A 243,317-nucleotide genomic window follows, 5' to 3' on the forward strand; every position below is an offset into this window, starting at 1 on the left:
ACGTGTTTTTTTGAAAAAAAGTGTGTTTTTTTTTAAAACGTTAAAACAAAAAAACACACGTTTAACAAAAAAATGAACGTTAAAACATTTTTTCATTTTTTCCAATGCCAAACGTTTTTTTCATTTTCTAGTTTTTATTTGTTGCAAATCTACTTATCTTTTGATGTTTGTGTTATTAGTTTCTCATTCATTTTATTTTTCCTATTTTTTGTTTTCTTAATTTTATGAAAATTTACTATATTTTTCCCTTTTCTTTCAAGGTTTCCATTTTATATCCAAGAAAACCCTTGCCGTTTAAAACTCCGAAATGTTATTTGTGAGTATGGTAGTTTGGCAGCATTGCTACACTTTTTTTTTTACACACAAGTCCTAATTTGACATTTGGTTTCTTCAAAGTTGTCAAAGACTCAAAAGGTGACATATTATTTGAAGTGATAGTGACATTAGTTCTCTATTTATTTATGTATACACATAGCTATTTGTTTACGTATTTATATCTATCTTTTAATTCACGTTTATTTCTATTTTTATACACATGCTATAGTGGTCATCCTCCATAATGTCTCTACCATCTTTTACGAGTCACCTTTCTAATAGTGTGTCTTGTAAGTAATTGCTAAGTCAAAGAGAATATCAAGGGTTTTTAGTAGGTGCAGTTACAAATCATTCTACATTTCAAGCATGTTTTCTAACCATAGCTTCTGCTCGTTGTGTTTTGCATACCTTTCGTAGATTAATTCATTTGGGTCCTCGAAAAAGGTTTTAGTAGATTGTGGTTAACCTATATAATCTTATAACACTCTCATACAATCTATAATAAGCCTTTCAATATGGTTTCGAATCTGATATTTGGTCTCTTCTCTCTCTCCCGTGTTTTCCATGATGGCCAATACCGTTATATGATAATTGTACTAATTTTTTTAATATAGGCTTTGGATATGGTTTTGCAGATTTCTCTATATATGAGATGGCTGCACATCATCCAGCATTCAAAGCTTTAGTAAGACCCACTCTCTTTGATCCATTCCACATACTTTGTATGAATGAACATATTTATTTGAAAATCAATGGAATCTACTTATTTATTTAGAATTTTATGACCTTGTACTTTTTGATATGCACCTTGTACTGAACAACTTCAAGGCTTTCCTCCTGCAACACATGGCTAAGATGATTATTCATAGTCTTATTACTATGTAGCACTACTATGGATGTAAGAATTCCTCTTTGCTAATGTTTGTGCCCTAATTGCTGCTCATGGAGCGTCGAAGATCTGTTGGGCTTATAGCTTTTATACTGCACATTGCCTTCTTGCTGTTTTTAGTAACCTTACTTGGCCTACTTAATCCTTTCTCTCGATTTTATCTTGGTATATCTTCTATTGGGTTAATGCTGATTTTATTTCTAGAATGTTGCTACAGGGGGCCAATGCACTCAACAAGTAGAATGTAGTGGTGAAATTATAAATATTATTCTTAAGACTGATGGCACAGCTATAGCTATTGGAAACAAGGTACATGTCACAGGTGTAATCTACTTAGTACAGTTGTTGAAACACATAGTTGCTGTTTGAGACATGGTGCACTTGCAAAGAGCTGCCTCTCTTTAATGTAACAATATATATTCTCATGATTTGTTTTGTAAACTACTTTGCTTCTAATACCTTAAGACTGTAACAGTTTGAATTTCCAAATTTCCTCCTTTTCTTGTAGTTTCATTAGTATCAAGTCACTTTAGGAACTTGCATTTTGTCCCTTGATGGCATGAAGCTGGTATTGACTTAGTTGATCAAGAGATAATTTCTTTTCTAGAGAACATCTAGGTCATCTCATCAGAACTGAACTAGTTATGGTCCCATCAGGCACTGCAGATGTGGACATCAGGAAGGAGCGGAGGGTTAATCAGGATCTAGACTTGGTGGGCATGATCGATTCACAGAAGCTTGTCCTTTCTAAGGTGCATACTAGATTAGTTTCTTCCTCTGGTAGAAGCTTGTCCTGTCTATCTGGTTAGCTTCTTTATGCCGAAAACTGATGTATTCTTTGATCTTGTAGAAAGAAGTTAATGTGGAAATCAAGAAGCTTACTGCCCGGGCGACATTGTTGAAGGAAACCCTTGCTTGGATTACATCAAATACGTCATTTTTCCATGGTTGGGAAGTTTGAAGTAGAACAGGAGGAAAGAATGGTGGAAACAAGTAAATTTTAATGATTCCTTCTTTTATAAATACAATTCTTAATTCAGACTTGGTAGGGATGTCTAATCTGAATCTGTCATTTTTATCCATGTAAATTTTCAGATTTATATTGATAGACTGAGATTTAATCAAAGAAGAAGATGATAGAGAGAAAAGAGGCTGCACCAGTTTTACATGGTTCGGCTTTCCAGCCTACGTCCATGAGCAAGAGAAACCAATGTTTTTGAGATATCTAATGCATACTTTCTTTGACATAGCAAGATACCTTTATGAGATTGAGCAACTTCAATGCCAAGAAAGTATTTGAGTTTTCCCAAATCCTTTATGTCGAATGTTTTTTTCAAATGCATCGTTTCCAGCCACGACTATGTCGTCCACGTAAATTAGAACAACAGTGATGTTCTCTCCAAGTTTTTTAACAAATAAACTATTGTCTGTGTGACATTTGTGGTACCCTGTTTTTTCCAATGCCTTACCCAACTTTATGTACCAGGGTCTAGGAGATTGTTTCAAGCCATATATGGCTTTATTTAATTTGCAGACTCTTCCTTTCCTTTCATCTGGATGACCGGGAGGTAAAGTCACAAATTTCTTCATTGAGTTTTCCTTGTAAAAAGGTGTTTTTGACATCTACATGATGAAGACATCAATTCAAGTTGCAAGCAATAGAGTGAAACATTCTCAATGAATTCATCTTTGCGATAGGTGCAAATGTTTCTTCATAACCCAACCCTTTTGTCCGCGTGAACCCCTTAGCCACTAGACGAGCCTTGTATCTGTCCAAGGTGCAATCGCTTTTGTATTTTACTCTATAATGTCATTTGCACCCCACTATGCTTGTGCTCTTTGGAGGAATGACAACTTCCCAAGTTTTGTTTCACCTTAGAGCTTCTAGCTCTTTGTTCATAGCCTTCCTCCAATTAAGATCACCTTAAGCCTAATGAAAGGACTTGGGCTCCTAAATCCTATCAAGATTTCTAGTAAACTTGGCAGGGTAGTCAGAAATTTGATTGTACGACACATACTTGCTGATTGGATAAGTTTCATAATCAACTAGGCGTGAAGGAGCTCGCCTAATTCTTTTTGATCTTCTGATAAGTGTTGGCTTGTTCTCTACATCTTCAATAGTTGTTGCAAGTTCATGATCATTTGTGGGGCACTCATTCTCAACATGAGTCTCATTATTAGCTTCATGTGCATCAGCCACAGACTTATTTTTAATGCATATTGAGTTTCAATCATTTTATAAAAGGTTTAAAAGTGAGAGAGCACTTTAGACTTATTTTTCATAAAATAGACCCATGTAGACTTAGAAAAATCATCAATAAACAGCACATAGTAACAAAATCTATCCATAGAATCAATAGGCATAGGGCCCCAAACATAAGAGTGTATCAAATCAAATGGTGTTTGGATAATGGAATCAAATAAAGTAAATTTAGGTCTAGTCATTCTAGCAAATTTGCATATTCCACACTCTCTACAATTGAAGCACAGATTAGGAAATAAGTAATCTAAAAATCTAGAAGATGGATGACCCATTCTTTGATGCCAGATATTTCCATCGTTGACATGATTTACATTCAGTGCATGATTCATGGTTCTTATTTGATTGAGTCCATTGACAAGTTGTCCTTCACCAATCATCTTCTGAGTCATTCGATCCTGAAAAATGACATTAATATCAGAAAATGCTACATTGCAATTTAACTCCTTAGTCATTTTTGCAACCGATAGAAGATTGGTAGTAAGCTTAGGCATAACAAGCACCTTGCTAGTGTAACTTGTGTTAAAAAAATCTATGTTACCTAATCCTTTCACAGTTATAGGAGTGTCGTTGGCAGTGGCAAGAGGACCAATATCTCTAGAATGAACATATGAACTTAAGAAAGAAGATTTATTGGCCATGTGATCTGTGGCCCCTGAGTCAACTACCCATTGCAAATCCTTACCCTCAATGTTATTAACCATAGTAAGGGTCGTACCTATTTTGCTTGTACCTTTGCCGCCTAATGTAATTGAGATGCCGGCTGTCCTTTGAACTTGAAGATCTTTTATCATTTCAGCCAGTTTATCCAGCATGATTTGGTTTTCCGATCAGGAGATGGCTGGATTCACTTGGCTAGAGTTGCTTTCCCTTTTGTCTTGACTGCGACCCATGCTTCTATAGGCTGAATTCTGCCTTTTGTCTAGTTTCCCATGAAGGAACCAGCAAGAGTCTCGAGAATGACCATTCCTCTTGCAATGAGTACATTTAACTTTTCTAGAGTCCTCACATTTGTGTTTAATAGACCTCTCATTGTTGGTGACATGGGCACTATTGCTTGTTGTAAAGGTCATTTTGTCTTCATTATGTGTCTCTTGACAACCATCAGCCAGCATACCCATAGCCTTATGCCGACTCTTCATGCATAAGCAAGGAAAAAACAGAAGCTAGAGAAGGCAGTTCGTGAGCCATAAGTATTTGACTACATTGCTACTCAGAATCATTAGGCAGTCCGGCTAGAATTTCAAAGATACTCTCCTGTTCACGTTGACGTTTGGCCTGAGTAAGATCTGAAGTCAATGATATATAAATATTCATTTCATCCCAAATTGCTTTAGAAGTACCAAGGTACTCACTAATAGATGACATCCCCTTTTTCAAGCTGCCCTTCTTTTGTGCTAGTTGATACATACGGGCCGTATTATACTGCTCACCGTAACAATCTTTGGCACCTTTCCAAACTTCTTTTGCGGTTTCTAAGAAGGTGAAACTGGCTGCGATCTTGGGCTTCATAGATTTTATGAGCCAAGATGCTATAGTGTCATTGGTGGACCTCCATTCCTTGTATTTTGGATCGTTAATGGGTGGTTTCTTGGTACTACCATCAATATAATCTAACTTGGATTTCCCACTAGGAAATCATGTAACAGCCTTAGACCAAACCAAGTAGTTGAAATCATCGAGCAACGTACGAGTAATTTTGAGATTGGGGTTACCTTGTTCATGAACGTCAATCTTGTGCATTGATCCATCGCTGGTTTGAATGATGGTGGCTTCACCGTTGTCATTCCTTGTTTCCCTTTCTTGTTCCATAATGAATCACTGCTTGAAGCTCGAAGTTTTTGCCTTAGAAGATCTTTTTACCGCTCTGATACCATGATAGACTGAGATTTAATGAAAGATAAGGATGATAGAGAGAAAAGAGGCTGCACCAGTTTTACGTGGTTTGGCTTTGCAGCCTGCATCCACAAGCAAGAGAAACCAACGTTTTTTATTTTGATAATAATTTTGCCAATACAATCAGTCATGCCCTTATACATCAAGAGAGTATTAAGGAAGGGAGGAGAGCGTGAGGCACTTCCATAAATAAGTAGTACGTTGGTTTATGACCATTGCCCAATTTACTTGTTGAGTGGAGACCAATTGTGTTAATTGATCTTTGGAGAAGGTTGCTGTTCTAACCTATATTGATTTGCAACAGTTTTCTCAACATGGGCACATCATTGGATAAAAGCTGGGAATGACCTGCCCCTAGGCCTCGACATCTGGCCGGCACCCGACCCCCGAAACCCGAGCTTGGGCCCGACTTAATGCCCAAAACCCGAGGTTGGGCTCGACCCGATTAAAAATATATATATTTTAAATATAAAATAAAAATTTTTAAATACAAAACACATTTTTAATAATGATATATATATTATTATTAAATAAAAATAATATAAAAAATTAATCAGGCTGAATTGGGCCCCATCAGGCCGACCTGGGCTGGTCTTTCAGGCCCAGTATCAAGCCAAGTACCAGGTACCCGGGCCCGATGCCCAGGCTTCCCTGTCCTTGCACTTCTAAAACATCGGCAGGTGATCTGAGGCTACTGGCAATGACCATTAGCCTAGCCAAAAGTTTTTTGCTACACTACAAAGGACAAGGGCGAGTCTTGGTTTTGCGAGGGGATGAGTATTGGCAATGGAAATAGGGTTATTGATCATTGCCAATAGCTTGTTTTGTTGTTGTGGTTGTATTTGTTCACTAGGGATCTGAGCTTGTGGGCTGGTGTGGCTAATTGCCCACACCAGCTATAATGTTTTTTTTTTTACAATCAAGAATATAATTTAGTGAAGATCGTATGACCCTTGAACAGAACGTTTTTTGTTATTTGTGCCCTCTTGATGTTTCACATACTAAATAAATATATAATTTACATACATAACAGCTGGTGCAACACATTTTCTATGTAGTAAACAAATGACAACGAGGATACATAACAATGAATTTTAATTATATAAAAGAAACGAGTGCAATAGGTTTCTTGAGATACTGGCTTTTCATTTTTCAGTTCTACTTTCTCACCTTCTTTTCCTTCCTTCATAACTGTCTTCTGCTTTAAAGATTAGTGGGATCTTAAGGAGAGAAAATTACCCTGAAAAACCAGTCTAAAAATGAAGCTGAATGGACTGGACGTCCTGTATACCAGTGTCCTGTTCTTATGGACTATGGTGTTCTTTGTCCAGAGTTTTGATGGTCATAAAACAAAACACCATGCCCCTTTTGTCTGACATTTGTCTTTCTTATGTTTTACCTGTTTGTTCTGTCTGTCCTAATGACATCTCTCTCTCTCTCTCTCTCTCTCTCTCTATATATATATATATATATATATATATATATATATATATATATATATATATATATATATATAGGACGACAATCAAACAACCTCTAAGGAATTGTTTGACGAATGGGATGCTTTATGAATCAGCTCAAAACTTTGGAATAGATTTATGAAACACTCACAAGTGTATCAACTGCCAAACGACCACTAAAGAATATGTTAAAATGAATATGTTAAAATGTCTATGCTTTTTACCAGTTTGTCATTGGAAGCCTTCAAAACAAAAATATTGAAATGTTGTCACTTTAACATTGCTTGGATTGCAGAAAACGGTGCAGCAACACAAAAATATGCATGCAATCCCCTATAAATGATGCCCGAACTGCTTACATGACTAGCTACTGTCCTCAGCCACTATGAGTCTTTCCCTGGCAAAGTGTTGCAATGTTAGTGTCTAGAAATCAGTGATATAGACAATGGATTAATTACTGTCAATGTATATTTAATAACCTATTTTATATCTCAATAAAACGAGGGGATCCCTCTGTTGTTTCCCAGCGAAAAATTACCTATTTGATGTCACGAGCAGTGGCACACCAATTACATTATTATACTTGAATATATGTTAGTTACTCGAATAGTGTATATGTTAAACTTAGAACACAATAACTCTTTAATTTGAAATGAACTTTAGGTACATGTTGGGTCGAGAGTCTATGCTTAAACCCTTGAAAGTAAGCTGTTATGGTGTTGTGCCAAATGTTTTGCCAAATGTTCATGTTGCCAAGCCACCCTTAAAAGTGTAGAGGAAATGATGGATGCTTAACAGTCTAATGGACGACGAGTGAGTGCAGACCATTTGCTCTGGACATCTTCCCCCAATGAAAAGAATGCTAGGAGTTAGGCTGGCTACATTTAACACGAAATAATTCAATAAGATATGCAGAAAAGAAACAAGGATGGTTAGGGAAAGGAATGCTAGGAGTTAGGCTTGTTACCTTTAACATGAAATTATTCAATACGGTATGCATAGAATGCAATGACCAGAACATAAAACACAAGAATTCTTTTTTATGCGAAATTATCAAACATGCCCCATGTTTTACCATCCCAAAAGCTTATGCTTCCAAGCCCAGAGAACTCTGCCACCTGCCATCTACTTCTCTGCATGTGAATAGGAAAACCTATTTCTCATTGTAATCAAGCACATAATCATACCCTTTATTCTGTCAAACACATCATCAATGCAACATAGTTCAGCAAAAAACTCTAAAAAACTCACAGAAGAAAAAGGGGCTATGCCACAAAGCAGCAGAGAGAAAGAGAGGGAGATCGAGAAGACCTGTAAACCTTGTGGAAGGTAACAGGAGGAGGTATCAAACAGTCCCTCAAGAGCAGTGAATATGAGTGTTGATGGTGACTGAGGCAGCAGCGGCGTGAGAAAGAAGCAGCAGTGATTTCTGGCGTGTTTCAGTCGGGCAAAATCAGTTGGGAGGAGGAAGAAGAAGAACAACGACAAGGGGAAGAACAAAGGAAGGCCGGGGTACCTGGCGTGAAGGTGGGAGCAGGAGCTGCAGCAAGAGCAAGAGGGACGACTGATGCATCTGAGGCAGCAGCAGCAAGAGAAGGGGAAAGGCGACGGATGCGTCTGAGGCAGCAGGAGCGAGAGAAGGCAGCAGCAGTGATTTCTGGGAGGTTTTATTTGGGAAAAATCAGTTGGGAGGAGGAGGAAGAAGAACAACAACAAGGAGGAGGAGGAAGAAGAACAACAACAAGGAGAAGAAGAAAGGAAGGTCGAAGGGGTACCTGGCATGAAGGGGTACCTGGCGTGAAGGCGGGAGCAGGAGCTGCAGCAAGAGCGAGAGGGACGACGGATGCGTCTGAGGCAGCAGCAGTGAGAGAAGGGGAAAGGTGATGGATGCGTCTGAGGCAGCAGCCGGCGAGAGAAGGCAGCAGCAGCGGAAGAGAGACAGCAGTTGGAAGACAGCAAGTGCCCTCAGGTCTGGTCGTCTGGCTGTTAATTGTTGGACATTTGGCTCCACTTGCTTGCATGACACAGCGGTGGGCTTGGGAGTAAGGGGAAAGAGTAGCGTCAGCTTTCACTTTAAATTAGAGTATTATATACGTTATCTTCTTATTTTCTAGGAAATGGGTTTAGATGGGCATATGACCACATGCAAGGCACTTGAGAAACATCAAGTGATAATGAGTAGGAAATGGGTTTAGATGGCCATATATGCGTCAAGAAGGATGGCTGGACCATTGATGGACCCAGCCCAGTTTCTTGGATTGCTTTTTTGACAGGTAACTACTGGTCGAACAGAATGAGCAACCACTCGTTCCACAGTTTAGTTTTGTGAAGAAAAGACTAGTTCGCATGACCCATTCAGCACTGTTTGACTGGAAGGTACACAAGTCGGTATTGACCGGCATGAGCCGATGTCATTGGACATTGGTACGGGTATAAAAAGGAAGGCCGAGGTCATCGCCTAAAATAACTCATGGAACTGGGAATAACATTATTGGTAAATAGAACTTGCATGTTATACTTTCACGATCAGTCGATTTAGAATCCACAGTTCAATTTTTTTTTTGTGGCTTTTCTATTTATTTTTAGATGTTTGTTTTATTAGATGATCACTTATTTTACATTTTTAGGATTTTTAAAATTTTTCTATTTATCCCTTTTTTCTTATTTTTTCAAACTCATTGTATTATTTCTTAAGAAAACCTCAATGTTTAAAACGTGAAGACGTTTTATCTTTTTTCTATGATCGAAACTATTATAAAGAACAATGAAGAAACAAAAACACATGCAGGACAAAGCATGTCCCACGCTATTATAGATAACCTAGCCCCTAAGTCACCCGCACCGGAATTGCATAGAATCGGGTGCGTACCGGACATGGGTGCAGGTCCGACTCACACTCGAGCCCAGTTAGAACGTCATATTATTAAATTACTTATATAATATATGTTGTTATGATATTTTACTATGCAATGCAATTATTCAAGTATGTTACGTACATTAATAACTAAATTTTAATAATAATATATATATGCTTATTCTGTTATATATATAATAAATTAATAATAATAATAATAAAATAACCTCGCCACACCGTCACATCTAAATTTTTTATGATGTGCCACTCCGTCACACGCACCCACACCCTGCCCTCAGGTGACATAGCCTGGCGTGACATAATGACTATGAACTAGCAAAAAAAAAGACTAAAAGCCCCTCCAATGAAAGGGAAAAAATGCCCAAAGGTCGACCCTTCTTTTAATGTTACTGTTCTGAACGTTTAACTCAAAAATTAGTTAGATTTATTAGATATTTTAAAAGGTGTTTCATGAATTTACCTTCTTTTTTGCAGCAGATTCACAAAAACCCCAAGGACAAGTTCAAACATATAATTAGGAGAACAAGTCCAAGTTAGATTTATCCAACAAAGTTATGATTCATAGCCTGAGGGCAGGGTGAAGCCAGAATTTTTTTTTCTTTTTTTTTATAGGGCACAAGTAATGACCATGGGGAGTTGACATAATGGGGTGGGGCTACTCCATATAACTGGACACAAGTGATGTAACTTCAATACTAGATTAACATTTCAGAGAGTGAGTTCTATGGGGCATATGCCCCTGGAGACTACACATATCTTAGTGCTAGTGCGGGTGCATTTTTAGTATGATGTCATATAAAGATGACACCTTAATGCATAGAAAACAGTAGGTCTTGTATCCTAAGAGACGATAGGTTGGGTGAATGTTCCTCACGTTCACCACCTAAAAGCCATGTTTTTTTATTTTCTCAAGCTTGTTTGACGGGACAGAAAGTTGGTAAGATCTGAAACAGCTTATAAGCTGAGGGCGTGGTCAATCTTTAACCATTTGCACAGCCTACTTATTTGGACCACTTAGAAGTTGCAATGAGTGCAATGAATTGTAGGGATGTTGTCTGAATGGTTGGAGTGTCTCTTAGTAACTCTCCCCGTTCGAACACAGGACATGTAAGTACTCTCATATATAAATTTGCGGATTTCATCTTCTGGATTTGGAAAGAAAATCCTCCGACTTCTCACAATACATATAAAAGTCGCTAGTACTCACAATTTTCTCTAATAAGTAATCAGAGACGGTCAAAGGTCCACCACCACAAGTTCCGTTGCCCAAACTGTTACAGATCAAACTGGCCATCGTGTATTAGTTGTGCTTTTTAAGACATTGGTTGCTAGCATAATGGCCACAGAATGTGCCTACACTTTATTATAACTTTTACGATGGAATTTTCCATCGCTTTACATAATGTTTTATGTGACGGTCATATTTTTTGCTTAACTTATTAATGTCTTTTAACTTTACAACTAACGGTGCTAACCCTCCACATACAATGATGGCTGTTTTAGCATGCACAGTGTAGTAGCTAGCGACATATTTTCGAATCCCTGACACATGTTTGGAACGGATTTTGGGATCACTGTCGAATATGGCATCATGTGAATGTGGCTAAAATTCAGAACATATAGTACTTGCTTAATGTTTAATTCATTGATTAAAACTTTGTGCTATAAAGAAGGCATTAATTGAAGCGATGTTACTTTTATTGAAAAAAGAATATGATGCTTTTATATTTTGTATTTTTAAAAACAGAATATTGTTCTTAACATGTTCCATCTAAGAGAATTTAAAAGCCTCAGCGCAGGTTACACAAAAGACTTTACCTTGAGGGGCATATCGTAGCTTGTCAAAAAGTTAAAGAGTCAAACAGAAACAGAGTTACTTCGATGAACATAGCGTAACTGGTCGAGTTGAGGGGCTGGTGAGAGTCAGGTCGAGTTGAGGGGCTTTGTGAGTGGTCATCTATAGACATTTATAAATTGTGTTATTTTGTAGGAACCTGGGGGCCATGAGGTTGGGAATATGCTCACCTTGAAAGCAAATGAGAAACATCAAATAAAGCAATGGTTGTCAGGACAAAGATATTTATCTAAAAATCAAGCAAAGGTTGAACCATCGAAGGACCCAGTTTAGTTTCTTGGATCTGCTGCTGTGTTATTGTTTGACCGGTCAGGACAGGCCAAGCATGATGTCGGCAATCCCTCCAGTTTTCCAAAGAAAAAAGAACTTCTGGTCTTGACAGAGCGACATTATCTTCAACAGGTAGGCCTGCAGGACTCATTTGGCTAAGTGAACATTTTATGATTGTGTCATGAATCCTTTCAAAAATTGGGATAGATTCATGGAGCACTATAATTAATAATTCTTAAATCAGACCCAATTTTTAGGGCAAATTCACGCAACACTCACAAAGTGTTCCTGCTGTTATACAAACCTTCATAAATATTTTAATTCTTTGGACTGAACATTTGTTTTGTGCACTAATGCCCAATATTCATATGACAGTTGCATGCAACAGTCCGGTTTGCGCCAGAAGTGTTTTTTAGAAGGCAATCAGTTCTTAGAGGTGATGTTAGCGACCATCAGTTTGTTTGATCGACTTTCAAAGGTGGCCATATATAATGAAAAAATCAGTTTTTCATAATGTGTTGGCTGCTAGAATGATATATATAGAGGGACAAAATTTTGATATAGAAAGCATATCTAGATGGGTGCCTCGTGATGTTACTTCATACGTAAGAAGGTGCGGTCCTTCCAGTTTTCACTTTTCACCTATTCAAATCAGACCTTAGGTATGAAATATCTTGGATCATATAGATATGTAGCCCTCGACATACTCCATGAAAAGGATCTAAGATGCCCACCTAAGCAAGAAATTAAGTTTAAGGTCTCTGAGAAAACTTGTTCCAATAGATGGATGAGCAAATGCTAGTCCATCAATTCGAGATCTAATTCCAGATTTTTTAGAGTGACATAACATCTACATCATGACAATGATGGTAGAGAAACTGCAGATTCTCCTAATCACCGCTCCCTTTTCTTCCATCCATTTGAGTCACAGCGGGATGTGAGATCAAGTTGCGTGCACATCCTTATGGACTCACAAGTATGCAGTTATCATACCAAAAAAGATGGCGTTTTAGGTATTTTCAATTTTCTAATGAAGTAATGTTGATTTTAGAACTTTTAACTTTTTCTTAACCTCTTTTTCACCCTTTTAAAATGTTTCCTTTTCATTATATACAGGGAAAAAAGAAGGGGTTGGGGGTACTTTTGAACTTTTTTAATGAAATGATGTCTATTTTAGACTTTTTAACTCTTTCATAACCTCTCTCTCTCTCTCCATATATATATATATATATATATATATATATATATATATATATATATATATATATATATATATATATATATAATATATATATATATATATATATATATATATATATATATATATATATATATATACAATTTTCTTCTTTTTTCAAAATATATCTTTTCTATAATACCATTCCTTGGACCGGACACTCTACTTCTCATTATGACTGTTACATTAATAGAAATATGTCGGTTTGGCCATTGTCCACCCGAACTCCAAACCTGGTTATGTGTAAAAAAATTTCTTGCGTTTGTATGGTTACGATGAAAAAAAATAGGAAGACAAAAGTGGAAGCAAAAAAAATACAATAAAAGACATACCTTTTAAAAAATTGCTAAAATGTCCCCCTATTCTTGAGTATGTACGTTGGGTGCCCATATGGGGCACTCAACTCAATCTACCCGAACTCAACTGAACGCTTGCCACTCACTGTCTCTTCATGAGTAACTGTCACCTCTCTCTCTCGCTTGATTTAGCCTAATTTGTTTTTTTATTCAGAAACAGCTCTTAAGGATGGTGGAAAGATTAACAGAAGATGTGGACTATGAGAGAGAGACATGCATGGAATATTATTGTGTCAGATTTCCATTGCATCCATGGGTCACATTTTTACTTGGAAACACAGTCACCAGTTTGTTTACTTGTGGTGCTATCCTCCAACGCTTCATTGGGTGATTCCTGCCCCAACGCATCCCTAGACCTTCCAAGCAGGATTAAAGCTAAGAATTCGCTGCCGACCTTTTCTTCGAATCTCTGAATTTGAACAAGGTGCTTGAGAATTACAGGCATAGCCTCCCTGGCCGTGAAACATAAATAATTTGTATTTGTATCATTATAGAAAAAAAAAAACAATCTTGGAAAGTTGAGAAGACGCATATATAACCTATGTATGATGCATAAACGTTCAGGTGGGGATCTGCCCATATAAAAAACATATAAATATTAAACATCAATCAAGAAGAAGTTTTACAGTGAGTCCGGCCATCTAAAGAGAACAACTGGACGATCGATGGATCGAGCCCAGTTTTGAGAAATCCAGGACTTGTCAAATACAATGAGCAGCCATTGATTCAACAGTTTTGTTCTTGGAAAAGGACCAATCTCATTGGTTCGCAGTTTGAATGGGTCACCGCAAAACACAGTAACTTGTCGGTGGCAAAGCAAGATATTCACTGCTGACAGAAGGCCCTTCAGAGAATCAGTGGCCGAGGGATGCCACATGCTAATCAGCAAAATAGCTACAGAGCTTCGACAATGTAAACTAGTAATTTTTGTGTGCCTGTGTGGGCAATTTCCACACAAGTCCACACGTTCCTGCATGATTCTTGATAAATAGGAGTTGCCTATTGTGATACTTATCAGTCCTCCTTAATGATTCTTTAATTATTCATACTCACATTCTGTTTTTCTCGTGTAAAAGTTGGTTGGAGTTTTCTCGTGTAAAAGTTGGTTGGAGTCAGCCGCTTTCAATTGTATTGGGGCTTCCCTTCTATACAAATATTTTTGTCCATTCCACTTTATACTATTCTTTGCAGTTTGCACCCATTTGCAATTTCTTATTTCGCAGAAAATTCATCAGAAAGCAGTCCTCACTTAGCAACACATGCTGATGTCAGTAACTCAGAGATGTACTGAAGGATCTAGTGTTTGATCCTACTTTGGATAAACTGGTCATATGTACAATTTGTACACTGATGTGATTGCACATGACTACATGCAACAGGAAGAGCTCTCCATGAGCATGGCATTACTTTTTTGCTCCTTCCAAGGTGCTACATGCAGTTTATTATTGACAAGGGTATGTGTTGAAAATCTTTAATGCTGCCTAAGTTTCTTCTTCTGGTAGACCATCCTGTCAACAAGTCATTAGAAATTGATTGGGCATCCTTATTTCTACTTTTTTTCATCAACACCTTTTTGTCCTTGCTCTATCATTAATGAAATTTATGGCACATTTCAAAAGTTGAACTAGCTTTTTAGCTGATTTTCAATAACTAAATTTGAATAGAATGAATCCTTAAGAAAATTATATCAACCAGTGGCATGGACTTTTGACTTCATTATGTTTATAGTGAAAAAGAAAATCTAGCAAACAACACAGACAAAGCTTATCGTGGGAAGCTTTTGTAAGGAACATTGTGTAATAGTAAAGCACATTATCTGCCAAACCTTGCATTCCACAAATTCATGGCCTTCAATAATTACAATACTGGGAACATGCTTTGGAGGCGGCTGTAGCAATTCCTGTACTTCCTCCCACATCATTTTCACCTTCATTAGTGTGCTGTCAACATAAGGTCGCCTGCTTTTAGAACCAAAAGCTCTATTTCTCCTTTTATCTGGTGTCAAATCAGAGGTATATTTGGTTTTACCTGCTATGTTATTCATAGACTTGGAATGGCAAAGGTTAACCAGGTCAATCCGCTTGCCTGATGAATCATTGTCTGACTCAATGTTTGCTTTTGAAGAAATATGAGGGAGAGCTGTTACAACTTCCTTGCATCTGTCTAACCTAATTGAAACTTCCCCACCAGTATGTTTCTCTAGTGACTGAACATCCCGTGAATAATTAACTAAGAACAATCATAGTGACCAATTAGCACCGCAGAACCTTCAACATTTTTTGTACCTTCAACATTTTTTGTACCTTCAACATTTTTTGTAATCTGTAAAAAGAAAAATCACCAAAATCAAACTTAAGATATATGCCTTACGTACTATGTAGAAAACAACAAATCAAGTCAGAGGATACAGGTAGGATAAACGAACAAATAAGAACTCAAACGATAAGATATGGCTTGTTTCAAAATGGAAAATTAACGCATGGTTGGAAAAACAAATGTCTGTGTGGAACTTTAAAAACTGAACCTTAAAGATTTACGAAGAACTTTTATGAACATGCCAATGCAACAAATAATAAGTGATTCTTGTCAGAATTATCCAAACTCTACGCACTTTATGTTACATTATGATGGTTGGCCTTAAGAACATGACTTGTATAAGTTAGTCATCACTATGATGGACTGCAAAAGCCCATTTTTCAGCTCAAACATACGAGAGAAGACAATGAAGATGGTTGATGTGTGCTACAGGATTTTCTCTTAGTTGTCATATAAGTGTGTTGAACTGGTCCCACTTGAGAGTTGAGTACTTGAGTTCAATCCTGTGACTTTTCATATAATTTTCAAGTTCAGGTAGGTCTTGGCATTCATTGTACCAGCTGGTCTCATTTGAGAGCAGGTTTCTGTCCAGTGAGATTTCCATATCGTTTTCTATCTCAGGTGCTCCTAGCCTCCTAGGGACACCTTAACGTTGTCCTTTCCTTTCTAGTCTATTTTCTCAGAATTCCAAACCCAGAAATGTAGAAGAGGTAACTATGAATTGTGAAGCAGTTAGAAGGTCAAACATGCTTTAACACAAAAAAAATTGCGCCAGGAATCAAAAGCAGCAGATCTTTTAACAAAACCTGCTTCCCGAAAAAAAAAAAAAAAAGTCTAGGCAAAGTTCCGAAACATAGGAATTTTGTTGTCATAACAAAATCTACATTCTTGAAAAAATCTAGGCACTATCTCAGAAAACAGGAGCTTTCCTAAATTTTTGGACTATGAGCAGCAAGCCCAGCAAGCCCAGCAAGCTAGCAGGAAAAATAGTCTCGGTGACTGTTGGTAGCCAATCGCTACACCACAAAATAAATAAAAGAAAACCTCTAGATTTCCAAAACATTGAACTTTCATCATTGTCATTATCAAGCCTTGGCCCCACCATCAAGCTTTGCCAACATATTGGCAAACAAGTCATAACAAGGATATGGAAAAGCAATGAGAATGAAACAAGCCAGACCAAGTTAAGAAAATGGAAAAGCCGAAAAAGCAGTAACTGAGAAAGGTGAAGTAATCTTGGTCGCAAGGTATTTCAATCAACATTACTTATCACCCAAGTCTTTCATCGTTTCCTGCATTATTGTAACTCATTTGTCCTTTTATTCACTTGCTCATGAAAAAAGAAATAGATGCATGAAAAAGAAGAAAAAGCGAACAGTTGATTCAAGATTTAATGTTGAGATAGAGGCTATCACGGCAATAGATAGCATCTTTCAAGCTTAGGCATGCTTGCCCGAATGTCAACAGCTTGCCCGAATGTCAACAGCTCTCAGAAGGTCTTCGACTGAGGGCATGACCTCTGCCTGCAAACGAAAGAAAATAAAAAGGAAAACCCTTAAATCAAGATAGCACAAGGTACGGTCCAAAATGAGATCATTGCCTGTTACTAACATATTCATATCCTACGTTACCCTTGGCTCAAAATGGACAGCGTGGAGTGATTCAATCAAGGATCGTCAAACAGTGTCACACATCGATTTTGCCTAAACCTAGGCCTGGGCATCGGGCCGGGCCAGGCCGCGGCCCGGCCGCTCAGCCCAGCCCGAACCCGGCCCGCCCAGCCCTCCCGACCCCCGGCCCTTTTCCCCCTCCCGACCCCCTTCCCCCCCCCCCCCCCCCCCCCCCCCCCTCCCATTGCGCTCCGATGGAGGAGGAGGGGGAGCCGCAAGGGAGACGGAGGAGGAGGGAGAGGGAAAGGGGGAGTGGAGAGGGGAGTGGGAGCAGAGAGGGAGAGGGAGAGCGGGAACAGAGAGGGAGACGGAGAGGCCGGCCCGGCAGCGGCCCGGGCCAGGTTTTCCCCGGCCCAGGTCCGGGTCCGATCGAGGTGGCCCGGCCCGATGCCCAGGCCTACCTAAACCCAATAAGAGGCACCCTATGCTCCAAAGAATACAAAAAGACCTGCAAAAATTTAATGTGAGGAGAACAGGTTCAGCATGAGAATGTTTAGTAATTATATGCAGAAATAGCTCTCTACAGAATAGATAAAGAAGAAAACAGCAGAGAAACAAGTACAGAAAAATATCCCTTGTGTTAGAGTAATCATATCCTATCTACCTAAGCGACTGAGAGTGTTATATCTCTGTTGGGGAAGGATGTACGGCAGTGCAGAGCATGCAGTATGTTTTGGCTACAAATAGAATGTACACTTAGTCGGTGCCATTGCAAATGAAATGTTAAGCCACTACAAGAGGTTTGTGATCAGCATGGTTGACACTCCTACACTGGCAGATGGAATAGTTCATACTTATGGACTGAAATTTGAGAATGACTTGGTCCCACAAACGAACTGCTGCTGTTTTTGAACCACACAAACCTAAAGTTTAAAAAAAGAGTGTGTGTGTGAGAGAGAGAGAGAGAGAATGGAGACAAGAATTGGTTAACTTGTCCTCATAATGGTACTCTTAACCTCAAGATCAACACTACTCTTCAATACCATCAAAATAATACCCTTCACGAATCAAACTGAGGACATTGTTATAACACGTTAGACGTGAAATAGAATAAAGAGTTAATCTTTCAAAAATACGATTCAATTTTTATGAGCAATAAAGAGTTAATACTTTAAAAATACCATTCAATTTTTATGAGCAATTAAACATGTTGAACCTTCATTATCTTGTCAGACGAGCGAATATTAAGGACATCCCTAACCAGAATATTTAAGGACGTACGTTACAATTTTCAAGGTCGCACAAACTTAGAATAGGATATATTCCATTCCACCCTCTTCCTTTATTTGTTGACAGAAGATCTGCCCAAGGTTTTCTGACGATTCAGGAGACCAAGGACCTACGGTATTATGAGAAAGATAATTGCATATATATATATATATATATATATATATATATATATATATATATAGAGAGAGAGAGAGAGAGAGAGAGAGATGTCCAACTTTATATTTCTCTTAGAAATCTAGAATTTGAAATATATTTTTGAAAATATATTTCTTAGAATAAAAAAATGAGAAAAATTTTTCTTATTCTCATTTTGATTTGTGTGTGATGACTGAGAAATATATTTTCAGAAATATATTTCTGTGTTTGATGATAAAAAAATATATTTTTAGATTTCCAAAAAATTCTTTTGATATAGTTTCTTAAACACACAGATAAATAATATGATAACACTCCTGCCTTCACATCAGGCTTCATCCCAGCAGAAGCTGCATTGCACTCTTGTAAACAGAGTTCATTCAACCTCTTGATTGCTGAATCCAAACCATTGCCAGCATGCTTCAAGTGTTCTCTCAAGAAGCTGAAAAATAGAATGCAAAGGATTGTTATTGACCTCTTTGGAATAATAAATAGTAATTTAACTGTGCACATGTATGAGCTCTAATCCATGTCAAAAAATTTAACAACTAGAAGTAGCAATAAGCTGGTAGATGAATCCTAATATTCAAGCAATATCAAGATTAACAAACAATAAAACTTCCCAAGAGGTTTACTTCTATGACCAATATGTAAGCATTCAGAACTTAGAAGTGACAAGGCAACTTTTGGAAGGTGCTTCGAGACAGCAGTCATGAGAACAGAGGAAGCATGCCTGCACGTCCACTTCTACTCACTCTAAAATAATAAACATCCTAGTTTCCACCTGAACAGCTTTTCCAACCAAAAGCTTTCCAAGCCAGAATAAGTGGCAACATTATTTGTTTACTAGTAGCAGCAGTGTTACTGGGTTAGAATAACTCTTGTAGTGGCATGCGATTGCTGGATGCTTCTGAATGAACATCTATTTGGGTCTTCCTCCTCTAGATGTCACTCAAATTTTGTCAAGGTCCTGATTCAGTCATACTCTACATTCAGAAGACTATCCTTTCAATAAGTCCTCTGTCTGACTCTGATGCGGCATTCAGATTACCAGACAACTTGAGATAACACTTTGGTTTTCCATCAAGAAAAACAAACCAGAGACTCCAACAGAATTTTTTTTTTTTTTTAAGTTGTTGATTAGAGAACCTTGCGCAAACTGAGAGAAGAATGCGAAGATCAAGCAAAAATTTACAGTAGTAACTATCTTCTAGAAAGAATGCCATCAAAAATCACATATAAAACACGAAAGCAGCATTCTGGCAAATCTCATGTAACAGTTGCACAATGGTAACAATTGGCCAGGATATAGTCTAACTTACAAGTATACACTTGAGAAAAGCTACATATTAGCCAAACATCACGTACAGAAAAGGTATCAATTATAAATTCAACTCAAGCAACAACTTCCATTACGTCAATGGAGATTCATAAAACCCATACAAGACTCGTTTAACTCAAACATTTCAAAACAAAAGCTTCTAATCAGCAATTTATATCCATTTACCATGTTTGCAGATGCAAGTAGCATCTTTTCCAGTTATGAGAGAAGCTTCTCTTTCCGATGTTTCTGATTCAGATGACCAATGAAGAGACCATCCTCATCATGCCAGTTCACCTACTAATAACAGCCATAGGCTCCATTTCTCATTTTGATTTATCTACCAGGCATAAAACCAACATCACCAAATCAGCTTCCAGTAAGCAGGCTTTCAAATAAATGTAATCATCGCCTCAGAGCCAGATTAGTTAGTAGAAAACGAAACCAGCCCCCATAAGCATATAACAGAGAGGAAATTCAGCATCAAGGAACACACTAGACAGGAAACTATCATCATTAATCTAGTGAAAATTTAACCAGAAGAGCTTCAATGCGACAAAGCATGAGAAGGTCTTTTCTGTCAAAACAACTATTCAGAGAAGAAATATAATTAAACAGAAAATGCGGACGGAAGACAGAATCAGTTCCAGTAAAAGGAGAAATGAACTTCCTCAAATGAACTGAAGAAATCGCCTTCCACAACAACACAAATTCAGATGATTTTAAGGGGAAATGAAATCGATGAAAAAACATGCTACTACTGCAACATGCCGGAGGCAGAGAGATGCTTAAAGAAACAAATGAAAAGGCGAAAAACAGAGTGGAAGAAAAGGGGAAAGAACTAAAGAAGGGGGACTCACCGTGATGGTCTGCAAATTGCAATCAAGCAGCAGGTGGGAGTTTTGTCTGGCAGATAGTTAGATCTGCAAATTGAAATCGAGCAGCGGCAGCAGGCAGGTGGACCATGGGCTGCAACTGGAGGGAGCTCAGCAGTCGGCAGCCTTGCTCTCACGCCTCGCGGTTCCCTCGCTGGCACTGGTGTTCACGCACAGGTCCAGGCATCCAGCGATGCCATCACGTCACCACTCGAGGAAGAAGCTCAGGGTCATACCCGAATCGACGACGGTGCCACTGTTGTCGAAGTTATCGATCATCCAAAGGCCCCAGACGCAGGGAGGGAGTCAGGGAGGGACTAGGGAGGGAGCGAGAGGGAGGGAGACAGGGGAGGCAGCGAGAGAGAGATGAGGGTGAGTGGCCGGAGCAGGAGAGTGAGAGTGCGAGGGAGACAACGAGGACGAAGAGGTAGCGGCTGCGGCTGCGTGAGGAACTCGCGGCAGAAGGAAGGAAGAGGCAGCACGCGATACGCGAGCGAGCCCTAACGGTCCGAAAAATAACTCCGGAAATATATTTCCACCCCTCCGGGTGAAAATATGTTTCCGAAAACATGTTCCCGGAATTGACCATAACGGTCGAAAAAATAATTCCGCATTTGTTACGCTGGAATTTTTTTTAAAATTTGAAAAATGTTTCCGCAGCTACAGTGGAATTCCTGGCCATCAAACACTACCTTAGAGATTCTATATAATTTTGCAATTCATCACTCATCAGCACCCCTTTATGTGATGCAGTGTGTGCATGGCTTCACATTCACAGACAAAGCAGACCAACATGGTGAAGGAAAGAAGGCAAAAAACCAGAGGCTTTTCAGCAAGAAACATGCAAGATTCTAATTACCAAAATTAATCGCTTCTATCACAAATAAACTGTTAATTTTACATGAAACAAGTCAAAACCTTTATCTGTTAACAACTGAAGCCCCCCTACCATTCAACGTTGTTAATAGATGCACCTTTTGATATTTTAAGCACCCAAACTTCTAATTCTCACCGATAATTCTGAACCAACAAATTTTGCAAACTATAAAATACTTTGTATTAAGGAGGGGGTGACAAGTGACCGTTACATTGAAAGATCACATGAACTTTGACTGTCTGCAGTGTCTGCAGAATGTCCCTGACGACTTCAACGTCCAACAGCAGAGGTGAATGTCAGCATTCATGAGCTTTGATTCCATGTATTATCACATCCTTTCCAATCAAATGCCCAAAAGAACTTCCCTCTTAATTAGAATAAAAATATGGACCATCTTGACCAGTCAAAAGATAACAGACATCTCTTCTCTTTTCCAACTGTAACTAGAAGGCTATCAATCATCCCAATTGTCTTCCCATCCATCTTTTTCAGTGGCTCTAGAGGCATAGCCATTCATGGGTCTGTTGGGTCTTGCTGATTCCTCATCTTCCCAACCATCATCCCAATCTCGATCCCAACCATCAGCTGGATCAGATTCCAGCTTCCGTGAGGTGGCAGTTCCTGGAATGCCTGATTCTGGCAAACTCATCTCAAGCTCCTGATATCTAACACCACCATGGCGCTGCCTTTGTCTTCTAAGTTTACAGCAGAGACAGGTTCCACCGACTGTCAGCACAGCAAAAGCCAGGAAATATGCACCATACGTAGGTGTCACAAGAGATGCATATAAGGGCAAGTCCTGGAATATGTTACTCAATGATTGTTTCCTCTGAAGTACACATTCCCCATTTCCAGCATTCAAAATTGCTTTTGGCACTTCAGAACCAACACCTGGCAAGATAACCTGAAAGAGTGAAAATATACAGATAAGCATTTGCCTTCAAATCTCAAATTTGAAACACTAATAAATGCAGTTCTCCCACTGAGATAATGTAACTAAAGGGCCTTCAGCACTTTGGATCCTGCAGTACGACATGATAAACATACAGGTCCACCTGGATGCCCAAGCAGGTTCGCTCTGTCCTAAAGGAGCATAAGAGATGCAGAAAACATACCGTGCATAAACAAATTCCAATTTAAAGTTATTGCTATCCTACAAATGTAGAAAATTAAGAAAGACGAGAAGCTCAAACAAGGTATAGAAATGAAGAAGAGTACCTTAAGAAATGGCATGATAGTTATCCCTAATGCCTATGGGTACTACCAGTACTCATATCATATGTACATCCTTTTTATCATCCACTCATACCAACAAATGAGGAATAAAGACTACAAAGCATCGTAAGAAAGTACAAACACACATTGACACCACATATAGACATAGAAGAGAGAAGGTTTGCATCTATGGCAATGTTCAACTAATGTTTGAGCAAAGGACAATTTGGTGGCTGCATCCTACATTTCTCTCTCTCCTCCCCTCTCTCAACACACACAGCCACACATATGCCTTCTACCCAATTGTTGACCCAAGAGGGTAGATCCAAAACGTAGATGTCACAGTAGAAATAATATTCCGTTCAGAAATAGGTGAAACATTGTCAAAGAAAAGGGAAGAATAAGTTTAAGGTATGATACTTTTCCAGGGAAAGGGAGAAAGTTTGAGGTGTGATCCTTTTCAAGAAAAAAAAATGGCATTATGCCAGAAAGCTGCAGCTTTAAAGGTAACAATGCAGTTAACTTAGGCAAGGACAACTTATTGTTGACAAAGCAAATACTAATATTCTAATCAAACAACCATTCAAGTTGTGATGGAAGAGAAAACATAAGAGATAAAACAGAAGAGACCTTCAGTTTCCCATGTTGCTTAAGTTGCTTCACTTGGTGAAAAGAAGAACCTGCAATGGTGATAATGACATGTAGATCATCCTCCCCATCATTGTGAACCACAAGAGATGACTGATTGGGTTCTGCAGAATAGAAAATTTGAATTACTTCATACTCTTAAAATTGGAAAAGTGGTTACAGATCTTTAAGCTAAAATTATCACAGGAATACGAGAGTAGTTTAGAATAACATGAAGATGCAAGCGCCATACACTTGATTTGTAAAGCAAATGTATTATTTTGTAATCATTCAAAAGTACATAATCATTTTGCTTAGTTATGTCCTATAATACATTAAGTTTTAAAAAAAAAAAAACAAACAAAAACAGTGTGAAAGAAGAAAAAAACAAAACAATTTTAGGCCGAAGTAGTCCCCTAAGCACAGACAGCACAGGAAAAATATCACCTGAAGTGAAGTAAAACTATGCTCTACTACCAGCTAAGAATTACATATATTGAGCTCATGCCAGCCAAGGGCCTTCAAGTTAAAGGATGTCAAGACTTCATCTGGCATAGCCTGGTACAGAAACTTCCTAACCCTGCCTTCCAAAGCACTGACTGTCATCTGTAAGTCATGTCAAGAAACCAACAAAATCCTAACACATTGCATCATCATTGTTTCTTATTCGTCAACACACAGGTTTCAACTTTCAATCACCATTCTTGGGTTTTCTCAACAAGGTTTTTCTCGGGTACAAATTGGAAAATTTGTTTTTCTTATGAATTTAAAAAATTTAAAAATATCAAACAAATCATAGAAAAAATATAAAATTTGAGTTTCTACTAATTTTCCTATAAAACCATTGAAAGAATTTGAAAAGATATAATGCTAAAATGATCCCCCAAAATATTAAAATATATCTCAAAATATTTTCTTTTTTGGGAAAAAATGAAAATATTGCAATAAGAATGTGACAAAAACATACTAATTTCGTTCTAGCAATATTTTCACGATGTCAATACTTTTTTTTCATTTTTCCTTATTTTTCAGTTCTTAACACGCTATTCTTAAAAAATGGAGATATTTGTGACAACTGTTTTGACTAATCTTAAAAATGGTAGCAAAGAAAAAAACATCCCCCAAGACCATAACTGTTCATGGTTCTTGGAATGCTCCACCCTCAAAATGTTCAACATGCTTCCATGTATTTCAGGTGGACAAATAGAGTGGTTTAAGGACAAAGAACTTGTCTGAGGACCTGATATCATCTCATTCCTACTAGAAGGTTTCATGTGTAACATGGAGGCATAGCCACACATATCATGATATTTTTTAGAATATCAGGACATTAACAAAAGAAATGAAAAAAACGAAAAAAGGGGAAAAATATGCAATATTTTGGAAAAAACATTAAATATAAATTTATAGCAATTTTATCGCGATTTTTGTGCAATTTCAACTCATTTTTGTTTTTTTTATCATTTTTTCAACTTTTGTATCATTATCTCCTCTTGTTTTAGTATGCAGTATAACCCTTATTATCGTTTTTCTTCATTTTAACTAGATATCTTTTTATGTCTTCTTATTAGTTTCTCAGTTATTTTATTTGTACTTAATATTTTGAACTTTTTTACTTTTAAAAATCTCGGAGATCTTCAGAAACTTTAAATACCTGAGAAAAACGTCGCCAAAAAAAAGGCTATGCATGGAGGTCTCCTAGTGCTCCTGAGAAGAAGAAGGACAACCTAAGGATCTGAATAATGCCAACTAGAAGCATGCTCTTTCCTTCTCTCCACCTTTTTGCTGTGTATACCTGGTGTACCATTAATTTCAGATCATCAAATATCATAGTTATGTCTACTTCCATAGTAGTGTATCCCCTAGACTGATTGCAAGAACAGATCGTTCCAGTTCCAGGATAGGAATATCAAGAAAAAAGTGTTCAAGAGCCATCCGCCCAAGTGTTCTTTGGGACAACTCTCCAAGCATCCAGTGGTTTCAGAGTGGTTCTGTTCTTGCAAACAATTACTGAAGAGGCCCAAGGAGCACCAACAAGGTCGAGTTCTGAGCCACTTGGTGACAACCAAGCATCCTTGTTCCAGATGAAGCGGTGGCAGGAATGCTGGTGAGTTGCCAGAATAGGTGTGTTATGATAACCTCCTGAGAGAAAGAGAGAGAGACATGCTGCCCTTTTTTTTGGGGGTGATGCAATAGATCTGCTTTTCTTTTTCCCTGAACAATGTTCCCAGGGACCACCAGCTCCAGACTTTAGCACGCGGGATATTTTGGTATAGTTCTTGGGATATGCTAAAACCCAAGGATTTAAATGCATAAATTTCATAAAATGTTTAAAAAACGAAATAAACTCAAATAGATCATGGAAGAGTTACCTTAAATATTTCAAATCCTTCAAATCTGTCCATTATTCTGCTTTTTTCCAACAAAGCAAATACCATTAGTGCTTAATAGACTTTTAGTTGGACCTAATGTTGGTTTCATGTAACAGTTTATTGGCCCTTAAAAATGTGTCATCTTCCATGAGTAGCACAGAGTCAGAACTAATTTTCTCTCACTTACATGACACTGGAAAAAAGAAAATCCACAAATCAAAAGTGGTCCAACAAAAAGGCTCCTGGTTTCACCAAAAACGCTCCTTGTTCTCACTCACCAACGAAAAGTTCCCAAAACTTGGAAAGCAAGCTCGTGTCTCATGCCCTATTACTACTGCAACCCCATTAGCACTTTGGTCAACATCAACAACCCTTTGCTCCAAATTTAGGAACAGAAATAGAACAAGTCAACAACATGATATAATACAAGATAACAAAATGACAGGGTTCAAGAAACAAGTTGACTTGTATGCCTTGCATCAGCATACATGAAAAACATTTCCAAAAGCACTTCCCCCCTCAAGGAACAAACAATAAGCTAGAAGAGTTCCCAAACATAACCAGATGACAAAGAGGAGAAAGGACAATAGTCATCACCCAAACAAGAAAAAGCATTTGTATAGAGGTTTTTACCTGTTCTTTCAAGAATAAAAGGAAAATGAACTCTTTACACAATCTTGAAAAAAATTGGAATTTGAAGCTAAAGAAATTTGGAGAAAGGGGAGAAACAATATCTGTGAAAACAATATAAAAACAGATGATGCTCATGAGATCAAAGATGCTTGAAAAACATATTGGTACAGTCCTAAATTAATCATGACATTCACAAAAGATTACCCAACCTTGAAAATCACTATTGTATCACAATATCAATACAATATCATTTATATATGCTTGTAAATTTGTAGATTTCAGATAATTCAAAACTTATATTAAGCTGATAATTAACTTTTTGACAAAAAAAAAAACATGTTTCTTTATATTTAGGATTCCACATCAATGAAAAATCAAAGGCTGCTGTTGCAACATTAAAAACCCAAACGTAACTATGTCAGATTAGAGTCCGCCAGATTGGTCTCAAGAAAAGGGATCATAGAGAGCTAAAAATGTCAAGTGGAAAGAACTCAGAATTCACATAACTCCATACCGTTTTGAGTGACAAACAGACATGCAGACAGATTCTTGTTATCTGTGCAGCTGATAGATGTGTTGCACCATTCCTTGTGAGACTTCTCTGATACCCCTGAATGAGTGGATGCTTCGCCATCATCACGAGTTGTATTATCATGGACTTCACTCGGTAAAACTGGGGGAGCATTACCAGTTGGTGCCTTACTGCCATCACGTTTCTTAGCGCCATCCTGTTTCTCTGGTGTAGTGGAATTCACTGGAACAAGAGGTGGTGGTAAAAGTGGAGGACTGTTACGGTCTATCTTCCTAGAATCTGAAGATTTTGTCATGTTAGGTTCCTTCGAGTTTGAACCACTGGGCAAATCTGGTACGTGTGGAGGAGGGACTTGAACTGAATCATTACCAGTTTTGGGCAAAGGTGCCGGTAGAGGGCCAGGCAAAGGACTAATCTTGGATTTCTTCTCTGTCACATTGGAACTTTGACCAGGACCATTCACAGGCAAACCAACCGTGCCATTCTGGGAGAGAAAAAAGGTATGTGAGAGAAGAAGAAGAAGAAGAAGAAGAAGAAGAAGGAGGAGGAGGAGGAGAAGAAGAAGGAGGAGGAGAAGAACTGGGTTCAGAGTTTACCTCGGTTGCACTATGCACCTTGTTGTCTGTATCTATCGATGCTAAGGTGCGAAGATTCAAGCCAGGTGAACCCAAACACAAGAGGAGGATCACCAAGTATTCCAATCTATGCATTGTGTTAGAAAACTGTCTCAACTCGAAATATTCATCCACAACACAGGAACGATCCAGAAGATTTGATCTAATTTTAACGAACTGGCAAATACCCAACTTCTTCAGTTAATTTCTTGAAAGTACAACTTCATTCATCATCAAGGGTGATCAGGAGTTGAACTTTTCCAGCAGCAATTTTTCTCATCTAATTGAAACAGCAACGAATGGAGATAACACTTTCTCAGACAGCCACTTAACTTAAATCAAAGCCACAGACGAAACATCTGCAGAAAAGCGAGTCACAATCACATGCCAATTTGAAATTTCAAATGCCAACCACATGCACGAAAAATTGAAACATGACAATAATGAAAATTCTAACCATGATGACCAAAAATTTTCATGAAGCGCACCATGATGGAACCAACACTGAGTTATCCATAGGTGCACACGGCAAACACAACGCGATAACAATAAAAGCAACAAAATCAAGGCCATTACAGCAGCTAACAAAAGGAAAGCATACATTATTCACATTGTACGATGAGACAATAAAAGGTTACTGTCACAAGGATCCGTTCATCTGGTATGGAGCACTCATAAGTGACACCAAGTTGACGGGGCCAAAGCAATAAGATCTTGAACGAGTATGGTTGCTTTCTCCAGCTATTCGACTAAGAAAACACTTAAATTAGAGAACCGATAAAAAATATTGACCTTGATTCATCAAATTGACTACCGTGCCAAGCTAGTGACAAGCACCAAATACCAAGAGCTGACCTACCAGGATTCCCAAAGCCGGAAGGGATCCAAATATATAATGGAGACTCGACACGACAAATCAAATCACAGATACACAAATATGAACCAAACAGAGTGAATTGCACACCCTAAGATCTGCAAAATTCAAAGGACCAGATTTAGGTTCAGACTCACGACCATAGTTCAATCACAGACGAGATCAAATAAATATTCAACTCTCTCTCCATTCGTTTTCAAGTAGCCACAAATAGAATTCCCATAAACATCGAAAACTCTCGCCCAATCCTTCCATCTATCCGCAACTGGGAGGTTTTCCGACACCAAGAAGTGCGGGAAAACACTCCTCAAGGACACAGATTCGAGATTTGACCACCAAATACGAGAAAATAAAAATAAGATAATCTGCAATCCAGGATTCCTGGAAACGAAACTCGACTCCGAAGAGAGAGATTACCACGAGAGAGCAGGCGAGGATCACAAACCGCAGTCGAAGAAGCGCACCTATCCAAGATCAGCAAAGAGGAGGACCAATAGAACTAGAGTTTGACACTGGAGGAGGAGGAGGGATCGAAGAATTAGGGTTTTGGGAAAGATGAAAAGGAGGAGGAGGGGGAGGAAGGTGGACGGAAGTCGCGGGAATCTGGTGGCGCCGGAGGAGCGGAAACCCCGGCTGAAGGCAACTGGTGGTCTCCGGATCGGGGCAAACGTCAACTTTGAAGTCGACCCGGTTCATTCGCTTAGGTGACTTGGCAGACACGATTGTCAAATATAAGCATATTTTGGTAATATTTTGAAATGTTGAGCACTTATAGGTAAACATTTGTCCGTGAATGGATCCAGTTCAGACCCGTACGGCGAAGCTATGAAGCATTGAGTTCGATTACCTTCTGCGCTCTATCCTCATGAATCCGATTTCCACAATTCATATACATTTTGATTGGACCCGTTTCGATTCAACTGAACAAGAAAGGAGTTGAAGAAATGAGTTTGTGGTGAAATTGGCCTATTTTACTGATTTAGGATCACTAAGAATTTGCAAATAAATACCAAAATGTATTTTAAAAATATATAAAAAGTAATAAAAAATAAGCCCTTGCTACGTAATCAAATCAATTTGCCACCAATCCATTTCAAATTAGAAAAAGAATGACTGAAGTGATGTTAACCCCAAACACTATTAGGAGCTTTTCTTTTGGTTTTTTGTTACAGTCTCTTCGTTTATGGGCCTATCCAATTTAAAACCATAATCAGAAATAATGTCTCGAAGTTTTAAAAACCGGTAAAGTTTTTGTTGGGTATAATACTAGGAACTTGAAAAGAAATATAAAAAATATGAAAAAAATAAATTTTTTAAAATTTTAAAAAACTAAAAATGAAAGAAAAATAAAAACAAGTGAGAAACCAATATCACAAACATCAAAAGATAAATAGATTTGCAACAAATAAAAAATAAAAAAATTGTTTGACATTAACAATTTGAAAAAACGTAAAAAAACCCATTAAAAAAGCATTTATGTTAAAAAAGTGTTTTTTCCTTTTTAATATTTTTTTTCAAAAAAACACGTTTTTTTAAGTTTTATATGACTATTTAATTTATTGTGTTTTTTCGAAAAAAAACATGTTTTCATAGTCAGATTTGCAACAAATAAAAAATAAAAAAAATTGTTTGACATTAAAATTTTGAAAAAACGTAAAAAAAAACACATTAAAAAAGCATTTATGTTAAAAAAGTGTTTTTTCGTTTTAAATATTTTTTTCAAAAAAACACGTTTTTTAAAGTTTTATATGACTATTTAATTTATTGTGTTTTTTCGAAAAAAAAAACATGTTTTGTGTGACTATGTCTATGCTTAAAACTTTGGCATTGGATTGGGCTTTGGCCAAAAAGTGAATCTTCTCAAGCCTACTGAACCCGGGCTTAGCCTAGTAAACGGGCCATACCAAATTTGGTCTTGGGTGCTCGCTTAAGTTATGTAAAAAAACAACTCATTTCTCTTAGCCTATGCCCAAACTTTTGAAGACTGTAATTCAAATTAGGGAAGGGAGAGTCCTTGAAAGAGTTGGCGCAATAATTGGGTGTGAAACTGATAGGTGAACAATTTTCTTTTTTAGTTTTCATGGAGTCAATTGTTTGTGTTGTAAAATGGAGGCTACTGACGTACAAGGAGGTAGATTCGTGAAACACTTTTTAACTTATCCAACGGATGTCACCAATTTGTTTGTGAGCTGCTTTGGACAGTTCCAGATGAAATGTGCTCACCCAAACTCAGTTGTTAAGGCCCATGCTAATTGATGCAGCAAAAATCAAAAGAAAACCCTGACACCAAATCTGATGCAGTGAATTAGGTTTTTAGAACGAGACCTTGGAGTCAAGAGACAGAAAAGCAAAACACATGCAATAGAAAAAAGCTTTAGTTGAATTAAGGTAAAATACATACTGGAAAGCACGACGAAGAAAAAAAAAATCAAGCAAGCCTCAACTCCAAACTACCTTCCAGCGATGGGTCCAGGACTGGATTAAACAGGCAACATGGCAAATAATCGATTAGTGGATCTGAATCTTGCTTTACAGATCTGCTTCTACCCATATCCAACAACATGGTTTTGGATCCTATGGTTGTGAGCTTAGTGAGATGCACTGGAAGCGTTTTTTCCCACTGAAACAAGTATGTTTAGCCGTGAGTGGTGTTAATGCTTTTGATGGTCAAGAATGAAAGGTCAGAACGGGCAATTCTAATGACCACTTCCAAGAACAGGTCGGTTTCATGGTGGAACAGTTTTGCCCAGTAGCAGAAGCAATGGCTTCAAAGACGCCGAATTGGAGAGGCACCTGTTTATAAATATTTATATTTGGAGAGACACCGATATATGCATAAAGGCAAATATTAAATTTATCAATGTAAAAATAAAGAAATTTTAAAGAACTGGTGTGGACAACTTCTCACACCAGCCCACATCTAGCTACGCCACTGCCGATGAGTCTACGATGCCAGCGAACTTTGCCGTCAAAAAGATTGTCAAGTTCAAATGAACTATCAGGCCCATTAGGCGCTATCTTTAAAGTCTATCCATCGTGGGCATTTTCCCTTCGTTTGACGGTATTTTTTTTATTGTCAAGGGTAGTTTCATCATTTATATATATATATATATATATATATATATATATATATATATATATATATATAAGTTTTTCAGTTTTTTCATATGTTTCATTTAGAGTTTTTTTTTTCTCCTAACCTTGCAATTGTTTCAGAGAACTTGGGTGAGAAGCATGACACTTGTCAACTAAAATGCATTGTATCCACTGTTTTCAGTTCATGTGAGTAGCACCCATAGGAATTGAACTGATGACTGGGTTTTCACCACCTCACCAGCTCAACCAACTACATTAGTTCAATCAAATGAACCTGTTGTTTTGAATCTGCTTTAAACGGGCTGACCCAGTCCAGCTCAACACCCAGCCCAGCTCAACACCCAGCCCAGCTCAACACCCAGTCCTAGTTCAACTCACCATTTAGTGGTGTATATATATGACTTATAGAGGAGCTTGATTGTATATTTTCATACTTGGGCACGAATATTTTGATCTTGTTAGAGAAGACCAGTTTGCTTGTTAGAGGAAGGTGTCCAGACCAGGTGTGGATGCATGTGTGGGCATGTATAGGCAATTTTTTACATAAATCCATGAAAAATGCTTATTTTCATATTGATGACTCAAGGTAATTTTTTTCATTTACATATTAATACCTAGTAGGATATAACTCCGGCTTAGGCGACAGCCCGGTCCTAGAGTCATTCCTACTCCCCAAGATCCTCGTAGAGGGTCCTTACGACACTAGGAAGAATCAAAGCGATGCTAAGCAAAATGACTCCAATATTATTGATGTAAAGCAAACTAGACTCACTCACAAATGATCTCTTGTAGGCGGATCTTAGGAACAAGACCTCCGGAAAACTGCAAGAAATCTGGAAAATCTAACGGAAGCAAATAAGAATATTCAATCTTAAGCAAATCCGATTTATAGAAAAATCGGTACCTTTCCAAGGCGATCTTGCGCTTCGTCGTTCAGACTTTAGAATTCTACCACTTTTCTGATGTGTGCAGAAGATGAAAGGGATGCCATGGCTCTAGAAGAATGCTAGCCCGTGGTCACACCAAGAAGACGGCTGCCATGGGAGCATCTCAATGGAAGACGATGTCAACGCGAAGGGCGACGCCGGTTCAATTGCAAGCGTCTCCTTCCTTCACACGGACAATGCTGAGGACCAAGCTGGAACAAGGGAAGGTTCAGCTACTTCCGAAGGGGCCCTCGGCTCCAAGTGAGTCAAAGGGATGGCTCCTAGCTCAGCCCCCCTGGTTGAGTGCGTGGCAGCACACGAAGGAGGCCTAATGTGGTGTAGACCTCAATCCACTTGGGCGACAAGTGAAGAAGCCCAAGGATGCACGCCAAAAAGATTTGATGTTGCTGGAACTAGTCAAGGTCAGCTCGGTCTAGAGCTGGGGAATGACCCTAGCTAGGGTCAAGAGATGTGAGCTTGGTCATAGAGCTATGGTATTCCCCTATGTGTGGCTGGTTAAGGACAGTTGGGGGAGAGGCGTGGGCTTGGACAGCTTCTACGGTTAAGAGGGTTTAAGTTCTATGTGTGTGAGGTTTGGAAACGCGTGAGCTTAGGACAAGGGCGTGAGGTACGGTTAGGCTTAGATGATTAGATGCAAGGATTATGGGGTTGGGTGATTTAGGACAGGTTGGGTCATCCAATGATGAGATAGAGAGAAGCTAGGGGCTTACACTAGAGACGTGGGACTCAAATGATGGAAAAACTAACTAATGGCCTGGGAAATAGCTAGAAGAGTGGTTCCTAATGTTAAAATATAAATCCTTCACCAGCACGTTGAAGAGGAGTCTCTTAGGATTCCACCTCCTTGTAGAATGTGTTAAGATATTTAATGTCCTTGTAACATGTGAAGAGTCTCCTAAGATTCTATGTTGTAGTTAATATCCTTGTTATATGGGAAGTCTCCTAGGATTCTATGTTGTAGTTAATATCCTTGTAATATGTGAAGTCTCTTAGGTTTCTATGATGTAATTAATGTCCTTGGAGCTTGCGAAATCTCCTAGGATTCTACGATTGGAGACTCTTAGAATTCTGGAAATGGGATTATAAATAGAGGCCGTGCAAACCATTTTGGCTACGGCTTCTTCTCCTCAGTTTCTTCTTGTTTTCATTCTCTCTCTCCCTCTCTCTCTATATCTCTATCTTCTTGCGTGAGTGCTGTTTTCTGGTTACAGATATTGGTGCTAGATTTCTATCATGGTATCAGAGCGCCAGGTTACGTTATCTCTACCAAACGAAATGCCCAAACAGGTCTGATCTGGTTAGAACTCTTTTCTCATCTTGTCTCTATCCTGAATTTACTTTTCTCTTGCGCAATTCTTGTTCCTTTTTCTTCTTGCTTACCCAAGGACACATCTTGTTATATCGTGTCTTCTTTCCCTCTCATCTTCTACCTATATACCATTCATTTCTGCTGTCATGGAAAACCTTTCGCATTCCGGCATGTCCTCAAGTTTTCTTCCTCACCTTATTACCGAAAAACTCAACCATGAGAATTATCTGATTTGGAAAAGGCAAATCATGCCTTTCATAAGAAGTTAAGGCCTCTTTGGACATCTCGATGGTTCAACAAAGGCTCCACCAATATCCGTCTTATAGGAAATAAAAAATGAGGCAGGAGAAGTTATTGCTGTTCATGAAGACAACAATCCTGAACATGCTATGTGGATGAGACGTGATCAAAGTCTGGTTGCGTATATTTTGTCCACTTTATCTCAACAAGTGTTACTTTCAGTTTTTGATGATTGTACTGCAGAAGAATTATGGGAAACCCTTGCTGATACCTTTTCCCAAATATCAGAAGCTCGAATTATGTACTTAAAGAAAGAATTTCAGAATTTGAGCAAAGGTTCAACGTCTATCATGGATTATTTGGGGCATATTAAGGCCGTCGCAGACCAACTTGCTGTCTCGGGGAATAACATTTCTGATAAGGAAAAGGTGCAGCAAACCTTGAATGGACTTGGGCATGATTATCATGCTTTTATTACAGCTCTTGAGGTCCTTCCTTTCTGCCTTCCTTCAACGAACTACAAGGTAAACTTCTCCAACATGAAATGAATATGAAAAGAGTCATTGAAAGGACTGATCAAGGGAACTCCCAAAATGTGTTGGCTATGAATGTAAAGTTTGGTAAGAGCCATGGGAACTCCAACCATTGTGGTCGTGGCATTCTACCAACACCACATAACGAAGGTATGTCTCCTTTGGATACTTCAAGAAAAATACCAATTTATTTTCAGTGCAACAAGAAAGGACACATGAACGCACAATGTTGGTTTAATCCTCAAAATAAAAACAAAGGGGTAAGACATGATTATAAACAATGAGGACAAAGTTCTAAATCCACCGCTGAAGATATGCAACAGCTATTGATGACCGCATTCTCAAAGATGACTATAAAGCAAAATGAGCAAGGAGAATGGTTCTTGGATTCAGGTGCAGCTACCCATGTGACAGGAAATGCAGGTAAATTGACTAACTTATCCCCTCATTACGGTAGAAGTTGCATTATAACAGGTGATGGAAAATCTCATCCTATTACACGTATTGGAAATGCACATATTCCATTGTCATCCTCGTCTCTATCACTGTCTAATGTTGTTCTTGCTCCCAATATAAAAAAAGAACATCATATTCATTTCTAAACTCATTGATGATACAAGCTCTTCTGTTGAATTCACACCTTCTTTTGTCTATGTCAAGGACCTCCAAACGAAGAAAATGTTCGCTAGAGGGGAGCGTCAAGGGAATATGTATGTCCTCAAGGAATGTCTACCCAAGGATTCATCCACTTTTGATATAGGATTGAAGACATTTTCTTTTTCTCATAATGCGTCATCAGTGCCAAGTTCTTGCCATTTTCAATCAAAAGTAAGGGGCCCTAATCAATTTTTGGAGTCTGATTTGTGGCATAGTCGGCTAGGACACTGTGGTCGACATTTTATTGAAAAACTTGTCACAGATAGTCTCATTCCAAGATCAAGTTTACCTCTTACTTCAAGTGTCAAAAAATGTTCAAGTTGTAGACTTTGTAAGAGTCATGTTTTACCTTTCCATAATATAAATCAAATGGCTTCCAAACCTTTTGAAACTATTTTTTCTGATGTATGGGGGCCAGCCCCTATTGATTCTATGTCTGGGTCAAGATATTATGTCTTATTCATTGACTCTTACTCACGTTTCACCTGAATTTACTTCATGAAACACAAATCAGAAGTACCTCACATATTTCGAAACTTCTATGTCATGATTCAAACTAAATTTTCATCCAATGTGGTGCATTTTCAATGTGATGGAGGGGGAGAATATTCCTCGCTTGATTTTATTGAATTTCTACGTGAAAAAGGGATAACTAGACAAATTTCCTGCCCTTACACACCACAACAAAATGGTGTAGTTGAGTGAAAACATCGACATATAGTTGAAAGCGCCATGAGCATGATGCATGATACTAATATGCCCATTTCCTTGTGGACTGAAGCCTTCCATACTACTGTATACATAATAAATTGTTTGCCTATGACACTCTTGATGTCTAAATCGCCATATTTTACACTCTTAGGCAAACAACCTGATTACAAGAACTTGAAGGTTTTTTGTTGTGTATGCTATGTTCACGTTGATGCAGCCTTGAGGAACAAGTTTCATGACAAAGCTATTCAATGTAGATTCGTTGGATATGCTGATGAATATAAAGGTTTTCGATGCTATGATCCAACAATTAAACGTATCAAAACTTCAAGAAATGTCATTTTTGATGAACATAGTTTTGATAATACAAATGAAATGCCTATGACCATTGAATCTTATGATCCCTGGACCAGTACACAGTTATTCAATGCAGATCCTGTTATAGAAAATGATGTGCCTCAAAGTGAAGATTCAGAGAGAGCAATCCTTTCTTGATCAAGATGAATGGCTGAGAACTAATTGAAAGGAAGGGGTATAGATCTCATACCACTTTTTGGCAAAAATGTAGGAGGGCCGTAGATCACTCCTAGAATTTCTCTCTTTTCACGTCATGTGCACCTCCTTCTTTTTCTTTGAAGAAATTGCCCACCAAATGTTCAGCTTCTTTTCTTGCAACGGAGGACACGTCTGACCTTTGAGTGTAGTGGTCGGAATAGACCCAAATGTAGCCGGAAAAATGGCAGAGGTGGCCGGAAAACCAGAATTTTTCGGTGACTTGTATTTTGCAAACGTCTTGGCCGTTCTACGCGAAACCACCACCGTTCTTCTTCTTTTCTCGTGCTGATTTTTCTCCTATGCTTCTTTGTTGGCTTTGATGGTATTTCACCGTGGAACTTGTTGATGAAATACTGATTTTCCGATGAAAACTCCAGCAAGTTTCCGTGTTTCTCTTTGAAGAAGATCGGCCCTTACTAGACCAAATGTGAACTTTCTTTCAACGTTGGCAAGCGCGTCTCCTTTGGAATCCTTCTAAGACTTGTAAAACCTAGTTTAGAAGTGCCTTCCACGCAAGGAAAATGATGGAATCTTGGTTGTGACTCAAGAGTTCCAACCCCTCCCTCGAGAAATCCAAAACTAAATTAAGCCAACACGTTACTTAGACAATTCCAAAACGGGAATGAACTAACCTTTCTTTTTTGATTCACGATGGGTTGCTGCGCTACTAGGGATGAAACCGCAGCCTCCTTTGCACGTCTAGAGCCTCTAACTCCTCTGATATGGCAGAGGAATTACACCCAAGGCGTGCTGATCCGAGGTGAAGTCGAAGTGTCGAAAATCCCCCTAGGGCTGTGGCTCGCCTAGAGGAATCACCGCTTCTTCTTCTTCAACGTTGGAGATAAATGTGACTAAGAGGGGATGACGAGAGAGATGATGGAAGAAGAAGAGAGGAGAGGGAGACAAGAGGGGGAAGAGGGGCCAGCACGCTGGTCTTAGGAGAGTTGAGGGGAGAAGAGAGACAAGGGAGAGAGGGATTGACGTGAAGACATGAGAAACGTGAGGAGAGAGAGAGGCAAAAATCAAATGATCTAAAATTCCCAAAATTGCATACTCAATCCCTTGATCCAATTCAATTTATACAAGTGTGTTCAAATCTGGATTCCAAACATGAATCCAGCCCCAAAACTCAAAATGAAATGCATCAACATAATAAAAGTGATATAATCCCAAGTCACAACCCGACTTGGTAAGTAATGAATGGAATTATGCGAAATCAAATCGAATAGGGAAAACCAAACACTAAGTGTAACTCATGAAGAAAAACTCCTCTTGAGCCATGTGAGATCAAGATGGAAACCACTTGCTTAGCACACCCATCTAGCCTCCTCGAGCTAGGCTCAACTCGGATAGATGACCTCCCTAGACTCGCGCAAACCTGACTCTAAGGACTTGGGTTTTGGACTCGACTCAAGAACTAAACTTAGGCCTATACTGGACCAAATCTTAGGAATTTGGTTTCCTAGCCCCTGGTTTCTCCCTGTACCGGCCTTCCTTGCTCGAAAACCTATCCTAGAGCCGTTGCTATTCTACCCTCACCTCCCACTGCTAACGCTCTAGGTTCTGAATTTCCTATGTTCTCATTTGTTGGGACGTTGGACCCAAAAATTTCTAAGGGTTCGGGTCCTAACCTTACTAGTCTCGCCTAACCCCTGCTTAGTCCTAGTGCGGGTCCTCAGTGGGCTCGTATCAATACCCTTCTAAAATTTAAAATGTTATTATTTATGCCTGTTAACAAAAAAAACTTCTGGCTCTAACCCTAATCCTGACTGAATAAGATTGGGAACCAGTATTGAACCAAAGAGCTCAACCTTTCTTTCACTTTTATCTTGTGAATAACCAATAAGAAGATGCCACGTGTTCGCTGATAATAATAACAGAGAAACGGAAGCAGCTACTTGTGTGCAGACAGTAGTAATAAGAGATCTACGCTTGGACCTGGAGAACAAGTGTTTACTAAGACCTAAAAGAACCATTGTTGGTGATTAAAATGAGAAGCATCAAAGTCGAATGCTCGCTGGACTTGTATTGCAGTACACAAGTACCCTCCCCCTCTTCACTTCATTCATAAACAATTTCTTAGACTAGTCTCTCTCTTACTGTCAACTACCAAATTCATGCTTTCTTGAAATTTAATAGCAATTTTGCCACTTAGACTAAATAGATCCCTTTAAATGAGAGAGAGATAGAGAATATATATATATATATATATATATATATAGAGAGAGAGAGAGAGAGACACACACTCTCTCTCTTTCTCTCTTTTCAAGATTGTTTCAGTCTTTCAAAAAAAAAACAAGTTGACTTCCACATTTCTTTCAGCTTATTTCCACCATTGATCTGCTTAGAATCAACAAGACAGCTTATTCCCATTAAGTCTAGTATTAAGGATCTCGTAACTGCTGTTTATATATATATATATATATATATATATATATATATATATATATATATGTGTGTGTGTGTGTGTGTGTGTGTGTGTGTGTGTGTGTAGGGGCAGAGCCACATGGTGACTAGTGTGAACAACTGTTCACCCTAGTCTCTTAAAATTTTTTTATTTTTAAATGGTCATCTGTAAACATTTATCATTATATACCTATGAAAGCTTTCCACCAGATATAAGTATTTTTAAACAAGTGCCTCTCTTGCCAATTCTTTTTCAGTGTGGAGTTCTACTCATAATTCTATTGAAAGCGAGTCAATCGTAAGCATAACGAGTTCTGATATTTTAGGTATTCGTTCAATTCTTTTCAGTCTGAGATACATTTATAATGACAAATTACTTATTCCTTGTAATGAATTAATGGAGAGACCCCACAGAACCATCCATATTCTATAATTTTGTGCAGATCAACTAATTAGTTCTAGATAAGTGGTGGTAATCTTCGAAACTAATCTGATCAGATGTCATTTCTTAAATCTTAATCTAATTTCATAATTGGACATTAAATTTATTTCATATCCGATTTTTCAGAATGGTTCGATCATCAAATATATAATCCAAATCAGATATATTGACATTCATAATCTATAGAGTATATAAAATGTGTCACACTCTAGGAGTGCATGTTGACTATCATCATTGTGAAAAATATGTCAAAGTATGTTTTCCAAATTGGTCAACTTTTTCTTGAAAATGTTAATCACGTAATTAACATCAAAAAGTTCTTTTGAGTATCTCATTTGTCTCAATATTTATTCAAACTTTGCAATTACGCTTTTGATTAAGTGATAATGTAAGATATCTTTTTGAAAATGAGCTTGTGATTAATTAAGTGGAATAAGTAGCTAAGGCTGGGCGTAGGGTCGAGTACCCGACTTCTACCTAACCTGACTCTCGCCAAGGGCTTGGGTTCCAAAAAAAGGAACCGAGCCAGCTCGGGTGGCCTCGATTAAGCTCGATTCGGTTCGATAAGGTTTTTTTAATATATATTTTATTGATATATATATATAATTATAATATTTTATTACAATTAATTATATTTATATATTAATTTCTATAAATATACATATTTTAATATAATCTGGCCGGACCCATTCTCGAGTTTTAGGTGTTGGGCTGGGCCCAAGCCAAGGTTTTGAGTGTCTGGCTCAAGCCCGACTCCTTATCGGGCTGGGATGCCTTGGCTTATAAGTAGCACAACTTGCACCATACATCACTAGCTTATCCTACACTATGGTTCTCTAATATATAAGGCATGACATGATACGCTTGTTACAATATGATCATGAGGTATAGCATAGCTAGTTGGGCTGGTGAAAGCCCGGCTCGATTGACAATGGGTGCCTCTCCTTTAACACTAAACAATGATGTGTGCTACTCTCAATTTGGAGGGATAATTGTAAGTTCACCTAAGCCTCGAAGTAGCCCCCCCCCTAAAATTTACTAATTATGATAATTGGTAGATAAAACAATATATACTAAAGGCAGTCTAAAAATTATAGCAAACTACATGCTCATGCGCAACAGGTGTACTCAAGTTCAACTGTTGAACACAAATATCACTTAGTGCTGTTGGCAAATGAAAGAAGCATATTCATGGAACAGTTACTGTTTTATTTGTTAAATGGACCATTAGATATCTACTAGTTGCACTTACTTTCTGGGTCGCCCATAAGCGGTCCAACAGCCAAATGTCTATGGAATTAAGCAAATGGTCAACAGTTAGAGCAACTCAACGATATCTATTATGGAGGCAGATATGGCTTGATTTCTTTTTCAATAAAGTGAACAGCAAAAACTTCATCTGATCAAGATGTGCCCATGAACGTTGAGATCGATATTTCAAATTTTAAACCTACAAGAAGTTGAATGTTTCGACTATTATATCGCAAGACATTTATCAATTCTCATTCAATGCCATGGAAATAAAAGCTATGTACATACACAAGGAAACAAATGCCGGCCGTTGGTACCATCAAACAATTAACTTCATCGATCTCTGCAGCAGTTCTTATTTATGAGAGACTTCCATTAACTTCCTATATATCTGGTAACGTATCTGAATTAATGCATCTGTACATGAATATAGATTCTCTCTCTCTCGCTTTCTGATCTTCCTCCATATTGGATGAAATTTTTTGCAGATTCAGTTCAGATCATGCTGCCATTATCATCTCCAACTCCAACTAATCAGATATCTGCTGATTGAATATAGAGTCGAACAATTAGATTCGAACGATTAAACTTGTTACAAATTCTGATTATGTATTAGTTGCCAGTAATTGGGTTGTGCAATATCTATCAGGATCAGATATCCAACACAATTAATATGCAAGGTGTTAATCTGAATCTCCATCCAATTATTAGTGGGATTTGGCTTCCAGTATTAGATGATATCAGTCAGCATCTGATTCTTCCCGGTGATCAGAAATCTAGCGGGTTGGCATTCTCTCTCTCTCTCTCTCTCTCTCTCTCTCTCTTAAAGAGAGCAACTCCATATGTTACTGCAAGAATATGCATTTGGTGTTCAATAAAGGCTACGTTGCAACGGGTGTTCTTCATAAGTGTTCCATATCAGAAGACAGCGATTGACAGCAACGGCTATATTCCCTTGTGCTTTTTTTTCAAACATTTATTAACAAAGTTTAAACATTTATTAACAAAGGCAATATTTAGTGAAATAACTGGTAACAATAACAAAATTCAACCAATGCCATTCAAATTCGACATGGAAAATAAATGGGGTATTGCAAAATATGCAAAAAAGTCTAAATTTTGAGTTCCCCATCAAATTCCTATACCTTCTCAGGCTCTTTCAGGTAAGTAAATTCTACCACTCCAGTAAAAGCCGAAGCCCTTTCCTCCCTTCAACTTACTCATAGGGCCCAGAGTTATGACTGTGATCTGCATGTGCTTACTTGCATGTAAAACCGACCTGCCCCTTCTATAGTATCGGAGCATACGAACCAGAAACGATCCGCATAATGCGTCCCAGCTCGGCCATTTAAACTAAGCCGCTGGGGCCTCTCACGTTCTTTCATACGCCCAATTTTCTTGTGTTCATTTTTAATTCTCTAATAAATTATTGAGCTTCATTTAAATGTAGAAATGGCTAGTCAAATATGTTGCGTGTGAAGAACAAGTTTGAATCATTGTGCACCCAAAAGGAAACAGCGACAACAAATACATGCACGAATAAATTCTGAAATGAATTGTTAATTTGAGAAACAAAAATAAAAATAATATTAAAAGCAATTGGGCTAAAACCAGGTTAGCAAAGATTGTGAATGTTCTTGGTTGGAATATTTAAGAGCTGAGTTGGAAAACCTCATACCACTATTTTTTTTTTTTTTTGAAAAAATAACTCATTATGTCAAGTAATTAGGATATTTCATCGTCGTGAAATGCTCGAACACACCATTCATATTTGCCCGTCAGCATATGCCCATATCAAAATAACAGACAATATTGAGATCATGCTGACCCCCCCCCCAAAAAAAAAACAACTATTATAACAAGTCCATTCTTCCCAGCTCATCTCTAGGCATTTTATCATGTGGTGTTAGTGAGAGGAAGAAGTGAGAGAAAAAAAGAGGGAAAAAAATTCTGCCAGCCTACCTTTCTCCTAAAGTTGGGGCTTCTAGTTTCACTTTTCTGGGTCCTTAAGCTTCTTCTTTATTTCATTTGATAAGCTCAAGAGATCCTCATGGAAGAGGAAGAGATTAACTTGGAAGAACCTAACGACGTCATCGATATATACGAGCCTTTATAAAGGCTCTTTCTGCCTTTACTTCCAGCCAAGATATTCTCAATCAACATAAAAATTTCCCCCAACAAAATCGGATTCTCTGCGTCCAAGAATTTTTCAATTAATGCCTTTCCTTTGGATGGGGAGCCATGGAATGGTCCCCCAAAAGAGCACTAGATTGGTGCATTGTTTAATGTATAAAATAAAATAGAAAAAGGCGGAATTTTCATTTTCGGCGCTCTATGGTAGTTTTGGAAATAAGGACTTCAGTGTTTAAATTATTTCGTGTTTTAAATATTTTGACCAACAAATTAATTATCAAATATAAAATTGTCATCAGTGAACGAAACTTTTGAAATTGAAAAACAAAAATGGAACATATAAAAAATTTTATAATTTCTGAAAGTCATAGATTGTTTTTAAAAAAGTGCAATCCTGTCAGAAAATTAAAAACAGTAAACCCGTTTTGGAGATTGTGGCAAAAACAAGCTTCCAAAAAAATAGGCTTAACGTATGCATGCAGCGGTTCTTAAAAAAAGTATAGCGGTGTCGACATTTAAAACAAAAAAATAAAATTGCATTTTTAAAAAAAAAAAAGGTTGTATTTTGACCCATCAGATCACTTTAAAGACAAGCTCTATGTCTTGTATCATCCAAATCTAAATTGGAGTTTTTTTAATATTTAGAGAAGTATTAAAATACACTTAAAATCGAACATTCTTTTGGGCACCCACTGAACTCTGCCCACCCTTCGCGAGCCAAACCGTGGTCGGCACATGAGAGGATGTGGACAACTAGGGAATCTTCAAAAAAGTTATGGATAGGTATATATTGCACACAAGGACTAAAACTCTTCTTAATATTGATGATCAGGTTCAGTTTTACAGGTGATTGGATTAGAGCTTTTAAACCAGTCAAAAGTAATTCTGGCTGACTGCTCATCAACACAGTCGATTTGGATTTTCTTTTTTTCTTTTTTTTTTTTTGTTCTACCTGATGCATATTGTCTATCGACTTTTAAGCCTTGGTCCGGCTCGGTTTGGATCCACCCAACACTCGAAATGCAATCCTGGACTCGGTCTGACCATTCGAATCCAAGCCCGAGTTCGGCTCTGGTTTGGCTCGACTAAATTAAAAAATATATTTTAATATAAAATATTATATAAATGTAATAAAATATTATATATATATATATATATTAATAAAATAAATATCAAAAAAAATATCAGGCCCAATTGGGCCGCCTCAATAAGGCCCGGATGCCCTTTTTCTTGTAACCTGGGCTTGGGCCCGAGTCGAGCTGGCCCAGCCTCTTCGACGTTCTCTGCCTCCCCTCACCTATGGGCCTCCCAGAGCGGCATCTCCCTCCCTGATGCTCCTTCCATTGCCGCCGGGTCCGGTGGGGCTTCGTCTGACACGGAGGAGAATGGGGAAGGAGAGAAAGAGAGTGTGTGTGTGTGAAGGAGTAAAACAAAAAAAAGTGAACGGCTATTATCGTTGTTTGATCAAATGATTAGACGTTTCTGATATGGTTGTTTGATCAAATGATTAGATGATTCTGATGGCTTGTTCGTTGGTCCATCTATGAACCCAAAGTGAGGTTTCCATTTGCCTAAATATCAATTTAATATGAATTGTGTTTTAGTTGAAGTTATTTTTTATAAAAAATGATTTCTTACTACACATTTTTTATGCTATAAGAGCAGTTTATTTTTTTATTATCTTACAAACATTATTAAAATAAAAACATGATTAACTTATACATGTTCCTCATTAAATCATTCTTTCGATCATATCTATATGTTACAAAAAAAAAACACTTTAAAAATTATTTTTAGTAGATCTGGTTTTTTGTCCTCAATAAAAGTGATGGTATTACCAATTTCTCTCTCTTTCTCTTATATATATATATATATATATATATATATATATATATATATATATATATATATATATATATATATATATATAAGAGAAATTGAATGGTCACTTTGGCTTTTCAAAATCACACTTTTATCTAATTAGAGCCATTTGTTCCAACATGATGAACAGCTTAAAGAAAAACAACCATAAAAAGTGATGGGTATTTTCATAATCTAGTATGAGTTAACATCTTTTTTTTTTCTTATTTTTCTTTCAACTATTCATTTGCTTTAAATGACTAAAATTTTTTACTATATATATATCACCCAAGCGTTCAAAAGTTAGCTTTTATATATAGAGGTATGTTTGAGAGGATAGACGAGAGCATCAAAAATTAGTTTTTCAAAATATGGCTTTCTAGGGTGCCATTTAAACACAACCTAGGACATCCTCTATGTTTTTTGTCGTTCATTTTGCACCTGTAAACGATGCCGTTGATATGAATAATATTGCGTTTTTGAAACACATATGCTTTCCAATTATGTTTTAGCAACACTATATTATCGTTTCAAATGTAATAATGTCAAACGTTTGATCAATAGATTTACTAACAACGTCGATAATTGCACTACATTTTCTGGAACAAGTGCATGCCATTTTTGAAACACGTCTTTCGTAATATGTATCGCATAACACAATATTCTTTTTGACGAGCATTTTCTTAGGGAGTGTTTGATGGTTTGGAATTTTGATTCAAGAATGAAAATTCCAGAATCATAATTCCTCTTCAAGCTGGAACGAAATCAAACTTTTTTGTTCTAGTTTTCTAATTTCAAAAACAAAATTCTCTGTTTGTTTAATAATTTCAATTTATTAACAAGTAAACATTTTGATTCTAAAATTCCATGATTGTAAGTATATCAAACGCTCCGATAAAGATATAATAAGCTTTCAGATTTGGGTATGTCTTTATGTGTTCATATTCAAGTACCTAACTAGCACTTATTAGGAACTCGACAACCAAGATGGTTATCCACCTGCATTCATTTTGGCTAGTAATTAAGATATGCTTTTAATATCTAACTTAACATATATAATGACTTTATTCTTTATAAACGACTCTATAGTTTCACAGAGTTCCTTGGTCTCTATTTCAAAAGCACTTTTTTTTAATCACTTTGTTATCAAGTCAAAAAAACATAAATATTTTTCGTTAGGTATCGTTGGACCATAGTTCCAAGGCCCCCTTGGCATCTTCCCAAATTTCTTATTGCAAGCTGCACTTTTATTATCAATTGTTAATTAGGTTTTGAACTATGTACTTACCTTTAACTTTGTCTAGAGAAGGCAGTGAGGTTGTAAGAGATCATAATAGCATCCTTTTCTTCCTCAGATCAAACGACTTGTGTATAAAATTCTGCTTCATAACCAATTCAAGTTGTGGCCTTATTGATCCTAACCTAACTCGTAGTTAATTTGATTCAACACTCAAAAAATTGTGAAAACCAGACGTATACACACACACACACACATATACATATATATATATATATATCCAGCTGGATTTGGACAGAGAAATCTTATATCGAAAAACACTGTCTGATACATCATGCAGATATATATATATATAAAAGTACAAACTAAATCACCTTTTTTTTCATTGTTTTTCTTTCAACTGTTTATCATGATGGATCGAACTCATGTATGTTGCCTTCTAGATATATATATATATATATATATATATATATGTATGTATAACTCCTCGACTAGTTACATCCGACTGAAAGGCCTGATTGTTCTGGATGGCTGGAGGGATCCACATAAGTTTCTTTGAATGAATAGTTGTCAAGCTATTTCTATATATGAACATGGCAACTATAATACAAGGGGGGTTCTTAGTCACTTCATTTTCCATAAATGGTGGTGGAATCAGAATTGGCATCTTCCTCCTCCTGCGCCATTAATGAAGGTGAGATGTGTGACAAGGTTGGATGATTAGGTCTGTGATAAAGAACCATCAAAGAGATCATATTCTAAAAGCAGGATATTTGGCGGAGCACGGCACAATGAAGGACAAATACTGTAGTGCGGTTTGGTATATATAAATTCTCTATCAATAAGCAAGGAACAAGAATAGAGTTTTACTTGCTCCACTAGAGGATTTGAATGGAAAACAAACTACCTCTTTCCTTAAAAGAACAAATCTTCTTCATTACATGGGCAAAACCATCTAGTCTTGTTGATAGCTCTGTCCTGTGAGCATAAAATGGAAACATCGAGAAGATAGTAGCTTTTCTGGTAGCAGTCGAGCCAGAAAATTTTAACTGAGGGGCACTAATATACGTGGACTTGATTGTAGATTATAAAGAATGGGGCATGAATATGATATAAACTAAATTATGTGGGAGACCAGTATGTAAATAAACTAATTTATAGGGGTCCAATAGGTTATATTCTCATAAAGCTAACAATGGGTGCAATGACAAAGCCACATATAAGACAGTGCAGCATATAAGGCCTTAACTTTCTAAAACCTCATATATAAGCATGTGTATTTACATTTAGTACTCCTTCTCAGCTAAAAATTACAAATTAATTATATAAATCAGTGTTACTTTGTTGCAAGACCTATATCTGATTCTTTTATGTCTTCACAACTGGTTCATGCTTTAGTTCTACTTTTAGTAATTAGTAGGGTCCAACTCTACAACCTAATTTCATTTACACAAGGTGAAGTTATTTATAAGTTAATGACTACAAGTTTTTAGATTGTAAAATTGTGTTTTCTATTTTTCCTTTTCTTTACAGCTAAATTGCATGTGTTTACTCTAAGGGTCGATTTCAAGACACTTTATTTCAGCTAAAAAATATTATTTCCAAGTGAAACACAGATAAATTTCTATTAATCAAGTGAAATCTAAAAAAATCTAAATGACTCATGGGACTTTGTCAATTTAGAAAGATGGGAGATCTGATTCAAATTATACATGGTACAACTAAGAAGGCCAAAATTTCAAAACCATATCCCGAACATTTACATCCTTGCATATCTATGAATGATTATGGAGATTCTTAGATTGTAACGTTATGTATTATGTTATTTAATTTGTACATGGCAAACCTTTTCGTTGCATTATCAAATTTTTAGAAGATTTATTTCCAAACAAAAAATTCATGAGCAATTTCTAATTTAATCGAACTTTAGTAAGAAAGTTAACTTGTTCAGATTCAGATTATCTAGCCAGATGAGATATCAGATTCAAATCATATTCGGTACAGCTAAGAAAACCAAAAATTTCAAAACCATATCCAAACCATTTACGTTCTTATCATTCGTTGTAATCACAATAGGTTTTCCTACTATTCTAAATTTCCTAATTAATTGGACAACCCTTTTCTGATCAACCATCAAATGGGGAATTAAATTTAGCACTGTACCCTAGATTAGATTGAAATTGAGCTCATGTATTCATCCAAATATCGGACCTCAAGCACAAACTGCGAATAGCAGGCTCTTGATATTCTCTATTATAAGTTTTGTATATTTGCAGTGACAAGTGACAGAGCTAGAAATTTTTGGCTGATGGGTACTACTTCAAAAGATCTTAGAGTACTCTGCAAATAAGATTGAAGGCACCATATATAAATAAGTAAACAATTGCAGGACACCAATATACAATATAAATAAGCAAATTCTTGCGGCCAACCAACTATAAATAAATGAATTATGTGGGACTGTGTGGCCAACTGCCCACACAAGCCCTATATATGGGAACTCATAGTAAGCCTGCATGCACCATATTAAGATTCAAGCTGGTGAAATCAGTTTAATTTAGTAAATATATACAGCTTGGTTTGGGATTCAAGATAGTTATACAAAGAAAACAAGCTAGCCCTCTTGCTCAGAGCAGTTTGAAGGCAAAAGGCTATCACAAAGCCCCGTATATGTGAACCCCTCCAAGTACTCCAAATTATAAATGCACAATGGCAGCTAGGTTTTCCACCGTAAAGAGTGGCTTCAAAGTTTTTAATTGATTTATTTATACATTTCCTTGTCAAGGTTGAGGTTTGTTTCCAAGATAATCTTTCAGTTTCTGAACAAAAAGTGAAATTTATTTGAAAATGGATTTCGCTATGAACTTTAATGATGCGGATTTGGATAATTTATTGATACACAAGTGAGAGGTCAGATTCAAATCGTATTTGATACAACTAAGAAAATCGACGTATCAAAAGCATATTGAATTATATCTTTCACCTTAATTTCAATAGCTTTTTAGTAGTAAATGGGCAAGGTTTTTACTGTATTTAACTACCAATTAGGGTTTATATTTTGACGGATTCTGTATGGATTAAATTAAAAGTTGAGCTCAGGTATTCATTATATATCTGCACCTCAAGGAAAAAGTGTGAAATAGTCAATGGTTTTTTTTTTTTAATTTTCTTTCTATTTTTCTGGATTTAGTTTAGATCCAGGGAAAAAGTCCCCATCTTGGAGACATGTTATCAGGTCCCAGCTTGGTAAATTCCTCAAGGCCCTTAATCTCCGCTCTAAAGTGTGTACTATTTGGACCTTAGAGGAAGTCTTGCCACATTTTTAGGATTCAATCTACTAAATATGCATTGGTTGCACCTATACTCTAAGTTTCTTATACCAAACAAACATAATAAGCCCTTCAAGAGAATTCTGATGGGCACAACTGGATTTTCAAAAAATTAAAAAAACCCATAGATTTCCTTTAGAATGCCTTCAAATACTCTTTCAAAATTTGTTGAAAATACCATTTAGCTCCTTGAGAGTATAATAAAGATCCTCAAGTATATATTTGTTCCAGTCAATCTAGCTCCAAATCAGGTCGTGGCTATCTGGCCTAACTTTTGGGGAAGATTTATAAGATACTCAGAAAGAGTCCTTTGCTTCCAAACAACTCCCATAGATCACCAGGGAACCCTACTTGCCCAAGAAGCTTACAACATATAGGGGGCGGAAAACGTGTTCCCAGAACTCATAACCTGCTTTAGCAAGGAGTGATGCCCATGGAAATCGAACCATAATTACAGTCTATGAGACAGATCAAGTGGGTCCTACTAAACAAATAATTTGGTCATATAAGAGCTTTAAGAGTAAAAAAAAAAAGAGGAAAACATTACAGTGGATTAAACTAACAGGGGGGAGGGATCAGTAATTGCCAAAGATGGAAGGGGTGAATGGGAAGGCATTAGGCATGTAAAGGAAAAAGGTGAAAAGAGAGAGAAAGAGGGGGAAGGAAATAATGGGGCAGATCAAGAGGAAGGCTGAGTTGGAGATCGAGCGAATATTGTATCCTGCAGAGATTTGGTTCCTGCGATGGCAGGGATCCACGAATAAAAAATATCACGAAATATCTGTGATCCGATTTTGGCCAATCTTAATTTCTTTCCGCCTCTATAAAGATGCAGTCCTGGCCTTTGTTCTTCCTCACCATCCCAAGCACGTCGCTTGCTTCGGTAAGAGAGAGAGAGAGAGAGAGAGAGGGCTCTGTGGGGAGTCTGAAGAACCTTCCATTCTGCAATTCTCCACCTCTGAGTGAGTTATTGGGTCATCATCATTTTCTGATATTGCAGTGTGCTTGAGAGAGATAGAGAGAGAGAGAGAGAGAGTTGGGCTTTGTGGGAAGTCTGAAGAAACCTTCCATTCTGCAATTCTCCACTCTCTGAGAGAGTTATTGGGTCCTCATCATTTTCTGATATTGCAGTGTGCTTGAGAGAGAGAGAGAGAGAGACAGAGAGTTAGGGCTTTGTGGGAGTCTGAAGAAACCTTCCATTTTGCAATTCTCCACTCTCTGAGAAAGTTATTGGGTCCTCATCATTTTCTGATATTGCAGTGTGCTTGAGAGAGAGATAGATCAGAGAGTCAAGGTCTGTGGGGAGTCTGAAAAATTCTTCCATTCTGCAATTCTCCTCCTCTGAAAGAGTTATTGGCCCATTATCCTTTTCTGTTATTACAGTGCGAAAGAGTTGTTGCCTGATTATCCTTTTCTGTTATTACCGTGCGAGAGAGAGGGAGAGAGAGAGATTTCTGTCTGAGTCGTTGTTGGTGCTCTTGAGATTGCTTGATTGTGGCCTGCTGGTGTTAGTGCCTGTAAGAAGAGGGAGTATATGAACGCGATGGCTTCTTCATCTTCGTCGGCCAGGCTGTGGGGTGATGAAGGTGGTGTGCCTCATGTGCTGGCTGTCGACGACAGCCTCATTGACAGGAAATTCGTCGAGAATTTACTGAGGAACTCGTCTTGCAGAGGTTGGTTTACCTCTCATTCAGAGTTCCCTCTCTCTCTCTCTCTCTCTCTCTCTCTCTCTCTCTCTCTCTCTCCCTCTCTCTCTCTCTCTCTCTCTCTCTCTCTCTCTAGAACTCTCTATGTGATCTTGTTTGGACGGTCTGGACATAAAACATTTTAGCGTGATGAGTGTGGAAGATCCTGGTTTCCTTTGTTGGTGAAAGCGAGAGAAGAGAGAGAACGCGCTCTCTCTCTCTGGTCTAAATCAGCTGTTTCATCTTCTAAACGTATCTCGTGTCCTCTTTTTTTAAGTTTTTCTTGGTACAAGCAATTCCTTTTCTTCTTTTGTAACTGAAATATGACTTCACGCTTTGCTTGTGCAGTAACCACGGCTGAAAGTGGGCCAAAAGCATTGGAATACCTGAGGCAGGACGCTAAGGTCTCTCTCTCTCTCTCTCTCTCTCTCTATATATATATATATATATATATATATATATATATATATATATATATATATATATTTATTTGACTCTTAGTTTCTCATCATGCTGGGCATGTCCACGCGATTGGATAATTGGGTCAAAGCAAATCACATCTTAAAACCTGAACTCGAAATTTGTTCTAAATTCTTAAAAAAATTATTTCCATATCTTTACCCAATTCCCTGTCAATTACGATCGAAAAAAAACAATAGTTTTCTTCCTTTAGAAAGTTGATATATCTCTTAGTTAACCATGTAGTTGTGATCACCGTGTTTTGTACTTGTAGAAGCCAATCAGCTGTCTGTTGCATGCACGTTAAAACTTCAAATTATTCCTTGATTATAATTTTTAAATCCTTCGCCAAGCCATTGGAGGTTGGATGCTTCTGTATACGAGTGGCTTCGGTTGCATGTGAGGAGAATATTAGGTGAAGGTGTGGATTATGATACTTGAGTACCAAGGAATCGATGTTGTCACCTTTAAAGAAGCTTTTCAAAGAATAGTAGGTATATGTCATCAAATGTGTTAAGATAAGATTGAAATAAATATGAAAAAGAATATTCTTTGCAGATTTAAAAAAAAAAAACATTTTTTTGGGGGAAAATCCAACTATTCCTTAATGACCCGGTCTAAATATAGCAGCAGCATCACTACCCATGTTGATTTTCAACCTGATTCTTGTTCTATTCTCTTGGCAGACCGTAATTCTTTTTTAAAAATACCAATAAGGACCCCCTTTCTTATTCCTTTTTTTTATATTAACTTTCTGGCTTCCTCTTCTTGAACTTTCAGGCTTCAAAGGTGAATTTGATCATAACAGATTACCAAATGCCTGGAATGACCGGATATGACCTCTTAAAGAAGGTCAAGGTATGAAAAAGATGGATTCTGGCCTATCTCTTCCCTTTTATTGCTGCATATCCGTACGTAATATATCGTTCTTTGTTCCTATAAAACCATATAATATTTCTCAGTATCTTTATTCCAAAGCTGAAAATGATTTAAAATATCAAATGCAGGAATCCTCAGCCCTGAGAGAAATTCCAGTTGTTATCATGTCGTCTGAGAATGTTCCCACAAGAATCAACAGGTAAACATATCACATGAGCTGCAGTTTACTTCAACAAGATATGAACAACAATAACTTGCCAATAAAATATACATGTAATGGTTTCTAAAAAGACTTCCTAGAGTAAAATTACCATGGTTTCAACAACAATAAGTTCATTAGTTTTTACATTTCCTATATATGTATATGTGTAACACTCGTGCATATTTATTAAGTTTTATATATTTCTACAATTTTCTTTATGTTTCTCTTAGAAATAAAAAATGGGTATGGATAGGACAGATGCAACACACATCAAAAGGGAAATATGTTGAACTCTTTTTGGCTTTTGGGTTCTGACAAGAACACAATGTGGGCATGCAGATGCTTGGAAGGTGGGGCAGAGGAGTTCATACTGAAGCCTCTTCAGCCATCAGATGTGAAGAGACTCTGGGGCCACATCGCCAAACTGAACCAAGCATGTGCTGGGAAGCAGTGCAGAGGAAGATGAAGCTTTAATGGTGCAGACTGTAGAGAGAGAAACTGTAGAGAGAGAGAGAGAGATTGTTTGCTTTGTACCATGACCAAAATAATGTTTGTAGACCTAAACACAGCCCAAAAAGGTAGTACAGTGGGGGAAAGGGATGATGTGGGTCGTCATCTCACAAGGTAAAGTAGGATTTGTATTTTGGGATAATCCAGGAAAAAGTAGGGTTTTACTGCATAGAAAGCAGAAGCTTAGCTGTTGATTTAAAAGTAGTGGGGAGTGGCTGTTGGGAATCCTCCCCGTGTAACACACCACCCATGCTCTGCGGGAGGATTTCAAGAAAAAGCATGTATTATGTATCTTTAGGAACTCGAGACAAAGAATAGAATTTAAGTCTTCCTTTTCTCCCTTGTCTCTCTCTCTCCTTCGACTCTGTCTCGGTCTCTCTCTCTTCCTCTCGATTTGGCTGTCCTTTTTAGATACTGTTGTGATTCGGCGGAATGAGTCACGTGAGACAAATAAATAATACGAGAACGAGGAGGGAAGGTGGCTCACGAGGCATCCCCAGGTCATTGATGACGGAATCCCAAGTGATGCCATTCATTCCAGAGGATCCAGTACACTTGACCTCTCTCTCTCTTTCTCTCTCTTTATATTATATATTATATTATATATATATATATATATATATAAAATAGAGAGAAAATAAGAAAATAACAGCCAGTTCTCTAAATTCTTCCTTGTAAAAGTAAGCTGCTGCATAAATAAATGTTCATCTATCAAAGCAAAAAAAGAGAGAGAGAGAGAGAGAGACCCAAATCTCAAAATTCTTATAACAGCTGAAACCTGACTCTATTGGTATATGTTCTTCTATCAGAGCAGAGATAAAGAGACCCACTCCTCAAAATTCTTCCTTCGAACAGCTGGGTATATATATATATATATATATATATATATATATATATATATATAGAGAGAGAGAGAGAGAGATACCCAATTCTCAAAATTCTTGTAGCACCTAAGGCCTGACTATACTGGTATATGTTCTTCAATAAGAGCTGAGATCAAAGTGACCAATTCTTAAATTCTTCCTTTAAATTCTTCCTTGTAACATATATATATATATATATATATATATATATATATATATATATATATATATATATATTATATAAGCGTAGAAATATAAAAGACTATATATATAGTTTGGACAGAATCCTTTTTTCCAACAGCCAATTAATTTTACGTCAAAACGTATAAGAAATGGCATGAAGTTATTATATGTAGAAGGGATTTTGCAGATCAAAAATTTCTTGCGGAATTGATTCATAAACTCTGAATGGATATTCCTTATCGCTTCCTCATGAATCTTGTTTAGTGGTGGAGCTCCAAATTTTTTGTTAAAAAACATTTTAAGTTTAAATTTCAAACTTTAAGGGACATTCATATGTAAAAAACTTAAAATTAATGAAGTTTCGTGTGGGCACACCGTAGCTTCGCCACAAAGATAGGAATGCTATTGAAATAGTGAAACTTCTGTTGAACAGGGCAAGGTTTGCGTCAGCCAAACTTCCCAAGATATTCTCACCCTTCTTACACTCAACTCCCTATAATAAATACCAAAATGCAACCTAACCACCTTTCGCCATATCAGTTATCACTTGGCCCCATTGCTAAAAGTATCCTAACAAATATAGTTTTTTTTTTGAAGAATAAGGTATTAACTTTTTAATTATTAAAAAGGACTCATCATAGTGCCACAATTTAAATTTGTGGTTCCACGATTTAATCTTCTAAATGGTCCAAGCAACTTAATTGAAACCTGTGTGTTTGATAGTATCGGGTCTCACAGACTAATAATCCCAAATCCCTTTTATGTTGGACCAGTAGAGTTAAAAAAAAAGTGAATTAATTCAAATATACATAAAAAAAATAAGGAGTTGAGATCCTTGGTATGTGACCAAAACCTCATATTTGAGATCCAATGAAGATGTCTAACCTTAAATCCTCACATATGAGAGTGTTGGTGACCTCAAATCACCACAAAAACCCTCCTTGGAACTATAGAATAAACAAACATCGAGACACCAAAAACAGGCCATGTACCTTATACAATCGAGAAGGAATGGGTGGGTGAGCGGTGGTTCTCCCCCGCTTGCGCAGAATAAACAAACATGGGGTCATACCACTACGTAAAAACTTTTACTTGAGATCATTGGTATCCAGTTAAAACCTCGTATATATGAGAAATTGAGAGAGAGGGGAGGAGTCTGACCTCAAATCCTCAGAAATCCAAGGTAAACAAATGCCCTCAAAAGGTCTATCATGGCGCTACCTTCAACTTTAGGGTTTATACAAAGCATTGATGTTAAATTCAGCTTGAATTGGGTGATCTGAACTAAGTTACTAAAAAATTGGTTCCATTCATGGGATAATAATAGGATCTATTTTTTATTAATTTTTTATTTTATTTTATTATAAGAAAATCTGAATATCTTTTTATCGATTCATGAGCCCATTCAATAAATCAATAGCTTTTTCGATTCAACTCGGTTTTCAATTTTAGTAACACTGATACAATATTGGGTTGCTGCACCTAACTTATATAGCCATGGCTGACAGCACCATTCAATTGAAAGCTAACCCACATGACCAAAGTATCTGAAAGCAGTGTCCCCTTCCATATCAAAGTGTGGCTTTGAACAGTTCAAAAAATTTCAAGTTGCCTTATGCTTCATATCTTATGCTGCACCGCGTTGCATTTAATGTGGTTACCTTTTGTATGCAGGATATCGCTGATCGATTACCATACTAAGGAATTTCTTGTAGTATTCTATGTATATATATTAGTGACTCTAGCTGTTTAATTTCAGGATCGTTCGATCTGATACGATGGATGACTAAGAGAAAAACAAGAAAAAAAAGTTGAAGGACATTTTCATCATTTAATATTAGTTTACATTTTTTCTCTTTGTTTTTATCTCAACCATCCATCTGTTTTAGATCAATGGTCCAAGTTAGATAACTGGGTGGCTCTAGATAGCCAAGTCGTTACTATTACTATTATTATTATTATTATTATTATTATTATTATTAGGACACAAAATGCTACCTGATTCAATTAACAAAATGCTCATCCATGGATTGATTTATCTTTTCTTCTTTTCTTCTATTTCAAGATATTGTTCATGGGCACATATGTATATCTCGAATTGACTGACCCTGGATAGTATTCAAAATCTTTTGTTTCACCATTTATAAGAAAGATGAAGAAACAAAAAGTTAGTAACCCGATCATCTAGCGATTTATCTTAATTTTATGAAAGTAATAAGCCCAATTTTTGCTCAAAAAACAAAAGCTAAAGATCTTTAGTTAGATGTAATTTCTCACACAAAAGGCCCTAACCCTGGTGCAGAAAAAGTGGATCAAGATAAGGTTGGATACAGATGATCGCGGCCGGCCTCCTCCAAAAAGTGCCCCAAAAGAATGGCAGATTTCATAGGAGTAGGTGGTGACAAGTCCACAGGTTTGATCTTTTGTATCATGCTGTTAGAAGCATGACCCGTTAAATTGTGTCCTAAGCTGCATTTCCTTCACCATCTTACTACTGTCAGCAGCTGCGAATTGTTGTGACCTGTTCAAAAGTCAAAATTTCAGGTGAGCGAGAGGATATCGACCCACCACCAACCAAAGAGCCAGAATCTTATTGCCCAACATATAGGACTGCATCGATACGTAGGTGAAGAGACAATGTACCTTCATCTTAGTGCCCTTGGAGCCGTTTAAAGCTTACATTATCCACAATGCCGAGGCCATAAATTTGACTAAGGGGGGAATAAATGTGAAATATCCCTAACTGAAGGTGGGATATATATATATATATATATATATAGGAGGGCGTGATGTAAGTCATTCAAGTGGAAGAAAGTGAAGAGTTCCATACCCAAAGTCAGCTGCTGGCATAATTTAGTAGTAAGATTCATATACGCTTGCTAAATAAGCCTATTCAAAATTTAATTAGTAGGAGCCAAGCATGAAATAACCTTTTTGTTTTTTGACAAAGTTTATATTTCTTGAAGTCCTTTTCCTTTCCTTAACTTGATAACACAGTATATTATAATATCAAGGTAGATGCATCACATATATATATATATGGTAAACAGTGAAACACCATATATGTACATAATATAATATTTAGCATGTTTGCACGTGTGTGTTCATATATATATATATATATATATAGCGAGAGAGAGAGAGAGAGAGAGAGAGAGAGAGAGATACAGGCTTTTCTTGTCGAGCCAGACAAATCGCGAACAGGCATTTGGCAGCTGGCGATGCTAGCCGAACCGTGAGCTGCTTAAACACTTGGCTTATTAATTTGCGATCCCTGGATCCATCTAATTACCATAACCCCATGAGCTTCACTCCAAAAGATCCAAAAATGCAAACAAGGGAAGACTTAATTATGTTTGAGTATCCCCTTTTCGTAAGGAGAATACTTTTGACAATGTACTCCAAGTCTGGCCAAGCAAAAGCAATGCCATTCATCTCCCAACTATGTCTACAACACATGACAGACTTTGGTACTCTTTAGTCATTAAAGAGCACCTACCCATCCAACTCCTTTAATGATGCTTGCTTGGATATAGGAACAAATTGCTGTATTGCTGACTTACAGTTCCATGTTAGGAATAGAGCAGATGAACTCAAACAAAGGCACTAATTATTGCTGCAAGCTAAGCTTTATATGACTCCTTTAAGGGGAAAAAGGCAATGCTTTTTAAAAATATCATGCCTTCTTTAAAAAGTATCACATTACTGCTGCAATATTGGCACAATATTACATTTTCATATGGTTTTAATGATCTTGGTGTTACTCTTCATCTCCATAATGTTCCTTAGTATCGTTAAAAAAATTAAAGATCTGCCAGCTGTATTGCCTTTGATCAATGGCAGCATGGATCTGACCATGATGAAATCATGTTGTTGGAGCCCAAAGGCCATTAATTGTTTGAAAATATTGCAGTATATTGGAGAAAAAAATTGGAAAACTTATAAAGCTCCTCTGTCAAGAAGTAAAAGATACTGAAGTATCCCCAGCCAATATTAGGTTCTGCCTCTCATGTTAAATTCCTGTAAGAAGATGCTCGGAAATCCGCTTCCTTTTTTACGACAAAAACTAAAGGGGCATTTGAACTCATAAAGCTAGTTTTGTGAAATCCTGGTTTAAAACTTAGCTAATAAAACATAGTTTGGATGTTTGGATAACGAACACTACAAAATGCCAACGAATTACCGACATTTACTGACATTTTCCTTCCGACGTTGGTAAAAAGGAATCTTCACGACATGTAGTACTGGATGTCGGTCAAGTTGACCATCACCAACGTCTGTTTCCCTACGTGTTGGTGAATCCATCATTTTCGGTAGTGAAGTCAGCTTCGGGGGAGGTGGAAAAAATCAGTTTTACTTAAAATTTTGAGGGAGCCAGAGATCATGCCCTTTATGAAAACCTGGGTTTTGTTGTTGGGTTTTAGTAAAACCCAGTTTTACTCATCCAAATGCACCTGAAATGGTGTTTTGGGGACAAAACTTTGCCTCTAAAACCGAGTTTTGAGCTGCCATCCAAAGGCCTCGAAGGAACTTATATGCTCAAAAGCAATGTTTGCAAACAAGTGATCATCAATCAAAGCAGGATAACACCTACTATCTCAGAAACATATTCAAGGAATCAAGATCAAGAACAATGACATGAAAACTGTTAATCCATTTCATGGGGATTGCCCCATATCAGCCCCATGGGCTCCCTATATGCCTCTATAGACAGAAAGACTGTCATCATCCCTTCAAATCCCTATATTTCTGAAGTGCTTTAGCCGGTGGTCCAGCTATAAATTTTTCAGTAACATGCACTAATAGTTTAAATTGTATTTTTCGAGGGCAAGCAGCATGTAAAATAAATGTCTATGAAGTAATAACGTACACATATGTATGTCATTTATGTGGGTCTATGTAGGCAATTGCCCATACAAGCCTACATGTGTTTTTGCCATTCGTTTCACATGCTTCCATTAATGGTATCAAATTTCTGACTAGAGTAGCTGTGCATACTTAGCACATAGTTGGTAAACCTGTGACTGAGACTCAGATTGACTAAAGATTAGGTCAGTGGGTAAGAGAGTTGACTCGGCAACTTCCCTGAGTTATTTTTTTTGTATAAATAGATGAAAAATGGCATGTCTATGAAGGCCTTCTATTTGATTTTTTTCATCAACTAAAACTTAATAACTTGTAATATAAGTATTTGCCTATATTTATTAAAATTTGTGATATTTTACCATTCGAAAAATAACAAACTTCAGTATTCAGCAATGTGCTACAAAAAAGAACTGTATATATTAATTAATTGATAATCCTAACTGACTCGATTGGCCCTCACTCATAAGCCAGTAAATAGACAATCCTAACCGACACACGGATCAGCGGGTTTGCCAACTATGACTTAGACTGATCTTCTTTCTTCCACTTGGCTTGAAGTGATCTGCTTCCATCAACTATTACTCCTGAACCTCTTGAACCAGAGACCTGGGTCGCTTCCCCAAGGCCAATTGAAAATTTGTTAATTATACATCTGGTTGCAGCCACCTTTCTAATGGGGTCATCTCAGCCCTTGGTTTTAGATAGAGGAGATCAGTTCTTCATATAACTTTGTTCAGATTAATTTGATAGTCGACCATACAGTGCTCAAAATCAAGAATCAGAAACAATATTAAAAACCACTTGATCTGCAAAATATGATTATAATGAAAAATATTACAAATGGAGAACCATTTCGTATGAGTAACGGAACGGGTTGGCTATATACGAAATAAAAAAGAAACAGAAAGAGGTGTATGTTGAAAGGACACGAGAAAGAAACTGATCCGGAAATTAAATAACCTCACTTCATGCACAAAAAAATGAAGAATTTATGAAATAACAATTTGATTGGCGAGGAAGTTATATCATAATACTTCATTATGAATTATTTGTGTACTATATGGTTGGTGGCAGCTGCTTCTTCAACCCTGCTTCTTCCCCAACACTTGTCCATCCAAAGTTACAACTGCCTACTCAATACTTCCTTTAAGACTTAAAAGTATCCTTCCAACCACAGAGCTTCCCAACTTTTCCAATTTCTTGAAAGCAGGTTTTTCCATTTTCATCTATGCTTCAGCAAGCATCTTCGCACCATTTTCTTTTTCCCTTTTTCCTTTCTAGAGGAAGGACTTAGTCGGGAACACGCCAACCTTGTTAAAGAGGCAATATGACTCTGCTACCAAGTTCCTTTTCCTTGAATAAAAATTAACTGTTCAACTCTTCCACGGTTTCTACTTTAAAACCACAACATCTTTTCTCTTTTCTCTTGAGTTTGGTTTCGTTCTCAAAATTAATAAAACCTTTTCTTGTTTCCAAGAGGCCCCAAGCCCCATTGCTTTTTGGTTTTAGGCTGCGTCGGTGTCAAGGATAGTAACAGTGTACTATTCAACTTAGGTATCATGCCTACAACTTAAAACTCAAAGGAAGTGCCTCCATAGTCGAACTACAGACCAGTTTTTCATGTACACCTTGAGACTCATAATTGTCAATTTCAAAAGCTGGACACCCTAGATGTCAATAGATCGGATTTGGATCAGATATACCTTTGACCACATCTGTTTTTTAGATATTCACATGTTTAGATTCAAATCAGATTCAAATACAAATAAAGAAAAGTCATATCTGAATTTGAATCCAAAATCCTATTTTAGAATCCAAATTCGAACTGAATCTGATTTTTATATTCATATCTGAATCCGAATGTGAATTTTGAACTGAATTTTGCTAATTTTCAAAATGGGCATTAGATATATATAGGATATTTGTCTAAAAACAAATCTAATTTGAATCTATATCCGAGTCGGATCATATATTTATATATATTTGAATCTGAATCCGATCCGATTTCTTAATTGGATATTAATTTTTTTTTCACATCCAAGTTTTTAGGTCGGTTTGATCGGATATATGATTCAAATCGGATATGTTGACATCATGTTCATACTGAAAAATGAAGGTGATGCTATCTACATCCTAGGGTTTATTTCATCACATCTGCACTAAGAATTACTTCAGGCAGAAGCTGCTAAAAAGGATCTCAATGTTTTGGTTACAATTTGATATTTGATTCAAACTTAGATACAAGTAGCCAGAACTGAATAAGAATTCTCGTATCTAATCAGTAAATTAACGCATACGATTGTAAAATTTTCATATTCCAGACGAAGAATGAATGATCTTCTTTTCTTTCGTTGTTCTTTGCTTGTACTCCGGCCAATATTCCACCACCCAATTATCTGAAACTTTGTTGTCTGCATCATCTATATTGGTGATGGCTGGTGAGCAAGGTATAGCAGATGAATCGATGACCACAACTTTTCTTCCTTTTTATATTCCTAAACCCCATTAAATGGGAAAAATGGCATCCGGTCATTAAAAAACAACTAAAATATTAATTTCCCTACGTTATGTGCTCCTCAACGGTTCACATTTTATATGCAGATCCAAATGTGCTAAAAAGAAAAAAAAAAAAAAAACTTTAATTAACATGATTTGATTTGATTCAAAGATAAATGTGCATGTTATAACTCCTTTAAACTTACACTTTCAAAATTTCAGAGTGTTTCTTCATTAAAATCAACATAAGGTCAACTTTAGACAATGCCATATATATATATATATATATATATATTTATTTATTTATTTATTTATTTATAACAGAGGTATCTTTACATATATCTATATGAGTACAACGAGTGTGACAATATGAGCCCTCGAAATGACTTGGTCTGGAGATAGAAATCTCCGCTTGTTTGAAGAAAATGGAAGTTACAGTAACCCCACCAGCCTCTTTTGGTTGCCTTTTTTTTTTTTTAAGAAAAAGGTAGAAACAGTGTATTAGTCGTGCATTAGGGACTCCAAATTAGGTAAGGATGCGGCTTTAGACCCTAAAAGTCCCGGAAAAAATGAAGGGAAGAGGGCTTTTGCTTTTACTCGAAAAAGTGCTTCCACTCACCAAAAATAAGAAAAGAAATGATACATACTTTGGACCCTTGGATAAAGCCATCCAATGGTCTAGGTTAACAGTGTAATACCTGCTAAAAATGTTGAACTGAAAAGAGAGAAGTCCTGTGACATTGGATGGTTTCATATGAGGGTCCAGATCACCATATTTTCGTATTTAAAAGAAAAGGACAAAGGAAAAGGTGATAACCGCCTCCTTTTTAAGATGGTGCCAAATTTGGATTCCCACATCAAAGTAATCCAAATTCAGGGACGTATGCTCACATTGATTGGACCAACTAAAACACTTTAATTATATTTGAACAAAGATAAATGAGCCTCATTATTATGTTGGGCATCTGATTAGTGATTATCAGCTCTTTTGGTGTTGAACTCTTGTGGGCAGAGACCTGCTAGATCAGGTCATAAAGTTTGTTTTAGGTCGGTTTCTTATGGAATACAACCAAATAAGATGGCATCGTGATGAGCCCCTGCAGTCCGTATGCGCCCTTCTCCCTTTCCTCTTCAATTCTGCTTTAATTTTTAGTTTACAATGAAATATTATTCTATGAATTTATCCAGATAACGTAGCGTGCCAGTAATTGCCAAACACCCCTATATACCCTTTTTGCCATTTTCACGATGAGATAGATTCTAACCCATATATTATAGACTTACAAAACTCATTTTCTGTTTGCTCACAAATCAAAGCCCCCTCAAAACTCACTCGTCAAAACTCAACTCGTGCATGACTCCTTTATAAAAAAAAAGAGTCAAGCTTGAGTTTAAAAATATGCTAGAAATGTTAAATGAGTAGAGTTAAGTTATAAGAACTCAACTAGTTCAAACTCAAACTCAACCTGGCTCGACTACATAATAAATGTTGATTATAATAAGAGGATAGTTAAACGAGCAGTAACTAAACGAATTTAAAATGAGACATGATGGAACATAAACAAGTTAAATGGGTTAAGTTCAAGATTGACACTGTATCACCACGTCAAGCTCGAGCTTGTTTTATAGAGCTAGACTCTTAAGTTCGAATCAGGTTCGAGCTCGAGGCGGCCCAGCTCGAATTCGACTTGGCTCGTGTGTGGTCCTACTAAGCAAGCGCCAGTTCTGCTAATGAAACCAATACTGATTGGGTGACTCAGTAGCCGAGTTTGATCAATTCTTTCACGACTAGGTAGTTCATTCTTTGTGATTAAATAGAGAATTTGGTTTTTCGACTTCCGCTGTCATGAGGAAAGATTATTGAACGAAATAAGCCAAGATAAATGCATGGAAGTATAAGACACCCATAAAGACCAGACTGTCACTGAGTTTGATCTGGATCTTGCAGCTCCTCGTCCTCTCTGATTAAAAATGGAAAGCACAGTGAGAGTTGAATGGAATGCTTTGTTATGATAAGTAAAGTAAATAATTCTTCAACCCTTTGAAGCAGTTAGTAAGGATGATTCATGTGAGACAGAAAATTCCACTATACATTTAAAAAGCAGGCATTAAATAACAAAGAATAAACCCAAAAACACATTTAATAACGATGAGCTGTGACCTACTTAACATCAAAGATTCTGTGATTAAAGTGCCAAAAATGGGTAAGACGTTAGTTGCCAACCAACAAGCAAGCTAAACACAAGAACCAATGTACCCTTTTATAAGAGGGATAAACGGTATATCCAAATTGGCTCTTGGATCCTCTAAGTAAAATGGTCCATATCCCAAAGGCATCAAAATAATATAAACTAGATCCATAATGTAATTGGATCCGAATCTGGGATCCAGTAACTAAACCGCACTGCGTCAAAATGTTGTCGGCATCATAGCGTATAAAATAATATGTTATAATACGTAACAAGACATTCAACATGAGTGCAAAAAAGAAAAAAAAAAGAAAAGGAATGGACAAAAATGGGATATGGTGAGACTTGGGAAGTGGAGAATGACGATGATACTTCTTCCTACTTCTGGTCCTGCCAATGCTAGCGTAGGTTAAAACATGCTTAGTTCGAAGCAAAAATGAAAAAAAGGTGATGTATGAACGAGGTAGTTTTAGCAGAAGGAAAAGCCGTGGATTAGGTACTAGGCTTTGTGGTAGAGAACCTAGTGATAACTTGACTGATTCTGGCTCAATCAAATGTTTCCTTCTTACTGCTTCAGGTTCTCAAGTCTCAACCTAACATTCAAACAGCTACGACTCCCAAAGACTTAGTAGTACAGGGGAACACGGTAATCAGAAGACATGTGGTAGGAAACATTTGTTTTTAGACATGTGGTAGGAAAAGTTTGAGAATAAATCAAACCTTAAAAGTTTTGCAATTAAAATCTTTAATCAAACATCCAGTGCAAGTGGATGGGAAAAAATTAGAGTATTTTCCAACAAATTCATACTAAGAAGATATACATACTAGAATATAAAAGTTGCTACGATTTATGTTCAACATAATATGCAATTGAGATAAAAACAATGAGTTAATAATTAATAGAGACTTGTTTTATCAAATATACACTTGTTTAATAATATAAACAAATTTGCTGTCATTTATTTTAAGCAACTAAAAAAAGCTCAACAAGAAAGTATAGAGTCCAGGTTGACCCTATCAGATTGGACGATTTTTAGGTTGAGGAAGAACTAAATACCATATTTCAAGAGGAGGATCTTGACTGGTTCAACACTAAAGGAGCAGAGGATGTTGATGAAGCAGAGACTCCATATTCTCAGGGGGATGCCAAATTTGAAGGAGACAACAGAAATGAAGATGAAGAAGATGATGATGAATTACCATACTTTCATTTGTTATTTGCATTGAGCAACTTTATGTTGTGATATATTAAATTTTAAGCTTATTTCTTGATGTCTTAGGTCATTAAGTTATATTAAATTGGTGAGTGTTCATTGTTAAATTTTTGTGTGACGTGTTTTATAGCAAGTATTTCTTGGTATTTTTCTAGTTATCATTTTTTCTGCTTCCTTTTCAAATTTTTAACATCAAAGAAAATAAATTTATAATTTTTTTACATTACTACATGCATCCAACTATTGACCTAACCTAACACAGTACTATGCATTTTACAACACTGACAAAAACCTTTCCCGTTGAATATTATGCTCATGAGCAAGCATGCTAATAAAACTTTTCCAAGGTAAACGAACAAAAGATCAAAACTATTCAATAACTGGGCTAGAAAATATACAAGACATCTAGATATGGTTGTATACGTACTTGTCTTCAGGCTTCACATGATGTTTGTCTTCAGGCTTCACATGATGTTCGCCCTGGGAAATTGGGGTCTCCACCAGTTCATTTGGAGATCTTGTTATTTTGTTGTCGACAGAATCATGTGTTTCACCTTTACCATCTTCACACATATTGCTGCCATTCTTTGAATTGGCTTTCATGAAGTCACATCCATTGCAGCTATCCTTAGAATCTATTGTATCAGCAATTTCACCATCTTTTGAGTATGAGGCATTGTCTGCAAATGTTGGTTGTTTCCCTGGGACCTTCTCAAAAGTTCCATTGCAGTCTGTTGTTTGCAAATCTGACTCATCTATAGATATTCTTCTCGCTGCATGCTTCTTTTGAGAATCAAATCCTTCCACTTGTCTTTGGATATCCAGAAAATAAGGATTTAAAAAAACTTTTTTGTTGCTTCTCCACATGGAGTTAGGGTTAGGTTTCCTTATCTCAGATCTACTGTTGGATGAAGTATCAGTTCTAAATAAATCTCTGGGATCTACTGAATAATGGCTTCCAGAGGGTTCACATCCATCTACAGCCCACCGAGTGTCAGGAATGAAATGATTGACTGTTTCATATTTTGTCAAAGGACTGAAGGAAGGAGAGCAATCCGGAACATGAAAATGCAGGTCATGAGAGCATATATGATCCATTGCCACAGTATCATTTCCTAAGGGCATGCCAATAGATGGAAATGAAAAAAATTCCTCATTAGCCAGAGAAGATTGTGTCCCAAGAGATGAACCCCAGTGTGAATCCATGTTTCTCTGATTAGCAGGTATATTCTTCAAATGAATTCCAGAATTGGGATTCAAAAGGCTCTGCGGACACCAGTTCTGAGGCCATATTTTTGTTCTTGAGCAATGAACATCATCAAAATCCACAAAAGGATCTTGATCCTCTTTGAAGATTCTCATATTCCCATCACATTTTAAATCTCTGTCAAGTTGACTAACAAGTTTTCTCTTTCTAGATTGTGTCCTCATTGAATCAGCCTCTGATTTCTTTCTATGACTGTTAGCTACAGGCGAACATAAGTTGCAAAAGGGTTTGGTTTAAGCAATAATAAAATTCACTGTACTCCCAAAACGTAAACTAGTAAATCTACAAGGCAATGAAATAACCTGCTCCTAACGAGAATAGTCCTTCTCTGCGAGAAATTTGGAAAAATATGAGAATGATCATTATAGCTAATAAAAAGAAATGAGCATCAATTGGACCAACCATAAACTAAAGAACCTAGAAATCATCCTCATGTACCTAGACAAACTCGAGCTATCTGTTCTGTCTTGCATAGGATCACACCAAGGTAGTCCAGTGTCTATACCCCAGTCACTTCTGAGAAACCAGTCAATCATAAAGAGTGAGCTTTTGCACAAGTTAGAACTAATTAATGTATTCACAACAAAATAAAGAAATACCTTTCCTCATAAAGGAAATAAGAGTCCTGTTTGGTTTCTGAACCTAGTGTTTTCAGTTCAATAGGCCATTCTGATTGCCATAAGGATCACTGTTGTTAAAGACATAGGAGCAAGCATCTTTTTTTCGATCGTAATACAAGATTTCATTTGAAAGACAATAGTTAAAAACTTCAACGGAAGGAGACATGCATGAAAAGATCAGAGATAATGGATAGTAACACAAGGACAATAGCATGTTGGATTTTGTTTACAAAGTCAAATTTTATTGCCTTAACTGTTCTTAGTGAATGTGTTCAAAGGGTAAAGAACTTGCCATTCAATTAACCTTGGAAAGCTGTAATTGTTAAAGTTATTAGGTCTTATTCTGCTCATATTAGTCAAAGTCTATTTATGTCCTCCTTATTGTAATATGTTATAACTTAGTTTACAGTTTTACCCCTTATAATGAGGTCAGTCTTTTATTAACTATGGGTAATCGTGTATTTTTACTGTCTTTAGTAGAGTATTAGTTAGGGTTTTGTTCCCTATTGTTGTAACTTTCTCCTTTACACAAGAAGAGAATGATGTGAAGAGTGATGCCGCTGTTGATGTACTCTCGTGCAGATTGAAATAACATTGAATTTTCTTGTTTTCTATGTTTGGGATCACTGTTGTTAAGGACATAGGAGAAAACATCTTTTTTTCGATGGTAACACAAGATTTCATTTGAAAGACAATAGTAAAAAACTTCAACAGAAGGTGAAATGCATGAAAAGATCAGAGATAATGGATAGTAACATAAGGACAATGGCATGTTGGATTTTGTTTACAAAGTCAAATTTTATCGCCTTAACTGTTCTTAGTGAATGTGTTAAACAAAGGGTAGAGAACTTGCCATTCAATTAACGAAGATGAGCTTGGGAAGCAGTAATAGCATACAGAAGTGCACAAGCTAGAAGCCATGGGACTCATGCATTACGTTTATAAAGGGGATGACCATGCACTTTCGCTTTATACATGAACAATCAGAGTATGACCAAAGGGAGCCTTGACAATGGTTGTTGCTTGTATCACATATCATGTATTTGACATATCGACATGGTGTTTATTCATGTTTGGTTCATGTATCCTTTTGAATTTCTTGCCTTGACCATATTCAGTACAGGGAGGCATTAAGGAGCTATTAGTGTTGGATATTCTTTTTTTGTACGTACTGTCTTGTGTGAACAATGGATGGGACCATCTCCAAACAATAAGGCAATAAAAACCCCCTTTAAAATTTAAAGGAATTTAATGAAATGATCTTTCCCACAAATAATTTGTTAATGACTAGACATCATTCATTATATTTCATTAATTTGCCAACAGTCAATAAGGAGGACTGAATCTGAACATAAGGAGAGTGAAAACAATGAAGGGAAAACTGAAACTGGGATGCATAAGAATTAGAAATGGAGCCATAAACAAACATACCAATTGGATCCTGTAGTCCTTTTTCAGCATCTCTGCAAGATAAAGCAATTCCATTTTGATGATATTGCCTCTTGTTTATTAATAAATGGACAAGCTTCAGAAGAAATTAACCTTCTGCTTGGCAAGCATGAATATTTTGGACCACAACTCCATTTTCTATCTTCACTTTCTATTGAGAAAAATTTGAGATCTATGACAGTATGAAACGCTTCATTGATCCATGACATGGAAGCATCACAGTTCCTTTTGTCAAAGACATGTGTATCCTCATCTGAAGTGCTAATCCATTCTGGCATTAGTAAAATGAGTAAGACTTGACAATCAAATCCAGAAACCATGCTCTTGAATCATGAATTCTTGGTAACAAACACAATGTATGCTTTGCAGAAAAAACTCTAAGAGCTACCTGTCAGTTTGATAAGCCGATAAATTGTACATTAGTATGTTACAATTTCTTAGTGCAGAATAAAGTTTTACTTGTGATTATCTGTGTAAGCCCAACCATAGATGGAAGACCACCGTTCTCAACAACTATTGGACATGGTAATGAACATCGTTTTCTTCCACAAATCTTTGATATATAATTCTATCTTCATATGGCTCTTGCCTTTCTTTCTTTTTCGTTTCTCTTGATCAATGACAGGTAATGTGCCGAACAGTGACTGAAGGAAAAGCACCCAAAGTTAATAAGGCAAGGTTGCAGCACAGCAGCAGCAGCACTGCAGCAACTGTGAATAGCACTATGTAGTTCAAGGACATCTTTACGAATATATTGAAAATAATGATTTTAGGTGCCAAACTGGAGCATACCATTTGGACTAAAAGGGAGCAAGATAGAAGCGAAGAAAAAAGTAGGAAAAAACACAAGAAAAGGGAGAAAAGTATCCCATATGGATTCCTGACAAGTTTGACTTCAATACTGTGGTGATTTTTAAGATATACTATGTCTACTCTGTCCAGTACAAGCTTATATATGTTGATGTTCATAAAGAAAGTGAAACATCTAGCATTTGCATCACTGCATTCCTGCACTAACAGTGGGCAACATGCACATCCAGTCATGTGTATGCACAGAGATACATAAGAGAAATGAAAAAAACTAGATGCCTCTGTGATGTTGATCCTTCATTTTCCCTATGAAGTTTATAATGTTGAGAAAAACAATGTCCAAAGATGAAATTTCACAAACAGATATATAACTAAGAGAATAGAAGGAAAGTTTCACGAATATTGTCTGGATGCTTAGGAAAATTTAGGATCAGATTTATATTTATTTAATCAACTAATTTTTGAATGACAGCAACAAAAGCTGGCCCATATAAGAAAAGGCTAACTGCCTCAAAGATTCAAGGCATAACTCATCAAAATAAATAACTTTAGGCATAAAAAGAAAACAGTGTTCTTTGTGAAAAGCATGAAAGAGTGATGGGCCAGTAGCAAGAAAAAAAAAATTAAATTCTGAAACCAACTTTAGAAAGTATGCCAGCATCACGATCACCCAGAAATGTGTTAATGCTTCATTAGCTAATAAAAGATTGGTCAGTGAAAATTAGAAACCATTGCACATACTTTTTGTATTTTCCTCCATAGCATGGCCGAAGCCCTCTTCTCCCCAAAAGTCACTCACTATTTTGGCCTCTGAAGTGGCTACTGCAGATCCCTTGTCCACAACCAACTTTCCAGGAAACCACTGTGAATTTACACATAAGCTAGGCATGTTCAATGGAAAATTCCTTCCATTAGGTGCTGGTTCTCCGCTACAGTTTAATGGACTCTGCAGCCACATTAAAATAAATGAATATTTAACAAACCTCCACCAGTAGGATGACATAAGCAGTAGTGTCTACGTTCGACAGAATAAACCTGATAATGTAAACGAAGATGATTCTGAACCAGCAAATGCATACATCCAGTACCTCCATAGACATATACATAGATAGATAGACATACATACATATAGAACACAAAGATGGAAAATTTTTTAAATTAATGATTCGTAGCATAAGAAATGGAAAAGCAATTGTTTTTTCAAAAGATATGCCATGTAAACTTTTATGATGAAAATTTAAATAAGAACTTCAAACTTGTAGTTAAAAAGCAGATCGAGTTTCATTACATCAAACTGATTGGTTAATGAGCATTTTACGTAAATCCTACACATAAATCTGTGCATACATATACACATGTATGTATGTATGTATGTATGTAGCATGCACGTATATATGCATTTCCCTGTCATTTGGACAGGTAAAGGGCAGCGCAAGCCCTTCTCTGCCATAATGACAGAAAAGGGGTGGTGCAGCTCTCTCTCTCTCTCTCTTTTTCTCTTGCTTGTTGATGGTTCTAGATTGAACTCATCTGGTTTTAAATTTTATGAGCCCAGTGGATGTGTGCTCGAGATTGAGTGAAGTTAGCAAAGTCAAGATTGAGCTTAAGCTTAAGTCAAGCTTGACCTGTGTTCAAGCTACGCAATAAATGACTTGACTGAGTTCGAACTTGCTGAGCTCCAGCTCAGATGCAGCCCTATCTAGTAGGAATCTAACACATTATCTCATCAACAACCAATAACAGTTGATGCCAACATAAAACAAAAATTTGGTTTACCCTGTTATGACGACACAGCATTGAAGACAAATACATATGTAGGTTCTCTATATCCAATGCTGTACATATCATATGATATGGAGGCATATCATATGACACATATCATAACAAACAAAGAAAATGACATGATACATCCATTATCTAGATATCGGCATATTATCCCCATATCGCACATATTTTGCAATATGGCCCCCCTATATCGCACAGTAGGAGGTGATACAATCAATATTGGTTCCAGAAAATGGGGAACCTTGATAGAAATCTAGCACCAATATCTGTAACCAGAAAACAGCACTCACGCAGGAAGATAGAGATAGAGAGACAGAGAGAGAGAGAGAGAGGGAGAGAGAATGAAAACAAGAAGAAACTGAGGAGAAGAAGCCGTAGCCAAAATGGTTTGCACGGCCTCTATTTATAATCTCATTTCCAGAATTCTAAGAGTCTCCAATCGTAGAATCCTAAGAGATTTCACAAGCTCCAAGGTCATTAATTACATCATAGAAACCTAAGAGACTTCACATATTACAAGGATATTAACTACAACATACAATCCTAGGAGACTTCCCATATAACAAGGATATTAACTACAACATACAATCCTAGGAGACTCTTCACATGTTACAAGGACATTAAATATCTTAACACATTCTACAAGGAGGTGGAATCCTAAGAGACTCCTCTTCAACGTGCTGGTGAAGGATTTATATTTTAACACCCTCCCTCAAGTTGTGCATAGTTTTGCACCATGTACAACTTGCCTTTTAGAAACCAGAATCGTTCCTTTGTTAATCCTTTTGTAAATAAGTCTGCAACTTGTTCATCTATACGAACATAAATAGGCTGAATCTCCTTGTCTTCCACCTTTTGTCTAACAAAGTGTTGATCAATCTCAATGTGCTTTGTTCGACCATGTTGTACGGGATTAAAGGCAATGTTAATAGCGCTTTGATTATCGCACATTAACATTGATGTTTTAATCTTTTCTCCAATGTCTTCTAGCAAATGTCTAACCCATGTAACTTCAGCAGTACCTGCAGCCATGCATCTGTATTCAGCTTCAGTGCTGGATCTTGCTACTGCCTTTTGCTTTCGACAACTCCAAGACACAAGATTACATCCAATGAAAATACAAAAACCAGAAATGGACTTTCTTTGATCGGGATCTCCAGCCCAATCTGCATCTGTGAATGTCATAAGTTGATGTCCAGTAGTTATATTTTCACTCTTACCATAAACTAAGCCATCTCCTGCTGTCCCTTTAAGATATCTTAATATTCTTTTGATAGCATCCATGTGAGTATCTCTAGGTGCATGCATAAATTGAGATACTTGATTCACAACATATATAATATCTGGTCTAGTAAATGTAAGATATTGAAGTGCCCCAACAATACTTCGATATTGCGTAGGATCTTCATATAACTCCCCATCTTGAGCACTTAGTCTTTGATTTAGAACACTAGGTGTTCCAACAGGCTTACAATCAGACATACCTGACTTTTTCAGCAGATCCAACGTGTATTTCTGTTGTGTCAATGTGAGGCGATTATTGTGCCTATCAATCTCCACTCCAAGAAAGAATCGTAAATCACCAAGCTCTTTCATTTTGAAGTTTTGCATCATCAAAACTTTAGCTTCTTCTATGTGTTTTTCTGAATTGCCTGTGATAACAATATCATCAACATATATAAGAAGTAAAGTAAATATGTTTTCCTTTCCATAAATGAAAAGAGAGTGATCTAGAGGACATCTCCGAAAACCACATTCTTGAATCTTGCAGGAGAAACTGTCAAACCACGAATGTGAGGCCTGTTTAAGTCCATAAATAGATTTTCTTAGTTTGCAAACCCATGCATGAGAGTCTCCTTGCGTGTATCCTGGAGGTTGTTCCATATATACTTCCTCCCTTAAATCACCATGAAGAAAAGCATTCTTCACGTCCATTTGATGTAGTCTCCATCCATATTCAACTGCCAATGATATAATCACGCGAATTGTTCCCATTTTGATCACAGGACTGAATGTCTCATCATAATCTTCTCCATATTGTTGTGTAAACCCTTTTGCTACTAACCTTGCTTTGCGTCTTTCTATGTTGCCGTCAGGTTTGTATTTAATTTTGTATACCCATTTGGAGCCCACTACGTTCTTTTCGTGTGGCCTCGGAACGATCTCCCATGTTCCACATTCATGCAAGGCATCCATTTCTTCTGTCATAGCCTTTCTCCAATGATGTGATTTTGATGCTTGATCAAATGAAGTAGGTTCTTCCTCCTTGCCAACTTTTGCCATGAATAACTGAAAATCAAGTGATAAAGAATCACAGCTAACCCACCTGTGAATGGGATGACGAATGCGTTGAGATCTTCTAAGGTGGGGCATGTTGTCTTCTTCACTGTGAGCATCTCTGTCCCTTAGTCGTCGACTGTAGATAAGACCCGAATACCGATGTGCATCGTTGCTCTGTTCTTCATTATTGTTTTCGTGATGACTTGATGACTGTGTTGGATCTTCTTGATTTTCACTTTGAGCCATATCCGACGGTTGTATTGCTCTCTCATGACATTTCTTGAAGTTTTGATACGTTTAGTTGTTGGATCATAGCATCGAAAACCTTTATATTCATCAGCATATCCAACGAATCTACATTGAATAGCTTTGTCTTGAAACTTGTTCCTCAAGGCAGCATCAACGTGAACATAGCATACACAACCAAAAACCTTCAAGTTCTTGTAATCAAGTTGTTTGCCTAAGAGTGTAAAATATGGCGATTTAGACATCAAGAGTGTCATAGGCAAACAATTTATTATGTATACAGCAGTATGGAAGGCTTCAGTCCACAAGGAAATGGGCACATTAGTATCATGCATCATGCTCATGGCGCTTTCAACTATATGTCGATGTTTCCGCTCAACTACACCATTTTGTTGTGGTGTGTAAGGGCAGGAAATTTGTCTAGTTATCCCTTTTTCACGTAGAAATTCAATAAAATCAAACGAGGAATATTCTCCCCCTCCATCACATTGAAAATGCACCACATTGGATGAAAATTTAGTTTGAATCATGACATAGAAGTTTCGAAATATGTGAGGTACTTCTGATTTGTGTTTCATGAAGTAAATCCAAGTGAAACGTGAGTAAGAGTCAATGCATAAGACATAATATCTTGACCCAGACATGGAATCAATAGGGGCTGGCCCCCATACATCAGAAAAAATAGTTTCAAAAGGTTTGGAAGCCCTTTGATTTATATTATGGAAAGGTAAAACATGACTCTTACAAAGTCCACAACTTGAACATTTTTTGACACTTGAAGTAAGAGGTAAACTTGATCTTGGAATGAGACTATCTGTGACAAGTTTTTCAATGAAATGTCGACCACAGTGTCCTAGCCGACTATGCCACAAATCAGACTCCAAAAATTGGTTAGGGCCCCTTACTTTTGATTGAAAATGGCAAGAACTTGGCACTGATGACGCATTATGAGAAAGAGAAAATGTCTTCAATCCTATATCAAAAGTGGATGAATCCTTGGGTAGACATTCCTTGAGGACGTACATATTCCCTTGACGCTCCCCTCTAGCGAACATTTTCTTCGTTTGGAGGTCCTTGACATAGACAGAAGAAGGTGTGAATTCAACAGAAGAGCTTGTATCATCAATGAGTTTAGAAATGGATATGATGTTCTTTTTGATATTGGGAGCAAGAACAACATTAGACAGTGATAGAGACGAGGATGACAATGGAATATGTGCATTTCCAAATAGGATGAGATTTTCCATCACCTGTTATAATGCAACTTCTACTGTAATGAGGGGATAAGTTAGTCAATTTACCTGCATTTCCTATCACATGGGTAGCTGCACCTGAATCCAAGAACCATTCTCCCTGCTCATTTTGCTTTATAGTCATCTTTGAGAATGCGGTCATCAATAGCTGTTGCATATCTTCAGCGGTGGATTTAGAACTTTGTCCTCCTTGTTTATAATCATGTCTTACCCCTTTGTTTTTATTTTGAGGATTAAACCAACATTGTGCCTTCATGTGTCCTTTCTTGTTGCACTGAAAACAAATTGGTATTTTTCTTGAAGTATCCAAAGGAGACATACCTTCGTTATGTGGTGTTGGTAGAATGCCACAACCACCATGGTTGGAGTTCCCATGGCTCTTACCAAACTTTACATTCATAGCCAACACATTTTGGGAGTTCCCTTGATCAGTCCTTTCAATGACTCTTTTCATATTCATTTCATGTTGGAGAAGTTTACCTTGTAGTTCGTTGAAGGAAGGCAGAACAGGAAGGACCTCAAGAGCTGTAATAAAAGCATGATAATCATGCCCAAGTCCATTCAAGGTTTTCTGCACCTTTTCCTTATCAGAAATGTTATTCCCTAAGGCAGCAAGTTGCGGCCTTAATACGCCTCAAATAATCCATGATAGACGTTGAACCTTTGCTCAAATTCTGAAATTCTTTCTTTAAGTACATAATTCGAGCTTCTGATATTTGGGAAAAGGTATCAGCAAGGGTTTCCCATAATTCTTCTGCAGTACAATCATCAGAAACTGAAAGTATCACTTGTTGAGATAAAGTGGACAAAATATACGCAACCAGACTTTGATCACGTCTCATCCACATAGCATGTTCAGGATTGTTGTCTTCATGAACAACAATAACTTCTCCTGCCTCATTTTTTATTTCCTGTAAGACGGATATTGGTGGAGCCTTTGTTGAACCATCGAGATGTCCAAAGAGGCCTTGACTTCTTATGAAAGGCATGATTTGCCTTTTTCAGATCAGATAATTCTCATGGTTGAGTTTTTCGGTAATAAGGTGAGGAAGAAAACTTGAGGACATGCCAGAATGCGAAAGGTTTTCCATGACAGCAGAAAGGAATGGTATATAGGTAGAAGATGAGAGGGAAAGAAGACACGATATAACAAGATGTGTCCTTGGGTAAGGAAGAAGAAAAAGGAACAAGAATTGCGCAAAAGAAAAGTAAATTCAGGATAGAGACAAGATGAGAAAAGAGTTCTAACCAGATCAGACCTGTTTGGGCATTTCGTTTGGTAGAGATTGTTAGAATTTAAATATTAAACATTATGTAAGTATACATATGTTTCATATATGATTTGTATATATGAATATCTATGTATGCATAGGTGTTATGTATTTTATTTTATTTGCTTCCTTTTCTTTTTTATGTATTTTTTTATTTCTTTTCTTTTTCTATTTTTACCTTTTCCTTTTTGTAAAAGGGAACTAGCTGTTGGACCAGCTTCCAACGGCTAGATTTCTAGCCGTTGGAGCTGGCCCAACAGCCAACTCCTCCTTCTTCTCTCCCTTTCATTGTACTATATATATGGGACTGTTGTCCCTTGTTTGGTTAAGGCTTTTAGGCCTCTCTTGTGTATTCTTCTCTTGAGATTAATAGATTTGGTATCTTCTCCTCAAGTTTGAGGCTTGGTTGAAGTTGTTGGGATCTTCAAGAGTGTATCTCTTGAAGCATTTGTATTCTCAAGATCAGGCCTGATTTACATGGTATCAGAGCCTCGTTTTGGCTCTTTGTGTTGCTGTCTTTCAAGCTTGGAAGATCCAATTATTACTCTTTCCTTGGAGCTGTGAAGCACTCCAAGTGTTCGATATATTGTTGGCTGAAATTTGACACAAGAAGGTGCTGTTATTTTGCTGGTCTCTTTTGGTGATATTTGTGACGGGATAAAGCTCCCTTGGTGGTGAAGATTGTGGCAGTCTTTGACGCGTCGAAAGCTTCATTTTTGTGCGGCTGTTTTTCATCCTAGCACTACCTCAACGTCTCTTTTACAAGGTACACATTATGGATGAAAGAACTTCCTCTACTCCTCTTCCCAAATTAACTTCATCAAATTATGTTTCTTGGGCAAAAACTATGGAACATTTTATTAGAAGTAAAGGCCTATGGGGACTCGTTGATGGGTCAAAAAGTGAACCTCAATTAGTCCTCACCAAGACCATAGATGGTAAAGCTCAAGAACTAGATGGAGTTGAAAAAGACAAGGCTATGAATGAATATGAGAGAAAATGGGAAGAGTGGAAGATAGGACACCACAAGATTATCACTTGGATTATTGCTTGTGTTGATACTACAACCATGGGCCAAATAGCAAAACATAATTTTGCTCATGAAGCTTGGGAATTCCTCAAGAAAACCCACACTATGAAGGATGTGGCCTACATGTGCAATCTTCAAATGAAGATTGCAAGTCTCCAACAAGGAGACAAGTCCATTAAAGAATATGTTGGAGAAATGGAGCAATAATGGGACGAACTTGCTCTATTTGAACCCGAATGGTATGATCCAAGAGACATTGGAGTTAGAGAAAAACAAATCCAAAGGGAGAAATTTTATAAATTCATTCTTGGTCTTAGATCGGAATATGATGGAGTCAAAACTTCCTTGCTCCATAGGCATAAAGTGCCATCTATGAACGAAGCCATAGCGGAACTTCAAATGGAGGAGAATAGACTCAATTTTTCAAAAGACAAGAGTGAAAGTGTTCTTGCTACCTCAAGACCCGGTGCTCATATGAGAACTTATAGGCCTCCTCACTTTAATCGAAACTATGAGCATAGCAATAATGGCAACAAGAAGATTATATGTTTCCATTGTCAAGAAGAAGGACATACCAAACTTAGATGTCCTAAATTGAGGAGATTTGATAAAAAGACAAGTGTGGCTGGGACAATGTATGAAGAAAGCAATCGATTTGACCTAGACAAACTTGTAAGTGCCCTCCAACCAAAGCTTATTGATGCTCTTCAACCGCTTTTCAAAGGAGGAGGGACTTCTCCAATCTCCGGAGCAACCGTGGCATCTACATCATCAAGTAAATACTCTTGGATTCTTGATTCCGGAGCTTCATTTCATATGACCCCTTGTAATTCTTTGCTTACCGAATGCACTAAGGAAGAATCGTGCCCATTTGTTAAAACCGCCGATGGAACTCCTCTTGAAATCAAATGTGTTGGGAATATTGATCAAAATTTTAATTCAAAAGTTTTTAAAATACCAAAAGTTAGATTTATTCCCAAACTTAACTTAAATCTCTTGTCGGTTTCTCAAATAACAAATCATGGATGCGATATTGTCTTCTCACAAAATAAATTTTTGATACAGGACCATCTTTCCAAGAAGACGATTGGGGAAGGTTCTAGGAAAAATGATCTCTACTATGTTGACTATTTGGATCTTTCCAACCCTACTTGCAATATAGTCAAGAAGAGTGACATTCAAGTTTGGCATCAAAGACTTGGGCATTCAAGTTTAGGAAAAATGTCTTGTATCCCTTTTTTGGAAGAGAAATGTAAAGAAATGATCTCTTGTGATGATTGTATTAAAGCCAAAATTAAGGCTTTACCTTTTGGAAATAGAAATTTTGTTGCAAAAGCACCTTTTGAATTAGTGCATTCGGATGTATGGGGTCCCGCTCCTATTATGTCTAAAGGTGGTTTGCTTTATTATGTCATTTTTGTAGATGATTACTCTCGATATGCTTGGGTTTACTTTCTTAAACGCAAATCGGAAGTCTTTATGAATTTTAAAAACTTTTACAACATGATCAAAACTCAATTTGATGCAAACCTTAAAATTTTTAGAAGTGATTCCGGGGGAGAATTCATTTCCAATGAATTTGAAGAATTCTTAAAAGAAAAGGGAGTTATACACCAAAAGTCTTGTCCCAAAACCCCCCAACAAAATGGAGTCGCCGAAAGAAAACATAGACATATTCTTGAAACAACAAGAGCTCTTCTTATATCAAAAAATGTTCCAAAAAATTTTTGGGCTGAAGCAATTTTAACATCCATTTACTTGATTAATAGAATGCCCTCTAAAGTTTTAGAAAATATTTCACCTTTTCAAAAACTTCTTAACTTGGAGCCAACTTATAAAAGATTCAAAGTCTTTGGTTGCAAATGTTTCATTTTAAATGACAAAAATGATAAACTTTCATCTAGGGCTATTCAATGTGTCTTTATTGGCTATTCCGAAACTCAAAAAGGGTATAGATGCTATGATATTGAAAAAGATAAGGTGTATGTTTCAAGAAATGTGATATTTTTAGAAGAAGAAAATGGCTTTAATGAAAATAAACCCAAGCATGAAGATGACTATTCTTTTTTATGGATAAATGATGATGATGTTGATAATGATGATGATGTTTTGCCTTCTTCACATAATGATGCTCAAAATGAGGTTGAGAATACTCCTTTTGATAGATCTTCACCAAGAAGTGATGGATCACCAAGAGAAGTTATAGTTTATAAGAGAAGGTCTCAACAAAACATCCAAGAGTCTCAACCTACTCTTAGGAGATCTCAAAGAGATTCTCATCCACCTCAAAAATTTGTTTCCTATGAGTCTTTTTCCCCAAAACATAGAGCTTGCTTATTAGCTATTCACTCTCATGTTGAACCTTCATCCTATCTTGAAGCCAAAACTAACCCACATTGGATTGAAGCAATGAACAATGAACTTAGAGCCCTTGAAGACAATAAAACTTGGGACATTGTGTCTCTTCCTATAGGGAAAAGGACAATAGGATGTAGGTGGGTTTACAAAGTCAAGACTAGAAGTGATGGATCACTTGAAAGGTATAAAGCTAGACTTGTTGCCAAAGGATATGCCCAAGAATATGGGATTGATTACGAAGAAACCTTCGCCCCTGTTGCTCGTATGACCTCTGTTAGAGCTCTTATTGCCATTGCCTCCATTAAACAATGGTCTATATATCAATTGGATGTCAAAAATGCTTTTTTGAATGGATACTTAAATGAAGAGGTATACATGGATTCACCCCCTGGGCTTGATTTACCTCAAGGAAAAGTTCTTTATCTTAGAAAGCCATTATATGGCTTGAAACAAGCTCCAAAAGCTTGGTTTGACATGTTTAGCAATGTTATGTTCAAACAAGGTTTTAAATCATGTTATTCTGACACTGCTATGTTTATTAAAAATACTGCTATAGGTATAATTGTGTTACTTTTATATGTAGATGATATGATTATTACAGGTAATGATGCCAACGGAATTATGCAGGTAAAAGACTTTCTAAAGAATGAATTTGAAATGACTGATTTGGGTAAACTAACCTATTTTCTTGGTATTGAAGTAGCTTATAGTAGATGAGGATACTTACTCTCACAAATGAAGTTTGCCAATGACATTATAAGCAGATCAGGTATCACTGATGACAAGGTGGTAGACACTCCTGAAGCCTTAGGAGTAAAGATGAAGATTGATGATGGAGAAATTCTAGAAAATCCCACTCCATTTCGTCAATTGGTTGGAGCTCTCACATATCTATCCATCACAAGGCCTGACATATCACATGCGGTACATGTCATAAGTCAGTTTCAACAAAGACCCACTTCTGTACACATGGGAGCCGCATTGAGGATTGTTCGATATGTCAAACACACAATCACTAAAGGACTTTTTCTATCATCCTCATCAAACTTTAATATGATTGCCTATACTGATGCTGATTGGGGTGGAGATCCTAATAACAGGCATTCCACCACCGGTTTTTGTGTTTTTCTAGGTGACTCTCTTATTTCGTGGAGGTGCAAAAAACAAAATAAAGTCTCTCTATCATCAACTGAAGCAGAATATCGTGCCATGGCCACCACCACCATGGAGATTGTGTGGTTAAAAAGCTTATTGAAGGACATTGGAATTGACTTAAATGAAGCAACCAAGCTCTGCTGCGACAATAAAAGTGCCATCTACATTGCTAGCAATCATACTTTTCATGAAAGGACGAAGCATATTGAAATGGATTGTCACTATGTGAGAGAAGAATATCTTAGCCGAACAATCGATATATCCTTTGTCCCTTCCGAATATCAACTTGGAGATTTCTTCACCAAAGCACTTGCTTCAGCACGTTTTCAGTTTCTTCTTGGCAAACTTTCGGTGATCACACCGTAAGTTTGAGGGGGGGTGTTAGAATTTAAATATTAGACATTATGTAAGTATACATATGTTTCATATATGATTTGTATATATGAATATCTATGTATGCATAGGTGTTATGTATTTTATTTTATTTGCTTCCTTTTCTTTTTTATGTATTTTTTTATTTCTTTTCTTTTTCTATTTTTACCTTTTCCTTTTTGTAAAAGGAAACTAGCTGTTGGACCAGCTTCCAACGGCTAGATTTCTAGCCGTTGGAGCTGGCCCAACAGCCAACTCCTCCTTCTTCTCTCCCTTTCATTGTACTATATATATGGGACTGTTGTCCCTTGTTTGGTTAAGGCTTTTAGGCCTCTCTTGTGTATTCTTCTCTTGAGATTAATAGATTTGGTATCTTCTCCTCAAGTTTGAGGCTTGGTTGAAGTTGTTGGGATCTTCAAGAGTGTATCTCTTGAAGCATTTGTATTCTCAAGATCAGGCCTGATTTACAGAGATAACGTAACCTGGAGCTCTGACACCATGATAGAAATCTAGCACCAATATCTGTAACCAGAAAACAGCACTCACGCAGGAAGATAGAGATAGAGAGAGAGAGAGAGAGAGAGAGGGAGAGAGAGAGAGAATGAAAACAAGAAGAAACTGAGGAGAAGAAGCCGTAGCCAAAATGGTTTGCACGGCCTCTATTTATAATCCCATTTCCAGAATTCTAAGAGTCTCCAATCGTAGAATCCTAGGAGATTTCGCAAGATCCAAGGACATTAATTACATCATAGAAACCTAAGAGACTTCACATATTACAAGGATATTAACTACAACATACAATCCTAGGAGACTTCCCATATAACAAGGATATTAACTACAACATAGAATCTTAGGAGACTCTTCACATGTTACAAGGACATTAAATATCTTAACACATTCTACAAGGAGGTGGAATCCTAAGAGACTCCTCTTCAACGTGCTGGTGAAGGATTTATATTTTAACAAACCTGAGCACTTTTTTTCATTTTGTATTTTAAAAGGCCATCCCCTCTATTTCTAAACACTCTTAGGAGTTGAGTGAAAGGGAACTCTTGCTGGTTTGAGGGAGAAAACAATGATTTGGTCATGGTAGAATGATTAGTAGTTCAAGAAAGAGAGATTTCCGATTTGTTCCACAAGAGCATAAAATTTCCACTTCGATTATAGATGCATATTTTTTGTAGAGATTACTGTATATACCTATTGTTTCATGAAGATGTGGCTTCAAACTATCCAACATGACAATAGTGCACAAGGTTAAAGGAAAATGACCCATTGAAAATCCTTTGGACGTACCGTATGAAAAAAAAAATTTAATTGATAGGGATCTTTCGGCTAAAGCACCATTTAGCTGCGCACATGAGAATGTGGCTCCACGCATTGGTAGCAGAGAAAATCTACTGCCAACATTTGTGTGACCGCAATATTTAGATATTGTAAATGTTTTAAAGCATAAAAAGATTGAAAAGTGAAATAAATGAAGTAGATATGGGCCATGGCACAGCATTGGAACCTAAGGATGAGGCTGAGGAGGATCTAGATGCTAGTTTAAGACAAAAAATGGCTAGCTTAAAACGAAAAGGGGAAGGGTCATGCATATAAGAGGCAGTTCTGCCAACAGAAAGAGAGGAGGTGGACCAGATGGCAGGTCCAATTGTATTGAGAAGAAAAGTTCTTGATACAACAATTAAAAATGTAAAGGATATTAATTTGTGATGAATTGAAATTGAACTAGTGAGAAACAAGGTGTAATGGTAGATTGACGGACCCACACAGTCACGAACATTGATAAACTTTCTTGTATATTGCCATAAAGATACGATGTCTTAAAATCCATTAATTTGTCAAATACTCACAAAACCACTGATTCATAATGTTGTAAGAACTTGGATCTGAGAATATTTTGCAGTTTATAACTTTATAGATAATGCAGTAAAACAGAACTACATGTAAATTGTAGGCTGACCAATATGGGTTGTTCTTTAGGACTCCATGTGCTGCTCATTGTGTGAATCTTATGCTTGGGGATCTTAGTGACACATAATGAATGAAATCAACTGTTGTACAATGCCAAGTGATTACAAAATATTATTTACGATCATGCCTATGTCTTGAGTCCAATGAGAAAATTTACACATAGAGCTACATTGATTCAACCTATCCAAATTAGATTTGCTATAAATGTTTTGACTATGCAGAGTACAGTATGCTAAGAAATCTTTTGAGTCTAATGTCCTCTACTGATGAATGGGCTGCATATCCACATGCTCTTAAGAGAAAGTCTTATGTGATTGTGGATATTATATTCAACGATGAATTTTTAAAATCATGTGTGAAGTTATTGAGTAGCAGCTACCTTTACTCAAAGTCCTAAGGTTGGTTGACATCAAAGATAGGCTTGTGTGGAGTACCTCTATGAAGCAATGAATAAACAAAAAGGTCATCGGAGAGAACTGGAAGGGAAAAAAAGTTATAAATGCTTGTGTGAAACATTATAAATCCGAGGGAGACTATGGAACTTTATCATGACTTTCGTTGAAATGTGTTGGATTCATGGGTAGAGTAAGAATTAGCTACCATATTTGAGGACGATGTTGAGTGGTTGAATATCCAAGGGCTAGTCATGAAAGAGAGCTTGTATATGTCAACAGTGATTGTACCGCTCGAATTTTTTTGGCAGGTGGGCCGGATCGGGTCCAGACCCGGACCCGAACCCACCCGCGTGAAAGCCCGACGCGAGGGAGTTCTTCTCCCTCGTCTCCCTCTTCGTTCCTTCCTCTGAGACATCGCAAGAATAAACAGGAGGCGGGAGGAACAGCCGATGGCAGAGGGTGTGGCTGCGGAGACCTCTGGGCCGGCGGAAGAAGGACGGCGGCGGTGCTCCGGTAAGCCCTCCCAACCTCTTTCTCTACATTTTTCTTCTTCTTTCCCCTTCTTCCTTCTTCTCCTCCTCCCTCGCACGCCCACTCTCCCGTGCTATGCCCCTCCCTCTACCTCTCCCACACTCTCTCACCCTCTCTGTCTACGCACCTCACTCTCTCCTTCCCCTTCCCGCCAGCTCTCACTGTCACACCCCGACCTTTTTGACACTCAAACATTTTTTTTTCTAACATCCAACATCGAGGTGTGACAGTTTTTTGAGTGTCAAAAAGGTCGGGGTGTGACACTCACCCTTCGTTCCTTCCTCTGCTGCCCTCTCTTGTCTCTCCCCTTTTGTTTGAACCCTCTCTCTCAATCTCTCCTCTTTGTCAGCACCCTCTCTCACTCATTTTCAGCCTCCCACACAACTACTGTGGGCCTCTTCTAATGACAGACCCCTCTCTTGAACTCTCTTTTTGTCGATTTTGACTCTTTTGTGGCTGTTTGGTCAATTGGGAATGTATTTTTCCCTCATACCAGTGAAGTGAAGGCGTTGGTTGTGAAGGTAGCGAGCAATCTTTGGTGTTGACGTTCATCGACCATTGGAGGTGGCTGCCGAGAGCATTGCGGCAGTTTGGACACTAAATTTGGGGTGAGCGAGGCTTAATGGAACCTAAATTGTCGAATATTTATTGTTGGAGCATGAATAATTATTATTTGAGCATGCTAGACTCATGATTTGATGATTTGGAATCCATATTAGTGATGTTACTATTTTGGGAAAAGGTTACGACTATTTTTTTCGTGAAGAGGATTTAAGTGTATAACTATCTCTTTAGTGTGATGGATTGATTTTCGAAACTATTTGGGAGCATGTTAGAGATTTGATGTGGTTGAGAATATTTAGAACCGTCTTAGTGAACACGTGGCACATGATACTGTGAATGTGTGTTTTGTAGCGTTAGTTGTGTAAGAATATGTGAGTTGGGAAGTGGCCTATTGGAGGGCTTTGTGGGTCGACACTACCCGTTGACACTCTCTTGAGACGATGACATGCCTCACTGGTTATATTTTCTACTTGTATACATTGTAAATCAAAACGAGTAGAGAACTTACCATTTGATTATGTTTGTAGGTACACCGGGCACGTCAAGTAGGTCTTGAGCAACGTGGGTTGTAGTTCGAGGTGTTTAATGGACGTGCGACAGGTATGGCGGCATTCCAGGCAAATCCCTGCCTGGGGCCAACGTGTGAATGCGTGTTCCTAGGATCGTGGGATTCTAGGATTGTGATGTGATTGAATGATTATTTTGTGAGTGAATGTATGTATGCATGCAAATGATTTGATATATGATAAGATTTGTTTTGAAAAGCTATTAGAAGTTTGTTTTGAAAAATGTTATGCATTGCATGTGCATGCTAGAATTGATAACTGCTTAGGACAGATGAGGTGGGGTATCGAGTCGAGTGTCTCCTCGACCCCAATCGTGCATTAGAAAACATCATAGAATGATAATTGCCTAGGACAGCTATGAGCAAATCACGGATCAAGACTACTCTTTGTGGTTTGGCTAAGTTTTGAAAGATGTGATTGATGTGTGTGATTGTGAATGTTGTGATTTGTTGCATATGCATTGTCATAGGCAATGATGCAAAATTGAATGAATTGAAGAGTAGTTGTATGTATTGTTATGACGGCTAGCTAAGACTGTTAATGTTATGTGTAGTCCTCGTGGAGGCAATTGGAGGTGTGGGTACACTTGTGAAGTGAACCAACCTCATGAGCTAACCAGTCATTTTGTGAATGATCTGTCATGTGACAAGTTTTGTTTTGGAAAGCTATTAGAAGCTCGTTTTGAAAATTGTTACACATTTGCATGTGCATGCTAGAATTGATAACTGTTTAGGACAGATGAGGTGGGGTATTGAGTCGAATATCTCCTCGACCCCGATTGTGCATTAGAGAGCATCATAGAATGATAATTGCTTAGAACAGCTACGAGCCATCACGGATCGAGACTACTCTTTGGGATTTGGCTAAGTTTTGAAAGATGTGAATAATGTGTTTGATAAGATGTGAGTTCTTATGGATGTGAATGTTGTGATTTGTTGCATATGCATTGCCGCAGACAATGATGAAAATGAATAAATTAGAGGATAGTTGTACCCGTATAGTATGACGACTAGCTAAGAATGTAATGATATGTATGGCCCTCGTGTGGAGGCAATTGAAGGTGTGGGTGCACTCGTGAAGTGTACCAACCTCATGAGCTAGCCAGTCATTTTGTGAATGTGCTATGATAATGATAATAATGAAAGAATAAGAGATGAGAGGCCAGTGGGATGTGGCTATGTGTTTAGGAGTTGTCCCGCCTTCGCCACTCGTCTCGCCTGTTCGGAGCGCAGGCAATGCAAGGCCCCAGGGTACTGTTGTGTGATGTGCTTGAAGCGTTGGGCTCCCGCCTTTCCAACCTGGGTATCCTAGGGAAGGCTGAGTATCTCTCCTTGGAATTCACACACCCATGGATGAGTGTTCTACCGCTGCAGCGGGAATGGATCCATACTGTTATGGGCCACCACGGGGGTTATCTCTCGACTGTAGGCCGCCCATGGTGTGCACGTGCCTGTGTTTGCACCCACAGGAACTGTCAATTCACTAAAGCTAATGAAAATGAAAGTATGTGAATGAAATGTATATGAATGATGTGCATGTGAATTGAAATTGTGTTATTGTGGCCATTGAGTGGCCTTTACATGTCGTGGTGTATGTGAGAGGCCTTCTTGGCAAATGATGTGACTATGCCCTATCATGACATGATGATAATTTGTTGTTATGATTGTGATTATCTCATATTTGAGCCCTACCTAAGAGGGTTTGGGATTTTCCTGGCTTGTTGCTATACTGTGAAGACTAAGCCTTCAGTTGTTTCCTTTTTTTAGGTTTTGGCGGACCCGGGGCCACATCCTACTGGGGATGTTTTGGGTCTTTGGTAGTGTCGGGCGTCATGGTTTGGTCTCTATGATGTCTTATTTTTGTTAGGAATCAAATTTGTGGTTTGGGGCATTTTTGTCATACACATAGATGTGATTTTGTATGAATTGAAATTGTTATATAAATGAAAGTTTGCCTCATTGTTTCGAATGACATAGCTCTCTCCTTTTTGAATTGTTGTGTAGTCGCACCTCAATGCTTTATGTTTAGAAAAAAAAAAATTTGTTTGAGGGTCAAAAGGTTGGGGTGTGACAGTGATGTTGAACTTGAAGAAGATGATGCAAACGATGATAAAGATGAAGATGATGAATGGCAATTAGATGATATCTTGTTCATTTGTTTTTTGCAATAAACAAGTTCATCTTTTGATGTATAGGACCTTAAACTTATTTCTTAAAGTGTTACAACTTACAATATTATGATTATATTTAAGTTGATGAATATTCATTCATAAGCTTGTATTTATTTATGGCATGTTTTTTGTAGAGGAGATTTACTAGAAACAAAGAGGGCTTGTGTATTGGATAAAAGAGGGGGAAAGGAACACAACTTTTTCTATAAAGTTGCCGCTGAAAGGACGAAGAAAAACATGACCAAAGGCATTGAAAGTTGGGTGGAGTTGGCTACACAACATAGTGCAATTCAATGGGTGGTGATTTATTGGATTATTATGCTAACTTGTTTTCCTCTCCTAGCTTCTTTCCTTCCCTAGAAAGGATTTAATCTAGAGAGTGAAATATTAGTATTCTTTTCTTTTTGTAGGCTTAATTTTGTGTTAAGCAAGAGGCTGGCTGAGAGCTTTGCAAGCAAGCCACCTTCTCCTTCATCTTTGTGCTGCATTCACATGGGCAGAGACTCCTATAAAGAATGAAGAGGGGCAAAGGATCCTCTCGACAGTGATTCTCGAGGCTCAATGCCTTCCCACTCCCCACATCCACCCCCACTGCTGCAGCCACCGCAGCCGCCACCTCCCACCCCCCCTCTCAAACAAAAATAAGAATTAAGGCCCCATTAGCCTGGGCAGAGATGGGCATATTTTTCTAGATTTTCCAGTTTTATCTTATTTTTTTCAGCCTTTTGAATTTCTTTACACTAAAAAAAAATTATGATATGTTTACAATACGGCATAACTGCTAGCCTATTGTGGGCCGTGGCTGTAAGGAAAAGGAAAACAAACAAGTTCTCTATGTGTATATTGCAGTGTGGCACTCTGAATGAAACTGAGATTAATAGCATTCTTACCATATCTATATTATAATCCAATCCCGAGCCTTTACATTTCTTTGAAGGAGCAGTTAGCACATTCGCCTTTGGTGTTCTGAGTGAGTTGCTCACAAATATTCTGAAATAATTAAACCAAATCAGCATTCAAGATAAACATAATTAGAGATCCAGTCAATGAGATTCAGTACAGATCTAAGAGAATAAATTTATATCGCTATGAGGAGGTTACAACAGCTGAAAATTTTTCATTGCAACAAGTTCAAAAAAAATGTGTGTATTAATAAGTATAAAGGCAGAAGGAAGAGCTTTTCCCAGACACAGGTGATCAGGATTAAGTTTCAAATGAAATCTTACTCAACAAGGTCTCCCAAAACCACTTTTTGTTGAGCCCTTTCCAATTAGAAGATTAATGGTTCAGTTAATGTAAGATAGATTACCACCTGTGAGGTTGACAATGCCCTTTCAATCTAACAGAACTTGTTTCATCCATGTTGCAGGGTTTTGATGGAAATGTAGATCTGCCAAAAGGGCATACCAAGAAGAAAGATTTGAGTCCATGTGAAAACTAACATTATTGCAGTGTAAGTAGACTAAGTGTTATATGGAAGAGACAAGTTGCAATAGCTAAATAAAATTGGACTTGCAAAAGCCCTCACTGGCTGAATCAAACAGCTTGATGGAGAGAGACTGGAGACTTGGTTTCTTAAAGTAGAAAACCTATGTCACATAGGTACGGGTACGGGTACGGGTACGGGTGCGGGTATCGGTACGGGTGCGGGTACGGGTACTGGTACGAATACGGGTACGGACCATTTTCAAAAAATTTGGGTACGGGGGTACGGCCGTACACACATATATATAATTCAAACAAAATAACATATTCACACATATATATCAAAAAATTGCAAACAAAATAACACGCTTACTTTCACACATAAATCATGGTCCAAAACACAGTATGGAAGTAATTAACATGCAATTATACAAACATGTCAGCTTTCTTGATTCTCCTCAGTCGAAATAGATGAATCCTCTCACGATACGATATATCACAGCAATAACTAGGGAAGACGCAGTTAACAGGGATCATGTAGTGCAAAATGCCAAAATCATATACAGTACAAATGTTGGCAAATTTGTATTGTATAATACAAATTTGAAACCCTCTCGGGTAGAGAAAGGGCTAGCCAGAGGGAGAGGTGATGGAAATAAACATTAGAGAAAGGGCGAGCCAGAGGGAGGGGTGATGGTTTTTCTGCACACTGTCTCCGTCGCCGGCGGCGAAGGCAGGGGTGGAGTCGATGAAAATGAAAACAAAAAATGAAAAAAAGAAAGTCACAGTCACCTCCTGCCGCTGCCGTTGTCGTCACCGCTGCCGTCGCCTGCGTTCGCCGCCCCTGCTGTCGCCTGTGTTCACAGCTACTTTGTCGCCGGAGAGAGACGAGAGGTAAGAGTCGTAAGAGGTAAGACGCAAGGGTTTTGTTTTACGTTTTTTTTTTAACGTCAAAATATTTTTAAAGTTGAAATGAAATAAACGTTAGAAAAAAAAAGAACAAAATTGGACTCGGTCAATATTGACCGTGTCCAATTTTGGATAGATACGGCTCCGGTGCGTTGACCGTACCCGGTACGGTCAACGCCGCACCGGAGCCGTACCCAGGCCCGTACCGGTATCGGTACTGGCGTATCATAGCTCCTATATCTTCTAGCAAGTGTCGAATCCAAGTCACTTCTGCTATCCCTGCAGCCATACATCAGTATTCAGCCTCTGTACTTGATCTTGCAACTGCTCTTTGTTTTCTACTACTCCAAGATACCAAATTTTTGCCTATGAAGATGCAAAAACCATATATAGATCTTCTTTCATCTGGGTCTCCCGCCCAATCAGCGTCGGTATACGTGATTAATTCATGACCAGCAGCTTCATTCTCACTTCTATAATACACTAATCCATCTCCAATGGTTCCCTTGAGATACCTTAGTATTCTTTTAACTGCATTCATATGTGTGTCTCTAGGTGCATGCATAAATTGAGACATTTGATTTACTACATAGGTAATATCAGGTCTGGTAAATGTTAAATATTGCAAAGCACCAAACAATACTGCGATATTTGGTGGGGTTTTCATATGTTTCCCCATCATTTATACTCATCCTTTGGTTCAGAATACTACGTGTTTCAGCAGGCTTACAATCTGTCATGCATATTCTATCCAATAGGTCAAGAGTATATTTTTGTTCTGTCAAGGTAAGACAATCTCCTTGCCTATCAATTTCAACCCCAAGGAAATATCGCAAGCTTCCATGATCTTTCATCTTAAAGTTTCTCATTAGCAGACCCTTTATCTCATCAAAATGTTTCTCTGAGCTCCTTGTAATGATGATGTCATCAACATATATAAGAAGGAGGGTAGTAACATTTTCTTTCTTGAAAATAAAAAGGGAATGGTTGAGGGGACTATTTCGAAATCTATATTCTTTAATTTTGTTTGAAAAACTATCAAACCATGACCGTTGTTACGTGCAGCCAAGGGAGAGGAGAGAAGAGAACGAGAGAGAGAGAGAGAGAGGGAGAGAGAGAACTATCTATCGTATTGACTAAAGCTGCCCTAATCTCATGTAAATGAGAATTAGGGTAAAGTAACAAATTACAAAAGAGGTCCATAAATAAAACCCTTATTTATAAAGAGCTGTTCCTAAACTCTTAAATATTCAAAAATACCACCTAACACATATTATTCAACACTCCCCCTCAAGTTGGAGCATAGATGTTAATCATGCTCAGCTTGTCACAATATCTAGAAAATTCTGCAATAGGCAAGACTTTGGTGAAGATATCAGCGGTTTGATCTTTAGAGGCTACATGTATAGTTGAGATAATTCCCTCTTGAACCATATCGCGAATATAGTGGCAATCTACTTCGATGTGCTTTGTCTTCTCATGAAATACTGGATTATTGGTAATATAGGTAGCCGTTTTGTTATCACAAAACATCTTCATAGGAGTAGAAGTTGGAATACCGAGACTCTCAAGGATCTAGACCATGTCATTTCAGCAGCCGTTTGAGCCATAGCACGATATTCAGACTCTGCACTTGATCTAGAAACAACATTTTGTTTCAAGAGATGAGATTTTCTCCCACAAACACACAAAACCCTGTGGTGGACTTCCTATCATCAACTGAGCCTGCATAATCTGCGTCGCTATAAGCTTTGACATCAAGAGATATACCCTTTTTAAAGAAAAGTCCTTTGTCAGGGGAGGACTTCAAGTACTTGACAATCAACATAGCTGCATCCCAATGTGATTTTCTTGGTTTTTCCATGAATTGGCTTAATTTTCCCACAGCAAAACTAATGTCTGGTCAAGTTACTGTCACATAGAGAAGCCTACCAATCAATGATCTGTATGCATGAGAAGCTACCTCTTCCGATTCATCATCAAATAGGTGTACCCGTGGGTTCATAGGAAGAGTTGCAGGTTTAGCTCCCAGCATCCCTGTGTCCTGTAATAGATCAAGAACATACTTCCTTTGCGATAACACCACTCCTTCCTTACTACGAGCAACTTCAATGCCAAGTATCGTAGCTGGCCAAGATCTTTGGTAACAAAGTGTTGTTGAAGAAATTTCTTTGTATGAGCTACCTCCTGCTCACATTCACCTGTCAACACAATATCATCAACATACACCACTAACACCACAGTACCTCTAGATCCCTTCTTGATGAATAATGAATGGTCCAGGTGAGATCTCTTGAAACCACATTTTAATACAACTTCTGAAAATTTATGAAACCAAGCACGAGGACTTTGTTTCAAGCCATATATAGCTTTCTTTAGCCTGCACACTTTACCACACTCTCCGTGACGTTCAAAACCAGGAGGCTGCTGCATATACACGGTCTCATCAAGATCTTCATATAAGAAGGCATTTTTGATATCCAGCTGATATAAGGGTCAATCATAATATACTGCAACAGAGACAATAAGACGTATGGTGCCCATCCTCACCACAGGAGAAAAAGTCTCAAAGAAATCCACCCCATAGGTTTGGGTATAACCTTTTGCTACAAGACGAGCTTTGTAGCGCTCCACTGAGCCATCAGATAGGTACTTGATGGTAAATACCCATTTGGAGCCCACAACTTCACAACCAGATGGGGGATCAACCAATTCCCATGTGCCCTTTTGCATTAGAGTCTCCATTTCATCCTGCATAGCCTGCCGCCACTTAGGATCAAGTAACGCAAGTTGGTGGTCGGAGGGAATAGAATGTATTGACAATGCTGACACAAATTTCTATAGATGTCCACCAATACCAGTAGTAGAAACAAACTGAGATATAGGATGAAGAGTACATTGTCTTTTGCCTTTGCGTAAAGCAATGGGTAAGTCCAAAGACATGTCAGGAGCATCCTTGGCAGGGGTAGTAACATCAGAAATACTTACATCCTGAGAAGCGACTGGTGGACAATCCTGAGCAGGAGTGTGTCGGCAGGTGTAGACCAATGGAGGATCATGGAATCTGCTGGCACTTGGAAATGAATCATAAGGAACAGATTGCAGGGGAACCGGTGTGATAGGTAAAGGCATAGACGACGACCTGTCGGATACTGATGGAGTAGAGTGAAAATAAGGACTTGACTCAAAGAATGTAACATCTGCACTGATGTACTGCTTATGAGTGTGGGAGTCAAAACAGAAATAACCCTTTTGGTGTTTTGGATAACCAATGAAAATGCATTTAATTGATTGTGCACCAAGTTTGTCTTTATTAGGACCAAGGATGTGAACAAAGCAAGTGCACCCAAAGACTTTGGGTGGAAGGGAAAACAGGGGTCTATCTGGATAGAGAACTTAAATGGGAATTTGATTGCCAATAGACAAGGATGGAAGACGGTTAATTAGGTAACATGCAGTGAGTATGGCATCACCCCAAAATTGCGCCGGAACACAACTATGTATCATGAGAGTGCGAGCCATGTCAAGTAGCTGACGATGTTTACGTTCGGCAACACCATTTTGTTGAGAAGTGTGAGGGCAAGTGAATTGAGGACATATTCCATATTTGGTGTAAAACTGTAGCAGGGTATTGGATTTGAACTCACAAGCATTATCAGTGCGAATGTTTTTGACAATGGAATCAAACTGAGTCTTTATTTCAATAATGAAATTTTGAAGAATACAAATAACTTCAGACCTCTCTTTTAACAAGAACACCCAACTAAGATGAGAAAAATCATCAACAATAACAAGGTAATACCTAAATTTGGCCCGGCTTACAACCCAGATAGGCCCCCAAACATCAACATGAATAAGATCAAAAACTGCATGACTCGACGGACTACTGCTGGAAGGAAAACTACTTCTAGTGTGTTTGCCCAATTGACAGGCCTCACACTGGAATGACTCAGACACAGAAATATTAGGGAGAACACCACGAAGCTTGGATAATGAAGGATGGCCTAGCCGGAGATGCCACTGATATAGATTTGGCTTAGATAGAGCCATAGATGCCACGCCCTCCACTGGTTCCGACAGTAAGTAAACTCTCTTGTGCTCATGGTTGCCACCAATCGTCTTCCCATTTTGCAAGTCCTGAAAAACACATGACCAGGATCAAATATGGCTCTACAACGCAAATCTTTCGTCAACTGAGTAACAAATAGAAGGTTAGCAGAAAACTCTGGAGCATATAAAACATGGGAAAGAAGGATAGAACCAGGAAGTTTAACATCCCCAATTCCCATAATAGGAGAAAGCTTTCCGTTGGCAAGCCTAACATGTTGAGGCTGTGGAAAACGATGCAATGAAGTAAATACGTGAGGCTGACTGCAAAAGTGTTTCGAAGCCCCAGAATCAATAATCCACATAGTACCTGGTTCATGAGAAGAAGTACTAGCAACAGAATCCACCATGACCGAGGAGGCAGCTGTAGACATCGTGGTAGGAGGAGGTCGCTGAGCCATAAGTTGATCATACTCTGCCTTACTCATAGTCACTGTGGAGTTCTCAGAATTCATCGAGGAAGGAATCTCTCCCAGTGGTGTAGCAACTCGGGCAGACCCTACAGGAATATGAGAAGAGAAGGTCCCTCTGCCCCCCTTAAGTACTAGATCCCCTGCCATGGGAAGTAGAAGTCGGTCTACCATGTTTGTCCCAACATCTATCTTCCAAATGTCCCAATTTTCCACAGAATGTACATTGAAATCTTCCTCTGCCCCCTACACCACCTACACCACGACCTGAGCCTCTTCCCCTAGTGGCTTGCCCACGCCCTCCAGACACAGCTAAGGCTGTAGAAGGAGACTCACTCTGGGACTGAGAGAGAGATACAGCCAATCTACTGAGTCTATTATATGCCTCAGCAAGATCTGGAATTTATGCTCCAGTAAGCATCTGAACTTTTGCGACCTCATACTTAGGGGACAAACCAGCCAAGAACTTAGCCACCATAGTCTGCTCAAAATGCGTCTTGTAACATGCCTGACATGGAGGTCGAAGAGCCTTCAATCGTTCATACGCAGCTTTAACTGAAGCAAAGTATTGAGATAGTTCCAATTCACCTTGCTGCAATTTAAGTAACTCTTCCTCAACTTGTAAAATTTTTGAGACATTCTTGTCATGAGAATAAGTTTGTCTCAAGAACGTCCACATATGTTTGGCAGTCGTACAGTAGGCAAGAGTAGGAGCTATATCCGTCTACACACTGTTCATGATCCAGGACATAACAATACTATTATCTTCTTTCCATGTGGCATATTTCCCAGTTTTAACACTCGGTTCATCTTCATCAATGATATGGTCTTTCCGATGTCCTACTACAGACATCATAAACATTCGTGACCAGATTTCATAGTTGTGACAATCTAATTTCACAGTAGAACCATAGAAGAAAGGAGTCCCAACCACCTTGTATTCAGTACGAGACTCGATCTTAGAATTGTCTCCCATATTAGACGGCTGTCCAGGCTCCATCACAACTCCCACAAAAAGAGAACAGCACTAATATATATTTACCGCAGAAAGGGACGATAAAGTATGCAAATGATAAAGGAATTTTAATCCGCAGCTGGCTGAAACTTAGACCAGATCGCACCTAGGGCAGATCCACGGCTGACTGAAACTTAGAGCAGGTCGACTATTGCAACATCCAACACCAGCTAGGGCAGATCCACGATAAAGAAAGAATTCATATTCACGGCTGCAATGTCCAACAAAAAGAAGGACAGATATCACCTAGGGCAGATCCACGGCTGACTGAAATTTAGAGCAAGTCGACGGCAGCAACATCCAACAAGAGGAAGGACATATCCACGACTGACAGAACCCTAGGGCAGATCCACGGCTGAAAAAAAAAGGTTGTCATATCCACGGCTGCAACGACTTCCATTCACCAAGTAGTGACCACCGACCACAAAGGAAACTTCTGCCACGTGAGGGAGACACCTGCAACGTCCATCCACGTCCACTTCAACAGGGCATCGATCTAGGGTTTTTAATCTTTTGTTTAAGAAAACCCTAGATCGAGCCTAATATGCACGTTCAGCCTATCGTGCTCTCAGAACTATCCACGAGAATAGAAGAAAAGGAAGAGAAAGAGACAGAGGATGAGCACGGTGAGAGAGGTTTCAGTCCCAAGGAAGGTTGGGCTCTGATACCATGTTACATGCAGCCAAGGGAGAGGAGAGAAGAGAACGAGAGAGAGAGAGAGAGAGGGAGAGAGAGAACTATCTATCGTATTGACTAAAGCTGCCCTAATCTCATGTTAAATGAGAATTAGGGTAAAGTAACAAATTACAAAAGAGGTCCATAAATAAAACCCTTATTTATAAAGAGCTGTTCCTAAACTCTTAAATATTCAAAAATACCACCTAACACATATTATTCAACAACCGTGATGCTTGCTTAAGTCCATAAAGGGATTTTTTTAGTTTGCAAACTCATTCACTAGTCTTTTTTTAATAAAACCAGAAGATTGCTCCATGAAAACTTCTTCCTTCAAGTCACCATGAAGGAAAGCATTTTTAACGTTTAATTGATTTAGCTTCCATCCATATTTAACAGCAAGGGATACAATCACGCGAATGGTTCCCATTTTGATTACGGGACTGAACGTCTCAACATAATCATGCCCAAACTGTTGTGTAAATCCTTTTGCTACCAACCTTGCTTTGTGTCTTTCTATGTTGCCATCAAGTTTGCATTTGATTTTGTATACCCACTTGGAGCTCACTATGTTCTTTCTATGTGGCCTTGGAACGATCTCCCATGTTCCACATTCATGCAAGGCATCCATTTCTTCTCTCATAGCCATTATCCAATGATGTGATTTTGATGTTTGATCAAATGAAATAAGTTCTTCCTCCTTACCAACTTTTGTCATGAATAACTGAAAATCAAGTGATAAATCATAGCTAACCCACCTGTGAATAGGATAGGGAAAGCGTTGGAATCTTCTAAGATGGGGCATGTTGCCTTCTTGAGTGTGAACATTTTTGTTCCTTAGTCGTCGATTGTAAGTAAGACCCAAATACTAATGTGAATTGTTGTTTTGCTCTCCATTATTACTTTTGTGATCAATTGATGACTGCATTGGACCCTCTTGATTTTCACCCTGAGGCACATCAGACGACTGTATTGGACTATCTCGATCTTCATCCTGAGGCACATCATTTTCTGAAATAGGATCTACATTGAATAACTGTGTACTAGTCCAGGGATCATAAGGTTCAATGTCATAGACATTTCATTAGTACTATCAAAATTATGCTAATTAAAAGTAACATTTCTTGAAGTCCTAATACGTTTAGTTGTTGGATCATAGCATCGAAATCCTTTATATTCATCTGCATATCCAAGAATCTACATTGAACAGCTTTGTATTGAAACTTATTCTTTAAGGCAACATCAACGTGAACATAGCATACACAGCCAAAAACTTCAATTTCTTATAATCAGGTTGCTTACCTAAGAGTGTAAAATATGGAGATTTAGACACCAAGAGTGTCATAGGTAAACGATTTATTATGTATACAGCTGTATGGAAGGCTTCAGTCCATAAGGAAGTGGGCACATTAGTATCATGCATCATACTCATGGCTCTTTTAACTATGTGTTGATGTTTGTGCTTAACCACACTATTTTGTTGTGGCGTGTATGGGCGGGAGATTTGTCTAGTTATCCCTTTTTCATGTAGAAATTCAATAAAATCATGTAATGAAAATTCTCCCCCACCATCACATTGAAAATGCACCCGATTGTATGAAAATTTGGTTTGAATCATGGAAGTTCTGAAATATATGAAGTACTTCTGATTTGTGTTTCATGAAGTAAATCCAAGTGAAACGTGAGTAAGAGTCAATGAATAAGACATAATATCGTGAACCACACATGGAAACAATAGGGGCTGGCCCCAAAACATAAAAAAAAAATAGTTTCAAAATGTTTGAAAGCCCTTTGATTTATATTATGAAAAGTTAAAACATGACTCTTACACAAGTTTTTCAATAAAATGTCGACCACAATGTCCCAGCCGATTATGCCACATATCATATTCCAAAAATTGATTAGAGCTCCTTACTTTTGATTCAAAATGGCAAGGACTTGCAATTGGTGATGCTTCATGGGAAAGAGAAAATGTCATCAATCCTATATCAAAGGTGGATGAATCTTTGGGTAGACATTCCTTGAGGACATACATATTCCCTTGACGCTCCCCTTTAGCGAACATTTTCTTCGTTTGAAGGTCCTTAACATAGACAGAAGAAGGTGTGAATTCAACAGAAGAGTTTGTATCATCAATGAATTAAGAAATGGATATGATATTCTTTTTTATATTGTGAGCAAGAACAACATTAGACATGGAATATTTGCATTTCCAATATGTATAATGGGATGAGATTTTCCATCACCTGTTATAATACAATTTCTACCATAATGAGGGGATAAATTAGTCAATTTACATGCATTTCTTGTCACATGGGTAGCTGCATCTGAATCCAAGAACCATTCTCCCTGCTCATTTTGTTTTATAGTCATCTTGGAGAGTGCAGCCATCAATAGCTGTTGCATATCTTCGGCAGTGGATTTAGAATTTTGTCCTCCTTGTTTGTAATTATGTTTTGCCCCTTTGTTTTTATTTTGAGGATTAAACCAGCATTGTGTCTTCATGTGTCCTTTCTTGTTACATTCAAAACAAATTAGTATTCTTCTTGCAGCATTTGGATGAGGCATACCTTGGTTATTTGGTGTCGGTAGAATGCCATGACCACCATGAACAGAGTTCTGTCCAAATTTTACATTCATGGCCAATACATTTTGGGAGTTCCCTTGATCAGTTCTTTCCATGACTCTTTTCATATTCATTTCGTGTTGGAGGAGTTTACCTTGTAACTCGTTGAAAAAGGGCAAAACAAGAAGGACTTCAAGAGCTGTAATAAAAGCATGATAATCATGCCCAAGTCCACTTAAGGTTCGCTACACCTTTTCTTTATCAGAAACGTAATTCCCTGAGACAGCAAGTTGGTCTGCGACAGCCCTAATACATCGCAAATAATCCATGATAGATGTTGAACCCTTGTTCAAATTCTGAAATTCTTTCTTTAGGTATATAATATGTGCTTTTGATATTTGGGAAAAGGTATCAACAAGAGCTTCCCATAATTCTTCCACAGTACAGTCATCAGAAAATGAAAGTAGCACTTGTTGAGATAAAGTAGATAGAATATATGCAACCAGACTTTGGTCGCGTCTCATCCAGACAACATGTTCAAGGTTGCTGTTTTCTTGAACGGCAATGACCTCTCCTGCCTCATTTTTAATTTCTTGCAGAATAGACTTTGGTGGGGCCTTTTTTGAACCATCGAGATGCCCAAAGAGGCCTTGACTCCTTATAAAAGGCATGATCTGCCATTTCCATAATTTTCATGGTTGAGTTTTTCGGTAATAAGATGAGGAAGAAAATTTGAGGACATACTAGAATGCGAAAGGTTTTCCATGAGAGCAAAAAAGAAGGGTATATAGCTAAAAGATGAGAGGAGAAACAGAGGACAAGATATAACAAGATGTGCCCCTTGGTAAGTGTAGAAACATGCAGTGGAAGAAGAGAAAGAAAAACCAACACAGGATTTACGTGGAAAACCTCAGAAAGAGGTGAAAAACCATAGGGAAGCTCTAACCTAGGGGCAAAACCGCAACCCTAGGAGAGAGAAAACTCCATTCACTTAAGATCAACAATTACAATAAGTGATAGAATAAAAGTGGAAGGAAGAGAGGCCCGCCTAGGGAACCAAGCCACCTCAGAAAGAGGTGAAAAACCACGGGGAAGCTCTAACCTAGGGGCAAAACCGCAACCCTAGGAGAGAGAAAACTCCATTCACTTAAGATCAACAATTACAATAAGTGATAGAATAAAAGTGGAAGGAAGAGAGGCCCGCCTAGGGAACCGAGCCCATCCTCGGTTCTCGTGCCCATGGGTACCTGGTCCATATCCGGACCTGGTTCCCTATAACACTGAATTCTAACACTCCCCCTCAAGCTTGGCATACATGTCAGACAAGTCAAGCTTGCTAACATTTTTTTCAAATTGAGATGTACATAAGGCCTTAGTTAGAACATCTGCAATTTGATCTTCAGACTTCATATAAGGAAGGATCAACTCCTTTGAATCTATGCGCTCCCGTATGAAGTGGCGATCTATCTCCACATGTTTGGTTCTGCCATGCAGGACGGGATTATTTGCCAGGTTAATAGCAGACTTATTGTCACAATATATTTTCATCTTCTCTTCAATTTCAATTCCGATATCTGCTAGAAGAATCTTTAGCCATAACATCTCAGTAACCCCCATAGCAACAGCCTTGTATTCAGCCTCAGCACTGGATCTAGAACAGACCTCCTGCCTTTTACTCCTCCATACAACCAGGTTTTCCCCTAGAAAGATGTAGTACCCTGTGGTAGACCTTCTGGTATCCGTGCAACCAGCCCAATCGGCATCAAAGTATCCTTCAATATTAAGTTTGTCCTGCCGTGTATACAGTAACCCTTTACCTGGGTTATTCTTCAAGTACCCCAACACTCTTTCTGCACTCTTCCAGTGACAATCAGTAGGAGCATGCATAAACTGACTCAACACATTTACAGCATAAGTAATATCAGGGTGAGTAAGAGTAAGATAAATAAGCTTACCAACAAGCCTCTGATACCGTCCTTTTCCTTCCTCATCCAGGATGTTACCAGTTTTGATACTTATCTTTGTACCTGACTCCATTGAAGTTAGAAAGGGCCTGCATCCCAGTTTACCTGTCTCTTTCAGGAGGTCCAGAGTGTACTTCCTTTCGCTCATAACAAACCCTGTCTCTGATCGTGCAATCTCTATTCCCAGAAAGTACCTTAATTTTCTCAGATCTTTAAGGTCAAATTCAGCAGCTAACCTCTCCTTCATCTTCCTTTTCTCTTCTTCATCATCACCTGTGACAATCATATCATCAACATGCACAAAAAGAATGCTCACTAGGTCACTTCTCTGTTTAATGAACAAGGTATGATCACCATTTCCTTGTTTGTACCCATTTGTCTTCATTACCACCCTCAGTCTTTCAAACCATGCTCTGATACCATGCTTCAGGCCGTACAGGGCCTTCTTGAGATGGCAGCATTTTCCACTTTGAGCATATCCGGGAGGCATGCTCATATAGACCTCCTCCTCTAGATGGTCGTTCAAGAAGGCATTCTTGACATCAAGCTGGTCCATGCCCCACTTCTTTTGTACTGCAAGTGCCAAAATGACCCTCACAGTCTTCAGTTTTGCAATAGGAGCAAAGGTTTCAAGATAGTCAATTCCGTATTTTTGGCTGAACTCCTTTGCAACCAGGCGAGCTTTATACCGTTCCACAGTGCCATCAGGTTTATACTTCACACTAAACACCCACTTGGAACCAACTAAGTGAGTCCCCTTGGGAATATCGACCACTTCCCACGTGTTGTTCTTTGCCAAGGCATCCATCTCCTCTGTCATGGCCTGTAGCCATTTAGGATCCTCTCTAGCATCTTCCACACACCTGGGAATCACAGACATAGACAGAGTGGTAATAAAGCATTTGTATTCTTTACTAAGTTTTGAATATGAGACAAATCTCTGAATAGGGTCAGAAGTACATGACCTGGTCCCCTTGCGCAAGGCTATGGGAAGCTCTTCATTCATTGGACTTGGTTCATTCGGGGAACTCACAGGATTGGGATTGGTTATATCAACAGGCTCAACCACAACTTTCTCCTTTCTAGTGTAAACCTGCCCAAACAAATGATCACGGGATGTGGGTTGATCATCCACAGGGCCCCCTTCCACATGACTGTCTTTATCATCTCTGACTGTATCTTCCACACTGTGATTAAGTTTGTAGTCCAAGAAGTCCGTAAACTGAATAAGCCGATTTGGAGAATACTCTTCCACACTATCCCCTATACACTCCTCCTGAAGAGGATTCACAGGAAAATACGCCTCATGTTAATGAAAGGTAACATCCTGGGAGACATAGATTTTGAAGGTAGTAGGATCAATACATTTATATCCCTTCTGAGTGGAGGAATACCCCAAGAAGACAGCTTTGACAGACCGAGGGTCAAGTTTCTTGATGGTGGGACTATGGTTATGAACAAAGCAAACACACCCGAACACCCGATGAGTAAGAGGCCAGGGGTTATGAGTGGGACTGAGCACAGAGTAAGGAGTACGGTCATTCAACACACGAGTGGGCATACGGTTGATGAGGTGGGCACTAATGAGGAGAGCATCGCCCCAGTAGCGCTTAGGAACGTGCCTATGGAACATAATAGCTCGGGTGACATCTAATAAATGGCGACTTTTACGTTCGGCCACGCCATTTTGAGGAGGAGTATAACTACAGGACGTCTCATGAACAATACCCTTGCCCCGCAGGAAGTCATCCAGGGATTGGGAGACATACTCCCTAGCATTATCAATACGGAAAGTCTGAACAGAGGTCTGAAATTGATTCTCGACAAAGGCAACAAAATTTTTGACAACGACAGGAACCTCACTGCGTTCTTTCAACAAGTACACGAACGTACAACGGGAGTAGTCATCAATCAGAGTCATAAAGTAATGAAAACCACGACAAATGGGTACTCCCGAAGGACCCAAAACATCAGAGTGAACCAAGGCAAAAGGACGAGTGGTTTTATTGATAGAAATAGGGTACGAAGCCCTAACATGTTTAGCAAGCTAACACACTTCACATGTGAAGGAGTCCATGGAAACAGAAGTAAACAATCTAGGAAACAACTTCTTAATCAACTGGAATGGGAGATGTCCAAGGCGCTCGTGCCATCTCATAATGCTAGACCTGTCCTCCACGCTCGTCAACTATCTGCTAGTGGCTGAAATGAGAGCAAAGGCAACCTGTACGGGCAGTCTGTAGAGGCCATCAATAACCGAACCAATCCCAATCTTTTTCCCCGTCACCAAGTCCTGCAGGGTACAATGATCAGCAGAGAAAATTAGATTGCAATTGAGTTCTTTGGTGATACTACTGACAGATAATAAATTCACAGGAATATTGGGAACATGAAGAGCATTATGCAGAAGATATTTATTTAATAAGGACAAACTCTCTTTTCCAGCCACAAAGGTCGAGGACCCATCAGCCATAGATACTCTTTGCTGCCCTGAAGACAATTTGTACTCTTGAAACATCTTAGGGTGTCCTGTCATATGATGAGTAGCTCCACTGTCCACTACCCAATCACCAAGTAAGGAATTACCTTGATCACTTGTGGCAACAAGAGCTTGGGCTAACTGAGCTCCCTCAGACGTGGAGGCTTCCTCCTTAGTAGTAGATAATCGGCTGATGTAAGCTTGTAATCCCTTGATTTGGTCAAAAGAAAGCTTCGGTTTTTCAACACTGGGAGAGCTAGTATCAGGCATAGGAAGACCCCGCCTACCAGAGGGAGGACGACCACAGGTGAGCCTCTTCTCAGGATGAAGATCCCAACAAAAATCAACAGAGTGTCCCAACTTGTTACAATGACTGCACCGCCGAATAGTACGCTGCCCAGTCCCTGGAGCACGGCTAACAAACGCAGATGGTGAACTACCATGATTAGAGTCAATATGCATCACTTGACGGCGTTGTTCCTCAGATTCCACCCGAGCATACACCTCCTCAATTCTAGGGGTCTCATCACAATTGAGAATTTGACTACTAATAGATTCAAACTCATCACGCAGACCTCCCAGAAAAATAAAAGTGCGGTCCATCCATTCTTTCTGCCAGTACCGTTCATGATCAGAACCACAATTCTAGTCATCATTCACATGATAATCCAGTTCCTCCCATTTAGTCTTCTGGGCTGCATAGAAGGATGCCACAAACAAGTCACCCTGTTTAAGAGAATAGATGCTACGTTTAATCTGGTATGTACGCAAGACTCTCTTTTCACGGCCATACATCCTCGCAAGCACAGTCCACATGTCATATGAGGTCAACTTTCGCAAAATAAGGGGCTGAATATCAGCAGAAACAGAACTAATAATCCAAACCCTAACTTGACTATCTTCCAACGCCCAAGTCGCCCATCCAGGATCAGTTTTACAAGGCGCAGGTTTCTCCCCAGTGATATAGGGCAGACGACCGCGACTCGTGATCCCAATTTCAAGCGCAGCAGACCAAGAGAGATAATTGTCTTTGTTCAGCCGAATAGAGGTGACTTGAACAGGCACATTTTCGCTCTTGGTATTGTTGCCCGTGTCAAAGGTAACATCGGTCTTGGAGGTCATCTCTTCAGCCATAACGACCACAAAAGAAGTCCAACAGTCAGAGAATACTAGAAAAGCACAGGGTGAGGACGGGCAGCGGCAGAACAGAGAGCGGCGTCGGTGGGGAACAGGCCAGGCGACGACGGCGGTCTAGGCGACGGCGGTCCTGGCGATGGCGGTCCTAGCGACGGAGGTCAAGGCGACGGAGGTTAAGGCGCCGGCGGCGGCGGGCAGGCGACGGGCTGCGTCGGCGGCGGGCTAAGACGGCGGGCTGCGTCGGCGAGGACTTAGGGTTCAGACTTAGGGTTCCAAGAAAACCCTAAATCACAAACGAACAAAGAAGCCAAACAGCACGATTTTGGCTCTGATACCATGTAGAAACACGCAGTGGAAGAAGAGAAAGAAAAACCAACACAGGATTTACGTGGAAAACCTCAGAAAGAGGTGAAAAACCACGGGGAAGCTCTAACCTAGGGGCAAAACCGCAACCCTAGGAGAGAGAAAACTTCATTCACTTAAGATCAACAATTACAATAAGTGATAGAATAAAAGAGGGAGGAAGAGAGGCCCACCGAGGGAACCGAGCCCGTCCTCAGTTCCCGCACCCATGGGTACCGGGTCCATATCCGGACCCGGTTCCCTATAACACTGAATTCTAACAGTAAGCAAGAAGAAAGTTTGTGTAAAAGGACAAGAATTACGCAAGAGAAGTAAATAGTCAAGGTAGAGACAAGATGAGAAGAGAGTTCTAACCAGATCAGACCAACCTGTTTGGGCATTCCTTTAGGTAGAAATAGTGAAACCTTGCTCTGATACCATGATAGAAATCTGGTACCAATATGTGTAACTAAAATCTGTATTCATGCAGGAAGATAGAGAAAGAGAATGAGACAGGGAGAAGCTGAGGAGAAGAGGCCGTGACCAAGATGGTCTACATGGCCCATATTTATAATGCCCAACAGTTACAATTGTTGAATCCTAAGAGACTCTTCAATTGTAGAATCCTAGGAGACTTCTCACATATCACAAGGACATAGAATGACGTGAGACATTGTTCAACGTGTTTGATTTTGGATCCAGATGGAAGATCCAAAGTTCTTATTGTTTAACACTTGGCATCATAATACAAATCCACAAGCCTCTACTTCCGTGAAGGTGCTACAAAGTCCAAAAGACACCCAGAATTTTTCAAAAGCATTGTACTTATTAAGATATAACACATTTGTTCAACAAAATATACAAGAAAATCTATTTTGGAATCACAACTTTCAAGAAAGCAAAAGACTATGAGAATCATAAGAAAAATCAATAGCAGCAATATCTAAGCAAGAAGAACCCTGGAAACACATATGGTCTATGACATCTTGTAAATTATGCAGTAGCATGACCATCAATTTTTTCATGAACCTTTTATGGGTAGAAACTTTTACAATAAACAAAATGCATCTTGTTTAGCCAGAGATATATTTCATTGCACAAATAGCAATAAAAGAAAAAGCAAAATCAATAAACTGTAAAGAAATTAAAAAAATTATTTTAACATCTAAGTGGTACCTTCTTAGTGGCTTTGGTGTTTGAATTGGTGTTTGCGCATCCAATTTTCCAAGGCCTGGGTACAAGTTCAAGCAAAACTGGATTAACCATAAATGTTATTCATGATGAAGTTGCACATTTCCAATTTAAAGACTCAAAAAGGATGACATTGAATCCTGCGTCCAAATCGTGCTGAATATAACAGGCAACATGGACCATCCCAAGTAAGTCAGAAAAAAGGCCAAAATTAACTCACTTGCAAACAAAAAGATTGAAATGCTTGTGAACCATGAAGCTCAAATAAGTCATATATGATTATTATGTGCACACTCATTGTACAAAAGTTGGGGGCAGGGGGGAGAGGGTCTTCCATATGGTTTCTCAAGGGTTACGGGTCAACCCACAACAAAGAAAGATGAAGTTTTGAACCAGCATATAGAAATGGCACACACATATATACCCTTATTGAGTTGAGCCAGACTAAAATAATTTGATACTGACAAATAAAGAATGCAAAAGAAAAAGAAGTAATGAATCCCTCGACATACACACAACATCAAAAATGTACGTGTGCCATATAGAAAAGTTAGATTTCACAAATATTCTAAGGCATAATCCATGTAATGCTGCAAGATGAACATATAGAAAATGAAGAATAAATGCAATGGGCAGATGCAGCCCCTGTTCCCTTAAGTGTACCTTCTATAGAGAAAGCAACATGACCTTCATTTGGTGGTTGTCTTTCTGGACAGCTTCCGCCATCACTAACCAAATCCATTACTGACAAATCTAAAGAAAAGCAAAAGTCAAAAGGTACATGGTAAGGAAAATAAACTCAAAATTGTGCACCAGAGTTTCAAACAATAGAAGTTCAATGATGCCTAGTGGATCATGATGGCATATAAAAGCTGTTTACTATGATAGATTTTTAAAAAAAAAAACAAACAGCAGATATGGTAAGGGCCAAGGACGGTGACATAGTGGTCAATGTGCATCTGCCTCTCTCAGAAATAAAGGATAATTTTAGTTATTAAATCGTTTCACACAAAAAATTTCTAATGACTACCTGAGTTTTTCTGGAATGGCTCAAACAATCAATTCAATCTTCATCCATATCAGCAACAAAAGAATTAATTTGATATAAAATTATAATACTAACCCATTCGTTAGTTAAACATCTATCTATCTCCGCGTTTAAGCTAACCTTTTCTCTATTAAACAAAGGCTACATCCTGCAGTGGAATAAAAAACTGAGATGGAAAAAATGAATTTCATTAGTGTTGTCGAATTTGAGATGAAAAAGGAATGAACAACAGAAAACACCAAAAGCTGTTGTTAACTGGAATAGGAAGATTATGGACCAAAGGAGGAATGTGATAAAGGCATAATCTAAATACTTGACCCTGGGTTTCAGAGGCAAAAAGACATGGTTAACATTTTCTAGGTCAAATCTAAATATTGAGAACAAGAGCTCTATCCCTATAAAACAGACCTACAAAGTCTTGAACACAGGAAAAAACGTCTCTCTTAGAGGAAACTGAATATAATTTCTCAAACTGGCTCAAAGAGTCATAAACACAATGGGACAACAGACCCTTATTTATAGATGAAACAATAAAGGAAAGGAAGAACTAGCTGCTGTACTAGTGCCAATGGCTAGAAAAATAGCCATTGGAGCTAGCCAACGACTAGAACAGTCCCCGTGAAAAACAGAAAAAGAAAAAGAAATAAAATAAAGAAGATAAATAAAAAGCAAAATAGAAAAGGAAATAACATGACAACAACCTGTGCACCCAAAATTTATAAATATACATATATATACAATTCACATATATAATATCTCCAACATGTATACTGGAAATGTAATATATGACGTAATACATATATACAAATGTACCTACATATAAACTAACAAGTATGTCTGTAACGCTCGTTTTATTGCAGGTCGGGTTGGAGCGGGTCCAGACCCGGACCCAAACCCTTTGGCGTGAAGGAACCCGACGCAAGGGCCTTTCTCCCTCGTCTTCCTCTCAGTCCCCCTTTGTTGCCTCTCGTGCCAGTATGAAGAAGAAGAAGAAGAAGACGGAGGTTTGTGCAGGGCGGCGACGAGAACGGCGCGGCGGTGCTCAGGTGAGGCTTCTGATTTCTCTCCGCCTCCTCCTTCCTCTTCCTTCTTCTCCTCCTCCCTCCTACGCAGCCTCTCCCCTCTCCGTCAGCACCCTCTGCCCGCACGTTGTCTCTCTCTCTCCCTCTCTGCTCGAGCTCCCTCCTTGTCTCATTTGTCTCCTCATCACCATCTCTCCCATTTCCCCCGCTCGATTTCCCCCCCTCTACCTATCTTTCCCCTCTGCCTGAACCCTCTCCCTGTCAGTCTCCCCTCTATCGGCAGCCCCTCAGTCGTGCACTCTCCCTCTACACACTCTCTCTTTCCCGCCAGTTTGTCCTCACTCTGAGTGTCTCCCATCTTCAACCGAACCAGCTCTTCACTATGGAAGGTCCTCTTTTAACCTCCTTATTGTTGTTTTTGATTATTTTGGTGGCTATTGATTTGGATTGCAGTTGGGGACACATCATATCCCCTCATACCAGTGAGTTGAAGACTTGGGAGGTGACGACGACAGTTAATTTTGGTTGTTTGGGGGATCACTTGAACTTGTGGGGTGGATGCCGGAAGCATCGCAGCAGTTTGGACTCTTAATTTGGGGTGAGCAAAGCCTAATCGAGCCTAGATTGTTGAATATTATTTATTAGAGCATGTTTAATTTATTTGAGCATGCTAGACTCATGATTTGATGGTTTGGATTGCATTTTAGTGATGTTGTCATTTTGGGGGAAATTTATGATTATTTTTTAGAAGAACAAGAATCCACGTGTATATCTATCTCTTTAGCATGAGGTGTTGATTTTCGAAGCTATTTGGAAACATGGTAGAAGATAGATGTGGTTGAGAAGATATAGGACCGTTATTGCAACTTGTGGTACATACTATTGTCGATGGGCGTATTTAGATGTTAGTTGGAAAAGAGCATGTAAGTTGGATGTATTATTGGGAAGACGATTCAACTAAAGAAAGCTAATGAGAAGTGTGTTAGTGATAGATTGATCGAAGCTTTGAGTTTAAATGTTTGGTCACAACCTCAAAGAGTTGGGAAGAGACCTTTTTGAGGGCTTTGTAGGTCGACACTACCCATCGACACCCTCTTGAGGCAATGGCATGCCTCAATGATTTTGTTTTTATTTGTTTTGATTGTGGAGCTAAACCAGTAGAGAATTTAGTCATTTACCACTTGTATATGTTTGCAGGTACACCGGGTACGTCCCGTAGACCTTGAGTGATCAGACGTGAAGCTCGAGGCGTTTTGGGTGTTTTGTGGACGCCCGACAGGTATGGTGGCATTCCAGGCAAATCTCTGCCTGAAGTCAACATGTGAATGTGTGTGTTCGGGATCATGGGATCCTACGATTGTGATGTGATTGAATGATTGTTTGTGAGTGAATGTATGTATGCATGCGAATGATTTGTTATGTGATAAGTTTTGTTTTGGAAAGTTATTAGAAGTTTGTTTTGAAAACCATTACGCATTTGCATGTGCATGTTAGAACTGATAACTGCTTAGGACAGATGAGGTGGGGTATCGAGTCGAGTGTCTCCTCGACCCCGATTGTGCATTAGAGAGCATCATAGAATGATAATTGCATAGGACAGCTACGAGCCATCACGGATCGAGACTACTCTTCGGGATTTGGCTAAGTTTCGAAAGATGTGAATGATGTGTTTGATAAGATGTGAGTACTTATGGATGTGAATGTTGTGATTTGTTGCATATGCATTGCCGCGGACAATGATGCAAATGAATGAATTGGAGGGTAGTTGTACCCGTACAGTATGATGGCTAGCTAAGAATGTAATGATATGTATGACCCTCGTGTGAAGGCAATTGGAGGTGTGGGTGCACTCGTGAAGTGTACCAACCTCATGAGCTAGCCAGTCATTTTGTGAATGTGCTATGATAATGATAATAATGAAAGAATAAGAGATGAGAGGCCAGTAGGATGTGGCTATGTGTTTTAGAGTTGTCCTGCCTTCGCCACTGGTCTCGCCTGTTTGGAGCGCAGGCGATGCAAGGCTACAGGGTACTGCTGTGTGATGTGCTTGGAGCGTTGGACTCCCGCCTTCCCGACCTGGGTGTCCTAGGGAAGACTGAGTATCTCTCCTTGGAATTTACACACCCATGGATGAGTGCTCTACTGCTGCACCGGGTGAATGGATCCATATTGTTCTGGGCCTCCACGGGGGTTGTTTCTCGGCTGTAGGCCGCCCGGGGTGTGCACGTGTCTGTGTTTGCACCCATAGAAACTGTCAATTCACTTAAGTTAATGAAAATGAAAAGAATATGAATGGAATGGATATGAATAATGTGTTTGTAAATGAAATGAATGAGAATGATATGTTTATGCATGTCTTGCATGTGAATTGAAAACGTGTTATCGTAGCCATTGAGTGGCTTTTACATATTGTGGCCTATGTGCGAGGTCTTCCTGGCAAATGGTGTGACTATGCCCTTTCACCATATGATGATGATGATTTGTTTTTATGATTGTATTATCTCATATTTGGACCCTACCTAAGAGGGTTAGAGATTTTCCTAGCTTGTTGCCATATTGCGAAGGCTAAGCCTTCAGTTGTTTCCTTTTTCAGGTTTTGGTGGACCCGTGGCAGCAGGTTGATCATGGCTTCACTCACATTCTACTGTGGAGGTTTTGGGTCTTTTGTAGTGCCGGTGCATCGTGTTTTGGGTTATATTGATGTCTTGTTTTTGTTAGGCATCAATCATACGGTTTGGGGCATTTTTGCCATACACATTGATGTAATTTTGTATGAACTGAAATTGTTATATAAATGAAAGTTTGCCCCATTGTTTCTAATGACATAGCTCTCTCCTTTTTTAATTGTTGTGTCATCGCACCTTAATGCTTTATGTTTAAAAAAAAAAATGTTTGGGGGTAAAAAGGTTGGGGTGTGACAATGTCCGTCTGAAGTAAGTCAACAATTGCATTGAGGAGCATATTCTTGTACTTCAGGAATGGTTCGTGGCTAATACAAATTTGAGCTCCGAGGAGAATAGATTGTTACATACAACAGGGGCAATGTGTGCTGCTATATACATTTTGTCAAAACAATGTGACATGATCTTGTTTTCAATAGCATGAAAATATACCAAATACTCATGCATAAACATAGATTTGTGCAGAACTGTGCAACAACACAGATGTGCATAACCAAAACTAACAATAAAATGTGAGTTACCTCTTTCAGCAAATTTCTTTACAAAATTCACTCTATCGCCTTTCTTGGAGGGAAGGTCCTTACCAGATAATGGATGGTTATTGGCACTATTTTCCAAGGAAACCCTGGTAGAAAGGAAAAAATTGGTTTCAGGCTTGTAAGTCAAAACCATTTGATGGGCATAATTATTCACCTCCCCTGTGGAGACATGGTGGGCTCAGATTCAAGACCAGATGGCCTGTCACCTGTTCCATATGCAAGTATCATAAGCAATATGGTATCTTTAATTCATCATACTGAATTAGAATGATAAGCCAAAAAATTGTTCAACATGTGCAATCCATAATTAAACTAGAGGAAGGAAAAAAACTCAAATATGATGGAGTTCAAGTGTATACATGTATTTCTTGTACAACCAGATTGGACATCGCCATCATCTACAGTTTCTCTGGCTGTGCAGATTGAGAGAGGATCATTGCTTAATGCAGTTTCAACCTCAAGAGTCAAACCTATTTTCCAAAAATAGACATGAGGAAAACTTAGATTCCTGAAAATGTGGTTTTCACTTTTCACAAACTAACCATCCAAAAGAACACATCAAAATTATCCTACAGAGAAACTTCAGCAACAAAAGAGCACCAGACATATGCAGTCAGTATCAAGATCAATCATATAAAACTTCCAGAACCTAAGTCGCATGGGTATGGGTACGGAGATACAGGTACAGGTACGATAGCTTTAAAAAATGTGGGTACGGGGGTACGGCAGGATATAGTATGTATATATTCAAAATGACACAAAAAAATCAAAATGAAGGCAACATTTTAGTAAAAAAGCTATATAAATAAAAACATTAGTATGTTAATGAACAATAACTCTAAGATTAGAATGAAAAGGAAGGTGAAAAAAATTAAATCAAAGTAATTTTTAAATCTAAAGGTACCCGAGTGCGTCCAATTACCCATTTTGGGTACGGGTACAGTGACACGGGAACGTGGGCTTTACTGAAGTACCCATGTGACTTAGCCAACAAGGAATCTCTGAAGTCAGAAATCTCAGTACCTTCTAAAGAAAAACTATACATGCACAAGAAATCACAGGTACACATATATAGAACTCACTAAAAGTCTAGAAATCACAAGTAGATCTGAATTTGAAGCATATATATGATGAACAACTGAGAAATACAATTTCACTGGGAAAATATCACCAATAACAAAAAAGGTTGTGATCATTGTACATGAACAACTTGCCATCATATGGTTGATTTACCTTTTCATGTCAAATATAACACTTCCAACAGATCTTCAATGAACCATCAAAATGAGACCATTGGAACAAAATGAACAAGAAAATGAGACTATATATGTAACCTTTGTCACAAATATCATTCTCGGGAAAATATAGACAAGGTTTTTTTCGGGTATTTTTTGATGAAGTTTTTCTTGAGAAAATTTCAAGAAAAATCTCGGCAAATTTAAAAAATTAAAAAATAAAAAAAATAGAAAAATCTGGAATAAATGAGAAACTAATAAAAAAAAGTAAAAAGATCACGAAAAAATTGCAAGAAAATAGTGAGTTAGTCATTTTTGTCGAGACATTCAAAATCTCGCAAGAATTTCCTGATATTCACAACAAAATCTGTGACAATGACTATAACAACCTGATCCACAATCACACTAGGCTCGGGCCCCTATTCTGGCATATCCCAACCCACCCCTACTAGTTTAGGTTCCAGCCCCAAAAAGTCTAAGAATCAAGACAACTAACCACTTGAAAATTCTCTTTATATGTTCTTTAATACTCTTCACAATCTTAGATACAGGACTAAACTTTTTAAAGTGTGGTACAATCCACCCCTTTTAGGGCACACGCATCCATGCGGGTGGGATCCCAGATCTGAGCGTTTGAACCAGCTTTGATATCATTGTAATGACCCAGCCCACTCTCACACACGTTAGGCTCTGGTTTGGTGGATCTCAACTAACCCTCTGGGCCTCTAGCAGTTTTGGTTCCAGTCCTAAAAGGGCTAGGAACTAGGACAACCAACCGCTCAACAATCCTCTTCATAAGTCCCTTAAGATTCTTCATAATTTTAGATGTAGGACTAAACTTTTCAAAGTGGAGCATTACAATATCTAGAGTATCTACGGGTTGTTTGACATTAAGAAGGCATTATGAGGAACTTTATTTCGTTCAATTTTGCACCCAAAGGACTGTTCCATTTCTCTGCAACAGCTAAAGAGTTATTTAAAAGTTAAAACACAAATCATCTACTGCTTCGTCCATTGGACCTACAACAAATTTTTAACATGTACAGTTTATGACTTTAACTGTGTCTAAACATGTTGCGACATATTTTTGTTAAAAATGACCATCCTCATAGCAGAAGAATCAAATCCTAGTGCCATCTCCTTAAATACTATCTAGTTATGTATGCATCAGGCCATGTACATATGTAGGATAAGCTGATAAAAATTAAGTGACAAGAACGTTTGAAGAACACAAAAATAATTAATTGTGTTTCTCTCAACCCAGTTTAAGGAAAATTACCAGTGGCTGCACCTGGTTTACATTCCTGATGTGTCAAGGCAGACAAGCTCATCAAACTGAGAACATCCAATGATCTACAAACTTTGTTTTCAGTTGAATGTTTTTGACTGCCATCAAGACCCTTTTCATCTCCGATTATCTGTCTTCTTTTTTTCTGCTCAAAATATTGCCTTTGCCTTTAAATGACAAAAGGAAAAATATTAGCACTTAGCAGTGAACTGGATCTTCAAACTCGAACAAGATATGTGAACAATCATGCAGTAACAAAAGACAAAAACCAACTCAGCATCACAAGTAACCGTAACATTGCAATTAATTCACAATGTAGGAATGAAAATATTGTATGCCTGAGCCACATCATTTTCAACAAGCAATAAGAAATTTCTCATGTTTAGAAATTGGAAGCATCATGACATCCAGATTTTTTACCTCAGTGTCTGCCCATACTCTCCACCCACCATGAACTGACAACTAATTGACAGAAGAGAATCAATGCAATACTTTTGAATGACCTCCCAGTAGAAAAGATTCCTTTAAATTTTGTAAATCTATGCATGTGCATGGGCTGTGAGCTGCAATTTGGCATATATGAAGGTATATTTCCTTGTGTTGTAATTCATTTGTTAACTTTCTTTTATTTTCTGCCTCATTTGCCATTTTGAGGTTTGTTTAGAACTGGGCTAGCTGTTGGAGTTAGCAATCAGCTAGCCTGGGGCTTTTTTTTACATAAATAGGATCCCCTTTTAACGTGCACTGGCTGTGCTGATTATATTAACACCTGCTTTTGCCTGTACTTGCTTTCTACATCAATTTCTGTATTTTTGTCTTTGGTCAATGGTGAACTTTGACAAAGGGGGATGACTAATTAGAGATGTTGGGGCCTTGACAATTACTAGCTTAGTTCTCAGCTGGTTGTAAATATAGAGGTTCTACTTTTCTTGCAACAATAAAACTTCTCTAAACATTTTTTAGTGAAAGATTTATATTTTTATTGTGTGTGTTGTGCCTTAGTGGACATTAACCAAGTATTTTTGCCTTCGAGTGATTGGCCTTTAGTGTCTCTTTCTCGTTCTTTGCTGAGATGCGTTTTTGCCTATCCTGTAGGCATGTATCTTACAGACAGCATCCTAGATTAAAATAACTGGTCATGAAACAGAGGCACATCTGCAGATTTCACAACCACACCTTCTTCCCTACCATACTTCACAGAAGCCATTAATAGTCGTAAAACATCTATGAGAAAGCACATATGGAAATTGCATAAGATGCCCATTATACCTGCTTCGTGTTGCCTTTCTCGACTGTGCATCCAATGTCACAAGAATAGGAAGAAAATTTGTTAGTTAAGCAGAAACTAATTCTCTTAAAAGACAAGAAGAAGAAGAAGAAGAATCTGAAATAACTTTCAAACAACAAGACAAAAAATCAAGCAACATAAAAAAAAATAAAATCATAAAATAATTATGTAATAAATTCTCCTCAGTAGAAAAGAAAGAAGAAAAAATTCTCACTACAATTGCCAATAATTGATGAGCAAAGCACAAAAACAAAGGACATGTGAAACAGAAACATTAAATACCAAGACATACTACTCAAAGATATTACAAACTAGAAGTTACATGTAGAATTTCAAGTTAGAGTATCAGATTCTTTTTGGAAGCAATAAGCTCATATTTTAGATCAATGATGCATAACAAGATTTACACATCTACCAAAGTATAAAAAATGAAGATTCCACCTTGAGCATGACAAATTAAGGTAATACAAGTACAGACCAAACCTAATAAAAAGAAAAAGTGCATCAAGCATCTGCTTTGTGTTTGTGACTTAACACATTTTTCAGATGAACAATATTTCTATACATAAACAGTACAATGCAAATCAGTTTCATACCTCAGTCTACAACCAGTAAGCACATTCAAGTTAGAGTTGTCTAAGCTTCAGGTTTCTATTGAAAGAATAAATTCAGACCACACAATAAAACAAGAAAAGTACATCAATTATCAGCTTTGAGTTTGAAGCTTATAACTTTCCCCTGGATGAACAATATCTCAGCTATATAAGTACAAGAATAGCCATTACAAAATTATCTTCATGTTAAACCTACTAATCTAGAACAGGAAAAAGGAAGGAAACAAAACTTGATGAGGAGAAAAATGGCTTTGATTTGTGCAGCATTCAATTACTGTAGACAGAACTTGCATGCACTAATTTTGGTACCATGTCATGGAACAATCTTTCTCAAGGAATTCAAGGTTCAAGAGGCTCCACAAAATCCATGCTTTGATGGACAAATAGTGAGTGAAGCATCTTTCTCACAATCTCACACACAAGATCACATAAGGACTCTTAACAATCCAACATCTAGATTAGAAAGGCCATTAATAACGTTTTCAGACCAAGCATTAAATGCATGAATCCCAAACATTTACAGCCCTTACAGTAGTCACTTTTCGCCTAGATCCACCCATCCATTGCAACATTCTGTTAAATTTGATCAATCTGTTGCAGAAACAAGGAAGAGCCATTCACTTTTAAGAACATGAGCTATAAGGATCATCATTAACACAAAGCATGACGAAAATAAACCTCAAATTCCATCCAATTGAACAATAGCTATAAGATAAAATCTGCAATTTGCTTATCAAACAAGAAAACTAAGGGATGCGTATTTGATACATGTTTAAAAAATAATGATCTTCAAGATATATCGTATGTTCATGGGAAAAATTGCACCTCTAAGTCCAACAGAGATGTTTTTTGTGCCACCATGCTACATGAGCGCAATTTTCTTTAGTTCTCAAATGGTATAGAAACTAGACTTTATGAGAAGAATCTTTTTCATTGATCAATCAATGGTTTAATTGGATAAGATGGGTCATTCCTGTTCTCGAATACTGGCAAATGAGACACTCTTTAAGTAAGGGCAGAAACATCATATTGAGGGTTAACATCAAGTCAATGACATTGCCAATAGTAATCAGACAGTAGCTTAGAGAGAGCACACGTAGTCAGTTTCATTAACCTCGATATGTCATATTTCATTTGCCAAACATTTTGGTTGTGAACTTCAGTTGAAACTTACCTAATTTTCTAATTTCTGATGATCATAATAAATTATTTTCTTGAAGGTTTTTGTGCAGAAATTAACACCGAAGCATCTTGCCTATAAGATTGATGATTTAGAATGATTAAGATCGTTGGTATAATTACAGCACTAAATCATCAAGTGCTGAAGTCTGAACTCAAATCCATCTTCATATTGTCTCCATAGAATATGATGCCAACAATTTTCCATCCATGCGTGTTTAAAAGAACTAACCTATTTCTTCTTAACATTCAATGTTCAGCGATTAGCATGCATCTAACTTGCGTTTCTGACTTTCTGACAATTTTATGAAATATTAAGGGGAAAACATATCTTTATATCTAAATAAAACAGGTGATGAAAAATTAGCTAGGCCAGTCAACAACAATTTTCACATATACAGAGATGGTCATAGTTCTCACTAATGTTTTAGTAAAGTGAAAAACGAAATGTGTGTTCATTGGACCAATAGTTAGATATGTAACATATAATAGTACTTTTTTTAATTCAAAAATATGAAACAAGAGAAGGGAAATTTAGAAACATACAGGAAAACGTAAATAAATTTACAACGACACAATGTAGTAAATAAATACAATAAATCAAGAATCTAAAATACAGATTTTGAAAAATATGAAACAATCTCCACAGAAAAATGGTAAAAATCCTACTGCGTCTAGATTTTTGCAAAATTCATACAAAACCATGAATAAATTTTGAGAGGTCAGACGGTTGACTTGATAATGAGGAAAACCTAGCGCTGGAAAATTAAGAACTTTGGGAAAAAATGTGCACGCGCACACACACACCTGCGACCGATCGTCAGTTGCACTGAGATCTTCCGTCCGATCAACGTAATCCAATTATAAAACCCTGGCCAGTATAATACAATAAAATGGAAATTCTTGCAAATTTAACGATTTCAATCCACAATAAGACAAAACGGCAGGACAGTAGGCGAAATAGAAGATCCTCTGGAATCACTTTGAATTAACCTCTTTTTATGGAGGATTCGAGCAAAAACTTTCGCAGCTACCGCCGTCAGTCGAGGCTAGGTTGAGGTCCTCTCAAGGCCATGGTTGCAATCGAATCGGAACCTAACCCTAGCGAATACAATTTTAAAACACAACATTTTTAGAAAATCGGGCGATTGTCCTTTACATTGGAGAAAGAAAATGCCTACGGCGATTGATGAGAATGTTGACAAGTAACTCCCTGCGAAAAGAAAAATGAAGATCAAGAACGCAAAATCCAGTGAAATGCACCAGCCATCTCTTTCACCGATGCCTTAATGGTCATTGTCGACGGAAACACCTAGCGGTCGCCGGATAGAACTAGTGAGGAGCGTTTATATGGACCGGTCGTGCGTTTCCGTTGGCCAGGCGAGAGGAAAGTGCCCGCCGAAACGACTCAAATCAATACCGTAGAAGAAATATTTTATAAATAGTCCCTATATTATTCACTTTATTTCAAAATAGTGCCGTCTCCTTTTGTAAAAGTGCGCTTAGTTTTTCTGTTAACCCTGGAAAATACCCGTGAGGTTAACAGTCATCAAGTTAAACTGTATAAACTAAAGAAGATGACTGTCCTCCTTGTAATCAAAAGGTGAATCTGATAAATTTTCTAATCATACTCATTTTTTTAATCATTTTTCCATATTAGGGCCATATGAATGTGATCTCCGATTCTCCATGTTTAAAAATTTAGGAATCGATATAAAAGCTGAAAATTTGTATTGAATGGTATAACTTTGTAGAGAATATTATGATTATTATATCCACCCCATGGCGACGTTAGAATTGACATTGAATATTATAAACTGTATCACATCTTGCTGTGTTGGGATTGATATTGAATATTATGTCCTTATATAGGTACAGTACCTCAGTTTTGCCAGAGTTGGAAGGGGGAACAATGTGACATTAATATCATATGGAACAGCCACCAACAATCTTTGAATGGTTGACTTTTTCTTAGGGAGTGAACCCCAGGTTAGGCAGAGATATATTAAACATTAGTATCTGTTGTGATAAAATATGCACGAGAGTAGAAAATAGCACACCAAGGTAACGTGGAAAACCCTCAACACGAGAGAAGAAAAACCACGGGTGAGGGTGAGGAGGTCTGGTGCCCACTAACAGCCAGACACTCTCTCTCTTAGAAACTTTATTAACTTAAGATTAGGGTTTACAGAGATATAAGTAGTCCTAATCAGGACAAACCGGATCGGGTACGGATCCGGACCCGTCAACACTCCCCCTCAAGTTGAGCATACATATCAAACATGCCCAACTTGGATACATTTCTCTCAAATGGAGTTACATTTAAGGCCTTGGTTAGGATATCAGCAGTTTGGTCTTCAGAGTTCATGTATGGTAGCGTTAATTCCTTAGCATCAATTCTTTCTCTGATGAAATGACAGTCAATCTCCACATGCTTTGTTCGATCATGAAGAACTGGATTGTTAGCCAAGTTAATTGCTGACTTATTATCACAATACATAGGCTCTTCAATCTCTATTCCAATATCTGTCAGTAAGATCTTCAGCCATAACAATTCTGATACCCCAGTAGCCACAACCCTATATTCAGCCTCTACATTCGAGCGGAAACAAACATCTTGTCTCTTGCTTCTCCAAACAACTAAATTTTCTATCAAGTAGACGCAGTACCCTGAAGTAGATCTTCTGGTGTCAACACAACATGCCCAGTCTGTATCAGAATACATTTCAACTTCAATAGACCTTTGTTGCACATATAGAAGTCCCTTCCCGGGATTCTTCTTCAAGTAGCACAGAATTCTATCTACAGCCTTCAAGTGCACATCTGTAGGTGCATGCATGAACTGGCTCATCACATTTACAGCAAATGTGATATCAGGTCTAGTCAGAGTGAGATAAATCAGTTTGCCAACTAGACGTTGATATCTCCCTTTAGCTTCTTCACACAACAGTTCCCCATCTTTGCTACCAAGTTTATGCCCAGCATGTATAGGAGTAGAGGCTGATCTGCACCTCAGTTTTCCTGTCTCCTTCAGTAGATCCAGGGTATACTTCATTTGACTAAGTACAAGAGTTTTACCTGATCTAGCAATTTCAATACCAAGGAAATACTTCAGCTTACCAAGATCTCTTAGATCAAATTCAGTAGATAGTAAACCCTTTAATCTTGCTATCTCTTCCTTATCATCACATGTAACAATCATATCGTCAACATAAACCAACAGTAGAGTAATTTTACTCTCTATTCTCTTTACAAATAGGGTATGATCTCCATTTCCTTGTTTGTAGTCATGTTTTTTCATGACAAAGCCATTCAAACCATGTTCGGAGAGACTGTTTTAGCTCATACAAAGCTTTCTTCAATTTACAGCATTTTCCAGGTTTCTCAAAACCTGGTGGCATGCACATGTACACCTCCTCTTCGAGATCTCCATTGAGAAAGACATTTTTCACATCAAGTTGGCACATCTCCCAACCCTTCAGCTCCGCCAATGAAATAATAACTCTAACAGTCTTCATCTTTGCAACTGGAGCAAACGTCTTTAAGTAGTCGATCCTATATTTCTGACTGAACCCCTTGGCCACCAATCGTGCTTTGTACCTCTCAATGTTCCCATTTGGCTTGTACTTAACAGTGTAAACTCACTTTGACCCAACCAAATGGGCTGCTTCAGGAATATCAACCACCTCTCATGTCTGATTTCTGTCTAAAGCTTCCATCTCTTCTTTCATTGCATGAGACCACTTAGTGTCACCCTGAGCCTCTGTAGCATTCCTGGGAATCACAACCACAGCCAAGGAGGATACAAAACATTTATAGTCAATGCTCAATATAGAGTAAGATACGAAGTTACCAATAGGGTGCTGGGTACATGACCTGACACCCTTTCTCAAGGCAATGAGAAGGTCCTCCTTTTCTTTTTCAGTCTGAATTTCTCTTCCAACATCTTGCTTCTGAACATGACTTGGATCATCCAAGGAAGAAGTAGGATTGGGATTCGGTGTAACCTCCTCATCATCAATCACCTTGTCAGTACAAGTTTTTCTCCTGAAATACACCTGTCCAAACATACGATTACCCTCTTGTTCTGTCACCATAGGATGCTCTCCCTCCTTCTCCTGTTCATGTACCTCAGTAGACGTCCCCTCTTCATCTTTACCAAGCACCTTGGCAGTAGGATTCTCTTCACGCATGTAATCCATAAAGTCTATAAACTGAATTTTCTGAGTGGGAGAATACTCTTCCTTAGACATTAACTTTTCCCCCTGAAGAGAACTCTCACCAAAAAAGGAGACATGTTCCAAGAATGTGACATCTTTGGTAATGTGAACTCGACCAGTGGTGGGATCTAGACATTTATACCCTTTTTGAGTGGAAGAATACCCAAGAAAGATGCCCTTAATAGATTTGGGATCAAGTTTTTTTACATTTGGGCTGTGGTTATGTATGAAACACACATCCAAAGACTCGATGAGGGAGGTGAAAAGGTTGACTATTCTCTGGAAGCATAGAGTAGGGAACACGACTCTTTAGCACACGACTAGGCATGCGATTAATCAAGTAGACACTAGTAAGGATTGCATCTCCCCAATAGTATTTTGGGAGATTTCTTTGGAACAATATGGCTCGGGTGACATTGAGCAACTGACGATTTTTCCTTTCAGCAACCCCATTTTGAGGGGGGTATAACTACAGGATGTCTCATGAACAATCCCCTCTTTCGAAAGAATTCTTCAACAGTGAGACACATATATTCGCGAGCATTATCAGACCAAAATGTCTTGACAGAATTTTCATACTGGTTTTCCACTAGGAGGGTGAAAGTTTCAATAATGTGAAGCACCTCACTATGATCTTTCAACAAATACACAAAGATACACCTTGAATAGTCATCTATAAAAGTTATAAAGTACTGAAAACCACCACGAGAATGAATGCCCAAAGGCCCCCACACATCAGAATGAACCAAGGAAAAAGCTTTATTAAAACGACTATTTGAAATTGGATATGAAGCTCTAACATGCTTCGCAAACTGACACACATCACATGATAACATGGAAATGTTTAAACTGGAACATAGTTCAAGGAACAATTGTTTCAAAATCCCAAATGGGAGATGACCAAGGCGTTCATGCCAAAACAAAAATAACTGACGACACTCTTCCTTCTTTTTCTCTGTCCTGCTGACTGCTGACATAAGAGTTGTGGCAACACGTATAGGAAGCCGATATAACCCATCAGACACCAAACCAATCCCAATCCTCTTCCACGTCACCAAGTCCTGCAAAACACAACGTTTTTCAGAAAATATAAGTTCACACTTCAGTTCCTTGGTAATCTTACTAACAGATAACAAATTTAAGGGAAGATGAGAAACATGTAAGGCATCGTGAACTAAAAAATTATTCAACAAGGAAATACTCTCTTTCCCTGCCACAGAAGTAAAGGAACCATCGGTAAGGGATACACGTTCCTTTCCCGAGGATAGCTTGTGGTCATGAAAAAGCATGGGGTTGCCAGTCATGTGATGAGTGGCACCGCTGTCAACAATCCATTCACCCATATAAGAAGTACCTTCTGCCCCTGAAACAGCCAATGCTTGATTGATCTTCACCTCATCTGGTGTATCTGCCTGACCAACATCAATCTTGCTCAAATATGCTCGCAGCTCACGAATCTGTTCTGCAGAAATAGAACCTTTCCCATCACTAAGACTTGTTGCAGACGATACAGGCTTCTTCCCACTAGAAGGCCTCACCCTACTATCCTTCTTCTCTGGACGCAGGTCCCAACAAAAATCTCTAGTATGACCAAGTTTTTTGCAATGTGTACATTTTCGGAAAGAACGAAGAGTTCCCACAGGGGCACGGCTAACATAGGCAGATAGTTCTTCCCCCTTTCATCCACTAGAGAGTGGCCTTCTCTGTTCTTCAGCTTCAACTCGGGAATAAACATCTTCAATACTAAATGATTCGTCAGAGTTAAGAATCTGACTCCTTATATTTTCAAAGTCATCATTCAGTCCAGATAAGAAAAGGAATACCCTGTTGTCTCATTCCTTGGTCATATACTGCATCTGGTCGTGAGGACACCTCCATGTAATATTAGAATGATAGTCAAGGTCCTCCCACTTCGATTTTAATGCTGCATAAAAGTCTGCAACCGAGAGAGCACCTTGTCGCAGGGCATACACATCCTTCATAAGTTGATACACACGAACTTTCCTTTTCTTTTGACCATACATCTGCTCCAAAATAATCCACATATCCCTTGCAGTCTTCTTGCGAAGAATGAGGGTTTGGATATCCGGGGACACTGAATTAACAATCCAGGTTTTTACCTGGTTGTCTTCAAGAAACCATGTATCCCAAGCCAGACTATCTGCAGCAGGTTCGACCTTTCTCCCATTCACATAGGCAATGCGTCCTCGCCCAGCAATCCCCATAGTAATTGCAGCAGACCATCGTGAATAGTTCTCCTTCGTAAGTTGAATGGTGGTAACTTGAACCGGTACATGATCAGTCTGCGCAGATACAACATCAAGTAGATTGGTATTGACTGAGAAGGAAGACAAGTCAGCCATGATCACCAGCTAGAAGCAGCTGCCCAACAACACACACAGCAGCGGCAACCCAGAGGACAGCACTGGGCAGAGACGACGCAGGCGGGGAGAGTCAGTGGGAGCGGCGGGACGCGGCAATGGCAGAGGCGCAACACAGCACGGCAGTAGCATCGGGTGGTGCGACGCAGTCAGGGATCAACGGCGGAAGCAGAGGGCGGCGCTCGGCGGAAGCAGAGGGCGGCGCTCGGCGGAAGCAGAGGGCACGGCGCTTGGCAGCGCACGCCAAGAACAGGCGACGTCGGCGTCGGTTGTCGGACGTCGGCAGAGGCGTCGGCTGTCTCGGCGTCGGACGTCGGCCGGTCGTCGTGCGTGAGGCGTCGGCGATGAACAGTGGAAAGATTCCGTTGGGTGATGAACAGTGCCGGGGGCCTCCTTCAACACGATCAAACGATCAAACAACAGTAACACCGGAACTTCACGGCTCTGATACCATGTTGTGATAAAATATGCACGAGAGTAGAAAATAGCACACTAAGGTAACGTGGAAAACCCTCAACACGAGGGAAGAAAAACCACGGGTGAGAAGGTCTGGTGCCCACTAGCAACTAGACACACTCTCTCTTAGAAACTTCATTAACTTAAGATTAGGGTTTACAAAGATATAAGTAGTCCTAACCAGGACAAACCGGATCGGGTACGGATCCGGACCCGTACAACAAAACCTGTCAACAGTATCAATAAGCATGACTCATTTAGACGCTATTTCCGATATGGTTATCCCTTTTGCTAGTGCAAATTGAATAATATGACAAATGGTGCGAGCAAAGGCTAGAAGACTGCTTTCCGATATTAAATATTGGGATTGGTATGAAAATAAAAGTACTAGCTTTACATTGGACGAGATGAGTTGGAACTTAAAAACCCATTGCAGTAAATATTCATGTAAAAGAGCAGTTTATTAGAAGCAAGGACCAAAACATGGAAAACATTTAACAAATCAAGTAAGAAATGAAGATGAATCAGTCGTGAAAGTTCTTATTTCATGAGAGCTTCTCATTAAAAAGAAACAAGTTTCCCCATGCTTCCCTCTGTTTGAGAGACATAGACCTCCTATTTGAGAGCATGCTTTCAGGGAAACAAGTTTCCCACATGGCTAGAAGCTTCAAATGACCATGTTTTCAAACTGGGATTTACCGTGTATGTCATGTAACCTGTCAACAAATTTGTCAGTTGTCAGTTATGTGCTTGAACTATAGGCACAAGAACATCTCAGGTTGATCCTACAAAATGTTGGATATCAGGAATATATAATTCTATGTACTACCTTGTAAGAATCAGACTTACACTTGCTGCATTTCAACAGATAAACCATAAATTTCATAGGATAGCCAAAAAAAAGCATGGCATCCTTTCGCCGTTTACAAAACTTGTTGCTTGAGATGCTTAAACAAACATAAACAAAATTTCTTGCCATATTTCAAATCAGATTTAACAACTTAATTATGTCTTCTACAACTGATTGCAAGACTAGATCAGCCAAATAGTGAAAAGCAGAAGGGGTCTTACTACCCAATGGAACCTTCTTCTGTTGCTTAAGCATTGCATTTTGTTCAGGCTGTGCCACCTATTAACTGCTTTCCCTTAAGTACTTATGAGATGAGGCATGGCGTTCTGATCAGAAAGATTCTAAATGGAGGAAGATGGCGATCCTCTTTTTAGCTAAAAAGTGGCAATCTTCCCTAGAACACTTCCTTGTAGAACATGAACCAAATTTTCATCTAATGTTTAGTGAAGAAAAAACAGTTAATAAGCTTTAAAGGTTGAACCAAGAGGTATGCTATCTGCTGCATCCTTTATCAGAGATTAAAGTGCTACACTAAGAACGCACAGAGAAACATCTCGCGCATGAGCTCAGGTTGTTCAGCTTAACTTTCAAGTAGAAGGAAGACAAGAATTGATAACTAGTACACAATACATTTCTTAGCATAACCTTGTGAAGTCTGGCTATACCCATCCTGATAACTGCTGAATAAAGAAATTTAAAAAATAAGAAGAAAAACGAAAAAAGAAAATTCATCAAGATTTCTCATATATCCAGCATTTTCTCATTCCTGTGTTGATTTCAGATATACTATTTACATATCAATCATTTAGAAAAAAAATTGAAAAATCCTTTAACTATTGACATTTCAATGGCACCTTTTACATTGAATTTCAATAGAGTGGTTGCAAAAATTGCTAGGCGTTTGCCCATTTGAGCTTTCACATTTGTTTTCAGTGTGAGGTGGCTCAGGAGCAAGATCAGACTTCCTCAACCTGAAATTCAATGAAAGCAACTTCAAACGCTTATTCGAAGAGATTTTTCTAATAAAGCTTAGGAAGATTTGGTTTATTTTTCACAATTAAAGCACATGAGAAATAAATTTGTTTCAAGGTGAATGAAGATGATTGCTTGATGATCAGTCTCAGAAAATCAACACCATCCCAGACAGTACTTTATACACAATTAAACTACTCAAATGAATCAAGATGGTGGATTGATGATCAGTCTCAGAGAGTAATACAAGACACAATTGACAAACATGTCAGGAATCACGACAAGCAGATTTGTTTTGCATGGCACCAAACAGAGAAAAGTGGACAAACAAAACATGACTAGCTAAATATAGAAAAATAGATGCAACCTGTGGTCACTGGTCAGCCTCTAGATTGAGACAGTTTTGTCCCAAAAATTTGCATTAATCCACCCATGACTTGTGGGCTGTGGCCAACATTGCTATTGCCATCTGCACTGAGCTGCAATGCCTTTGTAAATGAAACTAATGCCAACCAGGAAATTCCTACTTTCATGTAAACAAAGTCCATAATTGTGAATGGAGAAGATTGTGTGCAAGAAAGTAGAAGAGAGGCAAAGAATGTAATGGCTCGCCCCCATAATTAACCCAAGGATCTGGTCTAGTGGATCCCAACCATCAACCTAACCGGCTTCATTTGATGCCATAAAAGGCCAAGAACCAGAACAACTGGTGACAGGACACTCAGGTTTCTAAGCCCCTGGCCTTTTCTCAAATGATCAATAGAGGACTGTTTAACAAGTCAGCTGTATAAAACGGCAGTTACGGCAATTAGACGCATCTTCTTTAAAAAAACGCCAGAAAATAAAAAACATGAAAAGAATGCGTATTATACGCGTTTTTTGGAATTTTCTATTAATTTTTTTTATAATTTTCAGGATTTATTAAATGTTTTAAATTTTTTCAAAATTTGCCAAGATACTCACAAGATATAACTTTACCGTATTATACCCGAAAAATTTCTCACCATATAATACCCGTACACGATATATGTGACAATGATTCCAAATCACCCCCAGCCAGCTTCATGTCATAAAAAGGCTAGGAACCTAGACAACTAGTAGTAAGTCATCTCGGGTTTTTAAACACCTTGCTGCTTCTCAAAATGGTCACTATAGAACTATTCTTAAGTTCTCTTCACACACACGGACAGGGTACAGTGAAAAAGATGATGATACACGACAAAGACTGGTAAGCATATATAACTGACATTACACCACATGCCTTCCTATAATCCAGAACCCTCTGGATAAGTTTCAGCCAAGTGCCTCTATCTAATCTAACAAATTATTGCACATGTCAATTTGGGTCTCTTTCCAGTTAACACCAATTTTTGAACCTCAATCAAATGAGAGGAAACAAGTCAGCTAGGACAGACTTGGTCACATCAAAAAATTGAGACATTACATAAAGCCATGCTTAATCTATGCCACGCAGACAGAGCTGAGAAAAAATACGGTTGGATCACATGGACCATAGCTTGAGAACACTTTAATTAATACAAAGAGAAAATCATAAGCAATTAGATTTGAAAGAAAGCAAAAAAATACATGGATTGCAACCTGAGCTAGGATATAACTGTATTAAAGCTTGCACTATTGAGCAGCGAATGACTGGTAGAGTTGAAATAAATGCAGACATCTGCATATTGTAAAATTTGACACCAGAACAAAGCATGAATAACGAACAATTCCAGAACCGCAAAACCCAATAAAATATCCCCCCCATACAGTTTGTCAAATTGCTGTCGTTCATTCTGACTGGATTTGAAATCTTCTACATATTTCCACTATAGAATTCAAAAATCCAAGCTTAGATGTATTCATCTAATTTTCAACCCCAATCCCATTTTTGGACCTCTCACCAGTGCGCAGTTTTTTGACATCATAAAATAATCAAATAGTGCTAAATGCTAGTACTTCAGTGTAACCAGCCAGAAACTCAACAAAATGAGAATATGCTATAGCAAGACTACCAATGATTGCAAAAAACAAAAAGAATGTGCCTTGTTAACATGATATGAAGAAAATAGATTCTTCTGGACAGGTTAAAATATATACCAACTTACATATAATAGACAAATCGATTTCATTTATGTTTCAAAAAATGGAATTCAGTTGAGGAATTTCATTTACATTTCAAAGAAGCATAAATGAAATGTTCTCAGATCAGTGAACTTTTCAGGTTTTAGAATCCATGAAACCAGAAAAAGAAATATACATATATATATATATATATGTGTATAGAGAGAGAGAGAAGGGATTTCCAGTGATGATAGTCCATTGTCGCTGCATGCAGGTATGCACAAGAGAGAGAGAGAGAGAGTGTGTGTGTGTGTGTGTATGTCCGAGAGAGAGAGAGAGTGGCACCCTTTCCTCTACTGCACCCTCAGTTGGGTCTTTAGAAAGCAAGTAGTCACCCCAAGAAAAAGTAAAGAAGAAAAAACTCTGTAGAGTACAGACAAGTGTATGGCATGGATCTGCATACATGAGAGATGGATAGGGAAGGAACAATAGAGAAGCATGAAAAAGAGTGTTATCTTAACAACATCAGCCCCAACATATCAGAAACCAAAATGTGAACAACAGTTTAGAAGAGATAACTATTTTCTGCACCTCTAAACATTAGCCTCTTATTGTAAGGAAAAAGGACCATGACAAGTCAGAATAATACAATTGCCAAGGAGACATGAGCATGAGAAATAGATTGAAAATGCAAAACAATAAGCCAGAATAATGAGCATGAGAAATAGATTGAAAATGCAAAACAATAAGCCAGAATAATGTGCAAAGCAGAGGCTCAAAGCCAGCCATTAACCTGAGGAAGGTTCATGAGTTCCATAACAGCTTTCTTTGGAGTCAACTCGTTGTCAAGAATGCGGGCGACTGCCGTTAGGACTGGCATCTTTACTTTGTATTTCTGTGCCAGAGTTATAACAGCCCCAGCGGTAGCTACACCTTCAGCCACCTAAAAAGGAATCAACATCAACTATCTATGTACAGCAAATAAAACATGTGGCCTCTTAGAGTATAGGTCCTTCCTTCCACTACCTGAGTCATTGAATTCAAGATATCATCAAGCTTCTCTCCTGATCCAAGCCGCACACCAACTGTTCTGTTTCTTGACAAATTAATGAAACATGTGAGCATAATGTCTCCAGTTCCAGACAAGCCTGTGAGAGTAGTGGACTTTGCACCCATCTGCATTGACATAGAAAGAATGAGCAACAAATTTAACCAACCCTTTGAATTTATATTGTAGATGGTACCAGTGCCCTTACTTAACATGACTTATTTTATCATTGTCACCAGAATGAATCAAAAGGTAATAGGAGGAAGTTGGAGAATGAGCTGAAGTACAGAAGCTGAAAGAATTTTCAAGCACTGAAATTACGTATAGAAAACAAAAGACAGAATGGTGGGGATAAAAAATGCTGATGTGATCTCCACAGTATTAGACTCATTTTACATAAGGGACTAGGACTTCTAACAATAAAAACTCAGGGAATCAGGACTAATTTGTTGTAATAGGAAGTAACGCTGACTATTTTAAGCTTTGTGTCTCCAATGCTCTCTTAAAAATTCATACTTGCAACAAGACTGCAATGTTCATACTTCATAATTTCCAAGATGTAACCACAACATGATTTGAACCCGTTGGAGATAAACAACGCACCATGTGCATATATGTTAAAGGCCCACAAACCCAAAGCTGAACCTGCTAGCAGCAAGGACCGCAGAAAGTGTTTTGCTTTCAGAATATGATACCAGTCAGAGCAGGGTTCAGGGACTAAATTTACAGAGGCTAGTCATGCACCCTAAAGTGGAGTTCTGAATCCAAAACTACTAGAACAAGATTTCAGTGAAAGGTACAGTTAGACATCATGTGATTTTGACCAGGAGTTTCAGCACATACAAGGGTCAGGTGATGCAGCCCCACTTAATATATTATTTATCTCATATACATAACTAGATTGACTGATAATTCACTAATTCATATACCTTAGTTGCAAGCCATCTAATCTCTGAGCAACCTTGTGCAACAAGAGCTGCCATACAATTATTTCCCAAATTCATTCCCTCGACAATCCCTGCAGCTATAGCTAGTACATTCTTCAGTGCACCAGCTATCTCTACTCCTGTGACATCACTGATATTAAATGGTAATGAGTAAGCTAAGTGTATAAAGTATAAACTTAAATAGTCCAGAAAGGAGAAAAACAATTTTATTTTGAATCTGTTCTCTTTTATTTTATAAACCTCGAGAAGACAATCTGTCACTAGATATGGAAACAAGATGTACATGACAGCAATTTCTTGCAACAGTTCAAGGAGCTTTGCCTAGGTTCTTCTACAAAATCATTTCATATGAGGCAGCACCAACATGGAAATTAGCTTAACAGTCATTCTGATTATGGTCGTAATATTAACTACAATAGCTAGAATGAGAGAATAAAATTATTTTTTTCTTATTATTTCCATTAAAAGGTACTCGGTTTCGAGATCTACCAACACCATCTTTATGACTACACAAACAGGATGGAAAAATTTGATCCTCTTTTACCTTGATGAGCTGATCCTCACATACTGAGATGAGAAAAGCTGTTGAGCAGCCCTTGCCAATTTCTTGTCCTTTGAAGCCACCACCATTGCTGCAGAATTGAAATTAAGTATAAGAACCATGGTCTCAGCAACTTTGATCATCAAGTAGAAGATATCCTGGGTTGTCATAACCCGTTACTAAGTAACAAACCCCACACAACCTGCATGACAGTCTAATTGTCAGATGCAGCACTGCCATGCAGCACTTCCAAACCACACCCGAATATATCCAAGGAAGATTAAGCTGATAACAAAAAATAGGATCTCTACTTCTGGTGCAATAATGTAGGAAAAAGCATGCCACCTGTAGGCAATTTTTTCATTAGCTCCACTGCAAATGATGGTCCAGACAACACGATAACAGGTTGATTAGGGTTTCCCAATGCTTGTGGAATTATTTGAGACATCATCCTCAGTGAATTCAGCTCTAGTCCCTTACTGACTGATATAATTGGCAACTTCGAATCAACATACTCTGAAATGCCCCCAAGAAATGCCGAACTGAACTGCAGTAGGACACACAGGCACAACAGATAGCTACATCTTCTTGAGATATCGGAGGGAATTGTATTGGTAACTGTCAAAACGATGACTCTAGAGTCTAGACCATAGAGAGTAGAAGCAAATCCTAATTTGGATTACCTGGACGGGAATGGCATGTATACAGAAATCAGCTCCAAGAAGAGCAGCCTTTGCATCTGTTGTTGCACAAACATTTTTTGGAAGCATGTAACCCGATAAGTACTTGCTGCAAAATAAAACAGCCAACAAAGAAGAAATAAAAGGAAAGAAACAAAAAAAGCAAAGAAAATAAGTGTAGCATCATAAATTCTTATGCCAACATAATTCATAGTAAAATAGTGAACCTATTGATTAAGCAAGACAAACTACACATTCATTTCCTTACACTATAGTTACACTGTTAGCCGACACATATTCGGATGTATATACTTCTACTGGAGTCAAGCTAACCAAAAAGATGAGATGATACCAACTCATATACCCAGCAAGGATACCACCTTTCCATCTGTTGTTAAGATGAAAAATGAGCTCCCAGTGATATGTTTGGGTACACCACATATATGACCAAATATGCAATATTTTCAGGGAAATGAAATGATATATTCCCATTCAAATATCATCCAAGTTCGGTGAACAGTGAAGAAATAAAGAAAGACGAATAAGGGAAAGAAATATCAAAAGCAAATGAAAAGTAGTGCAGAATTCTGCATTCTTATGCCACATGATTCTTAGTAGAACAGTCACAACACCAATTAGGCAAGGCAAATTTCACATTCATGATATATAACGTTACCGTAATGACAAATTGACCTACCTACATCTTGTGCTCGTAATAATACATGTCGGTACCCTACATATATGACCAAATGCGTGCATATGCAGCGAAACCAAATGACTTGTGCCCATTCAAAATATCATCAACTTCTCTAAACGGTGAACAAATAAAGATAACTAGATCTAACATATTTACGAAGCCAAGCTCGATAGAAATAGATTAAGATATTAACCTATTACAGTGGCTATGGTTGATTGAATCACAAACTTCGACATCCCTTACAAGCATGCTAACTTCCATGTCAGCCTTGTTACCGGCAATAAGAGCCGCCATAGCAGTTCCAAAAGATCCTCCGCCAAGTACCGCAACCTGGATTTCCAATAAAGATTACTCTTCATCTCCACAAATACTGTCAAGAAAAACAGAAGAAATTGGTAGGCTTGCAATCTCAATCATTCTTTCAGAATGAGCTCAATCAACAACGGAGATAGAGCACTCCCCATGAAAGAATCATCTTCAATTTCAAATTACTTAAAGAAAGCACTGAAAATCATGAAGTGGGCACCTTCTTGGTTTGCTCAAGAACGTCGGTCTTAGCCTTCGCGTTCATCAGCCTCCAGAAGCGAGACCACCGGACCAGCTTCTCCCACGCCACCTTCACTGTCTTCCGGCGATCTTTTTTAACTATCTTGGAGTCCCCAAACGACGGAGTCTCTGGAAAATATGCTGGCTCTCGTGGGTCGGACTCTGTCGAGCAATGCGTGGTAGTGGTCTTTGATGAGTGCACTGGCGTAGGAATGGAGATTGTCATGATGGGTATAGGTGGTTTCTTGCCCTCGCATCTCTTGGAAGAGATGGAGTTTGACAGAAAGAGGTTGAAGTTGGAATATAGTGGTGTATTTGAAAGGGAAAGCTCAATGGACATGGCCATGGCCGCGGAGCGAAGGAGAGAGAGAAGAGAGATAAGCCACTCAGCCAGTGATTGCAGCAAGAGAGAGGGAAAAAGGACTTTAAAGGAGTGCAAAACTCAATTTTTTTACTAGAGGGTCGGTCTTTAATATTAATTACTCACAACAGCTCAATATTTGTAAATTTTTGGATACCTAGCTATTGGATCGAAGTATATTATTTATCAATAATGTTTCAATTCTCTAAATTGAAGAATCAGGCGGTTGAAGCATTTAACAAGTAAAATGCTCTAACCCCAAGTCGCCCTCATCCTCATCATTGGATTTGATATTAAGAAACCTAACAGAAAGACAGGTTTGTTGGCTATTTTCTAAATGGCTATTAATCAATAACAACATTGTTTATACGAAACAGTTACTATCTAAGAGGGGATGGTGTAAAAGGGGCTGACTTTCTTATTTCATAAGAGGTCGTTGGGTGATTAAATCTGTCCTAAATATTAGTACATATTTGTGAACATAGTTCTAATGTTTCATAAACTGTTTCAATTTTTGGAGTAGATTAATTCGACGGTCAAACAACCTTTAAGATGTTTGGCACCAATAACAATGAAACTGTGAAACTGTATAAAAAATATAAAACATATTCTTAAAATTCTACAATATAGTGTTTCATACATCTACCTCAAATTTTAATTTATAATCATTAAACAATAAAATCTGTTAAAAGTGTCAAACAATCCGTACTTTTCATGCCATCCCTTCTTATGTCATAACATTCAAATTGTTCATAAGTGATTGCATATCTCCATTATTATACTAAAGTTGAATCATTTTGTTGAATAATAGGTTAAGTGGATGTCGGATATCATCACATGTGGTCAATCAAAAGTTCCTTATCAGGGATGGCCCCCCTTCACTTTTTAAAGGAGAAGAAAAGAAGCAAAAGCACAAAAGTGGGTCTTCCTACATCTACTCCCAAAAAAATAAATGCAAGAGATTCTGGTCTGGCCCTCTTTCAAGGCGTGGAGTCTAGTGTGATACTCAACAACAAAAAAATTATAAAAATTACAAGGGGAGCTTATTAAACTGGGGTCGGACTTCCGCTCCAAAATCCTGGAGTTTTGGCATAATAGGAACAGGTTCTATGTGCACTAGTTTTCTTTAGAATACGTGAATTACTACGTATTGTTGATTTTCTTGTGTAGATTTTTTCTATCATGCATTCTTGTACTTTTTTTAATTGGATAAATTATAGGGGCATTCACTATAAAGACCATATTGCTATTAAAAATGACAACAATATCAATAATTGATAAGGGTGGCGCAGGGGGGCCGGATATCTAATGGGTAGTTGGCTATCCGCCCTGCGATGGGCAAGGTTTGGGTTGGTTATTTGACACCCAGACCAATCCGGCTGGCTTGGCCCAAGTCAAATATTGGAGACCCGACTTAGCCAATACATATATATATATATATATATATATATATATATATATATATATATATATATATATATATATATATATCTTGGCATATGACACTAGGAATCGGCATAATTAGAAACTTTTGGTGTATCGCTGATGACTCCCTTAAAAACTCTTCATACGTTATTGCTGGTACTTTGTAAACTCTTCATGTGCCACTGATAGCACCCTTAAAAACTTTTGATACATCGTTAAGGGTTCCTAAGATATTCAAATATGAAACATTAAGGGTTTTAAATGTAGGTTGACATCTAATCGGATACCGAACAGGTATAAAATTAATGGTCGAGCCCAATCCAATGATTAAATGGGTCGGGCTTGGGCTGCCAACAAAAACTTTGGGTCAACCCGAACCCGACTTTGTAGAGCCTTAAACCGGCCTGCCCTATGCCTAGCCTTAAACATCAATCATTCAATATTAATATTTCAATATTGCATAAAGTGCCTCCTGCTAATAGCATGGGAGGGGAAACCAAATGCTCGCAACTTCTTGTTGGGTAGCTGAGACGATTGCTTGACAGATAGTCGTCGGCAATATGGATATCACAAAAAATTGTGATCATCAAACTTTAATAAGTACCCACAACCACATTTATTTTCTTCTAGAGAATCCCATAAATTATTGTTCCCAATATGAGAGGAGCTTGTTGTGAATTTGATTCAGCATCACACGGTTTTAGCAAATATCTAACCCATTGATACTCCCTTTTTTTTTGGTGAGTGAGGAGTTTAAAAGGTTTTAAGTGAGGCGGGTTGAAAGCTTGCTTCAAGACCAATATAATTGAGAATAATGTTCTTTAAAGTTGTGTTTGTTTCACCGTAGATCTAAGATTTGATCTATTTGATCTGGAGTACTATGGATTCAAGATCAGACCTTTCCTTCCATTAAACCTTAAATTCATGGTGTTTAACATGTTACATTTATGTTATTGAGAGCTTCAATTTGTTTAAACTGAAGATCTTCCAAAACACACTTTCTATGCTCCAAAATATAAGATATGAGGCTCCAAAGGCAACCTCAAGCCATGGAGGTCGACATAGTGACCTTTTTTTTTTAACTTTTTTTCAGTTCATGTTTATGGGGCTTTTCCTTGTCACTGACAAGAGATCATAGACTCTTTGATCATTTCGCGTCCTGAGCATGCGCTGAGGCCGAACGGCCGAACATATAACCAGGTTCGCTTGTTGACCGTCTGAAATCAGTACTTCATCCTGCAACAGGGAGCCCTGAAGCCTCTTCACTTCCATGTTCAAAGCCAATAGAAAATTATTATCCAGAGGCCTTGCTTCCACCCCTCATTCAAACTTGTCATCTTGCAGTACCCAAATCAAGAGCTACATTCAGCAGGGGCTTTACCAAGAGGCCCTGAAACTGTATTATTTAGCTAATTCTCTGCACCATGTCAAGGCAGACAGATTCATCGTTCCTTCCATTCTCAAGGTTTGTTCATCTCTGTCAGACCAAGACTTTGGCAGGAAGGTACATGGAAGGATTCTAAAACTTGGGCGGGACTTTGACGGGACTTTGATGTTTACGTATCCTGCGCAGGGATCAGTTTTTATGTGAATTTTGACGGCTTGATCGATACTTCTGTGCTCCTTTCTGCTGCTTTATTAAAAACTTGCCATGGTGCAAGGGTCACAAGGGCGGCACATTGTCCATATGAGGTCGCTAACAGTCCATGATGGCCCAGTTGAGGCGGGATGGTGTACGAAGTGAGAGTTTCATGAGATACTCGCCGGAGCCAGGCATCACGGGGCTGGAGATCATGCTGGTGGAATTGGCAAACCATGAAGCAATTTGGCGGGAGCGCAACATGGAGCGCCGAGCCGCCTGCTCAGCTCGTTGAGTAAGAGTGGATGAAGGGTCATAGAGAGGTGAGAGAGATGAGTCTCGATGAATGAAGTCTATGAAAAAGCCGAGAGGTTTGAAAGAGAAGATGGGGGAGCACGAGCAGCTGCAGGAGGAGGTGGAATGCTAAGGAGGAGAAAAACGCAGCCATGGTGAGCGTTAAAAGGCTGTTGTATTAAGGAGAAATGTGTTGATATTTATAATGGAAGTCATAGTTAAGGTTGACGCTGATGAAGGGAAGGATTTGGATTTGGAAATTGTGGAGAAAAGAAACTTGTGGCCGAACTGAGTTAAGTATTCCTTTGTGTAACCTGTAACCATCACAATAGAGAAAAGTTGGTAGCATCTTCCAATGGTTAAGCTTATGTAAATCTCGTTGTGATTGGTTGGACATCCCCAATTTTTTTTCTGTATCTTTTCATTTGATTCAGTAATATTAGTCTTGAAGACTTTTGATCACAAATATTTGAAGATTTTCAAACACAAATATTTGAAGGAGGGACGCAGACACTTTCACATATTACCTAAGGTGACTGCAATAACTGGTGAATACGTTGGAAGAAGAGATTGTCCTAGTGGTGTTTGAAATTTTTTTCATGAGTGTTGCCTTTATAAGGCATGGTAGTCCCAACTCCAAAACCTGTCCATTGACATCCTTAAACCATGAACCTTGTAGTGTTTGAAAATGAAAATCATTCTCTCACACGTTCTCTCTCTCTCTCTCTCTCTCTCTCTCTCTCTCTCTATATATATATATATATATATATATATATATATATATATATATATATATATATATATAAGTGTGTGTGTGTCTTTTCACCCCACGTATTATGGAGGGTTTGCATGTATGCTATGCCCATTTGGGCCATATCATTCTATGCCTCTTATATATATCTATATATATATAAAGGAAAATTAAATGGTGACTTTGTTTATTCAAAGTTACTCTAAGGACTATTTGAACCATTATAATAATTGGACGAGAGAAAACTAAACAGAAAAAAAAAAGTGATTGGTATTTTTATCATTTACAATTAGTTTATACTTTTTTTCTGTCCATCTTTATCTCAATCGTTAAGTGATTGAATGTCGATATGGACAGTGTATATATATATTGAACGGTGAATGTTGACTGGTGCTTAAAAATTAAAAACCTGTTTTTAAAAAGGTACCAACTATTTATCATGCGACAATAGTTCATGATGATTTTAGCAACTATTTTTATCGTACTTCCAGGCTTTTCATTTTACTCATCTGATAAAATTATCTAGCATGTTTGAATTATACATATATGCACTTTTAAGAGTATCTGTACCTTTTTTCCACGGTAGCATTAATTGGCAGGCGTTATATGGCTACTAACGATATTTTTTATTTTCAAAGTCATGCATTGAGTGATGTTTATCCACTCTCAAGATTGTAAAAGGTTCCATGTTTGTGTTGAAATTGGACTTGCTTTTCATTCTTAAATCAAAATTCCAAACCACCTAGTGCCCCCAAAAAGAAGGGTCGACGCCATTCTCTCGGGCCAGGTTATCTATAATAGCGTGTAGACATCTTTTGTCATCATTCTTCTTCTCTTTTTTGCTTCTATATATTATTGTTTCTGTGTTGTTCTTTATAATTTGGTGTTTCCTTTTCATCTATTTTATAATATCTTTTTTCGTTTTATCTGTGAAAATTAATTTGAATCGACCTATTTGAATCGTACCAGCTTGTTCACCTGAATGATGAAATAACAATAGGCAAAGTTTCATATTTTATAAATAAATTTGTCCTGACCCTTTTCCTAAAAAATAACCTAACTTATATAGCATTCTAATTTTAAATGAGCAGGGAGGTCACCCCGCAGAAGCATATATATATATATATATATATATATATATATATATATATATATATATATATATATATATATATATATATATATATATATATATATTGAACGATGAATGTTGACAGGTGCTTAAAAATTAAAAACCTGCTTTTAAAAAGGTCCCAACTGTTTATCTTGCGACAATAGTTCATGATGATTTTAGCAACTATTTTTTATTGTACTTCCAGGCTTTTCATTTTACTCATCTTATAACATTATCTAGCATGTTTGAATTATATATATATGCACTTTTAAAACTATTTGTACCTTTTTTCCATGGTAGCAGTAATTGGCAGGCGTTACATGGCTACTAACAATATTTTATATTTTCAAAGTCATGCATTGAGTGATGTTTATCCACTCTCAAGACTGTAAAAGGTTCCATGTTTGAGTTGAAGTCAGACTTGCTTTTCATCCTTAAATCAAAATTCCAAACCACCTAGCGCCCCCAAAAAGATGGGTCGACCTTTTTGTTTGCTCGTTGCCATTCTCTCGGGCCAGGTTATCTATAATAGCGTGTAGACAACTTTTGTCATCATTCTCCTACTCTTTTTTGCTTCTATATTTTATTGTTTCTGTGCTGTTCTTTATAATTTGGTGTTTCCTTTTCTTCTATTTTATAATATCTTTTTTCATTTTATCTGTGAAAATTGTTTTGAATCAACCTATTTGAATCGTACCAGCTTGTTCGCCTGAATGATGAAATAACAATAGGCAAAGTTTAATATTTTATAAATAAATTTGTCCTGACCCCTTTCCTAAAAAATAACCTAACTTATATAGGACTCTAATTTTAAATGAGCAGGGAGGTCACCCCACAAAAGCTCCCTCCTTCCCCTTGCTCCCAAGCCTGCGGCCACATTGATGCCAGTGAGTGGGGCCAAATATCCATATACTAGTATGGTGCTTCCACTCATAGAAATGTAGCACCAACTTGATTGGATATCTCCTAGCCCAACCAGCTAAATTATATCCCTTATAGATCTCTAATTTACTGAACTTCTAAAGATTGATTTAGTTTTTCTAGAATAGAATGTTACTTAGGGTTAGCAGTCAAAGTGGTTAATTATGTTTGAGTTTTGAACAAATCTGCATTAATTGTCACGCACCTGATGATATGGGTTTCATCCCTTCTTCATGGTTCGTAGTTGTTATGTGTTCTGTTTTGTCACTTTCTGGTAGTGTGTAGTCCCTCGTGGTCTATTAGACTGCAGCTAAGCATCCTCCATTCTTTTTTTAACTCCAAGCAATCTTTTCCTTTGGAGGAAAGAGATCCAGGGAAATTGTGTATAGTCACTCACGCTCGGTTAGACTTCTGCTAAGCATCCCCCATTTTGTCTACCTATTTAGGGGTTGTTCTTATTATGCAAATTTTATGAGTGTCCCTGCTGCCAAATAACTCTTTAACAGTAGTAGAGCCACGTTGCGGATTTTGTAAGCAGTTTCCCGTACCAGTCATTGATACTTCTTTTTTTTTATATACCTTAAAGTTGGAAGTTAAACTAATACTGCCCCGAGTCTGAAATTCGGCTTTGCCACTACCCCTTTAGGGTTCTATTTTTCTTCAGCTTGATCTCTTGCTGGAAACCATTTTGGTGATTTTTGGACTCTGCTTAGTTTGAAGGCGTGAAGCATAGACTCTTCATCCAACATGCACCAAACTCCACAAGTTAATGATGTACTCCATATTTTGGTGATTGATTATAACCTTGCTTAGATTAACTTGCAATCAAGTTGAGGAGTTATCATGTTCTATGTTTAAAATATATAGTTTTCCAGTGCCTAACAAAAATTCTTGTGTCATAATGTAATTGCGCTGCATGAACTTCTGGCAGCCACTGCTTGTGACATCAAATAGGTTTTTTGTGCTCGAAAACTGCCGAGGGAGACCCTCGTTCTATTCATGTGATATTAAATAGGTAATTAAATATATAAATTATAGTAATTAATCCACTGTCTATGTCATAATTTTTGCGAGGGGGACTTACGGTGGCTGGTGACATTAGTTCGTGATGTACCAAGTTCTTGTGTCTTACCGAGAATTGCGTTCAACTTTTTGTGTTTCTGCACCCTTCTCCACAAACCAATGCTAAGTAATAACATTTGAATATTCTTGTGTTGAAGAATTCCAATCACAAATTGATCAAGAACAGAGACATCTTAACGTGTTCCTTAGGTAACCACAATAAGCGTTGAACATGCTATAAGAAGAGCAGTATTGCAGCTAAGTGTGGGTTGTTGAGCACCATTTCCTATACCAATCAGTCAAAATTATATTGTGATGATGCTGGACCCAGTTGCAGTCACATAATAGTGCCCTTCAGCCAAAAAGTATTGGATCTGCCACTAAAGAAGGAGTTGAATCACAAGTTGGCGGGTTAGCGTGAGCTTATTCGTGTAATGAGGAATCAATTTTTTGAAAGATCATAGTAACTTTGCTTTGGTGGGCCATCTATTGTACAAGGTTGACTGGAAAATAAACGAATGTCATCATACTTTAAACATGTTTAAGGGTAATTATAATGGATTGGTGGGATCATTTCTAAATATTCAAGGGATTCAATAAAAAGTCGGCCTATTTTATCTCTTTGAACTGGCCTTTGCATCCAATTAATACGAACCTCTATGGCTGGATGGTTATTTTTTTGTTTGGTGTCGATAAAAACCATCGCAAAAGATTGCATTTGCAATGATCAATTGCTTGACCATGGTTTTCAATGATGGAATACAACTTTTACGGCAGTTTTTAACAATACAAAATAACCGTCTGTGCGCAGAAATAACTGCCTAATTTCAGTACACACACACATATATATGTTTCCACTAGCATTGCTTTGTTTGATGCTTCTAGTATGTTTTCTATCTGGAAGATGCCTAACCTGACCTTACAAATAACAAACATTATCTAAGTCTACAGATGACCTTGCACAATTACATGTGCTGATCTACCTTGTCATGATTCATTATTTCTTTTTCGATGATGAAATAAGTACATTTTATTTAGGATTTATCATCACAGAGGCTGATTCTGTTGAATTTCAATGAACCTACAATTGTGGGACACCTCACACAGAATAGGCTCTAGGGAGATGGAGGTAAGGTTGAGGTTTCGGCCATTTTGTTGAGCCGTAAGATGAAATACCCTTTTAAACTGGTTCAGTCTTAACACAAAAAATATGGTCGATTGAATGCTAGTTGGGTCGGGCTCATGGCAAACATTTTCGAAAGAAACACTGCATTTTCTGGCCTGATTAAGAAAAAAAATGATGGCTATTAATTATCAGACACTTCAAGATTTTATCATCTAGCTAGCCCTAGCTTTGATATTCAGAGCACCAACTTCATCCACATTTTCTTTTCCTTTCGTGCCTTGCCAGGCTGCAAATCAAAATAAAGTTCTTAATTAAATGTTAGAATTAATCATCATTAAAAATAATTTCTATTTGAACTACAACTTGAAAATAACTTGGATTTTTATCGCCCCATCCATCTACAATTTCTTGCCTTCCTGCACCCAATTTCCTCGACCCCATGAGAGTCGGTCAATTCTTCATATGGAACAACCTCCCTGACAGTAGCAGCTTTATTTCCCTGCTCAATTTTTGCCAGGGCCCTAGACAACTGCTCTTTGAGGAGGATTTGGTGATGGATATGAAAGAGATGCATGGCCTCTACCACATAAACTAAATTGAAGGCAACGCCACCACCAACAACAACCAAAGTCTCTAGGGCCAACTAAATTGAAGACAAACAAGGCCAGGAGAAAGAGAAAGGATATATTGTCGTTCCATTTGCTTTCTCCTCCTCTTTCTTGCTTCTATTGCCATTTCTTTGCTGTCGAGTGGCAGAGCACATTGCTCTCAAATGATAACCTTGCTTAGATTATCTTACAATCGAGTTATCATGTTCTAAGTGTAACATATATAGTCTTCCGGTACCTAACATATATATTCAAGTATCATAATGTAATTGGTCTGCATGCCCATCCGGCAGCCACTGCTTGTGATATCAATTAGGTAATTTTTTTGCTGGGAAACTGCCGAGGGAGCTCCTTGCATTATTGAGATATCAAATAAATAATTTAATCCACTGTCTATGTCACTAATTTCTTGACACCAGCCAATACTGTAACATTTACCAGTTAGTGCCCACATGAGCAAGTGATGATCAGTAAAAAAATTTTGGTACTGCCACTAAAGATGAGGTTGAGGTTACAAGTTGACGGGTTAGCGCGAGGTTATCCTGCTTTGGTGGGCCATTACAGATCCTTTGATGGGATATTCATATGATCCGATCAGGTCGACTGGAAGCATGTCATCGTCACTTAAACATCTTCAAGGGTAAGATGGGTAATTGATAATGGATTGGTTGGGTCATTCCTGAATATTCAAGGGATTCAAATAAAAGTCGGCCAAATTTTTCTCCTTTATGTGGCGGAAGAAGAATGAGGAGGAGGAGAATCTGAACTTTAGCCACCAGCATTGTCATGGGATGTCGCTTGTTGATTTCTTCAATGGATGCTGCTTGAGTTTTCGACACTGATGGTCAACGGCGAAGCTGCCAATTGGTGACATATGTTTTACATGATTAAGAAAAAGCTTAATACAATCAATTATCAAACACTTCATTATTTTATTGTCTAGCTAGGTGTAGCTAGTTCCACCTCCAACCATGGTCTGTCGCAGCTAGAGTTAGAAATGTTGGACTTAAGGGCACTAATTTAAAGAATCTGATACCTATAGGGTCACTGATGTATATAAAAAAGCAAGTAGTTGAAAGCATATGTGAAAATGAAAATAAAGAAAGTTTATAGGACCATGTGGGCAACTGCCTACACCAGCCCACGTATGACTCCACCAAAGGCTCTAGCCCCATCACAAGTTTTTGTACTTCCATGCATTTCATGGACCTGAAAATCAAAATAGGGTTCGAATAAAACTTTAAAACAAAATTTGAATTCACACTGACAAATGCACATTTAAAATAAATTGCAAATTAACTAGATTACTTGTTAGATGATTGAATGCAGAGGAGTTGCCAATTGCCATCAAATGAAGTTTGGTAGTTGGAATGTTAGAGGGCTTGCTAATCTAACAACCTAGAGAGATTTTGGCAAAAGGATGAGATCTCATCAACTTGAGATCATTTTCATGTTTCGATATCATGTTGATTGCGGACAACATCAAATCTTTTTGCAATCGCTACAAGGAGTTTTCTTTTGAATCTAATATTGATACGAATCTTAGTTGGGCCATAATTGTCTGTGCTTATAGACAGACTGATTTTAGATTGACTAGTTGCAAATTTAATAAATTTTAGATGGATTGTTTGTTTATTCATAAGGCTTCCAATCTCAACTTTGATACAATAGGAGTGTATCTTCACCCTGACTTTAGAATTCGCAAAGACCAATTGGTTATGTTAAATATCGTTATTGCCAATATACAAAAGTTAGTATTATCATGAAAGATTTTAATTCAGTTTGTAAGGAGTTTGAAAAATGGGCCTGCCCCTTCTAGACAAGCTTGTTTAGCATTCAATGGATTCATTCAAGATGCTGGACTAAGGGAGATTATGGACTGAAACAGAGTTCACTTGAACCAATCTCTGCAGCCCAACAGCGCTGGTTCAAGGCAAATTAGATAGATGTAATTCTTGGATTGAGCAAGTTGGATATTGCAGGCAGCTTTTGGTAGAACCAAGAAGTTCTTTAGACCACTCAGCGCTTCTCTTTTACATGTAAATTGAATATCTTTAAAACCGCATGTAGGAGAAGACAAAGATTTAACTACTTCCTTTATTAAGAGTGTTAACCTAGTTGTAAGGTCATTATTACAAGAGCACAAAGAGTGGAATGTAGACGATGCATAATGCTTAAACTTCTGGCAAAACAGAATAGAGTACGACCATGAATAAGTAATTGGAGTAAGTATAGAACCGAGAAAGTTGATACCAGAATTAGCATACTTGAAAAGGATCTTATTGAAATTTATAAGAGGCAAGATATTGGCTCTCATAACTTGTCCCTGAAAATCATTTAGAAGTTTTCTTGCGGATGCTCTCTGACATGAAGAAATTTATTAGAAAAAATAAGTTAGGGTATCATGGCTAAAAGAAGGGGATAATAACAGCAAACTATTTCACGCTATGTTCAAGAAAATGTCAAAAAAATTAGACTCTTGCACATGAAGATGGATGATGGGGAGTTTTATGAGGAGGATCCAATTCTTTGAGCATGTACTTCTCATTTTTAAAGATTTTTTTACCAGTGACAACTCAACAAAAATCATTATGGATCAGCTTGCTGTTGGTTACTGCGTATTTATAAAACAAAACTTAACCGACCAAAGTCCCATTTCAGATGAGGAAGTGTAATAGGCTGTTATGGGTGCCAACTCCAATAGTGCACAAGGTCTGGATGGGTTTCCGAATTCGTTCTTTCAAAATAATAGGGACACGGTAAGGACTAATATCACAGTCGCCATTAGAGATTTTTTTTCAGAAAGGAAAGTTTGTTAAGAAACTAGGCAGAAGTCATATAATCTTAATTCTTAAATTTGACTTAGAATTTGTTAAGCAACTAGTCTACTGAAATTTATTTTCAGAATCACGGTTTCGAGAATGAAGAGGGTACTAAAGCGGGTCATTTCCAACATGCAAGGTGACTTTTTGAAAGATAGAAACATCCATCAATGTCTCCTTCTTGTGCTTGAGATTGTATATGCAATGTCTAAGGGTAGATCAACTAGCTTATGTTGAAGATAGACCTATCAAAAGCATATGACAGGGTCAATTGGACTTTCTTTCAAGCTGCCATGTTGCATTTGGGATTTCATCCTATTTGGACTCAAAGAGTAATGACAGTAGTGACAAATGCTTTTTATGCTCTTGTGATTAATGACCATCAAGGTGAATACTTTGGATATTCTCATGGTCTACAATAAGGATTCCCTTTATCTTCATTTTTATTCCTCATTGTCATGAAAATCTTTTCACGTACATTGCAAGCTGCAATTGAAAGAAGAATGATTGAAGTCCCGCATATTGGAAGAGGCATAGAATGAGTTTTTTCTACAATCTATGCTGTTGACATCTTGATTTTCTTAAAATCCTTCAAGAATGGCTTTCTTCATCTACAATTTTTTTTTCTATTTGAACTCCATGCTGAAATGATGATTAACCTTCAAACTAGTCTACCGAGATTTCTCTGTCTCTATATCTGTCTGTCTCTGACTAAAAAGTGTTTGAGTCATATCGGGTGCTGTTTGAGTCATATCTGGTGCCGCCCTGGTTGAGAGAATCTGCTGAGAACATCTTAATTCTGATTGTCTATAAGTATTGAGATTTCTTGCTTCAAATTTAAGTTCGTTGCAAATCCGGGCAGTCACCCCGGATATTCATACAATGGTTACGATGAAGAAGCCTTGATGATGTTTGTCAGTATGCGATCGATGCACGCCAAGTGTTCGATGGGATTCCTGAAAGGGATGCAGGTTCATGGAATGCTACTATGATTGATGGATACATTCGAAATGGATTTCAATATGAGGGTATCCATCTTTTCAAAAAAATGCAACTTTCTTGTGTCAGACTATATAGATATTCCTTGAGTATCATACTAGATGCCGGGATGACTGCCCGGATTTGCAATGTGGAAAGCAGGTTCATGCATTCATGGTACAAAATGCATGGGGTGACGATCATGGTCACTGCGCTGATCGATATGTATGCAAAGTGTGGTGTACTTACTGATGCATGGCAAGTTTTTAATAAAGCAGCAGAAAGAAGCACAGAAGTATGGAATGCAATGATTTCCAGTTTTGTCATTAATAGGATGTGGGAAAATGGCTGGGAAATGTGTAAACTGATGCATATTGATGGTGTTGATTTTAGGCCTTCAACCTTTTCAATTGTTCTACAAGCTTGTTCACAAGGACAAGCTCTGCTTTCAAGCATGAAGATTCATTCTCTTGCCACAAGGATGGGTTATGAGCGCCATCCCCATGTATCTACATTCATACTGACAATGTACATGAAATGCTTGCAGGCGGATGATGCATGCCAACTGTTTGACCTGATCTGCCAAAAGGAATCTGCATCCTGGAATGCAATTATTTCCGGATATTCATACAATGGTTACGATGAAGAAGCCTTGATGATGTTTGTCAGTATGCGATCAAAAGGGATTCAACCTGATTTTTCAGCAATTTCCACCGTATTGGCTGCTTGCGCTTGCAGTGTGGAATTTCTAGATTTTGGAAAAGTAGTTCATGGTGATGCTGTTAAAAGAGCAGCATATGCAAATATCATCGTGCAGAGTGCTCTTCTAACCATGTATGCCAAGTGTGGTTTGGTAGATGCTGCCGAATATATTTTTAAGAAGATTGAAGCTAGAGATCTAGTTTCATGATGCTCAATCATAGTAGGATTTTGTCAAAACGGAAGATTTAAGGAAGCTTTCGGTGTTTTCGAACTAATGAGAGCAGACTCTGTAAAACCAGACTCTATGGTCATGGTGTGCTTACTTACAGCTGGAATGGAAGATGTTCAGTCTGGTCTGCAAATCCATGGTTTTGTTACCAAAAGTGGCTTTGCATCGAACGTTTATGTTGGTCCTGCTCTCATAGACATGTATGCCAAATGTAGATCACCAGATTTGGCTGGGCTTGTGTTTTCCAGCATGCCCATGAAGAACTTAGTTTCATGGAACGCCATAATATCGGCATATGCCAGAAATAATCATCCAGGGGAATCCATCAATCTCTTTGCTGAAATATCTAAAACATGGTTTGAAACCAAACTCCATATCTGTAACTAGTGTTATGGCTGCTACAGCTTCGTTAGCTGCAATTCTACAAGGGAAGAGCATACATGGCTACATAATCAGACACGAACTCCTTGCCGGTTCATGCGTGAATCATGCATTAATTGATACTTACATGAATTGTGGAAACATGAACTCGGCTCACCTGGTTTTTGATAAGTCTGATGAGAGATACAGTAGCCTGGAATACAATGATCACTAGATATGGTACTCATGGCCACTGTTTCATGGCGGGTTGGTTCATGAGAGATCCAATACTTTCACAAGAATGACTGGTTAGTTCAAGATTGTACCTAGAATGGAGCACTATGCATGCATGGTAGACCTTCTTAGCCGTGCTGGCAGCTTGAATGAAGCTCGGACTTTTATAGAAAGAACGCCGATTCAAGCAGATGCAAAGGTTTGGATGTTCTTGTCATCTGCTTGCAGAGTCTATAATCATGTTCAGCTAGGAGAACATGCCATGCAGAAGATAAAGGATCTGAAGCCGGCGATGGACGGCCATCTTGTTCAGCTGCTGAATCTCCATATAAAGAGGCAGGACTGTTGAAGGAGTCAGCAACTATGTCACCGCGGTACGCCTGGAGGAGCCGCGTACCGGTACCGACACGCCGGTACGGTAGTACCGGTTCGGGGAAACGTGGTGGTACGTTTGGATCTGGTTTCGGGTCGAAACCAGATCCAAACCACATCCCGATCCGAACAACATAAACCTAATCCCCGAAAGTTTGCCCGACGCTTTCGACTTTCGACTTTCTTCTTCTCGGCTTCTCCTTCTCCGCCTCTGTTACCCTTTCTTCTGAAAACCTTCAACAGTCGGTGGTGGCGACGGCGTCGGCGACGGACGACCGGTGGACGACAACCAGCAACGGAGGCGACGGCAGTGGACGGCGAGGGCACCGGAGGAGACGGTTGGTGAGTGGGCGGGCCTCTGTTTCTTCCTCTTTAATTTGTTTTTGTTTCACACGAATCGTCCAATTTCTATTTCATTACGCATGATATGATCTATGATTAATTGATTCGTTGAGAAAATGCTGCCAACTGCCAGCTTTAATGTACTGATTCGTTTGCTCGATCTATGATTAATTGATTTCCTAAATGTACTGATTTCAAGGTTAATTTGGAAGGCCGTAGGAAGTTCCTTAATGTTACTTTCCCTACAAAAGTTTAATACCATTCATTCGATGCCTTTGATATTTGCCACGTATATGGTCATCAACAATGTTGGTGTGTCGATGCACTTGATGTTGGCATGTGTGTTTTTCTGTTAAACATGATTTACAGTGTCTTGGTCATTCAATATCTGCATCGTATTGGCTACTGTGATGCAGGCTTGCTTGCTGCATAAACTTCTTATAAAAACTGATGGGAATGTTGAGAAAATAATAATTGCTCTGGTTCTGAATTTTCTGATCCCTAATCTTTTCAATTTCATTATCTTCGTTATTATAGTATGGCTGCCTCAAGTAAAGGGAAGGGAACTACTTCTACACCTACAAGTTCTAGTTGTGCATCGAAAGCTTCTTCGTATTTACAAGAGGACCAGCCATTATGGGGTTATGTACAAAAGTAAGGAAAAGCTCATGGAGGTGGTGGGAATGTAATCTTCGAATGTTCTTTTTGTAGGAAGGAGTTCACTGGAACATATACAAGAGTTAAAGCACATCTACTACACATGAAAGGTAATGGTATTCAATTGTGTAAGAATATCAAACCTGATAGTGTGAATGAGTTGAAGAAGGAGCAAGAACAATATGATATGAAGAGAAGTGGTAAACAATCTGGTTTTCTTAACATTCCTTCAGTACTCTTACACGATGATGCAGTCCATGAGCAGAAAAAAAGAAATTTGGACACATTCAAAAAATCAATTGAGCAGACATTTGCTTTACAAAAGAGGCAGGAATTAGATAGAAAAGTTGGAACTTTCTTCTTTTCTAGTTGCATACCTTTTAATGCAGCTAGAAACCATATTGGAAGGATCTAGTTACATCTTTGGCAAATAGCAATATGTCTGGATATGTTGCACCAGGCTCTGAGAAGCTTCGAACAATCATCCTACAACAAGAGAAGAGTCGAATAGAAAAAATGCTACAATATCAAAAGTTGAGCTGGGAGCAACATGGAGTTTCAATTGTATCTGATGGCTGGACAGATATTCAAAGGCACCCACTTATTAACTTTATTGCAACTTCAACTAATGGGTCAATCTTTCTGAAAGCAATAGATGCGTTTGGTGAATATAAAAATACTGAGTATTTGAAAGGGTTATTTGTAGAGTTGATTGAAGAAGTTGGAATGGATAAGGTTGTTCAGATAATTACAGATAATGCAGCTGTATGTAGAGCTGCTGGTCTTCTAGTGGAACAGGACTATCCTCACATTTTTTGGACACCTTGTGCAGTCCATAGTTTAAATTTGGCATTGAAAAGTATATGCAATCCAACAAGCAAAGAACAGGATCTTCGTGCTTATGAGTTGTGTTCGTGGATTGAAGAACTAGAGAGAGATGTTAAAAACATTAGAAACTTTATAGTTAATCATCAGCATGCCCTTTCCATTTATAACAGATATACTGATTTGAAGTTGTTAAGAGTTGCAGAGACACGTTTTGCTTCTATCATTGTTATGATGAAGAGAATCAAGAAGGTTAAAAGTGCATTAATCAATATGGTGACAGACGATGATTGGAACTTCTATCGTGCTGTTGATGATGACAAAGCTCAAACCATCAAACGATTGATTGTTGGTGATGTTTTTTGGGATAGAATCTCTTATTTTCTTACATTCACAGAGCCTATTTGGGAGATGTTGAGGGCTCTTGATTGTGATAAGCCAATGCTTCATTGTGTTTATGAGATGTGGAACAATATGATTTGCAAACTACGGGATGTCATTTTCAATCATGAGAAGAAGAACTTTGCACTTGAAGATTCAGACTTTTTTGATCATGTGCACAAGATATTAATAACAAGATGGGATAAGAGCAACACCCCTTTGCAATGCATGGCATACTCATTGAATCCTAAGTATTATGGATTAAAGTGGCTCTCTGAAGGTGTTGGAAGAACTCCACCACATGTAGATCCTGAAGTATCAAGACATAGGGTGACATGTCTTAATAAAATTTTTAGAGATTCATATCAAAATGAACGAGCTCACAATGAGTTTGCAAGCTTTTCTACAATGGATGAAAATATGGATGCAATGGTAGATAGAGACACATATCTACCTATTCCTTGGTGGGTCAAACATGGACATGCTTATCCCACTCTTCAATACCTTGCTTTGAGGTTGTTAGTTCAGCCTGTTACATCTTCATGCTCTGAAAGGAATTGGAGCACCTATTCACATATTCACAACATTAAGAGAAACAAACTTACAAGCAAGCGTGCGGAAGATTTAGTTTATGTGCATTCCAACCTTCGGTTACTTTCACGGAACAGTAATGAATACAGGTAAATGATTGTATTGTAAATTTTTTGTATCTATATTGTTGATTAGTACATAATTATATTCTTAATTCTTATCTCTTTATAGGGAAGGAAGCAGTAAAAATTGGGATGTGAATGGTGAGGAATTTAACTTCGAAGGAGACGAGGATCTAGACCATCTTAATTCGGAGTTAAATGAACCATGTGCACTGCAAGAGGTAGAGGTGGATAAGGAGGACTTTGCAGAGGTGGAAGATGAACAGAATTTACAATGAAATATATTAATCTGAGATCTTAGTTTTTTTATGTTTTTATTTTTTATGAAAGTATATGTAGGAACTATGAAAGAAACATTTGATGTTTTCTTTATGAGATGGTATGTAAGGATAATTTTGATGTTTTCTTTAAGTTTCCTTTTATGTGTCTTTATGAGATCTTATGTTTTCTTTATGAGATTATATGTTTTGTGTGTTTGTTAGATCTTACGGTATGTAAGAAAAACCCTGTCAAAATTTATAATTTTTTAAATTAAAAAATATAACATTATTCAATAAAAAAAACACCGTACCCGTACCATGATTTTCAAAAACGCCGTACTCGTACCCGTTTTCTCGTACCCATACCAGCGCCCGTACCCGTACCCAGGTGACATAGGTCAGCAAAAGTGACTATGACCATGAAAGAAAAAGGATTAAGAAAGATGCCTGGGTGCAGTTGGATCGAGGTGAAAGACAAGATCAACGTCATCTTATCTATGGATTCAGCACAGCCACAGATTATAGAAGTATATCGGACATTGGAGGGCCTGACAAGAAACATTCAAGAGGAAGGTTATGTGCCAAGAAGTGGCTACCGTTCAGATGGTTCTTTACTTTTGTCAAGAGGCGATGAAAGACGACTCTGACTCTCTGTCTTCCAGTGCACCAAGAAAGGGGTAGGTAAGCAGCAGTGACATCACATAAATATAAGAAGATTTCTCTCTCTCTCTCTCTCTCTCTCTCTCTCTCTCATTCACAACTGAGAAAAGAAATTTGATATGAAGAACTGGAGCAATGTAAACTAGAAGCCTCAAAAAAACGTAAACCGATAATATTCCAAAGTAGCAAGTACAGAAGTGTTTTCAACTATTTTATGGCAGTCAAAATCAATAACTACTGTACAGTCAGGAACTTCACGTTGTACTCCCATGCTCAGACTTTGAAGTAAACTGCTTCCGAAGCCATTCGTGCGGCTGCAGGAGACAGCCAAAGAAATCACTGTAATGAAGTCGCGATGACGAGGAACAAACACTGCAACAAACTTAAATTTGAAGCAAGAAATCTCAATACTTAACAATCAGAATTAAGATGTTCTCAGCAGATTCAGGGCGGCACCCGATATGACTCAAACAGCACCCGATAGGACTCAAACACTTTTTAGTCAGACAGAGACAGAGAAAGAGAGGGGTTGTACCTGGATGAGCCAGAGAGCAGTGGTGGAGAAGGCCACGGTCCACAGAAAGGCTGCCTGGATGTCCTCGGGGTATAATCCGAATCTGGGCCTCCTCCTCCAGACGCTTCTGTAGTAGTGGTAGTAGCCCGCCATTGCTCCTCTCCCTCTCACACAGAGAGGTGCACCAGAGAAATGAAACGGAGATAACTCTCTCTCTCTCTCGGGAGAGTTCCACGGTCGCTCTGGCTTCAGTGCTACCGGTGGACAACGACACGTCGTCCCAGTGGCCCGGTCAGGAGTTCTTAAAGAAACTATAGGGAGATTTTTGTAAATTCACAGTCGGTTCCCCAACTTCCACTGTATGAAAAGGAAAATTTTCCGAGAGGAAGCTCAAGTTTTATTGGAACGATAAAATGTTCTTAAGTTCTAGTTTTCTTTTCAATCGTTCCAATCAAGTTCGAGCCGAGCTTCATAACCGGACCTTGAATTCAGCTCAACGTGAATGTATAACAAGCGAGCCGAGTTTGAGGTATTGCTCAGCTCACCTTGAGTCAGCTTTATGGAAGGACACTAACTAGATTCAAATCAAGTTCGAACTTGATTCATTTAACTTGTCACTTGGTACATATATTTTTATTTTAAATAAAAATAAAAACTATAAATCAAGTTCGAACTCGACTCGTTTAACTTGTCACTTGGTACATATATTTTTATTTTAAATAAAAATAAAAACTATAAAAATGATGTTAAGTTCATTAAAAACTACACACATGCATTTAAAGATAAACAAACAGAGAAGACATGGGCCAAGTTTAATTTAAATGAGTTGATCTCGTGTAACTCCAATTCATCTCGTTTATTTGTAAGCTTATGGGTACGTGGCTTCCGGCCCCACTCGGACCTAAGCTTGGAACCGAAAAAAAGTACCAAGGTGGCCCAATAATCGGGTGGGCAAGACTAAGCTCGGTTCTGTTCAATAAGATTTTTTAATATTCATTTTATTGATTTTTGTATATGATTATAATATTTTAAAATATACCTTTCTAAAAATGATGTTCTATCAAAATTGAGTTTTTAACATACCCAATCCTCCAAATTCGACATTTAAAGGTGTCAACCGCTAAGGACAACGGACCACTGAATTCAAACTACATACAAACACAAAGCAAAGCCCAATTATAGCCAAATATATTTAATTATCATAAAATACGATAGGAAGGATCATCCTTCTTCGTGTACATAAGTAAATAAAGCTCTTTAGCTTTGATCGCCATATCCATATATATATATATATGTACACTTGGCAAAGCTTCCCCAACTCCTCCTTAACTGCATGTTACGAGTCCACAAGCTATGTTCTTTAACAAGAGTTAGTACGTGGGAAGCGGCACCTGGTGATGTTCAGCCATGGGGAGTTTACTTCTACATAGAACTCCACCCCCAGCAAACATCCGGATCGCCGAGCTTCCACGAACTCTGCCGCTACAATCTAGCCGGACCACTTACCAGTCAACAGGCGTCAGCGGCGGCGCCCTTGACCACCGCGCCGGAGGGGTCGTCCCCTAAGCACTCGATCTCCGGCGACACCGACTCCTGCACCCACTTGCCGTAAGCCTTCCAGCAGGCGGGCTTCTCCATCACCTGGCCCTGCGCCGGCCGGAGCCGGACCTCCTCCAGCAGGATGTTGGTGCAGGGGATGGAGTCGCTGCAGAAGAAGTGCATGGGAGGGCTGCGGGCGTCGTAGGTGCCGGAGATGTTCCGGTACGTCACGTCCGTCACGTACACGGCCGAGGTGTCGTTCCGGCAGCTCTTGGTCATGCAGTAGTACTGGTCGATGATCAGCGGGTTCCGGACGTTGTGGAGCTGGATGTCCTGGAACTTGACGTCCCGCACCTTGCCCGAACCTCCCTGCCAAGTCTTGATCCTCACTCCGTTGGCGGAGTTGGCCAGCAACGATCCCCTCACCGTGATGTTCGAGACACAGGCCAGCGAGCTGTCGACCCCGAGACTTCCTATGCTGAAAATTTTCAATTTTTCATTATTCTTTCGACAGTCAAATATATTTGGAAGAGTTATTAGAGAGAAATTCTCTCTAGAATAGGTTGTAAAATAGATTTGATCTGTGATTAAATACCGAGATTATTTGTTAAGACATTTCACTTATATTATATCATCGCAGGCTAAATAAATACCTTAACATATAAACAATAATTGAAAAATGATACGGTTAGTGAAGTAAAGCCATAGCACATCAACCAAAAAAAAAAAAAGTAAATGTACGTGTGCTATAGGTCAAAAGATGATGAAAACCATGGGCAAAGCCAAGGCATTTTGATCATTTTACACCTCAAAATCGGTAGTATTATAATATGGGACAAACCTTATTCCATGACCATATCCACACGTAGCATTGCTTATGTCGACGTGCTGGCAACCTGCCCCGATTGATACGCAGTCATCACCTGTTATAACGAAGAGTGATGAAATTGGCCTAAGAATCCAAGCAAATGCCCAAGTGTTATTATCCGCGACGGATCGGAACATCACCATTAGATATTTGCGCATTGTATATCTCGACGTGTTGGGTGTCCTCGATGTGAATGCCGTCGGTGTTGGGGCTCAAGGCAGGGGAATTGAAAATGATGTTCTCGACATGGACGTAGTTGCAGTTGTCGAATTTCACATGAACTTGGGGGCTGTCGAAAATTTTGATGTCCAACACCTTAATATGTGAACTCTTCACAAATTTAAAGATCTGCACCAAAAAGTTCACAAACATGCTATTCATATAGACATCAAGTATCAAGGGGCTTAACCAGCAGTTGGTATAAGATCAATCAACCGTTTGATTCATAAAGCCTATGCACACTCCCGCTCTTTATTGATGTTAAAAACATTAAATAGGGAGAAAACAATATTTAAAAATGTCACTAAAGTCATGCCCCTAATGATTTACTGGCAAGATACACGAAGAAACAACATATTATATAGTTGGCTATGTCAATGGATCGAATTGGAATTGGATACACTTTTAATTGTATTTGTTTTTTTTTTTATTTATTCACATACTAGGATTTAAATATGGATTCAAATATGAATTAGGAAAAGTAATGTTTGAATCTGAATCCGACTGTATGTCATGTCACTTCTTGAATATGAATTCGATCTCATTTTTTAATCTGATATTATTATTCTTTTCATATCCCATGATTTTGGAAGGGTTCAGTCAAATATTCGGTTCAAATTTGATATATTGAGATCCTTAACTGCTCTTTATTGATATTAAAAACATTAAATAGGAGAAAAACATTATTGAAAAGTGCTATTAAAGGTCATGCCACTAATTTCCTTGATTCCCAAACTAAGAAAAATAAGACAAGTGATGCAAATTCCTTGATACCCAAATTAAAAATAATAATAATAATAAAGTAGGGGCAGAGCCAGAGGGGGCTTGGCAGGGATGTCAACCCTCTTTGATTTTTTTTTTTTTAAACACAAAATTTAATAGTTAAAATTTTGAAAATTTGCATTGGATCCCTATGAAATTTTGAAAAAATGCAATTCAGCCCCAACACAAAATTTCTTTGTCCACCCCAGAAGATAAGTAATGTAATATCCTTGAGGCGCAAACTAAGAAAAATAAGATAAAAAGATCTCATCAACGTGTTAGATGGCTATGATTTAGCAACTCTGATCCAGACAAGTTGTTAACTCCAGGCACTTACCGAAGGGCTTTGGCACGCATCGGAAGAGGTCGAATCCTTTGGACCCTAAAATTAGCAAATGCCAACCACAATAACGATCAATAGCGGTAGAATAATGAGGATGTTAATTATGAGAATAAGCTTCTGAATTTTATATGCTAATTACCCTGTGAGGCTTGCATGGAAGGTTCCACCACTTCTGTCCTCGGCCTTGAACGGACCCACTTCCGCGAAGAGTCACCCCATCAAGCTCGTAAAAGATCAGCCACTGAGCAGTGGGCGCCGATTCCGGCCATGAATCCGGGCCATCCGGTGGCATTATGACTCCATCTAACTTTAAAGTATAAGAGAAATAACTTTAGCACATGGCTAAAATGGCTAAAAATTTTTGGCTGAAGAGCACTAATGTATATCAATTCAATCCATAATATGCAATGAACTAAATTATGCGGGGAGACCAACATGTAAATAAAGTAAAAGACACTTTGAGTGCCGAACTCTCTCTTTCACCGGAAGGAGATGTTAGGACTCGTCCCGATTAGGCCAGAATTTCCTAACCAAGACGCTCCTACTGTCAAGACCGACTTGAGTACTACCTAAAAACCAAAATTCCCACAGACGGCGCCAGAATGGTCTTGATGCATTGAAGAGAACGAGCCCAGATATCGGAAGCCTTGCGCTTCCTTCTGCTGGATTTGGCTGGCTCGGCCTCCACTGGGTCTGGACCGCTGGGTAGGTCCGTAACAGGAGATCATAACAAATAACCTGATTTCAGTTACCCCGAGCCGACAAATATGCATTGGTCTAACAACCGTATGCATCAAAAAAGAATCCGATACTAAACATTGGATTATTAACAAAACAGACCACTGCCCAAGTCCACACATCCAATTCAATAGACAGATAAAAGATTAAAATGCCACTGAATTGGAAAAGAAAGGAAGGACAAAATTGAAAAAGTAAAAAAAAAAAAAAAACTTTTTCATAAAATAAGAAAGTGCCCTTAAAAAAACCTTCATGAATGGAAAAATTCCCCTCGCATGCAATACATCGACTGCACCCTAGATTATTAATACATTTTTTTTGGTTTTTTGTGAGAGTAATTTTTGTTAGGCCTAGGCATTGGGCCGGCCCCATATTGAAAATCGAGTTTGGATTAGCTCAGTTCGATTAAAAAAATGTTTCTTAAAAATTTTAAATATAAAATATATCATTATTAAATAAAAAATAATATAAAAAATAAATCAAGCCAATCGAGGCTGATTCTTTCGGGCCCAGGCTTAATCTTTGGGTTTCTCCAAACAACAACTTTTCATTATTCTAATTTTATCCTCATCACAACAGCAGGTTCCTTTTTCTTTTTCCCTTTTTCCGATTAAGTGGTATTTTAGTCCATTGTCATTTTGTCTTTTTTCAATCAGCATTACCATAAGGCTAAATCTGTTCGGATTAGACCCCGATGATCGGGGGCGATAAGGAACCATGGCTTCCCTGATATTTTGAAAAAACAAGAAAAAAAAACAAAAAAACATGTAATAATTGAATTTTTTTAAGTTGGCTTTTATAAAATTTTTGAAAATTATCATTCAATTCCTGTAAAAATTTTGAAAAATAAAAAAAAAACTTTAAAATTCAGCCTTTATAAAAGTTTTGAAAATTATCATTCAATAGCCCCTATAAAAATTTTGAAAAATAAAAAAAGATTCTGGCCAAGCTCCTTATCATCGTGATCAAAGATTAAGCCAAAAAAAAAAAAATTTAAACAACTCTTCATACCTGAAAGGTGACGCCGTGTTGGCAAGGCCCCCCAAAGATGGTAGACAAGAGCAAGAATTTGTAACCGGAGGGAACCAGAAGAACCCCGGAGTTCGCCTTGCAGGCTTCTTTCCAGGCCGATACAAACGCCTTGGTGTCGTCTGTTTCGCCATCACCAACAGCACCAAACGATCTCACGTTGAAGACATTGCTGCTGGAATCTGAACTCGAACTCGAACTGGTGGAGTTACTGCTGGAACTCGAACTGGTGGAGTTACTGCTAGAATTCAAACTCGAACTCGAATCCAAACTGCTGCTGGTGGAGTTCGAGCTCGAACTTAAACTCGAATTCGATTTCGAACTTGAATGTGATTTCAAACTCGAACTCAAACTCGAATCCGAACTAGAACTAGAGACGCTGCTGTTGGTAGGCAGTGATATGTCGATGCCCACAAGCACCCTTCCCTGCACCCAACCGGAATTCAGCAGGAAGCAGGCCATGGCCAACGCTAATGCAACCAGGAAAGACCGGGAATCGAATCCCATTGTCGCCGAACTACTTTTAAACCGGAAAGCTGGCTCGGTGCAGTCTTCGACAAGGATGTTGGTTCTTTATCCCATGCAAGAATCTAACTAGGAACCAAGAAAGCAGCAAGGATTGGAAGGAGCTTTCGGGGATATGGCGATCGCTAATTGTTTTATTTTTGTGATGCTTGAAACTGAAGGGAGAGAATTCTCTCTTCCCTCCCAACAGTTTGGCTGCACCACGCTTCTCTAATTTGTGAGGAATCCTGGGGCAGATGGGAGCAATTTATAGAGCCGGAGTCTAGACCAAATTTAGGAGCTTGTTTGCTATTATTGTGCAATTATGTGTATTAATTTGCCTCTAAAATCACGTTAATGAGCGAAAACATATCATTATTAAAAGACAAAAATACCCCTCACACAGTCAAGGCCGCAGACCGTGAAAGTAGGGTCAAATGTGGCAGAAATGTTGGTTGCAGTTGGAGATGGAGAGAGACAAGCAGTGGAGATGAAGAATTACTGAGAGGTAAACGGTTGGAAGTTGAAAACTGTAATTTTCCAAGTTGGAGGTTGTTCGGTTAATGGAAATTAACCAACTGCGACCAAACTGGATATTCTTAGCTATCCTTCCAATAGCATGCACGCCTACATTATATCAGCAGCCTCGTTTCATCTTTGTTTTGTTTTAATTTTATTTCTCTTCAGTTTGCCAAGTTTTCACCCTCGCCTTTTGTCAACAACAACTGATTAAAAACGGTCAAATTTGGTCAAAGGGAAGGTAGTCTTGCCCCCAGTAAAGAGTTAATACATATTTTAGTGTATGGCACCATATATATATATATACATCTATATATATATATATAGTTAATGCTGGCCCTATCTATTGAGAGTCACCCAATTCACTCATGAGAATTGTCTGATCTGATCTACCCAATTCACTCATGAGAATTGTCTGATCTGATCTATTATGATAAATAATTGAAAGAAAAACAAGAAAAAAAATATGAACTAATATTAGATCATGAAAATATCCATCAACTTTTTCTCCGTAATTTTATCTCAACTCTCAACCTTAACCTAACCTTACAAATAAGGGGCTCAAGAATAAGTTGATGAAAAACATATGTTAAGTTAACCATTTTTTGAATTTAATCACATTTTTATAATAAGTAAAATTTAATAGCTCATATAACATCAAAATTTGGATGGTGTAGAAATTCTCATGTTACGTAAAAACAACTTAAACTAGAGTACGTTCTATATCAAATTAGCTTTTATAAATGGTAGAATGTTTGTATTTTGTTTAAAGTATTCTTTTAGCAAAAGCTTAAAGGTTCTGGTATATATACATATATATAGTCAATGTTATTGTGTGCTAGATAGTTGGAGAATGACTAAAATTTAGAAGTTCGTTATTAAAACGATCATCAAATTTTGTGGTTAGTACTAATTTAATGATTATTCTTTAATAACAAACTTTTAAACTTTGATCATCCAAACATCCAGTACATAGCAGCATTGAATTCCTCGATATTAACTACATTGAACTAAAAATCAAGCCTTGAAGCATTGTCAACGTGTATGTTTTTCCTTTTTCTCGTAGGAATAAAGAATTATATTCCTGGAAGATTTTTGTCGTCGATATCCAATAAGTGGTTGACTGTATGAAAACGACAGTTGCAACACGAAGTGCTCACATATATCCGCTATTAAAGGATAAAGCATGATCGCTGTTAATCAACAAATGAAGCCGACAACCGATTAACTTGAGGTTCCAAGGATCGTGGTGAATTGAATTATGGAAGCTTAGATATATCAAAATGTGGGAAGGAAAATATGATGAATAGAAAACTTGAAAACAAAACGCCCGATCTTTATCTGAAGATCTAACCTGCAACAACCGGAGAGAAAAAAATTAATATTTCACATTATTTACTGACATACAAATGTTCCAAAAAAAATCGACTAATTTATAAGGTATGCAGCAAGCTCATGGCTAAGTTATCAATGTTTAGAATATTCAGAAAACTTGTGACTTGGCCACTTGTTTTTCACCGTTGGGTATTGAGTCTTAGTGGCCGAGCTAGAAATTTTTGGTTGAAAGATACTGAATAAATAAATAAACAACTATTTTGGTGAACCAATATACATAAATAAATAGATTTTTTAGGGTCGTTGCAACATGAAGTGCTCACATATATCCGCTATAAACGAGTAATTGAACTCAAGTCTAAATTTATGCTCGAAATGTTAAATGAGTAGAAGTCAGACTTGTTTAAAGTCTGCTCGACTATATAAAATGTCATGAACGAGAGATTTTCTATTGCTAAGTTTCTCTTTAGGGGATACTTGGATGCAGAATATGTGCTTTGGATTTTCTGCTAAATAGTCGTTTATAGTTGAATTAGCTAAAAGAAACCAGTTAAACGAGTTAAAAGAAAATGAGATATGTTAACAGAAATGAGCTAAACGAGTTAAGTAAGTCAAGCTCAAGCTTGACGCTGTATCATCGAGTCGAGCTTGAGCCGATTCTATGAATCTCGACTAAAGTTTGAACTCATAGGCAGCACAAGTTCATATCCTAGCCTTCTTCTAGATTTTAGAGTATCAAATTGGGTCACGAACGGATGAGCCAGATTTGGACTGGTCAAGCGTCAAGTGATAACTTCAACATTATCATCCAAATCCCAAATCCTATACATGAGCAATTTTGGCCTTTTATTTTCATGGAAACGCTTAATTTTATGCTACCTCAGTACACATTCATTTTCAACCGATCGCATGGATTTCTCTCGTTCAAACCTGAATCTAATTAACTGCGAACCAATTCAATTAGATTCATTTCACTTGCATCTTGGCAATTTCTAGGTCGGCATTTCAACCAAATGAAAAATAAAGGGGGTTTGGGTTTTCGGAACCGAACAAATTTATTGACATGGCAGTTTTTAAATATTTTTTTTTCAAATAATATATTATAAAGTCATTAAAATGTGTAAATTAAATAAATATGAAGACTAATTATGAACCGTCCAATCAATTTAATCGATTATTAGAAAAGTATCGTGTAGAATTATTTTTTCATAAAAATGGGGTGTGAACCAACAAAACCTAAGTTCATTGAGTCACTAAATAAATCAATCTACACAATCTTAATATTTACATAAAAAATTTATGTAAGGACACCCTTTATCTGAGACAACTTCTCTACGTGGAAAGGCCGAACCATCATGAGTTCCCTTTTTCGGCGCTTTCCTCACACATAAAGGGGAACTCAGACAAATTATCCGTAAAAACTCACGTATTTGAAGGGGAGAATGTATGTCACAAACATTCTTAAGGAAAAGAATGTTCCATGCACCAAACACGCCCTTATAAGGATCCCCAAAGTGATACTTTCGAGCGGAAGAATATTAAGTGTTACATGCCTACGATAAATATCAACTTCATAATAATATAAAAGTTGTATTTTATGTATGCTTATGGGTAATCTCGTGACTACTCAAACATCCATCACATGGACATGACGCCGAAACAGTAATTTCTTGCTATGTAGATCAGCTGTACGGTTTGTTCAATTTAACGCTCACATCTCAACAAGCAAACCAGGGATAAGCAGGAGTTCCACTTAAACAGAATTTAATAAGATACACTTTATTCATTTTTTTCCAAATATTTAACTATAAATAACAAAAGCGTGCTCATGTTTGAATGTTTAGATGCTTTAAGTAAAGACAAATGTGAACTTTTCAAACCTGAGCATTGATAATATCACTAAAATAGCTGTGCCTGTCTGTCAACCTTTCCCCGAAACTGAAGCTGTAGAGTCCAGTTGTACATGGTCTGGTTGAAATGCCAAAACCTGTAGAATCTACACATGGTTCCTACCAATCAAGCTGAATGAAGTTTGTCAGCATCAGTCCCAATCAACTTACACCACTATGTCAGGTCATGGCAACGATGTTCGATTGCGCCCCACGCAAGCCCCTGATTGACGTCCTGTCCCCTCACATACTAACCTGGCTGGCTCACTTTATGCCTGTTCATCAACATTGTTCTTGTTCAGTATAATCATGAGGAGGTGGAGGAACTGACGCACTAAGTAATAGAAGCATCAGAAGACATGGATGATGGGTCGTTAGGAATGCAACGGCATTTACAAGTTCAGCTACCTAAGTTTGCTTCTGTCCTGACATGCCTCCATGCTGCCCTAATAACGTCATCGTCTACAAATGGCCGCAGATCCCACATGAAACAGTAGCTTCCCAGTGCCTCCGAGGGTGTAGCAAGATTCAATGATGAAACTATCTTCTCCTGAGCACCATCATTGTCACAACCACATCAATGGTTTACATTTTTCAGTTCTTTTTCCATTCAAGTGCTACCACAAGAACTCTAGGTTACCTGCATTACATAATCATCCTCCAACATGCCATACACAGCCTGCATCATCATGGCACATTCTGAAACACTGGTATTCTGATGATATTGATTAATGTTTTCTGGTTCCTTCAATATGAGTACAGATCAAGTTATAGAAAAAAAAAAGAAGGTCATTTAAGGCAACATATGTTAAGAAAAGAATGTTAAGAGATTGTTTCGCTGTGCTATATACAGAAATGAAAACTTAGAGCATATGTGCAACAAAAAGAACAAGGAATTCTAGGAAAAAGCCAATATGGACAGAATATAGAACACAATCTTTAAAAAACAGTACAAGTAAACTGAGTGAGTGATGCAAGATGGAAGCATAATCAAATCATGTAATGGATCTAATTAGATTTTTGGTACTTGTTAAATCGATCCAGATCCGAAATCCATCCCTTTCTCTATAAAAAGGGACGTGGGTCATTTTGTAAGGGGTGAATCAGTTTGAATGAAATGAAGTATTTTCTTATTCTCCGTCGTCTATTCTTTTTGTTCCTTGTTCGTTTGCTTGAGTTTTAGTTAGTTTTAGTTTAGCTTTAGTTTAGTTTTGAGTGCAGTTGGATTAAGATTCTTCAATCTTGATTCTTCTTGCATCAAATTGGTATCAAAGCGAGGCTTTGTCCCTGCCCTGTCGTGCCATGGAAGTGGTAAATCAAGAAGACGTACAGCTGGCTTTGGCAAAACATGGATTTGAGATTGCCCACATCAGGCGAGACCTTGCTGATGCAACCAGGAGAACGGACGAGATCAGAGGAATCCTCTGCTCGTTTCTACAGTACTCACAAAATAACTCACAAGGCTGCCAGGCATTTCCAGCTGCCAACGTTGTTCTTCCAGCTGCAAACAATGTTCCCAACTTCTGCGCAATGGGAGGTGAACAGTCACGGAACCACCTTGCGAGATATATTGAGATTTTGGGGGGAACTACGTTTGGTGGGTGTTCTAACAGAGCTCCATAGCTGGCCGGCGAGCCATACCCGACATCAAGACCTCCCGCCGGAGTTCCCCTGCATTCGTCTGGAGAGTCTTCCTTCCATCATCAAGGGGAAACGACAGCCCTACCCACCGGTCAGCAAGCGATGATGCTCTGTCCGGCGAAGGGAGCGACGGCCGGTGGTGGTGCAAGGAACACCGCCAGCACCCACGAAGTCCTTTTTGCTCATTCTGCAACTGGTGGGCTAAATCCAGAGGCGGAAGTTCAGACCGTCGTTGGTCTGTCCACCGACGAGCAAGCGATGGCGCTGTGTCCGATGAAGGGAGCGACGGCCGGTGGTGGTGAAGGGAATGCCGCCAACGTCCACGAAGTCCTTTTTGCTCAGTCTGCAACTGGTGGGCTAAATCCAGAGGAGCCACCAACTATTTGACCGCCGCCCGTTGGCTTGCCGCCCGCCAGAGAAGGTGGACTGAGGGGCGGACGCCCGCCACCGCCGTCTACCCACCATCATCACGAGTGGGAGGCGGTGGGCGCCCCTCCCTTCGCCGGTTGTTTCCCCTTTCTGCGTCAGGCGGAAAAGGGGAATCCCAACCCTCTCGCGAGAGAGATCGAGAGGCCCGACGATTCGGGCTGGTCTCTTTTGAGACCGGTTCGAACCGACTCGGGCCATGGAACCAATTCAAACTCGTATGGCCCGATCCATGGTGATTTGGGTTTGAATCCAGGTCCAAACTGCTTAGGTGTCCCTTTCCAACCCGGGTTGAGTTCCGGACTGTCTCATAACCAGACCCAAGTCTATAGTTCGGGCCAGTGCTCGAAACCCATTCGAACAGAATCAGATTTCAGACCCGGTTCGAACCTGTATGGCTCAGTCTCCTGGTTCAAGAGCTTGGATCCGGACCCACTCTCACTTCTCCCACTTTCCTTAATTGGATCCGGTGTGGGGTCGCTCCAAAACCCAGTCCAAGCTCGTGTTCCTTCTCTAAAGCCGTCACCTTGATCATCATAAGAAGATAGTGAGTAGACCACCACCTTAGCATATGTAGGCGAACGGTGGGACCTTTTGTTCAGCAGATCCAAATCTTGTCCAAACTCTCTAAGGTGAAGAATCATTTTAACAAAATGAAAGATTTAAGCTCGTCGAGGGCGACTTTTCTCCAACTAGGGGAGTCTGATGCAAGATGGAAGCATAATCAAATCATGTAATGGATCTAATTAGATTTTTGGTACTTGTTAAATGGATCCAGATCCGAAATCCATCCCTTTCTCTATATAAAGGGAGTGGGTCATTTTGTAAGGGGTGAATCAATTTGAATGAAATGAAGTATTTTCTTATTCTCCTTCGTCTATTCTTTTTGTTCCTTGTTCATTTGCTTGAGTTTTAGTTAGTTTTAGTTTAGCCTTAGTTTAGTTTTGAGTGCAGTTGGATTAAGATTCTTCAATCTTGATTCTTCTTGCATCAGTGAGTTACAACTGATTATTTGTCCACATTCCCTCTTCAGATGAAAACTGAAAAAGATAATCCAGTAGTTTCTTTCCAATAAGCAGCAGTAATTTGACCAGTTCCCAGTAGTTTTACTTGCATCCGATTCCCAGTTCAGGTTGTTTTGGGCATCATATAACTCGGTTGTAGTTTGAACTTTGAACAATTATTTAAAGACTATCATTTTTCTTCATAATGTTTCCAATGTAAAAGATCATGTCCACGACCATAAGGTAGATCACTAGATTGTAGATAAAATGAGTGAAAAATGTTAAAAACGAAAGTATCATAAAATTAAACCCAAAAATGAAACTGGTTGAATGCACTTTATACACGCACATATATATATATATATATAGAGAGAGAGAGAGAGCTTTCAATGACGATAGCAGACCTATAGTCACTCGTGCTCCAAGCAAAGATCAAAAAGTAGCATAAACCCAATGCAAAGAAATGACCCAAACTTATACGATTCATGAATGCAGTGATGTTGAAGGAACTAGTCAATGGTGTCGAGAAAAATTGAAAGTAACAAATCCATGGTAAGCGTGCAAACAAAATAAAGTGTGCAGCAGTAAGGCAGCGAGGAATAATGAAGTATACATCATCAACACCAAAACCAGTCACAAGTTAGGTCAAGAATCTGCTCTGCAGCATAGCATGTGAAAAGGCATGGTTGTGGCCATTTACATATTTATCCAAATTGAAGACAGATGCTTTAAAGAAACCAACTATTAAGTGAACTCAGTAATGTTTTTGTTCACCAGAGTAATTGTAGTTCATATTTTATCCACTATCCAATTGTGCCTTTGGGTGTCACAATCAAATTGCAGTAGCTTTCTATATGTAAAAATTACAACATAACCTTATAGAAGTTGGATATCTTAAAACATTGACCATTTTGCAAAGCTAGCAGAGTTGTAAACATAATTCCAAGCAATATATGGCTTATCTTCCATGGATGCAGTACTTAGGCCCCTTGTCAAAGTGATGCACCTGTGGCTTGGGTGTGCCAGTAGCAAAAAGGAGGAGGAGGAGGAAGAAGAGCAGGAGAAAGATGAAGAAGAAGACGAAGAAGAGGAGGAGGAGGGAGAAGGACATACTCACTGTCAGATGTAGTGGTGGCAGGGAGACTGGTGGTAGCCATCACAGCAAAAGACAGCGAGTTTCATTTTTTCTATTTTTACTTTTAAACCTTCATTTAGTAGAATTTACAATAACTTCCTACTACACACACATATAGATACATGTTTATAAGAGTATCATCATCCCTCATGGTTGCTAATTTCAGTGTCTTCGACCTTCCATTTCCTTTATTAATTGTTTCACCAATTCAAAATGTGTCTGAAAACTACTGGAGAAGTAAAAAAAACAAAATAAATGCTTTCCCCTTGTATTATTGAAACAACAAAACCACACATCTGTTCAATCTTTTCTGAAAGAAACCACACTACACAGTTGGACATACAAAGAAGGTATCATCATGATCTTTCAGCCAACCTGACTGATGCAATACTAAATTTTCACAACAAGCATGTAACAGCATCACATTTACCTCCTCCGCCCTAATTAATGGATAAACCAAACCGTCATCCTGGAGCTCATCCATATAATGTGATAATTTCTCGATTTCCTCCTTAACTAATACAAGCACATTCTCCATGAGACATCCAAGTTCATCAAGAAGAGCCTTTGCTGAATGTAAGAAAAATAACAATTTTAGAGATAAAAGTAAGAGAGCTAAACAAAAGCAACATATACATAAAAATCGCATATTAATCAAACAGCATGAGAGGCTGCATCATTACATCCATTCTAATCCCCCTTCCATCTCTCTCTCTCTCTCTCTCTCGAACATATTAATCAAACGGCATATCGATATGGAAGATCCAACCCTGCCCTGTATCCAACTCCTGTTTTAGACACAAAGACTACAAATAGGACAACCAGTAGTATGGGGGGTGGGGATATAAACCACTGAAGATTCTTAAAGTATTGATCTTGTCTTTCAGAAATATGGTGTGTTAAGGCTTTGACGTAGCCCATACAGCCATACAAATACCAAACTAATTAGGTTCAGGATTGGTAAAAAGGACGTTGAATTAATGTTCAGAGAAAACTTGTAAGATTTAAATTATTTTATGCAGTGAAATATGGTTTACAAAATTTTATACCAGATCCAGGTTAGACCCGAGTCTCACATAAGAACTGGAAATTTTAAGTACAAGAACACTGTAGTATTATTTTCTTGGCCATGGACTACTCTGGTCCATGAAACCTTTACAGAAGCTCAGCATGATCCCTTCCACAAGGGACCTGGTAAGGCCCAAAGTTCATTATAAGGTACCTCAAAAGATGGACCCATGTCTCAACCCACCTGTTACATGGTCACAACATAGCATGCCAATGCAGAGATTAGAGAGCCTAGGTAAAGTGATATTTAACTTCATGACTCAGTTCCTCGACACCACCAGCAAAAGTGAACTGACCTCAGTTCACCACAAAGTGGAAAAGATCATTCAGAAAAAGTAAAAAGATCTGAGAGCTTACCCTTCACTATATGTTTGTGGATTCCTTGCTGGCACATGTTCACTTTACATATTCACACAAGATGATCCCAAAAAAAAAAAATCAAGTCAACAATCTCAGTAAGTACAAAGTGCAGGTATAAAATTAAAAAAAAAAAAATCAACAAAAAGTAAAAAATCAAAGGCTCACTTAGGCTCTCAAGCTTGGCCAATTGACTAGGCTAGCTGGTTGTAGTCCAATTGCCATTTAAAAATGCCTAGAACTTCACCTAGGATGCTTAGGCTCACTTAGGTGCTCAATAGCCTAGGTTTTTAGTTGACAACCTAAATATTTATTTTTTCCTCTCATTCTTTTGTTCTTATTTTGAGACAAATTTTTTCTTCTTCTGGTTTTTGCAGTTTTTAACTATTTTGTTATTGCATGTGATTTTGCATCAAAAGTGTGTGTCTATGCATTCATGTGTTGAAAGTGTGTCTATGCATTCACATGTGTCCATGTGCACTTATGATTATAGTTACAGACCTACAATTCATATTTAAGTATCCAACTTGCATATATGTATTATCTCCTTAACATTTTTTCTTGTTTATTAGAATTATAATTGGGACAATTTTACAGCAAGCAATGTTAACACGAACAATCATTACATTGAGGATTTATGTTTTCTCTTTTCTCCAGTTTTAGGCTTTATTTTGGGATTTTAGTTTTAGAAATTAGAATTAGGGATTTAGCAGTAAGCATTGACATTTATTTGTAAGCTTTTTTGCACTATATAACTTGTAAGCATTAGTTGTTCAACTTCATTAAATTTGATCTTTTAAACTTTTATTTATGCCTGTCATCATGTTGTGAAATGTTTAATGTGTTTGTCCTATCGTGCATCTAATTGTTTTATTATTGCCACGTGATAGTTATAAGTTCTTCATTGAGAACCTCTTCAGCTTTCTTATTAGTTTTAATAATTAGTATTGTATTTAATGCACCTAGTCTTGCCTAGACTCTAGGCTCATTTAACCGCCAAGACTGCACTTGATGCTTTTAATGACAGTCCATATATATGATTCATTGCAATTGTGTGCATATATAGTTGAATCATTTTTTACTATTCCAACAATCTTTATGTGACTGCACATAACTGTGCATGTGTATATAAATGTGACTATATCTAGCAAAATTTAGTGTTGTATTTTATTAGTTTCTACATTCCCTTTTGTACTGCATAAAGCCTTAAAGCGCCTAATCTAGCATAGGTGCACTTAAGCCCTAAGCTGTATTCATTGCCTAGGCTCCACGTAACGCTTTTAATAACATAATGAAGCAGCAAACTGGTGCCAAACAGAAGGCTTTCTCACTTCAACCACAAACAGAATCTGGGGTATAAAGCCCTTATTATTAACAACGAAATGATACGTAAGAGTCTAAGACATTCTTATAATTATAAATTCTGGAATGACTAGCAGCCCTAGTTGCAGGAAAAAAAAAATACAGACAAGACATTTCAAGTTAAATGAAGTGAGATATGTCATCAGATGAAAAGCATTGTAATGGACACTATCCATAGCTACTGAAGGGGAAAAGGCCAACAGCATTGGCCACATTCTGGCTGGTCTCAACCTGGTAAAATTTTTAGGCCTCATTTGTTTCCGATGGTCAACCTAGACCATTTGCCAATAAGCCTGTGTTTTCTCCATTTGACTGAAAGTGTTCACAAACACCAGGCATCTGTTTACTGCTCTCCTATTTTATCTTTCTTTTTTCCAGGACATGTCTGTCATCTTTCTAAGGTAGGCTACATATTCTTCCTTAGTGCTTCCATATCATGTTAACCTATCCAGTTGAGCCCTTGTGCTGAGTTGATAGAACTTATTTCATGCTGCGAGAATGCAACTGACTTGCCATGAAATAAACACAAGACTTACCATTCTGACCATCTTTGTTACATCAAACAGAGCACCATGTCTCATTTTCTCACACCATGGGACAAACAACCTTTGACATGTTTGACATCAAGCATGAATCATGGCACTGCCCATTTTCATGGATTATTTTTTTTTCCAATAAGACATTTTTCTTTAATATGCCTGAAAAAATGGACCACTGAGTTGCCAGATCACCAAGAACTGCACACTGTCCTTCACAATTCAGTTCTCTCTGCTTGGTGACATTCACAAGTATGTCCTACCAGATGAGTAGAGCCCCCTTGGGTGAAGATTGGCAGCTTAACTAATATATGATGATGGATTCACTATTTTTCTGCAGAATGGTTGCAGAATGCTTTATAATGTGGATGTACTTGAACACAATTGAGATAAAAGTAGATCAAGAATAAAATGTCATTTCATACACTTGTTTATGTTGTCTATGTCTGTGTGTTGATGCCTGCATCCTGCTTCAATGTATGACCTCATCCATCCACTATTATTTGCTTCCATAATCTCTTTGATGACAGTAGTCTTCATCTGTAAGGGAGGCCGCCGAAATAACTCTGTTATAATAGTAACATTATATTCAATAATGATAATAGATGAGGACAGGTGTGCAGGTTCCAGAATTACCCCTGAACATGAAACGGCAGTAACACATGAAAAACTATGGACGCCAATAGAAAATGCCTGACTAATAAAGAGAAGCTATACAGATACTGGAGGGACTTGGCATGCTAGGAGTGGGAGTCAAACCATTCTCATACTTCTGTAGGCCCGTTTCAACTTGGAGATTCTTTGGCACCCATAAAGCCAAAGCAGATCCATCACAAATAAGCTTGGCCAAAGCTCAGGTACCCAAATTTGACAAGGGAGGATGCCTTAAATTTTTAGTGCCTAGAAGACTACAAATTTAGTCATAAGTGCATTTGAATATGAGGAAAGATATAACGAGAAGAATAGTAAACCAGACCGAGGGGACCACATGGTGCAAGAGTATATTGACATCACATAATAGTATATTGATATCTTTTCTTTTGCTACCAAAAATTAATTTATACGGACTTAGGGGGTTAGACCTTAAACTTGGAGGTTAAGAATTATTGACCAAGGGCATAATGTGCATAATCTGGTAAGGGCTGCCTTGGTAAATCTGCCAGTCATCATAGAAAAGAACAGTACTAGGTACTAGATGTATTCTTGTAACTTCCAGACACATCCAGGATCTTTAAAATATAAACTACAAAGTGCCATCAAAGATGTGCAAAATACATAAAAATGAACATATACTTTTAAAAAGTGTTGTTTCTGTTGCTTCTAAAATAGTGGGAAATATAATTCATAATTGGGTAAAGAGAAGGTATTGACCTTTTTCAAAAAGCAATGACATCATCCACAAGGATGCAGCATGAAAACGATTTCAACATGCAATCTAATAAACATGAATCTAGTGGATGTAACTCACTAACATTCATAAAAGATATTTAAAGGCTTAAAACGTTACTCGTCAAATGGCACTCCTGGAACCCACCAAGTGCAATTCTTAAAGGAGAAAGTATACAGAGGAAAAGTTAAAGCAAAAAATAATGAAATGCTGACCTAGTTCCAATTTATAGGTTGAAAGAAATCGACCACCAATAGTTACCAACTCTTCAAACTCAGCAACCCTGTCATACGTACATATTACAAGAAACCATGTATATAAAACAGGTGATTATTTGATTAACAAGAATGCCTGAATGTGGAGCCAAAAAAAATTTAAATCAACTAGTATGCCTGTGACTTTTGCCTGATCAAGAGATCAATAAAGTCCATCGAAGTCAAAGAATCCAAGACTAAGGACATCTACTTCTCAAAGGGTTCCATGGTTTAACACATTGTCACATATACCATTATTGGGTTTTCATCAGTGAGAATTTTCTTGTGTATTAATTGGGAACTTTGTTTTTCTTGGAAAATTCTTGGGAATGTAAAAATTAGAAAATATTTAAGAAAATACAAACATTATGAAATTTTGATTTTTCTATCACTTTCTTTACAAAAACATCAATACTATTAAAATGTTAAAATAAACCTTAGAAATCGATAAATAAGTTAAGAAAATATTTTTTGTGGAACAACAGAAAAAAGCGGATTTGTTTTGGCAATTTGTCCAAATGATCATGATTTTTCCTTTTCCAAATTTCCTTTATTTACAATTTTTTTCCATTTTTTGGGAAAAAATTCAGATGTTTGTCAAAATGGTTACTAAAATGGACATAAACATCAAGAACTTCATTACCCATTGAAATTGAAAATGATAAAATGACATTATTATAGAATTCAGGTTTTCATGAGTCTTCAAAAAGCCAAAATGTAATGGTAGAAGAAAAAGTTACTGTTGAATCTTAAAATAAAAATAGAAATTAGAGAATTTATTTATCAGTTCTTATTTCCTTAAAAATTTTAAGGAGGATCAAAGAGAGGGCCCATGAAGGACCACGTATATGGATTAACTAGTTTTTAATAACAACACACACACAATTGAATCCGATAAAACGTGGTTTATTATCTACAACAACAACTTCATATCAACAAAAATAACAATATGAGCTATATGGGTATCTGAGAGCACACAGAATACACAGTTTTCAATCTGTATAGAGTTGGCCTTTCCCTTCTCTTCTTTCACCTGCCCCAGCCTGCTTCCTTTTTCTTTTTCTTTTCTTAACTTCCCTTCTTCTCTCTTCTTCTTCTTATTGGTTGACAAAGACCTTACTCGTTACCTCTTTAGTCTTTACCCTTTCTCTTTGTCTTCCTTTTCCTCTTTTGCGTTCTTCTTTCCCTTGTCCTTTTCATCCTTTTTTCTTTTTTCCATATGCCATCCATTCTTCTTTCTTTTTTTATTTTTTTAACTGGTGTACTTTTTGGTATTGCAGTAACTAATTTTGTTTCCAAATTAGGCATGTTTAATTTTTGTGAGGATAAAGATGATCGAGATTGTATTTCTACTATCCTGCAACGCTGTGTTGCCAAGAAAGCATTCTCAAAGAGGCAAACCTTTTCTTATGATACATATCACCTCAATATTTGACACTTATGATGTTAAATTCAAAAAACGATAGAAAATTGGTAATGCAAGAACATTATTTACCTTGTCATAAAATCTAGAAAGATATTGTAACCCTTCTCACTAAAACCAATTAACACCTTATAGTCTTCACAGTCCATGCCACTGATACTACCAAAAAAAAGAACACAAGAAACTGGTATAGAAAACAGAATAATTCGAATTAACAAGGAAAGTGGGAACCACTAAAATTCCTTTCTATTTTTCCCTTTTGTGTCTCATATAAAAGCTGTCATAACTCATAATATGTGGGCTTCCTAACTGTTCTTGCATTTTATTTGTTGTTATTTTCCACTATCAAAATCAAACTTATTTTTTAAAGCAGCTCCTGAGTCTCAGTTACATAGCTGGCAAACTCAAGAACTCAGACTAAAACCCCTACAGGATCAAGTTGGAAATTGGAATTAACTTTCTATGTAGTCAAAATCGCTAGGTTGGCCTGGTCAGTGAACCTCCAGAAAAGGATTAGGTGGTGGCATGGTGCTAGGCAGGCCAAAAACAGTATAAGCAAAAAAGAAGAGGAGGATGAGGAGGAAGAGCAGCAGGATGAGGAGGAAGAGCAGCAGGAGGAGGAGGAAGAGCAGCAGGAGGAGGAGGAGGAAGAAGAAGGGGATGTTTGATCGTTTAAAAAAAAAATTGAAGAACTTTGCTGGAAAAGTTTGACCAGGTTGAGGATAGGGATGGACAAGGTTATCCAGCATAAACACCTTTTCAGTGTTTGAAAGGGATACAAAATTTTCTTGAATTTGTTTTCAAGTGTTTCACTGGTGAGGATCAATATGCTGCAACTCAAAAACTTACCTTTGAGCTTTATAACCGTCCCCAGACATCAGTAGGCACTGCTTCCACAATGAAATTAAAAAAAGAGCTCAGTTACAAGTCAACTAGAGGCAACTCACAAATAATAAATTCAATCAGAAACCTTCACAAAAAAGTATAACCATAAAACTATTTTCTTTCCTGAAGGACAATTTGGGGAAATGGCAACTATCAAACCAGAAATCTAACTGTAAGGAAATGGCAAGTATCAAAACAGAAATCTAACCATAAGGAAACTATCAGCTAGCGCAGGAATTCTATCTCGTTCAACTGAAAGGGAGATACTTCAATAATGAGCCCTAATGACTCAATGAGCAGACTCATAGTTTAATTCACATTATTCAATCAAGATTTGCCTAATCAAACATATAAGAGCAGACCACACAAAACCATCACAATTCAACCTATTTAATTTTTAAATTAGGCTAAACTTGGTTCCTTCTGGTTTCTTGCTGATTTCTTTTCTTTCATCACTTTCTTTCTTATACAATTGTACTTGCTTTAGGCTTATCCTTGAGTTTCTTTCTTGTAAATATGCATTTATACATATTTTTTCTCATTGTTTGCTCTACCTCCTCAAGAGAGACTTGCACTCCAATTGAGGTTCCACATTTGAAGAACTCACTCCTTCGTGGAATCTTGCAACTAGTGACCATCTTATATTCAATCAACTCCCCTGAAGTAATCGATGTCGAGTAATAAGAGGAGGATTTGCTCTTCACCCCTTGTAGGCTCCGCCCCTTGCAGACTTTTCTTATCTGGTCACCGCCCATAGGCAGCCCTCGCGGCCAACCACGACAAAGGCTTGCTGATAGTGGTATTCAAAAAATTAATATTTCGATAAATTTCTCTTCTCATTACAACTGCTTGCCTTCAAATGAAAGAAACCTCGATTAAAGTTCGGTCTCAATGCTTAAATATCTACTTAACAAGTCAATCTCTATGGTATGACATAATTTGTCATTTTTAATCATATTTCTAACCAAGCTTGTAATCCTAAGTTGATTCTTTCATCAAGCAACTCAAACATACATGATACAATGAAGTAGTCATAAGAGATAATTTAAGCAACTTCAATTCGCTATGAGCATCTAAACTTGAATCTGTTTAGCGTATAAATAAACAAATCAAGAAGCAAGAGGTCAATTATGTTCAATCTACTATATTTATTTATTTTCACGATCCATCAACCAAATAATTAAATAACTCATAGACAAACATTAAAATCATCTGTGCTAACAATCTATTGCATGTTTGAATGTAACCATCCATGCTTCAACAAACTAAACAAAAAAGAATATGTACTTTAATTGCACTATACTAAAATCTGCTCACCAATAAGGGAAAGCTCTATTTAGTATGATCTCCATCATGTCATCGGGGTGTGGCTTCGTGTGCCAGCCCACCTAGTTATGGTTCAATAATATGATTAATTATAAAAGTTAATAAGAGGTCTTAACCTAATCCTACAACACCTACAATAATCCCACCCTTTTCAAATCCCATTATGTTGCCATAACTTCTTTAAGTCATCCCTTGATAACCAATCAAGATTCTAATTATTATGAACACCCAAATACACCATCCGTACATGTCAATACCTCCCTATAGTTACGGAGGTGTAGTCAAATCCTCAATCGTACGAACTCTCCAAATTCAGCCCATACACCACTATAAAAGCTTATTTCATTTCAGCTTAATGCAAGAATCAGGCTAATCAAGTGACATTTAAATAGCTTTTCCTATTTGCATTTAAATATCAGCCGCAACTAGGGGCCAAGAGGGGACAGTATGCACCACAGCCCTCTTGTGAGTCCAAGAAAATACGCTTTCTAAAAACATGCTCAAATTGACCCCTTCACACTTAGTTCACTCAGTCTCTCTTCATATCGAAACCTAAGGAAACCCCCAAAATTTACCCAACGTAAGTACCCCCTATCAAGCAAACCTGAACCAAGAGAAAGCCACTACATTACAAAACTCATGTCATGAATTGTTAAAACTGGAATTCCTTAATTCAGACGGGCAAGCGAATCGTCCAAACCATGAATCCAAAAGAAAAATTAACGGTAAAAGAGAAAATTGAAAATCTCAAAAGATTTTACCATTGCTGTTAGTGCCCTGCTTCTCTCTCTCTCTCTCTCTCTCTCTCTCTCTCTCCTCTTCTGTTCAGTCCTCCTTCCTCCTCTCTCGTGCTCCCTTTATCACTCTTTCATTCTCTCTCTCTCCCTCTCTCTGACTCTCGTTCTCTCCCTCGCACTCTTTTCTCTCATTCTCTCTGAACTTCTCTACTCACCCGAATATGGAAGAAGAAAGGCGGTAGGGTTCCCTATACTTTTAAAAACTTTCCAAACAGCCCATCTTTAAAGAACGCGGGCGTAACAAATAGAGCCTCACCTGGATCAGCCGCACGTTGCAGAAGAACTTTTTCGTCGCCGGAAAAGCAGGTGGCCGCCGGAGAATGAGTTCCCCTGCGTGGAGAGGGAGAGCTCGCAGAGCTGTGCGGAAAAGGCAGGGTGAAATATTTACGTACGGGCCCCTTCCCACCCTCACGAAAATGCAGAGAAACTCGTCCTCCTCTGTGAAAAGAACGATTCGTTAAAACTAAACGAAAAAGGCATCTTAAGATACACAAAAATAATTTTAAAAATATAATATTTAAAAACTACTTATTAACTAAAAAAACATTAAGTTTATATAAAAATAATTAATAATTTTAAATAAAATATCTCTCATCGGCAAACATGAAGAATTTTCATAATAATTTTATATAATTAATCCCTTTTCAACGTCAAATTCTTATTTATTAATTTTTAAAATTTGAGCATTCATTTGTTACATGTTTAAATTTTAAGAATTTCAGCTTGGGACACGTGTTAGAAGCCATTGTTTAAGGTTAAGTAGGGCAGTCCAACCTCAAATCTTCGAGGATCTTAGATCTGAAGGGAAAACAAACGCAATCTCAAAAAAAAATTTCAACTCTAAGAGGTGGCGTAAAAAAAAAAAAAATTGGGGGGAATAATTTCAAAACTTGTACATACATGAACAATATGTTTCATAATTTTTAGAAAGGCCAAAATATTTTTCAAAATTGTAGGAGCATCTTTGTTTCCAATAATATAAGAGGGGGCGTCAAACAAACATGAGCGGGTTTGTATGGAGTGACTTCCAATCGCAAACAATGAGAAGCCGGTGATCAAGAAAAAGAAAAGATCGTTATTTTTTATATTACATAATTTCGTACGTCCACGATACGGAGTATGATGTTTGAAAAATGAACCTTAAAAAATCATGAAAGTTTCAGTAATTTTAAAAATCAACAATTTTAGTTTTCTAATATATATATATATATATATATATAGTTAAAATATTATTTTAAAACTTCCTTAAGATGCTTAGACGATCATACAAAAACTTCAGGGAATGAGCAAAACTCATTTCACTGTCAATTAAAAAATTATTCACCATATATTTAGTGTTCCGTACCCGTGGTAGAGTTATAGAGAGAGAGAAAGAGAAATCACTTCCCTCAACAAGTCGCCTCTCAGAAAATTTTCTTCAACTTAATAGGAAAGGGCACTCCCTCTCCTTATCTTGACTTTATATATGTAAATAACGCAGCATGTGTAACCAAATTATGAAATTTATTTAATGAGGAACCTTATTTTGATTAATAAAAGTTTGTTTTAAAATAGAGATATATTTCAAATGATAAAATTCTTATATCATGGCAGTTATGTTGCAATTTAGAAGTTATTAAACACATACAAATTGAAAATACAATCTTCCCATTTATATCAACCGTCAAATGACACCATGCCACAGCAATCAAAACACCTCTTCCCAATTATATCAACCATGAAATGACGATTTGTGATCTCAAATCCATGAATTTAAGATCCAACCACCCTCAAACCCCTCATTATGAGACCTTAAATCCATGGGTTTTAACATGCGGAGGATCTCCCAAAATGCACCTTTTTATGCAGCATCGAATATTGGATCTGTGGTCATCAAACACAACCTAAGATTTAATTGTAATAATATATATATCTCTTATACATAAGTGAAACTGGCAGGTGCTAGATATTTAGATTCCAGATAAATAAAAAAATAATCTGTATCATTGATTTTGTTACATGTCAATGGTCGAGATAAAAACCAGAAAAAAATGATAGGCATTTTCGTTATTTGATATTAATTTACACCTTTTTCTTTTCACCATCAGGTCTGATATATATTTTTTCTATCTATCTAGGCAAGTAAGTGTTTAGCACGTACCGGTTTCTTGCATGTATGTTTAAATCAATTGTAGAGACAATTTTTTTTTTTTTTTTGTTGAGAGGCACTCATACTCTAAATCATATTTATAAGGGGCAAGCAATATGTAAATAAATAAATTTTTATGAGGTACTAATATATAAATATGCAATTTATGTGGCTATGTAGAGGCACATGTTTAAATGGTTGGACATAGTATATTGAAATGTGTTCTGGGGAATATTTACTTCGCCTTAATTGAACGGCCATTTCAAAACAAAAACTTTATTGAAGGGTATGGTACTTGAAGTGAGCATGATAAGAAAAACCATGAAGTGAGCTTGATTAGAAAAACTATGCTATTATAACACTTTTGTTGAAAACTCTTGCTTTTAAAACGCGACATTCCATCCACCCGTTCGAAGGAATATGGTTCGAGCAAATATTTCGCGTTAAAATTCACCTGTCTGGCAATTGCAAAAAAAAAAAAAAAAAAAAAAAAGCATTAAGTCATAAAACTTCTGGTTAATTTCGGCTCGGCCCAATTTGGTTTGGTTTGATTCCGGGGCTTGCCCTGGATAGGTCTCAAGGACTAATAAAATGACGATATTGCTCACATTTTACTGAAACCACATATCTTAGTCCAGGTAGATTCAAATGGGTTCAGACCATGTGCTCGAGGCTTTCGTCATTTTTTATTGAACCCATCGAGTTAATGTATTTTGCAAACTTGAATATTTAACTTAGAAAGGCATTACGTGGGCATCTTTGGGACTAATTGAAGGGTACAACTTTAGTGGGTTGCTTGAGAGCGACTTATTAGGTGTTGGATATTCTATCTGCGACGGTAGAATGCCGTAATAAATAACGTGGTTTAGGATACTTGAGGGATGTCAATACCGATTTGAATCATATATTCGACCCAACCAATACAAAAATTTGGATATAGAAAAAAATTTAATATCTGATTAAGAAATCGGATCAGATGCAGATTTAAGAAATGACATCCTATCCGTTCAGATTTGTTTTTAGACAAATATCATATATTTAATGTTAAAAATTGACAAAAGTCAGTTCAAAAATTTAGATTCAGATATAAATATAAAAAAACATATTCTAATCGGATTCAGATTGAAAAATCAGATTTCAAATTTGAACTCACATATGACTTTTCTTTATTTGTATTTGAATCCGAATATGTGAATATATGAAAAAAATGGATATGATTTGACATCCCTTTAAAACATTGTGTTGTGATATTTGGGTTGATCCATGTGGCCATTATGCTTTTTTTTCATTTATCCGACGACCGAAACCCGAGCCCGAACTGGGCCATCACAATTAAAAATATAAAAATGTTTTTTAAATATAAAATATATATTATTATTAATAATAAATTTAATCGAGCTGACCTGGGCCAGTTATCTTGGGCCCGAGCTAGGGCCGGATCGGGCCAGGTACTCGGGCCCAATAACCGTGCTTAGTATAAAGTTGAGACCAGTAATAATCCATGAACCTAGATACTATTGACCTCAAAAGAAAAAGTTACTAGTCCTCAAGCTTTTCCCTTTGCAGTACCCAAGGTTATACCCAAGTCAAGGCTAACAATATATATATATATATATATATATAAAGTTATTTTTATTGTATATTTAGTTTTTTCATTATTTATATATATATATATACATCAAATTTACATATTTAAAATATTTTTTTATTAAAATCGGGCCAGACCCGAGATCCAATGTCATGTAAACATCCAATTGTTTACCAAGAAAAGATGGAAGCCTCCTCAGCAGGTTGCTATCGACATCCGAAATGGATCCCAACGATAGATAGTATTTGGGCCGCAAGTATAAAGTCCTGTACTCCGGATCAGGCGAAAGTACGTCCTCGACGTCTAATTATAGTAAAGCTTACCATTAACTAATCATGTCTCAATTGATCAATAATTATGGAGCTTATTAATGCGCCCCAACCCTAGGCACATGTCCCTAGAAACAACTTGATCCATCAATAATATGTTTTTATTTATGAACACTCGACTCAATCACCAAGGAACATGATTTCCACTCTCACACCACACTTTTATATATATATATATATATATATACTCTCACACCACACTGATATATATATATATATATATATATATCAAATAAGGTGGATGCCGTGCCGATTCCCCAAAAGTTTTAGAAATAAAAAATTCTGAAAAGCAGGTTTACATGATTTTTTCTCTTCAAATTCCTAACTCATGCAATGCACTAAAAAAACAGTTAATAAACTAAGTAAGCCGATTCACCTATCACTTCCAGCCACCCAAAGATACTAAAAAATATTTAAAAACAAAAATAAATAAAAATCAACGAAAGTACAAGAAAATAATAATTAAAAATTAAATATAAAGCTTACATGTAGCACCCATCAACCGGGTACCGTATCGAGTCGATTCGGGATTGGGTTCGAATCAACTGGTTTGGGTTGGGTCGGTGGGTGACGACATTGATAGGTCAGGGAATGACGTTGTGGGGGATGAAGTCACCGACGCTACATCATGGAAATTGCCACCACATTTACCTGACCTTACCTCCCAAGAGATGGACCCAAGTTGTCCCTTTAAAATGACTCACCATCTTTAATTGGCTGCCTCATCTGCCAATTATCTCATACCTCCATTATTTTGGTTGGAGGAGTGCAACTCATCAGGATTATAAAAATCAATGACCCAACTCAGCCGTTTCGAATCGAATCGGTATCCCATTCATTTGATTCACCAATTGATTTTTCTCATAAATTTTGAACACTTATGTTTTTTTATTTTTTATAATTATATATATATATATATATATATGCTGAGTGAATGAATAATAGTTTTGAATTTTCAGAATTACTCAATCATTTAATTAAGACCGTTCATATTTAATTAAGACCATTCGTACGAAATAAGAAATGATTGAGAAAAAAATGTAAACTCGTACTAAATAATGAAAATACCTATTATTTTTTTATCTTAACTATCCATTATGATATATCAAATGATCCTTGACTTGGTAACTATATATATATGTATTTATGAATTGAAATCAACCAATTACTTTGATAGCTAGATTTTTTTATCACTAAAAGCTTTTGTTAATACTTTTTATAATGGTTTTTAGCAGCAAAAAAAAAAGCCATAAATATAGTTGTCTTATTCAATTATTGTACATATTTGTATAAATATACAGATATTTTAATTTTAGATATTCCCGAATAATACATGCTTGATTCATCAAATAGCTGAATCGTCAGCCTGGGCGATCCGACCCCGTTTCCCGTTTTTCACAACACCGAGACGTGCTGATCTCACTCCCGGAAACAGATAAAATTTAAGCCTCCAACCCGGCAACCTGCAAGTGGTTGTTTCTTCGTTGCAGGTAAGAAAGAGGGAGGAAGAAGGAGGCGTCTTCAAAAGTTTAAAAGTCTTTCTGGCTCTAAGATCGTTGTTTCTGTGGTAATCAAAGAAAAGAAGCAAAAAGAAGAAAGAGAAGGAGAATGCCTGGAGAGGAAAAAGGGCTTAAGCAGGAGAAGCTGTTGGGGGAGCTGAACCAGGGGCGCCAACTCGCGAACCAGCTCCTGAACCTGTTCGCCTCGCCGGCGGTTGAAGACGACGGAGTACTCAGAACCCAGAGGGCACTAGTTGAAGCGGTCGTCCGGTCTTTCGACACCGCGATCCTCGTACTAAGACCGGTTGGTGGTCCGAAAACGGCCGGAAATCAAGATGGTGGCGACGGAGGTGGTGATCTGGGGAGCCCCAAGAGGGAGAAACCGCAGACTAAGGAGAGAGGAGGCAGTAAACGGAGGTAAAAAAAAAAAAAGAAGAAGAAAAATCATTTTCTTTCACTCTTTCTTCGCTCGGTCTCGTGAATTATTTGGGTTCTTTGGTTTCATGACTAATTAGTTAATGAGTTGCGGAAGAGATGGGAGGAAATCTGAGCTCATGACCGTCGGATTCTGTAGATCAACGGTAAAAAGAGGATGTGATCATTTAAAGCCACATCTCTGAACCTTTTTCTTCCTGAATTTGCAAATTATATGCGCACAATTTACAATTTTTCCGTGAAAATTGTTAACCACAAACACTTGAATTTTAACATCTCCTTTTTATGTAACATAGCATTTTCTAGTCTAAGATAATATGAAGAATTTAAAACCTTGATTTTTAAATCATTATATATATATATATACATATATCCACTATACATATATCCACAGATCAATAATTAATTGTACTCGGCAACTAACTTCACTTTGAGGTTAACTGTTGTTGTGCCGTAAATACATATGGTATATTTTAAAATACAAAAAAACATAGTACCGACGAGAATAATATAGGTTTTGACTGCAAGCGATGTGACTGTGGCTAACCTACGAACCAACTAGGCTGTGCATTTTTGAGTTGCATTGGGTAATCTTATATAATTTTTTCAATGCCAAGATTGTCGGTGAACGGATAAATGATAGGACCGGTAGGAGATTTTGTGTGTCCAGTGCATGATTGAGCGAATGAAAGGTCTTGTTTCTCCCTCGGATCTTATACATGTGCTGCATTCAGGAAAGTGGAACAGATGGAAACAACGACAAGAGTCATCCCGGCCCTTCATTATGACGATGGTTATGCTTGGAGAAAGTATGGGCAAAAGGACATTCTTGGCTCCGGCCACCCAAGGTCTCTCTCTCTCTCTCTCTCTTTCTCTCTCTATTTTATGTGTTCTACCAATAAACTATTCATTTATATGCCAGATAAATATGTATCTTTAGACTTTAGGAATTTTAATGTGAAAATTGCAGCATTTAAAAGCAAAGATAATAAAAGGTCTCTCTTAAAACTAACCATATTTGAGTTCTCTTTATGCCAATTGTACCGTTTCTTTGTGGATTCCTGATCCTATGTATTTGATCTTCATAATTTTAGTAAATTACATGTTTCAAGTACCATGTATAACTTGGTAACGCATACTAATCACAATGTACCTAAAATATTTCAAACATAAAGCGGGATGAATGACTTCACTATTATGATGAAACACCAACAATTTGAATTCACAAAATGGAAAATATTCTTTCATTTAGATAATTTGATATAAATACAAGCATAGAGAAATAATTGCAAACTCAAATACTATGCTAGAAAAACATAGAAGATTTGTAGTATACATGTTGTATTCTCCTTTAAGATCACCGCAGAACTTAGTTCTGCAGTTTTCAAGTCCAACCCCTCCTCCCCCCAATCCAACTTCAAACCCTTAATTTTATATTAAAGTGTGGATTTGAAATCCACGTTAGGAGTGGATGTTGAAATCTACACTTTGATACAACTGTGAATTTCAGCTGTCATAGATCTGAGTTTGCTTTGATCTGAGATCAGTGAACAATCAAATAATTCTTAGTGGCTCATAGACCAATACATATGTGTCTCAAAATGCATAGTATAGCTGGTCAAACTGAGAGGCTAGTGAAAGTCTGGTTGTCAGTTCAATTCTCATGGGTACTATTTTTTTGGATTGCAAATAGTGATACATGACACTCTAATTCGATAGGTATGTCAGTCCTTGCAATGATTTCAACCATCGGACAAAAAAAAAGTTAAACATTTCCTTTGTTTGGTAAAGAACCAAACAAAGGAAAAAAAAAAAAAACCACTGTGCTTGCAATGATTTCAACCATCGGACAAATCGGTTGACTTATAAATGAGCACTTGTGTAAAGTAGATTTTCAAAAAGTTTAACTAACAACTACTTTGATGAGTTGATAACATTATTTTACATTAAGTTTTGTTATGATTATAAAGATACATAACTGAAATGTTGAAATTAGTGCATAAAGATTAATGCGGAAAGAATTTTCCATTGATTGCGTCTTTATATTTGAACATCCATATCATCAAACATGATCATAAAAGAACGCATTAAAGTAGATTCTCAAAAAGTCAACTAATAATTACCTTCAAGAGTTGTTATTTATTTTAGTTGACATCCTTGGCACTATTAATGTACATAATACAATTGAAAGGTTGACGTTAGTGCATAAAGTAGTGCTCAAAATCGGGAATTTTGATATTCCAAAAACCCTAAATATGTAGGGGAGTGTTATATTGTTGTGTGTCAAATGTTACTAGACGGTCAAAAATTTACTAGAAGATGACTGTCATATGTGCATTAGTGACATTTTATGATACAACAACAATGCATGCATTTTTATCAGTAATTCATGGTGCTTTAAACGACATATTTTAAGGGGGTTGTTTGGATGCCACCTTCTAAAACTTGGTTTCTGCAAAACTTTTTGTGTAAACTTGGTTTTGATACGAGATTTTGAAAACCTAATTTGCATGTTTGGATGACTAGGTAAAAAACCAGGTTTTCACTATGTAAACCTTGGGGAAGGGATCCAAGTTTTTTCATCTTCACGTGAAAACACTATTTTGTGAAGACCTACAACATTTTCTTGTCATCCAAACACTTGCAAAATGTGGTTTTGAAGGAAAAAACTTGATTTTGCCTCCAATTTTCAAGTGGCATCCAAACACCCCCTTTGTTTTTATCTATTTGAGAATATCCCACGTAAAATAGTATAAAAACTATCATACATTGGGAGGTACCCTGATGAAGCTGAAGCCCCTCCCTTTCCCCCTATTCATTGAGACTAAAGTTGCTTCAGGATCTAGTGGGAAATGATACACTCGTCAACTAGAGTGTGTAGGTAGGGCTGCTTCCGCAATATCTGACATTAGTAGCGGAGAGCCACATATAGGTTGGTGTGGGCAACTCAATTTTTTTTCATTTTTACATTTAAATCATTCAATATTTTATACATGTAAGTGCCCTTTTATGCACGAAAACATGTGAATCAATGCCCCTCCAGAAATTTTTTTTTTCTCCTCCACTGTCTGACCTATGGCAGTACAGAATTCTCTCATATATGTGTACGTTTGTGTGTCTAAGTAAATATATTTTTTTTGTAGGAACTATTTCCGTTGCACCCACAAGCTTGATCAAGGTTGCCCAGCCCAAAAGCAAGTGCAGAAGCTAGACCATGACCCCTCCCTCATTCAGGTCACCTACATGGGCAGCCACACATGCAAGCTCACCCGTGTGATCCAGGAGATGGACGGTGCAGACCCAAGTGACGATCAGAAACAGGGGTTCCTCCTTAACTTTGAGACCAACTCCATGCCCTCTGGTTTTTCTTTCTCCTCTTTTGCATTTCTCAAACAAGAAGAGAATGAGACGTTGAATGAGTCCACAACCACACCCAGCAACCGGACTGGTTGCACTTCTTCGCCGGATTTCGATGCCGGTGAGTCTGATCATATCTTCAAAGAGTTAGACCAAGTCGGTTTGGATGATGGTGATGGAGTGTGCAGCTTCCCGGAACTTGACATGGGCGTGGTGAGCTTTCTAGAGTTTGAAGATCTTGACCAAAGTCTTGAATTTTTCAGTTCATGACCAATTTCATGTTTGGATGCACTTCATAATGTTAAGATTTCTTGGGTTCCTCTGTGTGTGCGTGTGTGTTTGATTATAAAATCATAGGTTATAAAATCATAGGTATAAAAGCAGTGCCAATTTTAAAAACTAAGGTTACGTTTGATTGCCCCGAACCTTAGATCCAAGGCAGATTTTATATCCTCAGATTTGAGACATGAGGTTTTAAAATCATAGGTTTTCCATATGAGATATGAGGTTTTAAAGACTTAGGTTTTCAAAGCCCTTGTTTGATACATTCCCTCAGCCTTCTTTCTCTCTCCTCCCCTCTCTATCTTCATTGGTGGATCTGAAATTCACACTTGAAGTCAGAACCCACCACCTCCAACCCCTCCCATTTGAGATTTCAGCATTCTCATGAACCCGAAATCTGCAGTTCTTAAATCTAAAGTTTAATTAGCCTCATATGATCTGAAATTCACACTTGAAGTCAGAACCCACCACCTCCAACCCCTCCCATTTGAGATTTCAGCATTCTCATGAACCCGAAATCTGCAGTTCTTAAATCTAAAGTTTAATTAACCTCATATTTACTCGGTATATCTGACATTTGATATGAGATCCAAGGCTATCAAACTCAACCTAAGTTCATTTCATAATTTTTCACAAAGAATGAAAAGAGAGCATTAGAGACTACATTTTGGGAAACAGAAAAATCAGATAAAGTAAGTTCTCGAATTTGTGGAATCTAAACCTACCATTTTCAGGATTTAGGTATGTTTTTAGGTGCGATCTTTATTGGAACTGCAACTTCTTTGAAAGCCACGGTAGATGGTTATTAAAAAGCAACGCTCTAGCTGTATTTTATCATTTATCTCCCGGACTTGTCTGGAGTAATTGTGAACATAACAAAATTAAGTGTAACTTGATAAGTTTGTGTATTCTGGGATAACATTTTGATATAAACTGCACTCAAATTGTTTGGATTTAACCGGTTGCAAGCCCAAACAGGAGCAGAACCAGTCAACAAAGAATGTAGGTGAGTTTGACTCCTGCTTACTATATACATTTTCACATCTGATCCAAATTCAAATATAAACACTTCATATGTATATTCCATCGTCTGGCTTGTGTTCTTCATGTAGCACTACGATTGAATAACTATAGGAAATTAAAGTCATGCTTTCATTCCACATATTATGAGAAACGTAGGAGACATCCGCCTCTGACCATCCAATTAATGTGAATAACTCATCATCCTCTCTTTGAAACATGGGAAGCTTCCAGATCTATCCGTGATTCAAACAATTTTGTCTTCTCCATATTACCATATCTCTAAAGTCAATAATGTTTCCTCCATATTACCATATCTCTAAAGTCAATAAATTTTATGAGGAACCACTGAACTCAATCACCAGCTCCCAAAACTCTTTAGTTTTCTGTTGAGGTTTATCTCGTGTGTGTGTGTGTGTGCCTGTGTATATATGTGTGTGTGTGTGTGTGTTTGTGTGAAATTGGCAGGTATGTGGCCTTTTGATGCATGAACTATAAGAATCATTTTGAGCTGATGTTGTCACATGATTAGAATTTAAAAATTTATGCTGAAAACAGTCACTAAATTGGCATTACCAATGGTTGATGCTGTAAGAATGGCTCATACAATCACTTTGGTGATATTTTATGGTATTATTAGCGACAAATTTTTAAATTTTAATCATTCGGCAACTATAATGACATGGCAGAATTGACTTTTCCAATCCATATATAAAATCATATAAACTTCACATAAAGTTTGTATAAACTATATTTCATGCTTTACATTTGTAAAATTCATAATTTAATTCATATAAATCTATGGCAGGTAACCAGTTGATTTAAAATTCATGAAATGTTCATGCAAATTTTGTTTTTAGTTCTTGTAAAGGTCGTGCAAAGTAGAAGCAATATTTACGCATATATCATAAAGCCTATTCGCACTTTTGCTTCATGACATTAGTTAAAAAAAAAAAGGGCCCATGGGAATAGATTTGCAAAGTTGATCAAGGATTAAGGAGATGGTGAACGGCTTTGTTCGAGTTTAATTATAATACCTTTAGATTGTGAAATCATAGCCACAAATATCGTTAACACATTTTGAACTGAGAGTTGTTTTTATTATTTTTCGGCAAATCTGAAAACCTCAAAAAATTAAATCTCAAGACAAATTCAGCAATTTTAAGAGAAAAAATAAAATCTTAAAAGTTAGGACAGGTAAAATAAATGAAAACTAAAACACAAAAAATAACCAGGTAAAATGAGTAAAGTGATGCTGTCGTAATGATAGAAAAGACGATAAATAATTTAACTTAATTCATAAACTTTAACAAAAAAAAAAACACAATAAAAATGTGAAAGAAATGCAAAAAAAAAAACGTTTTGAAGTTTTTTTTTAAATGCTGGAAACACATGTTTTCATGTTTTGTCTTTTTTTTTTTTTTAACATTTCATCATGTCTTTTCCGAAAAGGCAGGCTAGGCTGTCTATCACCATAATATGAATCCAAATAAGATATATCCCTATTTGTAGAACAAGTGCGAAACCTGAGCCTGGGCAGCTAATGTCGGAGCCAGAAATTTCTGGTTGAGGAGCATTTTAAGTTTAAATTATATATATATATATATATATATACACACTGAAAGTTAATGAAGTTTTCATATTTAAATTAAGTTAATTTTGTGGGCTGGTGTGGGTACTTGCCCACATCAGCTACAATTTGGCTCCTGCATGTGGTTAGCAATAATTGGTCCCATTTGTAAGAAAAGCTGAGCCAAACTTGCAGAATTTAAGATATAGATGACACTATACTTTATTTGAATTAGATATTTGACCAAAACGTTCTACAGAAATCGGATATGAAAAATACTTTGATACACAATTAAGAAATCACATTGAATTTGAATTTAAGAAATGACAAATGATCAGATTCACATATACATAAATATCCTGTGAGATTCATATTCAATTTACTCTTGAATATTTATGCTATATTCAATGCTGTTATATTTTGCACACAGGTCAGATTCAATTCAAAATTCAAATTTGGATATGAATGTGAAAAATGGGATCGGATTGTGAAATCAGATTTCATATATGAATTTAGATACGACTTTTTTTTTCATTTTTATTCGACATCCTTAAGTCAAGATGAGCTCAACAAGCAAATTACTTTGCATTGTACTTTAGTTTCTCAAGGGCAAAATTATCATTTATAAAAATTCTTTTGCATTTTTATGATTTGTTTCTTATAGTGGGTGCTTTTGTCCCATTAAATGTGTTCAATTCCATCGACAATCAGATTGAATCTGACTTGATCCGTATGTATTTTCCAAGTTTGAATAAGAAGTCGGCCTTGACACACACTTAAAAGGGTTGTGAATTAGTAAAATTGCTTGAATGACAGATCAAGGCAAAATCTTTTGAAGATTTCTCAAGGTCGCCAATTTATATAAAATTATTGTTGGGTCCTTTCACATAGTGGCGGAGAAAAAAAATTGTAGCTGAGCGGGGCATTAATACAAGAAAATTTGGATTTAATGGTGAAAAAATAGATAGTTAATATATAAACAAGCTACATTATGTGGGCTTCTATGGGCTATTGCCCACACAAAACCAAACCTATCGGCGCCACAGCTTGCACGATGCTTCATGGTGTTATGATATGCCTTGATTTTTTACGCATGATTGAGAGCTAAGGTAAGTAAAAGTTTCAAGGCCTAGATGCTGCCTTTCATGGGTTCAGCATCAAAGGGGGTTTAGTACCTTTTATATTTCCTTTCACACACACATACATATTTTTTTTTCGAAGTCTAAGATAGGTTGGTGCAAAATATATATTAAGTTTATCATTTGTTTTGTTTAAATAGCGTTTTTGTTGTAAGCAAAAACGAATGGCTCTCATAGCATCAACATTTTGCTAATATAAAAAATCAACATTTTTCATAAAAACAACTTGAAATTTCAAAGCATGTCTACATCGAAATAGTTTCTACAAATATATTAGGATGTTTATATTTTATTTAGGTCTGGTTTTTATCCCTAACTTAAGTGTTTGAATTCTAGCAATTCATATATATATATATATATATATAATGTCTCCTCTACGTCATAGTCTCATCATACTTGACACATGTGTGCGTGCACACACACACATACATACATACATACATGTGATCTCTACATTTTGTCGTGGCCTCATGAAGCTTGGCCATCTGATGTTCTTGATATCGAGTGACCTTTGAAACAATAAAAAAAAAAAGGCCTTGAAGAATCTTAGAATGCGATAGTGTTTACCTCACAAGTAGAGAGGCTGTTGGCAGATAATTGAAAGAAGCCTTGTAGTAGTGACATTAGAAATTTCAAGCTAAGTGGCACACTAACGCTTTGTTTGGATGGAGGGAAAGGGAAGGAAAAGGGGGGTGAAAAGGAAAGGAAAGGGAGAGAAAGGGAATGAGAGATGATTATAAAGCTTGTTTGGATTCAAATTAAAGAATTGCTAAAATCATGTTTATTTGGACTACATAAAGAAAAAGAAATGATAGAATTTGTATTAATTTATAATAATACCCCAAACATTCAACTCTAGAGGTGTACATGAAACACAATGAACAACGGCAATGCGCACTGTCCAATGGCAGAGATGGTGACAACGACGATGATCGATATGGTTTGAATGAGGAAGATTACCATCCAAGTCTCAAGCAATGGCAAGAAGGGAGAGAAACACAAACCTGGCGCCCATTGGAGTCTTGACCAGTAGTGGGGAGGGAGAGAAAGAGTCACTCAAGTCAAGGGTATACACAGTAGAAAATGATATTTTCATTTCCTTCACAATCCCTCTAATTTTGGAGGGATTGGTTTTACATTAGAGCATCATTTCCATTCCCTTATTTTCCTTTTCCTTCCTTTGTAACCAAACAAAATTTTTACTTTTCTTTCATTTCCCTTCTTTTTAGTTAATCAACCAAATAAAATATTGATTGTTTAATCTTTCCCTTTACTTTTTCTCTTTCCTTCCATCCAAAGAGGGCGTAAGGCAATGGTGGATCCAATTTTTTTTTTAGTTGAGGAGCACTAATTCATCTTATTATTACAATGGGTGAGGTGCATGTTGTTGGGCTACAGGGCAGCGGCCTAGGTTTGGCCGAGGTGCTGCCTATAACTAGGCCTTAGTCAAACATTATCATAGTAAAACTTTTATAGTGGTTTACTCAAGTTGGGGTGAGCAGTTGTTCACACCAATCCCAAGGCCAAGGTGGCTATGCTGCGGCACTAAGGTCCAGGGGTGCCAGCTTATATAGCTGAATCAATCTTCATGTCAATTTGTCAGACCCGTATGGACAGCTGCCCACACTGCTCTACATGTAACTCCAGCACCGGCCCTTGTATCATTCCAATGAAGGGCCAGACCAACCCATTTGTATTTGGTGGAAACAAAGGACACAAAATTACAACAGAAGAAGATGAAGAAGAAGAAGAACAGAAAAGCAGCAGCAGCAGCATTTGTATTTAGTGGAAACAAAAGCCACAGAATTGCAACTGAAGAAGAAGAAGAAAAGCATCAGCATTTGTATTTGGTGGAAACAAACACCACAAAATTGCAACTGACTAAGAAGAAGAAGCAGAAGAAGAAAAAGAAGAGAAGAAAAATTTTCAGCCTAATTTGGAGTTTTAGTTTGTCCATGTGGAACCAGAGACTGCAATGTGAACATAGAAGAACTCATGGAAGAATGTGAAGAAATAGTTTCATTCTCAAAATGCCGGAAGCAATGAAGGGGATGCAAGTGCAAGCAAATGAAAAAAAATGTCCATGTCCTGACCAATTTTGCCGCCGCCGAAATCTCAGGCGTATCCTTTTTCTGCATGGACAAGTGTGAACCTGACAACCTTAGCCGGTTCAGATCGGTCTAATATTTATTTAATATTATTTTTAGTTTATTAATAATATATATTTATTATTAAAAATATTTTTTTAACCAAATCAGGCTGATGACTCGTTATTGGACAGGGCTCAAACTTTGAGGACGACCCCAGCTCAACTCTTAACGGGCTGGTTCAGCCCGACGCCTAAAAGGAGAGAAAGAATGATAAAAACGCGTAAGCCAAACCCTTTAATTTTTTTTTGCTAAAAAATTAAATAAAAACAACCGGTGAAAAGCCAGTATCCACGCTGGCTAGCTGTTGATCTTTGTTGGACTACGTAGATCACGTTTTTATGTATGGTTAAAGCATTTGAGAAAGAAAACAACCTAACATTGATTTTTTTTTTGTGGAAAGAGTTACTTAGCTCTCAATCTGTTCCCGTTATGAACATGCGAGTCACATTAACAAGCTCCCTTAAAATCAAATTTTAAGTGGCAGCATCTGGGTCTTCAAAGATCTTACCTGGAAACTTGAGTACCCGTCAATAAGCCGGGGCATCAAGCCAACCCGACCGATAAGTGATAACGAGTTGGGCTCGATAAAATAATACAAAAGTATAATATAATATATATATATATATATATACACATATTTATATATTAATAAAAAATATTAGAAAAAAAAAGATCATTATCAGACTCGATCTTGGTTTATCAAACCCACCCAGGCCAACCCAAGTCACGTTTTCCCGGTCCGAATTGGACTGGGTACCCGACAGCAGCCTGACCCGGTCCGGTGCCCAGGTTTATCGATCAAGTCCCTCAACAACTTCTCAGATTTGGTTCCACTCAGGCCGACACAAAACATATATAAAAATATATATGTAATTTATTTTTATTATATATATATATTTCATAAATATATGTTTATGTATTAAATTTTAAACATTTTTATTAAAATCAGTTCAAAGCTGGGGCACGAGCATGACCCCCTGGCCAGCCCAGCCCAATGCTCGCTCGGCTGTAGTTCTGGTCACCTTACTGGGGTCTAGCTCTATGGAAGAGGTGCTGACTTCTGGAGGATTCTTATCTTACTAGGAGGTTTGGTTGACTCATGGAGAATTCTTTATCTTGCAGGAAGGAAGTCTACGATCAAAGCTAAGATGGCTGTATGCACTATTTTCATTTTCAGCGTAATTATAAATGACCAAAATACCCCTGACCTGTCAGGGGAATAACTGACCCGCTGTTATATAAAAATACAAGATGGAAACGTAAGATTTTCAAAATGTCAATTTCTTTTTTCCGAAATGGTTAAAATGTCAAACCATTTCTCTTTGGTACATATACATGCGTTGCGTGTATTAGGATGATGCCTGCTAATATGGTGGTGCATGGAACTCGGTCTAATATAATATTTTTCATTTTTTTTAATAGGGATTTCACGTGTTTCTACACCATTTTCTGCACGCTGATGAGACAAAGATTTTGTGCATCTGCATTTTTTTCCATTCCAAATTGGTTGGAATATAGTCAATTATGTGTTAATTTTGACTTTGGTAAATATGGCTTACATACTTTATAGTAATAAAAGGATGTCAAGGGATCGGATTTGAAATCCGAGTTTACCGGAACCGGATATTTACATATCCATGAGATTTGAATGCGAATTAAAAGAATGTCTGATACCATATTCAAGCCTGAATTTAAATTCAAAACCGGAGTCCAATCCAAATCCAACTTTAGCTGGATTTGAACCGAACTTTCAAATATGCAACTCAATCTAAACCGCGTCATGATATATTACAATGTAGTTAGGGTCCCACCTTTTATTCCAAATAATGAACTGAAAGGCTATACAAAATAATAAAATGGATCATACCCTGCGAACCGCATCAAAATATCTTAAAAACCAACTTTCAAAAGGTGTGAATATTGAACTAAATCTATATTTTAATCAAACACCCTCATACTGTTTTTAATTTTTTAAGTTTTTTAAAACAATACAAAGTAACTTAAATTTCTTTGAAAATAAAGAAAATATGATACATGTCGTCTGATACTGTCCGACACTGAGTACCAACATTGATCATACCACTGCTTCAGGCTCTAGACCACCCAAGATATTTAGAAAATCAAAATTTTACCCGTAAATTTTACAAATTTTAGTTTAACATATATACAATTTTAAAAATTCATATTGTGGCCTTTATTAAAATTTTGAAGCTATAGTTTGACTCCTGCAATAAATAATTTCTAGCTCCGCCCTCCGCCGTTGTTTGGGGATCTAGTTGTTGACCAGATGGGACAATACCCTAAAAAATAAAGTGAAAGCAAAAAAATAGTTACAGTAATTTATACCAAACCATAGAATATGAGGATGTAAAAGAGGAACCAGACCCAGTTTTACCAAGTCCAGCCCACTTGGATTTATCTAATTGGATTGATACTCAGACTTGGATCCAAGTTTTTGAGACCAAATTGGATCCCATCAAGGAGAACCCGAGACTTGCCTCTGTCCTTGGCTAATTTCTTTATTGAGTCTCAAATAAACAGCATAGGTTGCAACTCGAAAAGTGTCCAGAGGCTTCACGATAATTGAACATCGAATGTTTTGCTTAACAAGCTCCTAGCTCGACCAGCTATGCAAAATCCTTTGGGACTGAAGGCATGATATATGTTGGATTTCAGCAATGGGTAAAACCATCTCGAAACCAGCCTGCAATGGTGCTCCAAGTAGCGGTGAACAACGAGTCGAGCTACTCAAGCTTGACTTGTAGTTCAGCTTGTGAACGAATTCGAGTTGAATAATTTGCTTAACGAGTCGAGCTCGAGTTCATGAGTCGACTCATCCAAATAATCGAGTTGAGTTCGAGTTCAACACGTAATTACCAAGTCGAGTTCGAGCCTTAATCGAGCCTTAATCAAGTCGATATATTCAAATGAGTTTACGAGTTTGTCGAGCCTTAATCGCGTTGAGCTCGAGCTCAACACATAACAATGAATATTAATTCTATTCAAACGAGTTTGTCAAGTGTTAATCGAGCTCGAGCTCAACACGTAACCATGAATATCAATTCTATTAAAACGAGTTTGTCTAGCCTTAATTGAGTCGAGCTCGAGCTGAAAACTCGTAAGTGCCAGGTCAAGCTGGAGCTGCTTCCGTCGAGCTACTTTTTGAGCTTGAACCGAGTAGAGCTCGAGGTTTCATTAGTCGAGTCGAGTTCGAGCTGACTGAACTCACGCTAGACTTGGCTCGTGTTCACCCCTAGCTCCAACGAAGGCTTTTGACTTCTTTTGCCCTTTCAGTAAGGCAAATACTAAGAAGTTTAAAGATTACTTGAAGCTAAATAAGGTCTGTGTTTTAAACGTTAAATAAGTTTCGTACTTCATAAACAACTCTATACTAAATGGAAGGGCCAATAGGCTCCAGTGGTGCAAATGATAAGTACTAACTTGAAAAACGGCTTAAAATGGGCACCTTTTTTGCAATATAGTCCTCAAACTAGGGCCAATTTTAAAATATTACGTTTGGATAATGTAAGTGGGTTGAGGGGCTGTTTGGCTTTAGGAACACCATCTAGGTTTTTCATAAATATACTCCAAAACGGGGATGGATTGTGGAAACACTTGTTCCATCAATCTGTCTCTAGTGTCTCATCAATTTGTCCCTATTTTGTGTTTCTAATGTCAAACAGCCCCTAACTTCTTTAAATTGGATGACTTGGAAGAAACCATTTGAGTATAACTCCACATTATCCTATCTATTTTTCACATTCTTTTATTTCTTACCTGTATGCATCTTACATCTTTTTTTTAAAAAAAAAAAAGGTCCGGCAATAAAATCGCATTGTTCTTGAATATTATTGGTGTGAGAACATTGCAGAGGTTCACTAGACGGTAATGAACGAACCCTAATTCGACGAATTAGTCCTTAATTTGAAGACATGTCTACTTACAAACAATTACATCCACCAAACACGGTGATTAAAATCCTAATTCTAAATAAATTTGAGACCCCAAAAAACAGGAACGAAAACTTAAATTTATGAACGGACAATCAAGAAGTCAACCATTAGGTCAAGACCCATTGTTGGACGAATATGGCCTTCATCGGGTAACACGTTTCCCTACCTCTCCCCTTTGGGTGAGAAGAATGAGTCCATGCTGTTGCTGCTGCTGCTGCCTGAATTGAATATGGCGTCTGCATACTCCAGCAGCTGCTGCTCCATGGTCTTCACAGGCGCTTCCCTCACCGGAAAGAGTGGTCCGGTGCCGGCGAACCCTCCGGCGGGCAAGGGCTCAAGCATCTCCTGCTCGGCAGCGGCGACCGGGTTGGCGGCCACGGGCAGCGGCCCCGTAGTGTGGCACGTGTGGTGGCCGCAGTAGGTGATCTCATACGTGCGAGGATCGTCGTCCGTCCGTTGCACCTGCTTCTTCGCATCGCAGCCGTAGAACGTCTTGTTGGTGCACCGGTAGTAGCTCCTGGTGGAAGGGAAGCAACCAGGCAAGGGCAACGAATTTTCAAAAAGTCTGAAAATTTGAACGGTCAAAATTTGAAAGCGTTGACTAACAGTTCTAAATCGGAGGATGGATCGTGGCAACAGGATTTTGACTGGTAAATTTGGGCAGTTTTAGATCCGTTGACTGCTCCTTTGATAAAACTGGATTGGATCTTTTAGTTTGGATCTATGTTCTGAATACTCTTGAGAATAAGAGATATTTTGAAGAGACCGTAGTCCATCTAAATGTACTTTAGGGGTTGTACCCATCTATTAAGTGGAAGATCAAGTTTAAGATGCTCCAACTAAAGGAGGTCAAGAGTTCAATACTTGGGGTTTGTCTTTTTGGCAAGAATTGATTGAGTTCAACATCAGTCTCGAAAGAAATGGTTTGGAAATCTTGGTTCATATGTTTTTCAGGTTTTGGATCTACATCTGGGCTTTGGATGAAGAAACTGATACTAATTTATCGGATCTAAATTAGTTTATATGGTTAAGATGAAACTCTTAAGCTAATTGGCTCGCTTTTCCCTTTCTAGGTCCAGTTTTGGCTCGAGTAGCTGAACTTGTTGGACCATTTGGATTATTATAGAAGTGGTAATGGCTGATCATTTTGGACACATTTGGTCAGTTGCGCTCTTTCTGCTCGGAAGATAGCCGCCGGTTTTAGGTAACAAATATTGACTTCTTCTGACATCACAACCTTGTCCCGTTCTGAGGGCGGCTGTATTTGCGGAACTACCGGAACCGGAACGCCCCCGTTCCGGGGCCTCAAGAGAGGCCATCTTAAAGTGAAATGGAACTGGCGAACGGAGTTGTCCGTGCGTTCCACATTTCTCAGATTCACTGTTGCAAACATGACAACGATGGAGGAACACAGGTCAAGAGAGACGAAAGGTCGATGCGGGCTGTACTTCAATTCATTCAGAGAATGATGCCAAACGGGTCTAATGGACTTGATCATAATAGTGGATCCAAAATTTGAGTAGGAGCAACGGCTGGGAATTATGAGTCTATGTATAACAAATTGGATTGACGCAGCCCCCAAATTGCATTCTAACAAACCTGGTTTAGATGAAAAGATGAAAAATCCAGAAGTGAATCCAAGAAAGGAGATTCATCCAATTATATCAGTATCTCATTTGAGATCCATGATCTATACCCAAAATGAGATCTGATCCCTTTTTTTACTTATGTGCCTCTTGGGTTATGTGCCTCTTGGGTCTAAGGTTAGGTCGGTGTTTGAGATAGAGTCCTGAATGAATGAAGCAAGCACTCTACCTCTAAATACAAGACACATGATTGAGTAGCGACCATGAGAATCAAACTGAAGATGTACCATCAACACGTCCGGAGCCTAGCCGGAGGCGCTAGAGGTGGTGGAACCCTTTTTGAATGGTTGAGAGAAATGGAGAGAAAGGTCATGAACCATCGCTCAATGGTCGGAAAACGCCATGCCACCAGCAATTTCACCGATCTCAGTCCTCTCAATACTGATTCCAGGAAGGATAGGAAGAAAATTGAATGAAGAAGAAGGAAGCCAAGGGGAGCTCCATCGGAGAGAGAGAGACGTCGGCGGTCTGGTTTCTGGTCAATATTGTTCGAATTTGGCGGGAAAAAAAAAAAAAAAACAGCTTCTTCCTGCATGAACGGCCATTTTTCCCGCAACCATGTTTAAACTTTTCAGAGTATAGCGTTTACTACCTTGGATATGTTGACCCCAGTATGTCCTTCTGCCCGTATTTCCTCCATGTATAGCCGTCGTCCGGCATGCTGTCGACGTTCCCGATCGGTGGTGCGGGAACCCTTATCGTCCTCTTCTCGTAAGATCCTCTCCTGCAACATAAAAACACCAATTTAATTTGTAACACTTCTATCACGCAATCGGAATCCACGGTTTCTGTTTCATACTGTTCCCGGAACTAGGAAACCTTTTACCTCTTCTTCAATCCCGGCAAGGTCGGAAAACCAGCGGCGCCGGAGACCGACGGCTCGGCCACGGCGGTCTCGGGGGATTGGCTGCAGCCACCGAGTTGCACCAGGAGGTCGACGCCGTTGCTGTGCACGACGTGGTCCATTGCCCTGGAGGACTCAAGCTGGATCCCGGCGAAGTCCGGCTGCTCCCCATTGACGTCCGGCAGGCGGAGCAAGGCGGTCACCGGGTTCCGTGAGTTAAGGCAGTTCATGGCCCTCGTGAAGGCCTCGGCGATGGTTTGGCATGACTTGTAGAACTCGTCTGGTTGGGTCGGGGGACTGTTCTCGAACTCTCTGGCGAGGAAGCAGCCATGAAGAGCGAAGTAGAGGTAGTCCTCCATTATCGCCGGCCGGTTGGGTCTGGTATGGCTCGGTCGGAGCTCAGGTGGAGGGGTTGTATATAAAGGGAGGAGAAAAGGAACGTTGGTAGAAAAAAATGGCTCCTGCTTCTACACGTTAGGTCTTGGGGGTGTTTGAATGGAAGACTTGGTCTCAGTCCTCGTGAACTTTCCTCTCTCTATTCTTTCTCCAATTTTCTGTTATTTTATTTTGGTCTTTACAGAGAAAACCTGTTCTTCTTCTTCTTCTTCTTCTACGAGTGGAAGATGGTGACTGGTCAACATGTCGACGGAAGACTCCAAATAGATGGTCTCTAGAGACGAGTCAGGTGGATCTTCTGTCGAGCCCATGTATGACTAGGTCCAAGACTAGGTTCAAATTGGTACCACTGCCTAGCCCGCCTGGGCCACGGGAAGTATAGTATCAAAACGATTGAATTTGGATCTGGACGTAGTTCCTACTAGATTTGGTTAATTGGGTATTGCTTTGTTTAATCGGATTGAGATACAGTTGTACACAGTGTACGCATATACAAAATCAAATTTGCTGCAGATAATAAACTTGTCACGACCCGACCCGACCCGACCCACTCTCTGGTTATGGCAGATCCCAACCAGCATTCCATCTCATCCTCCCCTCCCCTTCGAAGCAGATTTGGTTTATTTCTTTTAAAAAAAGGTAAAAACCTGGACAACCCATCACTTAACGATCTCATTTACAAGTGTTCTAGTATCCTTCATAATTTTATTCACTCCCTTCAACACATGCATGGAACCTTATACCTCTGATACCAAATCTCACGACCCGACCCACTCTCACAGAGGACTTGGACTTTCAACCTAGAGGATCCCAACTTGCCCCCTCCACCCAGCAATTTTGATTCCTTCCCTAAAAAGGGCAAGAAACTAGGACAATCCACCACCTAACAACTTCATTTGTAAGTCCTCTAACATCTTGTGAAGACTGAGCTTTCAAAGTGTTACAAAACTGACTGTGTTTGGATCTGGATATGGTTAACACTAGATTTGATTAACTGGGGTATTTTTTTATTTTTCATTAGAATTGGATTCGGATTCAGATTCAGACGTTGTTCAAGCTATGTACAAAACCAAAAGTTTGGATCCTTACGTGTATGGAGCTGTAGATCTGGTGAGAAAATATTGTACAAATTGAATAGTGAATGGAATGGGGATCTTTCCTGTTGAATGAGTTAATTTGGATTCTTGACTGTGGATCTTGCGTCAAATTGGCTGGAGTCCAGGCTTTGAAGAAAGGACCGGGTCGGCTTTGGCCCATGGAGCATTTAAATTGGATCCGATGAGTCCCGTTAGTAAATGCTCGGAAACGGATCTCATTTAAAATCCGAAAGTTTTCAAGTTTGAAAAAGTGAAGTACATTTACCTCTGGCTGTAACGATGTTTGACTTTTAGTCTCAGGCCACGGTTTTACTTATGGAAGATTCCGTCGGATCTGAATTTGGATTTGACTGCTAATACTTTTCAAGAAATTAGGATCTGAACCAATTACAGGTGGGTGGGTCCGACCCATTGACGCCCTGTAACTCTTTTTTGTGGATCCCATGCAAAGCGTCTATGAGCTCGCCAACGTTTGGACTCGCCTGTTTGGAATTCAACAGGTGGAGGAAGTTTCCTACTGAAGTGATTCGGGTATTAGGTTTGGATCCAGTTCCAGACAAAGCTCCATTAAGATAACGAATATAAGCTTATTGGACCAACTTACCCCATGCAGATATTGGTCGGAGTAGGCCATTATATCCAAATTCTGAATATATACATATAATATATATATATATATATATATTCCTTCGATTGCCTTGAGGTCCATTCAATCACAGCAATTGTATAAGGCAGGTGTACGTTGCCTGATGCAGTGCAATGGCCAAGGGAATTGAGTAAATATAGAGGAGGCAAAAGCCAGACCTTTTAAATTTGTGTTAAAAAATATTTTAAACAAAATATGTTTATAAACACTAATTTAATATAAATCATGTTTTACTTCAAGTTATTTTTGTAAAAAAAGATTGAAAATTTTACTATGAAAATTTTGATGTTATAAGAGTCATTTATTCTTTTATTATTAAAAATCATGGCAAAATGTGCATTATGTTGCTGAAAACCATGACCAACCAACTAGTTGCGACTTTTGCAATGGAAATAAAAAATAACCATAGGTAGCAGGCTAATTTAAGTATATATATATATATATATGTGACTCAGATGCACCAAACTTTGTCATCAAACCTTGAGGGATAAAGAGAAAGGGGAGAGACCTTGTCCTTCACTAGTGTGGGGATATTTCCTCCCGTTTATCCAACCAAGTCTCTTTTTAAACATAAGAAAGTTGTGGTTAAAAACAAAAAAAAAGATTCAAAACATAGTGAACCAGTGATTTATAATTCAGCCAAATGCAAAAGAACAGGACCATAGCAAAATTAGCGTTTTACTACTTGAAGATTGCCGGTGTCACCTTCTACTAACATTTTTCTTTTATTTTCCCATTTTAAAGGCAATTTAAAAGAAAATCACCAATTCAACTTCCAATATTAATATCAATTATAGTGGGAGAGCTAAAAAAAAATAAGGCTAAAGGGCAATAAGGGTTACGAAATTTTAGACCTTTTAAAAAATCTTAAACACTTTAAATACAATAAAATAGCTGAGAAGCACTAATATCCAAAAGAAGAAATGGCTGAACACCACTAAAATATAAATAAACAAACTGTGCACGTCCACATGCAGTAACCGATCACAACGGAAAGGGCTTATGGTCTTGGTTTCCTTCAACGAGAGCATCGGATGAGAAGAGAGTTCCACATCTTATATATATATATATATATATATAAGGTCAGCCAGACTTACCATTTGTATGTTTAAGTCACTTTTTCATTTATGAAATATATACTCTTTTTTGCTTGTTAACTAGAGGAATGTAAAATAGAAGACCTACTAATTACCATTTGTATACTCTCTTTTTCATTCATGAAATGTATATTCTTTTTTCCTTGTTAACTAGAGGAGACCCAAGTAGGTCAGCAGAGTCAACGTCAATCAAACTCACGTAGACTTTTGAATGAACGTTGTTAACGTCGGCACTCCCAAACGTAGGAAAATAAATGAATAAATGTGTGTTTGATTACTCCCAATTCGGCATATTGAATTCTTGGATATTGAGATTGAAAGAAACTCTTCCATGTCCTTTACTGCGTGTTTGATTACTCCTATAAGTTGTCCACGATGGCCCTCCTGCGCTCGTCAAACAATGCCTATTCCAACAAACAAACTTCAATTCCTCCATTTATTCTCCAATTTTCTTAAATAAATTACAAGGGTGTGTTTGATTGTTTTATATTTTAGATCCCTAGATTTAATGTGGATGCATCCAAAGATCCCCATTAAAATCTATAGTTCTTACATTTTACATTGAAAATATCTGAAAAGGGTTTGTTATGATTTTCAATCCTTAAAAAAGTTGGTAAACAATCAACCTTAAAGAAAAAGTTTGTAAACAATCAAACGCATCCTTAAAGTCGCACCAACAAAAGTTACTTTATCCAAGGCCAAGTTAGTGAAGCCTATAATCTCGTTAATGAATGTTTCAAAGGGCATAGCACACCTTGTTAGGTTAGGAGTCTGTTAATAGCAGGTCTCTAGTTTGATTTTCGTGGGCATCATGCTGTTGCGTCTTAAGATGGTGCGGTGCAACATTCAAATTGAGGGTTAAGATCTTGAACGATGGGCATTATGCTCTTGCGTCGAAAGCCGAAATCCATGCCTCACGTGGTCATCCATGGTTGCGTAGTATCGTCAACTAGTAGATCACTGCATGATTACCAGCAACCGGCTGCCGATAAAATGAATATATCAATATCAGCTTGACTTATGACAATATTATTTTCTTTTGAGTTGAAGGAGGTCAAAAGTTTAACATTAGACTTCATGTGTCCATTTGATTGCTTTCATTTATTTTTCATTTACGAAATATATACAGACTTTTCCTTGTTAAGAGGAATGTGAAATAGAAGAGCCAAGTAGGTCAGCTTACGTAGACCTTCGGATGCATGTGGTTGACGTCGCCACTTGCAAACACGGGGAATGAAATGAATAAATTTGTTTGATGCTTTGGGTGCATATTGAATGCTTGGAGGTTGAGATTGAAAGAAACTCTTCCACGTCTTTTACTGGGCGTTTGATTGACCCGACTAATTGTCCCCGATGACCCCCTGCCCTTGTCAAACAAATGCCTATTCAACATAAAATCTTTAAATCTTCTATTTATTCTTCAAATTTCAAAAATGAAATAAATGGTGTTTGTTTGATTGCTTTATATTGTAGATCCATCGAGCTAATGTGGCGTATTTTGTGATGTGTCCAAAGATACCCACTAAGATACATAATTCTTCAAACTAAGGAGTTTTGTCGGACCCAAACCTGAAAACTTCATTTTACTTTTTACATTGAAAACATCCGAAAAAGGCTTGTTTTGGTTTCAATGCCTAAAAGAGATTGTAAACAATCACACATTTCTTTAAACGGGCCTTCTTGTCTTGGAATTTTGTTTCTAGAATCAAAATTCTATGATCAGTTTTCTACCCTAACCTGGAATTGGAATGAAAATCCCAGTTCCAATTTTCCCTTGAATTTGTTAGTGTGGAATTTTTATTCTAGAACTAAATATAACTTGATTTACAAAAATGGAATCAAATTTGTAGAATTCTTCATGTCTTGGGCCCTAAAGAGAGATTAAAAGTTCCAGAACTTTGGAATCATAATTCAACCACTTGGTGGTATCAAAACTAAAATTCTTTGTTTGATAATGCAATTCCCATTTTCAAAAAATGAGAATAATGATTTTAAAATTCTATTGATTCCAAATGAATCAAACACCCCCTTAAAGTCGTGCAACAAAGGTGACTTTCACCTCGATAGGTTTAGTGAAGTTAAAGTGGAAGGACACATCTAGAGTTCAGAGGTTTCCAAGGAACACGTATCAGTCTTGAAAATATAGGGCTACTGAAGGTTAAAATGGTGGGACATCTACAGTTCCAGGAACATATATCAGTCTTGAAAATATACGTTTGAATCTCATATTGAGATATGTGATGTGTTTTTGTGTGTGTGTGTGTGTGTCTCTCTCTCTCTCTCTCTCTCTTATATATATATATATATATATATATATATATATATATATCATTCATAGTCAACCATTCATCTAGTCAAGACTAGATGATCCAACATAATAGATGATTAAAAGAAAAACAAGAAAAAAAAAGGTGATAGGCATTCTCATCATATTACGTTAGTTTACACATTTTTTTTCATGTTTTTTTCTCAACCATCCATCTGTTTCAAATGAGTGGCTTTAGTTAGATGGTTGAGTGACTATGAAAAATGAGAGTCATCATTCACTCATTATAATTTGTAATTAAATCGGGTAAGAGCTGCCTTTATCAATTTGAGAAACAACTCTACAACGTTGTGTTACTAGCCATCAGTCACTTTTTGTTTGGAAGTGTTGATTGAGATGGAAACACATATCAATTAGATGACTCAACTTAAAATGGATGTGATTAATTCTGATGTCTCCTAATTTTTGCCAACTTTTTTTTTGTATTTTGCACCAATCAAACATTGGGTCATGATAAAATTGGGCCCTCAAATTATTGGATTCCTCTTAGCCACTTCATGGATTGTAATTAACAGGACTAGCTAAATGATCATTGTTGATCCATTCTGAAAGAAATATTCAAAAACACAATTGCAGGTTTCCAGCTAAATTCATAATAGTCGGCCTCTCGACGGAGCCTTTAGGAAGTGCTTGATTCACTTGGAATCAGTGGAATTCTAGAATTATTATTCTTATTCTTTAAAAATGAGAATTGCATTATCAAACAAAGAATTTTGATTCAGGAATTATAGGTTCATTCCAAAATCAAAATTCTAGAACTATGATCCCACCTTATGAGGCAGAATTACGATCCAGAATTCTGGAATCCTTGTCACCTCTCTTTGTGGCGCAAGGCATGAAGAGCTTAATTCATAAAATTCCATCTAGCAAACTCAAGAGGAAAATTGGAATTGGAATTTTCATTCACATTCTAGGTTGAGTGGAAATTTGATTATGGAATCAGAATTCTAAGACATCAAACACCCAAGAAACCAAATGCAATCCGAGTGGAAGAGAATCCCATGTGTAGATGATGTTAGATTATCATTTAGTTAATTATTCACTTACTGTTGATTAATGGTAGTCGGATTTGGATGAAATTTTATAGTAAACCCACATTTGATTGATCCAGATTTTGTGCACTTACTTGAGCGGAGTGACGGGATTTGCAGTCGGATTGGTATGTTGCTAAATTTGATCGGATAAGACCCCCAATTGGGATCTGTGGTTTGAATAAAATGAGGGATGAACATCATATTTTTGATCCACAAATTTTAATCGAGATGCAAATTTTAGACCGATCCATACATTGATTGAGTTGGGTTAGCATAAATCTGTGTGTTTGTGTGGATTCGGTCCAGCCCAATCTATTTTGGACAACATAGACAGCTTAACTGGATCAGGATCCAGATCTTCAGCATTATGCATACCAGGGAATTATGGGTGCTATTTCGTTGAAGACTTAGATTTGTAATAACAAAGATTGCTATCTTTTCCAAAAGGATAAGAAGAAGAGAAATATTAGTTACAATGCGATTTTGACTTGTTATTTCTTTCATTTTTCCTCTGATTTTTTTTTCTAAACTTTGTAAGTTTCAATTTTTTGTGGAAAGTAAAGGAAAGAAACAAATCATTTAGTCTGGTAATATATGATCAGCAGAAGTTTATATTGGATTCTGTAAGAATTGAATTGGATCTGAAAACCGAAGACCCATTTGCCCAGGTCCGGCCGGGTCTGGATCTCAATGGTAATTTTAGATTCAATCTTTCTGCAACAACGTCCAGAGCCATATGCACATTAACAAACAACACCTATTACCAATGCTATCAGAATCGTGTTTGGAATGAAATTGGCAAAATTATTTAGGAATCCATTTTTGAGAAAAAAAAAAAAGTGGAAACATAGAAGCATTAATTGAAATAGAAAAAATATATAAATAGTTAGAAATGGCATATGGCACCCTCGAACCAACAACCAATTTGAATCGGTCCCATCGATCCGATTTGAATTGACCAACTTTGATAGCACTTCCTATTACAAAATATGTAATTTCCAAAAAAGTGGATACAATTAGGAGACATTTGATTTGAATCCAATTCATTGGCATCCCTAATCTGAATATGTAAATATCAGAGAAAGTGGATACAATTAAGAGTATATTTGATTAGAATCCCGATCGCATCCTCATTCCTTTTATATTGACATGTGCTTTGAGAATATGGCAGAAAAGGGCCCCTTAAATAAAATCTTTTTTTATTATTTTAGAAAAACCTGTGGCTTATGGTCAAGATTTTGTGGTCTTTAAAAGTCTGGTCAAACAAACACCATGAGGCTTGATATCAATGGGCACACAACCATATTTTTAAGTGTGGAACTTTCTTTTCTTTTCTTCCCTTTCTCCCTTTTTTGGGATTGGGAGAACTTGTTCTAGGGTTAGACTTTTCATCCAACCACTCTGCTTTCTTTATGAATCACTCGCCAATCACAAGCATAATTAAGTAACCACAAATGGTGGCAATTAAATAACCACATTCGGGTCTACGTCCGAGTGCCTGATGATGAAGGATGGGCGATGACTTCAACGCTTCTCAGAAGACCATCACTTTCTTGTTTCCTTCTCATATTATATTTTTGCATAGGAATTAAGCTTGACCCGACCCTGAATATCTCATCCTTACAGTGCAAACTCTACGAGCCAAATGATTTTGGGGATGTCAATAGATATTATTCAAAGCGGAGTCTAACATTTGAATAGAAAACCGGATCATATTAGCTTTTGAGAAATGACATAACTAATTGGGTTCAGTTTCAAACAACTATGTGATTGGTTTCCGGTTCCAGATTAATTTTAAAATAAATAAATTATACCCACCATCCATACAATTTATAAGTTAATTTTTAACATATCATAATTCAATTTAAATTCAGTTGTATATTTAAGTAAGATTTGAATGTGAAAAACAAGTGTCAGATGCAGATCAAAAATTCAGATTGTGAACATAAAAAAGGACTGAAGGAATAATATATACTTTATTCATATTCAAATCTGAATTTAAATCCAAATACATAAACATCCAATTTATCAAATATGGTAAAAGATACGTTCAATTGTGGTCCATTGAACATTGCTAGTTTACACCAAAGGTGGCATAGAAAGGGATGTGTCTTGCCACTGTTTGACATCCAAAGTCTGATTCAAATCCAATTGACCGGTCAGAATTTGAAAAATTCTACTTCAACGTCATAAGTCCAACACTGTAGCAAGGTTCAAAACTTTATTGCAGGACCACTTCCAACAAAGCAGCATTTCAGACATTCATCGCCTATTCGCAGTCCACCTTTACCTTTTAAAAACCTTGGGGTGGTTCTAATAAAATGCCATGAATGATGCAATACTAAGACTTACAATAAGGTCATGTTTAACTTTGGACTTCTGATGATAACGTCAAATACATTAGTGCTGATATGAGAGAATAAAAAATAAACGACAAATTATGGTTTTTTGTTATATGAACTCATTTTTGTGACAACATAATCATGGTAAGCGCTAACCATGGTTAGACGTAAAATAATAATATCTGCCCAGAAATTTTTTTTTTTTTTTTTTGGTGACATGTTAGGGGTAGGGGATCTTTTCATATTAGTTAAAGTATAATCGTTGATAGAATCCTTTTCTTAACTGAATTATTCCTCAAGAAAGTTTCAGTATTGCATTCAACAATATTGAGTTTTCATTGGGATTTGGGGGCATAAAAAGATGTAAAAAAACAGCGGAAACATCTAAAAATCACTAAAGGTAGGAGGAATTTATAAGCCAGTAAGCATTAAATAGAAATTCATGAGAAATGAAAGAAAACTAGTGGTTAATTTTCAATCAACAATGTTGGTTCGGCTCGGTCCAGCTCACACAAGCTATTCCTAGCACAAACAATTGCAAAAATTTAAATGTTGTGCAATTTTTTTATCATGATACCATACCACCCAAAATCATGTTCTGTTGTCATGGACAAGAATTTTAGTCAAGGTTTGCAAAAAAAATGCACTTTCTCCCAAAAATGCTTTCGGATTCTGAAACATATAGCATTAAAGCTGTAGTATTTTTCGTAATTGTCACCAACATCTGATGTGCTGTCGTCAACAACGATGTCACCATGTGATCACATCTCACAGCGGACAATAGATGCACATCACACATAAGGAAAGAACTTTCAAGAATTCGGCGCAAAGACCCAAGGGTAGATACAGACAAGTCAATGCTGCTGGCGATGGAAAACTAGATACAAGTCTACTTACAACATTCCTTTCAACTCTTCACCTTGTAATACCCAGAAATGACCATCACCGCATCCCATTGAGCATCAGCACCTGTATTTAAAATTCATAAAGTTAGGACAGCACGTTCATACTACTTGGAGAGAACAAGAAATGAAAAGGAGACGAATGTAGCAGGGAAATAACTTTAAAGCTATAATAAAGGAGGTCGTTTCACCAATCTGAACCATATTTCCAGTCCTTGAATATTTATGGAGTTGAGCAGATATGTTGAACTCTTAACATTGCACAAAGGCCAAACTTCAGAAAATAACTACATTCTTTTAGATATATCAGCTACACCTACTCCAGAGCTACTGGATTTTTTTTTTCTTTTGTCAATTGGCTGTGATAATATCGATACAAGAAATGAGTTGTACTTTTTGTTAAAGACTGTCATGCTTTTGCTGTTGTTATGGTTAATGAAATCAGTTTTATTCCATTGCCACTTGTTAATAAATGCAATGGCCGAATATTTTCTTTACACCAACATCAGGAAGATTATCTGTATAATGACGATAATTTCTGAATGATGGGATAGCACAATCACACAACTACAACCAAGGGCCTGGCATCCATAAGTTACTCTACTCATCTACTATTATTCCATTTCTGTTGTAACTGAAACTTTCTGTTTGACCATTTTGACAGAAATGGGTATTAGAGTAAATGGAAATTAGCAAGTACAAAATTTATTATTGAATTTTAGGATGCCATAGGGTATAGAAGGTCCATGATTGAGATATGAGTGTAGAACTATATCCTCGCCAATCTGGCCATAGATCTACACTCCATTGTAATAAAATGGACAGTCATGCAGGCAACTAACTAGAAAGCATGGAAACTTGGAAATTGAAATTTATAGAACGTTTTGAATGATTTACTCAACAATAACTCTTCCATTATGGTGGAAACTTGATTATTGATTTTCTAACGGCATAACTATTTCCTGTCAGTATTAACAGAACAAGTTTCCATGGATGGGTATTATTGACCTTTATTAGTATCTATATATATCTTTCAAAGGATAATTAGTACTTGTTATCTAATAGATAATCTGTTCCTCATTTCAGGTCATGCATTCCCTTGAAAGTATAAACACTTTGCCCAGTTCAAATAGAATAGATGCAAATTATTGCAGGAAAATCTGGCCACTTGGGAACTGAAAATCCGGTAATTACCTGTTTGTTAATCTTCAGAACCAGAACCTGGACTTCCATTGATTGTTTTAAATGTGAAATGTGAAGGAAAAACCACCTCAGTCATCCCAAGCGTCATCTGCTGCACCCTCTTTTCTCATGTTGGCCGGGGTCAGCATGTATCTGTACTTGTCATCAACACTTATTGATGTAGGACCTCCAGCTACCGATAATTTGGACATTCCAAGCCTCACTTCCCTCTGTGCAGCTGCTATTTCTCTTTCTTTCTTCCTAGCGACCTGGACAATTCCATAAGTCACTCATTATATTAGGAAAAAATGAGGGAGACATGAGAAGGTGTTGCTCTGAATGATGCCCTGGTAAAAGAAGAAAAAACAATGAAGGGCAAGAAAATCCATTTTCCTTTAAAGAATGATTTGTTGGTTTGGCTGATGTCCTGGCAAAGCACTAGAAAAGAAAGAAAGTTAAAACCATGTGAAATTAGTGAATCACAAGAAATTTCATAGTCCTTAATGAGGAATAGTTTTTACAGGCACTTCCCTAGGGTTTGGGCATTTATAAATCTCTGGTTCTGGAATCTGGACTGTCAGGGCAATCTTCCCACAGTAAGTGGCAAGTAACTAAGTTAGCCACTCCAAAAAGCATTTAACCATCTCCAATTGTCGAGATAATAGGAGGGCCATCTCACCCTCTTTCATAAAAGCATCATGTTAGTCTACAAAATTCAATTAAGTTAACTCACATGAGATAAAACCAAGAAAAAGAACATATTGTGAACATTCAATAGGTTCAGGGACTTTATTTAGCACCAAACGAACTCGGTAGGCACTGACTAGACTCACCAAAACAACTTAAGCCATTATCAATTCTCAAGTCAAATTTTCCAGACAGAATAGACACGTAGATTGCTTCCTAAAGAGCAGATGTCATGCTTCCAAAGGGCATGTCAAATCATCACTCAAGACTGTGATCTAAAATTATCAGGAACCAGTTGTCTTAGAATTTTGAACATACTGAAACACTAATTACTGTTAAGTTTGTACATATGGATCGGGTCACCCAGACCCGACCCATTTGATCCACACGCCCAACACATCTTGGGCGGTGGCATACTTGTAAATCTTATTGTTATTTTGTGTATTTTATGATGTACCCTAAATCATGATTAGTATATAATGATAACAAGAGGCAGACGTCATTGGTTGGTGCTCTCTTTCATCTCTCTCTTGCTTGGACGTGCAGCCCACTTCTTTCTTCCTCCTCTTGCATCTAAGTTCATTCAGTGGTTTGGTATTAGATATCAAAATCTTACATGGTATCAGAGCCAGGTTTTGCCATTGAGAATGTTCGGTAAGAATCTCTAATTTCTGCCCTAATCTTCAAATCTCTATTTTCTACCCTAATCCCCAAATTTCTGCCCTAATCCCTAATCCCCAAATTTTCTGCTCTAATCTTCCCTAATCCTATCGTCTACCCTAATCTGCCCTAATCCTACCGTCTGCCCTAACCCTACCATCTGCCCTAATCCTACTGTCTACCCTAATCTGTCCTACCGTCAGCCACCTAACCCTAATCTCAAAATTTCTATTTTTTTCTTATTTTCTGATTATTGCATTTATGGATCTCCACCGCAATTCCAACATCTTGTCGTCCAATTTCCTCTCCCAACTCATCTCACAAAAGCTAAATCATACCAATTATTTGACATGAAAACGTCAAATAGTTCCGTTCATCAAGAGTCACCGTCTCTATGGACATCTCAATGGCACCACACCTGCGCCACCTGAATGGATTATGCGAGAGGTGAAGAATGCTGTAGCGCAAGTTCAAGATTATTGCAAAAATCAATCCTAAATATGAGATGTGGATGGCTCATGATCAATCTCTCGTTGCTTATATCACCTCCACACTATCAGAGGAAGTTTTGGCGGGTGTTGATGATGATCTTTCAGCACTTGAGTTGTGGAATGTACTTGCTATCACATATTCTCAAATATCATAAGCGAGATTTCTACAACTCAAGAGGCAATTTCAGGATATCAAGCGAGACACGGTCTTTCATTCAAAGTCTTGTTGCAGACGGACTATTACAAAAGTCCAGTCTAAGTCCTGTCAGTGAGTCTAGCATGTGCTCAAGTTGTCATATTTGTAAAAGCCATGCTCTTCATTTTCAATTAATAAATAAGCGAGCTTCGAAGTTATTTGACACCATTTATTCTGATGTTTGGGGGTCTGCTCCTATTTCTTCCTCTTCCGGGAGTAAATATTATGTTGTTTTTATTGATTTTTATTCTCGTTACACTTGGATCCACTTCATGAAAAGCAAATCAGAAGTTTTCCGCTTGTTCACCCAATTCCACGCCTTGGTCCAAAACAAATACTCTAGTAATGTCGTACATTTCCAATGTGATGGTGGTGGTGAGTTCATTTCCAATGAATTTACTGAGTACTTACTAAATCATGGGATCACTAGACAGATTTTCTGTCCTCACACACCACAACATAATGGTATTGCTAAAAGAAAACATAGGCACATAGTTGAAAGTGCTCTCAGTATAATGCATAACACTGATGTGCCCATGACTTTATGCACTGAAGCCTTCCATACTGCTGTTCATGTTATTAATCGACTGCCACTATCCATGCTTGAAGGAAAATCTCCATTCTTTATTTTACATCAAAAACAACCAAATTATTATGAGCTACGTGTTTTTGGATGCATCTGTTATGTTCATGTTGATGTTTCTTTGAGAAATAAGTTTCAAGATCGAGCTGTCATGTGTAGATTTGTGGGTTATGCAGAAAATTATAAAGGCTATCGCTGTTACAATCCTATTACAATTCAAAAACTGGACGTGTGCATATTTCACGACATGTTGTTTTTGATGAGCTCAAGTTGAAGGATTTAAATGAGTCACATGCAACACTTAATGATAGAAATGATGTATATGACTCATGGCTGAATGCTGAAATATTAGACCAAAGAGCTGATACACACCATGCATAAAGTGAAAGAACTATTGATGAGCCCGAGACAGCCACAAACACTTAGATGGATAGCATACCTTCATCTACTCAGACCAACAACATGAGCATGACTTCACCTAATCGGTTTTCAGGAATGGTGTATAATCGACGACCAGTTCCAGTTGATCCAGAAACTGCCACTACTTGTCCACGTAGATCAGAACGTGTGTGGCACCCTATTGATAGATGGGTAAGTTATGGTAATTTCTCTTTAGATTTTCAGCTCTTCATGACATAATTGAACAAAAGGGTGGAGCCAAAATGCTATGAGCAAGCGTGCAAAAGCAAACATTGGATCGAGGCCATGAATGAAGAAATGGCTGCCTTAAATGAATGTCAAACATGGGAGATTGTTCCTCGTCCAAATGGTAAGAATGTAGTAGGCTCAAAATGGGTTTACAAACTCAAGTATAAACCTAATGGAAGCATTGATAGATATAAGGCTCGACTCGTGGCTAGAGGCTTCACTCAGCAGTACGGGGAAGATTATGATGAGACTTTCAGTCCAGCCATCAAGATGAGAACGATCCGGGTTATCATCTCTCTTGCCGTCTCATATGATTGGAATTTATATCAGTTGGATGTTAAAAATGTTTTTCTTCATGGCTTTCTAAAGGAAGAAGTTTATATGGAACAACCTCCAGGATATGTTTCCAATGATCCAACCAAATGGGTGTGCAAATTACAAAAATCACTGTACAGGCTTAAGCAAGCATTTAGTTCATGGTTCGATAGATTTTTTCCCTCCATATACAACAGGCTGGTTTCCTCAGAAGTTCACTTGATCATTCTTTATTCATCTATCATTCAGGTGAAGTTACCACTTGGCTACTTATATATGTAGATGACATAGTTCTTACTGGAAACTCTTCATGTCATATATCTCATGTTAAGGAGGTATTGCAACAAGAATTCAAGATGAAGGATCTCGGCGAACTACGGTATTTCTTGGGTGTTGAGCTTGATAGAAAAGGTGGCACATTAACTCTTACACAACATAAATACACTCTTGATATTTTGGATAGGGTAGGTATGACAAGTTGCAAGCCCATAAATACACCTAGTGTTCTCAACACAAAATTAAATGCATCTGATGGGAGTGATGCATACCCAAATCCTAGTTTTTATCGAAGTATAGTTGGCATGTTGCAATATCTTACTTTTACACGCCCAGACATAGTATATGTTGTGAATCAAGTCTTTCAGTTTATGCATGCACCCACAGAAGGGCATATGGATGCTACCAAACCTATTTTGCGTTATCTCAAGGCTACGCTTGGGGATGGACTCATCTACACAAGACAGTCCACTGTTTTGCATGACCACAACATTTCCACTTATACTGATGCAGACTGGGCAGAAGGGCATATGGATGCTACCAAACGTATTTTGCGTTATCTTAAGGCTACGCTTGGGGATGGACTCATCTACACAAGACAGTCCACTGTTTTGCATGACCACAACATTTCCACTTATACTGATGCAGATTGGGCAGGTAATCCAAACGATAGATGATCAGTTTCCGATTATTGTCTCTTCCTTGATTCCAATCTAATTTGTTGGAGTAGCAGGAAACAGCGTGTAATTGCCAGATCTAGCACTGAGACAGAATATAGGGCAATGGCTGCAGGCACCGCTGAAGCTTCATGGTTACGTCATCTGCTTGGGGAACTTTCTCTTCCCATTGCTCAGATTGCTCAGTCATCTGTATTTTGTGACAACCAAAGCGCGATCAAGATTGCCTTCAATCCTGTTCTACATAATCGCACTAAGCATATAGAGATTGATCAACACTTCATTCGTCAAAAGGTTGCGGAAGATGAGATTGTTCCCACTTATATATCCACGTCTGAACAAGTGGTTGATCTTTTTACCAAGGGACTCACAGGGCACCATTTCTGGGAATTGAAGAACAAGTTGCGCATGATCAAACCCCATGCACAACTTGAGGGGGGCTGTTAAGTTTGTGCATACTTGTAAATCTTATTGTTATTTTGTGTATTTTATGATGTACCCTAAATCGTGATTAGTATATAATGATAACAAGAGGCAGACGTCATTGGTTGGTGCTCTCTTTCATCTCTCTCTTGCTTGGACGTGCAGCCCACTTCTATTTTCCTCCTCTTGCATCTAAGTTCATTCGGCGGTTTGGTATTAGATATCAAAATATTACAATTACGTGTATGAGATCAGTGTATGAGATCAGTCCTGGACAACATCAGGACTGCATAGAATTATTCCTTTGAATTAAAAGAATGATTAAAACAAAGTTGTTAAATATGAAAAGAGATGAAACCAAAAAAGCAAAAGAGAAGTTGTGAGAAAATTATACTGTTTTTCTGAAACAACTTTATGAACTTCTAAAAGATTGCACCTTTCCCGTAGCAAATGACAATGAATTGCCGGACTCAACATCTGCAATTCCTTTCCTTATCTGTGCCACAACAAACTGCAATTGGTAGCAAACCACAAGTTAATAAAATATACATGCCTTAATCTTGTTAAGATGAATGTAGAGATAAATGACTAGGATAACAAATACAAGAAGGAAGAGAGAAACAATTATACCATGTCACGGTCGGTATAAAAGGAAGTAGCATGACCTATAGTCCCTGCACGCCCGGTTCTGCCAATCCGATGCACATAATCCTCCATTGTCTATCAAATAGGTAAACTTAGCAATTGAATCAAAGAGAAGAACTAACAAGTATCTAGCTACAAAAGAATCGGATAAACGCTTTGAAACTCGATAGGAAACCATTTTCCATTCAAACACTACTTATACAAGCATGCAAAGGTAGAAATGAGCAAGTACTTAACTAGAGACAATTCAAGAAAGCCTTCCACTTTCATTAGAAAGGGACAAAGTGTCCGTCAAAAAATTACTTCAAAATAATGCAAAAATTGCAAGCCTTTCACGCAGCATTAAGATGATTCTTATCAAAAAGTTGCCACAAAAGAAAGCTAAAACTCAATTACTGAAAGTCTGAAACTAACACTATAATCTGCTTACATTTATTTATATGAGAAAGAAAGCAGGATACCAGGAAGTGTATGGAGATCTAACCTTGTGGAATTGGGAAATAAAATATTTCATGAACCAAAAAACTATAAAAAACTATGACGTTTTCTATAACCAAAGGAGCGCTTAATTGAAGATTCAAAAATGACACCAGCTTGCACAGTTTGTCATTTTCCACTAAATTAACTGAAACTTACGAGATGAAAATCATAAGTATCTGCAATCAGAAAGGTCACCATTAAACATGCATGTCAATCGATAGCAACCACACCTTTGGAAGATCAAGATTGACAACATGAGCAACCCCTGTGACATCCAAACCACGCGATGCTACATCTGTAGCAACCTGAAAGTATAATTGAATTGCAATAAATTATATCAAAACTTCAGACAGTTTACATGATTCAATAAGGAAAACAATTTTGAGAAGTCTACTTCACTTGGGAAAAGGAAGTTTCGTACCAGAATGTTTGAAGATCCATTTCTGAAATCACGCAGAGCTGCTTCCCTTTCAGTTTGACTGCGTCCACCATGAAGAGAAACTGCATGCAACCCTTCTGCTATTAAAGCTTCAGCTACTTCATCACACCTTGTCTATACAGAATATAGCTTAAAAGGTTATTATAAGAACTAAAATTCTAGAAATTGCATAAGATATATGGGGGGGCAATGAAGAAACAGAAATGAGAGAGAGCGAGGCCTTCTTTAGGCTATCTAGTGGTTGATTTGACCAGTTCTTTTCAAAATCCAGTCGCATTTTTTTATTTGGAATGTCAAAAAATGTATGCCAAAAAAATTCGTAAAAAAACCAATGAGCAGGTCAGGTCTTATGACCTAGAAAACACCTATGTCAAATGATTGTTGAATCCTTAGAAAATATGATCCATACATGACATTGGATTTCAGTCTCCTTTTCAATCATATCTTCCACTTTTATATTCCCTCTTGTGTCTCCCTTCCTCTCGTGTATAGCAATGTTGGCTGTCACATATTCAACTATATAGGTGGATACAAAAATGTCTAAAATTTATAGAATTCAAAAACCGTATCATGAAAATCATATGTATGAATTGGATTTCATAAAACTTTTTAACTAACTGTCTTAGTCCTTTTCAGCTCACGAAAGTGAATCTAGATATCAGATTTTCGTGTTTTCTTAGTCATATATTTTCATGCCTTCTGCATTCATTTATATGGTTAGAACTTAGGATTGTGAACACTAGAAGGCATGCTTGGCAAGCACGTTTGGGGAGGCCAACCTAAGGATTCATATCATATTGGCAAGTCGATCATACCTAACCTCCCACTTATCTATCTTTTGGCCCCCCAGATTCTCAAAACCTGTGTGTTGTTTTTCACAAATCCAACCATATAGATAGATAGATACTTAGATATAAAATATCCAAATATACAGGATCTTAAAAAAAACATAACAAAATACAGATTTATAAGGTCTTCGAAATTAACAACTTTAGATTTATTACCTTGCAAAATAAAAAATAGAGTCCTAAACACCTAATGTTCATAATTTTTTATCATTATATTTCAATACAGTTTGTATGCATCTAAACAATTGGATTTAGTATACTGTGTCTTCCAATTTGTGTGCCTATTGTGCTTACCCCCTTAAGGGAGGCAAGACTACAATGCTCAGAGACATTTTAAAGGTAGGTATTATAAGCACACAAGTGGAAGGCACTAATGACTTTATATATGCACATACGTATATACTATATAAACGTCATAGATTTCAATGGATGGCACCTGGATGAAATCAACATGCAGCCGCACCCCACCCGACCGAAGACTAAATTTTCGGACAGGAAAGGACTCAGCGAAACTTAGATGGGTACCATCATGGGTACGTTAAACGTACCCGGTACAGCTTTGACAGTACCCTGACCAAACTCAAGGCCTTACCAGTTCAGTAAGGCTGTAAGGGTACTAATCTATTTGACTAGTACCCATGTGCCATAGATTCCCATGAACTAGACGCTGCAAAATGAAATACTTAGTCAGCCCAAACACTTGCAAGGTGTGTTCAAGAAGGGCATGGAGGCTGATGCAAGTCGAGGAAGAAGTCCACATGGGGGTAAGAGAGGACAAGGGGAAGAGGGAGAGAGAGAGAGAGAGTCAACAGGGTGGACAACCACAGAGGGAAGAGAGGGGCAGGGACAGGAAGGGTCATGTGGTAAGAGAACAGCAGGGCAAGAGGGACTAGGAGGGAGAAGAGGGGAGGGTCACAGGTGAAGAGGAGAGCTTGCAGGGGAATAGAGGGGAAGAAAACAGGAGGGCTGCAGTGAATTCTGTTGTGGTCCATCTGATTTCAACAGATGGGATGGACCACAACAGTGGATTTCATCCAGATGACAATTACACCCAATGAAATCAATGGGATATATATATATATATATATATATATAGGAAATTCAGTCCTATATACTACAATCTTGTAAATATTTAAGACATTAAGAAGAAAGTATGTGATGACTGATGTCTGACATGGCAGGGTTCTTACTGTTCCATGTATATGCCCCAATCTTCGGGGCAGATACATGGCAAAGTAATATGTTGTTCCTACTGCCAAAAGACCTTAAAGAAATACATAGGATTGGATAGAATATATCTATATATGAGTGTGTGTGCGTGTGTATCAATTTCAGCAACTTTGACTCATAACTCTGTCTCTCTCCTTTCTTCCTCCTCTAATAAGACGAAGATAAGGAGAAGTAGAAGGAGAAGCTAAGTTGTCAAGATTTAGAGAAAGGGGAATATATATATATATATATATATATATATATATATATATATATATATATATATATATATATATATGAGCTGAAATCCTCCAGCCATCTTCAGCTTCATCCAATCATGGCCGTCCGATGCAATGCATCAGGTGGATGTGATGCATTGGACCATTTGTCATGCCATCCAAACCCAGACAGAAAAATGCACAAATCCTATATATATATATATATATCCAAAAGTGAATCAAATCTAGCTGTTGGCTATTCCAAATCAAGAATTCTAGCTCTGGGAGTAGCTAGAAGTTACAACTTAGAAGGACGGCCACTTTATATGACCATCCGCCCTTGAACAAAAATATGTTACAAAAGGTAAAAAAGGAATACAAAACAATGAATGCATATTTATGTATTATATATTATATATATCTATCTACATATAGATAGATAAAGAGAGACCCATCTCCCCAGAAAACAAAACAACTCCTTTGCTTAATAGACAGATTTCCTAAAGTCCTGAAATCAGCTTCAAGCATCAACTTAAACAGAAGTGATTTAATGTAGGATCCTTTCCTAAACAAGTTAATTAAGCTTAGACCATTGCTAGGGCCTCATTTCCCTTTAAGCAAGCTGATAAAAAAATTCTTAACCCAGTAGGGCAGTCAAGATGTATCATGACACTAAGAAGCACAATAAACGGCAACACAAAAGAACTAAGGCTGTGTTTGTTTCACCGTGCATCTGAGATCCGTAGGATATCAGATCCATGGATCTGACCTAACGCAACCTAAGGTTTAAAGTCATCAAATGAATGCTGTCATTTCATTTAAGATTATCTGCATGTGACAAAGTATTTTATATCAGAGTTTTTTACCACTGCTGATTTCATATACAAATAGCAATCAGCAAGCTGGCCTTTCATCAAATATGACTACAACTTGTGGAGTTATCTCTAGACATAACTTTTTTTCTCCTTCCAAATCACTGGCAAATAACATGCATTGAAACACTTACAAGAAAATGTAAAAAATATGGATATAGCTGAGATAAATGTTTTCCACCAGTTGTCTTTGCCTCCACCCAATGGCATATATAAGGTTGGCCCCAAAGGTAAACAGGTTATAGACATTTCAGCCATGAAAACACAATAACATGCCTTTATAACACTGTTAAAAAAAAGGTGATGGCAGATAAATAAGTGTTTCGAATACTAATGCACATCCTCCACAATGACTCGCCCACCTTCCTTTCAACAAAAACAATGGTTAATGGAAAAGTTTGTCCAGTATTCTCAGCCCGAGATGCCTCCTCCACAAGCATGGACAGAAGCCGATCAATCTGCACCAGAGTAACCATTTAGAACTGTAAGGAGAAGCCCTTTTAAGTTGCAGACAAATAGCACCATTAGCTTGATAAGAAAAATGTGATACATGACTTGTTAATAGTATGTGTGCACTGGAACAATGGTATAAAAAGACACTTTGTGCACATATAAGAATAAGTTAGTAACTAGAACTAAATTGCTTGCATTTCATGTTCAGTGAACAATTTCCAAGTGCAACCTTGAGCGTTGAAAATATCAAGCAGCATGGTCAGGCAAAATAGCTCAATAATGACGCTTATCATACATGGAATGGTCGGGCACCACTGAGAAACTGCCTACGGTTTTGCAACATAATCAACAGCACCTTCATCTATATAGTATTCGCAAAAAGAATGAGACTATGTGAATCCTTGCTTATAAACAGCAAGGACATAGGCTACATATCCATGTTACTAACATATTAAAGTATACATGTTTTTACTAACATAACAAGTATCAGCCTTTTTGTTTTCCAAATGAACAGCCTTGAAAATTGAGATGCTGCAATTTTCCAAGATGTAATCTACACAAGTTATTTCAGCAAAGCCTTGGTCTCTTACCTACCGTTATGGGACTTCCATATAATCGTGAACCATAGTTGGAAACTTAGAACAAGTGTGACCTATTTAACATGTATGATAAACTGAGGGAAAAAGAAAAATGAAATGCGCAAAGGAAGAACACAGTAAAAGAGTAATAGGTAGTAGATATTATGATATGTAGATATCAACCAAAAAGAGAGAAAAGAACGGAGAATGAGAAAAAAGTTGCAGAGAAAGACTAAGTCAAGCTTGTCCTCTCACCTTCAACATTAAAAGCAGCAAGAGCCAGCAAGAGTAAGTTTGTGTTCCTTATGAGTTTGGAGAAGAATATTAGAAATAAAATCTGAACTTTAATTGGTAGAATTCTTGATTTTCCAGCATAACTGGACCTTTTAATGACCTTCATATTGCATCTTTTCTCTTAATGACACCCTTTTTCCTTTTCCTTTTTTTTTATCAACATACTGATTCACTGAATTCTCTATCTAATAACAGCTATGACATTCGGACTTCTCTATCTGGTGCCACCCATCTGCTGACATGGCTGGACAAACGTGTGGAATGGCTTGACATGATCAAAGTATCAGGTGTGGACAACCCACCCATGTATGTTTCCATCCAAATTTGGAACAACTTTTCATTTTAAGGCCATTTTGGCATGCCTTGTTAGCCCATAAATATAACTCTTTATCAGAGTTATTGAAGTTCAGTAAAAATATTCTTTATTACTAGACTTGTTGGATGGCTCGCTTTGTTGACTGTAAACATTTTCTAGTTATAGAACATCAAAATGGAAGTCATCCATTCAATTTGATGAACCAACCATGCTATTCTTATCGTAGTATTTGCTAGAGCAAATTAACAGTTTTCCTTATTTATGAGAAAATCGGCCATGCATTGTCAACTATTCCCATAATCCTACTATACAGTATACACACAGAAATGCATACTATGTATCCATAACCCAAGGTTTAAATTGCTTGATTGCTTCACGTCTACACCCATGGACATCGTAATGGACCAAGAAAAGTAGAACTTTTCATGTGATGCATCAACTACAAAATGCTAGATTAGGAAATCAATGTCCTAATATACAACAACAAATATTAAAACAAAAATTACAGTTAAAATTTTTTCCTTTGAGATATTAAACACACTAACCTTGTCACTCTCGCTAACCTTCTCCAGCACTTGAGACACATTCATAGTTGGAGAACTTACTTTTCCCACCTTTACTTGGACGGGTTTATTTAGGTATTCCTGACCACATACACATTCTGTTCAGTGAAACATGATAAAAAACAAAAGTCGATGATAGAAATAAATGAACAAACAATTTATCAGTTTAACCAGGAAGTAAAGGAGTCGGGGCTTGAAACATGATCCTAAACATGACAACAAATCTACAGGTATACATACAGATAGCAGCTTGATGAACAGGCATCGCAGATAGAAGGTCAACCAAACCACAAGCCTATATCCATTGAGATAGAAGCAATATGCCTTTTTTAACTAGGGATCTCATTTATTAGTGGTGCCCATGATCTAGCCAGGTGGCAAACCAAGTTTGATTTTCAGGTGCCAATACCAGGTACAGTTGTCAAAACCAGGACTCAGAAAAAGGTGTACCAATTTCTCCAATGACAAGAGAGTATTCCTTTACAGAAACTAAACACCTTGAAGGCTGATAAGGTTGGCAGAAGAAATAAACAGTATGGAACAGGAAACCACATCCTTTTCAAGGCTGATAAGGTTAGCAGCAGAAAAACACTATGGAACAGGAATCACATCCTTATGCTAATGCAAGAAGAATGTAGTCAACCGAAGTACGAACAACTGCAACAATTATAATGGGAAATTCCACCATGAAACAAATTTAGTGGATATGATATTGTGGCTCCTATTGATCTTGATCCCCGAGGGCCCAAAAGCTACCTCCAACAAGATGCTGTATGAACATCATTAGTTTGCAGGCATCCCATAGCCTTTCAGTGCATTAGAGAATCAATAAATAGCACTGAATCAATTTATGTCTACTTAAAATTTTGCACAGAAAGTTGGCCCTATCACCTATGTCATGGTTTGGAAACTGCCAATGGGAAAGGAGAAGAGGATTTCACGACAATTTAACGAGTACTTAATGCCTTCCATCTGCCACATATTTTCTGATCTGTTTGGCACATGGACTTGGCAGATGGGAATGAAGATGAACCAATTTCAGCTACTGCAGAGAAGAATGAGGACAAATCCACCCCATCCGCATCTCCTCCATTATTGTCTCCATCTCAAGTTCAGCCCCCAGAGACAGCCTAAGATGAAAAGAGAACATGTGCAATACATATAAAACACCAGGGATGACAGTAGCACAAGGATAACTAACAAACCAGTCTACCTAAAGCAGAATCAAAAAACCATCTTTCATTGGAATAGCATCAGGATGAGAGAGTTTTGAAGATCGGATCAGACTGGCTGGTAAGGCTTTTGTTCCAGATCAGTAAAGAACAAATAGGCAAACCTCGATAATGAGAAGCTAACGTAATAAAACTATGAAAATAACAAACTCTTATCCTGGATCAAAGCGTGCATGGAATGATTGTGAAGGCATGGCTGACAGTTAGTTTGTCAAACATGAATGTGTGGACAAAAATTTAAGGCTATCAACCATCTCATGATATTAGCAGGTTATGAACTTAATGAGGACAATGACATTGTAAAGGACATCACCTGCGCAAGGGATTCAATCTCCACAGGCATGGTCGCACTGAACAAAAGTGTCTGATGCTTTTTTGGGAGATTTTGCATGATCTGTAACCATATTGGACAAGATGAACTTCACTGAGGATGAAAACACAGTATGTAACTTCAAAAATTGCAATATCTGCATGCAAAAGAAATTATAAAGAGGCAATGCAAATTTTTACGAAAATAAATACAAAGCTAATATGATAAACTATCAGTGTGCAATTCCCTTCTCGATGTACCAAGGCACAGCATTTAACTTTAAGCGAGACTATCTTCTGGCTTTCATGGTTTTCAAGTGGCAAAGTAACTTTTGTGCCAAACCATTATTCGACTCTCAATGTATTCAAGAATTTATAGGTGCAATAAGTAACATCTGCGGGGAAATAGCATATCATGCCATGTGAACTATAAAGCAAGTCAAATGCTTGGACAGGATAAACAAAAGAAAGTGAAAACCGATTAGAAGGATTAATGATAATTTTTCAGGGTCACAAGATGCTGATTGACCTCTTTTATCTGTGGTTCAAAACCCATATCCAGCATCCTATCAGCCTCATCCAAAACGACAAATGAAATTCTGGAGAGACAGCTGTTTCCTTGCTGCAAATGATCAATAAACCGTCCAGGTGTTGCAACCACAATATGAACACCTGCTCGCAGTTCCGATCTCTGTCAATAAACATAAACCAACCAAAATGAAAACAAAAACAAAAGGACTTTTTCCGCAACAAATAAAGTTATTCAAATCCTAGTGCATATTCCGACCAAGTCCTGTGTAGTAGTGAAAGCAAGCTTAGAAACTTGATGGACAGAAAGTCATGACAAAAGCAATTAGCCACATAAAGAAAGAGAAAATCACTGACAGACCACATGAATGTGAGGACCATCCTAGAGTTAACAATGGAAAGTCACCTGCTCTGATATGTTTGTTCCTCCAACAACTATAGCAGTTCTGAAAGAGTCCAACGATCTGCTGAAGGCCTTGACCTGAAAAGGACACAGGAAAAAGCCACAAATGCAGAAGCAAATCAGGTTTGTCAAATTTCTAATAAAATCCGATTCTTGAACGGTTGGATGTAATTATAGAAGGCGGTATATAATGTGGACTTTCCAAACACTCAGGCTTCAACATTAAATGCTATTGAACTAGATTAAGTTCATGCAACAAAACAGTATCTGAGAGAGTTCTTTACAGTCCACCGTTGACCAAACTTACATAATAACTATAAAACGCAAAGACCATGGAGAAGAAAATGCAAACGAACTTCTAGTGCCACACTGGGAGAAGGAACAAAATTCAGTCCCAAGGTTTGTGAAGGATGCATAAAAGCAATATGAAACCACATAGATGCTCATGCATACAAATTCCTCTCGAGGAGCCAAAGGGCCAAGAGGAAGAAATGTCAAACATGCATGACATCATTTTTTTTTTCTGATATCATGATCTATGCTGATGATCTATAGTACCTGCATGATTAAGGAAATTAAGTTCATGCTTCATAATAAGAATAGAGTTCACTGACCTCTTTTTCTATTTGTTGAGCAAGTTCTCTTGTAGGAGCTAACACCAGTGCCAGAGGTCCATCGCCTTGCCGAATAGGTGATTGAGCTAAACAATGCTGTAAGCAGAAGTGAGACTTTATATTCCTAGGAGATCTTATTTTTTTCATTTTGAGGTACAAATGAAAATGCTTAATGATATTTTCAAGCTCATTGAAAGCCCATGGCAGACTGCTAGACAGTGAAAAGGGTATATAACCTGCACAGCCTACAAGCAATAGAAAGGCAACCATAGGATACCTGAATCATGGGTATAGCAAACGCAGCTGTTTTTCCACTACCAGTTTCAGCACAGCCCAAGAGGTCCCTCCCACTTAGAGCAATTGGCATAGCTTGTGCCTGAATAGGAGTTGGCCTAGTATAATCATGAAACGCCACGTCCTTCATAATGCTTGGATTTAAGCACTAAATAACATTTAACCAAACAGAAAAAGAATAATTCTGATATTAGGAAAAAATATTAAAATCTATTCATTAAAGAAATACATAATAAGGTTAGCATCAATGTACCATGTCAGCGAATGATTCTATTGGTGCAGGAGCAGGAGCAGTGTCTGGAGGAATCGTCACATCAACATTTAACCGCAATCTAACATCTTCAATCTGATGAAGGAAAAAGGGTGCATTGGCAGATGCTTCAAGGGAGATTAAAATTTCAAAACCATTTCAAATGCGGAAATGAAAAAAGGAAAAACAGATAAGTTGAAACTTGAAACCGTTGTTATAAAAAGCATTGTCAGGGGTTTAACAGAGACATTTTTCTTGGTTATTAGTCAGAAAGTTTGATTTTTTCGAGAAAACTCATGAATTCCAAAATTCCAAAATCATATTAAAATCATTAAAATTTATGAAGTTACGGATTTTCTGCTTTTTTATTTTTTACAAAGACATTGATAAATTTTAGGCACTAAAATGTTAAAAGAAACTCAAGGAAATTAAAATACATTAAACATGTTTCTTGAACTCGTGAAAATATTGTGATAAAATATACGATAGTCCATATTTTCATAATAATATTGTTTTGGCAGTTTCTGCAAAAGATTGTGATATTTTTCACCTCCTTTTCATTTTTCCTTATTCTTCCCTCATTCATGCAATATTTTGAAAAAAATGGTGATATTTGTGAGAATGGTTGAAACTTGAAACACATACGCCTGTTTTGACAGACTTTCTTTCCAGGAATGGAAGTACAATACTGCTTGCAGTTTGTTAGAAACGTGAATTACTGAATCTTTTTGGATTTTTCTGGTATTCTATATAAGTTTGATGCAGTGATCATGAACTTCAAATAAACAAAAAGCATCAAACTGTTGCTTACATAACATTAATGGCTGTTTCAATTGAAAAACAATTAAATTATGGGAATCTAGAATTAATGGATGCTATCGCGATTTGAAGGTAATAAAACAATAAAGTTAGCAATGAACTGGTTAAGAGTGAAAGATCGGCAGCTTCTCAATGCAGAAGAACCAAAGAAACATCAATATCCTATAACCCAATTCAACTGCAACTTTTCATCAAATGTGGAACAAGTTGAGCTAAGTGATGGTGAGACATGTTCTAGAGTAATCGCATCAGCAATATTCATGCAATATCCGAGCATGCATACATCAGAGTTCTAACAATACGGCCACTGGCCTGCACTTGCATTTTCAGATAGGTGAATCAGCTTCATGAGAGTTTCGTTATGCATTTGTCACACCAATGGAGCTCCGCACTAAGCTGCAGACATGAACGAACATCCTTAACAAGGCAGGAACTAAACACAAAGAGTCCAGAATTGATCCAGAACTTACTTGGCTTCACAACCTCCCTCTCCATGGACCTCTAACACAAGTAGTCACCATTGTACCCACCTCATTATCATTTCAGCCTTGACCCAACGCCTAAAGAAACCTAGCACCGTTCACTATAACCGCTTAATCAAGGACGTAATCCTTGAGTAATGCTCGTCTATGAAGAACCAATAGCACATGATCCGCAATAAGAATACTTCTCAGTGCTTCGAACCCCAAGACCAACACTTCAACTATAGAAAATGAAAAACTCATTGAAGAACACGAACCATTCACAAATAACAACAGGAAACAAGATAGTCATGCTCGATTTCTGGATGTACAAAAAACAAAGAACCCGATCACTTAAGTAAAAACAGCATGGGAACCATCCTTCTTCCCATTTTCATTCGATCCTCCAACAGAAACCCGAAATACAAATTCATTAAAGATGCCCAAAATCGATACGTTTATCTAAGCTAAAAACGCGATATTAAATGCCATATCTCGTCTTTTTCTCTCTCAAACACTCGAACAGCTGAAAAGACACGACCCATTGTTCAAGAAATCACGCAATCTGCACCTCCAACAAGCAATAACCCCAGAAAACACACTCGGGTTCTTTGACCACCAAAAAATCTCCCACATAAAAGAACCAAAATGACCAAGAAATTCAAAATAAAACCATCAAGACGAAGACCCGACCTGCTCCGCCGTCATGCGAAGGACTCTTTCCGACGGCTGCCATTGCGGGAAGACGGGCTCCAGCGTGGAGAATCCATTGATGGCTCTCCGGCCTAAAGACGGATCAGCATTTTTGCCCGGGGGGAGGCCGGCGACGGCCTGGATAATCGTGGTCCGGGGGAGAGGGCCTTGTCATTGTAGTCAGGAGGCGGCTTCGGCCTATTGGAGTTGTTGGAGGAGGCCAGCGGGCGAGGGAGAGCGCCATTTCTGAGGTGGGGAGGAACATAAGACATTTCTTTCTCTCTCGTCCCTTCTGTTCAATGGCTTCCGAGTCTGGAGTGAGATTGAGAGTTTGTTTATCCCAGAGATGAGAAAGAAGTGCGAAAAGCTACGCTAGCTTTGTAAGATTGTCCGTCACAGGGACACGACTCCGTATCGGAGAGAAGGTGCCGCTTTCTATTAATTTAAACATTATCTTTAAATGAAAATAAAAAGAAAAATTATTTATTTAAAAAAATAAAATTATGAAAAAATGAGTTTTAAATATATATAAGTCAAGGGAAATCGGACTTGCAAAATGTGACTCGAGTTAAGCCGGCCCGGTAACTTTTTTTTTTTTTTTTTTTTTTGGAGCCAGTACAAGTGTCAAATAACCATCATAAGCTTGCTCTCCGTTACCGATCAAGTATCCAAGTGAAATTGAAGGAAAATAATTCAAAAAAATATAAGTTGTTTAATGGTAGCAAAGCATGCATAACATTGCAATATTGTCAAAAAATAGTTCTAAGTTCTTTTAAGCAATGTTTGTTAGAATCGGTCTCAATTGTATGGATTCGGTAGCGAAAGGATTTGAGCAGGTGTCCCATTTAAGGTAAAAAAATAATTCACACAGGTTTGCTTATTGTAGGCGCACTAATGATCAACCTTTAGATGAATGAACATAAGCGGACCTTTATAATCCACCTTTCAGGATTTCTCGAATCCCAACAGCGGTTAGGGCCAGAGAAATTTTTTTTGGCAGGTAACAAATTAAACCTTGATTTTGTTCAATGAAATCATTTTATGTGATAAACAGTTTTATAATTTAACATCATAACTGCAAGTATGAAGAATAAAGCTCAATGTCACTATCCAACACAAACCTCATATCAATATGAGTTTGATTAAAATTCAGATCGACATTCCTAATTGGTTCCTCTCTTGGCTCTCGCCCAAGAACGCTAAATGATGTTGGTATTTAATCAATTGCAAATTGGCGAAAATAATTACTATATACAAGTTGTTTTAAATCCCTTTTAACACATATTTAAGATTTCTGGTTTTTGTCTTTTTATTCAACTGGTCTGGAATTTTCCAATTATTATTATTATTATTCTTATTATTATAATATACGAACTATTTTGATTTCAGTAATGGATTTTAATGTTAACGGTCTTTAATTAGTTTAGTGGATTTTTTTTTTTTTTGTCTAAGGTGTTAACTTTTTCACATTTTGCATTTACATATGTGGTTGTTTTTGGACAAAATACCCGAGAGGACCAGTTAGAGGGCCAAACAACATTATCACTATCAACATAGAAAGGGATGTGTCAACGAACTCATTTTTTAATAACAATATATATTTTATTATTAAAAAACATTTTATATTCACAAATTTTTATTTTGTATTTAAAATATATTTTTTAATTTTAATATCAAGCTGGGCCCAAGTTCAGGTTTCGAACGTCAAGCTGCTCCGAGCCTAACTCTTATCGGGTTTGGCCGATGCCCATGTGTATGCTAGATTACTAACCACAAGTTTGTACCCTACTAAAATGCAACTAAATTAATTAAATTATTGTTTGGCAATAAAAATAATAACAAATTGTTTAAAATATTAAAGTCAATCTACCTAAATCTTTGAGCCAGATTTATAAAATTGTTTGTTATTCCTTGACAAACGGTCACATCGCTCTCTTTTCCCAAGCGAAATTTGCTCAAATTAAATTTAGTGCCAAGGGCGCAAAGGGGATTGAGTCCATGGGCACCTTGGATCTATTACCACATATTCAACCCAATGCTAGGGGATAAAAGACAAAAGTGCCCTCAATCTACGAAAAGAAAAATCAAAGGAGACCCCTATAAGGACATTATTGAAAAAAAAAATTGAAAATTTACCTTTTTTGACAGAGATCAAAATACCTTTAAATAAATACTAAGTACCTTCAAACAAGAGAAAAACACACCCTCGCGTGTTAACTTTAATCCTTTCATTCATTCTCTTAACATAGTTATGGTTAACGTGACTATGAGAATTTAACAGTTGGGCAAAAAGCCGAAAAAAATGTTTATCTTTTAAGACCCAAGTTGAAAGTGGATTTTTTTTTTTGATGTTAGACTAGTGGAGCCAACTCAAGTTCGACTCGAACTCACTCGATTAAACTTGACTCGAGCTCGACTCATATCAAGTTGTGATTAACTAATAACTTGAGTTCGTCAACGAGTGAGTTCCTTGACTCAGAGTAAACTCGATTAGGCTTTTTTAACACTAATACTTATTTTTGTAGTTTCAAAAACTTAAAATGGCATAAATGAAAATATGAAATATTTTAAACATAAAATATATTACCGAACACAAGTTTAAATGAGTTGAGCTCGAGCTCACCTCATAAAGCTTGTGTCAAGCTCAAGCCGAGCTGTATGTGACTTGAGTCGAGCTTGAGCTAGACTCGCTCATTGTACATCCCCACCGAAAACAATCTTTTTACACTTCTATATACATAAACCAATGTTGTAATTATCATTATAAATCTGTCAATTCTAATAAAATCAGTTAAATGGCTTGTTATTTTTTTCTTTATAGTCTTCTTTGTTGATTCAAGAATTTGCAATTTTCTCAAGGACTGTTTGGGATTAAAAACAAAATTGAGATGTTTCATGAATTGCTTTAAAACCTTTAAAACAAAGAGAGGAGATTTTTGTGTAATATTTGAACAAAGTGTCTTATGAATCTACCCCAATTTTGAGATAAATTCATCAAATACTGTGGTATCAGTCCTAATATCAAACAGCCTTTTGGAGTCTCATCTTTGAAACACAACCAAAAGAAAAAAGGCATATCAATTTCATCTTTAGAGCATCATCCCTTTTATTTTCCCCCTTACATTCTCCAAATCCTCAAGAAAATAAGCATTTTAAACTTTCAAATAAGAACACAAGAGGAAGAGAGAAAGAAAAAGAATGGAAGATCTAGAAAACCCTAGGCCTCAATACAACAGTAGAATGCTTCAATATGTGCAAGCTAAACTGGCCTCCCTTCTCACTCACATCTACCTTGCTCTGCCCAGGCGGCGGCAGCAGCTCGAAGTTCTGGACCAGCCTGCCGATCGTGATGCCGAGTATAGGCAACGCCAGTATGATGCCGGGGCAGCTCCGTCGGCCGACGCCGAAGGGCAGGTACCGGAAGTCATTGCCGTTCGCTTCAACCTTCGCTTCCTCCTCCAAGAACCGCTCTGGCCGGAACTCCTCCGGCTTCTTCCAATGGTCCGAGTTGTTTGCGAGGAACCACGCATTGACCAGGATCTTGCTCTCCGCCGGAATGTCGTAGCCGTTGAGCTTGGCGTCATGGAGGTTCATGTGAGGAACAAGCAAGGGGATAGCCATGCGGAGCCGGAGGGTTTCCTTGATCACTGCTTGAAGGTATGGCAGCTTGGCCATGTCTGGCTCGGTAATTTGGACACCCGGACCTAGCACTGTGTCCAGCTCGTGCCGGAGCTTTCTTTGGATCTCGGGATGGTTCACCAGCTCGGCGATCCCCCACTCTATTGACCACAACGTCGTCTCAATCGCTGAAAATTTCAACAAATGATTGGTCAATTTAATGCTGAAAAATGTGAAGTTATGCCCCTCTTGATGGCTATGTTTTTTATGTCCAGATAAAACACAATAGCGTGTTGCATTTTGACCTAATATTTCTTGAATTCGAATAAAATCTGAAAGAGTGATAGTTTATTAAGTGACAAGGTGGTCTGACTCCATGTTTGAATCTTGAAGTTGCGACTAATGCTTTGTGAGCCTAATGGATAGGCACAGGAAGGGGGGCCAATAGTCTTTCTTAAAAGGCGGTGGAACCTTTATTAAAAAAAAAATGAAAAACTTTTTCCTGAGTTAAAAAAAAAAAAAAAGAAGAATGGTTGTGTGTCTTGACATTAACATGTTTAGATGCTTGAAATGACAAAAATACCCTTGAAACCTCAAGCCAATGGCGGTGGCATGTGTCTCTTCATAGAAGGGACAGGACAGGCGCCTTTGATATTTGAACTAGTGCGAGCTACTTTACTATATCTGCTTTTGAGAGAAATCTATATATTCAGATTTGAATTCATATTCAAATTCGAATGAAGAAATCTGCAGTCTGATGTGAATCTGACTTTGAAATCGAATCCACAACCACATTATAAATATTCAGTATAAGATATAATTTTAAAATTATATCTGATCTAAATAGGAATCCGGTTAATATTTACTGGAAAAGGATCCAAAGTAATGTACCCGCAACGTTGATATTCTCGACTATGTACAAGACGTTGTCTTCGTTGATCTCTCCCTTGTTCTGGGCGTCGAGGATGTGATCGATGGCACATTTAAGTTCTCCCGATGAGCTTTGGGAAGAGCCCATCGTGCTGGCGAGCTTCCTGCAGTCCAAAGTTTTCATTCAACACCAATTAGTATTACTTACTTACTTAAGAAAGATCTCAACCCGTGAAAAATTTTACAAATCATCTTTGTTTGTTAGCGATAATTTTTTATTTTTTAACCAAACTAAGTCGTTAATGGAGATTACTTTTTAATATAACTATTAAGGTTGTAAAAATTTATTATTTTACCTTTTAAAAGGTAATTCTAAGAAGTACGCTTAATTTTACTAATACAATTAGGTTTTTCTTGAAATGCTTTGTAGCATTAATACCAAAAATATCACAAATATAAGTTATTTACTAATAATAATATTTAGTATAGTTTGGAAGCTAAGACAAACTAACAAACTTACAAGGTGTCTTATTAAGAACTATCATATTAACCTTAAATTGAATCTACTAACAACTTACAATTAACGCGCAAATGATTATTTTTATTTATAATACAAAACTTATGTCTCTCTTAAAATATGACCTAGCATGTAGTAGATTGACAACCGCTTTCCATTTCCAAATGTTATTTTTCGGCTTCCCATATCCAGAAAAAGGTACTACTTTGCCCATAACTCTAAAACTGGGTCGGACACTGGAATCTTCTCAACTTCTTCAGACGACTACCAACCAAACTGGGGCAAGATAAGATAACAACATTTATTTTTTTCTTCTTGAAATAGGAACCACATGGAAAACGACAAACTTTCAGGTTTCCCTATAACTGACTCTAATTTCGAGGAAATTATTTTTACTATTATCGAAGCCATACATTTTTTTAATTTCACACAGAAAACCCTGAAGCACTTTCTCCCATTCATTCAGAAATTAACGACTTAAAAGTTTTAAAAAGTCTTTTTAAAAGTTATAAATTAATCACTCTCTCCCACTTATCCGGAATTAACGACTTAAAATTTTAAAAAGCGTTTTTTAAAGTTGTAAATTAACCACTTTTTCTCGTGCACCATATCAACAACAGGAAGAGGCCGTCAGAAAGAAACAGACGGCTGAAAACGAGAAGGAAAAATCTGGAGGGATAGAGGAAGAAGCTTACTTCCTTTCCTCGACGAAGAAGTCCTTGAAGAGCTTGAGCCTCGTCTCCTTGATCTCCTTACACAACCTGAGGTAACCCCGGAGGAACGGCCGGAGCACCGGAATGAAGTCGCCGTAGTTGTACTCGAAGCTCTGCGCCAGCCTGCTCCTCTCCCCGTTCAGCGCCTTAAGCCGCACGAACAGCGGGTCGTCCTCCGACTCGAACCGCCGGTCGAACATGATCCTGTACATGTTGTTGTACATCATCAGCTGCAGCCGGCGGCGGAGCACCACCCCCTCCGTCGCCGCCTTGGGGTTGGACCTCATGTCCTCCACCACCCGCGCCGCCTCGTCCTCCCACCCTCCCCTGTACTGCTGCACCACCTTGTTGGTGAAGAAGGGCACCGTCATGATCCGCCGCATCTTGCGCCAGTGCTCTCCGTAGACGGTGAACACCATGTCCTGCCCCTTCCCCGTGAAGATGTCGAAGACGACGTTGCGGGTGCGGGAGCCGAACTCGACGCCCTGGGTGTGGAGTACCTCCTTGGCGAGCTCCGGCGAGGAGACGACGACCAGGTTGCGCTGGCCCATGCGGAGGAGGAAGATGTCTCCGAAGCGGCGGGCCAGCTGAGTCAGGTTCCGGTGGTTGAGGTCGTCCCCGACCTGCAGCCAGTTCCCGAAGATGGGCACCGGAATGGGGCCCGGTGGCAGCCGGAACCGCTTCCCCCGCAGCCTCGACACCACCACCGCCACCACCGCCGCCACGAACAGCCCCAGCAGCGCCTTCTCCACCACCGCCAGATCCATATTCCTCCTCCTCAGTTTTCACCAGTACCCTCTCTCTCTCTCTCTCTCTCTCTCTACTGAGTTGGGGGGTTGGGAGTTGCAGAAAAATGGGACGGATGAGGAGAGGATATATAGGCGAGAATGGTGTGGCAGATCAACAGCGTTAGTTGACGGTAACGGCCGATGAGTTCCGGGGAACGTGCTGTGGGGACGGTAACTTGACGGCAACCCGTATTGTTGGGGGAGGGCTCGTGCCGCCGACCTCCGCTTTCGACGCTTTTTAAAGTATGCGTTTAAGATTTTTAAATTACACTTCAATTTTGTTCGGAGAGTTGTTGTTACCGGCAATGGATCGGTTTACATTGAACCGTATCGGAATTTTAATTGAACAAACCATTTTCGCATAAAATTTTTCTTTTCCAAAACCATCGGCAATGTATCTGTTTCCATGTGATTTGTATCGGGTTTTTATTTAAAAAAACATATTTTTTCAGCAATTTCTTTTTTAAAAATTGAATAAAACCAGTGGCAATCTGTTATATAGGCTTGGCCAGTGTGCGAAACAGGCCCAAAAGACTGGAAAAGCGAAGATAGGGCCTTCTGGCGCCGAGGCTCCACTTCAAATTTGCGGAAAAAAGGAATCTACATACAATTATATATAAATTTTAAAATTTTATATTTTGGCCCTAATCAACATTTTGAAATAATAGTTTTGCCCACTCCTATGGACATACACCGTTGAAGGGAACTGCAGTAAGATCATTTTCAAAGCCTGAAGATGAAACATTTGTGTGAGTACATTTTTCCTCCAAGCAAGTTTTAATGGAGAAGCAAGAGAGAGACCAGACCCTTTATTGTGAACAAGAGAATAGGAAAGATTTTAATTTATGGTGAAAAAATGTCCTAAAGTCATTCGCACAAAACATAGTTTTTATGCTGTTTGGTCACCCAACCCAAACACACGAGCCATATATTTTAAAAACTATTTCAAAGCAAAGCTGCTGCTCCAAAACTTTTCACAAAAACATGGTTTACTGATGGTACCTTTTAAAGGTCGTTTAAAACTGTCTTAAAGATTATTAGGACAAAACACAGTGAATCTACCAAAAATTTTAGGGCAAAATCATTGAATAGTTAGTAGGCACCAAACAGCTCCTTAAGCTCACACTAAACTTCTATCGAATTCTGAACCAACCGGAAGCGCCATCTCAAATATTCATCTCAACTCGTAAGCCTCAAGCTAATTGACAAACCTTAAGTTCAATTATGATATAAATCGATTTTTTGAGTTTCCGCCGACCTGCCTGCCAAATGGACCCTTTCTGCTTTCTCTCTTCACATGCCTCGCGCACAAGTCAGGTCAACGGACGAAAGTCCTTAACGGCGTGGAGCGGACGGCCGTCATCTTTAACGCCGTCGATCGGTCGGTAGTTAGAGGCGGAGACAGACAGACTTCACCGCCCCATCACGCGCCGCGCTGCCCTTTTGCCCACCTAACTCCATCCGCACCTTCTCTTTTCCCATGACCAAAATGACTTTTCTTTTCTCTCTTTCTATCTAAAAAAAAAAGCAAGTTTTATTTAATTATAGTTTTGTGGAGAATGAAAAAACTGACTAATAAACAAAAAATAAATAAATAAAATTAAAAAAAGTGTACCTACTCCCATGGCGACGTGGTCCAAAATTGTTCACGATTTCGAGGGACAGACCTTCTGCCATCTAAACGAAAAAGACGGGCCTTGAATTCATAGGCACTCGAATTATTCATGGTACCATGAGTTTGAGTTTCTTGAACCTTTCTCTAGATGCGAATTAAAGCTTTTGAAAATCTCACAAGAGCTAATGTCGTCAAGGCATGGAAAAATGGCGCTACCAACGTCATTGGTGTCTCTCAAAATGCCCACCGACACTGGAGGCTTATAAGTGGCCGGTTTATATTTTGATATTCTATAGCATATATATATATATATATAAAGTACCTTGCCTGTGGCCCCCCGCTCGCATATAAAAGAATGGTTGAGTAGCATTCACCCTTTGTTGGATTGGGGCACGCGCATGATACCCACCGAACCAAACCTGAGTGTTGAATGAGCCACACCTCACCTGCCTCATTTTTTTCCACCGCAACTATGATAACCCAAGATTATTATTAACCTATAAAAAATATTATTATATTCCACATTCAAAATATTATTAACCTATAAAAAATATTATTATATTCCTTGCCTTGGAATGTGTAGATCAGATTTATAAGATTTTAAAATCAACACGTCAACTTGTTCATATTTTCAATATCTCTTTAAATGCTCACATGGATAAGTAAAAGCTCTGGGGAAACCATTTAGCAGTGATAGGTTGTGATTGAGTCCAAATGGTGCTGATGATCTCTTTTGAGAGGCTTTTTTTTTTTTTTTTAATTATTATAGACAGATGCATGCTTTGTTGCATTTGATTACCACCGTTTTCAATTTCCAGTTTGATATTAGACTTAGGCATCGGGCTGGCTGGGTAGGCCTGGCTATTAGGTTTAGGCATTGGGCTGGCTCGGCTGTCCTAGCTTGTTTAAAATAAGAAAAAAATATATTTTAATATATAAACATTTTTTATAATAAAATATATATTATTAATAAAATAAACAAAAATAATATTAAAAATTACTGGATCAAATCGGGCCCTGTCGGGACGGCCCAATACATTATCGAGCCACATACCAAATACCCGACAGACACTCGGCCCAATTTCCACCCCTATTTGATACAACTATGGGTTTCAGCTATACCATAGCTATAAAAAATCTGTCAAAAATCAAGCACAACCTACAACCTAAGTAGGATATATGTGGATACTTCAACGGGAAAAAACTTGTAAACTATTCACGTTTTCATGCATCTTTACCTAATGTATACCAGGAGCTAGACTTTTATTTTTTTTGGGCAAAACATTTGACAACAATCTATCAATTAAATAAAAATTATAAGTGCATTAAATTATTGTTCAAAACCGTTCATCATTAACCACATTCAAATAGTCAGTTAATTTTGAGCAAACTAGGTCAACTACACAAGAGGTATATATTATTATTATTATTATACTGTTTTATTATAGTTATCCTTTTTTTTTGGGTACATTATTAGGGATGTCAATAGATTTGATTCAGGCAGAATATCTGATCGGACTAATTTAGAAAATCAGACATTAGAAAAAAATTTAATGTTTGATTATGAAATCGGATCAGATGCAGATTCATATTTAATTTTGAATCAACATTTGATCAGATTTGGGTTTAATTTCAAGTAATATCTTATATCCAATATTACTGATATATTTTCTGATGCAATCCTGCTAGGAGATAGGGGTCCCATCCCTTTGATCAATATCCATGTATTCTAAAAATCAGTTCTTGACATATCATAATCCATCCCGATTCAGTTGTGTATCTAAAAGTCTGATTTAGAAATGAAAATAAAAGTCCGGATTTTGGTGTGATATGGACTTTTATTCATTGGTATTTAAATCCAAATATGTAAGCATGCATTTGAAAAATTGGATATGGTAAGAGGTATATCCTATTTTATTATGGTTTGGTCTGCTGACATCCCTATTTTTTATAGTAAAACAGTTTAAATAGGTTATATTTAAGCATTTACATGGATCAAATAAAGTCATTAATTTTTAATATGTTTAGTCAGCTCTGGCGAAGAAATCAAAGTCTGATGTCCAACAAGACTCTCATGAAAATCCAACCTAGTTGGGGTGTGTTTGATAGCCCACTGATCCAACATGTCTTTTACCCACAAGGTAAATGAACACTAGATTTTATCACTTTGTTATATATATATATATATATATATATATATATATATATATATATATATATATATATATATATATATATATATATATATATATATATATATATATATATATATATATATATATATATATAACAAACGTGATGTGTCTGACCATAAATCTAGGAATCAGGATCCTCAAATCACTTTCCATCTTAAATCCGAGACTATCAAACACTTTATCTGATCTCAAATCCAAATTAGGTTTTTTTTAAAAAAAGGGGTCAAAATATAAGTGGGATTCTAAATCTAATAACACAGTGTTGGAAATTTGGTCACCATCAGGAATGACGTCCAACATGTGCAACTGTTAATCTTCCTTTAGAGAAGATAGAAGCCTGACGTCCACCCGACTTGACAGCTACAGCGCCACCACCGAACCTTTTGCACAAGGTATTGAACCGATAATGCGGTGGGGAAAAATGGGATTTTGATGATATCGGTTGCCCCTCAAGCTTCAATCTCAGACAGTAGCTGAAAGAGAAATGATCAAACAACTCTAGAGCTTTATTTGAAACTTTCAAGTCCACGAGATGGGTAAGAACAACAATTTCTGGATTAAAAAAGTTCAACCAACCATTATTATTTTGCTAGTTGACAGTGTCTATATTTATAACTGAACATAATTTCCCACCATCCAGGTTGAAGCTTTCATCCAATTCTCCTTCTAAAAGACCTATTGATTATCTTAAGGACATTGAGTAATATTGATTTAGGTTGAGAATCGTCTTTATTGAAGCTAATGTCGCTGGGTTTCACTGTCTCCCCACCCTATACTTGTGGACATTATGTGCACCTTCTCTCTACGTCTGGGCAAAATGATCGGGTACTTATCTGATGGGTGCCCGAATCCAAATTGAGTTTGATGGGTTTCCATTTGACTTGATTATTTTTTTATTATTTTTATTTAATAATAAAATATAATTTAATATTAAAAAATATTTTATATTTAAAAATTTATTTTACATTTTTTTATTTTAATCCAGGCAGGACAGAGCCCAACCTGAGGGACATTATGTCGACATCATGTGCACATTTCTTCACCATAAACAGGTGGCACAATATGACAAATGGCACCCTTGACAACAAATTTTTGAATGGCACATTTTAGGGCCCGTTCGATGGGCGGGTGAAATTTAATGCGGTAAATTTACCATGGTAATTTTTTCTGAAAAAATTTACAGAATGAAATTTCTCCTTCCAATCTGAAGCTCTGTTTGATGCAGTTTAGGTCGGGCGGGTGAAATTTCACCCGTCTGTACCGTTTTTCCCCTCCCCTTTCATTTTACCCTGACTATCAAACGGGCCTTAAGAATTCGACACGCAGGAACTGGGTTCGTCCCAGTTCATTTTCGAACCATCTCTCTCTATCTCTCTCCCTTCATATTTCTTGAAATCCATTGCTCGGTTACTTTTTGGCTGATTTTTTAAAATCTAATCACATTGATAGGTGTCAATTGTACTTACCAGTAATGGCAATCAGCAACAATAAGAAAGATTAGAAGAATCTGCCTGAAACTTAAGTAGGCATGTCAGATCACATCGATATCATAATCCGACGTTTTTTTTTTTCAAGAATATAGATTGGATATTCAAATCTTGTTTATGAAGTTGATTTTCTGAGAAACATCTGATGCACACATTTCCTGAACCATTGTCAGGGTCCTCCGGACCAGATGAGTTGAAAAGAAAATCATGCAAATATAACGCAGAATCGAGTTTTGTGACAGTTTTTTAATCAATGTTTCAAACTTGTTCACAAGTATCAAATTGATGAGTTGTTTTTTGGTATGATTTGGTTTTTTTGTTTATATTTTATGTTTTATCCACGTCCAGTGTTTCTATATATATATATACATATATATAACACCAGTTTTGGAACAGCACCGGTGGCATGCGCTTTAAATATTCATTAGGCCCTCTAAATGCATGGACTAGAAGCCACAAGAAAAACAATAATAACACGCCAAATATAAAACTGGTGGCACCTCCAAAATATCTCAGATTTTCTTGTCACCACTTACTTGATATGAAGCATGTTTCTGTTCAGGTTGATCTTATGAAAAGCCAAGCCTTAATCTGTTTCGATTAAATTACGGGGCTGTAAGAGCTGTTGATTTTTTTCATGGTTTGAAAAAGACGACTGCATTTGACAAATGGCACACTTAATATATCTTCCTACTTAGACGGACCAAGCGTGAGGTCACATGAACAAGGTTACATTACACAAAAGAACACTTTAGCTTGTAATTCCTGTTTGCTTTTATTGCTCATCTAAATTCTATGGAATATTCCAATTCCTCTTATGTGTTACTAAGTACATACGTACCTATAAATGTATGTGCAAATGCCTTTCTAATCTTTGATGTTTTTAAGATCCATATAGAATGTCTGATAGCAACATCAATGTCTGTTACTGTGCAATGCAGCTGCCGTTGCATCTATGGTATTGTGGTATTTTAGCATTTTCAAACTAAAGTAGTTTAGTTTACGCATTTTATGCTACATATCTTTGCAGTGACTAGTAGCATGCATTTCAAAGCCAGTTATATCATTTGTGTACTTCAGCAGGAGAATGGCAATATATCATTGATCTTCTCAAGATTGGCCAGATTGATTGTATTTCTGATTAGGGGACCCAAATGGCCAAGTCATGTCATGACCATTGAATTGTTAGTCTTTCATTATTATATCTACCTTCCCATAGTTTAAGTTCATTCCATGGAAGACCATCCTACTAACTTCATCAAAGTTAACATCCATGAATCAGGTCCTTGTTGAATGATAAATGTCCCCAGGAACATTTGCACTGGGTGACCTTCTAAGAATTTGAAAGTGATAAGTCACAGAAGCACCAAATGTAGGTTACAAGGATGCAAATGCATGACTTTTGCTTTAGCAACATAGGATATGAATATGCTTTATTGAGGTTATTTTTTTATAGTAATGCGTTCAAAACTATGTTTTACTTTTGATGCATAAGTACAATGACACTATACTTCTTAATTTCATGCATATGTGGCTTTCCAGGAATTTGAGTTTTTTCTTTTTTCCGATTCTGTTACTCTGGTTGTACGTTCATGGAAATGTTTGTGAGGCTCGTGTAGAGGTCACACCAACCTTAGACTGGAAACTTCATGCATCATCTGAATTTGATGGAAATAGCGAATCTTCTACGGGTACAATGCTGGTAAAATACTTGTCTATCTTCTACTGGTGATTTGATTTTAGCACTTTGTAATTCTTAATTTCAGTTTTATCGCACAGGCAATTGTTTAATTTGTTTCATGGGGCCTTAAAATTGATATTCTTGTTCAAAGAAATGATAATTGACATCCTTCAAAAGAGGCTGGTTGAACACATGTTGGAACATGTTTACCCCACAGTTGTTTGGAAAATCTGGACTCTAAGGAATGAAGCTTTTCACCGCGGGACCATTTTTACTACTGCAAAATTTAAATGGGTGGTGTGGAAGCATGTGTAGAACCCTTCTTAAGGATTGACTGGAAAGATAGTGAGAAGGAGGTCCAGCTATGGATTAACCATGACCTCCTTGCTGACCCTTGGCCCCATTTTCAACATTTGCATTCATCTCATGTCTCTCCGTCATGAAAACGGCGTGAGAATTGGTTATGCCATTAACCAAAACGAAAACATATTGTTGGAATGGAATGTCTATGGTGGATGTCATGACTACCTGTTTTCGGAATTCAAGGTGCTCAACCAGGTTTTGATGAAAGTGGCGACAACTGGTGTACTCTTGGGCATCACTGCTAACTCTACAAAATTTAGAGGTCTGCTTAGAAAGACAATCGAAGGCATGAATAGTCTTTTGAAATGTTTCCCACACCTGCTGGAATCCTCTCCAATTATCCATATATCTCAAAATGAGGTTCTGCTACGGGTTATTGAGTGGCCTTTGCTTCAGATGCAGAGAGACGTAGATCCTATTTCTTCTCTACGCTGACCAGCTTGTGGCTTGGTTTTGTATTTTGGCATGGTCTCGGGCGTTGCTAGTGATCCTTATGGCTGGTTTCAGTAGAGTGTCAGCTCTTTATTTTGTTTCCCTTTGTTTTGTACAGCTCATTTTTTGTCAATGAAATTTTGGGAGATCTCTCTCCTTGCAGGGTTGCATAGAAGGGTGTGAGTTGGAGTCGCACCTGTACCTGTGTTGCTGAGAGTGCTACTGCTTTTTTGAAGAGTCCGTGTGACATAGCCTTTGAGTTTCTTGGTGCTGAAAATGAGCTGGCTACTTGAAATCCAACCTTACTAGGATGGTAAGGATGAACCAACTGTTATTCATTCATATCCTTTCTTCATTGACCATCACCATTCACAACCAGATATAGTTGGCTTCCACACCCCTCAAGTTTTATACACAGCACTGAAGCAGATGCATGCAACATAACATGAGATCCACATTTCAACAATTAAAGACACAACTCCATAAATAGAAGAAAGGTTTTGATTCCATCAACTTGTTTATCCTCACAAAGTCAAAAGTCTTTCACATTGATCGGCCATGGCTTAAAATGTAGAGGACGAGGGCCTAGTTATGCATATCCAGCTTGCTCATCTCCCATCTCATGAATATAGAGCCTTGAGGACATTGTAGAACATTTGGTTGCTGAATAGCTTTGAATATCTCCGTAGAATGTTATTGGCTCATGAAGGTCAAGAAACTGGATCAATTTGCTTGAAAACACTCATAGCTCTTCTTACAACCAGAAAACTGCATAAAATCAGGAATATGAAATTTAGGGTTATCAAAATAAGAGTTACTGTTGAGCGGTTAATGGAAGGAAGCTCTATTAAGGAAAACCAAATTCATGATTGAAGATGACCGTTGCTTCCTTGGAGACGTTTTCTTGGTGTTGGCTTGCCAACTTTGATGGTTACCATTCCAGTGGTTGCTATCTCTATTGATTTCCTTCCCTCTTTATTACTTACCAAAGATTCATTACACTCTCTATAAATTGATGCTCTACCATGTAACGAGTGTAGCAGGAAAATTCTCATTCAATAAGAGCTTCTCTTTCCCGTGGATGTAGGCAATTGAATGCCGAACCACATATATGATTGTCTCTAGTATTTGCATTCTTCTTTTCTTTATGGTATGAGAGACATGTTCATTTCGAATCAATGGCAGAGTAAGGTTGGAAGATGAGTGGTGAGAAAGCTTGAGCCATTGGCATTTTTCTCCTTTACGAGGATTTTCTTGAGGATCGTCCTCTGTTCTGATTCAACGGAGAAGAAGTGGTCGGCTTAACTCGGCGTATCCCTCCTCGTGTCGCATTACGCCGCATCATCGGAAGACACCGAGTCCCGCTTCACACGTGTCGGAAGCTTTATAATGCGGGCGACTTCGTGTCATCGAGTCCCCCATCCCTGAAGTCGTGTGTCACACTCCAACCCTTTTGACCCTCAAAAGATTTTTTTTTTCTTAACATAAAACATTGAGGTGCGACGACACAACAATTCAAAATGAGATGAGTCAAACAATTCAAAACAATGGGGCAAGCTTTCCATTATATAATAATTTCAGTTCATCTGTACACGTGACAAAAAATGCCCCAATTCACAACATTGATGTCTAATAAAAACAAGACATCAATAAAACCAAAACAAGACGCGCTAGCACTACAATTGACCCAAAACCTCCCCAGTAGGATGTGATTGAAGCCATCTGATCAACCTGTTGCCCTGGGTCCGCCAAAACCTGAAAAAGAAAAACAACTGAAGGCTTAGCCTTCGCAGTATGGTAACAAGCCAAAAAAATTCCTAAACCTCCAAGGTAAGGGCTCAGATATGAAATAATCACAAATAATATACAAGTATGCATAACATATCATTCTCATCATTTACATTAACTTTAGTAAACTGACAGTTCCTGTGGGTGCAAAACACATGCACGTTCACACCGCGGGCGGCCTACAGTCGGGAGACAACCCCCATGGTGGCCCGAATCAATATAGATCCATTCACGCTGCAGCGGTAGAACACTCATCCATAGATGTGTGAATTCCAAGAAGAGATACTCAGCCTTCCCTAAGATACCCAGGTTGGGAAGGCGGAAGCCCAATGCTACACGCACAACACATAACAGTACCCTGGAGCCTTGCACCGCCTGCGCTCCGAACAGACGAGACCAGTGGCAAAAGCGGGACGTCTCCCAAACACATTGCCACAACCCACTAACCTCTCATCTCTTATTGTTTCTTATTTAACATTATGAAAACACATTCACAAAATGACCAGCTAGCTCATAAGGTTGGTTCATTCTACGAGTGCACCTATACCTCCAAATGCCTCCACACGAGGGCTACACATACAATTACACTCTTAGCTAGCTGTCATAGCAATACGTGTACAACTACCCTTCAATTCCATTCATTTGTATCATACCCAAGATAATGCTTACGAAACATTACAACATTCACATCACTTATCACATCTTTCAAAACATAGCCAAACCACAGAGGGTAGTTTCGATCCGTGATTGGCTCGTAGCTGTTCTATGCAGTTATCATTCTAGGATGTTTTCTAATGCACAGTTGGGGTCGAGAAGACACTCGACTCGATACCCCACCTCATCTGTCATAAGCAGTTATCAATTCTAGCATGCATATGTAATTGCATAGTAATTTTCAAAACAAAACTTATCACATAAACATTCAATTCTCATGTATACAATCATTCAATCACATCATAGTCATAGGATCCAACGATCCTCAAAACACACATTCTAGTTGGCCCTAGGTCAGGATCTGCCTGGAATGCCACCATACCTGTCGCACGTCGCCAAGATATCCAAAATGCCTCAAGCTTCAAACCTAGTCACTCAAGGTCTACTAGACGTGCCCGGTGTACCTGCAAACACAATCAAAAGGTAAGTTCTACACTCGCTTCACTTTACCATATATACGAATATGAAACATAAGTATTGAGGCATGCCATCGCCTCAAGAGGGTGTCGACGGGTTGTATCGACCCACAAGGCCCTCAAAAAGAGCTCTTCCCCAACCACGAGCTCTTTCTCAACTAACAACGCAATATGCCCAACGACCCTAGCCACCAAGTTCCTATGGTAAAGACAAACAAAGCAGCTCAGGCCTTTCATGATGAGACTCCAAGACGATGGAAAAACTATCTCAACTGTTGCAAGGTTTCATAAAACAAAACACTGCGACCCTAGCCACCAAGGACATCAACGACGGACCAGGTACATGCAGTTTCCTATCACATTTAGATGAAAATTCTTGGATTATAGATTCTGGTGCATCAGATAATATGACTGGTTTTAAAAATATACTATCTCATATTAAAGATAATGTTGACATTAAACCAATTACTATTGCTAATGGTGGAAAAATTAAGGTTTGTGGTAAAGGAGAAATGCAGTTTTTTGAAAAGGAAAATTTGATTGATGCTTTATATATACTAGATTTAGCCTTTAATCTTATGTTCCTAAGCAAAATTACAAAAGCTTATAATTGTTATGTGATCTTCTCGCCTTCAAAGGTTGTGTTTTAGGATCAGATCACCGGGGCGACGATTGGTGAAGGGACTGAATTTCATGGACTCTATTACTTGAATCGCGTGAATAAGGCTCTTGTGCCTGTAGAATTAAAGATTAAGAGGAGCGTTGGCACTCCAGGTTAGGTCACCCGTCCAGTTATGTAATGAGTATTTTGAAGCCTGAAATTTAGTTTGATTGCAATACTTGTGAGGTCTGCCGGTATGCAAAACTTACCCGACCACCTTTTCCTTCCTCTGACAGTCGTTCCAGTAGTATGTTTGAATTAGTTCATTCAGATGTTTGGGGACCAGCCCCGAACGACTCTTACAATGACTTGAAATATTATCTTTCTTTTATTGATGATTTCTCCAAAGTGAGTTGGATTTATTTTCTTCGGTCTAAGGATGAAGTGTTTTCTAAGTTTCAGATTTTTCATAATATGGTTTCTACTCAGTTTGGAACTAAAATTAAAACCTTTCACACTGACAATGGAGCTGAGTATGTTAATCATAATTTTGAGTCATTCTCAAATCAATATGGTATGGAACATCAAATGACATGCAGAGAAACTCTACAACAGAATGGAGTTTCAGAAAGAAGAAATAGGCATCTACTTGAAGTGATGCGCTTTATTGTTTCAAAATCAAGTTCCTGAACGTTTTTGGAATGAGGCACTCTCTACGACAAACTATATTATGAATAGATTGCCAAGATGCAACATTGAAAATAAGGTACCTATTGAAGTTCTCATTGGTGGTAAACATTCTATTGATCACTTAAAAAAGTTTGGTTCTGTTGTCTATGTTTGGAAATCACCAACACATCGACATAAACTTCAAACTCGTGCCATGAAATGTGTGTTTATGGGTTATGCCTAAAAAAAAAAGGTTTTCGGTGTTTTGAC

At 37.8% G+C, this 243,317-nt stretch overlaps 11 protein-coding genes across 21 annotated transcripts; 2 read left to right on the forward strand and 9 right to left on the reverse strand.

Moving 5' to 3' along the window:
- Positions 1–3,666: 3,666 nt before the first annotated feature.
- LOC116254974 (uncharacterized) lies at positions 3,667–8,818 on the reverse strand. Of its 3 annotated transcripts, none has more exons than XM_031630659.2 (4): positions 8,596–8,818; positions 8,337–8,477; positions 8,132–8,249; positions 3,667–3,862 (listed from the first exon to the last, which is right to left on the reverse strand). In XM_031630659.2, exons 1-4 carry the CDS (start codon positions 8,600–8,602, stop codon positions 3,853–3,855), a joined length of 276 nt encoding a protein of 91 aa, XP_031486519.1. In that variant the 5' UTR covers positions 8,603–8,818; the 3' UTR covers positions 3,667–3,852. The 3 variants fall into 3 exon arrangements, 2 of the variants coding, with proteins under 2 accessions (XP_031486519.1, XP_049933980.1); XM_050078023.1 differs by lacking the exon at positions 3,667–3,862 and adding an exon at positions 7,064–8,015; XR_004172792.2 differs by lacking the exons at positions 8,132–8,249; positions 8,337–8,477; positions 8,596–8,818 and adding an exon at positions 5,180–6,703.
- A 12,968-nt stretch (positions 8,819–21,786) lies between these two features.
- Positions 21,787–29,346, reverse strand: LOC116254534 (uncharacterized). 3 transcript variants are annotated; one of them, XM_031629979.2, is made up of 6 exons: positions 29,122–29,346; positions 27,813–28,189; positions 27,586–27,700; positions 27,199–27,495; positions 23,683–23,804; positions 21,787–22,741 (listed from the first exon to the last, which is right to left on the reverse strand). In XM_031629979.2, the coding sequence occupies exons 2-6, from the start codon at positions 27,924–27,926 to the stop codon at positions 22,292–22,294; spliced, it is 1,098 nt and encodes a 365-aa protein (XP_031485839.1). In that variant the 5' UTR covers positions 27,927–28,189; positions 29,122–29,346; the 3' UTR covers positions 21,787–22,291. The 3 variants fall into 3 exon arrangements, with proteins under 3 accessions (XP_031485839.1, XP_031485837.1, XP_031485836.1); XM_031629977.2 differs by adding an exon at positions 28,432–28,579 and having other exon boundaries at positions 27,199–27,700; positions 29,122–29,345; XM_031629976.2 differs by having other exon boundaries at positions 27,199–27,700; positions 29,122–29,345.
- Positions 29,347–50,472: 21,126 nt separating this feature from the next.
- Positions 50,473–53,482, forward strand: LOC116255051 (two-component response regulator ORR5-like). The gene is made up of 5 exons (XM_031630783.2): positions 50,473–51,083; positions 51,444–51,499; positions 52,335–52,412; positions 52,562–52,632; positions 52,975–53,482. The coding sequence occupies exons 1-5, from the start codon at positions 50,945–50,947 to the stop codon at positions 53,099–53,101; spliced, it is 471 nt and encodes a 156-aa protein (XP_031486643.1). The 5' UTR covers positions 50,473–50,944; the 3' UTR covers positions 53,102–53,482.
- Positions 53,483–63,029: 9,547 nt separating this feature from the next.
- Positions 63,030–125,025, reverse strand: LOC116254927 (uncharacterized). Its single transcript, XM_031630580.2, has 19 exons — positions 124,931–125,025; positions 115,521–115,581; positions 114,358–114,380; positions 113,080–113,255; positions 110,925–111,035; positions 110,720–110,771; positions 110,548–110,651; positions 105,939–106,028; positions 105,261–105,315; positions 88,368–88,445; positions 87,946–88,045; positions 69,844–70,048; positions 68,386–68,563; positions 68,275–68,306; positions 66,823–66,892; positions 66,662–66,739; positions 66,526–66,551; positions 65,384–66,422; positions 63,030–63,514 (listed from the first exon to the last, which is right to left on the reverse strand). The coding sequence occupies exons 2-19, from the start codon at positions 115,560–115,562 to the stop codon at positions 63,475–63,477; spliced, it is 2,499 nt and encodes an 832-aa protein (XP_031486440.1). The 5' UTR covers positions 115,563–115,581; positions 124,931–125,025; the 3' UTR covers positions 63,030–63,474.
- LOC116254929 (glycerol-3-phosphate dehydrogenase [NAD(+)], chloroplastic) lies at positions 124,793–131,958 on the reverse strand. Of its 2 annotated transcripts, none has more exons than XM_031630582.2 (9): positions 131,549–131,958; positions 131,216–131,352; positions 130,329–130,434; positions 129,991–130,192; positions 129,649–129,736; positions 129,087–129,234; positions 128,136–128,285; positions 127,903–128,052; positions 124,793–125,047 (listed from the first exon to the last, which is right to left on the reverse strand). In XM_031630582.2, the coding sequence occupies exons 1-9, from the start codon at positions 131,912–131,914 to the stop codon at positions 125,033–125,035; spliced, it is 1,362 nt and encodes a 453-aa protein (XP_031486442.1). In that variant the 5' UTR covers positions 131,915–131,958; the 3' UTR covers positions 124,793–125,032. The 2 variants fall into 2 exon arrangements, with proteins under 2 accessions (XP_031486442.1, XP_049934035.1); XM_050078078.1 differs by having other exon boundaries at positions 131,216–131,392; positions 131,549–131,681.
- A 20,008-nt stretch (positions 131,959–151,966) lies between these two features.
- Positions 151,967–157,025, reverse strand: LOC116254928 (polygalacturonase At1g48100-like). Its single transcript, XM_031630581.1, has 6 exons — positions 156,279–157,025; positions 154,669–154,836; positions 154,524–154,568; positions 153,346–153,553; positions 153,179–153,260; positions 151,967–152,815 (listed from the first exon to the last, which is right to left on the reverse strand). Exons 1-6 carry the CDS (start codon positions 156,801–156,803, stop codon positions 152,308–152,310), a joined length of 1,536 nt encoding a protein of 511 aa, XP_031486441.1. The 5' UTR covers positions 156,804–157,025; the 3' UTR covers positions 151,967–152,307.
- Positions 157,026–160,417: 3,392 nt separating this feature from the next.
- LOC116254152 (uncharacterized) lies at positions 160,418–174,579 on the reverse strand. 6 transcript variants are annotated; one of them, XM_031629309.2, is made up of 11 exons: positions 174,401–174,579; positions 173,339–173,409; positions 171,986–172,023; positions 171,209–171,289; positions 169,675–169,742; positions 168,498–168,638; positions 166,175–166,216; positions 165,180–165,319; positions 161,184–161,288; positions 160,952–161,093; positions 160,418–160,818 (listed from the first exon to the last, which is right to left on the reverse strand). In XM_031629309.2, the coding sequence occupies exons 3-11, from the start codon at positions 172,012–172,014 to the stop codon at positions 160,808–160,810; spliced, it is 759 nt and encodes a 252-aa protein (XP_031485169.1). In that variant the 5' UTR covers positions 172,015–172,023; positions 173,339–173,409; positions 174,401–174,579; the 3' UTR covers positions 160,418–160,807. The 6 variants fall into 6 exon arrangements, with proteins under 6 accessions (XP_031485169.1, XP_031485166.1, XP_031485168.1 ...); XM_031629306.2 differs by having other exon boundaries at positions 171,209–171,295; XM_031629308.2 differs by lacking the exon at positions 173,339–173,409.
- A 5,079-nt stretch (positions 174,580–179,658) lies between these two features.
- LOC116253948 (transcription factor WRKY19-like) lies at positions 179,659–183,800 on the forward strand. The gene is made up of 3 exons (XM_031628950.2): positions 179,659–180,105; positions 180,858–180,971; positions 183,267–183,800. Exons 1-3 carry the CDS (start codon positions 179,798–179,800, stop codon positions 183,748–183,750), a joined length of 906 nt encoding a protein of 301 aa, XP_031484810.1. The 5' UTR covers positions 179,659–179,797; the 3' UTR covers positions 183,751–183,800.
- A 9,879-nt stretch (positions 183,801–193,679) lies between these two features.
- Positions 193,680–196,445, reverse strand: LOC116255249 (WRKY transcription factor 55). The gene is made up of 3 exons (XM_031631023.2): positions 196,067–196,445; positions 195,833–195,964; positions 193,680–194,111 (listed from the first exon to the last, which is right to left on the reverse strand). Exons 1-3 carry the CDS (start codon positions 196,441–196,443, stop codon positions 193,757–193,759), a joined length of 864 nt encoding a protein of 287 aa, XP_031486883.1. The 5' UTR covers positions 196,444–196,445; the 3' UTR covers positions 193,680–193,756.
- A 9,211-nt stretch (positions 196,446–205,656) lies between these two features.
- LOC116255250 (ATP-dependent RNA helicase DBP2-like) lies at positions 205,657–224,909 on the reverse strand. Its single transcript, XM_031631024.2, has 15 exons — positions 224,581–224,909; positions 222,611–222,703; positions 222,341–222,505; positions 222,064–222,159; positions 221,453–221,527; positions 221,048–221,209; positions 220,523–220,603; positions 218,960–219,058; positions 217,136–217,231; positions 213,609–213,740; positions 213,418–213,492; positions 212,693–212,782; positions 212,499–212,573; positions 207,119–207,375; positions 205,657–205,991 (listed from the first exon to the last, which is right to left on the reverse strand). The coding sequence occupies exons 1-14, from the start codon at positions 224,593–224,595 to the stop codon at positions 207,196–207,198; spliced, it is 1,434 nt and encodes a 477-aa protein (XP_031486884.2). The 5' UTR covers positions 224,596–224,909; the 3' UTR covers positions 205,657–205,991; positions 207,119–207,195.
- Positions 224,910–227,643: 2,734 nt separating this feature from the next.
- LOC116254902 (trans-cinnamate 4-monooxygenase-like) lies at positions 227,644–231,150 on the reverse strand. The gene is made up of 3 exons (XM_031630543.2): positions 230,281–231,150; positions 229,090–229,232; positions 227,644–228,386 (listed from the first exon to the last, which is right to left on the reverse strand). Exons 1-3 carry the CDS (start codon positions 231,063–231,065, stop codon positions 227,788–227,790), a joined length of 1,527 nt encoding a protein of 508 aa, XP_031486403.1. The 5' UTR covers positions 231,066–231,150; the 3' UTR covers positions 227,644–227,787.
- Between the last annotated feature and the right edge of the window lie 12,167 nt (positions 231,151–243,317).

The sequence above is a fragment of the Nymphaea colorata genome, chromosome 5, assembly GCF_008831285.2.
Source record: "Nymphaea colorata isolate Beijing-Zhang1983 chromosome 5, ASM883128v2, whole genome shotgun sequence".
Lineage (NCBI taxonomy): Eukaryota > Viridiplantae > Streptophyta > Magnoliopsida > Nymphaeales > Nymphaeaceae > Nymphaea > Nymphaea colorata.

What these genes read in the sequence shown, in the direction of transcription:
- LOC116254974 (XM_050078023.1), bottom strand. An exon ending in TGCTCCCACCTTCACGCCAG is followed by an intron (nt 8,250 to 8,336) that starts GTACCCCGGCCT and finishes GAAACACGCCAG; the next exon opens with AAATCACTGCTGCTTCTTTC. An exon ending in ACCTTCCACAAGGTTTACAG is followed by an intron (nt 8,016 to 8,131) that starts GTCTTCTCGATC and finishes TGTGTTTGACAG; the next exon opens with AATAAAGGGTATGATTATGT.
- LOC116254534 (XM_031629976.2), bottom strand. Translation starts at nt 27,926, where the DNA reads ATGCATAGATTGGAATACTTGGTGATCCTCCTCTTGTGTTTGGGTTCA. An exon ending in AGGTGCATAGTGCAACCGAG is followed by an intron (nt 27,701 to 27,812) that starts GTAAACTCTGAA and finishes TTTCTCTCCCAG; the next exon opens with AATGGCACGGTTGGTTTGCC. An exon ending in AGCAACATGGGAAACTGAAG is followed by an intron (nt 22,742 to 23,682) that starts GTCTCTTCTGTT and finishes TCACTCTTTCAG; the next exon opens with GTTATCTTGCCAGGTGTTGG.
- LOC116255051 (XM_031630783.2), top strand. Translation starts at nt 50,945, where the DNA reads ATGAACGCGATGGCTTCTTCATCTTCGTCGGCCAGGCTGTGGGGTGAT. An exon ending in GAGGAACTCGTCTTGCAGAG is followed by an intron (nt 51,084 to 51,443) that starts GTTGGTTTACCT and finishes TTGCTTGTGCAG; the next exon opens with TAACCACGGCTGAAAGTGGG. An exon ending in GTTCCCACAAGAATCAACAG is followed by an intron (nt 52,633 to 52,974) that starts GTAAACATATCA and finishes GTGGGCATGCAG; the next exon opens with ATGCTTGGAAGGTGGGGCAG.
- LOC116254927 (XM_031630580.2), bottom strand. Translation starts at nt 115,562, where the DNA reads ATGTTGCAATGGATGGGTGGATCTAGGCGAAAAGTGACTACT. An exon ending in TGGTTGTACAAGAAATACAT is followed by an intron (nt 110,772 to 110,924) that starts GTATACACTTGA and finishes CATATGGAACAG; the next exon opens with GTGACAGGCCATCTGGTCTT. An exon ending in TCATGCTTGCCAAGCAGAAG is followed by an intron (nt 68,307 to 68,385) that starts GTTAATTTCTTC and finishes TTTATCTTGCAG; the next exon opens with AGATGCTGAAAAAGGACTAC.
- LOC116254929 (XM_031630582.2), bottom strand. Translation starts at nt 131,914, where the DNA reads ATGGCCATGTCCATTGAGCTTTCCCTTTCAAATACACCACTATATTCC. An exon ending in TTCTTGAGCAAACCAAGAAG is followed by an intron (nt 131,353 to 131,548) that starts GTGCCCACTTCA and finishes TTGGAAATCCAG; the next exon opens with GTTGCGGTACTTGGCGGAGG. An exon ending in GTGAGGATCAGCTCATCAAG is followed by an intron (nt 129,235 to 129,648) that starts GTAAAAGAGGAT and finishes ATTTAATATCAG; the next exon opens with TGATGTCACAGGAGTAGAGA.
- LOC116254928 (XM_031630581.1), bottom strand. Translation starts at nt 156,803, where the DNA reads ATGGGATTCGATTCCCGGTCTTTCCTGGTTGCATTAGCGTTGGCCATG. An exon ending in AACACGGCGTCACCTTTCAG is followed by an intron (nt 154,837 to 156,278) that starts GTATGAAGAGTT and finishes TATACTTTAAAG; the next exon opens with TTAGATGGAGTCATAATGCC. An exon ending in ATGCGTGCCAAAGCCCTTCG is followed by an intron (nt 153,554 to 154,523) that starts GTAAGTGCCTGG and finishes TTTTTGGTGCAG; the next exon opens with ATCTTTAAATTTGTGAAGAG.
- LOC116254152 (XM_031629305.2), bottom strand. Translation starts at nt 172,014, where the DNA reads ATGTCTGGGGACGGTTATAAAGCTCAAAG. An exon ending in TTTCTAGATTTTATGACAAG is followed by an intron (nt 169,743 to 171,208) that starts GTAAATAATGTT and finishes TACGTATGACAG; the next exon opens with GGTTGCTGAGTTTGAAGAGT. An exon ending in CATAGACAACATAAACAAGT is followed by an intron (nt 166,217 to 168,497) that starts GTATGAAATGAC and finishes GAATATGTAAAG; the next exon opens with TGAACATGTGCCAGCAAGGA.
- LOC116253948 (XM_031628950.2), top strand. Translation starts at nt 179,798, where the DNA reads ATGCCTGGAGAGGAAAAAGGGCTTAAGCAGGAGAAGCTGTTGGGGGAG. An exon ending in AGAGGAGGCAGTAAACGGAG is followed by an intron (nt 180,106 to 180,857) that starts GTAAAAAAAAAA and finishes TGCTGCATTCAG; the next exon opens with GAAAGTGGAACAGATGGAAA. An exon ending in CTTGGCTCCGGCCACCCAAG is followed by an intron (nt 180,972 to 183,266) that starts GTCTCTCTCTCT and finishes TTTTTTTTGTAG; the next exon opens with GAACTATTTCCGTTGCACCC.
- LOC116255249 (XM_031631023.2), bottom strand. Translation starts at nt 196,443, where the DNA reads ATGGAGGACTACCTCTACTTCGCTCTTCATGGCTGCTTCCTCGCCAGA. An exon ending in TTGCCGGGATTGAAGAAGAG is followed by an intron (nt 195,965 to 196,066) that starts GTAAAAGGTTTC and finishes TTTATGTTGCAG; the next exon opens with GAGAGGATCTTACGAGAAGA. An exon ending in CTGGGGTCAACATATCCAAG is followed by an intron (nt 194,112 to 195,832) that starts GTAGTAAACGCT and finishes CCCTTCCACCAG; the next exon opens with GAGCTACTACCGGTGCACCA.
- LOC116255250 (XM_031631024.2), bottom strand. An exon ending in TTGCTATACCCATGATTCAG is followed by an intron (nt 222,160 to 222,340) that starts GTATCCTATGGT and finishes TTCTGCTTACAG; the next exon opens with CATTGTTTAGCTCAATCACC. An exon ending in ATGGATCTTCAAACATTCTG is followed by an intron (nt 213,493 to 213,608) that starts GTACGAAACTTC and finishes TTATACTTTCAG; the next exon opens with GTTGCTACAGATGTAGCATC.
- LOC116254902 (XM_031630543.2), bottom strand. Translation starts at nt 231,065, where the DNA reads ATGGATCTGGCGGTGGTGGAGAAGGCGCTGCTGGGGCTGTTCGTGGCG. An exon ending in TTCTTCGTCGAGGAAAGGAA is followed by an intron (nt 229,233 to 230,280) that starts GTAAGCTTCTTC and finishes TTTGGACTGCAG; the next exon opens with GAAGCTCGCCAGCACGATGG. An exon ending in CGAGAATATCAACGTTGCGG is followed by an intron (nt 228,387 to 229,089) that starts GTACATTACTTT and finishes TGAAATTTTCAG; the next exon opens with CGATTGAGACGACGTTGTGG.